General features: G+C 43.5%; 2 protein-coding genes and 2 long non-coding RNA genes across 9 annotated transcripts; 2 read left to right on the top strand and 2 right to left on the bottom strand.

Annotated features, from left to right (window-relative positions):
• The first annotated feature begins 6,083 nt into the window (after positions 1 to 6,083).
• On the top strand, positions 6,084 to 44,040 carry SMC3 (structural maintenance of chromosomes 3). Its single transcript, XM_043476001.1, has 29 exons — positions 6,084 to 6,239; positions 7,206 to 7,281; positions 13,025 to 13,063; positions 14,547 to 14,614; positions 18,880 to 18,951; positions 19,553 to 19,632; positions 19,899 to 19,977; positions 21,112 to 21,229; positions 22,197 to 22,372; positions 22,886 to 22,966; positions 23,190 to 23,354; positions 23,656 to 23,777; positions 24,906 to 25,119; positions 31,120 to 31,223; positions 31,683 to 31,782; positions 32,407 to 32,567; positions 32,893 to 33,034; positions 34,616 to 34,766; positions 36,542 to 36,694; positions 37,941 to 38,092; positions 38,823 to 38,981; positions 39,567 to 39,674; positions 40,182 to 40,290; positions 40,930 to 41,177; positions 41,264 to 41,476; positions 41,745 to 41,936; positions 42,093 to 42,270; positions 42,890 to 42,996; positions 43,633 to 44,040. The coding sequence occupies exons 1-29, from the start codon at positions 6,225 to 6,227 to the stop codon at positions 43,702 to 43,704; spliced, it is 3,654 nt and encodes a 1,217-aa protein (XP_043331936.1). The 5' UTR covers positions 6,084 to 6,224; the 3' UTR covers positions 43,705 to 44,040.
• Positions 44,041 to 76,651: 32,611 nt separating this feature from the next.
• Positions 76,652 to 81,109, bottom strand: LOC122445921. The gene is made up of 3 exons (XR_006270725.1): positions 80,335 to 81,109; positions 78,889 to 78,941; positions 76,652 to 77,397 (listed from the first exon to the last, which is right to left on the bottom strand). It is a non-coding gene; the product is annotated as an uncharacterized LOC122445921 (long non-coding RNA).
• Positions 81,110 to 81,566: 457 nt separating this feature from the next.
• On the top strand, positions 81,567 to 276,161 carry RBM20 (RNA binding motif protein 20). 5 transcript variants are annotated; one of them, XM_043475465.1, is made up of 14 exons: positions 81,567 to 81,880; positions 219,367 to 220,444; positions 221,829 to 221,890; positions 224,471 to 224,562; positions 225,341 to 225,438; positions 237,827 to 237,970; positions 241,225 to 241,356; positions 250,122 to 250,201; positions 252,121 to 252,769; positions 257,082 to 257,186; positions 258,754 to 259,414; positions 261,014 to 261,148; positions 268,938 to 269,059; positions 273,254 to 276,161. In XM_043475465.1, the coding sequence occupies exons 1-14, from the start codon at positions 81,711 to 81,713 to the stop codon at positions 273,362 to 273,364; spliced, it is 3,639 nt and encodes a 1,212-aa protein (XP_043331400.1). In that variant the 5' UTR covers positions 81,567 to 81,710; the 3' UTR covers positions 273,365 to 276,161. The 5 variants fall into 5 exon arrangements, with proteins under 5 accessions (XP_043331400.1, XP_043331404.1, XP_043331402.1 ...); XM_043475469.1 differs by lacking the exon at positions 81,567 to 81,880 and adding an exon at positions 81,945 to 82,524; XM_043475467.1 differs by lacking the exon at positions 81,567 to 81,880 and adding an exon at positions 200,208 to 200,507.
• On the bottom strand, positions 261,147 to 268,274 carry LOC122445920. Of its 2 annotated transcripts, XR_006270724.1 has the most exons (5): positions 267,793 to 268,274; positions 266,584 to 266,893; positions 262,594 to 262,782; positions 262,254 to 262,499; positions 261,147 to 261,933 (listed from the first exon to the last, which is right to left on the bottom strand). It is a non-coding gene; the product is annotated as an uncharacterized LOC122445920 (long non-coding RNA). The 2 variants fall into 2 exon arrangements; XR_006270723.1 differs by lacking the exon at positions 267,793 to 268,274 and having other exon boundaries at positions 266,584 to 267,025.
• Positions 276,162 to 288,358: the final 12,197 nt, after the last annotated feature.

Genomic DNA, 288,358 nt, shown 5'->3' with positions numbered 1-288,358 from the left:
TTTCTCCCATTCAGTATGCTGTCTTTTTGTTTTGTTGATGGTTTCCTTTGCTGTGCAAAAACTTTTAAGTTTATTTAGGTCCTATTTGTTTATTTTTGCTTTTTTTTCCCTTTACTTTATGAGACAGATCAAAAAAAGAAAAAAACTTTCCTCAAATCTACTTCCCAATCTTCCCGCCCAATCTGTAACCCCAGGCAACTACTAATCTATTTTATGTGTCTATGAATTTGTCTGTTTTGGACATTTCATATAAATGGAATCATACAACATGTGCTCTTTTTGTGACTAGATTCTTTCACTTAGCTTACATTTGAAAGATTCATCCTTTTTTTTTTTTCCCCTTGGCTGCATTGCATGAGTTCCCCGCAGGGCTTGAATCCAGGCCACAGCAGTGAAAGCCCAGAATCCTAACCACTAGGCCACCAGGGAACTCCCTTGGTACTCTTAAGTGTATGTGTCAGCACAGTCTTCAGCGTGTATCAGTATTACTCTTTATTGCTGAAGCATACTTTATTGTATGGATTGAGCACATTTTACCCATCTGTCAGTTGATGGACATTTATTTCTACCTTTTAGCTGTTAAGAATAATGCTGCTATGGACATTCATATACACATTTTTGTGTGGAAGTTTTCTTTACTTTTGCATATATACCTAGAAATGAAATTGTGAGTCATGTGGTAATTATATATCTAACTTTTCGAGGAACAAAGTGGCTGCATCATTTGACATTCTCAGCAGCAGTAAGACAGTTCCAATTTCTCCATATCCAAGCTAACACCTGTCATTGTCTGTCTTTTTTATTTTAGCTATCCTAGTGCACATGAAGTGGTAGCTGACTGTAGCTAATGATGGTGAGCATCTTTTTATAAGTTTACTGACCACTTGGGAAAGCTTGTATTCAAATCTTTTACCCATTTTTAAACCAAGTTGTCTTTTTATTGTTATTGTTATTGTAAGTGTTCCTATATATTTCAGAAACAAGTCCCTTTTCAAATATATCAATAAAATTCACAAATATTTTCTTCTTGTTTTATTTCTTTAGATGCACAAGTTTTTTTTTTTTAATTTTATTTATTTATTTTCAGCTGTGCTGAGTCTTTGTTGCTGTGCTCAGCTTTTTGCTTTTCTCTCCAGTTGCAGAGGGCGGTGGTGGCGGGGTGGCGGGGGCGGGGGGGTGGCCGTTGGGGGAAGTCGCTACTCTTCCTTGCACTACGAGGGCTTCTCATTGTGGTGGCTTCTTTTGCTGAGAAGCACAGGCCCTAAAGTGCGCAGGTTTCAGTAGCTATGGCTTGCAGGCTCTAGAGTACAGGCTCAGTAGTTGTGGCATATGGGCTTTATTGCTCCACGACATGTGGGATCTTCCCAGACCAGGGATCGAACTTGTGTCCCCTGCATTGGCAGACAGATTCTTAACCACTGGACCATCAGGGAAATCCCTGCACAAAAGTTTTGATAGAGTATAAATTATGTTTCTTTCATCACATGTGCTTTTAGTGTCATGTTTAAGAAACCATTGCCGAATCTATAGTCACAAAGATTTACTTCTATATTATCATCTAAGATTTTCTATTTTTAGCCCTTACATTTAAGGAGTCTATGGCTACAGCTAAGACCACGTTGTTCCTAGGAGTGAAACAGGCAGCCAGTTGTGGTAGAGGTTCATTTACATACCACATTAGATTAGGCTTGGGTGAGTGGAGGCTGATGTCAGTCACACAGCAGAAAAATCACAACCCCTCACCCAATTTCTAGACTTTGGCCAGATCCCACACCACAGCCCATAAGTTGAATAGAAGGCTGGGTCCTGAGCAAGGCATATTCCTCCTGCAAGTATATTCAGTATATTTATTCCTCCAATCTGACCCTGAAACTTATCAGAGTAACTGACCCATGGGAGAAAGGAAGCAGTCAGATTTTTGAGCATTACTGAACCCAGGCAGGACCCTGGGGGCCCTGCCATATACCAAAAGCCTTTCTGTGTCGACCATTTCTTGTTTGTAGGAAAAAGGCTTCAGCCTCCTAGACTTTCCCTGAATTCCAAAGGGCATATTCAAAGTTACTAACTAGGGGAGTGAGGGAATGTAGAAAGAAATTAAAAGGAGGCAAGAGCCAATAGAGCAGTGACGGGGAGAGGTCCTGGTTCATTCTCAAGGTCCACACACTACAATCTGATAGACATCTCTTGAGTTCTTCTACAGGCACTAAGTCCCCCAAGCAGATCAAGAACGCTAACTGAAGGCTGAGCACACGCATGTGGACCCCAGACTGGCTGGAACAAGAGGGTTGATCATTGAAATTCCTGGAATACCAGCCTGTTACTGTACCAGAAGGTCACATACCTCTGTAGCCCTTCCTCCAAAATTTGCCTATAAAAACTCTTCCCAGAAAACCATTGGGTAGTTTGCGCTTTTTGAGCACAAGCTGCCCCATTCTCCTCGCAATAAACCTTTCTCTGCTTCAAACTAAAACATTTCAGTTTGGCCTCACTGTGCATCAGGCACACGAACTTGGGTTCAACAGCACTATATTCAACAACACTATTCAACAAGACAAGATCTGACACTGATGCCAGGGGAGCTCAAACATGTTTCTGGGTCCTGAGAGACTGGAGGTGTGCAGAGGCCAGCTGAAAAATGAAGTCCTGGTCCTTATTTGTTTCATATGGGTTGCAATGGATCCAAAAACTCACTGCTGTGGTCACTTTCCTGGTCCATGCATGCACAATCACAATAGATGTTATTAACAATTGACAAATACTGTAAGCAACTAGGGTAGGGGGTCCCTGGAGGGAAAGAACTGGATATAGCTTTTGGACATCAGACAAGCCATTTTAGTCCTAAACCATTTTGTGACCTAAGCCTGACCACAATGCTTGCCCTTGAACAGGTCTTAGTAATAATGATCTTAAGGGAACGAAAGAACAAACTGCTAACATGCAAGAGAAGTAACAATAGCAAAGACAATAAATCAGTTGTAAACCCTCAGTTCTGTTTCCACAGTAAAGATTAGCCTGAAGAAATTTCTTGAACTGTTTTGCAAAATATAAATCCTCCTTGCAGGGCTCAGGGCTTCCCAGATGGCGCTCTTCGTGAAGAATCCACTTGCCAGTGCAGGAGACATAAGAGACATGGGTTCGATCCCTGGGTTGGGAAGATCCCCTGGAGGAGGGCATGGCAATCCACTCCAGTATTCGTGCCTGAAGAATCTCCATGGACAAAGGAGTCCTGGAAGGCTACAGTCCACAGGGTTGCAATGAGTCAAATATGACTGAAGTGACTTAGCATGCATGCATGCAAAGTGCTCAACCACCAGATCAACTGGAACCTAAGGGATGATGATGTTGACTTTTCCTGACCCTCGTGACTTCAACCAACCAAAGCTTTGACTCTGTCTCCCTTACCCTAGTTCTATGCTAAATTCTCCCCTGCTCAAGCCTCTTAATGAATATGCATCCACCACCCAACTCCTTCATGAATATACATATACCCTCAGCTTCAGTTCAGTCGCTCATTTGTGTCTGGCACTCTTTGTGACCCCCACGGAGTGCAGCACGCCAGGATACCCTGCCCATCACCAACCCCCAGAGCTTGCTCAAACTCATGTCCATCAAATCAGTGATACCATCCTACCATCTCATCTTCTGTCATCCCCTTCTCCTCCTGCCTTCAATCTTTCCCAGCATCAGGGGCTTTTCCAATAAGTCAGTTCTTCACATCAGGTGGCCAAAGTATTGGAGTTTCAGTTTCAGCATCAGTCCTTCCAGTGAATATTCAGGACAGATTTCCTTTAGGATTGACTGGTTTGATCGCCTTGCAGTCCAAGGGACTCCCAAGAGTCTTTTCCAACACCACAGTTTAATTCGTCATCACTCAGTCTTCTTTATGGTCCACCTCTCACATCTACATATGACTACTGGAAAAACCATAGCTTTGACTAGATGGACTTTTGTAAGCAAAGGAATGTCTCTGCTTCTTAATATACTGTCTAAATTTGTCATAGCTTTTCTTCCAAGGAGCAAGGGTCTTTTAATTTCATTTTAATTAAGCAGTGTTTTGGAGCCCAAGAAAATAAAGTCCGTCACTGTTTCCATTGTTTCCCCATCTATTTGTCATGAAGTGATGAGACCAGATGCTACGATCTTCGTTTTTTGCATGTTGAGTTTTAAGCCAGCTTTTTCACTCTCCTCTTCACCTTCATCAAGAGGCTCTTTATTTCCTCTTCCCTCTCTGCCAAAGGGTGATGTCATATCTGAGGTTATTGATATTTCTTCCAGCAATATTGACTCCCAACTTGCCTTTCATCCAGTCCAGCATTTCGCATGATGTACTCTGTATATAAGCTAAATCAGCAGGGTGACAATATACAGCCTTGAGTACTCCTTTCCCAATTTTAAACCAGTCTGACTATGTAACCTTTCCATACTCAGGGTGGGTGGGTTGAGGGGTAGGGAGAGTGTCACAGTTCTTGAGGCACTAGCCTATTGTGTTCCTTCTTTGCCTGGCAAGTAATAAAGCCACTCTTTCTTTCTCCTCCATAATTCTGTCTCATATTTCTGTTCGGCATTGGTGCACAAAGAGCCAAGATTTTGGCAACAGAGTGGGTAGCCATTTCCTTCTCCAGGGGATCTTCTTCACCCAGGGAACCGGGGACTCCTGCATTACAAGTGTATTCTTTACTGCTGAGCCAACAGAGCCCTCATAATATAGTCTGGAGTCGTTAATTCTCTTATCACTGAGCAGATTATGATGCTGGTCCCCTATATTGATATCAAGCTTCTCATACCGGGGAAGGAGGACCTGACAGGTATACTCTGGATACTCTCTGGAAAGGATCCAGAATCCACTATTGTGGCATAAACATTATTTAAGGCTGAAAGTATGAGTTTCTGAAATCTCTTATCTGCCTCTCAAAAGAGCTTAAAATAACACACTTGCCATAAATCCTCTCCCTGGGAACACACGGGGAAGTCTGACTCATCACTGAAGTAATACTCAAAGTATTACTACTAGCGACTTCCATCTCTTCTCCTAAGGGCCGGTTTGACTTTCCTAAAAGTCGTATGTTTTCCCTGAAGTGCTCTTTCTCTTTCCCTTGCCCCCTTCTAAAAAGTCATTTGTTTTCCCTTAAGTGTCCTTGTCCTTTTCATCTATTTAAAAGATACATAAAGTCTTCTTCCAGCACCAAGAGGTGTTGACAGGAATGAAGTTAGTCATTTGAAATAGTTCAACGTAGAAATAATCAGCGTTAGAACTGCCCGCCGTAGCGGGACGGGTTGCGAGGACCGACCAATTTGAGTGACTGCTGAGTGGCAAGTAATTTTACAGCGGCCCAGAGATCCGGGTTTTTCTCCTGCGATTGGGGCAGATCAGATACGCCCAGGGTTGCCACTAGTACCTCCAAGCTTTTAGGCTCTTAGGAAAAAAGGCGGGGGAGGGGTTTTAATCTTAACTAAATCTTTGCGTTGCAGTCGTCCAATCTGCCTAGATTTATAGCAACTGGCAGAGCAGTAACAGCTCCGGGATATTAATAACTATGACAATATTAAAATTAATTTTCTAGCGTCAAGTCCATTTGGGGCTGTCCTGAGAGTGGGGAGTCCAGAGCCAGTGGGAGCCATTCTAAACTTATACAAAAGAGAGAATAATAGAGGACCAGGGATTCTGCTCACCGAGTTTATCGCCCAGTCCAGTACTCTATAGGTTCGGGCAGCCGCGCCGCCCGCCCCAGCTCGCTATTTCCAAACAGCGCGAGACCACGGGGCCGTCAACTCGCACCGCTACTGGCGCTTGGACACCCTCTCAGCTTTGGCGCCGAACCTTTCTCCACCTTGTGGCCGCAACCATTGGCTGCGCGCTCGGAGGGAATACAGGTCAATCTCATGACCAAGGCTTTTCCGAATGAAGTTTCCGACTAATTCTCAGGAAAAAATCACCTAAAAATTGAGGAGGCAAATGAAATTCAGCTAACGACATCGTAGAAGGATCTTTTGCTAAAAAGACAGAGCAGATCTGACTCTGATTCCCCCACGCTCCGAGGGAAGCTGCGAGGGTGGTTCCGTCCAAGGCGGGGACTCCGCCTCCCTGGGCGCCGCCATTTTGTTTGGCTAGAGGGGTGCAAGCGGCGCTTTGGGGGGAGGGGTCTCTCAGGCGCCTCACCTAACCCCGCGGCCGAGTTGTTGCTTATTGCGGGGGAGCGCTTCTCCCCGGCTAGGGGCGCGGAACCATGTACATAAAGCAGGTGAGGCCTGTGCGTTCCTCCCGCCCCTCAGGCGCTCGTGGGGACCGCTCCTTCTGTCGGGGGTGTTGCTTCTTGCAGGGTGGCGCGGGGCTGGACAGGGACTGTGGGGGAGGGGTGCAGCTCGGGGCGCCCCTTTGCAGCCCGAGCCTCTCCGCAGGGCGCTTGCCTGAGGGAGGCGGGCTCTCGCGGAGAGAGCTGGAGGGGCTGGCGAGGCGGGCCTTTTGGAGGGAACCGGGCCCTCCCGGGTGGACGAGAAGCAGCTTGGTCCTGCGGGGCTGGCCAGCCCCCTCGCGAGCTTTTTGCGTGGCGTGTGTGGAGAGAGGGTATCCCCGGCCTGTGGGGTCCAAGCTGGGATGTCAGCTTAGCCAGGGGCCTCGCTTCTCCCCGAGTTACCGGAGACGTGAAAGGGTCCCTTCTTCTTGCAGAATGTGTAGCGCCTCCTCATTCCGTTGTTTACTTTCTGTCAAAATGGTCTTCCCGCGCTGGAGGCCACCCCGAAAATGAGCCCATTCACACGCCTTAGGAGAAATTTTTCGGCTGGATGTGATGGACTCTGAGCAGCCCTGTCCTGGATGGGCGGCTCTGTTTTGGCCAGAGTGTGACTGAAAGGGGCGCCCAGGACCGCTGAGCCCCCCTGCATGCTTGATAGACTTTTATCCGGTCCTGTGATGGTTAGTGTTCCAGCCAGCCTTATACAGTGTATTTGATTTTGAGCGCTCCCTAATAGGCTACTAATTATAACTTCTAAAGAACACTGGCAATGATTACTGATATACGGGCAGTTTTGAGATTTTTAAATCATTTTCCAAAATAAATTTTTCTTCTCTGACATGGAAGTTTCTCTATTTGGCATTAAATGGGAAACCAGAAAGGGAAGGAGGGCTACAGGAAAATATTAGCTTAGAAGTTATTTCTTTTGGGATGTGTTATTTCTTTCTGAAAAAAAATCTCTCTTCTGTTTGTTAGGTTATTATCCAGGGTTTTCGAAGTTATAGAGATCAAACAATTGTAGATCCGTTCAGTTCAAAACATAATGTTATTGGTAAGTGTTCATCGTTTACTCCGTCAGTTTTATGTCTATATAGTCGTTTAAATTTGCCTATGTTAGGCTTAAGGAGACAGGAATTGTCTTGAATATCACATAAATTTATATGGTTTTTTTCTGTATTAATACTTTGCTTTTATCTGCACTGATGAAGTTACTTCCTTTTTATGTTTAAAATACTTGGAAAAGACAGTCAAAGTATTAATTTTATTTGGTAGCCTTGTATTTATGTCTTTTAATAGATTCAAGTTTATAGTGAACAGCACTAAATTTAGCATTTCAGCTATTCTTGGTATGTCATTTCCTACTTTTAAAATGGTCACTATTACCTTATTTCAAAGATGACCATTCTTTATTCACAAATTAGGTTGTTCTAAGATTTTTTTTTTCATATTATAATGTCCAAGGACAGACCATGCAGCTGGGTGGGAAAAGCATAAACTTTGGATCATGGCAGAGTGGGATTTAAATCCCAGTTCTGCCATGTATTCTTCAGACTTCCTGATGCTTCAGTTTTCTCACTTGTAAAGTGGAAATAATGATACATGTTTCTTAGGGCTGTTGGGAAGATTAAATGAGAAAGCAATTATGTGAGTATAAGGGGGCTAATGATGATTGTCCTTCAATATAATAGTTAATATATAGGTTCTACAGATGATAGTGATACAGACAGCAGTGTTTTCTGACCATCTGCTGAGTTTTTAAAGACTAGATCAAATGAGTGCTTCTAGACACCAGAAAAGCATAGAACTGCTATCAACATAGATTTCAGCTATACACTGTCCTAGTTGGTTTGGTCTGCCACAACAAAATATCGTAGACTAGGTGGCTTAAACAACAGGGATTTATTTTTTCACTGCTCTGGAGAACCTTTGTTTGAACCTTTCCCTCTTGAAAGAGCAGTAGTCCTGCCATAAAGGCCTCACTCCTAACCTCATGTAAATTACCTCCCAAAGACCCCCCCTCATCTCCAAAAAGCTTCATATAGTGGGGTTAGGGCTTTAACATATGAATTGGGGGTCAGGGAGAGTGTGTACCATGGAGTCCATAGCTTGAGGTGAGGTAAGATTCATACTGTTGACTGAAAAAAAAATGCACGAGTTGGGAATTAAGTTTTATTTGGGGCAAAATGAGGACTGCAGCCCAGGAGACAGCACCTCAGATAACTCTGAGAGACTGCTCCACAGAGGCAGTGGGAGAAGGTCAGTCTATAAGATTTTGGTGAAGGGGAAGTTCAGTGCCTTCAAGCCCTTTGGTTGTTATTCAGTCACTAAGTCGTGTCTAACTTTTTGTGACCCCATGGACTGCAGCATACCAGCCTTCCCTGTCCTTCACCGTCTCCAGGAGTTTGCTCCGACTCATGTCCATCGAGTTGGTGATGTGATCCAACCATCTCATCTCTGTCACCCCATTCTCCTCCTGCCTTCAATCTTTCCCAGCATCGGGGTCTTGTATAATAAGTTGGCCGTTTGCATCATGTGGCCAAAGTGTTGAGCTTCAGCTTCAACTTCAGTCCTTAAAGTGAATATGAATATTCACTGGAATATGAATTCAGTGGATTGATTTTCTTTAGGATTGACTGGTTTGATCTTGCAGTACAAGGGACTCTCAAGAGTCTTCTCCAACACCACAGTTCAAAGGATCAATTCTTTGGTGCTCAGCCTTCTTTATGGTCCAACTCTCAGATCCATACATGACTACTGGAAAAACCATAGCTTTGACTAGGCAGACCTTTGTAGGCAAAGTAATGTCTGCTTTTTAATATGCTGTCTAGGTTGGTCATAGCTTTTCTTCCAAGAAGCAAACGTCTTAATTTCATGACTGAAGTCACCATCTGCAGTGATATTGGAGCCCCCCAGAATAAAGTCTGTCACTGTTTCCATTGTTTCCCCATCTATTTGCCATGAAAAGATGGGACCGGATGCCATGGTCATCGTTTTTTGAATGTTGAGTATTAAGCCAGCTTTTTCACTCTCCTCTTTCACTTTCAGCAAGAGGCTCTTCAGTTCCTCTTCACTTTCTGCCATAGGGTGTCACATGCATATCTGAGGTTATTGATAGTTCTCCCAGCAATCTTGATTCCAGCTTGTGCTTCATCCAGCCGGGCATTTCGCTTGATGTACTCTGCATATAAATTAAATAAGCAGGGTGACAATATACAGCCTTGACACACTACTTTCCCTATTGAACCAGTCCACTGTTCCATGTTGAGTTCTAACTGTTCTAACAGGTTTCTCTGGAGTCAGGTAAGGTGGTCTGGTATTCTCAACTCTTGAAGAATTTTCCACAGTTTGTTGTGATCCACACAGTCAAAGGCTAGCTTAGCCTGTGAAACAGAGGTGGATATTTTTCTGGAACTCTTGCTTTTCTTTGATCCAGTGGATGTTGGCAATTTGATCTCTGGTTCCTCTGCCTTTTCTAAATCCAGCTTGAACATCTGGGAGTTACCCGTTCAGGAGAACTGAAGCCTCTCGGAGAATTTTGAACATTACTTTGCTAGCGCTTATTTGACACAAAGTTTTCTGCTAGTCAAGAGGAGCGGATGTCATCATGAAGGGATTTAGCTATTTTCTAGATATGAAGAGATGCAGGGATTGGGATTGTGAAATCAGTTCCTGAAAATATCAATCTGAAGACCTGTTGCACCAGTTTCCCTAGTGGGAAAGTGAGAGTGAGCAGAGAGTGCCTGACTCTCCACCCTGAATTCAGCTCGGGGTGTTGAAGGTCAGCAGCTGCAGCAGCATAGGGTTCCATCTTTGCAGAGGCAAATGGCAAATGCCCTTGTTGTTCTGTTGCTGGCAAAGCTCTTGGCAAGTGCCAGTTTAGTTGACAATACAGAAATAAGTTAAGGGTGAACAGTGAATACTGATGTTCCCAGAGAAACTTTTGAGAATCATATTTTATTTTGAAATACATAATAAAATTTAAAAATTGAGGGCAAGAGAAGGCCTGCCGTTGAAGCATGAGTTGCAGCTTTGTAGTTGGTAATAAAAACATACTTTTCCTTCTGCCTTAACCTACTGAAAAATCATTAGTTGGTGTGCTGTAAAAACAGATTGATTGTACTGGAGTTTTACTTGCATTTTGATTATAAGTATCTTCTGATTTTCATCAATCAGAAAATCTTTAGAAATGGAGAAAAGTGAGTAATTACTAGATATAGATTATTTCCTTAACTTATAAATTAAAAGTGGTTAAATATCTTAATATCAGTTTTATACAGTTATAGTTTTTCCTTGGTATCTTGGATGCATGACTAAAACTTGTTATCAAATCATAGTCTTGTTATCAAATCTATGCATATAACCTAAGCATACCCCTAGATTACTTGTAATACAATGTAAATGCTATGTAAATAGCTGTAAACACAATGTACATCATGTGTAAATAGTTGCCAGCTTGTGGCAAATTCTGGCTTGTTTTTAGAACTTTCTGAAACCGCCCCTGCCCCCTGTCTGTGGTTGATTAAATCCTTAGGTTTGGGACCCAGCAGTTTGGAATTTGGAGGACTGACTGTAATTTTATAAATGAACTGTAAGATGATGGCCATCATTACCTAGAATGATTAAATTATATCTGTAGGGCCTCATATCAGGTAGCTATTTTACTACTTTGGTTGCAACATTAGGATTGTTAATAGTCACAGTTACAAAGGAAATTATCTAAATGTTCTTTTGTTTAACTGAAAAAAAAAAAACCATGATATTGTTTAATGTATTTTAAAAACAAGTCCCTTAATCATGTAAGAAAGACCAAAAGTAATATACACTGAGATTGATCCTAAACATATCTTTTGAAAGCTTTGTTTAATGATTTTTGACCCTTGGAAAAATAATGATTTGAAGGCAGGGAGATACCCCATGTGCTGATACTTATTTGATGTTTAAATGTAATAACCATAAACCTTTTTGAGGTTATCTTTTTTCCTATCCTTCTAACAAAAGAAATATACATGACTTTGTAGAACATAAAGAGCATAGAAGCTAAAAGGAAAAAAAATTAAACTGTAGTCATTCTACCCAGAGATAGCTATTCTTACTGTTAATGATCTATACTTTATACTTGAGTTAGTCCTGCTTTCCTGGAAAACAGAGCTCTGGGCCTGCTTAGCTGCTGAGGCCTTAATGGGAGAGTGCAGTTTGAGGGCAGGAGTGAGGGGAGAAGTGGTCATAGCTTTATAAAGAAGATAAATCTGGTTTGCGGTCGCATTGGATAACTTCCAGACAGATTTTGTGTAGCCATCTTATATAATCACAGTATAGTTATCAATGTCAGTAAATTTAGCATCAATACAGTAATCTTTTTATTTTTATTTTCTAGTTATGTTGATTGACCCAGAAATGTTCTTTATAGCATTTCTACCCCCTCTAGCATTCCCTCCCTCTAGTACAGGATTTAATTTACGATCAGGCATTGCATTTAGTTATCATGTCTCTTTATTCTCATTTAATCTGGGTCATTTCCACAGCCTTTGTGTTTTACATTGTTAGTTTTGAGAAATATTATGTAAATGATGTGTCCTTTTCAGGGTATTCCATGTGGAGGCACATGATATCCATCTGCTTCTTATTGATGATGATACTTTTGATCAGTAAAGGTTGTGTCATTTTCCCACTATAGTTAGTGTTTTTTCCTTTGCAACTGATAAATAATGTGGAGAGATTTTGAAACCATGCAAATACTGTATTCCTTATCAAAATTCCCCCTTAGATTTAGTATTCATCAATAATTCTTGCCTTTATTCTGGTAGTTACAGGATGATGATCTATTTCCAGCACTCCTTTCACATTTACCCTTTGTTGTTCTACTGTAATCAAGCATCCTTTCTCCTTATCTGTTTATTTATCTTTTTATTTTCAGTATGGACTTACGAATTATTCTCCTCCACTTCCACCCAAGCCCTAATTTATAATTCATCTAATTATTTTGGTGCTCAAATTGTCCTAGATTTCCCTAGAAGAAGCCCCCTCCCTTCAAGGTGGCCTGTGTCTTGTTACATGCCTTTTTTTTTTAAAGCACTTCATTACTTTCTGATCTCTTTAGAATTTACTTTGGAGTAAAGATAATGACTTTGGGGCTAATTTGTTCAGGATATTGGTCAAGATTGAGAGAGAGTGACAGTTATTCATGACTCTTAACAATGAAAATTCTGAACAGAAAAGTTCAAGTGAATTCATTATATCTGATGCATTTGATTTTCTCTTATGTATAGAATTGCTTATTTCTGAATTCAGGTAGTAAAACAAGTGCCTTATGGTTGTCTGTATTTTTGGGATTCTGAGACTATACTTGATGTATAGGGCTGATCAGAAAACTGTTTAACATGGAAATGGTTTGTGAAATTTTAATGACTGTTTAAGTATTTTAAAATTTTAGCATGTGAATCTTTAAATTGTTAAAAGTATTATATACAATTAAAATAAAATTACATGTCCATTGTAATGATTATAAATTATGAAGACCAGGTAGTATGTTTAGTTATTCCTGTTAATTTTAAACTATGGAGAAAGAGCAAAAAAGTAAACAATGAAATAAATTGCTTTAAGAAAAAAACTGAACAGTATACAAAAACTGTACTTATTTGGTAATTAAAGCTGTTTTATTTGCTGTTCACTGCTCTGTTGTATTTAAGTTTTAAGATGTTTTGTTAGAAAATAAGATTTTCTATCTTTGAATACTTTCAGTATAAAATTTTACTGTTTTTTATACAAAATAACATATACTTTTTGAAATTTTATAGTGGGCAGAAATGGATCTGGAAAAAGTAACTTTTTTTATGGTAGGTATTGTATTTTTAATTCTAAATATAATAAGACCTAGGTATCTTAAGGTAGTTTATCTGAGGTTATGTCTGCATGAAACAGAAGAAATACTTCTTCAAACACTATTGCAATTTAATGTAGAGGGTTTAGAGTGTAAGAATCCGTGCTCTACGCTAGTGGCTAATTAGCCATGTGAGATTACGCAGAACAACTTCTCAAAGTAGTCTTTCACTTTAAAAACAGGTATTTACCCTGCCTACCTTAGATGAGTTGTGAGAATCAAATGAGATTATATGTATAGGAGTGCTTTCTAAACTTCAGTGCCATATATAAATGTTGTAAATGCAGAGAGAGAAAGAATATAAGTGCAGTAGAATAGTTAATATTGTTATGGGAAATAGCTTATCTGTTTCATCTAAATCAATTATTTTAATAAAAGATGGAGTATAAAAAACTGTATAGACTCAACAAAGAGTTGTCAGAAGGTAGTAAATAGAGCTTTGAAAACTATCTCTGAAGATAAAATGCATTTAAGAATAGTACTGCCTGTGTTAAATTCTTTGGGGAGAAAAATATTTTAACAGATTTGGACTATATAAGGAGTAGGTGGAAAAATTTTTAAACATCTTAGTTGAGTGGTGCTTGAGGAAAAGGGAGCATTAGTAATAGCAGAAGTTTTGTCTCTTCTCTGCTCATGCTTTAAAGGGCACTCTGTATCCCATCAGTAGTTTTAATTTGGGGATGGTGAGAAGGGAAATATTTCTCTAGGAGTTTGAATTTGTCCCCTCCAAGGTGATTATAAAAGAAAACCAATCCCCACCATCACCCCCAGCATACACATTCATATACACACACTCACTCTTTTAGAGTGTCAAAAGTCTCTCAGATGGACGGGGAATACAACAGTTGAGTGAAGAGTTGGATTTCTAGGAGAGGGTGGTCCAGTTACGCATTCTGTGGAAGTGGCATGAATGATACCTTATTTATAGACGAGAAAGGGCATGTAAGTACTGCAACAGAGAGTAGAAATCTGAAGCATTTCCCAGTATTTCCTACATAGTTCTGTTTCTTTTGACAAAGTATCCAATTAAGGATATTATAGGAATATATCCTATTTTGTTAAATATTTTAAATTATATCATTTATATGTAGTGGATAAAAGCAAATATAGCATGAAACCTAAACACATATACTTTGATCAAGAGTTATACCTTAGTTCCACTTGTCTTTTTGTGTATTTCAGTGTTTTCTTTTTATTTTCTTACCTTAAATGTTTCCGTGAAAGCTTGTTAATATTTTTCTAATATCATCATTTTGTAGCTGAATAGTCTGTACAGGCAAATTTTTTGCATTCCTTTTGTCTATATGAAACAGTTAATCTACTTTATCTGTATTGTTCAATACCTGATAGATACACTGTGTTCTCTGAAGGTATGGGAGATTATAACTAAAGCACAAATCTTTTTTAGATTGTACTAATAGTTGTTTTTATGTTTCTAGCAATTCAGTTTGTTCTCAGTGATGAGTTTAGTCATCTTCGTCCGGAACAGCGATTGGCTTTGTTACATGTGAGTGAGACTGCTTTAAAACATTACAGGTTTTAAGTACTTCTAAAAATACATTGTCAGTGCTGCTAAACAAAATTATTTTTTCAAGTTTCAGATCTTTTGTGAACATGACACAATATGTTTCTTATGTATATGTTCTGCTGTGAAATTTAGTGTACTATATTAATGCAGGATGAAGGCTTAATTTTTATATAATGGTTAAAAAAATTGTAGGAGTTCCCTATGGATGGATATATGTTCCATATAAATATAAATTCTTTATACTTTGAATAAAGAATCTGGAATCTGGCTTGCTGAGGAGAAAAAAGAGTTAGGTTGGGAATTAGGAACTTTAAGACTCAGAAAGTGAAGTTGCTTAGTCGTGTCCGACTTTTTGCGACCCCATGGGCTATAGCCTACCAGGTTCCACCGTCCATGGAATTTTCCAGTCAAGAATACTGGAGTGGGTTGCCGTTTTCCTTCTCCAGGAGATCTTCCCAACCCAGGGATTAGACCCGGGTCTCCCGCATTGTAGGCAGACGCTCTACCGTCTGAGCCACCAGGGAAATCAGAAGTTAATATGGAGCCACAGAAAAGCAACCATTACAAACTTAACCACATAAAATTATTTTTAGCCATATTGGTACTTAAATGGTAACATTTTCCAATAAGAAAGTGTGTTTATAGTAATGAAAATTGTTAGAATGTTTTCATTAAATTATAAATAATAAACACTTTTAGGTTAAGAAAGTATAAAAGTCTATGATAAAATGATGTACCTCATCTGTCTTATTTAAATATGGCTTGTAATTACTTTTAAGACCAGAAAGCAAGATTCTTCAGTGTATCTACACAGTGTCTCTCAGACTTAAAGTTTTTTTCTAACCATTATCCCCCACCCCCCGCCACCCCTGCCCTCTGTTTTTTTTCCGGTTGTGCCATGTGGCTTGCGGGATCTTAATTCCTCAACCAGGGATTGAACCAAGGCCACGGTAGTGAAAGCACCACGTCCTAACCACTGGACTGGCAAGGAATTCCTTCTTCCCACTCTTAAATTTTAATTAAAAATTTTTTTTTTAATTTGAATTTTTAGTCTGTACTCAGGATTGATTCCGTATAAGAAAATCTCTGTTTAGGTTTCTCAGATTAGCATTAAAAGAATAATTTCTTTAGGTATTATTCTTTATTGTATTGAACAAACTTCATAACAGTTTTCACAATCTAGAAATTATCTGGGCTTGTTAAGTAGCTGGGTCACAAACCGATCGAAACGTGACGTTTTAAATGCGAATGTTTTTGTAGCAGATTTAAAACTATATAGAATATCTCAAATGTTTAAAAAGACAGTTCCAGTAATTATATGCTTTGTTAGGGTTCCTTTCTAACATTAGGATGAATCTATAAGAGAAAAGCCTCAAGGTGTTTTATATATTAGCAAATAGGTAAAATTGGGTGGCTCTGGGGTCTTGTGCTCAAATGAAGTGGTATGTAGAACAAAGCCTATGTATAGCTAACTTTGACATCTTTTGCATAGTTCTCATTTTTTTAATTCAGAGTCAAAGTCTATTTGGGGGAGGGAAAAAAAGGTTTGTGGCTGAGTATTGTTATCCTAATCCAGCGTCTGCTGCTTTGGCAAGAGGATTTTCTCAGTACAGTTAAGTCGCTCAGTCATGTCCAGCTCTTTGCAAGCCCATGGACTGCAGCACACCAGGCTTCCCTATCCATCACCAACTCCCAGAACTTGCTCAAACTCAGGTCCATCGAGATGGTGATGCCATCCAACCATCTCATCCTCTGTCATCCCCTTCTGCCTTCAATCTTGCCCAGCATCAGGGCCTTTTCTAAAGAGTGAGTTCTTTGCATCAGGTGGTCAAAGTATTGGTATTTCAGCTTCAGTATCAGTCCTTCCAGTGAATATTCAGGACTGATTTCCTTTAGGATTGACTGGTTTGATATCCTTGCAGTCCAAGGGACTCTTGAGAGTCTTCTCCAACCCCACAGTTCAAAAGCATCAATTCTTCAGCGGTCGGCTTTCTTGGTAGTCCAACTCTCACATCCATATATGACTACTAGAAAAACTATAGCTTTGACTAGGTGGACCTTTGTTATCAAACATCTGTCTCTGCTTTTTAATATGCTGTCCAGGTTGGTCATAGCTTTTCTTCCAAGGAGCAAGTGTCTTTTAATTTCATGGCCGCAGTCACCGTCTGCAGTGATTTTGGAACCCAAGAAAATAAAGTCTCTCTGTTTCCATTGTTTTCCCATCTATTTCCCATGAAGTGATGGGACTGGATGCCATGATCTTAGTTTTTTGAATGTTGAGTTTTAAGCCAACTTTTTCACTCTCCTCTTTCACTTTCATCATGAGGCTCTTTAGCTCTTCTTCGCTTTCTGCCATAAGCGTGGTGTCATCTGTGTGTCTGAGGTTATTGATATTTCTCCCAGCAATCTTGATTCCAGCTTGTGCTTCATCCAGTCCGGCATTACACATGATGTACTCTGCACACAAGTAAAATAAGCAGGGTGACAATATACAGCCTTGACATACTCCTTTCCTGATTTGGAACCAGTCTGTTGTTCCGTGTCCGGTTCTAACTGTTGCTTCTTGACCTGCATATAGATTCCTCAGGAGGCAGGTCAGGTGGTCTGGTATTCCCATCTCTTTAAGAATTTTCCACAGTTTGTTGTGATCCACACAGAATGAATAAAGCAGAAGTAGAATGTTTTTCTGGAGCTCTCTTGCTTTTTCTATGATCCAGTGGATGTTGGCAATATGATCTCTGATTTCTCTGCCTTTTCTAAATCCAACTTGAACATTTGGAAGTTCATGGTTCACGTACTGTTGAAGCCTCGCTTGGAGAATTTTGAGCATTGCTTTGCTAGCGTGTGAAATGAGTGCAGTTGTACAGTAGTTTTAACATTCTTTGGCATTGCCTTTCTTTGGTACTGGAATGAAAACTGACCTTTTCCAGTCCTTTGGCCACTGCTGAGTTTTCCAGATTTGCTGACATATTGAGTGCAGCACTTTCACAGCATCATCTTTTAGGATTTGAAATAGCTCAACTGGAATTCCATCACCTCCACTAGCTTTGTTCATAGTGATGCTTCCTAAGGCTCACTTGAGTTTGCACTCCAGGATGTCTGGCTCTGGGTGAGTGAGCACACCATCATGGTTATCTGGCTCATGAAAATCTTTTTTGTATAGTTCTTTTGTGTATTCTTGCCACCTCTTATATCTTCTGCTTCTGTTAGGTCCATACCATTTCTGTCCTTAATGTGCCCATCTTTGCATGAAAAGTTCCCTTGGTATCTCTAATTTTCTTGACAAGATCTCTAGTCTTTCCCATTCTATTGTTTTCCTTTATTTCTTTGCATTGATCACTTAGGAAGACTTTCTTATCTCTCCTTGCTGTTTTTAGAACTCTGCATTCAGATGGGTATATATTTCCTTTTCTCCTTTGCCTTTCACTTCTCTTCTTTTCTTTTCTCAGCTATTTGTAAGGCCTCTGCAGACAATTATTTTTGCCTTTTTGCATTTCTTCTTGGGGATGATATTGATCCCTGCCTCCTGTACAATGTCATGAACCTCCATAGTTCTTAAGGCACTCTGTCTATCAAATCTAATCCCTTGAATCTATTTGTCTCTTCCACTGTATAATTGTAAGGGATTTGATTTAAGTCAGACATGAATGGTCTGGTGGTTTTCCCTACTTTGGTCAATTTAAGTCTGAATTTTCAATAAGGAGTTCATGATCTGAGCCACAGTCAGCTCCTGGTCTTGTTTTTGCTGACTATATAGAGCTTCTCCATCTTCTGTTGCAAAAAATATAATCCATCTGATTTCGGTGTTGACCATCTATCTGATGATGTCCATGTGTAGAGTCTTCTCTTGTGTTGTTGGAAGAGGGTGTTTGCTATGACCAGTGTGTTCTCTTGGCAAAACTCTGTTAGTCTTTGCCCAGCTTCATTTTGTACTCGCAAGGTCAGACTTTTCTGTTACTTCAGGTATCTCTTGACTTCCTACCTTTGCATTCCAGTCCCCTGTAATGAAATGGACATCTTTTTTGGGTGTTAGTTCTAGAAGGTCTTGTAGGTCTTCATAGAATCATATAACTTCAGCTTCTTTGGCATGAGTGGTTGGGGCATAGACTGGATTGCTGTGATATTCTAGTCTGATAGAAATTTTCCTCCACTGAATTGGGCTTATTACCTGCACTAAACTTTAAAAATATTTAAAGAATGTGAAAGTACCACTTAAATGACATTAACTTTTTCTTGTGTTTTAGGAGGGTACTGGTCCTCGTGTTATTTCTGCTTTTGTGGAGATTATTTTTGACAATTCAGACAACCGGTTACCCGTGAGTAACTGTTTTTTTCTTTTCAGTAATAATATTGAGAATTTTATTGATGCAGCTGACTTTTTTCATGCTTTGAAACTTTTATTTATAGCTGTACTTAGGCTTTTATGATTTGTATGTGTTAGTCACTCAGTCATGTCCAACTCTTTGTGAGTCCCTGGACTGTAGCCCTCCAGGCTCCTCTGTCCATGGAATTCTCCAGGCAAGAATATTGGAGTGGTTGCCATGCCCTTCTCCAGGGGATCTTTGCAACACAGGGATCAAACCCAGGTTTCTTGCATTGCAGGCAAATTCTTTACTGTTTTAGCTACCCAGGAAGGCTTTTATGATTTAGTTTATACTAAAATAATTATAGCTTACATACTAATTTTATCTTAAAATTTTGAATGTTCTGGTAAACAAGTGGGAATGTGCAAGCTGTTGTAAAAAAAAAAAGGTCTTTGTTGTAGAATTGAGTATTCAATAGCATATCTTTAGTGAGATAATTGAAGTTTCAAAATAACTGCTATGGTGAGGGACTCTAAAATGACCCTATTAACTGAAATGTTTCCAAAACATTTACTATTAGATTTATGTTTGAGCTTTTATGTTTTTTTCTTAGATCGACAAAGAGGAAGTTTCACTTCGAAGAGTTATCGGTGCCAAAAAGGATCAGTATTTCTTAGACAAGAAAATGGTCACGTAAGCATTTTTATGCTTATAATTTCTATACAAAAGAGTAAAAGTATTTTACTTGGCTCATATATGAGGTGCTTTTGCCTCAGGTTCAGCAAATCATTATTTAGAGCTCAAGCATAAGAATCAGAAGATTCCCTGAGGCTGACATAAAAGATAATTTAATGACTGTTCTATACTTTTCATGCTCCTTAACTCAAGGGTTACTGTATTCTTTGCTTATTGTTAGATTGTTATATATTTGAAAAAATTTTTAATTGTTATATCAACAGGAAAAATGATGTGATGAACCTCCTTGAAAGTGCTGGTTTTTCTCGAAGCAATCCTTATTATATTGTTAAACAAGGAAAGGTAAAAAATGTGTATCTTTTTAAATGGAGTTTGTTTTCTGATTATATTCATTAAATGATGAATTTGATTTCATTCTAGTGGTTAAATTTGGGTGAAAATGGACCTTACTGTCTTCTGTTTTCATTGATTTATTTTGCACTGAAGTTTGTATTAAAGTACCTTTTTTGTGGCCATAAAGTGCAAAATAGATCCATTGCACAGTGTGATAAAAGTATTTCAGCAGAATTATTTAAGTGGATCGTGTTTTCTTAGTGATCCGAAGATATTTTTGGTTTGTAGAAGTTAAGAGTATTGTAGAAACTTTATAAAAATCACATTTGAAAAAAGTTACTTTCTGAAATTAATACTCTGTTAGTATAACACACTAGAAACCTTACATTACCAGAAATCTGCCATAATGCCACATATTATTTTCCCTTAATCAAAATGCGATTTTTCACAGTTTTTAGGAGTTATACTTTCGCTGATTGTTCTGCTATTTCCTCATATATTTTAACTATATATATCTAAAATAATTTATTTTTCTTACAACATATCCTGCAGGGTCTTAATAGTTTTCTATTGTGCTATTTTGGACTAGGGGAGAATCCTTTTAAGATGTCCACTTCTTATTTCATGTTGGAGGTGTTTTTAGCTATGTGTTGGAAAGCTAGCATTCAGAAAAAGGGATTAGGAAGAATATGTGTTTCACTTTTAAGAGCAAGGTTTTTGAAAAGACTGTCTTTATAAGAAGTTTCTTTAAAAGGAGGCTGATTTGAAAGCAATTACCTGAGACTTACTGCATGCATGCAGCATAGGTCCCTTTGTATTATTTCAGTGTCCGCTCATAGGTCATTTCATAGAAGCCATCTATATTGTCTTCCTCTTTTATTAGAGCACTGCCATCACCCTAACTCTTTATGCTATAATTTCTTATTTTGTTTTGTTTTTGGCGTTTATAGTGTAATGGTATGTATACTTCCTGGTTTTTTTCCCACTAGAATGTAAGTTTTTTGAGGGTAAGATCTTTTCTGTTCATTGCTGTTCTCCCATTGTGAACTCAGTACTTAAAACTTGGCATGTGAATACCTTTGAAGGTAGAGTTCTTAAAGAGCAATCTATCTCTGTAAATAATTACTATTCTAAAATTTTTAGATTAACCAGATGGCAACAGCACCAGATTCTCAGAGACTAAAACTATTAAGAGAAGTGGCTGGTACTAGAGTGTATGATGAACGAAAAGAAGAAAGCATATCTTTAATGAAGGAAACAGGTAAAATAAATGTTATTCTGCCTTATTTCTTCTATTCTGTGAATTGCTTTTTCATTGTGTTATGATACTTGAGAGAAGTTGTGTATTCTCAGGAGGATATTGTATAATAATTTGCCTGTGGACAGATTGGAAAGAAAATTAGTGGTAGGCAGTTGAAAGTTTGAGAATTCTAACAATTTGTCTCTTTGAATAAAGAATTGTTACTATGAGATAATAGTGTCATTCTAGGTCAGCTGCTTTGTGCCTGTAAAGTCTTTCTCATTATTAGTGAGGATAAGACATTTGGATGTATTCCTCAGGGAAAAAAAATGCTGAAATATCAGTTGGCATTAGGTTTTAATTTATTCAGAAGCAAGTAAATGTAAAACTTAAACTTTGAACTTGGACTCTTTCTTAATATGTTCATTATGGAAACTCAACTTTGCCTTTCAAGTGCTGTGCCCTTTCATGGCTTAAGAGTCAGAAACCCTTACATTCAAAATCTAAATAATAGTTACCTGATATTGAGACTTTAGACTTGACCTCTCTGGTCCAAAGCTTTCCCATTTGTGAAGTCCTTTTTTATAGTTTGTAGTGGCGCATAGAGGAGCACAGTAGCACCATGATTGGAATACAGTAAGTATTCAGTTAGATAATGCTGTTATAAGAATTGAGAATCAGTGACACTAGTGATATTAAGGTTTTGTTTTTGTTTTTCCTGATGTCATGGGGAGGCACATTAACTTTTAAAGGAAGCTTAAACAGAGGCCTGTACCACATGTAATATAAGAATCAGTGTCACCATGTATAAGTTTATTGTCTTATACTTTCCATAATAAATAATTGCCATTTTAGTATCTTAGATTTGGTTATCACCTAACATCAAAGAAATAATGCTAACGTGCTTAAGATTAACACAGTATATTTGAGAATTGATATTAATACAAATTTTATTCAACTCCTTCACCCTTCTCCCATTTTTTTTAAGAGGGAAAACGGGAAAAAATCAATGAGTTGTTAAAATACATTGAAGAGAGATTACATACATTAGAGGAAGAAAAGGAAGAACTAGCTCAGTATCAAAAGTGGGATAAGATGAGACGAGCCCTGGAATATACCATTTACAATCAGGAACTTAACGAAACTCGTGCTAAACTTGATGAGGTAAAATACTTACCTTTGCCACTTGTTTAATTTTATTTTTATGAATATATTTAAACTCATATTTATACTTTTCAATGATTTTTAAATACAGGCCTCAAAATTCTAAAATGTCTTAGTGAATTCATTACTCAGCAGATTTACTCTTTGAATTTACTCCAAGGAAAATGACCCATGTGGTCCTTGCTGTAGTTGTATCTGACATATAATTAGGTGGTGGTGTCAGGCAGACCAGGATGAGAAGAAAACAACTTTTACGGTTTCACGAATTTCTTTCTTGGCTTTTTAAAGTGTATTTTGTAATTAGTATTGCTGACATTTTGTACAAAAATGTGTTTTAGGTAATGCTGAAAACTACAGGCATTTTCTATTTAAAACCACTACAGTTATTTTTGGGGAAAAAATTTTGTAAGTGAATGCTTGTTTTAAGAGATATTTAAAGATTTTTGCTAGATGTTATAAAATATTGAACAAACTCAAAATGGGTTAGAAATCATAGCTTGGTTTTTTCCCCAGCTTTCTGCTAAGCGAGAGACAAGTGGAGAAAAATCCCGACAATTAAGAGATGCTCAGCAGGATGCAAGAGATAAAATGGAGGTAAGGTTATAAACTTGGGTTCAGTTAACTTGTAAGTTAAACTTTTTATACCAGAATTATGGAATGGTAACTTCAAGTAGGGATCACTGGGATTGAGTATTGGAAAGAGAGTAGTACTGAAAGTTTAAATGAGAGAAAAAGAAGAGACAAACCAATGGTGTCCTGATTTTGCTTTTGTATTTCTAGTTGTCTAACTTGTTTCTCTTTGATACTTTTTGAATAGGATATTGAGCGCCAAGTTAGAGAACTGAAAACAAAAATTTCAGCTATGAAAGAAGAAAAGGAACAGCTCAGTGCTGAAAGACAGGAACAAATTAAGCAGAGAACTAAGTTGGAGCTTAAAGCCAAGGATTTACAAGATGAATTGGCAGGCAATAGTGAACAGAGGGTAAGTTAAAATGCTGAAAATGAAAGACCCAAGTGTTCAGGTGAGTGGGAACTGCAGAGGACAGTCCCTTCTGTGACAGGGGTGCATGCTTGAATTTTTGTAAAAAATTTGGCACATTAAAATAATTTGCGTTCAAGTTGCAATAGACTACTATCAGTTACTTACATTTAAAAATTAGTTTTATGTTGCAGGGTCAGTTTTCTCATGAATTCTTCTCATGAGAAAGTATCTTATGCTAGACTTATAAATAAGAAAAGTTTTTAAACAGATTGCATTTTTACTTATCTTGCTTTATTTACAGAAACGCTTATTAAAAGAAAGGCAGAAGCTGCTTGAAAAAATAGAAGAAAAGCAGAAAGAACTGGCAGAAACAGAACCTAAATTCAACAGTGTAAAAGAAAAAGAAGAGCGAGGAATTGCTAGGTCTGGGACTTTTTTCACCAATTCTAATTTTCTACATGGTTCCTCTATAGAACCTTATATAAAGAATTATAAGTTAGGAAGTTAGTAATTAAAGGCAAAAAGTAATTAAGGGCAAAAAGTTAAATGCCCATTTCAAAGTAACAGCCAATACTGTGGGCCAGTATTAGTGTATACATATTGCTTGTTTAGAAGCCCTAGGAGATCCACAGTATCCTCACTATAAATTTGACAGATTTAAGTAATTCAGTAACTTGCAGATTCAGTAACTTGCCCATAATAATTTAGCTAAATTTTGGACTTTTAAAAACATGAATGATGATTGTTCTTTTTTTTACCCAAATTGTATCCTGCTGTGTGTTCATTCTGCCACTTTCTTTTCATACTTGATGTCTTTTAACATCTAGACATTTTAGTTTCTGTCTGTAGATTAGATTTGCCAGTGTTTGCTGACTTCACAATTTAGTACATTATCATGTTTTTATGCCACATATGTTCATTTTAGTGAATTTCCTGTTTATATTCTTTTCTCCATTTTTTTCCTGATTTTTTTTCTTACTGTTTGATAGCATTGTTTTATATTATCTGGGCATTAATATTTGTCCTGTATGTTGTATGTGTTTTCTCTTGCCTTTTAACTTTTATAATGTCTTTCATTGTAAGGTGTTGAAAATATTTAAATAGTTAAATATAGTTGGAGCATTTTTGAAAATCCCTGAAGTAGGGTGCTAGATTTGTCTAGGTTTACTGATTAACCCAGACCAGGAAGGACCTTAAATCCTTAGAGGATGGGCTGTTTTACCTGAATTTCACTGATTTTGAAGTTAAATTAATGCTATATAGAGCTAGTCCTAGAAGCTCTATTAGATAACAGTTGCTTTTTATACTTAATTCTTTTTTTTTTCCCATGTGTCTTGTGGGGTCTTAGTTCCCTGACTGTCAAAGCCAGGCCCTCAGCAGTGAGAGCACGGAGTCCTAGTCAGTGGACCACCAGGGAATTCCCCTTCTTTCCTTCTTTTATGGAATTATAAAAATGGTTATTGTCTCTCTCTACTCTTGAGGTATTGATTGCAATTAAACTTGGTTATTTTCTGTTCCCCTTTTCAATCCATTCTCTTCTATCTTGTGTAGATTGGCCCAAGCTACCCAGGAAAGAACAGACCTTTATGCAAAGCAAGGTCGAGGAAGCCAGTTTACATCAAAAGAAGAAAGGGATAAGTGGATTAAAAAGGAACTCAAGTCTTTGGATCAAGCTATTAATGATAAGAAAAGACAGATTGCTGCTATACATAAGGATTTGGAGGACACTGAGGCAAATAAAGAGAAAAATTTGGAGCAATATAATGTAAGAACTTTCATAGCTGCTTTGTGAAATCGTTGAGTGTGAACATGTGCAGGTTTACCTGTTTCTTTAGGTTTTATTTGTAAATAGTTTATCATAAAATACACAAGACAGATACTTAATTAGATAAGACCAGCACAGTTCAATATTATACATATGGTAGTTCTTTTTTTAAAGATTTTTTTTTTACTGTATCAGTGTGTGTCCATAGATTAAGTCATATTTTAAAATATATTTTTTATGAGTCAGTAACATGTACTTGGACTGTACACTTAACTGTAAGTGATACCATACAAATCTAAAATGACTAGTAATTTAAAATTTTTCCATTTTTATATAATAATGTAAAATTCTATCAATGTAATAACTTACTGCAGAATATATTTTGTTAACACATTGGTGATTTTATAACACTTACTAAATGAATTAAACATTCACTCTGCATGTTTAGTTAGCATTTTCTTACAAATTGAAGTAGAAGATGAAATCATTACTTTGAATAAGAAAGATTTTAAATTACTTAAAATTAGAAAAATGCTTTCTTAAATGCTACTTGTGGATATAGTGATTGGAAGATGATCAAAGTGGTAAGAAGGGAGTGTGTAGGACAAGTATAGGGTAAGAATATATATATATATATGTATATTTATTTATTTATATATACACATGCCTAGAAGGAACCTTTTTACCTTACAAGGTCTTCACCTTTGGTATGGTCAGTTTATCCGAAAAGTCACTGAAAACATAAAATCTTAAATATGTATATATATATGCATTTCATGTATAATATTTACATGTATTTATATAAATATTTAAAGATAAGTGTATGCTTATGTACAAGTCTTTATTTTTAGACATTTTTTAAAGAGCATCTTTGGGTTCACAGCAAAATTGAGAGGAAGGTATAGAGATTTCCCATCTCTTGCCTACCCCCACACCTGAATAGCCTTCTTTATCAGCATTCTCCACCAGAGTGTATACCAATATTGATGTAGAACCCAAGGTATTTCTTATGAATATGAGTAGTGATTGGCATTCCGAGGGGACTTTTGTGTTATGAGCCACACATGTAAATACAGTTCTCCTTAAAGTTGGATGAAAACAGTTCAGGATTCAATATAAGATCATATATTGCATTTGGTTGTCATGTTTCTGTTATCTGCTTTAATCTGCATCAGCTCTTCAGTCTTTCCTTGACTTTGTGACTTGACATTTTGAATTACTGTTATAAAGTATGTGCTTGTGTGCTCAGTTACTCAGTCGTGTCCAAATCTGCAACCCCATGGACTGTGGCCCACCAGACTCCTCTGTTCATGGGATTTTTCAGGCAAGAGTGCCGGAGTCAGTTAACATTTCCTCCTCCAGGGGATCTTCCCCGCCCAGGGGTCGAACCGTGGTCTCCTGCCTTCATAGGCAGATTCTTTACCATTCAGTTCAGTTCAGTTCAGTTGCTCAGTCATGTCCAATTCTTTGTGACTGCATGGAGTGCAGTACGCCAGGCTTGCCTGTCCAGTACCAACTCCTCAAACTCATGTCCACTGAGTCGGTGATGCCGTCCAACCATCTCATCTTCTGTAGTCCCTTTCTCACACATTGAATCTTTCCCAGCATCAGGGTCTTTTCAAATGAGTCAGTTCTACGCATCAGGTGGCCAAAGTGTTGGAGTTTTAGCTTCAGCATCAGTCCTTCCAATGAATATTCAGGACTGATTTCCTTTAGAATGGAATGGTTAGATCTCCTAACTGTCCAAGGGACTCTCAAGAGTCTTCTCCAACACCACAGTTCAAAAGGCTCAATTCTTCAGCACTCAGCTTTCTTTGGAGTCCAACTCTCACTTTCATACATGACTACTGGAAAACCATAGCCTTGACTAGACGGACCTTTGTTAGCAAGGTAAATGTCTCTGCTTTTTAAGAAGCTGTCTAGGTTGATCATAACTTTCCTTCCAAGGAGCAAGTGTCTTTTAATTTCATGGCTGCAGTCATCATCTGCAGTGATTTTGGAGCCCCCAAAATAAAGTCAGCCACTGTTTCCCCATCTGTTTGCCATGAAGTGATGAGGCCAGATGCCATGATCTTAGTTTACTGAATGTTGAGTTTAAAGCCAACTTTTTCACTCTCCTCTTTCACTTTCATCAAGAGGCTCTTTAGTTCCTCTTCGCTTTCTGCCATAAGGGTGGTGTCATCTCCATATGTGAGGTTATTGATATTTCTCCCAGTAATCTTGATTCCAGCTTGTGCTTCATCCAGCCCAGTGTTTCTCGTGATGTACTCTGCATATAAGTTAAATCAGCAGGATGACAATATACAGCCTTGACGTACTCGTTTTCCTATTTGGAACCAGTCTATTTTTCCATGTCCAGTTCTAACTGTTGCTTCTTGACCTGCATACAGAATTCTCAGGAGGCAGGTAAGGTGGTCTGGTATTCCTATCTCTCTAAGAATTTTCCAGTTTGTTGTGATCCACATAATCAAAGGCTTTGGCATAGTCAGTAAAGCAGAAATAGATGTTTTTCTGGAACTCTCTTGCTTTTTCAGCAATCCAACGGATGTTGCCAATTTGATATTTGGTTCCTCTGCCCTTTCTAAATCCAGCTGGAACATCTGGAAGTTCATGGTTCATGTACTGTTGAAGCCTCCCTTGGAGAATATTGAGCATTACTTTGCTAGCGTGTGAGATGACTGCAATTGTGTTGTAGTTTGAGCATTCTTTGGCATTGCCTTTCTTTGGGATTGGAATGAAAACTGACCTTTTCCAGTCCTGTGGCCACTGCTGAGTTTTCCAAATTTGCTGGCATATTGAAGCAGCACTTTCACAGCATCATCTTTTAGGATTTGAAATAGTTCAACTGGAATTCCATCACCTCCACTAGCTTTGTTCATAGTGATGCTTCCTAAGGCTCACTTGAGTTTACATTCCAGGATGTCTGGCTCTAGGTGAGTGATCACACCATCGTGATTATATGGGTTGTGAAGATCTTTATTATATAGTTCTTCTGTGTATTCTTACCACCTCTTCTTAATATTTTCTGCTTCCGTTAGGTCTGTACCATTTCAGTCATTTGTATAGTTCTTAAGGCACTCTATCAGATCTAATCCCTTGAATCTATTTGTCACTTCCACTGTATAAATTCTCCAAGCCAGGCTTCAGCAATATGTGAACCGTGAACTTCCAGATGTTCAAGCTGGTTTTAGAAAAGGCAGAGGAACCAGAGATCAAATTGCCAGCATCCTCTGGATCATCGAAAAAGCAAGAAAGTTCCAAAAAAAACATCTATTTCTGCTTTATTGACTATGCCAAAGCCTTTGACTGTGTGGATCACAATAAACTGTGGAAAATTCTGAAAGAGATGGGAATACCAGACCCCCTGATCTACCTCTTGAGAAACCTGTATACAGGTCAGGAAGCAACAGTTAGAACTGGACCTGGAACAACAGACTGGTTCTAAATAGGAAAAGGAGTATGTCAAAGCTCTATATTGTCACCCTGCTTATTTAACTTATATGCAGAGTGCATCATGAGAAATGGTGGGCTGGAGGAAGCACAAGCTGGAATCAAGATTGCTAAGAGAAATATCAATAACCACAGACATACAGATGACACCACCCTTATGGCAAAAAGTGAAAGTGAGAGAGAGTGAACGAGTTGGTTTAAAGCTCAGCATTCAGAAAACTAAGATCATGGCATCCGGTCCCATCACTTCATGGGAAATAGATGGGGAAACAGTGGCTGACTTTATCTTTCTGGGCTCCAAAATCACTGCGGATGGTGACTGCAGCCATGAAATTAAAAGACACTTGCTCCTTAGAAGGAAAGTTATGACCAACCTAGCCAGCATATTAAAAAGCAGAGACATTACTTTGCCAACAAAGGTCTATCTAGTCAAGGCTATGGTTTTTCCAGTAGTCATGTATGGATGTGAGAGTTGGACTATAAAGCAAGCTGAGCACAGAAGAATTGATGCTTTTGAACTGTGGTATTGGAGAAGACTCTTGAGAGTCCCTTGGACTGCAAGGAGATCCAACCAGTCCATCTTAAAGGAGATCAGTCCTGGGTGCTCATTGGAAGGATTGATGTTGAAGCTGAAACTCCAATAATTTGGCCACCTGATGCAAAGATCTGACTCGTTGGAAAAGACCCTGATGCTGCGTCAGATTTAGGGCAGGAGGAGAAGGGGACGACAGGATGAGATGGTTGGATGGCATCACCGACACAATGGACATGGGTTTGGGTGGACTCTGGGAGTTGGTGATGGACAGGGAGGCCTGGCATGCTGCAGTCCATGGGGTTGCAGAGTCAGACACGACTGAGCGACTGAACTGAACTGAACTGTATAATCATAAGGGATTTGATTCAGGTCAGACCTGAATGGTCTAGTGGTTTTTCCCTACTTTCTTCAATTTAAGTCTGAATTTTCAATAAGGAGTTCACGATCTGGCCACAGCTCCCAGTCTTGTTTTTGCTGACTGTATAGAACTTCTCCATCTTTGGCTGCAAAGAATGTAATCTGATTTCTGTATTGACCATCTGGTGATGTCCATGTGTAGAGTCTTCTCTTATGTTGTTGGAAGAGGGTGTTTGCTATGACCAGTGTGTTCTCTTAGCAAAACTTTATTAGCCTCTGCCCTGCTTCATTCTGTACTCCAAGGCCAAATTTGCCTGTTTTTCAAGGTATTTCTTGACTTCCTACTTTTGCATTCTAGTCCCCTGTAATGAAAAGGACATCTTTTTTGGGTGTTAGTTCTAGAAGGCCTTGTAGATCTTCATAGAACTGTTCAACTTCAGCTTCTTCGGCATTACTGGTCAGGGCATAGACTTGGATTACCGTGATACTGAATGGTTTGCCTTGAAAACGAACAGAGGTCATTCTGTCGTTTTGAGATTGCATCCAAGTACTGCTTTTAGGACTCTTGTTGACTGTGATGGCTACTCCATTTCTACTGAGCTACCTGAGAAGTCCATTATAAAGTACATATTATCTATTACCATATGCACTTATGTATTATATATTAGAGTTGTTTTGCCCATTTAGTCCAATTTTTAGTGACTCATCTTTGAGTGTGTTCAACACTAAATCAGTTTTGTAAAGAAACAACTTTTCCTTGTACTCATCATCAGTTTATCTAATGTTTAATGTAATCAGTCACCTAAAAACAAAAACATACCGGGGAGCAAACAGAACTGATTCTGTAACCATCAACAGCTCAGCTGGTAGGACAAGTGACCAGGAGTAATAGACTACTGGCCAGTGTGCTTTGGACTTTGGTCAGGAATGGAAAACAGGTTGAATGAGGTAGTCAGTTATTTGGGAATTTGTTAGTATTGTTTCAGTTGAGATAGCTACAGTCCTGTCTTGAAATAAAAGGCATTTTTGTCTTGAGTTCATGGAAATATCAACCTCAACAGATGCCCTTTTTGAAAAAGCTTGGTGCTAAAACAGGACCTTGCAGTGAGAGGTTTTATTCATTCTTTCTTAAGTTTGAAATTATTTTTCAATATTTCAGTCACATTTAAGTGTATCAAAATGACCACTTGTGAGGGTGAACTCTGTTCTTTATTCTGGATAGAGATGATTTTACAGTGCTAATTACATTGTACAAAAAAGCCTTTTGCTTCTTAGTATGTTCCTAAATCTCTTGTGTTCTAGTGTGTTTGTGTGTGGGTAGAGGGGGCCATGTGAAAAGTATGCATTTCAGTGTTTTGAGAATTCATTAATAAATTTTTTTCTTCTAAAATTCTAGAGTATACATTATAGAAGTAGCAAGGTTATTAATGAACAAATTAATTGTTTTGATACATGTATGTGCTTGTTAAACCATCACCACAATTAAGATAACAAGCCTATTGATCACCCCAAAATTTTTCCCATACCCGTTGGTAATTCCTCCCTTCCTCCTTTCCTGGCCACTTCCATCCCCTGATAACAACTGACCTGCTTTCTATTACTAGGGATTAGTTTGTATGAAATTATATTTTAAATTTGAATTATTTTTATTTCCATAGAAACTGGATCAGGATCTTAATGAAGTCAAAGCTCGAGTTGAAGAACTGGACAGAAAATACTATGAAGTAAAAAATAAGAAAGATGAATTACAAAGTGAAAGAAAGTTAGTATAGACTAAAGTATGCCTTAATATTTTTGAGTAATGCTAGTTACTGGCTGTTAAATGGTCTTTAAGTGTTCATTGGAAGGACTGATACTGAAGCTGAAACTCCAATACTTTGGCCACCTCACGCGAAGAGTTGACTCATTGGAAAAGACCCTGATGCTGGGAGGGATTGGGGGCAGGAGGAGAAGGGGACGACAGAGGATGAGATGGCTGGATGGCATCACCGACTCGATGGGCATGAGTTTGAGTAAACTCTGGGAGTTTGTGATGGACAGGGAGGCCTGGCGTGCTGCGATTCTTGGGGTCGCAAAGAGTCGGACACGACTGAGCGACTGAACTGAACTGAAGTTATAAATTAACTACAGAAGTTTAATTTCAGTCTTCCCTCAAAATTGTATACTGTTAGCATATTGTCTTAATTTTAAAATTAAAGACAGTCTATTTTTTATTGATTAGTTACTTGTGGAGAGAAGAGAATGCAGAACAGCAGGCACTTGCTGCTAAAAGAGAAGATCTTGAAAAGAAACAGCAACTTCTTAGAGCTGCAACAGGAAAGGTGGGTAGGTTCTTTTCATTACCTCAGTTTGCATTGAGTCAGTTATTACTGCACAAGAATTTATTAGCTTTCAAGAGAAGAGTGCAAATTACTTATCGTATAAATATGAAATACTGGATATCATTTAAGCACCCATGCTATTAAAAATAGCGCTTGTGATTTCTAGATGAAGGGTCCATTTTTAATGCTAATATCATGGAACAGAATCCATAATACAAGGTGTTGCACGTAGTTGGCATATTTCAAGGGAGTTGACCTATTGTTGGAGAGGGTGTTTAATCTGTGGTATATTTTTTATTTTTTAAAATTTTTATTGGCGTATAGTTTATTTACAGAGTTGTATTAGTTTCAGGTGTTCAGCAAAGTGAATCAGTTACACATATAAGTATATCCACTCTTTTTTTTTTAGATTCTTTTTTCATATAGGGCGTTACTGAGTATTGAGTAGAGTTCCTTGTACTGTACAGTAGGTTGTTATTAGTTGTTTGTTTTATAGATAGTTGTGTATATGTCAATCCCAATCTCTCAATTTGGTATATTTTTTTAATGTATAGAGTAATGGGGGCATTTTATATCAGCAGGAGTGCCATTAGCATTATTTTACTATTTTTTGCTTTTGAACAGGCCATTTTAAATGGAATAGATAGCATAAATAAAGTGCTAGACCACTTCCGTCGAAAAGGAATAAACCAGCATGTTCAAAATGGCTATCATGGTATTGTGATGAATAACTTTGAATGTGAGCCTGCCTTCTACACATGTGTGGAAGTCACTGCTGGAAATAGGTGAGATTTTTTTTGCTTAATGTTTTGAGTTTTTAAAGAAAAAAGGGAATAAGAATAACCTAAGAAACAACTTTTTGTAGTTTAAATATATCCTCTTTTATTTAATATTCCAATCCTTTTATTTAACGTTCCAATTAAAGACGTCAATGCTAAGTGTTTGTTCCTAGTTGTAGAAACTAGAACTTCTCCGTTTTGTACTTCCTCTTCCTCCATTGGAATTTTCTGAGTAACCCTCCCCATACAAATTGGATGGCATAGAAAAAAGTAACTTGTTTGCTTAAATGTTTAAAGCACTTTGGACCTATCTCGTTCTCTTTACATGTAGGTTATTTTATCACATTGTTGATTCAGATGAAGTCAGCACGAAGATTTTGATGGAGTTTAATAAAATGAATCTTCCTGGAGAGGTTACTTTCCTGCCTCTTAACAAGTTAGATGTAAGGGATACTGCCTATCCTGAAACCAATGTGAGTTGATGTGTGTTAAAGTCTGACTTTCAATAAGTTTTTTTCTTGATTTAGCACATGTTAGTGCACAACAAACACTATATACATTGTGGTTCACATGGTCTGTGAGGTAAGCTTTCCTTTCTTACCGTAGAGGATAGTTAATGCTGGATGAGGAAAGGAAGGAAGACAGAGGTCACAGCCGTGACATAAACCATTGCAAAATGTGCAAAGTGTTAACATACATCAGTACAGGATATTCTGAGAATGTAACTCAAGGAGACAAAAATTAAGATTTAATAATTGGAGAATTCCCTGAGGAAGTATCATTTCAAGTAAATAAGATTTCTGAATATTCTTTTAAATGGCTTATAAATTAGATTAAAAATATCTAACAATATGATAGGCTCTGAAAGCATAACATTGCTCTTGTTATTAGCTGGTATGCTTTTTAACGTATTAAAAATATTACCTAGATATCATCCTTGATAAAAATGTAATTGCTTTGAGGTGTTTGGCTTCAGAATGTTGATGGTAGTAGCAATTATTTCACTGTTTTTTAAGGTTAAAGCTAAAACCCTGGGAGAATGATCTACAGTTGAAGAGGAACAGTGAGAATCTTACAAGCTTTTTAAGTGGTCTAGCTTTTTCTTTTAAATCTACAAATTATTTCTGAAGTTTTGAGGAGGAGAAATTGAGTCATAAATGTGATGTGTGAGTGAAGCAAGTCACGAAAGAATGCATATGGTGTTATTCCCTTTATAATACCTGAACAAAAGTAATCTTAGATGATAGAACTACAAGTGCAAGGAAGTGATTACCACAGAATTATAATAGTAGTCATCACCAGCAGGTAACCAATGGAGATAACCACTATGATTAGAAGAGGGCTACACTTACGACTTCTGGGTTTTATGGTAGTGTTTTGTTTCTTTTCCTACATGGTGGTTATATTGGTGTTTGCTTTGTAATTATTAATTTAAGCTTAACATATTTATTGCTTTTTTCTGTATTAGGATGTATTTCCTAATGTAAAAATTCGATTATGCCAGTTGAGAGAAAAAAGGGAAAATAAATTTTATCTGAAAGGTTATATGTGTGTAGATTATTAGATGTAAATAAAGTGAAAATATTTTGAGAATATACTACTAGTTTATATTTGTCCCTTCTGTGTGACAGATGCTACACTAAATGTTTCACATTTATAACTTGCCTAGTCTTAACTTTGTGAGGAAGGTACTGTTGTTATTGTAGTTCTATAGATGAGTACAGAAGTTAAGCAACTTGTCCAGAGCACACATCTGAGGAGCAGAACTGAGACTTGAACTTGAGCAGTCAGGCTCCAGAGCCACTGAGCTCTTTATCACTGTACTCTGAAAACCTCTATACTATAGAAAACCTGGATGACTTACATGAGTACAATTTCCAGGATATTTCAGTAGAATGAATTTTCTCACTTGTTCAGTATAAAAATCAACCGTTTTGAAACATTAAGGCATTTTGTTTATTTGTATTTCAGAAAAATGTAATTTACAATTAAGATAATGTTTTAACTAATTGTGTTGTGAATTCTTTGCTTGCTAACAACATACTCATTTTTAGGATGCTATTCCTATGATAAGTAAATTGAGGTACAATCCCAGATTTGACAAGGCTTTCAAACATGTATTTGGAAAAACACTTATTTGCCGTAGTATGGAAGTTTCAACCCAGCTGGCCCGTGCTTTCACTATGGACTGCATTACCTTGGAAGGTTCGTAATAGTAATTACTTGCTTTGAACAAATAAATTCCTTTAAAAGTGTTTGAAAATTCATGTGCAGTTACTTCTCATTTTTAAATCCTGTTGGTTTATTTAAGTCAGAATTTCAACAAGGTCAACATTTTGTGTTTAATTGATGTCTCATAAGTATAATCATTTAATGCATAGTAGAATTTCTTAACCTTTTTGGCACCATGGACTTGGTTTGGTGAAGCCTCTGGCACCTTTCTCAAAGATTTTTTAAATGTATAAAACAAAATACTTTGGATCAGCAAAGAAACCAGTTGGCATGGTTATCGCAGTATTTCTAGAAATATGACATAGTAATTTATTCTTTAAGATATTAAAAAATGAGATTTAGCAGTGGACCTCCTGAGTTTTATTTTGAGTGAAGGTTAAGAACCTCTGGTTTATGGGTTCACTTGTCCTCATTTTCTGTTGTTTTTTTTCCCCCTATATGTTTGCAGGGAAGCATAAACAGTTTCAGTATAGCACAGTTCTATTTTCCTCCCACCCCCAGAAATTATTTACTTTTTCAAAGAAATTCTTGTGGTCTGTCATCATTTTTTTTTTCATTCTTTTTTCCATTCTATTTGCAGCAGTGATTTCCAACATCCTGTCCTCCAGGTCACTTATTCATTCTTCTGCATCAGTTATTCTGCTGTTGATTCCTTTTTAGTGTATTGTTCATCTCGTTTGTTCTTTAGTTTTTCTACGTCTCTGGTAAACATTTCTGCATCTTCTCAGTCTTTGCCTCTGTTCTGTTTCTGAGATTCTGGATCATCTTGATTATCATTCTGAGTTCTTCTGGAAGATTGCCTCTCTCCACTTCATTTGGTTGTTTTTCTGGGGTTTTATCTTGCCCCTTCCTCTGAGACAAAAACCCTCTGCTTTTTTCATCCTGGTTAACTTTCTGTGATGTGGTTTTGGTTTTAGCTGCTGCGAGACTGTGGTTCTTCTTGCTGCTTTTGTCTGCCCTCTCAAAAATCTTTAGTGTTCTGGATTTGTCTTACTGCTTCCTCTTTACTAGGTTAGGTGAAGCATTCTTGGCATGAGTGATGTGTACATCTTATTACATCACTTTGTGTCCCACTGTAGTGACACCAGGTTTGACCACTAGCATATCTTGGTTGTAAAGGTACCTTTTTCCCTTTATAAGTAATAACTAATATGTGGGGTTATCCTTTTAGGCCACGTGAATATCAGGTTCCCCCAAAAGTTTCTTTGCCAGTGGCTTAGCGTCCTTTGGGGACCCTTGCCTGACTTGGTTTAATACATTGAGGGTTTCAAAATGATCATTCTAAAATGCCGTGATTGCTTCTATATTTATTAGCTGTCACTTTTCTGTAAAGAAAGCCCCTTCCTTTTTTCCTTTTTGTGTATTGCTGTGATTCATGGATTTTTTTTTTTTATTCAATGTGTAACCAAATTGCCATTGCTATTTTTGATTTTCATATTTCCCCAGTTATGGCCATTGGGAATTTCAAGCTAGGTTCTGTGTCCTGTTGACATGTTCCTGTTAGTCTTTAACACTTCTTTCCTTTCTGGCAAATGTTCAGGTTTACCTGGAAGGTATATTTTTTAAGTGCAAGTGTTAATATTGTAAAACAACATTTTTTCCGAGGTGGCTTAAACTCTTAACTTTTAAGTTCTTATTAAATAGGTAAAACCTTTAGATTAATCTAGTTGTTTGATTATGAATCAATTTATTGTTGAATAAAGAAGTTGTTATACAGAATTGCTAATTTTCTTATGTTTTATTAACAGGTGACCAAGTTAGTCATCGAGGTGCTTTGACTGGAGGCTATTATGATACAAGGAAGTCTAGACTTGAATTACAAAAAGATGTTAGAAAAGCAGAAGAAGAACTTGGTGAGCTTGAAGCGAAGCTCAATGAAAATCTGCGCAGAAATATTGAAAATATCTTTTAGTCTTGTGTTGCTGTAGAGAAAAAACTGTTTTGATTGGAATATAGAATCTTTTGAGTGTTAGATGTATTTTCATATGTAAGTGGGGGAAAATATCCCATGTGTTTTAGTTTGACTTTTATTTAAGCTTGTGTAGTATGTCCGTTTAACTTCCGAAAACAGGGAGAAAACTAAAAACCATTGTAATAGCCTTTGCTTAGCTGTTACATAGTTAATGGCAATGAATGTATTTCTGAGAGAAAAGAACCTGAGGAACACGGAAATTTAAGATTGTAAAGGAAGCTGAGGAGGGTTTGTCCGACAGTTATAGGAAGAAAACCAGGATAGGGTTTCAGTGGAAGAAGAGTGGGCAGTATCAGGAATGCCACATATTACATAGAAGTTAAATATATAAGGATTGGAAAATGTCTATTAGGGGTTATTATCTTGAGTTTCAGATTTAGTATTAGTGAAGGAAATGTCCATCAAAATGCGAGTCTTAGTAACCATAGTTCTTTCCGTTCTTTCAGATAAAAATGGTGTTCTGTGAAAAGTGACTAGTTCGGCTCACAACTAAAACAGTTGTGCATGTCCATTTTCTTAAAATAACCACGGTATGAGGCAAAAGTGCTTTGTGTATATACCTTGCATTATGTCACACAGTATTAAATACAGGTGCTCAAGCAGTGAAAGTAATTATTTTCACTGCTTCGTTAGGATATTTTTAGTGAAATTGGCATTTAAAAAATCGTGAGTATATAGCTTCTTTGTCATCAGTTGGAAGCAAGAGCACAGAGAAGAAGGCAAATAAACATCTTAGCTTTGACTTTGTATACTTTGAGATCTGCCCAAATTTGGCAAGATTTGAGCACAGAGCCTGGGAAAATACATGAAGCCTCCTCTTCACGTCTAACTCTTATATAGTGCTTTAAGCATAATAGCTTATATAGTAAATACTTGTTGAATGAAAAAAATATATATTTTAAAATGTGTATCATTTAGCTTCCTTTAGGACTTTCCCCTGGTTCTGTTTATTTATTTATTTTGTATAGCAGTTGGTAAAATTGTATGTTATTTTGAGAGAGAAGTGGGTTAAAATGTTTAAAGCTTCTTTTATGACTAAACAGACTTGACATAGTATTTAATTCTGTGTTGTTATGGTACTTAAATTTGGGGAAATAGCTTAATCTAGGGATAAAGAAAAGGAAGGGGATACAAGTTAATAGGCACTGAAGAGAATTTTCCTTAGCCTTGTATATGGATTAATAATGAAATTGATCAGCTGATGAACCAAATGCAGCAAATAGAGACTCAGCAAAGGAAATTTAAAGCATCTCGAGATAGCATATTATCAGAAATGAAGATGTTAAAAGAGAAGAGGCAGCAGTCAGAGAAAACCTTTATGCCCAAGGTTCGTAAGTATGCTTTTTTAAAATATAATTATATAGATTTGGGGTAGACTATATATTGTGTAAGTTATATAACATATACATTATGTTCCATTTTCATTTAGGCCCATACTTTGGGTATCTGCGTGTATCTTTATCCCTTATTCATGAGTACTCGAGAGTCTACTTTTGTAGGCCAAATTCAGATTTTCCAACTTCATTAAGCAAGTAGGCATTTTGAGCCATGGCATAAAAGTATTGTCCAATAGTCAGCCAGGTACCATTTGTGTCTGTAAATGCTACTTATGGATTTATTTGACTGCATTTTGTCCAAATTATATTGAAATGAGTTAGAAAGTGAACTGTTACTGCTATTACAAATGATAATATCCATTGGTCTCATAAACATGAGTTTTGACAAAAACTACTAATTTTGTACATCAATTATACTAAAACAACAAAGTTAAAAATGTAGTGTATATACCCACAATTAGACCACCCTAACATTCTAGCAACTTCTATATAGTTTGACCATGGAATATGATGTATTCCACACATCCTGCATACCATTGCATCATAAACGTTTTTCTTGTTGCTGCATAGTTCTAATTATCAAATGTAATGGGCATCTATTTAATTGAGATAATATTATTTAAGCTCACTTTAATATCAAATAAAGATGGTCTTTAATTTTTCACTACTCTAAGTGATACACTAATACCGTTACTAATAAATGGAAAATCTGTCATATAGCAACGTAGCTTACAAAGTTTGGAGGCAAGTTTGCATGCTATGGAGTCCACCAGAGAATCACTGAAAGCAGAACTGGGAACTGATTTGCTTTCTCAACTTAGTCTGGAAGATCAGAAGAGAGTAGATGCACTGAACGATGAAATTCGTCAGCTTCAGCAGGCAAGTACAGTTGACAGAAGAAAAAATGTGGTAATCAGCTGTTGTGCAGAGGGTCTTTCTTGCTAGTAAAGGAGTGTGAAAGAGATTATTGAGATAATATAAGACTTATTAGTCTTCCAGTATCCATTAAAGTAAATGAGATTTTAGTAAGTTTTTCTAAACCTTATGATAGGATTGTATAAGAAATCTTTATTTTCTTTCATCTTACTTAATGCATGTTTGTCATTAGTAAAATTGATCTTGTTAACTTTGCTGTATTTATTGATCTGACCACCTTTACATATTTAAAAATATTGTTTTGATTAAATATTTTAATAACATTTGATTCTTAAATATAGATGTAAATAATTAACACGAAATTCAAAAAGTGAAAAGCAGAAAAGAAAAATATTTTTGGTAGTATGCCTTATGAAAAGAACCAGGCACAAAAATAGCCTTCTGGATAGATAAGAGAGTAGATGAAGAAAATAAAGGTGTTTTTGGAAAGGTATAAAACTCTTGTTTCAGCTTATTTGAACGCATTCCTGTATGTGAAATGAGCATGCCTATGTAGACGAACAATTGTGTTTTTCTTTTTTCTTCTAGGAAAACAGACAACTACTGAATGAAAGAATTAAATTAGAAGGTATTATTACTCGAGTAGAGACTTACCTCAATGAGAATTTGAGAAAACGCTTGGACCAAGTAGAACAGGTGTGTTCTCTTTTGATGGTTTCTTGATGAGCACAGCCTTTTGAAAATGCTCATGTGAGAGGCTCTGATTTAAGAGTATGGACTCGGGACAGAAAGACTAGCAGTCTGACTACTGCTTTGGTTTGGAGATCTCACACTGCCACCTAGTGTGCTGTGTTGGTCAAGTCATGTGATGTTTCTAAGCTCCAGTTTCCTCTTGTGTAAAATAAGCTTAGCAGTATGTTTTGTGTGATTATCTGGCACATTCTAGGTACTCAGTAAATATTAATTATGAATATTTTCTCAGTAGTGGTCAGATGCTAAGAAATTTTTTAGTCATTAATCATTTTTTTCCTGCTTAATGGGTGCCTTAAGTATTTGCAACTATTTGAAGTATTTTTTTGGTTTCCTTAAGTGTTTATTCAAACATATCAACAGCTGTGTAAACATTGGCAGTCATAACATTTTGAAACTAACAAAATTTATATTTTTATGGCTTAATGCTCCTGAGTTCCTTTTGTGTTACAGGAACTCAACGAACTGAGAGAGACAGAAGGGGGTACTGTTCTCACCGCTACAACCTCAGAACTTGAAGCCATCAATAAAAGGGTGAAAGATACCATGGCACGATCAGAAGGTGAATTTTTACTTTGTAAAAATGTTTTTTGGTATCTAGTTAAATTTAGCTTATTCATTTTATAAGACTGTGTATTAAAAAATGAAATACCTAAATAGGCAAAAGCATGTACCAGAAGTTTTCGTCATAAACAGTTTCTAGTGAACAGTTTAGGGTGTTGATTATAAATAGTTGCCTTCATTTTATTGAAATGTTTGTGACAGTTTTTAAGAGACCATAATTATTAGTTTCATTGACAAAAACATGGACTAGCTGAATCAAGTAAATGACACTTAATTGCTGAGAAGAAAATTATTTTAGGTTTTTATAAACATTGAATAATAAAAACTTTATATATGAATCGAATGGCTTGTGTACACTCCCGATTTTATTCTGAATTCTTTCATAAATTTTCACAGGAAAATTTAAACCTGTTTATTTTGATAGATTTGACCATTAAATCATTGATCAGATAACAGTCTGGCCCTAAAAATAGGTGTTATGGAGAATTCCCTGGCGATCCAGTGGTTAGGACTCCCTGCTTTCATGCCAAGGATCTAGGTTCAATCCCTGGTCAGGGAACTAAGATCCAGCAAGCCGCATGGCTCAGCCAAAATAAAATAAGTATTATGGCCTAATTTGGTGGTCCCCCCATTTTAGATTTGGACAATTCCATCGATAAAACAGAAGCTGGGATTAAGGAGTTGCAGAAGAGTATGGAGCGCTGGAAAAATATGGAAAAAGAACACATGGATGCTATAAATCATGATACTAAAGAACTAGAAAAGATGACAAATAGACAAGGCATGCTGCTGAAGAAGAAAGAAGAGTGTATGAAGAAAATTCGAGAACTTGGATCACTTCCTCAGGAAGCGTTTGAAAAATACCAAACACTGAGCCTCAAACAGGTAAATCTAGTTGATTTTAAGTATGAAATCTCATTGCAAATTTCCCTACATGTGAGTTTATCTTATGTTTTTTTTCCTCTTTATAGTTGTTTCGAAAACTTGAACAGTGCAACACAGAATTGAAGAAGTACAGCCATGTTAACAAAAAAGCTTTAGATCAGTTTGTAAATTTCTCAGAGCAGAAAGAAAAGTTAATAAAGCGACAAGAAGAGTTGGACAGGGGGTACAAATCAATCATGGAACTGATGAACGTACTTGAACTTCGAAAATACGAAGCTATTCAGTTAACTTTCAAACAGGTATGTTTCTGTTTGTACAAGCTAAAATATTCAGATACTCAGTTTATCATTCAATTTGTAAAGGTTTTAAAGCTTTTTTTCCACTGATAATTGTTCTAATACTTACAGATATCCAGTGTATACACAACTCTTAAAAGGATCCAATCTGTTGTTATTGTTCTTTGCTTAAAAAATAAAAATATTTTTGATGGCTTTTAAATAAGTTTTGTCTTTGTTTTAAAAAGTACATATTCCATTTGACACTTATTTATATATTATTCATTTTAAGGTATCCAAAAACTTTAGTGAAGTATTCCAGAAGTTGGTCCCTGGTGGCAAAGCTACTTTGGTGATGAAGAAAGGAGATGTGGAAGGCAGTCAGTCTCAGGATGAAGGAGAAGGGAGCGGTGAAAGTGAGAGGGGCTCTGGATCACAAAGCAGCGTTCCATCAGTTGACCAGTTCACTGGAGTTGGAATTAGGGTAAAATAACTTTATAGCCAGTTTTCCCGAGAACATTGTCACAGTGGAATATTTTGCAAATCTTAAACTGGTGTACTGTATGCAATTTAATTTTAAGAGACGATGGTGATTTTTAACTCTATTTAAATATTTAACTCTAATTAAATATTTTCTCAGGTGTCATTTACAGGAAAACAAGGTGAAATGAGAGAAATGCAACAGCTTTCGGGTGGACAGAAATCCTTGGTAGCTCTTGCTCTGATTTTTGCCATTCAGAAATGTGACCCAGCTCCTTTTTACTTGTTTGATGAGATTGACCAGGCTCTGGATGCTCAGCACAGAAAGGCTGTGTCAGGTACAGTTTTGGTTTCATAGCTTCATAGTAAATTACTAGAAATGATAGCTTGCCTCTTTTATCATATATTTCTTGCTGCCTGAGGTACCTGGGGAGACTAGACAGGGTGTTATTTAATAAACAAAATAATTTCTCTTTTAACAAAGTTTTTTAAATTTAATATTAGACTACAAAGTTTGGTTCTATGAGAAACATGAAATAATTGAAAATCCAACCCCAGTTAAGCTTTTATACAAACGTCTCTACTTTTAAAACTTGTTTGTCATAAACAGATTTGATTCTGTGTTTAAATAATCTATACCTGATCTTTAGTAGTTCAAAAGATCTTGGGGGAGTGGGTAGCCAGGAAAAGGTTGCTTTTGGTTTTTCTGGATGAGAAAAATTTACTTTGCTCTGACATTATTTCTAATCCTGTGTTAGAAAATGCTGCTTTTATATTCTGTAACTAAGATATTGGTGTTAAAGATTTATCCCTAGCTTAAGAAACAAGTTAATGCTTTCTGTGGATGTATGCAAACAGGTAGTTTTAAATTTTAGGTAAGAGTAAAGATCGTTGTTTTTAAACTTTTTAGTTCTGCTGAGAAAACGGTTTTATTAAATTACTCTTTTCTTTTTACAGATATGATTATGGAGCTTGCTGTACATGCTCAATTCATTACAACTACTTTTAGGCCTGAGCTGCTTGAGTCAGCTGACAAATTCTATGGTGTGAAGTTCAGAAATAAGGTAAGATTTTTTTTACATGAAGTTTTAAGTTCATATAGTATTTAATCCATTGTATCTGTTGAATTCTTTTTTTGTTGTTACTTAAGTCATGAGAAAAAAATTCAGAAACTTATTGCTTATCTGATGATGATGTCTTTGTGAAGAAAAACTTAAAATGTGTATGAAGCTTATCAGGGTTTTTTTTTTTTTGCATTTATTGCAGTTTTATTTTCATTGGCATTAAGAGACATTATCCTCCTCTCTAGTCTATTTAGTGCTTATTTAATGCACAGTCTTTAACATTTACATACATTGACTTATATTTGGTTAGAGCACACAGCTCTTCCAGATGTTTTCAGCCTTAAAATTCTTTGAAATAGCAAAGTAATAAAAACTGAACAAAAATATGGTTAAGATATTTAGATGTTAGTACTTATCTGTATTTCAGAGCATTAAAATGCAGAATATTTTTTAAACTCGTGTTGAACAAACAGCATTAAAATAAGGGTTTTATCAGTCAGTGTTTTAGTCAGTTGACTTGAAATATGAAATTTATAGGTAATTGGCTGTATTTTTAAAATATTGCCATATCCAGTGGGAACACTGATAAATTTCTTTACAATTTAACAGATTCTGTTTTTAATGTATATTCTTCAGGTTAGTCATATTGATGTGATCACAGCAGAGATGGCCAAAGACTTTGTAGAAGATGATACCACTCATGGTTAATTGGAAAATACTGCCCATTGGTCTGGAAGATGTGTATAGTAATATGATCCTTTTACCCAGGAACTGTAAATTTAAACCTAAATATCTGGTCATTATTAATAGTTTTCAGACTTAGAGTATACATAGTCCTTTTATATTTCTGTCATTGTATTTTATAACATACTCTGTAATGTTACATTTCTATTCATAGTTTAAGGATTTTATTTCCCACACAACTTTTTGTAAAGTGTTCTCCTGTTTTAAATCTTTTAAAATGTGCTAAATGTTCTTTCCTAATTATTTTATCAAGTGTATTGCCTCTTTTTATAGCTTCAATTAAATTGGTTTTATGACTAACTGTTTTATGTGGCTTTTTATTTATAGTTGTATGATTGGAAACAAATTTTTCTTAAATATCTGCTTTTTGTTTTGCTTAAGAAAAGGTCTGCCTTCACCTAAAAGAAGATTTTTAAAATATGGCTTAATATTCTGTTGAATTGCAACGTGATTCCCAATCCTGGCTTTAAATCCATGGAGGGAGCTTTTAAAAATGTAACACGACTTGATTCTTTCCCTAGACCACTTGAATCCAAATCTCTAAGGGATAGAGTCTTGGTCAATGTTAATTCTAAAGTTCCGTAAGGTGATCCTGACCCTCGGTGAGGATTAGAAACCCTGCTATAACTCAATGTAACTGTCCTTTAAAAAGTATTTTTAATTTAAAATGGCAGTGTGTTTAATAGAAGTTAGGAAGAGTATCCAAGAAATTGACCTGTAAAAGTTGTTCCTCCAGATAAGTAAATAGTTTGGAAAACCTTGTTATTGGAACATCGGTCTTTTCCCAAAGGAGAGCTTTGTTGTTTATTGTGTTTTTAAAATTGCTTATTGAGGTAATTCACACACCATAACATTCAGCCTTCAAAACAGTATAGAGCAATTCAGTGCATTTTAGTTTATTCACAGAATTGTGCAGCCATCTGTACAATCAAATTTTAGAGCATTTCAAATCAAAACCACAATGAGGTACCATTACACGCCAGTCAGGATGGCTGCTATCCAAAAGTCTACCAGCAATCAATGCTGGAGAGGGGGTGGAGAAAAGGGAACCCTCTTACACTGTTGGTGGGAATGCAAACTAGTACAGCCACTATGGAGAACAGTGTGGAGATTCCTTAAAAAACTGGAAATAGAACTGCCATAGGACCCGGCAATCCCACTGCTGGGCATACACACCGAGGAAACCAGACCTGAAAGAGACACGTGCACCCCAGTGTTCATCATAGCACTGTTTATAATAGCCAGGACATGGAAGCAACCTAGATGCCCATCAGCAGACGGATGGATAGGAAAGCTGTGGTACATATACACCATGGAATATTACTCAGCCGTTAAAAAGAATTCATTTGAATCATTTCTAATGAGATGGATGAAACTGGAGCCCATTATACAGAGTGAAGTAAGCCAGAAAGAAAAACACCAATACAGTATACTAATGCATATATATGGAATTTAAAAAGATGGTAACAATAACCCTATATGCAAGACCAAAAGACACAGATGTATAGAACAGACTTTTGGACTCTATGGGAGAAGGCGAGGGTGGGATGATCTGAGAGAACAGCATCGAAACATGTATATTATCAAGTGTGAAACAGATCGCCAGCCCAGGTTGGATGCATGAGACAAGTGCTTGGGGCTGGTGCACTGGGATGACCTAGAGGGATGGGATGGGGAGGGAAGCGCGAGGGGGGTTCAGGATGGGGAACACATGTAAATCCATGGCTGATTCATGTCAATGTATGACAAAAACCACTACAAAATGTTGTAAAGTGATTAGCCTCCAACTAATAAAAATAAATGAAAATTTAAAAAAAAAAACAACTTTGACATAGTTACTATTACTAGCTATTACTTGGGAAAATGGAGTGAAATTTAATGTTTTTGTGGTGAGGAAGGAGGCAAAATTTATTAGATTAAAAACTCTAATGAGAAAGATCTGCTTATTTGGTTGGTGTTTTGCACTTTTATAAAATAAATTATTGCTTTGGATGAAAAAAAAAATTTAGAGCATTTCAGTTACCCCAAAAGTAACACTGTACCAATCAGCAGTCACTCTACATCTCCCTTTCCTCTTATTATTCCCCTGGCAACCACAGATTTATGTTTCATACTATGGATTTGCCTATTCTGGACATTTCATGTAAATGGAATTATACAATATAGGACCTTTTGTGACTAGCTGCCTTTATTTAGCATGTTTTCAAGGTTCATTTATGGTGTAGCACATACCAGTATTTGATTCCATTTTATTGCTGAATAATATCCCATTGTATGATTATACAGTTTGACTCAGAAACAACATTTGTTTGAACTGGTCAGGTCCACTTATACGTCGGTATTTTTTCAATATAATTACCTGTATTTTCATTTTATGGATTTTTAAGTATGAGGATAAAGTTTGTGTTCATAATATATGGAATCAAAAGATCTAGAGTTTAAGTCCTCATTCTATCCAAACTGTTTCAGTTTCCTGCCCTTGGGTGAGTCATTTATCATTTCCTTTGTTTTTGAGGCAAAGATAGCATTACTTGAATTTTCAGCTCTAAGGGGAAGTCAGCACCCCTAACCTTTATGTTGTTCAGAGGTCAACTGTATACTGTGTTGTTTAATTATTCATTAGTTGGACATTTGGGTTGTTTCTACATTTTGGCTATTATAAATAATGCCTCTTTGAACATCTATGAACAAGTTTTTATGTGTTTTCATTTTGGGTATTTACCTAGGATTGGAATTGTTGGTCATGTGTTATGTTTAATATTTTGAGGAACTTCCAAACTTTTCCAAAGGAACTGTACCATTTTATATTTCTACCAGTAATTTATGAGGGTTCTGATTTTTCCATATCGTCACCAACATTTAATCTTTTTGTTATAGTCATTCTTGTGTGAAGTGGTATCTTACTGTGGTTTTAATTTGCATTTTCCTGATGACTAATGATGTTAAGCACCTTTTTATGTACTTACTGGTCATTTATGTGTCATCTTTGGTGAAATGTCTGTTCACATATTTTGCCCATGTTTAAATTCTGTTAACTCGTATTCTTCTTATAGGTTACATTATTATAGGATACTAATAACAGAAGGTCACCTTACCAGCCAGACTTCCACAATTAACATTTTCAGGCATTTCCTTCAAATTTTCATGCAAAATTTTACAGTTAGGTTTATACTGGGTATATAATTTTATATCCTGAACTTTTCAGTTAGTAATACAATATGAAATATTCCTCTTTAATCTCTTCAGAAACAAAATTTCAATAGCCACAAAATTCTGTCAGAAGTAGCCTAATTTACTCAAGTATCTCCTTTTGGATGCTTAGATTGTTTCAGCAACAGTGCCAAAAACAAAACCCCCTAAATGAGCATTTTTACCCAGAACCCTGCAAATTAATTTTCTCAAGAGAGAAAGTTTTTTGTTTAATTTTTGCACCTTTTTTTAAACACATGAACTATGGAATGATTAGCTCTTCGTGCTCCCTGGTTAACTGAAAATAGGGGATCTATTTTATACAGTGTTGGTTGGTCCTCCACGTTACACCCACTAACAGATTTCAAAGGGTGAGTCACCACCATCTTTTGTTTAATCAAAACCTTTTCCCTCCCTACCCTTCTCCCCTTTTCTTTAGCCCTCACCTATTTAGGTACACTCTGATCTCTGTCTCCCTGAATGTCCTAGGGGGCTGGGTTACTCCTGGCTGCCAGTCTTCTGCATGAAAGATGCCAGCGTTGCTCCATAAATCTGCCACCTTGTGGCACTTGGTCTCCCCTTCCTAGAGACAGAGAGTATCCTGGGTGTAAGGGCCCTTGTAGCAGCCAGTAAACTGCACAGGGACATGAGGCGGCATAGAGATTAGGTTTTCAAGGAGAACGTGGGTATATTTACTCTCCCAAGTCATGGCTGGTATAAGTCTGTTAGCATTTGAATGTTATCTTTTATGGATTCTGTATGGTTCAGACCAGTGCCTGACATGATGCTTATATAGTACACAGTCAAGTGTGTGGTGATACCAAATCCAGCCCTAGTCTCCTAAGTACGAAATTTTTCATTCATTAAAAACAATGGTTATATAGACTGGTTAGAGAGAAGTACATATAGGTGAGAGAGAAAAAAAGAACATTAGAAAGTTGAACGTGAAGAATGTGGATGTGAGACCAAATCATTTGGAACTAAGGCCACCTGATGCAAGGAGCTGACTCGTTTGAAAACACCCTGATGCTGGGAAAGATTGAGGGCAGGAGGAGAAGGAGATAACAGGGTGAGATGGTGGCATCACTGACTCAATGGACATGAGTTTGGGTAGGCTCCGGGAGTTGGTGATGGACAGGAAGGCCTGGCGTGCTGCAGTTCATGGGGTCACAAAGAGTCGGACACGACTGAGCGACTGAACTGAAGGCCACAGAAGCTGTTATTGTGTAACATAGTGAAAGGATCATGTTGCTTCTAAGGCAGAAACCTGCTAGGAGAGGTTTTCTTTTTAAAATAGGAATCTGTCATGCCACTTCAGAATTAGAAATAAATGATTGCGTAAGATTTTTGGTAAGATTGAGGTTTGCTGCAGCTGTGCTTTGCTCCTGATATACTAAATCCCAAATTAGTTCATTTATTTCCAGAACCACTAGAGGGGGCCCTTCCCACATGCCAAGCCCTCCTTTTTTCAGTCTATAGTTTTCCAACTAGTTTCCTCTTTAGTTCCTTATTAATAGAGTTTCAGGAGCAATGAGAAGGTTGAGGTGTGATATTTTTGAGATTTCCCTGTTGCAGAAGTTCAAGCTAAGTGTTAACTGCTTGCAGGTTAGGATGCCTTCAGCCAATGTGGCCAGTGCTTGCAACAGGTTGTATTGTGGCTATTTAGAAAGCTATGCCGCAGCTGTTTAATAGAATCTTGTTAACAAAACGGCAACCCCTTCTTGCAATAGCCCTACTTGTTTCTCCTCAGAGCAGCTTTTTTTTTTTTTTCTGCCTGTGACTTCTGAATCCTGTGGACCCAGAAGAGATGGTCTTCGTTTCCCCCGTTTTCTCTTCCTGACTTTTTACCTTGCATCCCTGAATGTAAACAGCTTCACCTGTGACATTGCATTTCAGTTCGCCATTTCATCATCTCTCCAACACAACTCTGGGTCAGAGTCAGGGCCTCTTACATTCTCTCACAGAATGATGACAATACTTGCTGGTTGGTTTCCTAAGAAACCTTCTTAGCACTCCAGTAGCCTTGGAGAAAGTACTGTTATCCCTCTTAAGGATTTTCCCAGAAGTCCAATTTCCATACTGCTGAAGAATAAAGTGTTCATCCTCTTGGGAAGCAGGTGTGAAGGAGCATGTGTGCCTTCTTGTGCACACACACGGCCCTGCCTTCTGTTCCTCAGCTGAAGTCAGGGACCTTAATCTTGGCCCCCCTAAAGCTACATCTATGCCCCTGATGCAAATAACCAGCACTGAGTGTGGCCTTACAATGGCCTGGAGTTTTTAAGGTACACGTAGAGGAATAAGCAACATGGTCTTTCAATTCTGAGGTAAGAATGTCTTGTCTTTCATCTCAGGTGTGAGATTAAAGCTCTGGAACCTTCAAGAAACAGAAGCTACTGAAGCTGCATGCCAACAAGGTCTTTCCAGTGACCTTTTGCTTTTTTTTTGTGGGCACACTCCTGGAGTGTCTGTTGTCTAACCTCTGTCCTTGGCTGGATATTAAAAAGAAATGTTTGGGGACTTAACAGGAGGTCCAGTAGTTAGGACTCGGTACTTTCACTGCCGGGGCCCTGGGTTCAATCTCTGGTCAGGGAACTAAGATCCTGCAAGCAATGCAGTGGCGGGGTGGAGGGGGGGCGGGGCGGGTAGGTAAAAGTGATTTCAGGTGGTCATCTTGATCCCTTGGGACAGAAGCATCTTTGCCATGTATCGAATTTATACAGTTTAACTTTGTGTGAGTTAATAGTAACTAATTCCTACTAAATACTAGACAGGGGTTTCCCTGGTGGCTCAGTGGTAAAGAATTCACCTGCCAATGCAGGAGACACGGGTTCAATCCGTGGGTCTGGAAGATCCCCAGGAGGAAGAAATACAAGAACACCCCAGTATTCTTGCCTGGGAAGTCGCATGGACAGAGGAGCCTGGTGGGCTACAGTTCATGAGGTTGCAAAATAGAGGCAGACATGACTTAGCGACTAAATAACAACAAATACCAAACAGACCCTTTTATCATCTCACTTAAGGGCAACAAATTTGAGGTGGGTGGTGTTAACTAGTCTGCACAAAAGGAAGCTTCCATGAGGGTGAAATAACTTGCTGAGAAATTCCTGTTAGAAAGAGGTGGGGGGGAGTTCTCTAGTGGTCTAGCAGCCAAGACTCTGTGCTTTCAAAGCAGGGGGCCTAGGTTCAGTCTATGGTCAGGGAACTAGATTCCACATGTCGAAATTAAGAGTTTGCAAGCTGCAACTAAGACCTGATACAGCCAAATAAATAAATATTTAAAAAAAGAAAAGAGAAAGTGGTAAGGCTGAGAGTAGAGAGCCCTGCTCTCTCTTATTTCACTAGATCTCTCTGACTCCCTTTTTAAAACGCAAAGTTGGTACCAACACTGGCAGAATGACCTGCCACAAAGCAGTGTGAAAGCACCTCTGGACCAGTTGGTTTCTGAACTGTCTACAAATCTGAGGTGTATTTCTGGAGCTTTTTTTTTTTTTTCCCTGCAACTACGTTCCCCACCCCCAACCCATCCCCCAGGGAGGCCAGGACACAAAAGCAAAAAGCTTTGCTGAAACGCAGTCCTGGGTTCTGCAGCCCTAGCTTCAGATGGTCCCCAGGAAGCAACTGCAGATCCAAAACCAGATCCAAAACTCTTCTCCAGCAATCTGTATCACACATGCATCTTTTGCAGAGGAGCATACTGGCTGAGTGCTTTTAATTCTGGAATTCTCTAGCAGTTAACTGTCAATTCCTCTCAAGTCCCCCAACCCTATTCTCAGCTCCCAGTATTAAAAAGGCAAAGATTGCACATTGAGTTCTGCCACCACTACTAGCCCTCTTCCCTGCCCATGCCTCTGAGAGCTCAGCTTTCCTGGAGGAGAGCCTGGGTTCAACCTCATGCATCTCAAAGAGTAGGACTGTGATTCCACGCCCCTCCCCACACTGTCCCTTTTCTCTTTTGGTTCTCAAATCCACCTAGTTATTCTTTACTTTGTAGTTTGTAGGTATAAGAGGGTTTTTAAAGCAGTAATATGAGATATTTGAGGTAGAGGTCGTCTTGGAAGTGGAGGGAACTAAGAATAGTTCTAGATCACCAAGATTTTACACACACTAGTGCAAGGGCAGGGTATGGGGGTAACAGTTTTATCTGTTCTTCAAGGCTGAAAAGATTCTCTATTCAGGAAGTCAGGCCACATTTCTGGGATCTCCACAATCTACTCTTGCACCAATAGACTGAATCTGAAGCAGCAGCCAGGGCAGAACTCTCATCTGAGTTGAAACTGTGCTTTTCCCCTAAGTTCTTCTCTTCTGTCACTTGAAAAACAGAAACCTTTTGTTCGTATGAATTTAGAGTAAAATCCCTTTAAAACCCTCCATCCTGTATACACTATGAGCATTGACACCACATCTAATTCTCTGTTTTGCTGTTTATTTTTGCCATTTTTATCCAGAAAGTGTTTGTGGAATGAATGAATGATCAATAATAGCGGCTGGCACTTACTGATCATTTACTAAGTGCCAGGCTCTGTGCTCAGCAACTTATATTCTCTATGGCAAGGGCAGACAAGCCTTACCACCACCCTGAGAAGGGAACTGTTGTCCAAAAAACGTGACTGAGCCTCAAAGGGGTTATTTCCCCACCCCAACCCCCGGCCACACAGCTCTAAGCGGGGGCGGCAGACCCAGCTCAGGTCAGTCCTCCTCTGAGGTCCACGTGCCTGTGTGGTGCCTCCTTGTCCACGAATCTTCCACCTGCCCGCGGGCCGTGACCTGGGACACCCCAGGGTGCTGCTCCCCTCTGAATTCTCCCATGGTCTATTTCTATCGTTGCCATGATTCCCTTTGACTGGGTACCCCCATACAGAAGGGGGTGTGGATGCACGGGCACACGAGATAGCTATGTTCTGTGTGGCCACCCTGGCCCACTCTAGGGCTGAACTTGGTAGCTAGGGAAGAATCAGGAATAATTCAGCTAGAAGTTTGATGAGAAATGTACAAATACCCCATATCCTGGAGGAGTTCTAATCTAAACCTGTGTCACCCAGCCTTGCCTCACCATCATATTCACTCGGAGTGTTGTTTATTTTGTTTTTAGTCCTCTTTTGGGGCCATGCTGCTCAGCTTGCAGGATCTCAGTTCCCTGGCCAAGGACTGAACCTGGGCCACGGCAGTGAAAGCCCGCCATCCTAACCACTAGACCACCAGGGAACTCCCCACTTGGAGTGGTGTTTAAGTATTTATTTACTTATTTAGCTATGTCGGGGCTTAGGTGCGCAGTCTCAGTAGTTGTGGCACGTGGGTTTAGTTGCCCTGAGGCATGTGGGATCTTAGTTCCCTGACCAGGGCTCAAACCCATGTCCCTCGTGTTGCAGGGCAGATTCTTAACCACTGGTCCACCAGGGAGGTGCCCTGGAGTGGTTTTCATATTTATTTATTTATTTTTGGACTTGCTGGGTCTTCACCGCTTCAAAGCCTTAACAGGCTTTCTCTAGTTAAGGCCAGCGGGGGCTTTCTCTTAATGAGAGAAAGCCTGTTAAGGCCAGCGGGGGCTACTCTCTAGCAGTGGTGTGCGGGCTTCTCACTGCGGCAGCCTCTCGTGTTGCAGAGCACGGGCTCTAGGGCACATGGGCTTCGGTAGTTGTGGCTCGAGGCATCCAGAGCGAGGGCTCAATAGTGTGGCACACGGGCATAGTTGTTCCGTGGCATGTGGGATCTTCCCAGACCAGGGACTGAACCCATGTCCTCTGCACTGCAAGGCAGATTCTTAACTACTAGACCACCAAAGAAGCCCCTGAAGTCATTTTTAAAGCTGCCGTTTCACCAGCCTTTCCCCCTGGAGATTCTAAATCAGCAGGTCTGGGGCAGGACCCAGGAAGGTCACAGGGCCTGCCTGTTAACTGGGAAAATCTATAGGCCTTAAAGAGAAGCCTCAGGCTGTTGAAGCTCTTCACCTTTGGAACAAAGAGTGGCCCATGAACTTGGGAAGAATCCTTTCTGAGACATCTAGGCAAAGAAAAGAAGCAGGCTTTTTTGGTTTGCTTTATCTGAAGGAGACAGTGAAACTTTCATTTGAACCGAGGTAAACAGTGGGCGGCAGCTGGATGCAGTGGGTTGGGAGGGAGGGTGGTCCCTGTGACTGGCAGAACTTTCCCAAGGCCTCCAGACTGGAGAGCTGGGATGATAGAAATGAGCCAACCAGAGCTGCCGCTGTCCCACCAGCTAGAGGACTGGGCCACTCCCCCGTTTAACTTGGGGGCTTTAAGCTAATTCTTATCATGAGGGGAGAGTAGTTCAAACTCACCAGCTTGACTTCGGGGCCTCCTCAGTAGACGGGACCTGGCGGCTCCCAGCTGAGGGTCTGTGCCTGCCGCCAGCAGTTCTGAGCAGAGATTCGGAGCATAATAACAGGCTCAGTGTCACAGTGTGGGCAACTGAAGAGCCTGACAGCGGCTCCCTGTCACCCCAATACCTCCCTTGCACACCTGAAGTTTCTGGGAAGCTTCTGTTGGAAGCTAAGAGCTCAGTGTGACCAGCTCAGGGTTTCCTCGTGCCCAGTCAGTGAGTTTGGCCAAGGGGAAAACCCCCAAAGCTCCAAAACTTGGAGCATTTCTGACCCCAGAGCTGCACCAGGCCCTGCTCTGGTAGAAGCCCCCGGCCTGCCCAGCCCATCACGGGCATCACTATGACCCTGCTTCCTTCCAGACGGCCCTCCTGCTGCTCTTAGTCCTGGGCCAGCTGGCCATCTTCCTTCCACAACTGCCCCACCTTCTCCCCACCCTCTTATATCACAAAGGCTTCTGAACCCTTCAGCCTCAGTCTTAACACCTGAAACCTTCCATTACCTCCTGATGATTCCCGCTGAGGTCTCTCACTGTTGAAGTCATTTTGATGGAGAGGGATTTTCTCATCTACCTCCTCTTTCAGGCTTAGGAAGAGGGACCAGTGAGCTGTCCCTCCGCGCCACTGTCCATGGGATTCTCCAGGCAACAACCCTGGAGTGGGTTGCTATGCCCTCCTCCAGGGGATCTTCCCGACCTGGGATCGAATTCAGGTCTCCTGAATCTCCTGCTCTGGCAGGTGGGTTGTTTACCACGAGCACCATTATCTCATTAATGACAGAACCTGCAGGATGACAGAAGCTCGATAGGTCAATAAAACCATAATCTTTTGGGGTTATTTTTCTAGCCGACAAGAATCACTTCCAACTTCCCAACTGGAGGAAGTTTCGTTTCTCCGCAAGTTAACATCTAACTTAGCAGAATCTATTTCTTTGTAAGTTAACTTCCTCCATTTCTCTGTAAGTTAACATCTAACTTAGAATCTATGCCCTGATCCGTGGAAGACAGTGCGTCAAACAAATGACTTCCCTTAGAAAGTCGGATGGCCCGAGGGGGGCCTGCTGGCCACTGCTCTAGTGTGACTTTGAAAGGGCATTCAGTGGGCTTGTTGCTGTATCCCCAAGAACTGGATATATTTGCTAAACGCCTGAAGCGTCTCAGAATACACACTCCAGCCCTCAGAGGTGTGACCCAGAGGAGAGGAGCTCACCATCTTGCAGGGTTGGCAGGGGGAGGCCTAGTTAAGAGCCATGGGTCAAGCCCAGTTAAGCAAGGGTGGGGCTGACAGGAAGGCAGGCAGTGAGGAGGAGGGGAGAGTCTGGGACCTGCACCATAGGGAATGGATGGATGCATGGATGTGGGGTTGTTGGTTTTGTAGTTGCTTGTTGGTTTTATTCAACAAGACTTTGGTGAGGACCTGAGATATAAAACCTATGAGTTACGTGCTAAATGAACCCATTTTACAGGTGAGAAACTGAAGCTTAGATGAGCAACCGGTGCAGCCCAGAGTTAATCCAGGCCTGGGCCTTCTGTGGGAGCCACTGGGTGGGAGGCGGCTTCCTCTGTGTGCATGCGTGTGCGCTTGCACGCACTCTGGGGCAAGGTAGGAGGGGACTTCCTCCGGCAGCAGGTGCGGAGCCCGGGCCCCGTGCGGCATCACCCGTCTCAACAAAGCCAACTGCAGGATTCCTCACAGCCCACCGCAGGGCGCGCACTCCTGTCTGTCTTCAGCACCAGCCGCCGAAGACCCCAGAGAATGAGCTCAGCGGGCGGGGGCGCGGCGGTGACGGCAGCTGGCAGCGCCTTGGACGGTTTGGTCCTCCGCCTTCAGCGCCGTTCCCAGGCCGGACGGGGCTCTGCCTTCCGTCCTGCGCACGGGCAGGAGGAGTCGGGGGGTGGGGGGGGGCGGCTCTGGGGTCTGTAACCGGATCGGAGGCCGCGATGGTGACAGCTGAGCCAGGGGCCTGAGGAGGGGGCGTGGGCAGGTGGCGCGAGGCTGGGCCTGGGGTTTGTGCTCCTTCGTCAGCCTGGAGGCAGCTTTCCTGGGGCCCCGGGACCCCCGCTCCAGCGTCCGCCCGCGGCCCCTCGTGTCACCAACACGGCGTATCAGGTGTGTCCTCTCAGACGTCGGGAGGGCCCCTGGGAAGCACCCTCCGTGGAGAGAGGCTCTCTGAATCCCAGCCTTGGTATTTGCGAGTTGTATGGTCTTAGGCAAGCTCCTTAACCTCTGTTTCCACGTCCTCTCTGGTAAAAATGGCGATACTGCATGAAACTACCCTAAAAGGTGGTTCTTGAATTAAATGAGAACAGAGGGCTGTGCACACAGTCATTGCACCAGAAGAATTCGGTTTAATTTTTTTATGCCGGTTGGTTTCCAAGTTACATTTATAATATTTGGGGCCCAGATCAGCTTTATGAAATCTCGAAAGACATCTAAGCTTAAATGGTGTATACAGTTTAGGGGTGTGTGTACTTGCTTTAGAAAGGAGTCTGCAGCCAGCTGCTCTGTTCTCTGGTATGTTCAAGATGGAAAGTTACCGTATAGTTATCTATTGCTGTGTTAAGAGATGACACCAAAACTCAGTAGATGAAAACAACCACCATTTTATTATATCTCATGGTTTTGTGGGTTAAGAATCCCAGCAGGGCTCAGCGAGGTGATTCTTTGCTCCACGTAGCATCACTGGCAGTCACCTGAGTGGGATTCAGCTGGAAGATGGGCTCACCTGGGTGACTTCAAGGCTGCTTCATTCCTGTATCCGGTGGGAGGTTAAGAGAAACTAGCCATGGATGTCCCAGAGCGTCACTCTCACATCATTCATTTGTCAAGCAAGTCATGAATCCACGAAGCCCAGCTCAGTTCCAAGGTGAGGGGAATTGGGCCCCACCTTTCCATGGAGGGATCACCAAGATTTTGTGGCCATCTCTAATCTGCTGCAGTTACCCTTTTGTGAGTAGGCGCTTACAGAATGTTTCTTTATGTGGAACTCTAGCAGTAGCCTCTTGGGGGAGCAGGCAGAGTCTCGCCACCAGGAACCCTAGGCTGGAGTCCAGCCCACCATCGCTTTGAACCCCTATTACCCATGGCGCCTCAGATCTGGCTCTGGGAGCACAGAGGTGGATGGGAGAGTACTCCTGGGTTCTAGCGCTCAGCCAGCACCTGCTTGTACTGTGGGTGATCTCAGGCCAGTCCTGTCCCTGACCTTCCTGTCCAGGGGAATGCGAAGGAGGCTAGTCTTGCTGCCCACTGACTGAACACTTCCCCAGAACCCCCACTCCCACCAACACTCCCAGGGCTAACTGGAATGACTGGGGTGGGGGGGACAGGCCTGCTGGCTTCACACTGACCTTCCAGAGCAATCTGTGTGCCTCTCAACCTTCTGCAAAGTCACAGAAAAACAGCTTTATGGAGTTCAACAGGGAGGAGGCAGCCTTCGGTTTATAAAGAGTCCCAGCAGGAGTCCTTTGATGGCCAGCTCCCCCGAAGCTCCAGAACAGGAAAGGGATTCCTGGTTCCTCCTCAGAGACATGGAGGCCAGCGTGCCCCACCTGCTTGGCTGGCTCCCAGGCGGGAGGGACTGAGGACTCGCATCCCTGGAGGAGCCAAATTGTAAGGGGGAGAGGTCCAGGCTGTGCATTGCTCCCTTCCCTGGTTCTAGATGGATCTCCTCACCTGGAGAGGTCCCTGGAGAGTCCAGGGTCTCCAAAAAGTCCAGCGGACCCCCACCCCGGACCCTTCAGGACCACCCTGGATGGCACCTCTGATGCCCCATGGCTTCCCGGGGCCTTGGGCACGCATGGACCAGGCCATCTGGGGAGAGAGGAAGGCAGCAGAGCTCTGGCCACCAGCGGAGGAGGTGGGGTAGGGTGAGCTAGCACTGTTCTGGCCTGGGGCCAGGGCTGTGGGATTTACAATCATCCTGGGGCCTATAATTGCTTGGAGCAGCTTTTTTATTTTGAGGCCATGAGTAATTGAGCCAACTGTGTGCTGTATCCCCCAGCCGGCCCTGCCTCCTCCCACTCACGCACACACATGTATTTAACACCTGTTACACACACACCTGCACACACGTCATTTGGAGAGAGAGCAGAAGTACCTTGAATGGAGGGTTTGTCCTCTGCGCTAGGCAGGTGCCAGGCGCTTTGCATGTGCTCTCTTACTTAATTCTGACAACTCTTTAAGCTGGACCTCATGTATTCCCATTTTGCAGAGAAGTGAACTGGCTGAGCCAAGGCCAGGGAAGGTAGCTAGCCTGAGAATCCACAGCTAAGCAGCAGAGAAAGGATTTGAGTCCCTGTCTGCTCCCCACCAGCTCTAGCCCTTCCCAGGTTCAGTTCAAGGCTGCTGTATTTATTCATCTATTGATAGGAACTTAGGCTGCTTCCATATCTTGGCTATTGTAAACAATGCCTCAGTGAACACAGGGGTGTATATGTCTTCTAATTAGTGTTTTTGTTTTCTTTGGATAAGTACCCACGAGTGGAAGTGCTGGATCATATGGTAGCTTGTTTCAATTTTTTGAGGAATCCTCATATTGTCTTCTTTAGTGGCTGCACCAATTTACATTCCCACCAACGCTATACAATAGTTCCCTCTTCTTCACATCTGCTGTACAGTAGAGAAGCCTGGAGAATCAAGTGACCAAAGTGAACATCATTGTTAATAAGGCAAAATGAAACCATGCACCACTTGTTAAGATGCAATGAGAAAAATACAATCTAAATGTATCCTTTGAAATTTTATGTCAGAAAATCCTATTATTTTCATTTAATCTGTATGAAAATTTCATTTCTATTATTTGATTTTGTTAGCTTTCTTTCTTAGTGTTAGATTTCTTGATGTGCTTAAAATTTTTGGTTTTCAGGCTCATTTTGAGTAGTCCACAGAGATGTTCATTGGACTTTCGAGCAGGATTAATGTTTTTCATATTTTATCCATTATTCTTGTGTGCTCAGAGCAGGAGTAGTACCATAAAGTATGAACTTACAGAGCAAATTGTAGAAATCAAACATTCTGTCTATACCCTGTGTGTGTCCTAAATCGCCGCAGTCATATCTGACTCTTTGTGACCCCATGGACTGTAGCCTGCCAGGCTCCACTGTCCAGAGGATTCTCCAGGCAAAAATACGGGAGTGGGATGCTATGCCCTCGATGCAGGGATTGAACCCACATCTTTTATGTCTCCTGCATTGACAGGTGGGCTGTCTTAGGAAGCCCTGTCTATACCCTGGTATAGTGCAGTAAAAAGAGCCAGGCCTCAGCAGGCCAGAGCCCTACTTTTGACTCCCAGCTCTGCTGTGTGATCTTGTTCATGCTCCTGAACTCTGAGACCCAGTTCTCTCATCCACAAATGGGCATAATAACGCCTACCTTGCAGAGATTTTTGTGAGGATTAAATGAAAAATGCCTGGCTCGTCTTTCCAAATGTTGACTTTGTAGTTGAAATTATGATTGACTCTCCCATACAGCATGAGTGAAACAGCAATTTGATATTCTGCCAACAGGTGCAAAGGAGGCTGCTGGATTTTTAAAAACAAATGGCTCCAAATACACGTGAACTGTTGACATTGACATTGAGTGGTCCCTTAATTTACTCCGTGTGCGTGTGTGTGCCCAATCGTGTCTGACTCTTTGCAGCTCCATGGACTGTAGCTCGCCAGGCTCCTCTGTCCATGGGATTCTCCAGGCAGGAATCCTGGAGTGGGTTGCCATTTCTTTCTCCAGGGGATCTTCCCAACCCAGGGATCAAACTTGCTTCACTTGCATCTCCTGCATTGGCAGGCAGGTTCTTTACCAGCCCAGGCACCAGGGAAGCCCAATTTATGTTGAGTGGTCCCTTAATCCAGTTTCTGTCAGGGGAGTTCTCAGAGAAAGTAAGGAGAACACAAAGAAGCCAGAACGTGTGATATTTCTGGAGCCTGAAAATGAAAAATCCAGTAGCAGAATAACTTTTCTGGTGCTAACCAGTTTCTGGAGCTCTGGTAACTTGCAAAAATTAATGAGGCAAGACCTCTGTCTTTCTCAGGGACAGAGTCAAGAGTCCTGTCATTCAGATCCAAACAGCCAGTAGTAATAATAGGCTGGAGGATATTGGATGTTTAGGTATGGGAGGTGGGAACTAGAGAGGTTGTTGTTGTTGTTGTTTTAATTGAAATATAGTTGATTTCCAATGTTATGCTACCTGCTGGGGTTCAGAAAAGTGATTCAGTTATACATATATGTGTAAATATATGGGAACTAGTTTTGAGTGAAACATATCACAGATGAGCCCTGGTATGGATCTGAGCCTGCCTTCCTTTGACATTTTTTTTTTTTTTTCTTTGACATTTTTAAAATTAAATTCCTGAGTCTTGACAGCATTTCTCTGGAGCCCTTCCAAACCCAGGATCCAGCCTGGGGGATGCAGTCCACTTCCCGGATAGTCTAGAGTTCTTTTTGTGGGTCCTCTGTCCCCTGGAGGTACTCACCAGAGCCCCTCAAGCTGACACCATGGCCAGCCACATGCAGATTTTCACTTGAATTACTGACTCTCCCTTCTTGTTCAGGGTGTGTGTCATAGCCAGTACATCCTTCACCAGGACACCAGAGAGGGAGATTCAGGCAAGAGAGAAAGAACTGGGAAAGGTATGTGACTACATTCAAGGCATTTTCACATTTGGAAATTAATTTACTGGAACCTTATGAAGCCAGGAGGACATAATACTTATTTTTACTTTGTTAATGAGTTTCAGTGTGCTGGTAATAAATCCTGGTTACTTTTACTTTAATTACAAATTTTTTGAAATTATAGAAAGGAATTACATGATTTTGCTACATGAAAAGAAATGATTAAAATTTGTTGTTTTATTAGCATCAGCCTAAAAGAGTTATTTTTGTTCTTTGTTTCTTTCACCATTACTGTAAATGATAATGACAACAAAATAACTATCATTTATCAAACACAGGTTCATAATAAGTAGAAGTGAAAATGAAAGTGTTCATTGCTCAGTTGTGTCCTGCTCTTTGTGAACCCTCTACAAGGCTCCTTTGCCCATGGAATTCTCCAGACAAGAGTATTGGAGTGGGTAGCCATGGCCTTCTCCAGGGGATCTTTCCCACCCAGAGACCAAACCCAGGTCTCCCTCATTGCAGGCAGATTCCTTACTTTCTGAGCCACCAGGGAAACCCCTCATAGTAAGTGGATACTATGATCAACCTATTTTGTCTCATTTAATCATCACAATAAACCAATATAGTAGATGTTAGTAAGCCCATTTTCCAGGTGAGGCCAAAAGAATTTAAGTTATCCATCGCTTAACATTCTTACACAATTATTTTCCTAAGTTCCCATATAATGTTTGTGATTGTGGCTGTTAGTTGCTACATGCTAATAATGTTTCCTCATTCATCCAGTTCCATTTCCCTTGTTAGCGACGATGATTAAAAGAGCTGGTTACTCACCAGCTCACTCACTCATGGTTGTCCACGAGTCTATGCATATTCTTGTCTTGGGATCCTTCTGTGTCCATGGAAAGTAAATGACCAAGTGTACCATTTGAACTTCTCCCCACTGGGAGGACTTCCTCTCTACACTCTCACAGAGCTACGCCAGAGGAGGGCTGCATGGGCAGTGGTTCATTTTTGGCTCCGTGTATCAAATGATTCACCTGTGAGGGCTTTCCCTATGTCGGCTGGTCCTAAAGGACTTCCCTTGTGAACATAGATCCGGGCTGAGGGAGAGACACTGGTGCAACGATGATGGATGACAAGCAGTCTCAGTCCCCTGTTGGTACAGCTCGCTTGTGAGTATGTGTGTTGCTTGTGCCCAGATCTGCCATTCTACTTCCATCTTTCAGTGGGCTGCTGGTGGACCAACCTCAGCTTTTGACTTAGTGTGTCTAAGATAATCCAGTTCATGATGGACAGCTGTGGTAGAGACCATTTCTAAAGTGGCCCCCCAAATGTCGTATCCTAATCCTTGTAACTTGTGAATATGAGAAGCTATCCCTCCTGTGATGAGAACTGCATGTGCGTGCTCAGTCGTGTCCTACTTTTTGTGACCCCATGGACTGTAGCCCACCAGGTTCCTCTGTCTATGGGATTTCCCAGGCAAGAATACTAGAGTGGGTTGCCATTTCCTCCTCCAGGGGATCTTCCTTGCTCAGGGATAGAACCCCTGTCTCCTGTGTCTCCTGCGTTACAGACGGATTCTTTACCACTGAACCATTGGGGAAGCCCCCCCTTCCGTGGTTCTGTTATGCTCTCCAGCACATTTAACCTTAAGAAGCTTATCCAGGTGGGCCTAATCTAATCACACGAACCTTTCAAAGTGAGAGCTTTCTCTGGCTGGTAGCAAAAGAGGAAGCCAGAGATTTGAAGTGAGAGGGGAATTAGGTGCACTGTTGCTGGCTTGAGGAGGATGAGGGACACATTAGAAGGAATGCGGAGGCCTTAGGAGCTGAGAAAGGCCCTCAGTTGGCAGCCAACAAGAACAGTCCTACAGCCACAAGGAGCTGAATTTGGCCAACAACCTTAATGAGGTTGAAAGCAGATTCTTATCTCGAGCCTCCAACAATTTGGTCTTGGCCTTGTGATTTGTTAAGCAGAGAACCCATTTGAGCAATTCTGGACTTCTGACCTATGTAACTAAGTTAGTAAATGTGTATTCCCTTAAACCATTATATTTGTGGTGATTTATTACACAGCAATAAAAATATAATGCAGTGTCTCAGCCCACATGTGCTATGCTTAGTGGTTCAGTCATGTCCAACTCTTTGGGACCACTATGGACTGTAGCCTGTCAGGCTCCTCTGTCCATGGAGATTCTCCAGGCAAGAATACTAGAGTGGATTGCCATGCCCTCCTCCAGGAGATCTTCCCAACCTAGGGATCGAACCCAGGTCTCCCTCATTGTAGGTGGATTCTCTACCAGCTGAGCTACCAGGGAAGCCCCCTCTGGCCACATAGCCACTTGTTATTCCATGGTCAGCAAGGTCAGAGATATTGTCTCTACCAGGGCCCAGCTATTTTTCATATGTATATAATTCTCTGCTGCACTTGTCATGGCTTGTTCTGGAACTCAGGTGTGTACATTGTGATTCTCCTGCTAGGGCTTGTAATGAATTCTGCACAGCATCTTCTTACAGAAGCCCCCAGCGGGCTTCTACAGACACCATAGGTCTTCTGTATCACATGGCCCAGGCAGCAGCTTGGACCTGACTGCAGAGTCTGTTCCTAGTATCAGAGCCTTGGTCAAAGCTGGCAGCTTTCTGTGTCACTTGACAGATGGGTCGGGGCAGTATCACAAGTGTGAAATAAATATGCTGCCTCCAGAACAGAAAGAGGTCAAGCAAGTGTTGTGTTTCCTTTTCAGTGGTGGATGATGCAAGATGCAATAATTTGTCTGTTACTTTGAGAGGATGTCCTGGCAGGCTTCAGACCACCGGATCCTTATCAATTCACTACTGTGGCAGGTCCCTGAGTCTTTATAAGACTATCTCACCAATTGGACTCCAGTACATTTCTTGCTCATCTACTATTATTAATATGATTATGAAAATAAAGGACTATTGCAATATCCTGCAGAATTTGCAGCTTTTTGGACTATTTTACAACAGATGACAGGAGAGTTAACTGAGTTCTGTGCATGGCCATTGATGTATACTGCTGATGGCACCATGTGAATGAAAACTACTTTTAAGAGTCTACATAGGCTATAGTGGACTTAGGCCACCACACTAAAAGTGGAACAATTAAAGCAGAAATTAATGAGTTTAAAAAGTAGAAAGACAGCAGAAATAGCAACCATATTCAAATGCTTGTTCTTTGAAAAATCAACAAAATATGTAAACTAATATTTAAGCTAATAAATATTGCTTATTATTTAAGCTTATTTAAGATAATAAAAAGAAGCAAGGCCAAATTCACAAAAGAAATGACAGGAACAAAATAACCATGGAAAAGAGGAAATTTTCTAAAAATAAGGCTATTTTGCACAACTCTTTATGAATAGACCTGAAGATATAGATGAAACCCATAATTTCTTAGAAAATACAGTTTATCAAAATTGTCCATAATAAAGATAAAAAGCTAAACAACACAATTCCCGTAAAATAGCAGTTCTCATTATTGCTGGTCTCAGGACACTTTAATAGTCTTAAAAATTTTTGATGACATCTCAAGAGCTTTTGTTTATGTGGGTTGTGTATCACTATCTACTATAGTAGACATTAAAAGTGAGACCATTGAAATAATATTTAAGAAACAAGCCTATTAGATGTTAACATAAATAGCACTATTTTATGAAAAACAATTACATTTTCCTCAAAAAAAATTTAGTGGGAATAATGGTAGTTTTACATTTTTGCAATTGTTTTCGTTTGGCTTAATCTAAGACAGCTGGATCCTTGTGTTGACTTCTTTTTTAAAAAATATTTTATTTATTTATGTGTTTATTTGTTTTTGGCTGTGCTGGGTCTTTGTTGCTGTGTGTGGACTTTTGTCTGGTTGTGGCGAGCAGGGGTTGCTCTCTAGTTGTAGTCGGCAGACTTTTCATTGCCGTGGCTTCTTTTGTTGCGGTACACACCCTCTAGGTGTGTGGGCTTCAGTAGTTGCGACTCCCGGGCTCTAGAACACAGGCTCAAGAGTTGCGGTGCGCAAGCTTAGTTGCTCCATGGCATGTGGGGTCTTTTCAGACTGGGATCAGACCCATATTTCCTCCATTGGCAGGCCAGTTCTTCACCACGGAGCCGCCAAGGAAACCCCTCCTGTTTGCCTCTTCATTCAGTGTCTTGTTATATATTTGGACTGAAGAATATAAAGAAAATTTAGCTTCATGAAGATATTTAGTTGAAAGGAGAACTTTGCTGTCACCTTGAAAGGGTTATAGGGACCCTTGAGTGTCCTTCGGTCACTTAGTTGAGAATCAATTCCATAGAAGAAACAGAAAAAGTTATCCAAAATTCTGTCTCCCTTTCTCTCTCACACACACAGCATTAAGGTCACATGATTTACAGGAGAATTCTTCCAGCCCTTCAGAGACCAGATAATCCTAATGTTAGAGCCTAGAAAAAGAAAGAAAATTCCCAAACTCTTCCTCTGAAGTAAACACTGATACCTAAATCCAATAAACAAACAAAAAAGAAGATGTATAAATAATTTTTACTTATAAAGATTCATGCAAACATCTCAAAAAGCCAGAAAATATTCTAAGAGTACATTCAAAACAATATACCATGAATAAGTGGGATTTATTCTGGGATTACAAAGATGGTTTGATATTATTAATGTAATATGTAAACAGGTGGCTCAGTGGTAAAGAATTCACCTGCCAAGGCAGGACGTGCAAGAGACGTGGGTTTGATCCCCCAGTGGGGAAGATTCTCTGGAGAAAGAAATGGCCACCCACTCCAATATTCTTGCCTGGGAAATCTCATGGACAGAGGAGCCTGGTAGGCTACAGTCCATGGGGCTGCAAAGTGTCGGATATAACTTAGTGACTGGTCACGGCTTCCCTGATAGCTCAGTTGGTAAAGAATCCTCTTGCAATGCAGGAGACCCCAGTTTGATTTCTGGGCCAGGAAGACCCACTGGAGAAGAGATAGGCAACCCACTCCAGTATTATTGGGCTTCCCTTGTGGCTCAGCTGGTAAAGAATCTACCTGCAATGCAGGAGGCCTGGGTTCAATCCCTGGGTTGGGGGGATACCCTGGAAAAAGCAAAGACTACCCACTCCAGTATTCTGGCCTGCAGAATTCCATGTACTGTATAGTCCATGGGGTCCCAAAGAGTTGTACACAACTGAGTGACTTTCACTTTCATGCACGCAGAATGAAATTCAGCATTAAATTTAAATTTAATAAATTTAACATTTATTAAAAAAGTAAATGAGTATTTCTATAGATATTACAAATCTTTTGATAAAAGTAATTACTCATTCATGATCAAAACATTAATTAAACATAGGAATTAGTGAATTCATTTTGACATAATAAGTATATATGTATATTATATAATACCATGTATATATTAGAAATGTATAATTCATTCCTAAAGTCAGAATCTTATTTAATAAATGAATACACAAAGTCAGGAACAAGGCAAGGATATCTAGCAAGTCCACTACCATTTAACATGATATTGGAGATAATATAATTGGGTATAGTTGATTTACAATATTATATAAGTTTCAGGTATACAGTGTAGTGGTTTAATTTTTAAAGGTTATACTCCATTTATGGTTATTATAAAATATTGGCTGTATTCTCTGTGCTTTACAATATATCCTTGTAGCTTATTTATTTTAATATGTAGTAGTTTGTACCTCTTAATCTCCTACCCCATCTTGTCCCTTCCCCCTTTCCTTTCTCCATTAGTAACAATTAGTTTGTTCTCTATACCTGTGAGTCTGTTTCTTTTTTGTTATATTCACTAGTTCGTTTTATTTTTATTTTTTAGATTCTACATATCAGTGATATCATATAGTATTGGTGTCTTTGTCTGGCTTACTTCACCAAGCATAATACTCTCACAGTCCATCCATGTTGTTGCTGATATTGGAGATTTTAATCAATGCAACCAGGCAAGAGAAAACTATTAGAGGGATAAGAATTGAAAGTGAGAAAATTAAACTATCTCTGTTCATAGATAATATGATAGTATAGCTGGAAAATTCAAAAGTTTTAATGACAAATCTAACGCAAGCAAAGCAATTCTATAAGAAGTACATATAAATGCATAATTTTAGATAAATAATATATAAATATTAAAATACATTTATATTTATATAAGCAAAACCACTTACAGGAGATAATGAAAGAGAAAACCCCTATTTTTTTAATAAGGTATATACAATTCTTATCTTTTTTAATAAATATTTTTATTGAAGTATAGTTGATTTATAATATTGTGTTAATTTCTGCTATGATTCAGATTGTACATATATGTACATTCTCTTTTTTAATATTTTCCATCATGATTAATCATAGGATATTGAATATAGTTCCCTGTGCCATACAGTAGAACCTTGCTGTTTACCCATCCTATTTATAAAAGCCTGTATCTACTAACCCCAACCTGCGACTCCATCCCTTCCCCAACCCCCTCCCTCTTGGCAACCACCAGCTTGTTGTCTATGTCAAGATCCTGTTTCTGTTTCCTAGATAGGTTCAGGTGTGCTATATTTTAGATTCACATACAGGTGATATCATGTGGCACAGAAACAAAAAAACATAAAATATTTAGGAATAGACGAACAAATATGTGTGAACTATGTGGAAATTCTAACACAATCTGTTATATGAAGTTTTCACCTAATATTTCAGCATTAGACATCTAGAAAATGAGTTACATGGTCATAAATAAGAAAACAGGCAGGCTTATAATAGGCAAAAGTTTTAATGACAAAATTAACACAAGCAAAACAATTCTATAAGAAGTACATATAAATGCACAATTTTAGACAGATAAGTAACATATGAATGTACAAAAATGTTTGTATTTAAATAAACAACCAGTTACAGGAGATAATGAAAGAAAAAAGCCTTATTTTCTTAAATGAGGTATATACAATTCTTTTTTTCATTATTTTCAATCAATATTTTTTTATTGAAGTATAGATTTACAATGTTGTAGTAATTTCTGCTGTGATTCGGATTATACATGTATATATATACACACATTCTTTTTTTTTTTTTAATATATTCTCCATGTTTTATAGGCAGGCTTGGCTCTGAGAGTAGCCCCCTGTGTGAGTCATTTCGAATCCCTAGGTTATCACAAGTCCATGTATCAGCAGGTGGTGTCTAGCCTCCAGGGAGGGGCTATGGCTGCACTTTCTGCCTTTGCTGGTTATCTTCTGGCTCCAGGTCTCTTGTGCCTCTGGGCTATAAGACTGGCATCTGATATCAATGTGGTGATTTTGTTTGGCTGTGTCCTCTCTTCTGGTATCACTTTTTGTAATAAAACTTTTGTTTGATCTTCTGGAGTGTTGTTTTATTTGCTACAACTAAAATAATCAAAGGGTTTCCCTTGTGGCTCAGCTGATAAAGAATCTACCTGCAATGCGGGAGACCTAGGTTCAATCCCTGGGTTGGGAAGATCCCCTGGAGAAGGGAATGGCAACCCACTCCAGTATTCTGGCCTGGAGAATTTCATGGATAGTATAGTCCATGGGGTTGCAAAGAGTCAGACACGACTGAACAACTTGCACTTCACTTCAAAATCATCAAAACCTGAGGAAAACTTTAAAATACTCCCAAAAGGCTTGAAAGGAGATTTGAACAAAGCAAGAGACCTCCCTTGTTCTCTGACAGGACCACTCAACATCATAAAGTTCTAATTCTCCTGAAGCTAATATATAATCTTAACACAATCATAATAAAAATACCACATTCTTTTCTAGAGGAGTCAACTCTGAAAGTCATGTAGAAAAATAAGCATGCAAGAATAGCCATACACTCCCCCAAAGAAGAGCTATGAGAAGCGACTAGGCTTGTCAAATAGTAAATGATATTATAAAGGATCTATAATTAAAACTGGTAAATGAATAGACAGACTATTAGAATAAAATAGCAAGTCCAGGAATAGATCTAAGGCACATGGGAATTTAGCATATGATAAAGATAATATCTCAAATCACTAAGAAAAGCTGGTTCTTTTAATAAGTGGTGTGGGAGCAACTGGATGGCCATTTGGAGGTGGATAAAATTGGATCAACGCCTTACACTGTACACCAGAATAAACTCCAAGTGGATCAGAGGTCTAAGTGTAAAAAATAAAATCACACAGGTACTAGAAGAAAACATAATTTAAAAGATTATTTCAGCGTGGAGAAATTTGTCTGTCTCAAAATCCAGACGTAGCAACAACAGCAGATTGATGAATTTTTCTACGTAAAAATAAAGCAATGTTAGCATGACAGAACTATAAACAAAAATCAAGAGACATATAATCTAGGAGGAAATATGTGTCACTTATATCAGAGATAAAGATATAATTTTCCTAATACATGAAGGTGACCTAAAATTCTAGGATGGAGGGGGAGATGAAAAACCCAATATAAAAATGAGCAAAAGAGACAGTTTATTAAAAGAAGTATACAATGTTTCTGAAATACCTTTTGTGAAAGAAAGGGAAATAAGAATATGTGTATATAATAAAAACGCATATGCTTGAAACAGAGGAGAGGAAGGGAGGAGGAGAGGAGAGAAAAGAAAGGAGAGAGAAGAGAACAGGGTATGTTCTTTCTTTACAAAAGACATCAACAAATGTAGAAGGAATGATTCAACTAGAAAAGCTTCATTTATACCAGCTTCTGGAAAGGATCATCAGTGGATGCTAAAAGTATTGGGTGAATGACTATTGGTGACCAGGGCACTTACATAGTCTCAAATTGTCAGCCCAAAGATGATTTCTAAGCACAAAGGGAAAGAGACCACAAGACCTGCTTTAACCAAGCTAGACCACTGAGTATCACTAATAATGGAACAATCTGACAAACTGGGCCTCTTGTGTGAGGAAGGGAAATTATATTTCACATGCAAGTCTTCTTGCTAAAAAATCTTAACCTGAATCTAGTAAAGAGAAAGTGATAGGACAAATTCAGAATATAGAGAATGAATTCTACAAATCAATTCACCTGGATTCTAAATATGTCAATGTTGTGAATGACTCCCCCCCCCCCAAAAAAGGTGTGGAAACTGTTTTAGGGTAAAGCAGGATAAAGAGAAGAACAAATAAATACAATGCAAAATATTTTGGTTGAAGCTTCGATTTAAACAAAAAAGCAAGTATAAGGGACATTATTTAGATGACTGGGGAAATTTTCACATGAACTGAAAATTATATATTATTGTATCAATATTATAGTTCTTGGGTGTCTTAATGATACTATGGTTATAGAGAAGAACATCTTGTTCTTTGGCATTACTTGATATTTAGAAATGAACTCTCATGGTGTCTATCACTTATTTTTAACTAGCTCGGCAACAACAAAAATACTAGATAATTATCTGAATCCTTGAAGTTTAGTACGAAACATCGATTTTAAAAAGTCTCGCTTGGGAGTTCCCTGGTTGCCTAGGGGTTAGGATTCCAAGCTTTCACTGCCATGGCCCAAGTTCAATCGCTGGTCTAGGAACTGAGACACTATGAACTGCACGGTACAGCCAAAAAAAGACCCCCAAAACAAAACAAAACAAAATCTGTTGCTTTAATAATGATTTTCACGACACACCCTTAAAAACCTAAATCCCAGTTGCTGGGGGGGAGGTCTGTGTTGAAGGTTGTAGGGACACTCAATTATCATAAAAATCATCCTAGATGAAATAGTTCTTCAGGCAGTGAACAGCCAGCAATGGGTGGTTGTAACTTGTCAAAGGTTATGGACAGTAAAAAAACACTACAACATGGAGAAAGAATACAGCCTTATAATGTAGCCTTAGACTATGTGAAATTGTTTTCTTTTAAGGAATATTTTTATTATAGGTATAACATATATGGAGAAAGAGACACAAATCATAAATGTTTGAAGAAATGAAGTGAAGTCGCTCAAGTTGTGTCTGACTCTTTGCGACCCCGTGGACTGTAGCCCACCAGGCTCCTCCATCCATGGGATTCTCCAGGCAAGAATACTGGAGTGGGTTGCCATTTCCTTCTCCAGGGGATCTTCCCAACCCAGGAATCAAACCCAGGTCTCCCACATTGCAGGCAGATGCTTTAACCTCTGAGCCACCAGGGAAGCCCCCATAAATGTTTAGCTTATTGAATTTCTCCAAAGTGAATACATTCATGAAAATGTTAATTGCTCAGTTGTGTCCGACTCTTTGTGGAGAAGACAATGGCAACCCACTTCAGTACTCTTGCCTGGAAAATCCCATGGACGGAGGAGCCTGGTAGGCTGCAGTCCATGGGGTCACGAAGAGTTGGACACGACTGACCGACTTCACTTTCACTTTTCACTTTCCTGCCTTGGAGAAGGAAATGGCAACCCACTCCAGTGTTCTTGCCTGGAGAATCCCAGGGATGGGGGAGCCTGGTGGGCTGCCGTCTATGGGGTTGCAGAGTTGAACACGACTGAAGCGACTTAGCAGCAGCAGCAGCTTTGTGACCACATGGACGGTAGCCCACCAGTGTCGTCTGTCCATGGAATTCTCCAGGCAAGAATACTGGAGTGGATTGCCATTTCCTTCTCCAGAAGATCTTCCTGACCCAGGGATTGAAGCCCAATCTCCTGCATTGTAGGCAGATTCTTTACCATCTGAGCCACCAGGGAAGCCCAAACCACCACCCAGATCAAAGCACAGAACATCCAACAGCTCAGAAGCCTCTCCAGGGCTAAGATTTAAAACTCAACTTTAGGATCACTCAGCGGATGCTTTTTTCCACCATTTACTAGGAATACATTTTTTTTTTTTCATTTTTTAAAGCAAACATTCCTCTGAGTCAGACACCCTGCAATCAATGTACGTTGCACTTCCTGTCAGCATGTCCTTCATTCTCAGTAGGCACTTGCCCTACCAGAAGCTGTTCCTATGCTAACATTCTTTTCAGTTAAAGAAAAAATGTTTGCCAGGCTTTCACAGTACAGCGTCCCTCTGTTCCTGGCACTCTCAGATTTTCCACTAGGGGAACCACAGGCTCTGCAATTTTCAATCTGCCTGCTTCAGGTGGAGTGCATGGGGCATCTGGCACCAGGGGTCAGCATGAGGCTCTGGCTCAGCCAGTGAGATTATCACATTTTCTGGCTGTAGATTGGTTCACAAATAGGCACAGGACTCAATCAGTGCCAAAGAAATGTAATAAGGATTTTGTTAGGATGATTGGGAGGGGCACACTCACTCTTCTATTAGTCTTGCACCTAGACGGAGTGTTGATGTGGAAATGCTGAGAGCTATTTGCCACTTCTGGTGGATGCCCCAGCCTCAGAATCTCCGTGGAGTTGGTTGAGGTCTCCACTGAGACTTTTTCACAGCCTGGTATCTCTTTCTGCTCAATCCTGCTTCCTTCTATTCTCTTCCACTTTATTGACCAGCCAGGAGCAGCCCCAAATGAACCTGCTATAGCCTGTCTCAGAGTCTGCTCCCCAGGGAACTTTGGCAGGCATGGTGCCAAGCACTTATACAAATTATTCATCGCACAGATGAATTCTGAAGGCACCCTGTGTGTTAGACCCTGTGTGAGAGTGTTGTCACTCTCACAATCTATCAACTTCATTTTAGAGCTGAGGAAACAAGCATACAGAGGTTAGGTCACTTACCCAAGGTCACACAGCTATTAATTGACAGCATCAGGATTCAAGATCTGGTCTGTCTGACTTTAATGGCCATGCCCCTAATGATACAAACAAGCCAATGGCAGAACTAAAAAAAACGAAAACAAAACTACTCTAGATTTCCAGATCTTCATAGCTACCATTCTTGTGCTGGGCTTCCCTGCGGTTCAGTGGTTAAGAAGATGCCTCGCAATGCAGAAGACACCGGTTCCATCCTTGGTCCGGGGAGACTCCACATGCCGTGGGGCAGCTAAGCCCATGTGTCACAACTACCGAGCCTGGGCTCTGCAGCCTGCATGCTGCAGTGACTGAAGCGTGTGCAGCAGCTACTGAAGTCCGCATGGCCTGGAGCCCGCACTCTGCAAGAAAAGTCACCACAAGGAGAACCCCAAGCATTGCAACTAGAAAGTAGCCCCCACTCTCCACAACTAGGAAAGCCCTTGTGCAGTAGGGAAGACCCAGTGCAGCCAAAAAAAAAAAAAAAAATCTTTGTGCTGAATCAGGAAATAGCTATACATTCTACATGGGCAGATCTCCATGTCTGAGGATGAAAGGACTGATTCAAGAGGCATGCCCAGTCCCTGCATACCAAGATACCTGATATAGTCAAGAGAACAAGGCACAACACATGAAAACCTAAACCACAAACCAGTAAAAAGGGATCACTTTATCAAATAAAAAGTACGCACAATTTACCGGGGGGTACATGACCAGCTGCTAAGTGAGATGTGCAGACCTGCAGTGCAATACGTGCTCCAAGAAGGGAGGCATTCCGGCGCTAGAAGGTGTTCCCAGGATGAAAGTGGGCTCAGTCAGGCAGGGCATCGAGGGAGAAAGGCAGAGAAGAAGAGACTCAGGGGGACAAAACACATAAGATGCTTTTCCAGGGAAAGAATTAGACTAGCCTGGCCAGACTTAAGTGTGAAAGGAGTTGAGCCTGGAGGCTGGACCATGGGGAGGCTGTGAAGGCTTTTGGGTGGGAGAGTCCTTCCTTCTTGGACCATGGAACTTGTCTCTGGCTCTTCCCTGCTTGGTTCAAATATCTTGGTTCAAATATTGTTTCTCACTTGGTTCAAATATCTTGCCTTCCTTGGTAGCCCTGGCAGTGGAATTGAGCTCAAGCCCTCTCAGGTTGCAGGGTAAGGTGGGGAGCCCCCAAGGACCCTCTAGCTGGGCATCTCTTCACCTGGCTTTCTGGGCCCGCAGTTCCTCCCTCTCCCCCAGCCCCTTTCCTCCCCGTATTACTCTCCTCCGGGCTGCTGTAACAAAGCATTGCAAACTAGGTGGCTTAAAACAACAGAAATGGATCCTCTCAGTGCTGGAGGCCAGAAGTCAGAAATCCAGGTGTCAGCAGGGCCATCTGAGCCTCCGAGGAATCCTTCCTCGCGTCTTCCTGGCTCCTGGTGGAGTTCGTTCCCAGCCTTGCAACTGCATCATGCCAGTCTCTGCCTCTGTCGTCACAGGGCATTCTCCCTGTGACGGAATCTATGTCTCAATTTCCCTGTTCTTGTAAGACACCAGTCACAATGGATCAGAGCCCACTCTAACAACTGCATCTTAACTTGAGGACATCTGCAAAAACCCTGTTTCCAAATAAGGTCACATTCACAGGTATCAGGGTCTAGGACTTCAACAGATCTTTTTAGAGGACAGATTTCAACCCACAGCATCCCTTAGACCTTTTAGACATGCTGCTTTACTCCTTGCTGGGGGAGAGGGGAGGAGAGTAAAGCAGACATATGTTAACAACCCTCCCCCTCCTGAACCCTAACTGCCTTTCTTTAGGATTCTTTAAATGATCAGAATGAAGTTCCTGGGGGAAATATACCAAGGAACAGGCAGTCCTCCAGCAAGTTCCACCTGCCACAAATCAAACCCCAAACCAAACCAAACAAACCTTTCACTACTGCCCCCGTCCTCTTGTGGGCGTCCTGCACTCACTGGATTTGTGTTACCTGTTACCGAGAGGTGACTCTGGGCCAGCATTGGGTTCAGCCGCACAACAGAAAGGAAATGTTTGTTATCCCATCTCATGGATGAGGGAACTGAGGGCAGAGAGCTCAAAAAGCAAGCCCAAGGTCATGGGGCTGGCGAGGGCAACCCAAGTCTGTGAGTCTCTTTTCCAGTGTGTTCTGCTGACAATACCCCCTTTTCCCCAGTTTACTTTCCAGATGGTTCTTTCTTTTTATTTATTTATTTTTTTCAGTGGGTTTTGTCATACATTGATATGAATCAGCCATAGATTTACACATATTCCCCATTCCGATCCCCCCCTTCCAGATGGTTCTTATGATTACATCCTTTTTGCCTGGGACTTTTACATGAAGGAGGTGACAGACATCCTAGACTCAGAGCACCCCTCCCTCTTTCAAGAGCAGTCTATGTATTATGATTGTTGATTTTCCATCGGGAAGCCCAGGAATCATCATGTTAAAAGCAGCTAACAACAGCTTGCTGACCTCAATCATATGCCTATCTAAAGTGCTTTACTTGAAGAAAAAAAAGCAGCTTTATAGAGGTATAATTGACACATAAAATGGTAAGATATTTAAAGTACATATTCTGGTGGTTTGATATACATATCCATTGTGAAAGAGTTCCCGCCACCTTGTTAATTAACATGTCCATCACCTCACATATTTATCTTGTGGGTGAGTACACGGAAGTTCTACTCTCAGCAAATTTCAATTATACAGCACATTGTTATCAACTCTAGTCACCATGTTTACTTTAGATCCATAGACCTATTTATCTTTGAGCTGAAAGTTTGTGCTCTTTTGCCAACCTCCCAAGTGCCTTACACTTAATCCTAACAATCGCTTTATGATGGGGGCACTATTGTCCCCATTTTTCAGATGGAAACACTGAGGTTCCCATCTGAAGGGAGCACAGATAAAGTAGCCTAAAGTCATGCAGCTAACTGATCATGCGGCTGGGTTTCTAATCCAACTTTTCTGACTCCAGAGTCTACACTGAGAGGGGGCTGGGCAGGACATCTGGCATCGGGTGACCCTGGGATGATCAAAGGTACCACATCGGGGAGTGGCACCGGTTTTCTCACTCAAGCCAGCTGCATGGGTGCCCACTCAGTGAGGTCAGCACATCACAGGCTCTGTTCCTGGCGTCACGGTGGCATGCAGAGGCCTCCGGTGTTGCCTTCCATAATGGTCACCTGATCTCCGCGCTGGTGGGCAAACAGCCTGAGATGTTTATTCCCTGCAGACCAACTGGCCTGACAGCCCGGGTGATAAGAGAAGACAGAGCAGGCGACTGGGGGGAGGGCTCGATAAAGGAATCCCCTGCCTCTAAGAAGTGCTGTTTGGCTTGGCTGGGGCCCCGAGTCATACTAGCAGCTTCTGAATGACAGTGACATTCCCCAGGGATTAAGCTTGCAGTGTAGAAGCTGGGTCTCCAGGGGGGTGCCGAGCCCCATGGAACTTAAATCATGCAATTAGCCACCAGCTAACGTTTCTCCCACATTCGCTTCATACCTCCGTCACTTCCCATCCCCCCTCCAAGAAAATTCAGCTGCAACTCATTTTATGACACCCCTTCTTGTACCCTGTTGCTTTGGTTTCTCTTGGTAATAGCAAAAGAGATGAAGCCATTCTCTCCTTCAAAACACAGCTCAACATTTTTCTTTTCCTGGAAGCCAGACCCAGGTAACTCTGCCCTATAATACTGTGAGCCCCCTAGGATTCTAACTCAATCCTCTGTTGGTTTGTGGCCAGGTCCTGAGCAAGTGCTGGAACGGCAGAGCTCAAGCCACCTGGGCTTGGAGTAGTGATGCTTTTAGAGGAGGCAAAGATGTTGATTTCACCCCTGGTTTGGGATGACTGCTTTTCTGTTCAGGAACATTGGATACACCTAGAGGTCCAGAACTCAGATTTTCTGACTCCCAGTCAACTGTTCCTTTGATTATAATATAAGACTTGCGTGGCTCATCAGAGGACAAGGGGCCTGACTGCAAATCCACCATCAGAGAGGTGGTGGCTAAGCCTTTCCCGGCAGCCAATGAGGGACATTCTGCATGAGTTGTTAGGCAGAAAAGAACCGTATGGGTCATGTCCTCAACTTTTCCTCAGCTAGAGTTCCCTGACTGTCGCCTTCACATTCAAATGTGCATCCAGTTCCATGAGTAACCATATTATTTTTAAACAGCATCCTTCAGCCACTGCCTCTCCAGCATTTTCAGAGAGGTGATCCTTTTCAAAGCTAGCACAGGATTTTATTTTATGATTGTTTTAAGACATATGCAGGGATTCCATGAAGTTTAAGTAAAAGATTAGGGTGTAGCTCTGAGAGAGGAGCCAGCAGACAGATAAAGCTGACTTCAGGAGGATGGAAAAGAGAAGCCAGGTCTGGTGGAGAGACAGGAAATTAAAGGATGAGGTACTGGAGACAGCAGAGAGGGTCACACCAGCCATCACTTAGCAGAGGAATGTCTGGTCTTAAAAGCCCCATTGTACCAAGAAACATCACTGGCACCATGTTGGAACAGTTAAAAGCTCTATTCTAGGAGGAATGGAGACTGGCATTAGATTTGCGGTTCTCCCACAGAGTAGTTGTCAAGTGGCTGAACTTCTTGGAGTCTTGGTTTTCGTATCTGTAAAATGGGCATAAACACAGCCAACTAATAAGGAAGTTGTGAGGATTAAATGAGAAATAATATGTGCTCAAGACAGCTTGACTCAGAGTAATACTAAAGAAATGATAACTCTTTATTAACACCCAGATAACAGTTAATACGTTATGGCTAATGTTGATAGGTTGCTTACACGATTATCAAACTAATAGACTGTAACTGTATCCACATGACTGCTGGGAATTAATGAATTAATTATTCAGTTGTCTCTATTGGGGTTGTTAGGATAACAAAAGACTACTGTGGACAATACATTGTCCAGTGTGTTTCTCCTTCAATCTTCCGGATGATGTTTTGCTTAAAAAAATATATATATATATTCATGTGCTAAGTGCTGTTAAGAAAGACTAGTTGAAGAAGGAAAGAATTGCTTTGTTGTTAGTGATCAGTAATAAAAAACAATACATGTTTATAGTAAAAAATTTCAAACAGTACATATACTTCAATAAAATTTTATTTCAAATATTCAAATATAAAAGAAGAGAGTTCCTGCCCTTTCCCAACTTCCAGAAGTAATTACTGTTAGTAATTAGTTACTTCTATAATTTTCTATAAATGTTTTATACTCTTTGGTTATACAAATTTAATTATACTGCAATGCTGCTGAGGACCTTGCATTTTCTCCTAAGTGATACATCTTGGAAATTTTTTTCTAGTAGTGCATATAGACCTAGCCTTGCTTTTTCAGGGCTACATTGTATTTCTTTCCATGCAGGGACCATCCTTTATGTAACCAGGCCCCCTTTGCTTAGCATTGTGATGTTTCTGGGTTTTGCTGTTACAAACAATGCCATAGTAAACTTCCTTGCACATGGAACTTTGGTTGTTGCTACAAATAAACCTACCTATAGGATAAATTCCTAGAAGGATAACTACTGAGTCAGTTTCCTTTGTTGTAATTGTAACAGACAGTGCCAACTCATTTTCAAAGAGGTTGTAGCAACTGACACTTTCACCCACAGTATATGAGAATATTTGCAGTCCTGTATTTTTACCAGCTCTGTTTATTATCAAACTTTACAACCTACTAAATAAACTGTTTTTTTTTCCTTAAGTAGTAATTACACATAGGGAAAAGCAATACATATTAAATGATCTCATCTGCAGAGCTGAATGCTCACAATCACCTTGAATGGAGGACAGCGAGTTGCAGGGAGTCAGACCAGGGTATGAACTTCAATTCCACTATGTATTATCCTTGTGACCTTGGAGAGGTTCATCAAGCTTCTCTGTCTGCAACCTGGTGATAATTAGTGAAATAAGGCACGAGAAAGCTCCTAGAATCACTGTCTGGTACCCAGTAAGCATTTATTAACATTACAGAACAAACTAGTGTGCCAGAGTCCCTGGTAAGTTTGAGAATGACAGAGACCTGGTTTCTATTTCCTGTTCCTTTCTACTACCCGCCCCCGCCCCCCCACTAGGCTGCTTAATTTCTTTAAATTTTCTTGTTTATGTCAATTTGGAGCTTGCCTGATAATTTACTGATTAGATAAATATGAGTGGCAGAGTTGAATCACAATGCAGGGGGTATTTTACATTCATTGGAAGATGCAGGCAGTTATCACATCAAAAGAAGACCAGGTGGCTTCTCAGGGTTCTGTGTGCCACTGAGGCAGTGGGTGAGGTTTGGGGTCAGATCCATCTAACTGCAGTTCTGCTTCTGCAGCTTAAAAGTCAGGTGACCTGAGGCAAATTCTTTTAGCCCTCTAGCCTCATTTTCAATTCTAAAACGTGGGTAAGTAACATGGAAACTTATATTACTATATGTAAAATAGACAGCCAATGGGAATTTGCTGTATGGATCAGAAAACTCAAACAGGGGCTCGTATCAACCTAGAGGGGTGGGATGGGGAGGGAGGTGGGAGGGAGGTTCAAAAGGGAGGGGATATATGTATACCTGTGGCTGATTCATGTTGAGATTTGACAGAAAACAACAAAGTTCTGTAAAGCAGTTATCCTTCAATTAAAAAACAAACAAATAAAAACATGGGCAGCTACCTCATGGGATTATTGTGAATATGAAGTAAGTAATAATCTATGAAAGCATTTAACAGCTGACTCCCATGTAGTCATGTATGGATGTGAGAGCAGGACCATAAAGAAGGCTGAGGGCCAAAGAATTGATGCTGTTGAACTGTGGTGTTGGAGAAGACTTTTGAGAGTCCTTGGACAGCAAGGAGATCAAACCAGTCAATCCTAAAGGAAATCAACCCTGAATATTCACTGGAAGGACTGATGCTAAAGCTCCAGTGCTTTGGCCATATGATGGAAAGAGCCAACTCAATGGAAAAGACCCTGATGCTGGGAAAGATTGAAGGCAGGAGGAGAAGGGGACGACAGAGGATGAGATGGTTGGATAGCATCACCAACTCAATGGACATGAGTTTGAGGAAGCTCTGGGAGATGGTGAAGGATAAGGAAGTCTGGTATGCTGCAGTCTAGGGGGTCACAAAGGGTCAGATACGACTGAGCAACTGAACAACAACAATAACCTATGAAATGTTCAATATATTCATAGACAGCAAAAGCCTCACTGATCTCAGTTTCCTGGTATGTCAGCAGGGACAGAGCGCTTCTGCAGAGTGGAACAGAGATGTTACAACCCCTCCCCTCTTCCCATTTGTCAAGTCAGGTGACCCCTACAGCCTTTCCCTCAGGTCAGTAACCCCAAGCACATCCTGGTGTGGTGGGGGTGGTGAGGACACAGGGCAGACAAAAGCAAACCTACTAAAGGATTCTTGAGTGGCTGCAACCCCATCCTGGGAGCTTTCTCATTTTTTCCTGGAAAGAAGTGAAACGACATTATGTTAATAAATATTTTTCATTGGACTTGCTTAATATGCTGAATGTCTGACTTGCAAAATGGAAAGTCTTGTTCATTGTTATCCTGGACAATATTTTGAGGGGATCTGAGGCAGGTCCAGAACTAGCTTTAGGTTTTTGCTGCAGTGTTTCTCTCTCCCTTCACATCTGCTTCAAGTTTCAGTTCTCACATAACACATATGCTGCAAATATTCAGCTATACTCACAGAAATGGGGCTTCTTAAAAACACTTTCTGTATTATTAATTTTCTCCATTTGGGGGGAAATTTTCAACTTACAGAAAGGATGGAAGAAAAGTCTAATAAATACCCCAGATGTATCACTGTTATTTTGTCACAAAAGCTAATACATTATTTTTGAGATACAGAGAGCTGCATTTATATAATATGAATTTCCTCTCCTCCCTCCCTTCCTTTTATCCTTCCTCCCCTCTTCCCTCCCTCCTTTCTTTCCTTCCTTTATGTTTCTGTCAGGAAAAACATTATGAGGATGGATTAAGTTATATCAATATGACTTCCAAGCATTCGGCTTCCTAGCGTTTGAGATCTACTGTTCTACTCGGTTGTAAGGTTGGAAGATAAGGAGTCACTTTTGTGATAACTGCCAAACTGGATATCTCTTGTACCAATTATGCATCAATTATGCAGGATACATTATCTCTAATTCTAACAGTGACTCTGCAAGTCAGGGTCTCATCACTGCCAGTTTACATATTTGGTAACTGACACTCAGAGAGACTGAGTCACTCGACCTCTCTGGTAAAAAGTGATCTTTTTTTGACTACAAAGCTGTCTTTCACAAAGGTTTTGGGGGATTCTCAGAGGGATATTTTAATACAAGCATATGGAAAGTTTTCCTTTCTGGGAGAGTTGCAATGTTAATTTCAGATCATTTCCCTCAACCAAGGGAGGAGGGGCAGTGGAAGGTAGAGTTTTATGAAAACCATAGTCAGTACTTTAGTGATAGAAACTGAAAATGATGAACTAACCACTCCTAGAGCCCAAGAGGACTCCGGGACAGCTTTTTACTAGCCATATATAGTTGAACAAATAAATCACCCTGACTCACCTCATTTGTGCAATGAATAAACAATTGGCTCGTCTTTACCTGGGTTTTCTGGTGAGATTCAAATTTGCGAACTGTGATTACTCTTATGAATACAAGGCATTGGGTGTATCATTTTATCTATAACGGGAAGGAGGGAGAGAGAGAGAGAGAAGAAGGAAGCCAGGGAGTGGACAGGACACTGTGTGTACAGGAGAGAGGGAGGGTGGGGGAGGATCTAGGTAGGATGACAGCAAAAGGGAGGCTAAACTTCGTGAAACTGGCAGGAAAGTTGACAGAAACTCACAGTCTAGGGAGAGAAGAAATCATCTTTCAGGGGATTCAATAGTTGCTGGTCCCCGGAGGATTCATCTTCAGAATTCTCCTCCACGTAACTGCGGGAGGAGGATGGGTTTGCTTGAGACCCCCGGGAAGCTTCGTTCCAGGCCCGGGGGCACCCTGGCGTGCGCTTTGGCTTCCAGGGCACCCAAGGGACGCCTTTCCTCGTTTCTCGGGGCTGCCCGTGTCAGGATTTAGAAAGTCGTGTGTCCGACAGACGGTAAGGATCTCCAGGGTAACCACACTCCGAGGTCTTTGCCCAGCTTCTGGCACCACTTCTGCCCAGGTGCCTCCCAGATCTCTGCCGGTGCTCTAGGACATTACACTGCACCTCGTGGGGTGACTGCTGAGCGCGACGCCCGCGTCCACAGCCGTGAGCCGCTGTGTGCAGGTGAGCTGGCGCACTGCGGCTCCCGCGCAACCAGCAGAGCTTCGGAGGCGGCAATCCTGGGGAGTGCGATGGTAGCGAACTCCTCTTCATCCTTTACATTCCTACTGAGATTTGGCCAATAAATAACAAGAATAAAACATACACGTGATTTTGTCTTTGCGCTCGCGGGACAGCGGCAGGTCTTTTAGGAAACTGGGGAAATAAACGAAGAGAAATCACGGCGGCCCCACAGGCTGCGTCTGGGGATTGCCAGTTTGGAGAGCCCGCGGGTCCGGTCATCTTAGACCTAGGGTTACCAGTCCCACCGACCTGAGGGAGTTCTGGACTTTCCCCCCCGCGGGTTCGGGCCCCTCAGCCACGAGTGGCGCTGGCTGGGCACCAGCCGCGGGAAGGTGCCAAGGCCCGCGCACCTCGCGCTGGCGATGCGCGCAGACGCCCGGGTCGCCCTCGGTCCGCCCCGCTTGGCAGGAGCGCGCAACGCCGCGCGTGCCGTCCCCGGGGACAGTCCGGAGGCCGCCGGCTAGCGGGAGAGGCTAGAGCTCGGCGTCCGGCGGCGCGCGGCCGTGTGTCTCGCCGCCTTACGCGGTGGAGCTGCGCTGCCGAGAGCCGACCCGGGGACCCTGAGGGCGCGCGGGTGGTGGGTGGAGAACGCAGCGCCCAGGAGCTGCGGGCAGAGCTCCCCGGACCACCCGGGCGCCGAGTGTCTCCCGCTGGCTGGGAGACGCCCCCTGGCCCCCACCTCTGAGTGGCCCGGCCGGGCGAGCGGGACCCGCGGGAGGAGGCGGAGGCGGCGCCGCCGGGACTGCCTCCTCCCCGCCCATCGCGTCTCCTCCCCGCGCTACCGGGAAGGACAAGGGGACTGGGTGCGGGGACCCCGGCCAGTGAGCGCCCGTGCCCCGGGCCGCCCCTCGCGCGCGCTCTCCCGCCGCGAGCCCGGGCCGGTCTCGCCTCACATGGTGCTGGCCGCAGCCATGAGCCAGGACGCCGAGCCCAGCGGCCCCGAGCAACCGGACAGAGATGCCCGCAGCGTGCCCGGCGCCCCGGCGCCCCCGGCGCCCCCAGGCCCGCGAGGGATGCAGCCGCCGCCGCCGCCCCAAGCCAGCCTGCCCCAGATCATCCAAAAGTAAGAGGAGGGAACGGGGAGCGGGGACCTGGGTGCGCTTGGGGGACACGCCCCGGGCGCCCCCTTCTGTGGCGTCCTCTCTCCCCACCCGGCTAAACTTCGCTCGGCCGCCTCGCGTTTGAAGTTTTCTTGCCCTCCCTCTCGGCAGGGTTGGTGTCATTCCGGCTGTTCGTCAGTTTGGGCAGAGGAAAGCCAAGCTATTTGGGGAAAATAATTTTGTTCTTTCTCATCCCCTTTCTTTTCTCTACTGGCTATTTTGAACTCAATTAGCTCAATTCAGGGGGAAATGGCCCAGAGACGATATTTCATCTTTCCAGCCCCAGGAGGCCGCTGGAACGTATGGAGAATCGCGCGCGAGTGTGTGCGCGCGCGTGCGGGAGGGCGCGTCAATAAAACGCCCGCCCGAAGAAACCACCTTAAATTGTGACCCTGAAGTCAATCAGTGATACTGGGTACAAAGGGTACCGAGGGTTTGTGGACAACATCGTTTGCTTTGCCCCGCAAGAAGTGTTTACACTTTCCAAGAAGGCCCTTGCGAAGAGTTCTTAGCAGCGGAACCGTTTTCCATTAATGTTAACCATCTCTTGGTTCGGGTGATCCGTGCGGCTTGGGCTGCGAATATTCCGGGCCGGACGTCCCAATGCGTGAGTAGGTTGGGCATGGCCAGTGTGCTCTCAGAAGCTCTATTCAACCATCTCGGGGGAGATAAAAATAAAAGGGTGAGGTTCCGTTCATTCTTTCGAGATTTTGTTGGACAGTTTAAGGCCTAGAATGTTGGTTTGTTGAAAAGATCTTTATTCTCCTAAAAATTTCCCTCAGCCTGTAGTGAAGTTCTCGAAAGTAGGGTAAGAAGTGTTGGAAAGCCTGGACGATGAGTGCTTTGGCGAAACTGGAGAAAGTAAGAGAAATAAACACAAGTACAGCAAAATCAGTCCTATGTAACAAAGTGGAGGTTTTCCAGCGCTGCTGTGTTGATGCTTTGAGTTATGAAACCTATTAAAATGTAATAAGAGAAATAACCAGTGATGGGGCATAAATGGAAGTAAATATTGTTTTTAAGACTAACATGTCATGAAAGAATAGTGAAAATTTATGTTTGACATCAAGGAACGTTGGTATTGTGTTGCAGAACAAAATGGTTCCCCCCCCTTTTTTTTTGACTGGTAGAATATTAAAAGCTCCATTTATGACAACTTTTGGCTTTAGTTTGATTTTATAAAATTTTTCAACTACCTACAAGTAGCTAATTATTTGAAAATGAAAATATTTTATATTGTTATTCTGTTCCCATTGTTTGGCAAGTTATTTCAGCTAAGTAAGTATGATGGACAGTTTAAGTACATCATTACTAAAAATTTCTCTTTAGTCCTTAATGTAAATATAAAGTAACACAGAAGAGATGTTTAATACCTAAAGTTTATTTAGTAAAAGAGGAAAAAACTCTATTGACTGATTATTAATTGGGAAACATCTAATGTGCTTCTTACCAGTGTCTCGTGGCTTGAAATTAGGCTGCACAGTAAGTTTACTGAACTTGTTTTGGTATGGTAATCACCCTACATTTTCCAGTCACTTACTTTTAATTAGGAAAAAGCCAAGAATTTTATGTTCACAGAAAAATCTTTGGAGATGGATGTCTGACTATGAAACATTGCCCGGTTGAAAATAAAGGCTATTTTTGTGGGAGATGAATCATTTCAAGTATATTTCAGTTACCTCATGTAATAAAGAATTAACCTTGTAAATTCACCCCCATTTTGAAAATTCCACCCTTGGAGTATTTTACTTTAATTGATGAGCCTGAGCTGTTCAAATATGGCCCCTTCTGCTAGTAGTTCCCGGATGGAGACCTCAAGGACTGCCTGATGGCTCTTCCTTGTTTTGTGGGTGACAGATCAGTCTTCAGGCGCCAAGTCCAAGGCTGGTGAATGTGCGCATGGGATTTGACGTTTGTGCGCTTATGTTTCAGAGTCTTTCTTTTTATAAGGATGACTCGGGTTTTGTGCTCCCCTGATCACCCAGTGTGATTCTGCTGGAAGCAGGCATAACATGACAAATGCTTTGCAGGTCCATCTTTAATGCGCTGAAACTTGAGCAGGTTATTTTGAAACTGCGTTTGCATAATTTAATCTGAGCAACCATTTTTATGTAGTTATGAGGTGCTGTTTGCATCAGCCATCTTTGAGAAAATGTGGCGGGGAGAGATTGCTCTCAGCGGCAAAAGAGTTGTCCACCTCTTGATTTGAGAATTTTGGGAAGCTAGAGCTTTGGGTGTAATTCTCTAGTGGAAGCATGTTAAATGCGCTGTATTGGGGAAACTTGTGTTTTTTCTAGTTATTTAAATGAAGTTATGTAATTTGTAAGAGGAGTTTTGATTGCTTTCAAAATGATGAAGATATCAATCTTCATGTTGCCTAGCCTTTAAGGATTACAATAATTTTTTCACTTAAAGTCTGTGTTTGCTGATCTTCTTTAATAACATTTTCATTTTGGGTGACATGAATGATTTTGGTAAAGTAACAGTCATGATGGTAATACATACTGAATTCTATTCACCTACGTTACGTTTGGTCTTAAGAGAATGAGGTGTGACAATGAATAATGTGATTGACTTTGGGGTTGATTTTATGGAATCTAGTCTCTGTATTTATGAAGACTGCATCAAAAGTTAACTACTGTGGAGTTCTTTTGTCCTGTTCAGGTGTTTTAGTTTTCTCACTGTTGTATTGTTAGCTTCAGTCAAGCATGGCGCATGACCTCTCTACCCTTGTTAACCCCTGACTCCAGGCTAGTATTTGCATTACCTATGAAGATTATCAGCCATGTTTAGACACATATAACTAATGTCTTATAAGATGTGTGTTTTAAACGTGCATTCTCTAAGCTGGTCAATGTGGAGATATTACTGAATAAAATCTGAAGCATTATGTAAGCGATTTGGGCAAAGGAATTATAAATAACACCTTAAGAGATTTGGAATAAGTTTAGGAAATCAGAATAATTTGAGAGCTTAAAAAATATATATTATCTTCCTATGAACAGAAATAGAACAACATTGATATGTGTCAGTGAATGTTTTACAAGGATTTATCTCCTCAAATATTCACAATATTTTATTTTCAAAAGTATTTTATTTTTTAACTTTGTGCTTTATAATCAAACCTAATTCTTGATTTATAAGAAGTTATTTATTAGTCCTGATGAACATCAGAAATTTCAATTTTAGGTTGTAAGTTTTAAAACTCTTCAGAATGAAAGCAGAGTCATTGATTCTGTGTGCAGTGTGGAAGTCGGTTGTCAGATGCAGTTAGAAAGTGTGAAACTAATCATGATGAAAATTAACCAAGCAAGCACACACATCTATGAAATGAGCACGCAGGTGATTTTCCTGAATTATTTGGTTTGCAGTGAAATACTCCTGGCTAATGCTTGATGTCAGGTTGCATCTTTAATTTGTACATTGATGACTTATTTTTTTCCTTTCTGGATTACTTTGGTATGAAGTGAATAAAAATCAATTATGAAAATGGAAAAAGTTTTGATTTAGCGTTTGATAGTGTCACCTGCGTGTGTTGTGATTTATGAAGATATAAATCCAGTTTTGATGCTTTTACAGTCTTCTGCCTGGAGCTAAGACGCTGGCTAGCTGCGTCTTCAGTGCACAGTGCTCCCTGGATCAGCCTAGGGAATATTAGGAGTAGTCACTGTGATTGCGGATAATTTTACAGATGTCTTGCATTTGGAAGGGTCTCCATGTAACTCTTAGGGTGACACTCAGGCAAGTTGTGTGTGATGTCCACTCACTTTAATGGGCATGTTGACAATTACTTCCAGAATCTGAGAGAAAATAAGAATTTGCCAAAAAGGGACATTATCTCAACTCATACTTGGTCCTGTTCTGGAAAGAGGTTGGAATTTCTAACATCTGTGCCACTTTCTGACATCAGTTTGAGTCCATTTTTAGAGGAAACAGGGATACACTTGTAGAAGGAATTTTGAAAATTTTAAACACCATCTTAAACTGCACATAAGACAAGCATTCAGCAGGAGAAAACATCTGAGAGGATTAAGCATTTACCCAAAACAGCGAGGGTTCTTGACATTCTGAAAAGTTTCTTTGCTTCACTAGAAAGCCTATTAAGGTTGTTTTTTTAAAAAAGAAATTTTGCTTGAGGGTTTGTTGTGATAAGTACTTTTAGATAGTAAGTGTAGCCATCCAGTTACGAGTGTTTTCTCAAGTTGCCAGAGATCAGTTTTATGAAATGTAGTACATTATTCCCATTAGTCACAGTAAATGACTGTACATATGGTGTACACAGAGCTTTTCTAATGCCAGTGCTGCAGAGGAAGAAAAAGAAGACAAACTTTATCACCCATTTTATTCTTCTGTCCACTTATTCTCTTGCTACTGCTTTAGCAGTTCATTAAATTAACAATTAAAAAAACCCATGTCTATCAGTTGGAATGTGGACTTTGATCTGTTAAGTTATTTTTGCCTATGCATAAAGTCACCAGAAGGGAAAAAACCCCACCAGGATCGACTCACAGTGAAATGATCCCCCATTATCCAGTTTCTCTCTCTCTGATTTATTTTTCTTGTGGCTGTAGGTTCTTGACTCCAGTTGAACAAATATTTCTTCCCTGACCACAACAGCTAATCCTCAAATGAACACACCAGTATAGCTCAGTTCACATCTCTGATAAACAAGAATCTACAAAATGTTAGGAACTGAGATCTGACCAAGGGATAGAATTAAAACAGATCGAACTAAACTTGAAAAATTAGAATGGAAGAAGTTTGAGACAGTGGAATTAAAACTCAAGGCAAATTCATCCTCCTTGGGCCCTCTGTCAGGCAAAAGCTTGAAGGGGTGTCCTGTGCCACAAAATTCCACTTAATCTGATTTTTATTTCCTGACACAGTAATTATCTTGTTTGGGATGGTGTAGCCGATACGATTTTGTGTATTTTAACAAGGAAAGTCGCTGTGGATCCACAGCTGGTGTGACTGACTGATGGCTGTGTTTAGAATAGTGCATTGAAAAAGTTTTGCAGAAAGTAAAGTGATCCGTATTCCAGAATCGGGGCAAAAGACGGTAATTAGCGGCTTGTAGAAAGGAGCACATGGCAATTCGCTTTCTGGTTAATGAACCTGACATCTTGCTGATGTGTGTGTTCTGGAAGCTTCATGTTGCTTCTTCCCACCAGTGAGAAGACTGGGAAATCCTGACTTTAATTAAGTAGGCACATTTTTAATCAGGAATGTGAATTTGGCTTCCAACAACCACCAAGGGGATATTGGCGGTGGGCTGATATTTTGCCTGGCACAATGGGTGGTCACTGTTAATTCCACCCAACTAAGGTTTCAGTCTTTGACATTTTCAAGGCAGCAAGTTGGGGGTATTTTGGATTTAAGGCATATATCCATCTAATAGGATAAAGTCTTTACAGTGGCAGAAGTTACAGACAAGTTAATTGAGCCTCTCTTTTCCTACAACTCCTGCTAGATTTTATAAGATAAATAAGTCCCCTGATAGTTTACAAGGAAATTTTTCCAGCTTGCTGACAGCAGCTCTGTCAGGGGGATGGTCCATACTGATGTGAATGTACTTTATGAGCAAAACAAGAGCTGTGAAGCAAGTTGTATGAGGATGTGTTAATAACTTGTGGCTCAGTTTGCCAAATAAATCTTTCCATGTGTTCGAAAGCAAAAGGCTGAAGGTCATGCCTGCATTTGGGGGTGGTTGTCACCCCATGAAGATAGTTTTCACGCCACTTTTCCCTTCTTTAATGTGGGTATTTGCTTCAAGGATGCACCAGAGCTCTTTGCTGCTCTTTCTTGCACCTGCTTTCTCTGGATCACAGTAATGACCACCAGTGCTCAGTTGCCACTTCCACTCTGATCCGAACCTTAAAACCTCCATTCACGGCTGTCTAAACATCTGAAATAGTTTTCATTTGTGCAGCTTGTCTACAGACTCTTCCAGATGTGTTTTTGGTTCTTATTAGACCCACCCTTAAGCCTGACCTCCAGTGCCATGATGCTGAAGGAATAGACAAGGTAATATATATTTTAAAGATGTGTTCATTTCACAAAGTTACTTCTTTGGCTCTATTTTGAATTCATTAGTGAATTGAATGACAGGTAGGATCTTTCTGGTGTTGTCAAACGTAAAGTGAGTATCTTTGTTTTAAATTAATAGATGGGTTTCTGACAAAGAGGGTCAGAGAGGAAAAAGAAACCCTGGATTGGGAGCGGGTAACCTGGACACATCAATTAATCTTCCTAATCCTGCTTCTCCAGGGGTTGGAAATGATCAATGTCAGTCCTTTCCAAGAATAAAATTATGTGAATCCCCAGGAATATTGCTGAGTAGTTATCACTGTAGGATGCCTCTCCTTGCCTCCACATCTGATGGAGAATCAGTTACATTTTAATCAAGGGCTCAGGTACATGTTTGTGAGACTGATTACTCATGGAAACAACAGTAACCACAAAAAGAGAATTAAAAGTTTTCTTCAGCACTTGCAAAATATATTTGGATCAATGACATAATTTTAAAACAGAAAGGTAGATACTAATGTCAGTGAAAAGGAGGGCATTTCATACTGTTTCCTAATTATTACCAACTTTTAAAAAATAAAAACAAATACTTTGGAATGTTCATTATTTTGGAATGTTAAAGTGAATGCTTGAGTCTGTAGAAAGAGTACTGTTCTAGTAATTTTCATGCGTCTAAATTAGATTGTATTGAATACAGGCAGGTGGGAGTGTGTTCGGCGCCGTTATTATTTTTAAAGGCAGAAAACATAAGCATAGGCCGACAGACGTTTGGAGGAGCCTGCCGGCTGCCCAGACTAGGACTTGATGTTGCCTGGTGCACTCATTCGCTGCAGCGTGGGCCGCAGACTCGCCCAGAACTCAGCGCCGGCAAACACTTTGCAAAGAGATCACAGTTATCCTGAAGCTGGGCCTTGGGTTTCTGCGTGCCTCCTTGAATCAAACAGATCAAACATTGTTTCCAGAGCATTCTAAAGCCCAGGTCTCCTCAGGGCCTTGTGTCCTCCTGGGCTGGCAGGGTCACTGTAGTCTGGAGTTATGGGAGAGCCTTTATTTAATATTTGAAAAGAGATTTTTTTTTTTAACTTTCTGTATGAAAAGGGAGAGGGGTAGTGTGATTAAATCTTGATTTAGACACTTTGTTATTTACATAATGAGGATGAACCTGAGGATATTTATTGCAGCATTGGCTAGAAGGACAAAAATATTAGAAACCACCCAGATGTTTCTCATTGAGAAAATAAATCATGTGCTTGTATAATAGCATGTACCATTCATCCATTAGATTGATGACATTATTCTATATTTGTTAATATGGATTGTAAACCATATAATATTGTTAACTAAAAGAATTACAAACAGCACATATATGGGGGTCTTGTGTTTTTTAAAAAAAAATTTATGAGCATGTGCTGGTTCCTCAAGCCTGAAAAACCATCTAAAGAACAAATAAAAGATATTAACAGTGGTCCTAACTCTAGGTGGTGCAATTATAGTGGTTTGTCTTTCTTTTTTCCCTTTTTATACTTTTTTTTTTTCCAATGAGCATGTATTAATTTTCTAATCAGAGAGGAAAAACTTATTTCCATTAAAAAAAATAGGAATAGACTTTTCACACTGGCATTGCATGTTGTCTTTAAGACTGAATGTGCCATTAGCATCTTAAATTTTAGATCTGGAAGGCATCTGAGAGCTGCTTTAGCCCAGCCCCCCTGTTTTTCTAGGTAAGGCAAGTGAGCAGCAGAGAAGCCAAGAGAATTGTTTGAAGTCATAGAGCAAGTGGTGGCCAGGCTAGGATAAGAATCCTCATATTTCTGTCTGTTGCGTTTTCTGCTATTGGCCCTTTTTTCCTGCCTGGAAATGAGGGAGAAGGAAGTGGAGAACATTCATAGACTGACCTTTTTATCTGCCAGCTCTAGTCTACTTGACCTCTGAAAGAAAATTTTGCAAATTATCTCTGGGTGTGTTATCTCCTCCCATCTCTCCCCACAAAGATCTTTCTGTTTTCTTTTTTTTTTTTTAATTATTTATTTATTTTTGGCTGCACCGGCTCTTCATTGCTTTGCCGGGGCTATCTCTAGTTGTGGCAAGCAGAGGTGACTCTGTTGCTATGCTCGGGCTTCTCATTGCGCTGGCATTTCTTGTGCCAGGCTCTAGGCACGCCGACTTCGGTAGTTACAGCACGCGGGCTCAGTAGTTGCGGCTTGTGGGCTTTAGAGTGTGGGCTCAGTACTTCCCGCAGAGATCTCTCTACATGTGGGGGTAGGCTGGGTCTCTCTAGGGCATCTCACACTCTGTTCCATACTTCCAAACAGAAGCAGTGTCATGTATTTTTCTTGAGCATCTGAAGGTAAATTGCATAGCCATGATTCTGTTGTTGTATCTAAGATGGTTAGTCTTACTTAAATGATGTTTCCAATAAACACTTGATTTTTAACTTTTTCCAGTTGTAAGACATTTGTGAAATGAAATTTTCAGAAAAATGTCTCATATTGCAATTCTTAAACCCCTCTGGTTCAGATTCAAGTGCATTGTTTATGGTTATCTCTTTTAATTTAGCAAGTGTACCTGCTCTTTTCTGCTCTTCGTGACCAAAGATTCCCCACTATAGAGTGAACCATGATCTGGGGACTTCCCTGGCAGTCCAGTGGTGAAGACTCCGTCTTCCAGTGCAGGGGGCAGGGGTTCAATCCCTGGTTGGGGAATTAAGGTTCCATATGCAGTGGGGTAGAGTCAAATATTTAAAAAAATAAATACATAAGAAAATAAGAAGGAACCATGATCAGGATGTATTTGTTGTTTCCTCATGGCCAGATTCAAGTTAAGCATTTTGGCAAGGATATGCATTCAACAGGTGATATATGTTCCACTAAGTTTGATCCCTTGGTTAACGTGGTCACCACCAGATCTCTCTATCTAATCTGTCTATGATTAGTAAGTTTTCTTTGGAAGTGAGACCCTATGAGACCCTCTGAATACCCTGTTTCCCAACAAACTCTCATCTAGTGGTTTTATCTTTTAACTCGACCACCTTAAACAAACAAACAAACAAAACCCTTCTCAATGAAATTCCTGGAACTGGAAGCTTAACTATCACTTTAGAATGGGTTAGTTTGGATACGCAGATTAAATCAGCCTTGCAAATATGTTTGCATTGTTATCTGGAGCCTCTGGATTTTTCTAGCCTTGACCTGATAAGGACTTAATTGATGGGCCTGATGCTTTCCACCTCTGGAGACATTCTGTCCTGAGCTGCAGTACTTTTTAATGTCCATACAAAGTCAATATAAACCTCTTTTAATGTTGAAGCAGTGAGTGGGCGATAATGTCGTTTTTGCTAGCTGGCACAATTTGGGGGGCATCCTCAAAGCTCGGTTGACTCTTTGCAGATACCTTTAATCTCCTTTTTCAAAATCACTGTATGAAGCCGACTTTAAAAATGACTGATGACTTGTCCTGGGGCCTAAACTGGATGAGTCTTGGAGCTGGTCTGTGACTACCAGTTTGTTCATGCTTTTTAGATTTAAGTTACACAACTATTTTTGCCTCTTCTCGATTGGTACTCTTATTTTCATGCACAAAATATGCATGGGTGGGGAAAGTAGTGTGGAGTAGTGAGAAGAATCAGGAGCAAGCGTGCTCTGTGTTCTGGCTTCAGCTTTCCCACCACTAGTGCTGAGCCTCAGTGTTCCCATCTATAAAAGGGAATAGTAATAATTACGTGGATAACATTGAACATTCATTGCGTGATTCCTGTGAGTCAGCCAATAGTCTCAGCACTTTATGTATGTTTAATCCATTTAATCTTTTAATCCAACAATAATCCTGTGAAGTTAATGCCCTTATTCACCCCATTTTACAGATGAAGAAATCAAGTCACAAACTTCAAAGGACTCAACAAAGCTAAGGAAAATAGTATTTATGAAAGAACTGGCGGTATGGGGCTGGGATGGGAGAATGTTATATAAATTCAAGTGATCATGTCATCTGTATGTAAATATCTGCATCCTCAAAATAATCTATTAAAAAACCTATTATTTACAAAGAAAATATTATTATGGAAAGATTACTGAAATAAATTTGAAACTCTGTCAAATTTAATTTGAGACGAACTAAGCAGTCCAATTAGAAACCCCTTTTTCCGTTTCTGGTAGCTTTAAGTATTACTTTTGGTTTAAAGTGAAATCCATATCCCAATTTAAATTCCAGGACCAAATCTGACTCTGGCATTTGATTCACTGTCTTATTCTGTTGTTATGCATGTTAGGCAAGATCTGAACTGGATGCTCATGGAGAGTACATAAACACTTATAATCCTCTTAGCATGTGCTCAACTAATAACAGATACGATCGTTTGATTTGCAGAGTGAGCCTCTGCAAAGTTCTACCTGACCATTTTTGAACCAATTCAAAAAACCAGGATTCAGCAATGATTAAAGTGTCCTAGGCTCCTATTAATAGCAAAGAGAATTTCTGACTTGAAACATGGCCACATCAAGCTCGCTTAGTCTCCACCAGACATACTCTTGAACAGTTTTAGCAGACACTGTTACAGGTGTTCTTTTGCTTTAAGAAACCATTGAATGGAAAAAGCACACTTAATAGAACCAATAAATCAGGGAAAGATTGTTTGCCTTTGACCTTCAAAAGGGTTTATAGCAAAGATTCTTTAAACAGTGAGTTCCCCCGTGTATTTCAAATAGAAATTTAGTAAGTGTAAGAATTTAAGAGATCCAGGGATAATTTTTAAAACATTTGTTGGTCTTTTCTCAATTTTGCAGAAGTGGAATTGAAGTTCTCTAAGTGGTACATGTTTAAAGCATCCATCAGACAATAAAGATAGTAAACATTTGTATCACCCCCAAGAGTTTCTTCATGCCTTTTATACTTTCTCCTTCTCTCTTTTCCTTAACCCCCCTCCTCTCAGGCTACTAGTGATCTAGGATTATAGGTGAGTCTGCATTTTTTAGAATTTTGTACAAATGAAATCATAGTATGCACTCTTTTTGTTACCTGGCTCTTTCACTCACATAATGATTTGGGGGGAAATAATATTTTTCAAAACTGTGATAAAATACATGTACATTAACCATTTTAACGATTTTCAAGTGTAATTTGGTAGTTTTAAGTATATTCACAATGTTGCTTAACAGTTTCTACTGTCTGGTTCCAGAACATCTGCATCACCCCGAAAGGAAACCCTGTCCTCATTAAGCAGTTATTCCCTCCTCTCCCAGGCCTCTGGCAATCACTAATCTGTTTTTTTCTATGTCTATGTACTGGCCTATTCTGGACAGTTCATATAAGTGGAATCATATAATATGTGGCCTTTTATATCAGCTTTCTTCCACTTAGTGTAATATTTTCAAGGTTCATCCATATTGTAACATGTATCAGTATGTCATTTCTTTTTATTGCTGAGTAAAATTCCATTGTATGGATTTGTTTTTCCATTCATCAGTTGATGGATTTGGGCTGTTTCTACCTTTTGACTATTGTGAATCATGCTGCTATGAATTTTGTGTGCAAATTTTGGCCTGAAAATCTGTTTCCAACCCTTTTGGGTATGTATCTTGACATGGAATTGCTGAGTCATATGGTAATTCTGTGTTTAATTTATTGAGGAACTTCCAAAGTGTTTTCCAAGTGACTGAACCGTTTTACATTCCCACCAGTAATGAATGAGGGTTCCAGTTTCTTTCCAACTTTACCAACACTTGTTATTTTCCATTCTTTTTTAAAAAAATTTATGGCCATCCTAGTGAGTGTGAAGTGGTATCCCATGGTGGTTTTGATTTGCATTCCCTAATGACCAATAATGCTGAGCATCTTTTCATGTGTTCGTTGTGTTTATCTTTTTCAGAGAAAAGTCCTTTGTCTCTTTTTAAATTGAGTTGTTTATTTTTTCGTGTGAAATTACGAATCAGATAAGGCCCTTATCAGATATATGATTTACAAGTATTTTCTCTCTTTCTGTGAGTTTTCTTTCAGCTTACAATTTTAAATTTTATCTGTTCTTTTGCACATATCAAAAGTTTGGTCCTTTTCATTGCTGAGTGGTTTTCTGTTTTATGGATATGCCATACATTGTTTATCCACTTAGCCTGTTGATGAATATTTACATTGTTTCCAATGTTTTGGCTATTACAATAAAGTTGTATGAATATTCCTTTGCAAGTTTTAATGTGGACATGTCTTTAGTTTTCTTAGGTAAATATCTAAGCCAATGATAATTCAACCTTTTGGGAGCACAGATGTTATAAATAAGAATCAATTTGGGGGAGATGAAAATTCCTTTGAATTTTTATGACTGTGTCTTTGAATGGAACTTACTGATACGATCCTTCAAGGCTTTTAAAGAACACACTATCACCTTAGTTTTCAGTGTCAGTCACTCATTAGCTTGGTTCTTTTCCTTCTATTGATGATTCTTCTGTCAATGAGTTTTCATTTGACTAATTACTCTGGAAACTGGGCTACAAGACGAATAAGAAAGCAAAACTTCAAGCTGAAAGGGGCCCTGGAGATCATCTGATTCAGTTCTCTTGTTTTGTAGAAAAGGAAGCCAGGTCCAGAAGGAAGACCAGATTTACCAGAGGCCACTCAGCTATGAGAGAAGTTCAGTGAGCAGAGAAAACATTCGTGCCTGTGAGGGTAAATTTAAGTCTCCCAGCAGTGAAGGGTCTACAGATGCGACAGTGCCGGTGCGGGGTGGGGGGGATTGGACAGCACTGGTGTCCTGCCATGCTGATGGTTCACAAGGCACTGTTTTTCCTCCTAGGTTATCCCATTTAATCCTCCAACAACCCTGTGAAGTAGGTAGGATTAAGTAAGGACGAGGAGTTCAGGGTCCTCCCGCCAATGATTGGAGAACCCAGGCTCAGAGCCAGGCCCTCTGACCCGCCTCAGTTTGTACTGCCTCCTTCTTCCTTTGGAACCCCTTCCCTCTTTCTGTGCCCACCACCTCTGCCCCAGGCCTCCCAGTGGGGCCTGTCCTCAGATCTTTCTTTTCTCCACAGGAGCACAGTGCTAACCGTGTCATCTGCTTGCTTAAAGTCCTGGGGAAGTTTCTCGTTGCCTCTAGGTCGAGATTGAGATGCTAGAAGCCCCTTCCGGCCTTGCCCCGGTTAACTCTGTCTGTTCTCTCTTGGCTGCCGTCCTGTCCCATTCCCTTCATCTGAACTACTTTCTCTCTCCTCAGCGGGAACGTTCCTTTCGTCTCCATGGATGGGGTGCGGGCCTGTTTCCTCTGACACCCCGTGGTCTCCCCTGTAGCATTTACCGCGTGCTCAGTCCATGGGGTCGCAGAGTCAGACCCGACTGAGCGACTAACACACCTCTTGTTGGTCTCCCCTAAAGACCCGGCAGAGTCCTTGCAGGCAGGGCCACTGTCATTGTCCGGTGTCCTCAGCGTCTGGCAGGGTCCCCGGCACATAGTATGCTGAGTCCGTGAGAGATGGAGCAAGTTACCTGCAACCTACCTGTCGATCTCAGCAACTTTGTGATGAGAAAATCCACTTGGAAGGGCCTCATGGCTGAGAACTGATGGGAGACCAAAGCGTGGTGTTCTCCAACTTATGTTCTGTTTGGGTTGCCTGTCTAAAAGGGCTTGAGAGAAGCAAATACACTGCCTTTATGCTTGGAGAGGTGGTCTGAGCGGCCGGGCGTGTGGGGGCACAGACTCGGGAAGGAAGAAGCTCTAGCTCTGGGCCGGGTACCACCTTCAAGTCACAGCGTGGGCAGAGGTGCGGGGCTTCTGAGAGAGTGTGGGCTCCTCACAGGATGTGAGGTTGGTTGTAAGAACCGACGACGTGTCACAGGAGTATAGGAAGGACGTGCTGAACACATGCTCGTCTCAATGTAACCCGGCTTTCTGTCTCGCTGTCTCCAGCCGGGGGCCTGATGGTGCCTTTAAAGGCACAGGAAATTTCCAGGCTCAATTCTGTGAGATTCATTTCAAACAGGGGAAGCGGTGGACGGGACCACGTGGGACATCCTCTAAGCCCCATTGCCTCAAAGCTTTCCAAGAAAGAAATTTCTAGGTCACAAAAAAGGTTTTCAAGCCCTCAGTGAATACTCTGCTTATTTCAAGCAATTTCTAGAACAACACAATTCAAGACGACTGCAACCCTCAGATACTTGGTTGTTACCTTGACACTGTGATATGGTGACAGTTTAATTGTGGCAGTGCTAACGATAGTTGACCTGTGACAGCTGCAAAAAGGAGCTGCCCCCGAAATAACTTATTTGTCATGATTTCCCACTGAGATCTACTTTGACCACTGTACTTCAATTGCATCCTGTATCTTCCAGTCCAAACTCCCTTACTTTGTTCTCTCTTTTCCATAGACATACTTGTCGTCTTCAAACAGATTATATCATTTACTTATTGTACTTATTTATTATTATTATTTGGGCCATACCGTACAGCATGCAGGATCTTAGTTACCTGACCAGGGATCAAACCCATGTTTGGGAAGTGGAAGTGTGGAGTCTTAACCACTGGACCACCAAGGAAGTCCCTATTTATTATGATTTCCTTGCCTGTTTTATTTCCTAGCGTCCTGCCTGTGCCAGCGAGCTTTACTCCGTGATTTACACCCCCAGCAGTGGGTAAAGAATCTTATCTGCCTGCAATGCAGGAGACACAGGAGAAATGGGTTCAATCTTGAGTCAGGAAGATCCTCTTGAGGAAGGCATGGAAACCCACTCCAGTATTTTTGCATGGAGCACCCCATGGACAGAGGAGCCTGGCAGGCTACAGTCCATAGGGACGCAGAGTCAGACATGACTGAAGCGACTGAGCACGCATGCGTGCACACCTAAGAACAATACTTGGTACCTAGACACAGTTCACTACATATTTGTTGACTGACTAGATGAAATGCCAAGTTCAGTCAGTGACACATGGTGCCATTTGTTTCCTGTCTGAGTCCATCTAAGATGTGAACTCTGTGGGCTCCTGGATCTGAGGTTTGTGTTTCTGTAAACTGAAGCAAAATTGCAAGATGTTAGAGGATTGTGAACTTCCAGATGTTCAAGTTGGGTGTAGAAAAGGCGGAGGAACCAGAGAGTAAATTGCCAACATCTTTTGGGTAATCAAAAAAGTGAGAGAGTTCCAGAAAAACATCTACTTATGCTTTACTGACTATGCCAAAGCCTTTGTGTGGATCACAACAAACTGTGGAAAATTCTTAAAAAGGTGGGAGTACCAGACCACCTGACCTGCCTCCTGAGAAACCTGTATGCAGGTCAAGAAACAACAATTAGAATTGGACATGGCACAACAGACTGATTCCAAATCAGGAAAGGAGTACGTCAAGGCTGTATATTGTCACCCTGCTTATTTAATTTATATGTAGAGTACATCATGCTAAATGCCGAGCTGGATGAAGCACAAGCTGGAATCCAGATTGCCGGGAGAAATATCAATAACCTCAGATATGCAGATGACACCACCCTTATGGCAGAAAGTGAAGAAGAGCTAAAGAGCCTCTTGATGAAAGTGAAAGAGGAGACTGAAAAAGTTGGCTTAAAACTTAACATTCAGAAAGCTAAGATCATGGCATCTGGTCCCATCAGTTCATGGCAAATAGATGGGAAAACAATGGAAACAGTGAGAGACTTTATTTTGGGGGGCTCCAAAATCACTGCAGACGGTGACTTCAGCCATGAAATTAAAAGACGCCTGCTCCTTGGAAAAAAAAAGTTATGACCAACCTAGACAGCATATTAAAAAGCAGAGACAATACTTTGTCAACAAAGGTCCGTCTAGTCAAAGCTATGGTTTTTCCAGTAGTCAAGTATGGATGTGAGACTTGGACTATAAAGAAAGCTGAGCACTGAAGAATTGATACTTTTGAACTGTAGTGTTGGAAAAGACTCTTGAGAGTCCCTTGGACTGCAAGGAGATCCAACCAGTCCATCCTAAAGGAAGTCAGTCCTGAATATTCGTTGGAAGGACTGATGCTGGAGCTGAAACTCCAATCCTTTGGCCACCTGAATTGAAGAGCTGACTCATTTGAAAAGACTCTGATGCTGGGAAAGATGGAGGGCAGGAGAAGAAGGGGACAACAGAGGATGAGATGGCTGAATGGCATCACTGACTCAATGGACATGAGTTTGAGTAAGCTCTGGGAGTTGGTGATGAACAGGGAAGCCTGGCATGCTGCAGTCTATGGGGTCGCAAAGAATCAAACACGACTGAGCGACTGAACTGAACTGAACTGAAAGGATTTTAGCCTCTGCTCTAGTGTGATTCTTGGACATAAAAGAAGGTACAGAACCTGAGCTGCTCTTGCTGGCATCAGTAACTTGGTCTCTTATTGTGACCTGGCTCTGGCAGTGGCCAGTCTCACTGGACTCTCTCTGGCAGAGATCTAAGCTGTGCATCCAGTGGGATCCTGTTGTTGGATGAAGAGCAACAGGACTAGGTCTCATTCAGTCCTTTGAAATAAGGGGATATACTCTACTCTATGTCCAGCAACAGGCGATGAGTAAATAAATCTGGCTGTATCCTCTCACACTACAAGGACCATCTCTGTGTGCTGTAACAGAGAAATGCCAAGGATATATCAAGCAGAAAAAGTAGGGTGCAAAGTGTGTATAGTTGGCTACCTTTTGTGTAACAAAAGGGGAGAATAGGAACATATGTATAATATTATCACGTAAATTATATGTATATATATTATAATATATACAACTTTTATGTATACTTTGTTGCAAAAAAATACTAGAAGGATAAACAAAAGAAGACCTGATAAAATGAGTACCTCTGAGTGCAAGTGGAGAAGAGGGTTGAAGTGGTGAGAATGAGACTCATGTTATAGTAGGTTTTGTATAGGCAAAGAGGGTAGAGGAGAGGGCATCCAGGAAGGACCAGCCCATATGTTTGAGGAAGCCATTCTGAGTTGATTCTGAATCTGAGCCTAAGGGCTTGTCAGGTGGATGGGGGAGGGCGGGATCTGAATGGAGGTGGGAGAAAAGATGCATTTTCAGAGAGGAGAAAAACCATGATGACCTGGGAGCCTCAGAGTAATTCCACATGACTGGAGATCAGAGTGTGTTTTTAACTAACGGGATGGAGTGTCTGGGAATGGCTAGCACTGAGGATGTAAGAAGGCAGGATGCTGGTGATACAGAACATGTTTCTCAAGGTAAGGAGTTTGGATGTTCTCTTCTGAGTAGTCATTTGTAAGCAGGGGTCTGATGTAATGAGATCTGTGTTCTGGAAGGATTGCATTGGTATTGGAGAAGAAAGGATAAGTGGTGGAGTTTTGTGCATGTGTGCATATGTGTTTGTGTCTATAGGTGTGCTTCTAGAGGTGGGGATGTAGTTGGGAGGCCCCTGCACCGGTTGGGCAAAAGATGATGAAGGTCTGAAACGTGGAAGCACAGCAGCGCAACAGTTAAAGGCAGGTATTAGAGTCGGAATGCCTGGGTGTACATCCTGGCTCCCTATTTGCTTGCTGACTGTGTGACCCTGGATAAGTAGCTTCACTTCTCTGCTCTTTTCATTTCTTCAGGTTTAAAAGGGGACCAATAGGGCATCCACCTCATAGTGTTACTGTGAAGAGTAAATGAGGTAACACAGGTAATAGTGCCTAATCTCAGATGCTGGGAGGATCCTGTGGGGAAAGGGAAGCTGGGGGAAATGCTCTGCTGTGGTGTGGGTGTGGACAGGAGCCAGTGTCCACGTGTGGTACCATCACAATCCACATCAGATCTTACTTGTTAAATGGGGGAAAGGAGAAGGCAGTGAGGAGTCCCCTGATTTCCTCCATGAACTTCATTTTCAATTCAGGGAACCACTTGTAGTTTGCAAAGACCTAAACTAACCTGTGATATTTTCAATCTGAATATTTAATACTGTGCTTGACTTCTCTGACATGAAAAGAATTATGTGTAAACTGTGTGTTTAAAACTCAGGAAAGGTGAGGGATAAAGGCAGTTCCTTGAGCACATCATTGCCCTTTTCTCAAAAGAAATTTCCTTTGTCCAGAATGTGGAGAATTGAGTTAGATGACTTTGGTTAAAGGGATTTTAAAGGAAGTCCCCTGAGATGTCAAGAGTTTTTTTTTTTTTTTTTAATTTATATTAAATTTAGCATGTAAGACTTATCACCTCATGATGGGAACACAAAAACGGCACCACCTCTAAGGAGGGGAATTTGACAATATTGAGCAAAATTACACGTACATTGTCTTTTGACCACACAATCCTATTTATAAGATCTATGCCAAAAATACACAGGTAAAAATAAGAAAAGACGTGCAGAGGGTATCCTGTGGTGGCATTACTTGTGATAGCAGTAAGCCACGAGACATCCATACAGTGGGTTGCTGTAGGGCAATATAAGGAAGCAGAATTATTTCTCTGCACAACTACGGCTATGGGATGGTCTCTAGGATGTATTGTTAAGTGAAAAAAAGCAGGGTGCAGAAATAATAGATAGCATATTACCTTTTATCTGAGAAATACATATGTATTTGCCTGTTATTAAAAGAAATGGGAGAGTAAACTAAAATTTTACTCTAAGAAACTAATAAAATTGACTAGTACTGATTAACCTATATGGGGAAGGAAGAAATGGATGGATAGGTCAGGGTCAGGTCAGCTAGACTTTTAAAAAAATATTTGTTTATTTGACTGTGCTGGGTCTTAGTTGTGACATGCGGGATCTTTAGTTGTGGCATTCGGACTCTTAGGTGCAGTGTGTGGGATCTAGTTCCCTGACCAGGGATTGAACTTGGGCCCCCTGTATTGGACAGAGTCTTAGCCACTGGACCACCAGGGAAGTCCCCAGACTGTTTTGAATGTATTTTGTTTTATAGATTTGACTTTGGAACACTATAAATATTTTCCTTAACTCTAAACAAAATTTAATTAAAATAGAAAAATCCACCCAGTCAAGATGAAAATAAAGCAAATTTATGTATCAAGTTGGTAGCTTAATCACACAGAGAATTATTTCACATGACTTTAAAACACAATAATTTGATTATACAGCTCTAGTGGAATATATCTTAAGGTCAAAACAAATTCTAAATAAATCTTAAGCTGTTTTCAGTAATTTTTTAGTAATAATATTGGTATTATTATTCTGAATCTATTATATATGTGTAGTAATTATGTTAAAATAATCAGAAAGCAATATTTTTAGTATGATTTTATAATCAAAGATGTTAAGTAAAAATCCTGTTATCCTAAATTTTTAAAGATATTGGTGTGAAAGCCTGATATGCCTTCTCTTTAACAAATGAAAAAGTATTTCCCCACTTTGTCCACTGAAAAACCTAGAAATAAGGACCAGCTCAGTAGCAAGGAGCACCTGTAACACCTAGATTGTGGCCTCTGAATGCAAGTCCCCACTAGACTGAGGGCAGGAGGAGAAGGGGCAGCAGCAGATGAGATGGTTGGATGGCATCATCGACTCAAAGGACATGAGTTTGAGCAGACTCTGGGAGATGGTGAAGGACAGGGAAGCCTGGCGTGCTGCAGTCCACGGGGTCGCAAAGAGTCAGACACGACTGAGCGACTGAACAACAACAACAACCAAAAGGGACTAACGAGCCTGCGAAAAATGGCTGATTCAAGTTATGGGACAAGAAATGTACAAAATGAGATGATTTACCTTGTATCAGAAAACAAAGGAGCTATCAAAGACCACCTGTGTCCTGTCAAAAGGACTTGGGAACCAAGTTAAAGGGCTTCCCAGTGCCCAAATATGGAATAATATGAGCATTAAAAAGAGTAACTATAGTGGATTCACACATATTAAATATGTTCCAGTGTGTAAAATGCATGAGTTAAAAATTCAGTGGTTTTCACTGGAGGATGTTGGGGAACCAACTCATTCTGAACACCGTCCAAGAAAGTGAATGACTCAGACATTCATTCTGTCCTTTCTTATTGGTTACCTCATCCAAACTGTGGATGAGGAAAAATCCTTTTGTAGAAGAACTTTCTGATGGATGGATTAGCCTGGTGACATCAAACCTACTGATCAATCTTAATGTCACAAAAAAGAAAGACTTCCAAGCATCACGTGCCTACTGTTGCAGTAGGAAGTACACAGCACCATCAAAAATAGAAGTTCAATGCATGCTAGACTCAAAATCGAACTACCAGTCCATAGAAAATACAGGGAACAGAGGAACATGTCAAAACAACACCATGGAGGTAAAAATCCACCATTTGGAATGTGGGCATTTTGGGGGCCAGAAAACCTATTTTCTTTCTTTCTTTCTTTAAAAAAATATTTATTTTAATCTATGTATTTATTTGGGGGCTTCCCTGGTGGCTGAGACAGTAGAGTCTACCTGAAATGCAGGAGACCCAGGTTTGATCACTGGGTTGGGAAGATCCCCTGGAGAAGGACATGGCTTCCCACTTGGTTGTTCCTGGTCTCAGCTGTGGCACACAGGCTGCTTAATCCTTGCTGTGGCATGCGAGATCTTTCAGTGGCAGCATGTGGAATCCAGTTCCCCAACCAGGAACGGAACCCAGGCCCCCAGTGTGGAGTCCCAGCCAGTGGAACACCAGGGAAGTCCTCAGAAGACCTGTTTTCTTCAACAAATCAATTATAAGAATAAGAACTGCAAGAGAATATCTATGGATTAAAAGAGACTAAGAATACTTACCCCCATTCTCATGGCTCAATGGTTAAGTATCTGCCTGCAATGCAGGAGGCTTGGGTTTGATCTCTGGATCAGGAAGATCCCCTGGAGAAGGAAATGACAACCCACTCCAGTATTCTTGCCTGGGAAATCCTGTAGACAGAAGAGCCTGGTGGGTGACAGTCCATGGGGTTGCAAATAGTTGGACATGACTGAGCACATATACATACATAAGAATACTTAACAGCAAAATGCAGTCTGTGCTTTTTGGGTCTTAGCTCAAACAAACCAACTATTAAAAAACAAACTATGCTCCAGGTCTTGAATGCCTAACACATATAGACATTTAATAAATATTTTAAAAATTGCTATACTAGGGAAACACAAGATTTACTGGTAAAAATCCTAAAGTAGCTAAGATAAGCTCCCGTGGAAGTTGCTCATTGTGGTAAGTCACTTCAATTGTGTCTGACTCTGTGATGCTATGGACTGTAGGCCACCAGGCTCCTCTGTCCATGGGGATTCAGGGAATAATACTGGAGTGGGTTGCCATGTCCTCCTGTAGGGGATCTTCCCGACCCAGGGATTGAACCCGTGTCTCTTACATCTCCTGCATTGGCAGGTGGGTTCTTTACCACTAGCGCCATGTGTTCATGAGGCTTGATTAAATAAGGTCCCTTATTTTTTTACAGGCTATACAATTGACTTTGATTTCTACAGTTTTTCATTTTGGCTTGTGCTGGTTACTGGGTGGAAATTAAGTCTTTGAAGTGTAGTGTGCACATATGAATAAAGTAGTATCCAAAACAAAAACTAAGAGATTATTTAGGATGTTTGAGCAGACTGGATATTGAGGCTAAAGAATTATTTATGTATTGTTGTGATAAAGGTACTGAAATTATGTTAAAATTGAAATGATATATTTTAGTGCTAGATAGCAAAGTACTTATAGATGAAATGATGTATCTGGAATTGGCTTCAAAATAATAGTGTGGAGGATGAGAATGGGTAATAATAAACAAGGCTGACCAAAAGTTAGTATTAATAATTGTCGAAGCTGGGTGATATGTTCGAGACTTCATTATATTGTTTTCTAAGATAGCGCTAGTGGTAAAGAACCTGTCTGCCAATGCAGGGAACATAAAAGTTGCAGGTTTGATCCCTGGGTTGGGAAGATCCCCTGGAGAAAGAAATGGCAACCCACTCCAGTATTGCCTGGAGAATCCCACGAACAGAGGAGTCTGGCGGGCTACAATCAACAGAGTTGGACTCGACTGAGGCAACTTAGCAATCACTCACCTTTGTATAGTTAGAAAATTTCCATAATAAAAGTTTAAAAAAAGCCGCAAGCTCAGTCAGTTGGCCAATTCTTAGTCCAACTGTTCCTGAATTTAATTTTGGGCTGTGGAGTATACCCTTGTATGCTTGTCACTTGGCTAGTAAGAAGATGGGCTGGGATGGGAACTCACATCTCTCTGGTCCCAATGCTTAAGGTCTCTCTAATTTTCCCCTGTATTTTATGCCATTCTATGGCTTGGAGAAGGAAGTGGCAACTCACTCCAGTATTCTTGCCTGGAAAATTCCATGGACAGAGGAGCCTGGCAGGCTACAGTTTATGGGCTTGCAAAGAGTCGGACATGACTGAGCAACTTCACTCACTCACTCATGGCTCAGGCTATCATGGCATTGTTTAAATTGAGGATTTATAGGATTTTACAAGTGGCCTTAAAAAAACACAAAAAATGGGGGCATAAGCAAAACAAGAACCAAAAATTGAAACCAAAACATCATAATTGTTCCCCTTTGAGGGGAGGAAATTAACCCTAGTGAAAGGCAAGAAAGTGGAAAAAGACAGCACACCTTCGACCTTGACTTTGTCAGGCTTTTCCTGTTACACCACCCTGAGCTGTGGATTGAGAGAGGCCTGATTAAAGCAAGAACTATCCCTAACTAGCTGTGTGACCTTACTGTTCTGTGCCTCGGTCTCTTCAACCAGCCTTATCTGGTTGTTGGGAGGATTATGTGAGTTTGTGAGGGCCTCAGATGTTTGCTTAGAAAAGAACGCAGAAGCGCAGGTCACTGAGATCCTAAGAATCCCTAAGCTGGGCTGGGGATGGTGTGTTTAAAAGTGCCTTCTGGCCTGGACACAGCACACACCACCCTCAGTCCTAGCACTTTCTCCAGGACCTGGGGCAGCCCTGCCCAAGCTTGGAGTTACCAGTCAGCCTAGGTGGGGAGGCTCAGTGCTCTAAGGGTGGTAATTTTCCCACCTGGCCACATTTTGATTTTGTTATGTAGCTTGATAGCCAAGGGTCACTGGAGAAGATCCTTCTTTGGCGGGCCCATCAAAAAGTCCAGCCACATAGCCGGAGGCCAGTTTTAACTTCGCCATCTTTGAGGTAAGAAGGAAAAGTTGAAATTGTATGTCATTTCTGAAGGAAGCATCGCATTCTCTCCCTTTTACGTTGTGGACCTCCCACAACCACAACCGGTCCCTCTTTCCTCACTAAATTTTGTAACACAGGGCTCCATCCTGGCAGTGAGGACCTTTTCAGGAGCCCTTTAAAAGAGTTCCTGGCGAATGCTCTTGGTTGAGTCACTTGGTCACCTGGGAAGTGTCCAGGAGCCATACCTTATGGTCTTTGATCTGGTGTGGCCTCTGACCCCTGGGTGTCTGGCTCACTTTGCCCCACTGCATGTGACAGGCCCACTTGCCCACTTGCTGGGGGCTTGGGTGTGAGGAAGCTGCCGACCTGGGGAAACTCAGCCGGAGAGAGTCCTGATTTACGGACTGTCCAGATTTAACTGAGGCTACAGCACTTTTATTAATAGAACATGCTGCATTTCCTTTTTATAAAAATATGAAGATCGCTGCCCTCAGGAAAATGCCTGGTGACTTTCTGTCTTTAGGGCATGTTCATCATCAGGCTAAAATTAAAAATGAAGTCAGGCCCTTCTTGAGCCTATTTTTAACTGAGTTTAGCATATGAATGTGAACGTGAAGTCTTTCTTTAGATCTCCCTTAACTCAATTACTTGCTTATGCCAAGCATCCCGCCTGGAATTCCTGAGCTGTGGCTGGGTCTACCTACTCTGGGAGGCCCAGAGGGAAGTTACGGGCACCTCACTGATCCCCGGTTTTCTGAGTTTTCATGCCTTCGCCCATCCCAACCCCACAGAAGGTTATTCTGGAAGGTTAAGGTGGAGCTAGTCATTATGCTGAAAAAAATAAAAGGAAAAATCCCACCAGCCGGCGTATGGCCAGTCTGCGATGCTTAGTTATCAAGTAGCCCTTAATTGGTACATATTTTTCTTGGGGCCCCAATTTAGAAGCAGCCACTTGGGTGGAAGAGGAGACACTAGATTGCAGGGGAGACTTTGTCATTCAAGCAGAAAGCTCGAAGGGCCCCAGCATACCATGGAGACTTGGGACGACAGGTGGAGGGAGGGAGAGGGGGAAAAACTTAACAAGTGTCATTCCTGTCCAAAGAGTTCCTGATGAGTGATGAGGGTGCCAGGGAAAACTCAGAAACCCTCTTAAATTCCCTCTTTGAAATCTTTTTCATGTCTGCTCTTTGAGGACTGTGAAGGGAGGGGAGGGCAGAGGGTAGAGTTGATCCTAACTCTTAAGATTCTTTGGCCTAAAGTTTCACTGGAAGGCAGGGACTGACAAAGGCTCTTTTTTTGAACTTGTCCAAGAGCAGTTCTCTGTGAATGTATTTTTTTGGGGAAAAATAGCCTGTTTATCATCATAAATTCTGGCCCTTGTTTTTCTTTTTAAAGTGATTCCTCCGCCCCCCCCCCCTTTTTTTTCTCGTGTGGCTTGCAGGATCTTAGTTCCTGACCAGGGATAGAATCTGTTGTGTCCTCGGCAGTGAAAGTGCAGAGTCCTAACTGGTGGATCGTCAGAGAATTCCAGAAATGTGCTTTTTTTTTAAATGGTGATTTTATGTGAAATAATAATAATGATGGTTTGCTCAAGTTGTATCATTTCTCTTTGCACTTTTAAATGGTTGTGTATTCAACTCCTATTGTCCTGAACCCCATTTAAGGTGTTGTCATTTTTAAGCAGAGGGAAAACTCCTTCTCTTTTTTTGGTACGGCAGCAAAGCCACTGTTGAGGATAAGCAGAAGATTAATTTAAAATGCCAGTTACTTTTGCTAATCCGCTGACGGTGAGGTTGTTTATGGCTAGAGAATTTTGAAAATGTTTCCTGATAGAGTCTGAGAGGAGGGCACAGGAAGGGGTGTGTGTATATGTATGTATGTATGTAAGTATGTGTGTGTGTGGTCATTTTACTTTGGGGGAATAGGAAAGAGATTTGAACAATGAGCTCCTTCCATATATTAGTTGCATTTTCTGTTAAAAGCAATCAAAATGAAGTATGATGTGTTTATAGTCCACTACCATCTGTTTGAAAAAAAAAAAAACAATCTCTTATGGGTTTTTGCCTGCACTTCAACAAGCCATCTGCAGGCTTTAATGATCTTTTCAATAAAATTTTGTATTAAATTACAGCACTGTTAGGCTCAGAATGTTGTCCTGAAAACTTTGCCGCTTCATTTGTTTGCAGTAAATTTTAAGGAACAGGCTCTCCCAGCCGGATTGATAGTTTGGGCTCTGTCCATTTAGTGAAAGAAGGAAAGGGCAGGGCTGGGGAGGGTTTTACAGTCATAGTCCTTAAGCACAGTGCCTGAAAGATGCTCTCCTAGTCTGAATAAGGCAATTTCTTGGGACTTGGTAAACAGACAAAACCCTCATAAACAAACTTCCTGAATTCAAAATAATATGCTATTTCGTTGAAACCATTCAGTTTTACTCTTTTCCCTTGTTCAGATATTTCTGTCTTTCTTTTAACCTTTATTCCTTAGTGAAATTTAATGGTTGAGCCTGTGAAACCTTTCGGTGTCACTTTGGTTGTTCATGTTAAGGAGAGCATTTTTTGTCTGATTTTTTCCTTGTCTCAACTTGACTCTTTGTAGGGAAGGTACGGATTTCACCTCTGGGAGTTTCAGGGTAGATCAAGAAAAGGTCAAGTTCACTCTTACATCTTTCCCAGGGACTGTTGGGTGGTACCTAGCGCTTACAGGTCAGGAAGTGAATGTGGCACTTTCTGAGATGGTCCACTGAGGTGAGATCGGAGCCAAAATTTCTCACGACTGGACTGTGTTTCTTTAGATCGCGTGCTTGCATGTGAAAAGCCTCTGGCATTAGCCTTTGCTTCTTTCACTGTTACCATGATTTGTGGGATTGAGGCTAGGCCTGGAATCCCAACAGTGTTGTCTCAGCTGGAGTTTCCTAGCACAGGGACTGAGAACAGTGCTAATTCCAGCTGCCAGCCGGATCCTCCTCCTCCCCTGGCTAGGGGCAGCCGGGCTCAGGGAACATTTAAATACAGTAGAACCATCGCTTAACAAGTTTCCATCTGGATGCTCCTGACTTGTGCAAATTTGGTTTATTCTCATAAATCCTTTAAGACATACTTCCCTTTCTCCAGATTTTATGTCTAACAGCTCAACTGTGATAATATGAAGGGATGTTTTTGAAAGAAAACATTATTACCTGTGATCTTTGTCAGACTCAGTTATTTGCCTGCTTTGTTTTCATTCCTTTAATGTTTGGTTGTGTGCATATATTTTGAAATATTACATGCAACTTTATTTTTTCTATTTAACAATATATTGTATTTGCAGCTGCATCATCTTCATAATTTAATTTTCCATGACTACTTGATATTCCACTGAGCTGACCTACCAAAATACATCTAATTATTCACCAACTGATAGAAAATTATGGTCTCAGCTTTTCCCTCTCTTAATGCTATAGTAATGGATATCTTCATGCCTAGAGCTTTGGAATATTTCCCAGGAATTGGATTATTAGGTCAGAGGGTATGAATGTTTTTATCGCTCTTGATATATCTGCCATGTTGCTTTATAATAAAGTTACACCAGTTTACAAAGTTAGCAGTTACTTAGGAGGGCATGAATTGCACTGTGAAACTCCTGATTTTCAGGAGTGGATAGGAGGACCTTTGCTTGGGTTGAAGCCCAGCTTTGCCAATTGCCACTTACCAGTTGTGTGTCCTTACACACGTCATTTAACCTCTCTGTGCCGCAGTTACATCCTCTGTATAACCATGTATGGGGATAACCATAGTACCTACCTCAAGGGGCTATTTTTAGGAATAAGTTAATATTTGTATAGTGCCTAGAAGACAGTATGCAAGTATCACACACTGTGTGTTCATAAAACATAACTCTCAGTTCAGATTTTTTTAAAAAATTAACAGAAATAAAATGACATTTTATTTTAGAAGTAGTGACAGAAATGCTATTAATAAACACGTAAAAATAGAAAAAAACCAAAGTGTTACCTTATTTCTATTAATTTTTAAAAATCTTGAAGTAGAGAGAGAGGTGTTTAACAGTATTTCTAAGTAACAGCCGGTTTAAAAATCTCTTTTTTTGGAAAACGTAGATTTCATAATGTTAATTTACAGAATAGATCCATTCTGTGGGACTATTCACATTATTTAGGAGCCGTTAACTTTTAAGACAGGAGCGCCTGTCTGCCCTTTGGTTTGTGTCTGAAGGTCAGATGTCAGCCAGCCGCGGTGGGAGGTGCTGAGCCCGACAGCCACCCACCTCTGAGGAATTGGAATAATTAAATGGGGCCTCCCTGCTTTCCTCCCGACTCGCTAGGGGTGGGGTGGGGATGGACAAACATGTGGGTACTTTTAGGCCTGTACTAAGGGATCTTCTTCCTCTCCTGTTGAATGGATGGCTGTTAATGTAGAATCTGGGTTTACGGGTCCGAGATAATTTTCACCTGGGAGCATGCACAGGACCCTCCTTGCGGCTCCCGCGTGTCTTGGCGCACGTGGAGCGGGTCCTTCCGTGCTGGGTGGCGATGCCCGGGACTCTGCAGGCGCGCGGGCGGTGGTGAGGTTTCAGCTCGCCTCGGGCGGCTGTGGAGGGCGGGAGAGGTGGCAGCGCTTGTCACTTTATGGCTCGATCAGTTTTCCTCTCTTTAATCCTGGTTGTTTCTGCTGAGCTCTCCGAATAATTCAATCCTTGTGTGTGCTTAAAAACTCTAGAAGCCTGAGAAATCTCCGCGAGCCGGTCGAAGAGAAGGCTGCCCGTGCGCCGTGTGTCAACTGCGCCGGGGCCCTGCGTCCTCGCTCGGTCAAGACCGCTTCTCCCTGCTGGGCGGCCGCTGGCTCTAGGACCCGTGGAGCTTTCGGGGGTCGTCGGTCGGAAGCCCCCGGGGCCGGTGCGCTGGGCCCCGGGAGGTGTGTGCGCACGCCAGCCCTGTTCGCCCGCGCCCCCGAAGCTGCTCGGTCCGCAACTTCTGCCGTCTGCATGGAAACCTTCCCAGGCCTGGGCGGGCACAGCGGCCCGGAGAGATGGTCTTTATTCCTGGGTTGAGAACGCAGCTTCTTTCTTTTGGGGTGCCAGTGTCCCCATCATGCTGGGACATACCATGGAGTTGAACCTTATCAGTTTTTCAAATAGGGCTTAGAACGTGCTTAATATAGGACAGTAGAAAAGTTGGAAAAAACAACCCTCATGGGTCCATTTTCCAAAACCAGCGGCCGTTTGGGATAGTCCCTTTGCCTTCCTCTTCTATCCATAAATTAGTTTTCCCCTTTTTCCTGCTTTTAATTGTACTATAATGTTGAAGTTTGAAGTCTGCTTTTTTCGTTTAACATTATCTTACAAACATACATACTGGCTGCATAACAGCCCTTCCTGCGTTGGATGTTTACACGGTTGGGGTCTGCTTGTTCTTTAAAAAAAAAAATAATTCTGTGATAAACACCTTTTTGCCTAAAGCTTTCTTTGTATTAATTGGTAGTCTCATTATTATAATTTTTTGGAGCAAAGTGTGGGGTTATTTTTAAGTCTTTCTTTGTATGTGTGTGTGTGTGTGTGTGTGTGTATCAAGTCACTTTGCAAAAAGTTTGTACCAGTTTTCACTTCTGCTGGCTATGTCTGAACTTGTGTTTTATGCCAGCCTCGCCAGCACTGGGTATTATGAAAATCCTCATCAGATAGTGAGGCTAAGGCCACAGACATAGAGCATTATGAAGTACTGACTGTGGAAGCCTGCCTTCTGTAAGCCTCTTATTTCCAACTCTGCATTTTAAAGATATCAGCCTATACTGAACCTGAGGGAATGAGGTTTAGTTGTGTGTCAGGGATTGAGGTGGGTGCTAGAAGTTTTTCTTGGATTGCTGTGTTTAAGATAGAGTGCTATCTGAAATTATCATGGCTTGGCAAGTGATGCAGGAGCTAGAGTTACATATAAAGGGAATATCATTTTCTATGAATATCATTTTCTATCACCTTTGGGGGATTGGCTTCCATTTTGAGCAGAATGAGTCCAGCAGAGAGACTTTCCATCTGCAGTTTGAGGTTGTGTCTTGCTGGGGCGAGGACTGAACCTGACATTGCTGGGTACACTTCCCCCTCACCAGCCCCAGAGGTTACACTGCAGTTTCTCCTTGAGGTTCTTGCCTGGAGAGAGAGGGTCTCTCTTCCAGGATATCAGGTGGGTGGGAAGAAATGCAAAAATCACTTATGACCATTAGTCTGCTAATGTATTAAAGGTGTTGCCGACCAGGGTTCTTGGCCTTTGTTGAAAGTGAAAGTTAGTTGCACAGTCGTGTCTGACTCTTTGTGATCCCATGGCCTGTAGCCCGCCAGGCTCCTCTGTCCCTGGAGTTCTCCAGGCAAAAGTACTGGAGTGGGTTGTCATTCCCTTCTCCAGGGTATCTTCCCGACCCAGAGATTGAACCTGTGTCTTCTGCATTGCAGGCAGATTCTTTACCAACTGAGCTATTAGGGAAGCCTTTCTTAACCAACAGAAATTGATAAAGAGGCCAGACAAGAAATTTAGGCAAGGCTTTAGTGGGGCCCTAATTGCAGCAGGAGGGGGCAGAAACAAGCAACCAGTTCCCTTGCTGGCGTAAATTGTGTAAAGGAAGCCAGCATATTAAGCTGATAGCAAGTGTGGGCATTAAGATTGATACTGCTTAAGGCTTTAAGATAAAAAATTAATAAATAAGGTTAGATAGGATGGTGGGTGTAGGTTTGGGAGGAGCCCAAGGTCGGGAAGAAAGGCTGATCCTTGAAATGCCCATGATCGTCATCAATAGTGTAGTGTTAGCAGCTAGCCTTTATTTTGTGCTTGCTATATGGTTCCCAGGATTTTACATGTGTTATCTTATTTAATCCTTGAACAGCCTTATGAAGCAATCACTAATATGTCTACTTTACAGTGAAGTGAGATGTAGAAAAGTTAAGTAACTTCCAGCTGGGGTTGGATAGAGGTGGGGTTCAGATGAATTGAATCAGGCAGCCTGGTTTCAGCCTGTATTTTCACCATAATATATTATGGCCTTTTAGTAATAGTTCAGAGCCCTTGATCAGATTAACAAGGTCTCCCCCCTGCCACTGGCCCCCATTCCCCACATCCTCCCTTGGGTTTTTGGAGGAGATCAGCATTTCAAGTCAGACAGACCTGGGCTCACATTCTGGCTTTGCTGCTTATTAACTGTAACCTTGCAAGTTATTTCCCTGATCCTGGATTTCATCATTTATAAAGAAAGGATAATAATAATGCTTACTTCAGGGTTGTTGGGAGGGTTAAATGAGATAATGTATGTAAAATCATCTAGCAGAATATACCTCTATAAAGAAGCCTCTGAGAAGAAGGAATAAGGGTAAGACATGATTCAGGTAGAATTTATTTGGTGTCATTTGCAATAATAATTAGCCAACACAGACACCAGATGCTGGATTCCTTCTGCCAGGGTGTTCCAGGAATGGACTATAAATTCCAGATGTGGTTCTGCATTATTCCATGAACTGACTGCATTTCCCTTTGTCCTCTGAAACTTGGAGGGTAAAACCAGGACATTGCCATTGTAGTGAAATTTGGCACATAGTCTGGTGCCAATTGTGCATTCCATGGGCTGAAATTGGGATCTGCTGAAATTACCAGTGTCCTTTCTCTGCTGCTTCCTGCTTCCTGATGGTGCTTGACCGCAGATAATTGGCCTGCCTCTTAGAAAGAACCATAAATATTTGAAAGTTTTGAAAGCATTTGAAAGCAATTAAATTTGAAAGCATATTTAATTGTCTGTAAAGTTAAATGATGCATGGAATAATTATAACTAAGACAGAGACATTTGAACAAAATATTTAAAGGAAAAAAAAAAAACAACCCAGTAGGAGAAAAGCCATGGACTAAGATGAAACATTGTTTAGAAATAAGACTCTCAGAATTGGTAGAGAAAGAGTACTCAGTGCTTCTCCTGTTGAGTGTCTGCACATTTCACACTGTCCGCATGGTAGTTTTCCTCTCTGATGTTCTGTGTTTTTCTTAACATTACTTCCTCTGAGAATTTCAAAAGCCACAATGTAAGGGACTACACAAAAAGAACAGTTTCTAGTTTTTTTCTGATTTTCAATCTCCTTGGTTACACACATCTATTTGTTTCTTGTTTCTGTGCGCTGGGTATAACCCACCTTGGTTTCTTTATAACTACCTGACATTCTTTGTTGCTCTTAATCCACTATTGGTTTTGAAATTTGGGAATGCAAGAAGGTATAAAGGGAAATAAATGCTAAAAAATATGTTGTTGCTCAGTTGCTAAGTCGTGTCCAACTTTTTGCGACCCCGTGGACTGCAGTGCCAAAAATATGTAGTGTTTCTGAAAATGTGCAAATTTATTAAAATTTCTACAAATTTTAGAAAAAAATTTATTAAAATTCTATAGAAAATTTATTTCTGTAGAAAGAAATTGCTGAAAATTTATAGAAAAATAAATGTCAACATTTCTAGAAACTTTATTAAAAATTCTGCAGATTCACTTTAGAATTTTTATGTTTTCAAGTATGACTAGAGTCAGATTGTTATCTGCTGGATCTATTTGGTGCTAAGGGGTAAATTTTGGAAAAATTGCAATGTTGCCCAGTTTTTCATATTCTAGTTTTCCTGATTGGTGCATTTTAAAATGAGGGTCTGAAATGGTTGGTTATTTTGATGAACATATATCTCACATTGCATGTCTTCATGTGATGGATGACCATTGAAAAGTACTGATGTCAACCTGGTTGGTAAAATAATGGTTTTCTGAACTGTTTTGCTTTAAGAAAAGGGGGTTCACATTCTACAGAGGCTGGTGCTTCCCAGTCTAACACATCAGACACTTCATTCAACTAAGAGAAGTATATATCAAACACCTACTAATGCTGGGTGCTATTGTGGATGTGAAGTGATGAACAGAACAGGTGTGGGCCTTATGGGTAGAAATTACAGTCTAATGAAGAAAACAGAAACAAAAAAAATACAGATAACTATAAAAGCATAAATAAGGAAGAGAAAGGAGTTCTTTCTACCCAAAGTGGGAAAATAGAGCTAGGGGAACTAAAACTAAAAAGTTTATTCGTATAAAAAAAGTTTCTATAAAAGCCTAAACAAAGAGCAAAGGTTAAGAATGATTATGCAAAAGATGTGATGTCAAGGTGTTTAAATATATCAAGTTGCCATTAATTGGCCATGAAGGGGTCACTAATGAATTCAAGACACATTTGAGCCATGCTGAGACCATAAGCAATGAATCGTCTCATAATTTGGTTCATTTTAGTTAAAACAGCCTCGTACTTACTGCAGTCTCACTGGAGAATGGACCTCCTGAGTCAGGGCCACCATGGCAAACGTCTGATTGGGTGACTCCCCCTCACTGTTTATTTCTGGTGCAATTTTGTTTCGGAAATCACGCTTGAACTTGTAAGGCCAGGGGGATGTGGGGTCTTCTCTGCGTTCTGCTGTATCTCCTTTATTCAAGGAGTTTGGCTTCGCTGAGACTAGAAGAGTTGGAATACAAAGGGGTTGAGCTTGATGGCCTTAAAGGGTTTTCCTAGATCCAAATTTTATCTTAGAAGAAATGGGCAATAGAAGAATGTTCGGGTAGAATCACTTTATGCTTAATCAAGACGTGACATTTTCATGGTGTGGTGCAGCAGAGGGAGCTCTGGACCAGAAAGTTCCAGGCTCAACAATACCATGGACTCCTGGAATGACTTAATTTGTGCTTATTCAGGCCCAGAGCACAAATGAGCTCGTGCTTGGCTGCAGCCCAAATTCAGAGACGGGAGGGCTCCACAGTGGGTCGGTTTGCAGGCTGTGGGGTCCAAATCCAGAAAATCATGCTAGGTAGCTATGTGGACTTGAGCAGAAAACTTGGCCTTCTTGAGCCTTGGTTTTCACATCAATGAAATGGAGCCTCCATTTCTCATCTATAAACACTTGTCTCTTCCTCATGAATGTTCTTCCTGATAAGTGTCCATCATTGCTGACATTTTTCTAATTAATGTTTATAATGGCTTCAGTTATTGCAGTTTTCCAGTTGGGCACATCACATAACCTCCTGTGTCTTGGCGTCCTGCCTGCGGTGCCTGCCTCATGGGATTGTTTGGAAAGTCAAATGTGATTATGTGGACGTGCTTTGTGAGCGCTTAGATCCTCTCCAAGGTGCAGGTGGTAGGACTGGGCAGGTAAAAGAGGAAGGTTGGAGGTGTGTCCATCTGCAGCGTAGCTGTTTTCCGAGAGAGGGCTTGGCTGAGGCTGGAAGGCAGGTCTGTTTCTCTTGCCCTGACGGACTGAGGCACATGCAGACACGCTTCCCATCCAGACAGACAGGCCTGGCCCGCAGATGGCCACCGAGTCATTCACTTGGTGATTGTCATTCACAGCTCCTGCCGGCTCAGGCCAGAGGCAGTTGGAGGACATTTCCATCTCAATTTCATCTCCCCACTGACCCTGCCCCCCTAGCCTCTTCCTCTGAGGCTTCCAGGCAAGGGCATAGTAAGGCAGATCTGTTTTTAAATGATGTTAAAAACAATCATATAGGCCAGTTAACAAGAATAAAATCCAGAAACTGAGTGGTGGCATTGGAGCCGGGCACCTGTTGTCACGCAGGCCGGCCTGGGGGAGAGCAATTAGTTTGTTTGGCAAAACCACTGGAATGTTCCTGGTGGGGGCGGAAGCTGGGGAGTGGGTGGTGGGTTTGCTCCCGGGGTGTGTTGCCTCCTTCCGAGCAGATGGGGCTGAAAGAATTTCCAGAGGGAGGAGGGACAGCCCCGCCCAGGGAGGGCCCGAAGAGCTGTTTTCCTGTCCAGATGGCCCATTCATAAAACGCCTCTTCTTCCTTCTCCACATGGCACCGGCCCTGGCCTGGTTTTCCCCACTCCAGGGGTTCATTTCTCTCAAGGCGGGGAGGAGGAGCACCGTCAGCTGAAAAGGCGCCCGGAGCCCGGTTCTCCAGGCCCCACCGGGGCGCTCTCAGCGAGTGCAGGCGCTCAGGAATCGATGGCCGGCCTTCGCGGGGCAGAGGTTCGGCCAGGCACCATCATCTGCCAAGGGTGTCTGGCCAGCTCCGGGGCTGACACAAAGGGTGCCCCAGTCCAGGCTCCGAGACTTTGTCCCAGGGTGCTTGTCACAGCGGCAGCTCACCTGGGAGCCCAGGGCACTTGGGGACCACGTGATGGACTTGGCCCGGTTTGTCTGGACCTTCCCCTCCGCCCAGCTTCATCCGCTTACTCAGGGGCTGATCAGTAAGGTTAAGCAGGGGAGACAGGAGGTCTTTGAGGGTCCTTGCAGGGAAGAGCTGCACTCACACTTATCCTTGCCACTCCTCCTGTGTGTTCCCCCCGGCTCCCCACCCCTGCTCCCCTTAGCTTCTTTTTGCCACGTCTTTCTGGCAGTCTCTAACTGTCTCTCTCTCTATTCTGGCATAATTATAGTGTGACTTGTTGAAACTCATGACAAATCCCGACTCTGTGGCTTGTTTTTGCCCAGGGCAAGGTGCTTGATGGGAGAGAAGCAGAGGTCCTTAGCCTCAAGCTCCTTGCTAGCCCCACAGGGCTCAGCCCTTGAGTAAATGAAGAAGGGACATCTCTGCTGAAGGCATTTCACTGCTGTGTCACGGCTGCCTGAGCAACTGATGACAGAACTAGCCGAGCAACCCAGGAGCACGCTGTCTCCCCCTGCTGTCAGACCAGGGTGCTTGGCAGTGGGGTCTGCACCCAACCTAACCCCCTGGACTCTTTCAAGACAGTCTTCCTGTCCACCTACTTGTTATAGCTCGTTAGAGCTGGTTATAGGCTCCGACAGACCTCATGGGAGAAATTTAGATGTCTTAGTTCATCCTTTTATTCAGTACTTTGTATTTCAGGACAGGAATCCCCAAGCTAGAATATATTTTTAAAGGCAGTATTGGTTGAAGCAGGAGTACTCTCTGCTAATCCTGTCTCCCTTCAGGCCACTGGCATGAAGTGCCAGTGACACTGGAATTATTTTCACAGTTGCCTTTAAGCCCCATAAAGACAAACTTTGGAAGATGATGCCGGCCTCAAGACGGCTGCTGCCGCTCCCTCAGCCTCATAGCAGGCTGAGGAGGTCATCGCAGTTCTTTCTTAACTTTTTATTTTGAAATAATTTTAGACTTACAGAAAATCTGCAAAAATAGCAAGCAGCACAGAGAATTCCTGTATACTTTTCACCCAGCTTCCCCTTGTGTTGACTACTTACATAAGCGTAGTCCATTTATCAAAACCAAGAAAGGAATCTTGGTACAATATTTGAAACCAAATTGCAAAGGTTTTTTTTTTTGTTGTTGTTGTTTTTTAAATTTTAGCAGCTAGAGAAGGCAATGGCAACCCACTCTAACACTCTTGCCTGGAAAATCCCATGGACGGAGGAGCCTGGTAGGCTGCAGTCTATGGGGTTGGGAAGAGTCAGACACGCCTGACCGACTTCACTTTCACTTTCACTTTTCACTTTTCACTTTAATGCATTGGAGAAGGAAATGGCAACCCACTCCAGTATTCTTGCCTGGAGAATCCCAGGGACGGCAGAGCCTGGTGGGCTGCTGTCTATGGGGTCACACAGAGTTGGACACGATTGAAGCGACTTAGCAGCAGCAGCAGCAGCTTTTCCACGAATGTTATTTTCTATTCCAGGATATTAAACAGGGTGGTCCCACATGGCATTTAATTGTGATATCTCTGCTTGGATGGTATCATCGACTCAGTGGACATGAGTTTGAGCAAACTCAGGGAGATAGTGAAGGACAGGGAAAGCTGGCAAGCTGCAGTCCATGGGGTTGCAAAGAGCTGGACACGACTGAGTGACTGAACAAAAAACTGTAGTCTACTCCAGTGTGTGACAGTTCTTCACTCTTGCCTTGCCTTTCACTTTTGAGGTGTCCTTTTTAAAACACAAGGTTTTCTGTCAAGGGTCAAATAGTAAATATTTTAGACTTTGCAGGCTGTATGGTCTCTGTTGTAAATCCTCAGCTTTATGGTTGTAACCCCAAAGCAGCCTTAGACACTATGAAAATGAATGAGTTCATCAACATAACTTCACTTATGAAAATAGGCAGAGGCCTAGGTTAGGCCCTCAGGTTGAAGTTTGCAACCCCTGTTGTAGAAGGACTCTGTTTGAGTTCATTGGATGGGTTCTCATGATCTGATTGAGGTTAGACATTTTTAAATGGGAATCCCACAGAAGGGTTGTGTCCATCTCAGTGACCTCTTAGTCACTTGGTTAAAGTGGCATTAACTGTAAAGTTAATAGTTATCTCCCCCCTTCCCTTACTGTGTAATTAAAAATATCTCAAGGGCTTCCCTGGTGGCTCAGATGGTAAAGCGTCTGCTGCAATGTGGGAGACCCGGCTTCAATTCCTGGGTCGGGAAAGATCCCCTGGAGAAGGAAATGGCAACCCACTCCAGTAGTGTTGCCTGGAAAATCCCCTGGATGGAGGAGCCTGGTAGGCTACAGTCCATAGGATCGCAAAGAGTCAGACACGACGGAGCGGCTTCACGCTCACTCAAGGCAGATACTCTAAGATTATGCAAATGTCCTGTTTCTCCTCAAACTTTCATCTGCTCATTTTAGCTTCCATCAGTGGATCTTGCCTGTAACAATTATCTCTGTGGTGTTCTAATGGCGAATTTCTATTTCACTCATTTCTTCTACGTTTATTAATTGGAATTCTGTGAAGAAAAGCTCTTCCTTTATATCAGTGTGGACTCGTAGCTATTTCTTCTGTATTTTGGATTAGGATGATCATGATTTTTGAAGTAGTTGCAAGTGTGTCCTCTTTTGGATTTCTCTGGTCTCATCTAATTCTTGGCCATCCTCTTGATTTAATTGTTGGCTTTATTCTACCTAACTTCCGCTTTGTGGACATCTGGTGGCCCTAGACCTAATAGGTTTGCTTTCGTTAACTTGTCAGTGGCAGAGGCAGTTTCATTTTTCAGCCCAAAGTGCTGGCCAAATTTACATTCTGAGTGTATTGCACAGCTGGTTGAGTTGCACTGGGAATGTGCACCTTGGGGCAATTGAAGCTGGTTGGGAGCTGGCAACAGGTTTTCATTAATCTTGTTGAAGGAGGAGTTTGGAGTATTTTCTGGTGCATTCTAGATCAGGTTTGAATTGTGAGTGTGGTCCAAGTTACTAATTCTCCCTCCCTTCTGACTCTTAAAGTACTTTCCTTTTACTGTACTTGTTGGAAAACTTTAAGGGTGAAAAATCTGGCTTAGGAACAGAGTTTAAAGTAAATAGAGTTTCCTTGCTTTTGTGTGCTTGTTTCTAGATTAAAGTAAAATGTCATCTTAAATTATTTTGCCTCCACTAGAAAGCCCAAAGTGAAGTGAAAGTGTTAATTGCTCAGTCATATCCAACTTTTTGTGACCTCATGGACTGTAGCCCGCCAGGCTCCTCTGTCCATGGAATTCTCCAGGCAAAAATGCTGGAGTGGGTAGCCATTTCCTTCTCCAGAGGACCTTCTCAACCCAGGAACTGAACCTGCATCTCCTGCATTGCAAGTGAATCCTTTACTACTGAGCCACTAGGGAAGCCCTTAGAAAGTCAAACAGGTTTCCAGAGAACAGGCTGTCCGATCTGTTTTTCAACACAAAATGAGTATGTTGAGTCAGCTTTCTAAAATAGGAGAAACTTCTGTTTTTTCCTATAAAAATCATTCCTTTAATAATCATACAAGAGATTAACTGAAGAGCAGTGGGTGTGACTGTTCCATTTTTGTAGGTCCTTTAGGTGAGTTCAGAAAATGGTCTCTACTTAGGGCTCCGTGGTCAGTGATGATGGAAAGAAGAGAGAAAAATCAAGGCACGTCCTGTGACAGAGATTTTTGAACTAATTAATTTTGGGGGAAAAAGTTACATCAGCTCAGCTTTTAAAGAAATTTGTAGAAAAAATCCTCCTACAGTATCAATTAAAAAAAAACACACACACACAGAAAAGAATTTTCATTTGCCCAAGACATTTTTGGAGTGAAGAAAGGGAAAGAAATTTGGGTGCTTCTGATGTTGTCCTGGACAAAATTCACTAAAACATGGAGCCTTAAAAACTATAGCTTAAGTCCTACCTTCTTTGGTGTAAAAAGTTGTGTGTTCCATAGTCTTGGGGAAGTTTAGGCGTGTTCCCACTAGTACTGAGAAAATGCATCCAGATCTCTGGCATGCCATTTCTCCATAAGTTGTTCATCTTCCCTGATTGTAGGATTGGATGAAAAGCCAAGATATTAATTTTTTAAACATTTATCAAAGGGAATCATAGACTTTGTCACCACATATTCTTATCAATGTCTATGAAGCAGCCTAGTAAAGTCACACGCGTGAGTCAGATGTAGATTCCTTGAAGCTCAGGGCCTCTAAAACAAAAATAACGTGAAGGAGACAAAAGAACTTCTGGTGACATCTGTGTATGACTGTGGAAGCTCCTGACATCTCGGGAAGGGAATAAATTCACAAAAGCTCTAGCACAGATTCCTGGATCTGCCCTTTAGTCTGAAATGAAGTGCAGACTGGGGACGCTGTTTGTAAAGTGAGGTGATTGAACCAGCTGTAGGTTTGGGAAAGACGTCGTGTGGGCCACTCCTGGCCGTTCTGGGGTTTGTGGTCACAGTGGAAACTCAGTGCTGTCACTTGCGACCTTACAGATTCGTTGTCCTCGTGTCCTTGGCGGGCCTGTCAAAGAGGAGTTATTTCGAAAGCATATCGCTGATTGTACATTTCATTCCATCAAGTGCTCAGCGCATTTCACCTAACTGCTGGAGGCTGCTGAGATAAGAGTGGAAAAGTGCCTTGTGCCCTTCTGAGCGGTGGGTGATCTATTTTTGACTTGGAGACTGGTGACAAACCTGTCTTCTGTCAGGTCAAACTCACGTGGACTTTCTTGTTTTCTGTTCTTCTGTTGACAGCTGTGTCCGTGTGCGGGATGGTCATAGGGTAGCTGGAAGATAGCTCTGGCATTTAAACACCTAGATAGGAAGGGGCGATGGAATGCACTTTTCTTTTCTATTTTGGTTAGCAAGTCCCCAGTCGTTCACAACAAGAGGTAAAGAGGTGAAGGGAGACCTCTGGGAGGGTGGGAGGAAAAGACACCCCACTTCTGGTTTGGAAAGTGCACATAGAGAGAGACATTTCTACCTTTGGATTTAGTGCTTGGAAAGGGGATGGCTGGAAGGAAAGTGGAAAATAAAAGTTGGATTTGGGGTAGCCTTGGGTAGAGGGAGAGGATGGAAGAGGGATGGAGGTGATAAGAAAGGTAGGCTTTGTTTTGTTTTTTGCATGCTGTATAAAACACAAATTAAAATTGATGCACTGAAAATTGCATTTCTGTAGTACTTTAAATAGTGTAAGGTTTTGTTTTAAAAACAGTGGTGCAGTCTGATGTGATGGAAACACTTAGCTCCTCAGCTATAATTTAACATAAATGTGCAGGTAGCTCTGATGAGGATTGATTGGTTTAAATGATGTCTGAATTCCCATCATCTTGCATCCACATCTATTAGCCACGGAGCTAAAAAAGCTCTTTAGTTTCCTCATCCTCAAAACGGAACCAGGTCTCCCCGCCTGCCTCACAGAGCTGCTACATGGTCTACAATACAGTGCTATATACTGCATTCTTGAGGCTCTTCAGATATTTCATAAAACCTGCAATAGAAACGAGGGGTCTCATGTCCAAACCTCACTTTTTGGTATTTATAGTAGCTAGCGAGTCTCCTCCTCACCCTTCCTTTATTTAAGGTTGTGGCTCCATTTGAGAGTCAGTTGTATGGGCTTTCTTTCCAGACACACACACACACACACACACACACACACACACACACACACACACACACACACACACACACACACACACACACACACACACACACACACACACACACACACACACACACACACACACACACACACACGAGTTTAGCATTGATATCAGAGGGTCATAGCCCGAAGCTCAGTTGAGAACCTCTGATTTGATTCTAGTTTTCTTTTATGGAAATTATGATTCCATCAGAAAGAACTAGGTTTTTATAGATGCCTGGCATTTGGAATTTTCTGTGTCTATGCATCTTTTTTAGATCACTTATTTTTCTAGAGGAAGAAATCATTAAATTGTGTCCGTTTGAGCTCAGTGCTTTTTCTAGGACTGCTGCAGTGTACTGCGTACAGCAAGATTGTAAAACTGTCAAAAGCAAGATCGTAAATGCAATGAAAGGAAAAGCTGAGTCATGTGGTACCAATCAGGAAAGTAGTAAGATAAATCACAGGCCCCCAAATCATGTTTCCCATTCCATCCTCCAAATGTCCTAGTTAACCAGAGGGTGTTTTGGTTTTTTTAGTGATGAGCCCAATCAATGTGATTTAAGTCATCCGTGATATTACATTTATAGCCAAATAATTAAGTTGGATGATGTGACAAAACACTTAAATTGTATTTATGGTCATTGATGGTTTTCCACATTATTAGAGGGAAGCATAGTTACACCAAATTATATGGGGACATCTGATCCAGACTTCAGTTCAGTAATTTCATGGGAAAAAATAAATCTAAATGAGCAAAAAATGTTTTGGTATTAACTCCAATGTGATGATATTACAAGTTTTCCCAGTTAATTAGTAACACATATTGTAGAACAAATGTTTGAAACTGAAATCTCGTGTTTTTGCATAACAGATAGAACCCTGAAGTAGGGATTGAGCTGGGAGTCTTAGCTCTCCCGCGGCATTGCTGTGTGACCTTGGTCAGCTCGCTTCACCACTCTGGGACTGTGGAACCAGGAAATGGGACTGCCTATGTTCAATGAGAGAAGATTTCTTGCAGCATTAGCATTTGGCGACTTTGAATTTAATTCTGTTGACTTCTGCTTTTGAAAAAAAAAATGTCAACATTTAATGTACACACAGAAAAGTGGCCAAATCATATGTGCATAGCTCATTGAATTCTCACACTTGTAACCAGCTATGGATTGAGATGTATTTTTAATGTTATCAACATTCTAGAAGCCACCCTGGGGCTTGAATGCAACTCCTAAATGTAGGGAAAAAGTGGGAAAGGGAGGGAGAGAGGAAAAAAGAGTTGAGATGGTAATACTTTTTAGAAATTTGAAAGTTTACCATTAAAAGTCAAAACTTTTTCATTGTTTAACTTTTACTTTTTCTTTTCTTTCTCTTTTTTAAAAAAACTTTTTGGCCATGCCATGCTGCATGCGGGCTCTTAGTTCCCCCGCCAAGGATCGAACCTGCACGTCTGCAGTGGAAGTGTGGAGTCTTGACTCCTGGATCACCAGGGAAGTCCCTTAAAGGACAAAATTTTATTTATTTGGAATCCTATTAATCCAGTCTGTAGCCTCCTGTCTGCTACTTTAAAATCCAAATAGCTCTGAAAACTGCAAGTTTTTAGCAAAATTTTTAGGCAACAAAATCTTACCCAAAAGAATGGTGGTTGTTGGTGGTCTTCACTTACCCTGCAGGTGTGACTGCTCATGCATCTTGCTAAAGAATTTTTCATGTGTTTGATAATAAACTGCTTCCTGGACCCCACTGGGGTTTCATGAACAGGACACATCATGTTTCTTCTTTGAAATCAAGTAGATTCTAAATTCCAAAACAAATCTGGTCACAAGGATTTTGGATGAGGCATTGTGGATTCAAATCACAGGGTAATTGTTTACAAGAGTAGACACCTAATGTTTTTATTGCTTCTTGTTGTTGTTTCGTCACGCAGTCATGTCTGACTCCTTGTGACCCCATGGGCTGCAGCATGCCAGGCTTCCTTGTCCTTCACTATCTCCTTGAGTTTGCCCAAACTCATGTCCAGTCAATGATGCCATTCAACCATCTTATCCTCTGTCACTCCCTTCTCCTTATGCTCTCAATCTTTCCCAGCATCAGGGTCTTCTCCAGTGATTTTTATTGCTTAAATTTGCATGATTTTATCTGAAAAATTAGCAGCTGTAATTTCAGTTAACTACCTGGTACATTATCAGATGTTTTTCTTCCAACAATACATTTTTTAAAAATTAATTTTTATTTTGGAATCATTTTAGATTTAACAAAATGTTGCAAAGATAGTACAGAGAGTTTCCATATGGCCTTCACCCAGCTTTCCCTAACGTTAACAGCTTACATTTGTCAAAACTAAGAAAATAGCATTGGGTACCACCCTATTGACGAAATTACAGACATTATTCAAATGTCTGAACTTACCGTCCTATTGACTAAATTATAGACATTATTCAAATGTCCTCAGTTTTCACACTAATATCCTTTCTCTGTTCCAGGATTCAGTCCAGGATCTCACGTGACATTTAGTTGTCTTGTCTCTCTGATCTTTTCTAGTCTATGACAGCTTCTTAGTCTTTTCTTATTTTTCATACCCTGATATCTTTGAAGAATACTGATTAGGTATTTTATAGAATATCTTTTAAGCATTTGTGTTATTTGCTTAAATTTTCATAAGGTTCTTAAAATTAAACTTTTTATTTTGAAATCATTGTAGATTCACATGCAGTTGTATGAAATAATACATAAAGACCCTCATTCCATTTCCCTCAGTGGTAACATCTCAAAAACTACAGTCCAATATCACAGTCAGGATGTTGATACAGTCAAGATACAGAACATTCCCACCACCACAACGTTCCATCATCCAGCCCAACATTTGGACCCTCTTGATTCAGAGCACGTTGACTGAAGGCTCCTAGGCGTTAGGCTCTGTTCAAGTCCTGGGGAGGCAGGAGGTGAACAAGAGAGAAAAAGCCACCCTCTTGGAGCTTAGCTTCTGGGAGGCAGACATGAACAAAGAAACACATGGAGAGATAACAGCTAATCAGTGCCATGAAGAGAGACTGTACACTCAGAGAGAGGAGGAAATCCAGAATTCCAGCTTCTCTTGAGAATTGAGATCCCTGGTCCCATGGGGTGGGAGCATCAGAGAAACTGCTTGCTTCTGACAGGGTAGCTGATTGTATTTCACATTAAAATCATGTATAACTATCTTACACCCTGTTTGTTGGAAATCCTCGATATTGTTCTGTGCTGGTAGTGGGTCTTTAAAAGTCTCAGGAGCTTAAGTGATATTCCATGGAGAGCCTTGTTTCCATTGCTTGTAGTCCCACAGTGTAGGGTCTGGCCTCACAATGATGGTGTTTTGTGCATTTAGTGACAACAGACATAGTGTATAAGGCCTATTACTTTGTTGTTATTCCTTAGTGTTTTTGGTACATGAAGAAGTTGTGACACAATCAAAGGGACAGGGAAGGTTTTGGATTGGAAATGTTTAGAACGGGCTTTTTATCTGAATGTCAAATTGTGTCCCTCAGGAAAGAGGTTACATCATTTTAAATGCTTCCAGATGTGATGGGTATTAAAAAAATACTTAAATAGGGTTTCCAGCTCAATATACTGAGTGATATCAGTTATTTTCTACCCTGGAAATGAACAATTTCAAATGAACAACTAAGGCCATTATATTTTTTTTGGCGGCAAAATATACATAACATAAAAGAAAGAAAAAAAGTGAAGTCGCTCAGTTGTGTCCAACTCTTTGCAACCCCATGGACTGTAGCCCTCCATCCATGGGATTCTTCAGGCAAGAGTACTGGAGTGGGTTGCCATTCCCTTCTCCAGGGTATCTTCCCGACCCAGGGACTGAACCCGGGTCTCTTGCATTGCAGGCAGATGCTTTACCCTCTGAGCCACCAGGGAAGCCCATAACCATTTAACAAAACCATTCTTAACTGTACAATTCAGTGGCATTACATACGTTTATAATGTTATAAACTATCCACACTATTTCTTGGACTTCTCATCATTCCCTAGTAGAAATTCTGAACCCATTAAACAGTAATTCTCCATTCCTTCCTTCCCCGAACCTCTGGTAAGCTCTTGTTTACCTCCTGTCTATATGAATTTGCCCATTTTAGGTATCTCATATAAGTGGAATCAGATAGTGTTTGTCCTTTTGTATCTGGCTTATGTTACCTAGCATATATGTCAGAATTTCATTACATATTTCAGCTGAATACTATTCCATTGTATGTGCCTTGTATGTGTTTTGTTTATCCATTCATCTGTTGGTGAACACATAGGTTGTTTCTATGTTTTGGTTATTGTGAATAACACCGCCATGATCATTGGTGTAAAAGCATCTGTTTGGGTTCCTGCTTTCAGTTCTTTGGGGTATATACCTAGGAATGGAATTGCTGGATCATATAATTCTATGGTAAGATTTTTGAGGAATTGCCAAATTATTTTCTGCAGTGGCTATACCATTTTACATTCCCACTAGCAATGAACAAGAATTCTGATTTCTCCACATCCTCAAAAAATGCTTGCTATTTTGCTTGCTTGTTTGTTTTTTATTATGGCCATCCTAGTGAGTATGAAATGGTATCTCATTATGGTTTTGATTTGCATTTCTCTAATGACTAATGACAGCTTCCCCAGTGGCTCAGCAGTAAAGACTCTGCCTGCAACGCAGGAGATGCAGGAAAGCTGGGTTCAGTCCCTGGATCGGGAAGATTCCGTGGAGGAGGGCATGTCAACCTACTCCAGTATTCCTGCTGGGAAAATCCCATGGACAGAGGAGACTGGCGGCTTACAGTCCACGGGTTGCAAAGAATCAGACAAGACTGAGGGAGCATGCATGGAGCAGTGGCTAATGATATTCAGTATCTTTTCACATGCTTATTGGCCACTTACAAATCTTCTTTGGAGAAATTCTATTCAAGTCCTTCGCCCATTTGTTTTAGAAGCATAGCATCTCATCTACTTTGTTTTTTAATTTTTAAAATTTTTAGTCTGCACCATATGTCACGTGGTGTCCTGTTTCCTTTACCAAGAATTGAACCCATGCCCCCTGCAGTGGAATTGCAGAGTCCCAACCCCTGGACCATCAGGGAATTTCCTGTCCTTTGCCCATTTTTGAATTGGGTTGTTTGTTTTTTGTTGTTGAATTGTAGGATTTCTTTATATATTTTACATATTAATCACTTATCAGCTATGTGATTTGCATGTCTTTTCTTCCATTCTGTGGGTTTTCTCTTCACTCTGTTGATGAGATCCTTCAGTGTTCCAAATAGTTAAGTTTTGAAGTCCTGTTTATCTATTTTTTTTTTCTTTTGTTGCTTGTGCTTTTGGTGTCATATCCAAGAAATCATTGCTAAATCCAGTGTCATGAAGCTTTCCCCTATGATTTCTTCTAAGAGTTTTATAGTTTTGGCGCTTAAGTTTAGATCTTTGACCATTTTGAGTTAATTTTTGTATGTTGTATAAGGTAAGGGTCTAACTTCATTCCTTTGCATGTGGATTTCCAGTTTTCCCAACACTATTTATTGAAAAGATGGCCTTTCCTCCGTAGATGTGAGTTTTTCCTTGTTTTATTTCTTTGGGATATATGTCTGACCTTAGGCCAGCATAATTTGATTACTATAGCTTTGTAGTAAGTTTTGAAATCAAGAAGTGTTAGTCTGCCTTTTTTTTTTTTTTTGCAATTCAGGGTCCCTTGAGTTTCCATATGAATTTTTTGATGGATTTTTCTATTTCTTCCAAACTTTTTCATTGGGAAAATTTCATTGAATCTGTAGATCACTTTGAGCAGTATTGATGTCTTAACAATATGATTGTATTTTCCAATCCACGGGCATGGAAAGTTTTTCTATTTATTTCTGTCTTCTTTAATTTTTTTCAGCAATGTTTTGTAGTCTTCAGTGTACAGATCTTTCACCTTCTTCGTTAAGTTTATTCCTAAGTATCTTATTCTTTTTGATGTTACTGTAAATTGAATTATTTTAGTAATTTACTTTATGGTTTGTTCATTGCTACTGTATAGAAATTAAAATGATTTCTGTGTGTTGGTTTTGTGTCATGCAAGTTTGCTGACTTGTTGATTAGCATGAATGGTTTTATTCATGGAATATTTAGTATTTTCTATGTATAAGATCTTGCCATCTGCAAGCAGAAATAATTTTACTTTTTCCTTTCCAGTTCAAGTGCTTTTTGTTTCTTTTTCTTGCCTAATGTTCAGGCTGGAATGTCCAGTACTGTGTTAAATAGAATGGTGAAAGCAGGCATCTTTGTTTTGTTCCTCATCTTAGGGAGAAAGCTTTCAATCTTTCACCGTTGAGTATGATGTTAGCTATGGGTTTTTCATAAATGTCTTTATCATGTTGAAGAAGTTTTCTTTTATTTGTATTGTTTTTATCATTAAAGGGTGTTGAATTTTATCAAATGCTTGTCTGTATCAATTGAGGTGATCATGTGTTTTTTTCCTTCAATTTTTGAATGTGGTATATTACATTGGTTGATTTTTTATGGTGAACCATCCTTATACTGTGGGAATAAATTTCATTTGGTCATAGTATATAGTTTTTTTTTATTATTATGCTGCCGAATTAACCTTGCTAGTATTTTATTACGGATTTTCCATCAATATTCTTAAGGGATACAGGCTTTTAGTTTTCTTGTAGTGTCTTTGGGATCAGTATCAGTGTTATGCTTGCCTCATAGAATAAGTTAGGAAGTGTTCTCTCCCTCATCGTTTTTCTGGGAAGAGTTTGAGAAAGATTAGTGTTAATTCTCTAAAATTCCCCAATAAAATTATTTCATCCTGAAATTTTCTTTGTTGAGAGGTTTTAGATTAATGATTCAATCTCCTACGTTTTTTAATAGATCTTCTCAGATTTTCTATTTTTTTATGGATCAGTTTTTGCAAATTGTATGTTGCTTAGTCTTTGTCCATCTCAATTATGACCATTTGAAAATTGAACTTTGGGCAAATTATTTCTGTTTGATTTTACTGCTGTCTTGCCTAAGAGTGAAACTCTCATTTTAAATGACATGTTGTCTCTTTACAAAGTAAAATCCAATGGAATATGAGAGTTTGGTTATATATAGTATTGATGTGTATTCTATTTTTGTCAGATATTTAATAAAATACTGTGTGTTTTGTGACTCATTCAAGGTGGAGGGTATATGTTATTTTATTTACCCTCATAGTATTATCAGGGTGTATAAAAATGTTTCCAACATATTAATTACTTATAACTTAAATTATAGGGCTTCTGTGGAGTTTTTGGTATCATATCAGAATAGACTAACAATTATTCTTACTCTTATAAACTGACTTTGCTTTTTATGATCTTGAGCCTGTTTAATTGCTATGACATAATGAACCAGTGATATATTGGCTCAAGTTTAAATTTCTCAAGTTTCTTTTTAGCAACTGGGTCAGGCAGAGCCAAGAGACGCAACCCCCATCTGTGTGGTATAAGAACTTTGTGACTATCCCCTCTGCTTCTCTCTGGTCCTCAGGCTGGGTGTTTTCTGGTAGAAAGTCATTCATTCAACATTATTTATTGAGCACCTGCTGTGTGCCAAACACTGTTGTAACCATAGATTTCCCATTGATGCAAAATGCAGAAACACACAAGAAAGGTAACTTTCCTGTCTATTGGGAGAACCAAGGGATAAATCCAAAACCAAAAGGCAGGGTTGATCCTCAAAAAGAAAATGATGCTGCCATCCAAATGGTACAGTCTAGAACCTTTTGTCCTGTCCCTATTAATGGGCCAACTCCATTCCTAGCTGCTGCCATCTTGGCTGTCATCTCAGTTGGTGCTGGGTTGGCGCTTGTGTTGGAAGCTTGAGTAGCCCCTTGAAGCGGAGGGAGACTGTGATGAAGCACTAGGTAAATTTGTGCAGGACCTTGGAAGCCGCCCAGAATTATATGTGAAAAGTGATATTGTTGCAACAAAGGAAAATATGGCAAAATGGGAATCTAACCGTCTCACTGAAACAAAAGATTGGACCTACTAATGCAGGGCTAGACGGATAGAGAAGAGGGGAAGTTTGAATTCTAAGTTGGTCTGCTTGAAGAGAAGAGCTGATGATGGTTTGGGTTAAAATAGTTATTTCCAAGCTATAGGTCTTTCAACAACAGCAAACTAGACCTTACTATAAGAGAGGAGCCAGTTCTGTTAGAACATACCTTGGTTTTGCATTTTAATCACAGTCCCTGAGAAGCTGACTGGTGTTTAACTTGAGAATTTCTACAATTTTAAAATACTTTCTACCCAAGGAATTGGAGTAAATCTGGCCAGTGGCCTCCTCCCATGAGTCAGACATGTGTCAGGAAAGACATTTTAGCAAAAGTGCCATGTCCATGGTTCAAGTGTTGTGCCTGTACCTCTTGAGTTACATTGTCTTTGAGAGAATAGAATTGGGTTTTTCAGATATTGTCACTTCAAAGTGTTCTTAAAACTCTTCCTGACATGATCGAATTTCATGAGGACATCCTTCGAGAGTGAGATGATATCCCTAGGTGCTGAAATCACTAAGTTTTCCGGCCCCTGCTGAGTGGTGACCCAGTATCCCCCTGCAGTTTAACTGAGATACTTTATTCATCTGCAGACTGGAAGCCCAGGATTGGAAATCTAACACAAGATAAATAATTAACTCTCGGCTTCCACAAGTGCAAAGGGCATAAATAATCCAACAGCATGCTGCCCGGGCATTCCATACCATGGGCCATTTCAATTTCATGCCCAGGCACTCACTTGTAACTGAATATGTCAGAACGTGGCTCCTGCCCGGGACAGGGAGAGGGTGCTATTTCAGAGAAGTGTGCTTGCCTGTCTGCTGGAAGGCTGCCTCCCCTCCTCTGACTCTCCTGGAGACCCTTTGCTGGCTTGGTCTCCAGGAAAATTCATCTTCCCCATGTCGAGCCCTGAGTACAAAAGACCTATAACTAACTCCTTTTCTGGTTAAATGAAGGAGGTGATATACTGAAAGGAGACCCAGGAAAATCACTGATTTATTTGAAGAAACAGATGAGTTCACTGATGGGAGTGGACTTTGAAAACTTAATTCTCAGAATCAGGAGTTTAAACCTGAGACCATTTGAACATTGGGGAGTGGCCGCAAGTTGGTGTCATTTTCTGCTTCAACGGCAAGTCTTGTGAAGGGCACAGAGGAGTAGCAATCCATTTTCTGGTGACCAGTGGTGAGAAGACAACGGCTGATTCTAATTATGTCTGCATGTTTTGTATGACTTTGCTCCTGGCAGAGACTTGATGAAAGTTTGTTAAATGAACAAAGGAAAGAACACTGATGCATTGTGATGTTTCACACTTCCTGCTTGTGGTCTCGTCTGGTGCCACTTCCAGGGAGGTCCTTGGACTATCAGTACCAGCATCACTCAAGTTAGTTTGGAATGAAAATACCCAGACTTTTTTTCAGACCTCCTGATCTATAAGTCTGGGATGGGCCCAGGAATCTGTTGTTAACAAACTCGCCAGAGATTCTGATGCCTGCTAAACTTTGAGCACCACTGGCCTAGAGGTGCTTCAACCAGAGAGATGACTTAAGAATCTTACACATACTCGCTTCCTCTCTCAGTAGGAAGTCACCACAGTTGGTTGCAAGAGAATCACGCTTAAAATCCTTACATGGGTGTCTTTCTTCACCCTCTTACCCAGGATACAGCTGGTCTCCTGGCTGTGTTCTGCAGATGTCATGTTCCAGATTTTATACTGGCCCTTCTAGGAAAATAGAGATGAGGTGTGCTGGGGGGCATCCTTGTATTTGCTGATTGCCCAAAGGGGGATGAGCTGTCATGGCTGACACTGAACGCCTGCCATGTGCCAGACTGGACGCCAGTGAACAGTACACAGTCCCTGGCTCCAAGACCTTAGGGGCTCCCAAAGAGTCAGACAAGGAGGTGACAGGTGCTGGGGGGGTGTAGAAGTCACTCCCTGGACTGTGTCTGGGAGCAGCCAAATGGGCCCAGCTTAAACCTGGGCTGGCCTGGGGTAGGAGAGTCTTCCTGGAAGAGGTGCTGCCTGGGCCGCCTCTTATTGGATAGGCTGATGGCAGCAGGGTGCCGAGAGGGAGGGGCTGAAGGGAATTTTAGGTGGAAGGGGCAACATCACAGAAAGCACACTCTAGAGTGTGGGGAGACTCTACTTAAATTGAATTATAACTTCCAAATAGTCAAGGGCACAGCTCTTCAGCTTGCAGCTGGATGAATCTTTAAGTCTGTCCTCACTCTTGTGGGGCTGTTCAGATGGCCCAGTGGTAAAGAACTCATGTGCCAATGTAGGAGACGTGGGTTCGATCCCTGAGTCGGGAAGATCCCCTGGAGAAGGAAATGGCAACCCACTCCAGTATTCTTGCCTGGAGAATCCCAGGGACAGAGGAGGCTGTTGGGCTATAGTCCATGGGGTTGCAAAGAGTGAGACATGTCTGAGCAACTAAACAACAATAATCTCACTCTTGTAACTCACCACCCAGATTTAAGTGTTGGAACATTTCTAGTCTTCCTGTACTCATTCTAGTCCAGAGGCCCCACTCCCAAAGGAAAACCCATTCTCACTTCTGTTATTGGGGACTTTTTTTACATTACAAACTTCTTGCACAGAAAGTTTATCCTGAATAGCCAAAGATCACTAACAGGCTAGATGTGGCTCCAAAGTATGTTTTATTTGGCTTGCACAGTTTATTTTTAAAAAAATTATTGTCTATGTTTTAAAATTGGGGGATTTCATATAATAATCAAAATATCTGACAATACTGGGCTCATGTACCTCAGTGGTGGTGCTGGGCTGCAGTTGGGTGGGGACTGTCCCCCAGAAGATGGGTTTCTACACTGTTGTAGCTCCCACTGCTTCTCCCCCTTCCCTACTCCATTGCTCACCCCTAGACAGCTATGCTTGTTGCCTGCCTGGCCCTGTGGGCATTTGTATTTGCAGCCCCTGCCATTAGGTATGGAGAAGGCAATGGCACCCCACTCCAGTACTCTTGCTGGAAAATCCCGTGGATGGAGGAGCCTGGTAGGCTGCAGTCCATGGGGTCGCTAAGAGTCGGACACGACTGAAGTGACTTAGCAGCAGCAGCAGCCATTAGGTGTTGTTTAGTTTCTTGGTTTGGAGCCTCTAGCATGGATGAGGGTCCTTAGTAATTTTTATTCATTTATTCATCAGCATTTTTGGAGGATAGACTATGAGTCAGGCACGTGCCGGATGCTGGAAATACAGAGGTGTTCACGGGCAGAAAGATGAGGCGTTGCTTGTGAGCTTGCCCTGCAGCTCACCGGATGTGTGGCATGTCCTGTATTTGTGGGTTCATTTTCGCTACCCTCTTGGGTCCACCCATGCTGGCTGTGTCCTAGCCCCTGAGCCCAGGGACTTAAAACTGTCACAGTTCTGCTGTCTCCCTCTCTTTTTTCTCCCTGTCTGACCTTCACCCTTCCCTGAAGCATTTGCTCAAGTTCCTTCTCTTCAGAGAAGTCTTTGCTGACCATCCCTTTCTCCTGTGACACATCTCCCTCCTCTAAACTCTTCATCAGTGTATCTCTTACAGCAGTGAGCTCTGTCTTTGGTTTCCTCACATTAAAAAAGAAAGACCTTGTTTCTCAAACTACAGGTGGCATGCTCTGTGGGCAAAGACTTTGCCTTTAATTCCTGACATGGCTGCATAATCCCCTGCATGGCTGAGCTTATAGAGGCATCCAGTAAATAGAGGAGGTGGTCTGGGAAAGTAAGTGGAACTCCAAAGAAGAGGCTGCAGATGGTAGCACTTGGGGTGGGAGACAGAGAGGAAAGCACTGGGAGATGCCCCCGCTGGCGGTTGCCCAGTAGGAATCCAGCCTGGGAGGACCTCTCGTCCTTGTGCGAGTGTTGACACCCACGTGGAGATACAGACATTCTGGCTGGCCGTCAGGCTGCAGGCATTCCAAGCAGTGTCATGTGAGGTGGCCTTTGAGGTTCTCCCCTTACAGCCTGACAGAGTGTCCCTGCAGGGCGGCAGGAGAAGGTTCACTGAAGACAGCCAGTGGCTATAGAAAGGAAAGGTGGCATTCTGATGGCGGGCCCCCCAGCTCTGCTCCATCAACTGCCTGGGTACCTCGCTCTGTCTCACTTTCAATTCCTAGCTTGGTGGTACTGATCACTGAGGGTAATCTAATTGCAAATAGTCCCACACCTTGTAACACTGCCTCCTTGAAAGGTACCTTAGATGTTGGAAAAGAATAATGACCTTTCTTACTGGACTTCTGCACCCAGCCGGACCCCTGCAGTGGAGGTGAAAGAGGTAAGAAGAGCCTTTAACTTAAGGGCGCTTGGCAACGAGCCACCTCGCTTGCTAGGGTTCTGTAATATGTCACTTGGCGTGCAGAGTTCCAAGAACTACTTGGCCTCCTGACAGGGAACATGATAGAATGTCAGGACCTAAGCTAATGTAAAATATGCTTTGCTCCGCCAAGTCATGCACAGGCAGTACAAGACGCCCATCGGTCATTCGCATGTCTGCACCATGTGGCCGAGGGGCTCCCCTGATGGGATCTGGCCTTCCCAGAGCTCTGTGATGATGGAGATCAGGCACTCAGCGGCTTTTAACTCAGAGCGTGCTGAATTTGAAAGCACGAGGGCATCCCTCAAAAAAAAAGAAAAGGAAAAAAAAGGCACATTCTTAAAGAGCACCTGTACTTCTCTCTTCCTGTCCCTCCCCACCGACCCTCCTTGCCTCCTCCTTTCCATGTCTTTGTGTTTACTCACTGTGCCTTTGGCAGTAACTCCTGAGGTCCAGGTGACAAGGCTGGCTAGCTTTATAGGTGCTACGCTGTGTTACGTGGGAGCTTCAGATTTAGGTACAAGGATAAAGAGGTCTACAGGTTTCATCCAACTTTCAGCCATGGGCCAGTTAGGGAATGTGACTTTGGCAGCTATAATACAGTTGTTGAGCAAAATCATTATGGGAGCTTTATGCCAATTGACAAATGTTTGCCTGACAACAGAGAAGTCAAACAGTAGGTTTAACCAGAGGGACATTTATCATCTTCTTAACAAGAAGTCTGGAGGCAGGAGGCCCAGGTTGCTTTAGGGGTTCAACAGGGTCCTCAGGAACTCCATCCAGGGTCTTCCCATTTGTCTACCATGATGCTTTTGTTTTTATGTCTGTGGCCTCCTTTTCCCAGGGTGGCTGACCCAAGTATTATGTACTTTCATGCCAACAGGCAGAGCAGGAAGTTGGGGATGGAGGGAGGGCAACAGAATGATCTCTTTGTTTACCTCTCTCTTATCTGGGGGCAGAACATTTTGGATCTTTGTTGCAAGTGAAAGTGAAAGTTGCTCAGTCATGTCCGACTCTTTACGACCCCATGGACCTGCCAGGCTCCTCTGTCCATGGAATTCTCCAGGCAAGAATACTGGAGTGGGTTGCCATTCCCTTCTCCAGGGGATCTTCCCAACCCAGGGATCGAACCTGGATCTCCTGCATGGCAGGCAGATTCTTTACCGTCTGATCCACCAGGAAAGTGCTGTTTAGATGTGAAAACTGACATGGATCCCAGTCATTTGAGTGACAGAGTGAGCTAGGACTCCATTTTCCCAGTGCACATTTCCAACTCCATTCCCAATTATTCTTTCTTAAAATCACACTTTGAGAAAAACTTTATTTCCTCTTAGTTTCTTCCAGCCCAGAATTCTTAGTTGGGCTTAATTTTCATCAACTGAGGAGCCAAAGCTCATCTGAGAGTATCTACGAGTTCTCATCTTAGAAACCAATAAATTCTGAGCCCTACAGTCTGGTACCCAATCTCCCTTTTCTGAACGGTGCATCATATCAGCCTGGACTACTGGTAACATCCTGTTCACATCATTTACCCAGTGGGAGCTCTGAGCCAGAGCGTTCACCATTAGTGTTAAGTTACACTGCCCTCTGGTTGGTGGTCTGTCTTTTGAAAAATCTGGGTCTTTAGCCCTCCCTTTGCCCTTTCTAGCATTGACTCTTGGAAAGTGATTTCTCTGCTAAAATGACTTTGGTTTGTCCACACACACCAGCACATACACATATCCCAGCTCTGTGCCACTCCAGTGGGAAAGGGAGACTGTGGTTTCATGGTAGCTGTCTTTTTGATGGATGTGCCCATGTCCACCCACAGAGGCCGTGACATTCCTGCCTTCCCCACTTGATAATCTGAAAATCTTCTGAGCCAGATGGCCTTGCTATAGGCCTGCTACTCTAGAATGCCACACAGGTTCTGGGTTTATTCCCCAGGGCCCTCCCTGGCTCTGATTTGTAACAGCCGGTGGGCTTGAAGCTGGTAAGGCGGGGAGCTCCCTGACGTCCGTTCCCAGGGTGCCAGGAAAGACCCAGTGCTGGGGACGGGGCGGCAGGGCGGTGAGAGCTGGGGTCAGATGCGCAGAGCTTGACACAGTTACGTGGTCTTGTTTGAGCTTTCCCCTTTCGTCTACTCCCAGATGCATTTTGCTTTTTACCGCTCCTCACTCTTGCCCTGCAGTGTGTTCCAAACATGCCTAACTCTTAGCTCCATCTTCTGACCTTTGTTGGCAAAAGTGACAAAGGGGAGTGTAGACTTTACTCTGTGGCGAGTTGTTCCTGTTAAAAGTTTTTATCCTCTCACCCGGTGGGAGATTTTTACACTAGAATCTGATAATTTGTTTACTTCCTTTAAAGTCGACAGCTTGGGAAGTTTATGGTTGACTTTATGGTCAGGAGGATTTGTCAGATACTTGGCCTGGATTTTGGGGACTCTTCGAGAAGTGCCACGGTCAGCATCCAGGGTCTAGTCTGTTTGGTGGTCCCCAGACTTTGAAAGTGAAATGCAGAGATCTCTGAGGGAGAGTTCTGGATCTTAACTGACTGCCTTGGGGACTTCCCAAGTGGTCCAGTGGTTAAAAATGTGCCTTGCAATGCAGGCGACACAGATTTGATTTCTGGTCAGAGATCTAAAATTCCACATGCTTCGGAGCAATTAAGTGCATGCACCACAATGAATTATCCTTGAAGATCTCCCATGCTGCAGCTAAGACCTGATGCAGCCAAATAAATAAGTACATAAATGTTTTACAAAAATTTTAAAAACTTGTATGACAAAATAATCCTCAGAAATAAAGAATTGCCTGCCTTGGGATCAATTTCATCGGTTAACCTATTTGCAATGTGTACTTTGGACAAAGTATTTAACTTCTCTGTACTTCAGTTTTTTCCATCTGTAAAATGGGAATGGTAATAGTCATGCCACTTATGGTAGTTAGGAGGAGTCATGAGATGATATTTAAGTGCTTATAATATTGCCTGGCAATTAGTAAGCTCCTTATAAGTGTTATAAGAAATGGCAACCCACTCCAGTATTCTTGCCTGGAGAATTCCATGGATAGTGGAGCCTGGCAGCCTACAGTCCCTGGGGTTGCAAAGAGTCAGACATGACTGAGTGACTATCACTCACTCACAAGTGTTAAATAAGTAAATATTGTTAGTTTGAGATATTTTTGTTAGCTTACTGCTTTTCTAACTGCCATGATTTTAAATTTAGATGCAGGTGTAAGAAATAATACAGACAGTTCTCATGTTCCATTTGTCTAGTTTCCTCCATTCTGCAAAACTGTAGTACAATATCACAACCAGGATATTAACACTGATGCAGTCCACTTGTCTTATTCAGATTTCCCCAGTGTTATGTGTACTCATTTGTATACATGTGTGCATTTAGTTCTATGCAATTTATCACATGTGTAGGTTTATGCTTGCACCACCACAGTTAAGATCCTGAGCAGCTCCATCATCCAAGGACTCTTCACATTGCCCTTGTGTAAATACACCCACATCCCTCCTTTTCGAGCAACCCCTGGCAAAGACTAATCTGTTTTCCATTTCTAATATTTTGTTATTTTAAGAATGTTAGAGACTTCTTTGGCAATCTGGTTGGTAAGACTCCAGACTTTCTCCCACTGGGACATGGATTTGATCCCTGGTCAGGAACCTAAGATTTTATAAGCCACGTGGCGCAGCCTTTAAAAACAATACTATATAAATGGGAATCTTACAGTTTGCAACCTTTTTGGATTAACTTTATTCACTCAGTATTAATTTCCTGGAGACTGACCCAAATTCTTGAGTCTATCAATAGTTCATTCCTTTTTCTTGCTTGATAATATACCATGATATAGATGTACCTCTTTGTTTAACCATTCACTCAATAAAGCTCATCTAGGCTTTTCCCTGTTTTTAGTTATTACAAGAAAAGCTGCTGTGAATATTTGGGTACAGGTTATTGTGTGAACTTAAGTGTTCGTTTCTCTGGGAGGAGTGTCCAGGAGAGCAGTTGTTGGGTGGCTTGGCACATGTTTAGGTTTACTACTGTAAACATAACACTTAATTGTACCCCTCAACAGTAAATTTATGTTCAATTCTTTGATTTATAATAAGTACTTTGTAAGTATTTGTTAAATAAGTTAAAATGGACCACTGACTTTTATAATGTGTGCAAGACTATGTAAGAGATAGGCAAGGGAAAGAGATTCAAATGGTATGGTGATGGTTTTTGTCTTCAGGAATGTTTTACCTTGGGTGTGGGAATTTGAGTGGTTGCAAATAAGAGCCCATATATAAAAATTGTGTGCTATCTGATTATAGATGGCTTGAAAAAGCCCAGTGGACAGGTGCAGAGGTGGGAGGTGTGGGATGGGGAGAGAGTGGAGATCTGGGAAAGGGTTTTCAATGTTGGTGCCACTATTGCTTGAAATTGGGAATTTGCTGGTCTTTTGTATTTGAGAAAAATTTGGAAACGTTTGAATTTGAGGAAAAGCATCAATTTTGCATGAAAAGTATGTTTTGATCAAATACAATGATCATTGTAGAATCAAATTCCTTCATAAGGGCATTCTGTACTTACAAGAGAGAACAGAGCATGGCATTGCTAGAACACCAGTTGGATTTAACATTTCACCATTGTGGACAAAGGACTCACTCCTGGCCAGGTCACATGCTGGTTTTCCCAGGCTCTGGAAGGATGTTGGTTCTTCCTGTGAAGAGGGGTCAGTTTGATGGAGTGCAGTGAAAACTCACCTAGCACATCTGACATCTGGAGCAGATAATTTTTCACATTCCTGTCCTCCAAATGACCAAATTATTTCCAGTAAAAACCATGTAACCAGTACTTATTATTTTCTTGATTGGTTTCTTTAGTTTGTAAACACCGAAGAATTGAAAAAGAATTCATTTAAGGTTTAAAGATACTACTCAAATTTAGTATTTCACTAAACTAAATTCACTAAATTTAGTATTTCACTGAATTAAAATGTATACTTCCAAGCAAAATTATCACATCTTGCAGTTTGCTATTGTACTGTTTTAAATTTTAAGCAGGCACGAAAGCTCCAAGTGGTCTCATAGCATGACCGAATTAAAGTAACTCAAGTTCTGTCTTCGTTTTCTCAATCACTGTGCTGTTTACTTTAAATTGGCTTAAACACAGGAATATACAGTACTGTAGGGATTGGAGACATGACTGTGTCTGAATTGAAATCAAGATTCTGATCTATTATAAATTTATTTTTGAGGTCTGGTTTGCATGGATGGGGCCAACTGAAAAGCTAGGGATGTTCTAAGTTACCTTTCCTATAAATACAATGTCTATCAAAGGATAAATAATACAGATATGCTCATGTGAAGCTTGCATATATATTGTTGTTGTTGTTCAGTCATTAAGTCATATCCGACCCTCTGCAACCCCATGAACCTGCAGTGCGCCAGGCTTCCCTGTCCTTCACTATCTATCTCTCCAAGTTTACTCAAACTCATGTCCATTGAGTCGGTGATGCCATCCAACCATCTCATCCTCTGTCACCTCCTTCTCCTCCTGCCCTCAGTCTCTCCCAGCATCAGGGTCTTTTCCAATGAGTCGGCTCTTCGCTTCAGGTAGCTCAACAGTAACTGCAGGAATATGTTAGAACTTAAGCCAACAAAATATGCTTTCCCAGAGGAATAGCTTCTCACTGACATTGCTGGTGCTTGGTGATAAGAAAAAGAAGGTGGCTGTTAGTGGTTTTTGTTTTGAGTTCTCTAGGGACAAAGCCTTGTCTCATTGCCTGCACTGGGCAAGCCCCACATTGGGCTTCAGCACTGATGAAAGGCAGGGGCAACGTCTGTGTGTCTCTGGGACTAGCCCTGGACTCTGAGAAGGGCATTCAGGCTGGCCGGTCACAGACCTGCCTCCCTTGTCGTCCTGTTTCCCCCATTCCCTCGGGAAAGGTCACAGTTCATTTAAGTAGATAGAGTTCACTGAAAGACTCTACTGAAGACTCCCAGGAGAAGCCCTCTCCCTGGGATTCCAAGATGCATCCATCAGAAGCCGGTGTTCGGTGTGGACGGTTATTCTGGTCTCTCCTGGGCTGAAAGGTTGGGAGTCTCAGGATGATGTGCCTAGATTGTGTATGGGAAGGGTGACCCTCAGGAATGCAAGTGATTTTCCTTTACTTGGACGAGAAGAGCCCTGCAGCTGTTTCTCTTAAATGAAGAGGCTGGGGTGTAGTCAAGGCTTTTTACAAACCACTTTCCCCTTCTTTCTCTGCCGCCTCCTCACACTGATAATTGCCAAAGAATGTGGTCCAGGCCTTTGGTTGGCTTTGGTGAGCCTTTTATAGACGTTTAGAAAGAATTCTTGGTATTCTTATCATGTATTAAAGATTAAGCTATTCTTATTCACGACCTAGCTCATGTTAAACATGGAAATGCATTTAAATGACCCAGGGAGTTACTAGGATGACTATTTTATGTAGCAAGTTTTTTTGTTGTTGTAAAATGAACCTGTTGCGCTTTGGAGAGACTGAAGAGAATTCTTAATTTTATACAGTATAATGTGGCAAGTGTTCAGGTTTTCTTTTCCCTTGCTTTTCAGGGAAGTCTGTTTAGTGGTGGCTTGCTGGAATAGAAAGAAGTACATATTTTGTTGTTTTAAAAAAACTGAAAGCTTATTACAAAATTTATCCTAGAAAATTATCTCTTGTAAATAATCTCAGCTGTAGATTTTTGAATGTGAAATGGAGCTTAAGATTTTATTTTTGCTAAGTTGATACTCCAGACTCTTTTGTGTTTCTCCAGTATTAGCTGCATAGCCAGTGCATTCTGACTAGAAAATATGTCAGAAAACATACAACTTAATCAAAGTCAAGCTGAAAATATACTGTTTTGGGGGGTTTGTTTTGCTTTTGGCTGAGCAGCGTGTTGGACCTTAGGGCCCCATGAGGGATTGAACCTGTGCAGTGGAAGAGTGAAGTCTTAACCACTTGTGTGTGTGTACTCACTCACTTAGCTGTGTCCAACTCTGCGACTTCATGGTTTGTAGTCTGCTAGGCTCTGTCCATGGAATTCTCCAGGCAAGAATACTGGAGTAGGTTGCCATTTCTTCCTCCAGGGGATCTTCCCAACCCAGGGATCGAACCCAAGTCTTTTGCATCTCCTGCCTTGGCAGGCAGATTCTTTACCACTGTGCCACCCGGGAAGCCCTTAACCAGTGGACCACTGGAAAATTTCCTGTACTTTTTTTTTGTTTTTTAACATTTTTTCCTGGCCTTAGTCTCATCTAATTCTCATTCATTCCTTCAAGAATGATAAACATTTTTAGAAAACAAAGTGAACGGTCTTAAAGGCAAACATGATAGATCTGAAGCCTTAATAATACAAAGATTTGGCAATCATATGGTTAAAGTAGTGTGACTAACAGGTGACACGTGTAGTCACACAAGACCCAATACTTAGAAGGGTCCTTGCTTGATTTAATGCTCTTGTATCACTGTTTGAAAATTCTCAATTTTTGAACATGGGGCCCCACCATTTTATTTTGCACTGGGCTCTGCAAATTAGGTAGCTGGTCCCATGAATCAGCCACCTGGTAATTCACCTTAAACTAGTTTTAGCCTTTTGAATTTCCAGCTTAATCCTAACCAGATGTTTACCAGTTCTCTCTCCCTACATATGAAATGTGAGGACCAGGATCATACAGGACTTTCATTTAGATACAATTCTTTTCAACTATTTTCAGAGTTCACAGCTAAGTCTATGTTTATGAACATTTTAATTTTGTTGCATATGATATAAAGCTAAAACCCTGTTTCTTTACTAATATCTATTAAAATATGTAGATTCCACATATTTTTGTTATATAAGAATAAGTGAAATGAAACTCTTGTTTCTCAAATTATTAATAGTGGCTTTTGCTAGAGGCTGAGATTTCAGAGGATTTCCACTTTTTCTGTTTTATGTTATGGCTCTGAATTCGAGTTTCTATAACCAGTAGGAATTATTTTTGTAATAGGGGAAGCAGGGGTAGGAAGGAGAAACAATAAAACTAAAAAACCCAACCTGACTCATTCATTTTAGCTTTAAAAAGAACATCTCCTTTTGGTTCTGGCAGGCAGCCTTACAGAGTTGGGATGCTAGGATTCCCACTCCTGCAGGGCAGTCAGAGAAATGTTAGAGGGGTCAAGAAATGGCTTGGAGCCTGTGTGGCCGAGAGCGGGTGGTACTATTTTGGCAGAAATATTCAGTGGGTGTTTGTAAACTTGAGGATAATCTGGGCCTGGGATCCAGTTTTACAGGAGGCACTGATGGCATCTTATTTCATTTTAAGTCCTTGGCTAAAGTGTTGTGTTTCTTTGTTTTTCTTGTGTGTGTGTGAAGTATCATCTGTAAGTCTTGTATTTTTTTCTTGTTTTAAACGCTCCTGTCACCCTTCAACAACAAGATAGGGAATGTATTGCTTTTGGCCAAAGCTGCAGTTGGCCTTTGAACCAGGGCAGAGCTGTCCTTTTTCTGATGTGGGGTCAGATCCAGTGTGAGATGAACAGCTTTGGCCTCAAAACTCTTGTTGACATCTCACCCCACTGCTACGCACAGTGGCACCACTAAAGCCCTCCTGCTGGTTGTGGACTGGCCAGGAATTAAATGCCGGGTTGAGAGTAAGAGAACTAGGGGATGAGCGGGGCGTCCTACTGGACACCTGCCTTGGAGAGGGCAACCCCGAGGGCATCCTGAGAACACTTGACCAGACACCAGGCCAGTCTGGGACAACCCCCACTCCAGCCAGCCTCTGTCCAGTCCCTCTGCTAAGGGGAATTTCTGCCCTGATGCCTGGGGGTCATCTTTTATTTTTCTGTCTGTGGCCAGAAATGCTTTGGTCTACTCTATGCTTTTTAAAGAGAAACTGTAATTTCAAAAATTATAAGGCTCAAAGTAGAGCAGAATGAAAACCTGTCTGAGGTTAAGAGAATGTTATGTTCGATCCATTCAGCTGGCTTTTGAGCTTGTGTCCCCTGAAGCCCCAGGGGCTGGGGCAAAGGGACAGGATGGGGTGAGGGTCCCCTAGGTCCCTGCCCCTCACATCTCCCAGACCCCCTTCAATCACACCAGCATTATAGTCTTTCACCTATTATTTCACACGAGGAAAGAGTTCATTGCTAAAAAGCCGAAAGTTTGAAAGCCATAGAATTCGACGGTTATCTTGTGATGCTGTTCATCCCTCAGCATCTGCCATCTCTTTAGTGCTAACGTCGTGCTGAGGAGTGAAAGCAGGTACCAGCAGTTGGGTCATGACCAAGTTGAACACGGTGCTTTGTATTTGAGGTGGTTTTTAGCATTACAGGTTGGTGGTCGAGCTGAATAGCTTCCCCCCAAGAGTCTGGAAATGCAGCCGAGACTCCAGTGATGAGGACAATCACTTCCGTAGCCGTCACTGGCCTAAGTGCTCCCCGTGTTCACTCATTTAATCCTCACAACAACCCCATAAGGTAAATACTGTTCTTATTCCCGTTTCACAGCACCTCTGGTTCTAAGTTTAGAGAATAACTAAATGTTGGGGCTCCTGAGGGCTGCTTGAAAGTTGAAGAGGAGGCCGGCCCCTCCCTCTGTGAGCTGGGAGAGAAGAGGTGGGGTTCCTTTTCCCAAAGTCTCCTGTGGAGACTGGGCACACCTGTGGCTGGCTTCCCCGTTGGACAGCCTGCTTTGTCAGCATGTACTATCTGCCCTGGGCTCCTGGCGTAGAGATAGGATCCTCACCTTGAAGATAGATCCCATGTGAGCTTCAGACCCTAGAATGTGGAGAACAGGCGACATTGGGCCACAGTTTGTGAGACTGCCATTACTTGAGGAATAAGGAGGCTGCGTGGACAGGTTGTCCTGAGATGTCACCGCCGGAAGTGGGCACCCAGTTTCCCAAGGTTCCTTCAGAGGAGTGGCTTGTGAGGGAGGTGCTTGTCAGTGTCTCCAAGGCCAGAGACCACAGATGAGGTTCTGTGTGTGTGTGTGTATCTGTGTGTCTGTGTGTGAGAGAGTAGTAGTAGTAATTGTGAACAGAGTTGAGTCCTTTTAAACTAATGACTACTGCAATTTAGTAGGGCTTCCCTAGTGGCTCAGATGATAAAGAATCCATCTGCAATGCAGGAGACCTGGGTTTGATCACTAGGTTGGAAGGATCCACTGGAGAAGGGAATGGCTACGCACTCTAGTATTCTTGCTTGGAGGATTCCATGGACAGAGGATCTTGGCGGGCTACAATCCATGGGGTTTCAAGAGAGTCAGACACGATTGATCAACTAACAGACACATGATAGTTCAATCATGGCATGAAAAGACTTTCTAGAATTTTTCAGTCTTTATTTTGTTAAGATTATTTTATTATTCATATTGTTATTTTTAGTTTACTTTTCTTTTTTGATGGTGCTGCACAGCACGTGGAATCTTATTTCCTTACAGGGATCAAATCCATGTCCCCTGCTTTGGAGACGTGGAGTCTTAACCACTGGACCACCAGGGAAATTTCTTTCTGTCTGTATTGATTGAGGCCAATAACCTGTTCTGGAGACCTCAGTAACTACTCTTCTGTCATGTCATAGGTGTTATTGTATCACCTAGACTCAAATATGTGTTTCTGTTTGGCAGAAACAGTTTTTGCCTTTTTTGTAATTCCCCAGCACATCTATGACTACATTTCTTATACTCTCTATAGAGTGTCTTGAAGTGGTTTTCTGTCATTTTAGGTCACCCATCACTTTGGCTTCCATATTTTGAGTGTTTCTTCCTTCTTCTTTGAGCCTCAGTTCTTCTGGGCTATCTGCTGTAATGTTCTTTTGTTCTGCCCACTGTCTCAGTTCTTGTTGTTGTGTTGTTTTTTGCCTGTACTCTTCAGGAGTTTCAATATGAGGATCACAAAGATAAGTAGTAGACATAGAGGCTGGACTAATAGGGCAGATGCAGAGAAGTGGATTTATTTCATTGTTCAGTCGCTAAGACATATCCAACTCTTTGCTGCCCCATGGGTTACAGCATGCCAGGCTTCCCTGTCCTCCGATATTTCCCAGTTTGCGGCAATTCACAGCGGCCATTGAGTTGGTGATGCTATCTAACCATTTTACCCTCTGTTGCCCCCTTTTGCTCTTGCCCTCAATCTTTCCCAGGATCAGGGTCTTTTCCAATGAGTCAGCTCTTCACACCAGGTGGCCAAAGTATTGGAGCTTCAGCTTCTGCGTCAGTCCTTCCAATGAATATTCAGGGTTGATTTTCTTTAGGATTGACTGGTTTGACTTCCTAGCAGTCCAAGGGACTCTCAAGAGTCTTCTCTGGTTCCACAATTCAAAAGCATCAATTCTTCAGTGCTCAGCCTTTTTTGTGGTCCAATTTTCACATCTGTACATAATTACTGGATTTATATGTACATGGGAATAGTCCTGGCTAAGCAGTCTGGACACTCACACTTGGGTTCCAGGCCTGGCTGGGCTCCAGTCCTGCTGGACCATCCTAAGCAAATCTCCAAACAGAGTAATACACAGTAAGTGTTAGCTAGCGTTATAGCTGCTGTTGATTAATAGTTAACCATTCTGGGCCTCAATTTCCCTCTCTCTTACATGGGGGACATGGCTGGGAAGAAATACTGAGTCCTCTCCACTCATATTTTAAATTAGATTACAGACCTGATGAGGATAAGACACTAAGGAACAAGGACCATGCCTTAAACCTCTCTGGGTCTCTTATGATACTTTGCACACTTAAGGGCCAGAGTAGTTAGTTAGTAATTTAGTATTGTAAACTGAGTAATTATGACATTGATAAGAAATTCTAAAAATTAAATGTATGTATTTGCTGCAAATAAAAGAATAAATGAACTAGTACCACCTAGAATTTGCAGTGTTTTGAAAGAGTGTTCACATTCACCAATTCAATGCCAGTCTCACAACCAATCCCTAAGGTCTAAGCCCAGTTTACAGGTGAAAATGGAGGTTTAGGCATATGGCTATTTTTTTCAGGCTTCCCAGCTCCTGAGTGGCAAGTGTGGACCCAGAATCTAGAGCTCCTTATTTCTGTATCAGTGTATTTTCCGAAGAGCTGTCTTGTTAGACGGGTTGGGAACAGTATAGAAATACTTGCTCATGAAGATCGATGATATTTTGATGTATTATTAATCCCTAGAAGATGCATGTCCCAGAGGATCAAAACCCAGGAATATACTCATGCATCTATGGTGGGGACCTGGGTTAAGCAGGTCTGTGCCCGAGGTTAGTCTCAGAGGCGATCCTGATCCTGCATCTGTGGTTCTGGAGGAAGAAGTCAGGCTTCTGCAGACCCACTGAGTGGACACTGGAGCCTTTGCACACTTGGGATTGAGGGATAGTAGGAGATATCTACTCTTAAGGGAGATGGGGGGTTCCCTGATCCAAAAGGCTCATGAGCTTGGGTCTTGCCCATACTGGGCAGCTAGAAATGTTAACTATACCTGAAGTCCTTGGAGGGCAGTGAAAAGATTTTGTCAAGGAGGAGTTTGTTGGCAGATATCTTCAGTACCATTGTTGCAACAAAGAAGGCTGGCCTGGCATGGGCTTATCTGAAGTGATGCCTTGCATCAACCTGTGATGGCAGGGCTGCTGGACCGTCTTAGAACTGCTGGTTGGATAAGACACTGAGGACCCCAAGAGCAGCCAATGCAAGGCACCCCTGGAAGATCACTTTGCTTGAGAGCAGGAGATTTTGCTACCAGGATAATGAGTGACCTGTTGATGAGAGCATCTGCTGGCCACAGTCAGAAAGAACCACTGCCCCCAGAGAGCAGGAATAGCCACTGGGAGCTGTGGGTGCCCTGTAACCGATGGGAGCCCCCAGTAGGAGCAGCAGATAGAGTTCCAGACATTTAAGCATCCTCTGTATGACAGTATCTTTCCTGCTATTAATAACAGGGAGGAGGGTGGTTAGAGCAGGCCCAGATCCCTCCATCCAAGGCAAGGTGTGACCTCATTTCCTATGTTGCAACAAGGGCTAAGATACCACCCCATGCCTGAACACGAGAATGCTGACTTCTCTTGCTCTTCAGGCCTGGGTGAAGGCAATCTTAATTATGTGGCAGCCAACATAATTAAATAATGCATCATCTACCTTTATACACTCAACCACCATTGAATGAGTGTGGTTTGGGATTGAGGTAGGCTGCTTGATTCAGTAATGCAAAATGTAGATTATATCCTAATTTTGAATGAAGCCCAAGAGTGGTCAGGATTTCAGAAGGCAGAGGGTATTTGAGTAAGCAAGTATTTATTAAATGGCTGGGGAATGGGAGTAAAAGAAAAAAAAAATATGGAAAACTTGAATTTACAACTGTGCCTGTTATCCTTCTTGTTATTATATTTTTCATTTATCTGTTGGCTAAACTTTCTTCCTTATAAATTTGGATTCTGCATAAAGAAAAGTTGATTCGCTGTATTGATGTCATGTTTATCTTGTCTCTGTATCCCATGACGGTCACTTGCATCAGTGAGGTCATCTTCAATGCCAACTTCTGGAGACAGTAGACAGAACAGTGGTATGCCTGCTTCATTCTCTTTACATAGCTCCTTCCCCAGTGCAAAACACAAGGTTTAATAAATGATGAAGTTGGTGCGGGGGTCTCTAACGACAGTCTTTATATTTAATTCAGCACACCTTCCTAATTTCCTGTTCTTTCAGCGTATTTGGGGACCCATCTCACCCTTTCCCCTCATAATTCATAAATATTCGACTGCCCTCTCTCTCCCTTTACTGCTCTTTCTCCAGCAAAATTCTATCTGTGCAAATTTCACTTGGTTCTAAGGGTGATAATCGTGAGGGAACTTTAAGGAATGTGAAGGGTTTCTTTGAGTTATTGGATGACAGACCCCCAGTATCCCCTTCACACTCACAGGACTTCCTGAGATTGGCGTCCCCTGGCCATTGCCTAGCTGTGAGACATTGGTTAGTAATTTCAGATCTTGCTGATTTCTAGTCTGTCATGGATTGTGTTGCCTGTTGCTTGGTCTGCCTGTCACACTTTCCCGTCCCTCTTTGCCTGGTTTGGGTTCCTTTGAGGATGCTCTTCACCCATTCATTCCACGTGGTCCAAGGGGGCTGTCAACCACGGGATGTGAAAGAGGGGCTTCCTCACTCACTGTAGTGGGTAGGTGACCCAAGTACTCCATCCTCAAGTAACCCCATCAGCATTTCCTCTGGGACTAATCAGCAGAGAGAAACAGTGCCTTTTGCACTAGGGCTGCTCTGCAGGGTGGATGTGTCTGCCACGTGGCGATTTCCTTTGAGATGATGAGAAACCAAGGCAAGCAGAGTGAGAGCTGGGGCAGAAGCCAGAGGCTTGGCCCTGCTGTCTCAGCCCCTGCCTGAAGCAGGCCTGGGCTCAGCCACCCCAGCTTTCCAAGTCCACCACCTCCTCTTTGTGTTTCAGTGACTTTGGGTTGGGTTTCTGTCATGTGCTATTAAAGAGTTTGAACAAGTATCATCAGCCTGTAAAGTTTTAAAGGATTTTGCAAGCAAGCGTCTGTTGTGTTGTGTTAGTTGCTCATCATGTCTGACTCTTGACAACCCCATGGACTGTAACCTACCAGTCTCCTCTGTCCTTGGGATTCTCCAGGCAAGAGTACTGAAGTGGGTAGCCATTCCTGTCTCTAGGGATCTTCCCGACCCAGGGATCAAATATAGGTCTCCTGTGTTACAGGCAGATTCTTTACTGTCTGAGTCACCAGGGAAAGGAATATGAACTCATAATTAGAAACATTCAAATAGCTTAGTGTTTCCTTAGAAGCATTGAGTAGTAAGTGAGGGGTTCCTTCCGCACCCCTACCCAATAGAAATCCCTTCTCCCAAAGTCTAACTGCTGGGGACTTCTAGATTTTTTTTCTTTGTGTTTACATCCATATAGATGTATATACACATGTTCAATTTGTGTTTTATTTTTTTAACATTTAGAGTAACATACATATTATTCTATAATGTTTTTTCAGTTTTTTTTTGAAATCTTTAAGGCTAATACATATAGTTCTACTATATTCTTTTTAAAAGACTTCATTGTATTTGATAGCGTGGATAATTTGCTTAAATAATCCCATGTTGATGGACGTTTTATTGTTACTGTCATAGCTTTTTCTTTTTGTAACAGCACTGCTGCAGTGAATAATTTGGCGTGTTTTCTTGCACACATGTGAACATATATCTGTAGATAGAGCCTTCTAGCAGAATGGCTGAGTCATAGGAAATACATGTGAAATGTTTTGACAGATTCTGCCATGTCATGTTCCAAAAAGGCCGGACTGATGACTGAGTAATTTCAGCTCCCTCCCCTCCTAATCCCCAAAGTGAAAGCATGAGGTCCTTGTTCACATGAATTCCTTTGAATTCTGGGGAGGTGAGCATCCTTTCACAGCGGTTCTGAATTTCTTCTTTGTGCCAGTGGGTATCCATAGTTTTTGCTTGTTAAAAATGTATTACTTTGACTTTTTTTATTGATTTGAATATATTCTTTGCACATTATAGATAACTGTTATTGATGTAAATATTTTCTCATATTGCTTTTAGTTTTGTTTACAGATAAGTTTGAGTTTGTTTTTGTTTTTGTCTCGGGTGTGTGTGCATAGTTTTAAGTTTTGTCTTTTTATCTGTGATCAGGCAAACATTTTACATTCTTTTGCATTCAAATTTGTTAATCTTTTTCTTTGTGGCTTCTGAGTTTGGCATCTTGTTTGGGAAGGCCTTTCCCATCCCAGATTATAAAGAGTTTCTCCTATGAGTATTTTCAAAACTTTAGATAGTTCATCCAGCAATGTCATCTTCATCTATAAATGAAGACATGTGTACTTCCTGAGGACTGAATGAGATAATGTGAAAAGGGTCCTGCCTCCCTCTCCAACCTCCTACATTTCCCAGCACTGCACTAAAGCCTCCTTCCTTCATACTGGTGTTATCGGGGCTGTCTCTTTGATGCCAGGGAGTTTGGGCACAATGTTCGGGAATCCTGTGTCCATTCTGCCACCAGTGGGTGACCAGCTCCTTCCAGGGAGTACCCAGGACTTCACTTGCTGTCCTCGAAAAGCAAAACTCTTCTCATGTCTACTGTCTTAGCGCACAGTTGGCACCATAACTTTCAGACTCAACATATTCTCAGATCCCAAACCTTTTTCTGGGACTTTGATCTTTCTCTCCCACATCCAATCCATTGGCAAATCCCGTTAGCTTTACCTTAAAACACACTCAGAACCTACCACTTCTTACCACCTCCTTTGCCACCCCTGGGGCCAGGCTGCCATGGTGTCTCACCCAGATACTTCAGTATCCTTCCCATTCCTCCAATAGCAGCCAGAGGTGCTCTTTAAAATGCAAATCCAGTCACTTCCTTTCTCTCTCTGAAACCCTCCCAGGTGACTCAGAACAGAATCCAGAGGTCTTGCCTGTAATTTCCTTATGAAGAGAGATTTTGTTTCCTGTTGAATGAATCTCCAGCACCCAGAGCAATGTCTGGCATGTCCAAGTTCTTCATTTATTTGTTGAATGAACATAGAAAGGTCCAACCTGGGCTCTTCTTGATGAGGGTCCAGCCTGCTGTTAGAACCTTGGCTGCCTTCTCATTGATCAGATCTGGGACTCGGGCCGTGGGAGCGCTTGCTCTTATTAACATCGTTGCCGGGGGTCTCTGGGCTGGGGTAGGCTCAGCCTGGACAGGCAGGGTCGGTGTTTGTGTGTGTCTGCTGAACATTTGGGTCCAAGCAGGCAGATGATTTACCTTCCAGCGGTAAATCATCACTTCCGAGACCATGCCTGTGCGTATGACCCAAGGGCAAATCAGCAAGCTCTTCAGCAGCCTCCCTAATTGGTGTCATCTTCAAACACCCCCTGTGGCTTCCGACTCTGGCTTTGCTTATGAAAGCGTCTCCCTGCTTCTCAGGAGACATCTTAATGTAGCCAGGTATTTGGATCTCTCCACACTTTCTCAGCTCACCAAGCTATAAAACGAAGGCCTAAAAATAGGTGTGATAAGCATCGCAGCAATGATGCCAGAGCTCCCCAACCTCCCCCCTCACCTACAGTTCAAGTGCACGAGGAGACCTCAAATGTCGGCCTGAGGTGTGTGGGGGCAGAGTCTTGTCTCCCCTCTTATTTGGGGAGGGGAGGGCTCCCCAGTGGGCACCTGCTCCTGCCCCCACCTCTGACCATTTTCTTTTCTCTGCCTTTGGTGAATCTCGGGTGGGGGAGGGCTGTCGTTAGTAGTTGGGAACAGTGAATTTAGTTGTATTTCTTTTGATGGCAATGTTTCCTTGGTAAAGCCTTCCTGGCTCTTTGTTGCTATTAGTGTTTAAATGACTGTTAGAATGGACTCTTTGAAATGATTCTTTGTTGTTCAGTTGCTCAGTCGTGTCTGACTCTTTGTGACCCCATGGACTGCAGCACGCCAAGCTTCCCTGTCCTTCACCATCTCTTGGAGCTTGCTCAAACTCATGTCTGTTGAGTCGGTGATGCTGTCCAACTATCTCATCCTCTGTCACCCCCTTCTCCTTCTGCCCTCAATCTTTCCCAGCATCAGGGCCTTTTCCAATGAGTTGGCTCTTCCCATTAAGTGGCCAAAGAACTGGAGCTTCAGCTTCAGTCCTTCCAATGAATATTCAGGGTTGATTTCCTTTAGGGTTGACTGGTTTGATCTCCTTGCAGTCTAAGAGACTCTCAAGAGTTTTCTCCAGCACCACAGTTCGAAAGCATCAATTCTTTGGTGCTCAGCCTTCTTTATGGTCCAACTCTCACATCTGTACACGACTACAGGAAAAAAACCATAGCTTTGACTATATGGACCTTTATTGGTGAAGTGATGTCTCTGCTTTTTAATATGCTGTCTAGGTTGGTCATAGCTTTTCTTCCAAGGAGCAAGCGTCTTTTAACTTCATGGCTGCAGTCACTGTCCACAGTGATTTTGGTGCCCAAGAAAATAAAGTGTGTCACTGTTTCAATTTTTTTCCTATCTATTTGCCATGAAATGATTAATAGTAAAAGGTATTTCTAGCATAGTAGTAGGCATTGAAATTTTAATTTTAATTACTCAAGTAGTATGTGAATATGTTCTGCTTTAAAGTATTTAAAACATTGCATATAAAGCTAGAGTGTTTGTTTTTCTTTGCACCACCCAGAATCTCAGATCCTGCCCCCAAACCAATCTTCTCATCCCTCTGTATCCTTCGATTTGCTCCCCAGGAAGCCTGGAGCACAGGGTGATAGTACTAGGTCCATCGAGAGTGCTGTTGACCAAGGAGGCCCAGGACTCAGTTTCCAGGGGCAATGCAGCAACAGGCTGGGTAATTCTCCCCGCATCCCTGGGAGGGAGAGGGTGAGTACCTACAGTTGGTAACATGAAGTACATGTCACATGCTGTACAGTTCACTCTTTTAAAGTCTGCAGGTCAGTGTGTTTTGGTCTATTCACCGAATTCTACATCCATTGCTAATATCTCATTCCAAAATGTTTTCATACCCAGAAGGAAATTGTAGGTCCACTGGAATGGCAGCCACTCCATGTTCCTGCGTGTAAGTTGTTCCCACGGTTGCAGACTGCTCCAGCTGAATTAGCTCAAAGCAGGGGGCGTGCAGCACTGAGGTGGCTTTGTCGGAGGGCGTTTGAAGGTGTTTCCTTGCAGGAGAGTTTCTGCAGGATGACCTCAGTGCTGTTTCTGGGGCTGAAGACGGTGGTTGGGTCATTGGGTCATTGACTTACTTTACAGTTGTGAGAGGAGAGAAGGGCCGGTACTCAGACTGCTCAGCATCCTTCTACTGAACCTTGGACTTTTCCTCCCAAGTAGCTGCCTTGATGCTGGGTGATGTCCCTGCTGCCACTGGTATGCTGGGTCATATTGTTGCCCTGAGGGCAGCCGGCCCCTCAAGACTGAGAGAGGGAACTTTTTTTTTTTGTAGCCAAAGATTATTTTTGCTGCATGTGAATCATCTGAGGAGTGAGAATAGCAGACAAGGCAAGACATAACCATAAAAAGCATTTCCTGAGCACCCTCTGTGCATGTGTTTGGTTTATTATGGCTGTGCCAGGCATCTCCTATGACAGGAATTTGACCTTTTGGACCTTGATTGCACACCTAGCACGTGCTGGGTGTTCGGTGACTGAGGCCCCATCTCTGTCTTTTTTTTTTTTTCCGTCTGCACCGTATGGGATCCACATCGCCAGCCTTGGAAGCGTGGAGTCTTAACCACTGGACTTTGGGGGAAGTCCCTTATCTCTGTCTTCAAGAAGAGTTAAGTCTTTGGCGAAAACGTTTGTGGACCACCGCATTCCTGCAAGGTGGACTGTGATAAAGAGGTCCCGAGCCGCTGACCAAGTTGACAGGCACACGTCATGAACTTGGACTATCCCTGCCCTTTTCCTTCTGCCCAGTGAGATGATCATTCATTCCCTGTTTAATTCACTGGGATGTCTTGAGAGTAAACGAGACCGAGAATGTGCCAGCGCTGGGTGTGCTGGTAGCTCTTAACATTTTAGTGTCAGAGATCCCTTTAAAGAGCTGATGAAAGCTTTGGACTTTCACCTCAGAAAAATTGCTCTGGGGCACACACCCGTGTGATTGTGCAGACAATTTCAATTTCATGGTTTTTAGGGACATCCTGAAACCCATCCATGGACCCCCGAGGGGCTGGAGGGTAATAACACCTGTTTTAGAGCTTATCTTCCACAGAGTGTTTTTAAAATCCCAGATGGTAATTCATATTACTGTTATTAAGAATACTGTTCTCAGTTATTTCTGTGTCAGAATCCTTTCTCCTTAATAGTATCATTTTCCAAAGGTTCCTTATGATGCAGTATTATTTAGATTCTTGAGCCTCAAGGCTAAAGCAAAAGCAGGATAATCCAATAAACTAAATTTTTTTTTGTCTTGGTATACATGTATAAAATAAAGTAGAAAACAATGACATAGGAACAGACTTTAAAATATATATATACAACACATCTGGATTTTAGGAGTGGCATCCTGCTTGGTTGTGTATTTGGGGGCTGCAGAGCCCACAGAACTGTTTTAGGGGAGGGCAGCATTAAATCCACTGCTCTTATAAAAGTAATTTGATGGCGTAGAGCTGGGGGTGGGGCGTGTGGGTAGGAGGCTGAGGGCACTGGCCATGCCAGGTTTCCCAAGACGCGGAGGCAGGATTGACAGGCACAGCTTGGTCTGGCGCTGGCGGGGAATCTGCTGCGTGTGCAGCCTCCTTCCTGCCCCTCCCCACGCTGGCAGGAGGCGGTGCCACCGTTGGCCACCCCGTCTGCCCCCTCCTGCCGGAGTCCCCCCTCTGCGCACCCCCCTCTCCGCTCCCCTGACGCAGCCCCTCCACCGGCCTCCTGGTGGAATGTCCTGTCCTGGGAGGTGTTGCATCACTCTATCCAGGCGCCCGCTCCCCAGGGCTGGTGTGACTCTTGACCATGAAAGGGCTGAGGTTTGGGTTTCAGGGCTGATGTGGTATCTGTGTCCTGGGTGGCATGTCTCAAAGCTGAAATGGTAAGGTCACAATACCACCCAGCATCTATATATACAGCATAGGATATTTTATTTTATTTTTTCCTACTGAAGCACTTTCTAAGATCTCGTCTTATTCTGCCATGGCATGGCCTGCTGTTCAAAGCGAGGCCCTCTGTTCACTGGCCCGCAGCTCTTGGGGTAGTCTGAGATGTGGTCAGGCAGGTGGCAGCAGGACCACACGTGCCCAGGTGAGAGTTCAGTACTGATGCGGTGGCTTAGTGGTTAATGCCAGGTTCCCCACCTGTCGGCTGTGGCATTATGGGTCGGCAGTGACCTCTATCAACTGCTCAGTCTCCCTGTCTCTGAGGTGGGAATGAAACCTGTTTCTTTGGGTGTATGTGCGAATGAAACAGCAATGTAGAGGGGCTACAAAATTTGGAGGTCCCCAAGGCCCTACCTTTACTTCTGACACCAGTTGCAAATTTTGGGGTCTCCAAGACCATTCTCTGGAGGGATAATTCATTAAAAAGACTTATAGAACTTATTGGAAACAGTGCTAATTACAGTTGGGGTGAAAGGATACAGATTAAAATAGGCCATGGAAGAGATGCAAAGAGCAGAGTCTATAAGAATTCCATGCCCAGAGCTTCTGATGTGTCTTCTCTTGCTGTCTTCCTGCGAGGCTGACCTTAGTCTCCAGCCTCTTAAAGGTTACGCTGATTCAATATGGCTCAGAGCCACCACCATAAATCATATTGTTAGACTGATGTGTCCCTAAGTTCCCAGTAACAGACACACTTACCAGGCAGGACAATCTGAGGGCTTAAGATCACCTCCCAGAGCCAAGAGCAAGGCAAAGACCAGCTGTCTGTTTGTGAAGCTTGACTCTACTACACGTCTGTAAAATGGGTACAGTTTCTGGCCCATGGCTGGCCCTCAGGCCATATCACCATATCCTCCTCTCCAAAGCTTGTCACAGTGGGGTGGAGAGCCCCCTCCCATATTTCTCAGGTTCCTGAGCCGGGACAGAGAGCCCTAGGACACTGTGCTAAGCGCCTGCTTCCCCCAGCTTCTCTCCTCTTCCTATTTAACAACGATGCTAGGGCAAAATCACACATCAAAGGCTGGCAGGCAGGGAACCAGGAGGAAAGGAGAAGGGAGGCATCCTTTTTGGTTTCTCCCTCCCCATCCTCCCAACACACACACTCTGCTCAGGGTGGGCACAGAGGGTCAGTTGTCCTGTACTGTCCCAGTAAAGCAGTGTGCTAGATCTGTCCTTTAATGTGTAACGTACATGCTTTGTGTTGAGTCGTTTCTAAGTATCCCAGTATTTCATTCAATGACTAAGGTAAGTTTTAGGCATGAAACTATTTTGGCCTTTCTTGCTATGAAAGGTCATCATCCCCTTAGTTACTCTGAGTGCAGTCAGTTCTCAGTATTCAGGAGCTGTTTATTATCCCTGCTGGAAAATAGCCAGGTTCCTTCCTACTATCTTCTCACCGTGCCTGTCCTCAAACTCAGACACAATGCAGGCAAGCAAGCCAAGAAGCTGCTGGCCTCCCTGCTGTATTCCTTTCCTTGAGAGAATGGAAGAAGAAAGAGGGATATCCTGTTTGACTTCTTGGCTAACAATAAAAAGATGGGAGGGATGAGGGGGGAAGTTGAAACTGTGTTTGGAATTTCAGTCAGAGCAGTGATATCCCCTCCATATTTTCTTACATTTGTTCCCCAGGCTACAGACTTCCTGTCATACCCCATATATCTGAAAAATCTAGGAATCCGTGCTTTTTAGCTAAATTCATGAATCTGCTTTAGTTCCAGTTCTGTCATTTTTATATGTGCTGCCATCCTGATCCTTAAAATTATTTTTCAGCAGCTCTTTATCTTACACGTCTGTAGATAATATCTTTTTTATCCACTTTGTTTTGTTGTCTAGGCTGGCTTACCTGAGACTGCTGAGAATATGCTAAAGACAGTGTACAGGCATCTCTTCCCCTAGTCTCCTTTCTCGGATTTCTTTGAAAAAATTGGGGGGAAGCTTTTCTTCTCATCAGGTATAAGCAATGTCACTGGCTCATTGATCCTGACTTCTGACAACAGTAACACTGGGTTTTCAAGGGCAAGGCCAATTCACTGCTTGCCCCTGAGTGTTGGGGTTTATTCTTTGATAGGTCCTGAAATCATTCTCTAAATTTATTTTCTTTCCCGAACACCAGTTGTTCCATTCTGGGGCCCTGGGGCCTTCTGGGCTGAGTGTGAATCCCTAACAGTGAGGTTTGTCCTTGCCGGTCACTGACACCCCATTATTAGATTCCAGAGCAGAAATTCTGTGAGAGATCTTTCTCTTTTTCTTGCTCCAAGAAGGCTGAGCTGGTGTTAAGTGTGAGAACCTGGTCTTCTGAGCCTAGGAGACTTGAGGACCTTGCTGAATACCTCTGACCCCTGGAACCATCAGCAGCTCCTTCTCCCTAATACCTAGTTTCCCAGAACAGTCCGCAGAAAGCCCTGGTAAACCTCCCCAGGCAGCAGGATCTGGCCTGAAATCAGTCATGGTTTCATGTTAACTGTATTATCTCAGTTACCTGTATTATCAGGCCTACTAACCAGGCTCAGAAAACCTCTTAAGTCAGTACTTTCCTTATCGAATCACTTGTTATGGGTACCAGCATCCATGCTGGGTGCCCTCCCTCAGTCAGAATTCTCTGCTCCCTTTCTGTCTCTGTCTCAGCATCATCACTGCTTAAAAATACAGCAAGAAGGAAGCCGGCAAGGCTCCAAAATGAAGCACCCTGGACAAACAACGCCCTTTGGACAAATGGAGTTCTTTTGGAAGCCATTCTGGAAGCCCCTTTCTGGCCTTCTAGCTCCAGAGTTTGGTTCATGGTGACTTAATTCCATCCAGCCCTGTCCCACCATGACTTTTCTTCCAGGGCAGAATCGGTGACTCCCTCTCCCTTGCTGAGATGCTTCTTGTGTAGGGATGAGCAGAACTGTCAGGTGAAACCACGAAGCACAGGGCCATGTGTATGGATGAGAGGACTGTGCATGTGCCTCCGAATGTCTCCCAGGGGGTGTCTTGTGGAGGAGGCTGCCTCTGGACAGGACTCCAGATATACTGAGGAGGCAAACATTGTGATTTATGGCAATCTACTCCAATATTCTTACCTGGAAAATCCCATGGACACAGGAGCCTGGCAGGCTGAAGTCCATAGGATTGCAAGGAGTCAGACAGGACAGCATGCACGCATGCCTGAGCAGAGTTGGCCGAGTACAGCAAGTTCTTTGGGGTGTGCACCCTGATTAATGTCATGGCAAATCAGGGGTGCAGCCCCTTGAATGATCCCTGGAGATCTTGTCTGAGGTTTCTGCTTAGTTCTGGAAATACTGGCTTTGCCCTGGCTATACTTTGCCCACTTTGGTGACTCAGCACTTCCTGGCCAACTGATGCTCGCGACTTTGCAGAATGGCCAACAACTGCTCGCTCAGCTACCTGCACTCTCATGTTAAAGTTGATGGCCTCTAAACCAAGATAAGGGACATATTTTTATACCCAATAATTTGGTGTTCCCTTCTAGAGTGCTTTCTCAAGAGAGCAGTCTTACATGTGACTTCAGCTAAGCAGCTTGTGCGGGGTGTGCTGTTTAGCCATACCTGTCTTCCTCATCCTTTCAGTATGCTTGAGACTGCCTGTTAAACCACGTTCACTAGATTCATTGCTTCCCTTTCTTCATGAAAATAAAACCAATTCCTTCCTTCCATTCGATGAAGACATCGTTTTTACCGTTTACTAAAAGTCTTCCTTCTGTCTTGAATTATTGGTCTTTGGGCAAGAACTAGAAAGAAGCGTGCTAACTCAAAAATCTCTTCTTGATTGATTTGGTTTTTATAATGTCATAAAGTGTGATAGAAGGTCTTATTGGTGTCCTTGGAGAAATTTATCTGTGCCTCCCTTGATGTTGTGAGCTACTCTTGAGATATTGAGCAGAAGGATGATGAAATTGTGGGAGAAGAAAAGGGAATGGAGAAGAGACTGGTACAAGGAAAATTAGGTCCAGGAGTACTGTGTTACCAGTTCGTAAATGAACTCAATCAAGACTAGGCTCTGGGAGCTTATACGTATTTGTGATTTTTAAGTCATATACTTTCAGGTATAGTTTTGAGTATTTCTAAAAAACATTCATTTGGCTGCACTGAGTCTTGGTTGCAGAATACAAACTCTTTAGTTGCAGTGTGTGGGCTCTAGTTCCCTGGCCAGGCATAGAACCCTGGCCGCCTGAATTGGGAGCATGGAGTCTTAGCTGCTGGACCACCCTGGTTTTGAGTACTTTCTGAATTTTGGGTGTCATTGGGAATGATTCCCTCTGTTCAGTCTTTTCCCCTCATTAAAACTGGATTTGCATCTGCATCAAATTTTATGTTTTAGCTTACCTTTTCAATCCTGTGGGTGAATTCATTTTACCCTATAAGTCAAGATGTTATAACTTTGGCATGGATTCTGCATAACAATTCCCTCATATTCCCATTTTAAGCAGATCCTGGTTATACCTAGACCCCAACCCACTATGATGAGTAGCAATCTTAATGGTCGATATTTTCTCATTTGTAAAATAGGGTTGCTCAGAGGACTGGGTGAGGTTAGGCGTGTGCCTGGCACACCTCTCAGGTAGCTCTCGTGATCATCTTCCCACTCAGCGGCCCCTATTGAGCCCAGCTCAGCTATTATAGCGAGAGCCGTTCTGACCAGGCTGTCTGCCCTGTGGCCGCAGGTGGCCTTTGAGGCACACCCATGGTGGAGAATAATTGTCCTTTCCTGCCCCTCTGAAATGGGGCTTCCCAGGTGGCTCGGTGGTAAAGAATCTGCCTGCCAATGCAGGAGACACAGGAGACCCAGGTGCGATCCCTGGATCAGGAAGACCCCTTGGAGGAGGGCATGGCCGCCCACTGCAGTATTCTGGCCTGGGAAATCCCATGGACGGAGGAGCCTGGTGGGCTCCAGTTAATGGGGTTGCAAAGAGTTGGATACGACTTAACAACTGAACGTGAGCCTTTCTGAAGCCTGAGTGTCAGGCCAGAACTGGCTGCCCAGCTGCCTCTGGGGCTCCTTGGTTCGGCTGGAGGCAGTGAGGCTCCTTACCTCTGCCCAGGTCCCTGGGACAGCACCCAGGCCCCTCTAGCCTACCCCACTGGAAAGCCAGATGGAAAAGTCTTGGAAGCCAGGCATGCTTCCTTGTTAACCACCTGTTAACCACCACTGTCTTCAGGAGCAGCTGGTTGAGTAAGAGGCAAAATGGGGAAATGTGATGGTGATCACTGCCTGCCATTCACTGAGCACTAACTTCATCCCAGTGGTTAGGGCACTGGGCTAAGCATGCTTACCTCCAGGACTTTATTTAACCTTCACAGTGGACACTACCAGGAAGGGTTTCTCTCTGCACTTTACAGATGAGGAAACAGAAAGCGTCATCTGCCTGATGACACATGCTGAGTAAGTGGCCAAGCCAGAATTTTAACCCGAGCCCATTTGGCTTGAAATGTGTGATCTTAACAAGTCCCTAGAGAAATGTATGTTCAATGAATATAATAATAATAATACCAAGATGGGACTTCCCTGACTGTCCAGTGGTTAAGACTTTGCCTTCCAAAGCCTGGGTTCGATCCCTGGTCAGGGAACTAGATCCCACATGCCTTGTGGTCAAAAAACCAAAACATAAAAAAAAAAAGGAGACAATATCATAACAAATTCAATTGACTTCTTTAAAAAGTACACTTAAAAAATAATAATACCAAGATAACTGAGGCCAAGAGGGAAAGTGGATTGAACTTTCTTACAGGCACACCAAAGATAGAAAACATTTCAGAGATTTATTTTATATATGTCTGTTTGGGGGGTCTAATTGTGGCATATCCTTCTGGCCCTTGCTCAGAGCTGCTTGCTCTTGGAGTTGTTCCCAAATATCCTAAACAACACCACGTGCTTCCAGTGTCTGTTTTGATACCTCCTCGCAAGCTGTGTATCGAAGCTGCTATTTGTCTCATATTCGTTTGGGCAAAAATCAAGTTTCTGTCTTTGGTATGTGTATTTCCCAGTGAGTAAAATTAAACTAAATTTATTATTTGAAAAAATGGTGTTAAAGTGTGTTAGTTGTTCAGTCATGCCCAACTCTTTGCAACCCCATGGACTATAGTCTGCCAGGCTTCTCTGTCTGTGGAATTTCCCAGGTAAAAATACTGGAGTGGGTTGCCATTTCCTTCTCCGGGGGATCTTCCCAACCCAGGGACTGAACCTGGGTCTCCTGCATTGCAGGCAGATGCTTTACCGTCTGAGCCACTTTGAAAAAATTGTGTAAGTATGATAAAAATGCAAATAGTGAAAAGTTATAGGTAATAATTAGTAAATATCCCTTCTTCTGAGACATTATTCACTTCTCTGTTTCCCCTGTTGGGTTTCTTGGATATCTTTCTAGAGATATTCTTCCCTACTTACATAAACATCTATCTGCATGCATACCTTTTTTATGCAAAAAGTAACGTGTGCACACTACTAAGCCTTCGTATTTAACTTTGTTTTAACAATATGTCTCTGAAGAGATTGGTGCCTGTGAGCACATAGAAAACCACCTTGTGCTTTTGTTGATAAAGTAGTATTCCTCTGTACGAATTAACCATAATTTATTTTATTTATTTGCACAGTCCCTGTTGATCTAGATTGTTCCCAATATTGAATATTTTGCTGTTACTGACAGGGCTGCAGTGAGTATGCTAGCACATGCATCTTTGCATATATGTATGAGTCCACTGGGAGAATACATTTCTGAAAGTAGGATTGCCGGGTGGAAGAAATATGCTTCTTTATCTTGTTAAGGTATGAGAGTACCTGCCTGCCATTGTCTCTAGATTTTATGCCTTCTAAGAACCTGCTCACCGCCCATAGAACCCAGGACACTGACCCACATGCAAAAGTTAGGTAAGCAAGGTTGCTAATTAAGATTCATCTTAATAGGCATCTGGAATGTTTGCTCAGGATTGCCAGTTTTATGGCTCAAGCATTCAGCCTAAGGAGTGAAAGGCTTAGGAATCTAACCACAAATTTAGGCTGTTAAAAGGTCTGCACAGTAGGGGTGTGTGTGTATCTGGCCCCAGCTGGGTGTTTTACAGTTTGAACTCGATTCTGACACTCTGTACCTGGAAGGAGTGTCAGATTCTCACAGGTGAAGGGCTTAGTCTCACAAGACTGTCCTCTCACTCTGCCCCTCCTCTGTAGATACCAGGTGGCTATAGAGTGGAGGGTCCAACAGTCCCCTCCTTAAGTTGGGTTAAGTGGGTCCCAGAACTCAGAGAAACATTTTACTTCCTGACTCACTGGATTATTGTAAAAGTGTACAACTCAGGAACAGCCAGATAGAAAAGACACATAGAACAAGGTCTGGGGAAAGGGTGGGGGAGCCCCATGCCCTCCCCAGGCTGTTGCTGCCCTGAATTTCCACGTGTCACCAACCTGGAAGCTCTCCAGACCCTGTCCTTTAGGGTTTTTATGGAGGCTTCATTCTTCATTACATAGGCCCGACTGAAACTGGATGAAGACAGCATGTATATTTCTTATCCTAAATCTCAGTGTCACAGCTCTGAAGGCACACTATTCCCCACCCTTTGTTCTGACTATTAGCTGTGTGGTGGGCAGACCTGTCCCTTCCTCCTGCCAGCTGGTCTGCCTCAGAGCACAAATGCATTTGCACAAAACATTCACACTTTCAGACCCAGAGAGGCTGAAACTCAATCTTTTGGCAGCAAATCCTCAATAACATGCATTTAGGATCACAGCTCCTTCGGAACCATAAGATTTGGGAAGAAGTCGCTTAAACCAAGAAAACCATAATGCAGTTTTTACAGAAATTAAAGAGGTTGAAGTCCACTTGCTCAAATGACATTTTGTCACTTGCTTGCTGCCCTACGGTGCGATTTGCACAAAACAGACCCAGTTTGCACTGAATTCCATTTCTTGCTCCTTTCTGTGTCACACACTACTTGTGTTCGTCAACACACTTACAGCTGCATAGGAAAAAGTGTTGTGTTTTATGTATTTATTTATTTTACATTAAATTTCATACATTTTTGGGTTAGGTCATTCAAAAATAACCCTGTTTCTATTAGTGTTTCATGGGAGAGCAAAAGATTTATCCCCATCCTAAAAAAAAATGAAAGAGGAAACCCCAATGACAAACAGAGAGGAACACGGTGGCTGCAAGTGCCCATATGTGCTGAGAGTATAGAAACACACAGACGTGTGCTCTGAAACTGCTCAAACACCCTCCTGGCTTGTTGAGATCCAGCAACAACTAATGAAGGAGCTGTCCTTCCATTTTTTTCCAGCAAGCTTTTTATGGCAAGCAGAACATACCTACAGAAATAATAAGTGAACATTTGATGGATTTCATGCAATGAACATATCCCTAAAAATTCACACACAGATCAAGAAATAGAATATTATCAACATCCCTGGAGCTCCTTTGCCCCCTGGCCTTCAAAGGTCACTACAGTTTTGACCATTCTGACCATAATTTAGTTTGCCTGATTTTGATTTTCACATAATTAGAATTATATAGTATGCTCTCTGTGTCTAACTTTCTTTTGCTCAGTGCTACGTTTGTGCCGTTCATCATGTTGTAACCAGTAATGGTACTTTCTCCATTTTCATTGCAGTATAGTATTCCATTAAATGAGCATCCCGCAAGCTATTTATTTATTTATTTTACTGTTCATGGATATTTAGGTTGGTCTAGTTTCTGGCTGTTACAAATAGTGCGGTCATGAACATTTTTATACATGTCTTTTGGAGAACATATGCACACATTTCTGCCAGGATATAGAATTGTTGGGTCTTTGGGTGTCTTATTAGGTGCTGTTGCCTGTCACTAAACTCTCTGTGGTCATTCATTCATTCGGCAGGTCCTGTGCAAGACACTGGGATGAGGTAATGAGCGGAAACAGATGTGGTTTCTGTTCTTGTGCAGACATTAATCAGACACAGTAAGCTGAAGTGATGTAATTGCAACAACGATGAGTATTAAAGAGGAAAGAAGCAGGATTCCAAGAGAACGTCTGACGTGGGAAATAGATCTGGACTCAGAGAAGGAGTGGTATGTTAGGGAAGCCTTCCCTAAAGAGTTGACATAGCTGGGATTTGAAGGATGAAGAGGAGTAAGCAGGGTGATGGGAAAGCTTTCCATGCGGTTGAGAGAGCATGTAAGTCACATTCCTGAAGCTGAAGAAATGCCAGGATGGCCAGAGCACAGAACAGGGATTAGGTGGTAGAGAGAGGGTAGTGAGGCTGAGATTGCGGTGGGGTGTGGGTTGCAGACCTCTGTGTTAGAGCAAAGGGAAGCCACTGAGGTGTTTGTGAATGCAGTCATGTGATCCTATAGGAACCACAAGGACCTCTCTCTCTATTTGTTCATCTATCTTCCCCTGCAACAAGACGAGGCTGGGCTGGCAGTGCTGAGTGTAGGAAGGACAGCTCTCAGAAAGGACTGTTGGCCAACAGGGTGCTCTCTCTTGGGCTGGACCTAGTGTTGGCTCAGGGCCCTTTTAGGTCTATGTGTCACCCTGTGGACATAATCAATCACCTTATGTCTTTCTTCTGTCTCTTACATCTCTCACTGGCTTTTGTCTGTGTGTTTTGTTCTGGCACCTTCCCCATAAAAAAGGCAATTGAATCCCATCCTAAAACCCTAGCTATACCAGTGACATGAAAAGCTCTTTATAGAGCTCACATTAATAAACCTCTTCAACTTTACCTGGCTCCACACTCCATCTGCAGCATTCCTGCCAAAGCGAGTCTCCTTCCTGGCCCCATAGTCTCAGAGTCTACTTTCTGCCTTCCATCATGATGGTCCCCTTGCATAGAATGTATGCCTGTTTACTCATCTAACCTGTTCCTCAAGTCCCAGGTGAGGTCGCTTCCATAGGAAGCTGTCCTTGGTTACTCCCACTCATGTTTATTTGCCCCTTTCCTATTTCTAACAACTACTATTATAACTGGGGACAGAAGCACTGATGAAATGTTTCTTTGGAAGGGTGATTAGCTGAATTTCCTTATTTTGAAAAGATCTGTTTGTATTTTCACATTATTCTGGTTAATGAAACAACACCAACCTTTTGTAACAGAGCCTGTAGGGATTAAAACCTGGCAGATGTTCTTGTCTCGTGATTCTCAGTGAGGTGGATGGGTATTAGCACCTATGCATGGGGCATAAGGGGAGCTGGAGGTGGAGAGTATAGAGGAAGAAAAGATGCTTCTAGGAAAATGCAAATTACAACCATATGGAAGATACTGCTAAACACCAGAATGACTCAACTCTGGGAAGACTGAAAATACCAACTGTTGGTGAACACGTGGAAAAATTGGAACCATCATTCATTAGTGGTGAAATCATAAAAAATGGTGCAGTCACTTTGGAAAACAGTCTGGCAGTTGCTCACAGATTTACCACCAAAGTCCATTCCTAGGTATATCCCAAGAGAAGTAAAAAAGTATGTCCACACAATGACTTGTACATGAATGATCAGAGCAGCATAATAATTCATAGTAATAGTAGAAACAGCTCAATATATATCAACTGATGAATGCATAAATACAGTGTAGTTTAGCCACAAGGGGGAATATTATTTGGCCAGAGAAAAGAAATGAAGTGCTCATATGTGTGACTAGAACTTGCATACACTGCTTGTGGGAAGGTAAAATGGTCCAGCCATTAAGGGACACAGGCAGTGTCTACTGAAGTTAAATATATGTCTACCCTGTGACCATGTCAATCTGCTGCTAGATATGAAGTTCAAAATCAGGCAAACCCATATTTGACATTAGAAAAATGGTTGCTTTGTTGGGGTTGTATGTAGACCAAAAGGGAGATGTATCTTTTGAGGTACTGTAACTATTTCATATATCCTAATTTTCATGGTGGTTTAGGTGGATATACATGCATGTTAACAAAATTAGTGCCTTTTATGTACTTTATTGTGCATTTATTATTTCACAACAAAAAACATCTTATTAAAATGTTATTTTAAAATAAATTTTTTAAACTTCAAATTAAACTTAAAACACTTGAAAATCAGTTTAAAAGTTGTCTTGATCTTCACACTAGCTGCAAGCTCTTTGAGACAGAGACCTCGGTTTATTCCCATCTGGGGGCCATTCCCAAGCTGACAGGGAATCACCTAAGAAGCCCAGCATCTTAGGTGTGGTTTTCTTTCGGGTCAGCAGAAATAATATGGGGAAAGGGGGAGTTTCAGGAGGGTCAGAGCAATCAGTCTGCTCTTCTCCTAAAGGAAATAAGTGCAGTAGAAGGGTCTTCAGACACAGCACCCCCTACAGGGAGTCTGGCTGAGGGGCTCTGTGAGATGTGCGGAGGCCCATCTATCTGTCATTTCCTGGTGGGGCTCAGGAGCCCTGTGTTGGGAGCCCAGGCCAGCAGCACTGATGGGGTAAGAAGGGCTCATTGGCTGCAGTGGGAAGTGTTTGAAATATTCCACTGCTCAGAGTCCTTCAGGAGCTGACACTAACTGAAAGGGGGTGAGGCTTATCAGTTTCCTCCCAGGATCCCACTGTGGCAGGGGACATTTCTGGCTGGACAGGGGAAGCCAGAAGGATGTCTTTCTGTTTGTTGCGTGAAGGTTGGTCCCATGAAGACTGATAGCCACCCACATCTGAGTTAGGCTATCACGTGGCTGCTTTAGCCCAGCCAAGGGCACTTGAAACCTTGCCTTGTCTTTAGGAAAGAGACTGACCAGGAACTATGATATCTTTGCAAGAATCTGCAGTCTTGGAGGGTGTTTTTTCAATGAACTGTTGATTGGATGTCTTCTCTGTGTGAGCACCTGCTGGGCACTGTCTTAGACACTGACACTCCAAAGTGAGCAAAATAGACACAAATTCCCATCCTTGTGATGCTACAGTCGTCCATGGTCTGCTCTTAAAATAGGGTTGTTTTGTCAAACTGCCTGTTTTCTTAACATCTCAGACAATTTTCCATTAGGAAAAAGTGCTTATCATAGGTATAAGGAAGAAAGTAGGGAGGAAACTGGGCTTTCCTGGGGGCCCAGAGGTAAAGAATCTGCCTGCAATGCAGGAGACACAGGTTTGATCCTTGGGTCAGGAAGATCCCCTGTAGGAGGGCCTGGCAACCCACGTCCATATTCTTTCCTGGAGATTCCCAGGGACAGAGGAGCCTGGTAGGCTATAGTTCATAGCATTGCAAAGAGTCCTTCACGACCGAAACAACTTGGCACGCACTCAGGGAGGGAACTCAGCAAGGCTTCCAGAGAGAACTCAGAGGACTGATCTGGTCAGGGAGGAAGAGTAAAGACATTAGCCTCAGTTTGAACCTGAGGGGGTGACTTCCTGGAGATAGGGCTTTTGGCAACTTTGATCTGTAAAGTGTAAAATAATCCCCATTGGTGGGATTGTTATGAAGATAAGCTGAAATTGTGGAGGTAGGTCAAGACCCTGGCCTGAATACTGATGGGCAACTATCTTGGCCATGAAGGTGGGGGGCTTCCCAAATGCACACCGCAAAACAAGAAAACCTCACCCACTCAGCGGCCCTGCCCGTTCTGGGTGTTCTCAGCCCTGGCTGGGCCGTCTTCCACTGTTCCCTGTTCCGGTTCCCAGACCTGCTCCAGCCTCCCTCTGATCCTCAGCTATGCAGACTTGTCTGGGAACTCGAGCACTAAAGCAGCCTGGCATTTCCGGCCAACTGCTGAGCTGAGACAAGGTTCTTGGTCAACTCCGGGCCAAGGAAGGAAGTCTGGTCCGCGGCCCCCCGGGCTGCTTGTCTCAGAGCTCTGGAAAGATGGCTGCTCAGGATTTTGTGAAAGTCTGTTTCTTGGGTGTATGTTTGATGGCCTTGGCGTGGAATAATGTTGACCTTGGAAGGGGAGATTGCTTTTGTCTCTGATGCAATTGCTCAGTGTAGGTCACCAGGATTGTGTGCTGGAGAGAAAACAAAATTTTTTTTTTCCCCCTGAGGTTGGGTGTTTCTGAGCCAGCCAGATCCATATGGGCTGGGCAGACCCGGGCCCCCTGAATCAGTACAGCGGATGTGAGTGTTTTGTGGTGAGAGCAGGGTCTGGGGAGTGGCGATCGGCCAAGATCCAGCTGGAGAGGAAGGCGGCAGGGGAGCTGGTGGGAGCCCGGGGTGGGGGCTGCCTTCTGCAGAACCGGGCTGAGCATCTGCCAGAGAGATGGAGCCCACCCTCCCTCTTCTCGCCTTTACAGCTTCCTCTCTCATGAGACTCGGTGGGGAGCACCGTTGGGGGTGGGGGGCAACTTGTGGCCAACCTGACCTCCTTTGGGGGCTTCTTCCTGGGCTAAGGTGACTTGGTTTCTTCACTCTACTCAGGAGAATGGCAGCAGATATGGTATCCTTATTTGTGTGAAAACGTGTAACATTTTCCACAGGAGACAGTGCTCTGCAGGGGCACGGGACATCCACCATATCTTTCGTGGGTTCAGAGAGGGGATTCAGAGACCAGCTGGATCCTCAGCGGTCCCTAGTGTTGGGAGCTTCTGTCTTGGGTAACGTGGCTGTTGTATCTGGAGTCTGGGTCCTTCTTTACCTTACTATTTTGTCTTTTCCTTTGGTTCTGTGGTGTTCAGCGGGGCTTTCCTTAACTTCTTGACATTCAAGATGGCGGCCCTGCTCTGGGTGGGCTCTGTCTCCCTCAGTGGCTCCAGCTTGTCTCGCTTCTCCGGTGTCCCCCACCCCCCTTAGCACATCCTTCGTCTTTGCCTTCTGTACCATTTTCCATCTGGGGCCTCTTCCACCTCTCCCCATGCTGGAGGCTCCGGTGAATAAGTTGAAGAGCACATGTGGAGACGTGTTAGGCTGTGGTGTGAGTCTCTGGACACTGCCTTGCTGATACGCCACTCCTCTCCGAGCGGCTCAGACTTGGGGGTTTCTGAGAACCTCATGGTTTACTCGCTGCTCTGTTGGGGGAGCTAAGACAAACTAAATTCTAAAAACTATTTTTCAAAGGTTTATGATAACATGGTGAATTTTATGTTTTGTGTATTTTACCAAAAAAAAAAAAAATTGTAATGGCTTATGAGCTAAATAGAAGCTTTCACATATTAATACATTATCTTACTTCATTCTCTTAACCTCCAATGGGGAAAAAGAGTCCCATTTTACCTGTTATTAAACCAAGGTACAGCGAGGTTAGCTGGCTTGCCCAAAGGTATGAACTAACTGGGTTCCAAACTCCGGTCAGCATTACTTGGAAGCTTGTCCCTCTTCCCACTTTCTCACCACCGGCTGACCCAGTGTTCAGAGACACACAAACGCCAGTCAGCTATACTTTGAAGCTTGTCCCTCTTCCCACCTTCTCATCCCCTGTGTGAACCCAGACTTCACACACACACATACACACACACACATATTCAGTCCCTGCACTGTCCCTTTGTTATATTTTTATTAGGTGTTTCTTATTGGAAGAAATCAACTTCTCCTCCCCAGAGAGATTTGTCAGTCATCCACATCTCAGACAGTGGGGGCTCCAGGCCCCTTTTAATGTGGAGGAAGTAGAGCAGAATAATCAAGATCACAGGACCTGAGTTTGAACCCCAGCTTCTCCACTTGCCAGCGGTGTGACTTTGGGCAAGTTACTTCACCTTTCAGAGTCTCAGATACCTCATCCCTTAAGGTGAAATGCAAGTATAGCCCGCCAGGCTCCCCTGTTCATGGGGTTCTCCAGGCAAGAATACTGGAGTGGGTTGCCATGCCCTCCTCCAGGGGATCTTCCCCACCCAGAATCAAACCTGGGTTGTCTCCTGCATTGGCAGGCGGGTGCTTTATCACAAGCGTCACTTGGGAAGCCCAAGTAGAAATACAAAGAGGATTAAGTGATTTGCACCTGTCAGTCCATTAGCGCGTGCCTGGCACCCGATAGGCTTGCAGGGTGCCAGTGCTCCTGTGGTCCTGATGCATCTCACCAGGAGCCTGTGAGGAGAGCAGCCCAGACTCTCAGATCTTCTTGTGGGGAGGAAGTGGCGGGGAAAGTATAGTTTCACAAGCAGCCAGCTGATGCTTATTGGGACAGCTGAGATGGCCACGAACGTGACAAGGGGATATAAAGGTGGTGTTCAGTCGCTCAGTCATGTCCGACTCTTTGTGACCCCATGAACTGCAGCATGCCAGGTTTCCCTGTCCTTCACTGTCTCCCAGAGTTTGTTCAAACTCATGTCCATTGAATTGGTATTGCTATCTAACCATCTCATCCTCTGTCACCCCCTTCTCCTGCCCTCAATCTTCCCAGCACCAGGTCTTTTCCAGTGATTCGGCTCTTTGCATCAAGTGGCCAAAGTATTGGAGCTTCAGCCTCAGTCCTTCCAGGGTAGAGGTGACTTGATATAGAAAGTAAAAGGACTTGGGGGTAAGTTAGAACATTCTTTTTCCAAGTGTGGTCCTGGACCAGCAGCTTCATATCTGGGAACGTCACCGATTGCAAATCCTCGGACCTTAGTCTAGACTTAGGGACTCACAAACTCTGGGGGTGGATGCTAGCAATACTGTGCTTTAACACACCCTCCAGGTGATTCTGATGGCTGCAGAAATTTGTCAGCCATGTCTTAGAATTAAAGAGCCATGCCATTATTTCCTTTCAAATAAATTTAGATGTACACGTAGCGACTAAGTGAAAAATTCTAAAGATGCGTTCACTTGTACCAAGAAGAGAGAAGAATTTATGGGTATGGGGGCTCAGCTTTGCTTCTGGCAAAGGCAGTGAGTCCATCCTGCTCCTGTGCTTGTCTTGTGGTGAAACACTGTGACTGGCGTGTGGACCAGAGATACTGAGTTCAAGATCTGAACAGTGCCCTCAACCTCGCCTCTTCCCAGTGCCAACAAGGGCCCGGGATGAGAGGTTCTCTCTGCTTCTTGGGTGTACCAGCATCCTTCTGTACCCTCTCTGTCACTGCGGTTGGTAGTCAGTGTGGAAAGCAATCGCTCAATTACAAACCCTCTGCCTCCTCATCCTTGTTCCTCCTGGGCAAGCCCAAGTGGTGACAGGAGAAGATCTCTGAATAGTCACATTTTTCTGTGTCTCCCACCCAGTTCAGCAAAATACCCCCTCTAGTGGCAGCGGAGCCATCTGTGTACCCATGAGTGTAGCTTGTGGTTGGTGGAATCAGGCTGTACCGGTGACGGAACAAATATTACGGTCCTCCCCATGGAAGATAAGACCCTCCTGATACAAGATCTGCAAGGAAAGGGCGATAAAGGAATGGGATGTTATTGCCTTTAACTCCTTATATGTTGTCTCTGTTGCTTCCTGCTCCCCTGAAGCCATCACATCACCCTTCTGTACTTTCTGTGGGTATCACAAATCTCTTAGGCAAATTGTTCCCATTTTCTTCTTCCTCTTCTATCAAAGTTGTTACCACCCCCTAACCAAATCTCTGGGCTGAGATTTTTCTCTGCTCAGACTTTCTTCTACTTTATTAAGACCAGATATTTCTTTTCTTTTATATCTTCTCCCTCCCTTCGAAAGCCTCTGTCCCTTTCCCCCTCACCCCATTTGAGATATTCCCAGGCTCCTCTGGGATGTGGAAGAACATCTCATTTTGAGCAGGTAGGATCAGTAATAGCCCTGGGCAGGCCTGTTATAGCTGGGACCTGGGAGGGGTGGCCCTGAGGTTATCTGGGCAGTGGGGCTGCTCTGTGGGGTGGCAGGGGGATGCTCCACACTACTCACAGTTGGTGTTGAAGCTTACAGACTTGGGTATCCTCATGTTTCAGCTCTTCCCAAATGACTTCAGCAGTTGGTGATACATAAACATGTTCCTTTTCCAAAATCATCCCTTAAAGCTTAGAAGTAGCAATAACAGCTACTATTTATTGATGGTCCATTGTGTTCTAGCTGCATCATTGGTTCTCAAACTTTAGCAGGCACCAGAATCCCTAGAGGGTGTATATTCAAACCCAAATTGCTGGGCTCACCCCTGAGTTTCTGACTCAGTATGTTTGGGGTGGAGCTCCAGAAGCTTCAGTTGTAATAAGTTCCCAGGTAATGCTGATGCTCCTGGTGCAGGGACCCCACTCTGAAAGCCATAGTCCTAGATCATCTGACAGGTGCTCAGGTGGTCAGCTTCATCCTCCTAACACCTTGTAAGTTTAGGAATGATTGCCCCCACTTTACAGACAAGAAAACAAAGGGAAAGAACAACTTGCTGCCGGTCTTGGATAGCCAGCAGCAGAGCTCAGATTTGAACCCACAGCCCTGGTAGCGGCTGTCCACCACCAAGTCACAGTGTCTCCCAGACCTGCCCTGTTGCATAGGCTGGAGAGGTGCTCAAGGCTCTCTTCCAGGTTTTTCTAAGGACATGAGACCCAAAAGAGTCTTATCACATCTTAGCCCAGCCCCATACCATTCAGGGGCCAGTCCAGGTTTCCCCAGGGTGTCTCCTCTGGCTGAAATCTTGACTCAACGAAATGTTCAGTCCTTTATCCCACATAGTTTAATGCTTCTTATTTATTTAAATGTTCCTCGAGACTCTCCTTTGAGAAAGGCCCATGGAGGCACAAAAGGAATCATGTCACTTCTACTGTGGTTGACTCTCGTTCATGGCAGAGTTTGAACTGCACAAGGATGAAAGATCATCAGAGACCCTGATTCTGCTCCCCCCAAGGTGGGGGAGAGGCAGGTAGAAAAATGGGTGAGTGGCATGAAATAACCTAATCACCCCATCAGTTGTAAAGCCTTCTAGCCCAAAGCACCCCCACATGGCAGCTCCTAAGCCTGTTTGCTGGCATTCTTTCCTTGTTCCTCCTGTGTGGTGCTCCACCTCCAGAGTGCTCATCCCCGCGGGCAGCATCTCCTTAGCTCCTGCTAAGTTTGACCAATGCCAGGCACTGGAGGGAGATTGGGGGGTGGAGGAAGGGAGAGGCCCACACACTCCTGCCCCTCCTTCAGTATGGCTGGTGACATCTCTCGCAGTGACTGACTATCTTCCTGGGCTCTACCCACCCCTTCCTTTCCCACCATCTTTTGTTTGCCTTCTCATTTGTATAACAAAATCCCTGGATTAAATTTTCTTTGTTCTAAATATGTGGAGTGGTTTCTCTTTTTCTAATTGGGTTTTGACTAATATATCCATCCTACCACCCCCTCACTGCCCGCATCCAGGTAGTTGCTCCTGTGTTCTAAACTAACACATACCCAGTGTTATGATGTGTTTGCATATGTGTCTTCTCCAATAGCCGTGACCTTCTTAAGGGTCGGCATCGTATCTAATTCAGTGCCAAATCTTTTAGTGCCTCTTCAGTCACTGTTGTGACATGCTTGGTTCATTAATGAATGAGGAAATGGATGAAAATATGTAGCAGGGTCCGAAAATGCATAAGATGGAAATATGCAACATTCAAAAGTTGTGCATTAGTCAAAATTCATCATGTGGAAATATTGATTTCTCTCCCTGCCCCCATTTAAAATAGTAATAATAAACCTTTAAGTTCAGAATTGTTTAGTTGCTAAGTTGTGTCCGACTCTTTTGCAACCCCATGGACTGTAGCCCACCAGTTCGCTCTAGTCCTTGGGATTTTCCAGGCAAGAATATTGGAGTGGGTTGCGCTTTCCTTTTCCAGGGGATCTTCCCGAGCCACGGATTGAACCCGTGTCTCCTGCATTGGTGGGTGGATTCTCTACCACCGAGCCACTAGGGGAAGTACACATGTTAGTTATCTACTGCTATTTTACAAGCCACCCGAGAATTTAGTGGCTTAGAACAACAGTTTACTGTTTCTCATGATCGTGTTGTCTTCCGCTGGGCTTGCCTCGGCTCACTTGTCACTGCACTTGGTAATGGTTGGGCTGGGACTACTGGTCTTGCACGGCCTCACTCACACGTCTGGGGGCCGTAGAAGAAATGACTGAGATGGTCGGTTCTCTCTGCCTCTGCGTGGAGTTCCATCCTCACAGAGGCTAGCCTGGGCTTGTTCTAAAGAGGGCAGTGTTCCAAGAGGTGGAGGTGGAAGCTCTGAAGCCTCTTGAAGCAGCGGCTTGGAAGTTAAGCAGCATCACTTCCTGTGCATCCTGTTCCAAAACGAGTCACCAGCCCAGCCCAGATTCCAGAGATAGACTCCACCTCTTCATGGAAAGGACTTCATGGAAACATCTCCATGGAAAGGGCTTCACAGAACTTGTGGCCATATTTAATTTACAGCAGAGTAGTTATTTCTCATTACAAAACATTTCTGATTAAAATATTCAGTGCCTTAAGTACGCCTTTTCTTGGAGTAGATTATAAATGTAACTCAACATCCACAAAGAGCTATATCCATTATTACCGATTTTCTTAGTTCTTCGTCTGACCACCAGATGGCGTCATTGCTTAGTCAAGCTGGAGTTTTGAAGGTCAGCACCAAATTCCACCTGGATGTGCCCTTAAAGCTGAGGACTCCTGTAATTTTTGCTGGGTGTATCAAGGGCTGGGTGGTGATGATCACAGAGGGGGCCTGGGCTGAGGACCGTCATGGGTGTTGGCTGGGAAACACCAACTCTTCCTTATTCTTATAGAGCTGTTACAGGACCAAATACTTGTGAAACCTCTTCACCTCTGGGATGGGGGATTCTGTAAATATAAACAAATAAGATGCTTCAAATATCATCCCATAACAATAGGCACAACACAAAGAAATGCTGTTTGTAATACTCTTTGTAACTGCATACTCAGGTGCTACCTATCAAAATTAACATTGCGTTGATTTCACTGCAATGTTGTAAATTATTCTGCACCAGTGCTTTCTTTATCCTCTACCAGTATAGCTGTTTGTCAACTTAAAAGTGTTTGCAAAAACTGGTGACATCTAACTGAGACCTGTAGTCTAGTTCATCGTATTGATCCACTGTCAGGTCCTGGTTTTGATAATGTAATATAGTTACATAAGATGTTACCACTGGGAGAAGCTGAGTAATAGGGACAGAGACCTCTCTGTGCTATTTTTGCAACTTCTTGTGACTCTATAATTATTTCAGAATAGAAAGTGAAAAAAATCCTCTCTATAAATAACCCCCACCTGCTTGTGTATTACTCATATTTGCATTATTGTTTGGGACGAATTGAGCCTCAATTTAAAAACTTTTTTTTTTCGGTTGTTCTGCCAGAGTAGCATCCTCTCCCCCTTCAGATCCACTGGCTGTTTCCACAGAGCACCTGGTAGACCAGCTGACTAGCTGCGCAGAGGGCCTGGAACCAAAGACCTGGAGATGTTTTTGTTTCCCTTCCTCCCCTCTGGGCTCAGGTCTTGTTCCAGGTGCCTCCTACGCTCGGGGCTCTGCCTTTTGCTAAGCACTTTCCCTTTTGCAGTATTAATGATGTCTTACAGCACTCCTCCAAGGCTCATAGGAAGACACTTGCGGTCCCATTTTGTGGATAGGAATACTAACTCTGAAGGGTGAAGGACTAGCTCAAGATGATGAGTAAGAGATGGACCCAAGGCTAGCATTTGGACCTTGACCTTTAACCTAGGTTTTCCTTGCCAATTCCTAAACAGAGTAAGAAAAGAAAAAACTTTTTCAAGTGTAGTAATAAAACTTGTTTTGGAGTCTCTGTGTTTAAACACTAGGCCATTACTTCATGTGTTTTTATTTATTGGCTTGCTCTATAAAAAGGCAACCTGTGATGTTGGCAGTTTTTGAAGTAGAGAAATGAAACTTTCTCTTATGAATAAGTGGAGAAAGTGGTGTTAACTTTTGTTTTTCCCACCCATTAGAAAACAATAGGTAGCAATTGGCTTAGTAGTTCTGTGGCAAAAAGGTATTTCCTGAGATTGAATCACTGGCAGAAGCAGACTGTGGTGTTTTGCTGACCAAAGAGCGTGGGAACTTTTCTGTTAAAATGCAAGTCAAAACCTTGAAAAATATAATAGTGCCCAGGGTGCTTGTCAGTGCCCGCCACACCAGTGAGGTTAGTAAGGCTGGTGGGAAGGCTGTACTGAGGGTTCTGCCCTCAAAGACCTTATGGTCTGGCCGTGGAGACCCAGACCAGTGTGCCTAAAGCCGCCAGAGAGAAACATGGAGCAATGGCGCTTTTGTGCCGAGCTGTGTAGCACGTTCACACGTGATTCTGAAAATGAGGGCTCCTGAGGCCTGGATCACTCAGAGAGGATGCCTGGACTTGGGCTGGATGTGGCAATGTTGGGGGATAGCTCTCTCCTGACTGTTAAAATTGCAATGAAAAGCTGGACTCTTAAAATCAACTCTTGTAGTCATACTCACTAGCTATGTGCCCCTGGAATAATTATATCTTTTCAGTCTCAGTTTTTTAAAAGTGAGGTGGAGGTGATGGAATTGCAGTTGAGCTATTTCAGATCCTGAAAGATGATTCTGTGAAAGTGCTGCACTCAATATGTCAGCAAATTTGGAAAACTCAGCAGTGGCCACAGGACTGGAAAAGGTCCGTTTTCATTCCAATCCCAAAGAAAGGCAATGCGAAAGAATGCTCAAACTACTGCACAATTGCACTCATCTCACACGCTAGTAAAGTAATGCTCAAAATTGTCCAAGTCAGGCTTCAGCAATATATGAACTGTGAACTTCCAAATGTTCAAGCTGGTTTTAGAAAAGGTGGAGGAACCAGAGATCAAATTGCCAACATCTGCTGGATCATCAAAAAAGCAAGAGAGTTCCAGAAAAACATCTATTTCTGCTCTATTGACTATGCCAAAGCCTTTGACTGTGTGGATCACGATAAACTGTGGAAAATTCTGAAAGAGATGGGAATACCAGACCACCTGACCTACCTCTTGAGAAACCTGTATGCAGGTCAGAAAGCAACAGTTAGAACTGGACATGGAACAACAGACTGGTTCCAAATAGGAAAGGAGTACGTCAAGGCTGTATATTGTCACCCTGCTTATTTAACTTATATGCAGAGTACATCATGAGAAACACTGGGCTGGATGAAGCACAAGCTGGAATCAAGATTGCCGGGAGAAATCTCAATAACCTCAGATATGCAGATGATACCACAGTTATGGTAGAAAGTGAAGAAGAACTAAAGAGCCTCTTGATGAAAGTGAAAGAGGAGAATGAAAAAGTTGGCTTAAAGCTCAACATTCAGAAAACTAAAATCATGGCATCTGGTCCCATCACTTTATGGCAAATAGATGGGGAAACAGTGTCAGACTTTATTTTTTGGGGCTCCAAAATCACTGCAGATGGTGATTGCAGCCATGAAGTTAGAAGACACTTACTCCTTGGAAGGAAAGTTATAACCAACCTAGATAGCATATTGAAAAGCAGAGACATTACTTTGTCAACAAAGGTCCATCTAGTCAAGGCTATGGTTTTTCCAATAGTCATGTATGGATGTGAGAGTTGGACTATAAAGAAAGCTGAGTGCTGAAGAATTGATGCTTTTGAACTGTGGTGTTGGAAAAGACTCTTGAGAGTCCCTTGGACTGCAAGGAGATCCAACCAGTCCACCCTAAAGGAGATCAGTCCTGGGTGTTCATTGGAAGGACTGATGTTGAAGCTGAAACTCTAGTACTTTGGCCACCTGATGCGAAGAGCTGACTCATTTGAAAAGACTCTGATGCTGGGAAGGATTGAGGGCAGGAGGAGAAGGGGACAACAGAGGATAAGATGGTTGGATGGCATCACCAACTCAATGGACGTGAGTTTGAGTAAACTCCGGGAGTTGGTGATGGACAGGGAGGCCTGGCGTGCTGCGGTTCATGGGGTCAGAAAGAGTCAGACACGACTGAGCGACTGAACTGATAGTTGATTTACAGTATTGTGTTAGTTTCAGGCATACAGCAAAGTGATTCATTTACATATATTTTTATATAATTCAGATTCTATTCCATTGTAGGTTATTACAAGATATTGAATATCGTTCCATGTGTTATACAGTAAATCCTTGTTGTTTATCTATTTTATATATAATAGTGGATATCTGTTAATTCCATACTCCTAATTTACACCCCCACCTGCATTCCCCTTTGGTAACAATAAGTTGTTTTCAATATCTGTGAGTCTGTTTCTGTTTTGTAAATAAGTTCATTTGTATTATATTTTAGATTCCACATATAAGTGATATTGTATAATGTTTGTCTTTTACTTACTTCACTCAATATGATATCTAGGTCCATCCATGTTGTTGTGAATGGCAACATTTTGTTCTTTGTTAGGGCTGAGTAATGTTCCTTTGTATATATGTACCACATCTTCTTTATCCGTTTTCTGTTGATGGGCATTTAGGTTGTTCCATGTCTTGGTTATTATAAACACTGTTGTTATGAACACTGGAGTGCATGTATCATGAGAGTTTTCATCTTTCAGCTTCAGTTTTGTTGCTGTGGTAAAGTACCCATAGCATAACATTTACCATTTTAACCATTTTAAGGTATACAGTTCAGTGTAACACTGTATAACATCACCACTGTCTATCAATAGTTCCAGAAGTTTTTCATCATCCACAAAAGAGACCCTATACCCATTTAACAGTCACTCCCTACTGCTCCCCCAAACCACTGATCTATTTTCTGTCCCTATGGATTTGCCTACTGTGGGTATTTCCCATAAATGGAATTATGCTACATGTGGCTTTTTGTGTCTGGCTTTTTTTTCACTCTGCATGGTATGTTCAAGGGTCTTCCGTGTTATTTAGGCTTAGTTTTACATCCTAAAAAACCACCATGTAAGGGACACTGTGGGGCACAGCTGGAAAATTGAAACTTAGTTCATGCCCCTAAGGGTACTTGTCTGCTGGAGAAGAGAGGTGTGAGCCTGGTTCCTTCTGTCACAAAGTAGTGACACTCGTGACACGGGAAAGAGCACCCAGGTTCAGGGGTGAAAGATGTAGGTGTGTTTGGGTAAATGCTGTTAGTCCAGGTGGCTCATGCATAAGACCTGTAGAGAAACAAGGTGGGGGATGAATCCAGCTCAGAGCTGAATGTCTTTCTGGAATGTCTGGATTCATTCAGTGTCAAGTAGGAGCCATTGACGGTTTTGAGCAAAGCAGTGATGGCTCCTCTTTAGGAAGATGAGCACCGTGGTCATGGTAGCATCATGGAGCTCCATTAGGGAGTGATGGGAAAGGGTATTAGAATCATTCAGGTGAGAATATTGACTAGTGAACTGGCAGTGAGAACAGCAAGAAGTGATGAGTTTGCCATTCGTAGTTCAGGCTGACTCAAAAGGATTTGGCCTCTGTGGTGACTATAGGGTCTGAGGGAGGGGGGGAGGTGAAGATGGGCCCAAGGGGATCCTGTAGGAGGCCCTGCGGCCCAGCCATCCTGTTCAGCCTCTCTCATTTCTGCTTTGTTCCACACTGAGCTGGCTGTGTGCTGAGCCTGGTTGCTAAGTAATAAAGGATTTCTCATGGCACTGTGAGGGAAGGCTTTATGAGTCTTCCTGGTGGCACCCAGAATTGCCTGGATGAAAACTTATTCCCAGTTTTCTCAGTTTTCCCTGGTCCTTCAAGCCAACCATTCAGGAACTTTCAATCTCTAGCTTTAGCAAAAAATTTCCTTTAGGGGCTTTGGATGTTTCAGGGACAAAGCAGACTGTCCCTCGTCCCTGGCCCGTGCTGTAGTTGAATTTGGGACCGTGGTGTCTGTCCCCATTTTACAGATGAGGTACTTAGAGACTGAAAGTTTGCATGTGGTGATAAGACAAGTAAGTGGTAGAGCTAAGACCTGAACCCAGGCCCTCTGTCTCCAGCCGAGTGTGAGCCTCTCACCCCTGCCTGAGCCTGCTCCCGCCTTTGCACCCTGCTGCCCAGGAGCAGGTCACTGCCGACAGTCTTTCTGATTTCACCCTGCATGTGCACCATTATCCAGTTTTCCCTTTCCAGCTGTTGGCTTGGACGAGGCTAAAGAGAGTTTTGGGTGGGGGTCACAATCATCCCATCTCCTGACATTCTCATTCCTTCATATACCTCAGGCAAGTGAGCTTATCACTGGGGAAAATGACTTGGGGATGCAGCTGAGGAGGGCAGGGAGCAGGAACTTGAGCATGAGAGAGAAGCATGGACTGTAGTTCTGGTTCTCTCTTCCTCACCACAGGCATTTTCTCGTCAGCTTGAATGGAGTTCCTGGTGGTGTTGTGTGCACAGCCTCAGGGGGACTATGCTGGCCAGACTCCCAGGAATTGCTGAGAAGCCAGAGGTGTGTGGCATCACTCCAACTGAACCGTGAGGGCAGTGTTCTCCTGCCTGTGGAGCTGCTGCTCTACACAAAGGAATAGATCCTTGTGAATCTGAAAAAGTCAGTGACCCATTCAGGGGCCGATTAGTCTCTCCAGTTAATCCTTGGTTATATGGGATGAAAGAGGAATGAGCAGATAAACAGTCTCCAGAGGGTAATCAAATCTCAAATACTTGCAAGAATTCACTTTTGGAAAACCTGAAATCTTTGTTTTCTTTATGAACCTTCATAGCCTCACTACTTAGGCTATCATCTCCATGAAGTTAAGTATGAATACACACACACTTGAAGAACACTCATCTTACAACCATCTAGCGAAGGGTTGCTGAAGTGTCTACCACATTTATGCAGGTTAGAGAAGCAAAAAATGTTAAAATAAACATAAGTAGAAGAGTTTAAAAGTATATGAACAATATCAACCATCTACTGTGCATGAACTATGTGACCAGCAGTGTACTATGATGAGTGGAAAGATGTATGAGATTTAGGCCTTGCCCTGAAGGAGCTTGGGGCTTTCCTGGTGGCCCAGTGATAAAGAATCACCTGCAGTTCCTGAGACACAGGAGATGCAGGTTTGACCTCTGGGTTGGGAAGAGCCCTTGGAGAAGGGCATGGTAACCCACTCCAGTATTGCCTGGAGAATCCCATGGACAGAGGAGCCTGGCGGGCTGTGGTCCATGGAGTTGCAAAGAGTCAGATACAACTGAAGCAATGGAACACACAGACACTGAAGGAGCGTCCTAGTTGTGAAGATGCCATCTGAGGACATAAGAAGAGGCAACTGCCATCCTGTGGCCAACACCATGCTTACTAGGGCAACCTTAGAAACATTTACAACTAGAGTCAGAAAGGAGATAAGGATACTAGATATCACCTCTATTCAACATGGTGCTGGAGGATCTAGCCAATGCAACAAGACAAGAAAAAGAAATGAAGCTTAAGGACAGAAAATAAGAGGCTAAAGTTTTTCTTGCATGAACACCGTATGATGGTATACCTTCAAAATAAAAAGGGATAAACAGTGCAGAGTACAGTATTACATACAAACAGCAGTAGCACTTTAGTGTAGCAACAACCTATAGGAAATGCACTAGGAAAAGAGATATTTTAATAGCAACTAATCTGTATGGTACCTAGGAATCAAATAAAACACATATAAGGCTTTAGTGGAGATGTCATAAAATGTTATTAGAAAATAGGAAGGAAATCCAAGGGAGAAGGCTATATGTATATGTGTGGCTGATGTACAACAGAAACGAACTCAACATTGTAAAGCAATTACACTCCAGTAAAAAATATTAAAGTTTAAAATAAATGGACAATGATACATTCATAGACCGGACAACTTACTAGCATATCATTATTTATTAGTGAATAGTAGAAGGATCTGACTTAGAAGTATACACATAGATGTTGTCTCTGGACAGCGAGAGAGGGAAGAGAATGAGACAGGAACTCAACTTTATCCATAATGTTAAAAAAGAAATGTTAATATTGGTTGATTCTGGATGGTGGGAACATAAAGTTTGTTACATTTATGAATATTTTTTACATTAAAAATTTTTTTCTTCAAGTTTTATTGAGATATAATTTCTTAAATTATGTTTTTATTTGTTTTCGGTTGCACTCAGTCTTCATTGCTGCGCACCAGCCTTCTCTAGTTGGGACCAGTGGCGACTATGCTTGGTTGTGGTGCATGGGCTTCTCATTGCAGTGGCTTCTCTTGTTGCAGAGCTCAGGCTCTAGATGCGTGGGCTTCAGGAGTTGCAGCACACAGGCTCAGTAGTTGTGGCCCTTGGGCTTAGTTGCTCCAGGGCATGTAGAACCTTCCTTAACCAGGGATCGAATCTATGTCCCCTGTATTGGCAGGTGGATTCTTATCCACCGAACCACCAGGGAAGTCCTTGAGATATAACTGGCATACAGCACCGTATAAGTTTAAGGTGCACAGCATAATTCTTTGAGTTACATTATGAAATGATTATCACAGTTAAGTTTAATAAATGTCCATCATCTCAAACAGGTGCAAAATTAAAGAAATAGAAAAAAGGTTTTTCTTTGTGATTTACTCTCTTAACAACTTCTGTGTATAACATACAGCAGTGTTGTGCATTACATCCCTAGTGCTTATTACCTTATAACTGAAAGTTTGTAACTTTTCACTGCCATCTTCCAATTTACCCCCCATTTATAAATATTTTTGTATTTAAAATTGTTTTTAAGGAAACACAAAGCGACTCCCAACCCAAATCAGCAAGCAGTATTTTCTCTTCTTTTCGTGGGAGAGGTTAACAACTGCTGGAGGTGCAGAAAAGAAGAATGCACAGGCAAGAGCTTTGTCATAAGCCTCAGTTCTGTACCAGCACAGGGAGGTGATTATCACTGCAGTCAGTTCGTGTTTGCCTGACCTCTTAATTCACGGGCCCCGCCTGACTTCTGTTAAACCTTTGACCTTGCTGTTTTCCTCAACAGGGTGGATCTGGGTCCCCTGTAGTGACAAGTGTGCTCCCTACCTAGTGGCAGAGGTTCTTAATTAGCTGCCACTGAGCAGGAGTGGCATGCTACTGACATTGAAGCCCCGGCTTAATTGGTCTCCATTATTATTGCTCTGGAGTCAGAGCCTGAAAAAGAGCCAAGCAATTCACTCGGGTATGGTGGGGTAGGGTGGGTAAGAAGGTCAGGGTCGCCAAGGAGGTATGATGTTTGGATCAAGGTGGTTTCTGTGAGCTGTTCATTTAGAAAGAGGAGTCTTGGAATCATTCCAGTCATCTGTGGTTCTGCTGGTCTGTCCTGCCTTAGTTTTCTCATCTGTGAAATGGAACTCAGCAGATGAGACCAGAGTGGTGTAGAGGATCATTTCCTTTTTACCTGCAGAGAACGAGAAAGAGGACTTTGAAAACAGGAAGGGGGTGGTGCACAGTTTTCCACTGGCTGAGTATTTATAATTACAATTATCACTGCTCTCAACCCCAGCAGGGCGTGTGACCAAGACCTCCGTCATCTTAAATGATTTGTGTGTGTGGACACATTCTTCAGACCTTACACAATGTCCTTGTGAAACCGGTCGGGTGCTCAATGACAACAAAGTCAGAGTGGAGAGGCAGGGCATCCTCTAATGGCCCTTCTTTGCCACAGGAATGAATTTTATGAGACTCAATTGAGGATCTAAATGGAGTGCTAGTTGTAGCAGAATCAGATTGGGAGTGTAGGCACGCACTCCTTACATTCATCTCCATCTTTCTGCTGCAGGTACTAAAGAAATTCATTTTCTACTACAGTCTGATTCCTATCTTTTCCTCCCTTCTCTGTTTCTTCCACTCTTCACTTCATTTAGCCGTCTCCTGAAAGAAATGGCTACCCACTCCAGTATTCTTGCCTGGAGAACCCCAAGGACAGAGGAGCCTGGCGGGCTATGGTACATGGGGTCACAAAGAGACTGACATGACTGAGCAACTAAACAACAACTGCATCTTCTAGGTTCTTTCCCTGCAAGGTCATTTGGGAAATCCTTCAGAGGCTTCATTCTGGCATCACAACAGCGTTTTAATAGGGTAGGCTCTAGAGATGGGGTCTGCATGCTCAGTGGTGTCCAAGCCTTTGGGACCTTATAGACTGTAGTCCACCATGCTCCTCTGTCCGTGGGATTCTCCAGGCAAGGATACTAGAATGGGTTGTCATTTCCTCCTCCAGGGGATCTTCCAGATTCAGGGATCGAATCCACGTCTCCTGTGTCTCCTGCAGTGGCAGGCAGATTTTTTGCCACTGAGCCACCTGGGAAGCCCCAGGCTCTAGAGATGCTCTAAAAAAATATCCACTGTGGCTTTCTGTGACCTGAAGGATTGCAATGAAAATAGCCACGCTTTTTGAAACACCAAAGTACTGGCTGTGATTTAACTTGGCAACTTTTAAACTTCATCACTAGCTCGTTGACATCTATGAAGAGAGTGTCCTCATTTGAGTGAGTTCACTGAAGGGATAGTGTTTGCATAGCAGAGGCTGAGGCTGAGAGGGACCTGGGAAAGTGGACATTGCCCAGAGGCAAATGTGAACTTACTGTGTCTTCAGTGACCTGTGTTGAAAGTCTTGTGCTTTATGGCAGTTGTTTTGATCTGTTAGTTAAAGTAAGTTAGTTAGGAGTGGGCTTCCCTGGTGGTTCAGAGGTTAAAGCATCTGGCTGCAATGCGGGCTAAATAAAATTGCTCTCTAAGTAGTTGTTTGTATCAAGATGAGTATCAAGATGAAATTGATTTCTTTAAAACAACGCAGATTTATTTCTTAAGCCACCGTGACTATTTCTGCTTCTCCTTCTCCACCCTCCCTGCTCCTCTCCCCCAACTCCCTCCGCAGGACTGTGTGAGGCTTCCTCCCTGAATGAGTTTCTTGGTCTCCTTCCTGGCACGGTGCTGTTTGCTTTTGGTTTGATGCATGACTTGCGGTTTTAGCAGTGTTGCTTTTGGTGAGCATCTCACTGGGAAGCCACGTCAAGTCCAGGCTTGATAATGTGCCCTGTTTTTTTTCTTTTTTTTTTGATCCCTGTTCTTGTATTGTTGCACCAATATTAAGGGGGAGTCTTGCAAAAGCACTGTTAATTTCAAGCACTCACACGTTTCTGGCCACTAACACATCATACTTAAATATGCAAATAGTTAGAGGCAAGAGGATGCAAGCTTAGTCCTGGGGCTCTCAGTGTGACAGATACAACCCTGGGAAATCTTCAGATGTGTTTGTGAAAAATAGAATTTGCTTTATTTTTGAAAAGCGGAAGTAAAAGTTTTTCTCAGGTAACTTTCTGGATGAAATCACTGTGGCTTTGGATAAATCATTCTACTTTGTTAGACTTCAGTTGCATCACCTGTAAACTAGGTAAAACAAGAATTTGCTTGTCTGTAAACACAAGGCTGGATGAATGTCCTCTGGAGAACTCATTATGGATATTTGATTTGCTAAACACTGAGCTGAGATGGAAGAGTTTGAACATAGTATAGTTGAAAGGGGTACATATGTGATTGTTGTATTCAGTTATTTTCCATTGCAAAAAAAATTGTGTATACACCAAAAAATACTTAAAACATATATGCAGAGTTCAACAAATAAAAACCTATGTAACTTTCACCAGACGGATGAATGGGATGCTACTGGCTCCCAGAGCCTCTGAGAGTGCCTGATCCTTCCCAGCCTCTCTCCTCACTTATGTTTTACAGTAACTTCCTGCTTTCTCTCTAGTTTTACCATCTGTGTTTCCCTCTGCTCCTTTGAAAGTTCCGTGTTCTTTGTATTCTAAAAATTACAACATTCGTACTTGGAGTTTAAGGTTGGTGAAAGCTTTCATTTCCCATTGGGTAATACCAGGTCCTTGGAACACTCCAAAACATTTACCCCCTCCTCACTTATTTTCTCTCATTGCCGTGTGTTTTAATTCTGTATATTTTGAAGAATACCACGAAATAAATTGTGCTACCCAGTCAGCGTTCAGTTAGATTTATTCGTACATTTGTCACTGTCTTGTGCTCTTTGCTCCTTTTTGTGTTTCCAGTCTTCCATCTAGAATCCCTCTCCTTCTGCCTGATGTACAACGTTTAGAGTTTCCTTTGCCAATAAGGAACTCTCTCAGGTCTTGCACGCCTGAAAACGCCTGAATTTCACCTTCTTTGTGGAAGGATAGTCTGGACACTTACAGTAGTTTCCTATACCTGCTGTACAAATGTGGTGACTTAAATCAACAGGATATTTATCCTCAGAGAGTTTTGGAGGCTGGATACCCGAACCCCATGTCACTGGGCTTGTCTAGATGTCAGCAGAGCTGCGCTCCTTCCAGAAGCTCCAGGGCAGAAACGGTTTCCTTGCCTTTTCCAGCTTCTAGAGCTGCGTTCCTTGTATCCTGTGGTTCGTGACTCCTTCCCCCATCCTCAAAGCCAGCATTGCAGCATCTTCAAATCTCCATCTCCTCTCACATGCCTTTCTCCTCTGTGTGGAGTTTCCCTCCGCCTCTCTCTTGTAGTAACATTCGTGATTGTATTGAGGACCTACAAATAATCCAGGATAATCCACCCATCTGGAGATGCTTAGCTTAATCATATCTGCAAAGTCTTTTTTTTTTACCATATAAGGTAATATTGCAGGTTCCAGGGACTGTGACCTGGTTATCTTTGGAGACCATTATTAATCTTTGCACAGGACTGTATAAAACTACATGCTGATTTTTATTTTCTTTCGGCATATTAAAGATATGATTCTGCTGTCTTCTGGCTTCCAGTTTTAAACCATTTTTTAAAGTTGAAGTGTAATATAATATACAGTGTTGTCCTAGTTTCAGGTGTATAGCAAAGTGATTCAGTTCTTTTTCAGATTCTTTTCCATTATAGGTTATTGTAAGATTGTGAGTATAGTTTCCTGTGCTATACCTAGGCCCTTGCTGTTTATCTATTTTATATCAGCTGTGCTGTGCTGTGCTTAGTCACTCAGTCATGTCTGACTCTTTGCGACCCCGTGGACTGTAGCCTGCCAGGCTCCTCTGCCCATGTGGATTCTCTAAGCAGGAATACTGGAGTGAGTTGCCAGGCCCTCCTCCAGGGGATCTTCCCAACCCAGGGAACCCAGGTCTCCCACATTGCAGGCAGACTCTTTACCATCTGAGCCACCAGGGAAGCCCAAATCAATGTATAGTTGTATGTGTATGTTAATCCCAAACTCCTAATTTACCTCCCTGTTCTTTCCCTTTTGGTAACCATAAGTTGGTTTTCTATGTCTGTTAGTCTATTTCGGTTTTGTAAATATGTTTATTCATGTCATTTTTTTAAGATCCTACGTATAAGTGATGTCATATGATATTTGTCTTTCTCTGGCTGACTTACTTCACTTAATATGACAATCTCTAGGTCTATCCATGTTGCTGCAAATGGCATTATTTCATTCTCTTTATGGCCAAGTAATATTTCATTATGTATATATACCACATCTTCTTTATCTATTCATCTGCTGGTGAACAGTTAGGTTGCTTCCCTGTTTTGACTATTGTAAATAGTGCTGCTATGATCATTGGGGTGCATGTCTTTTTGAACTAGAGTTTTCTCCAAACATATGCCCAGATGTGGGCTTCCCTGATGACTCAGACAGTAAAGAATCTGCCCGTAATGCAGAAGACATGGGTTCGATCCTTGGGTTGGGAAAATCCCCTGGAGAACCCACTCCAGTATTCTTGCCTGGAGAATCCCACGGGCAGAGGAGCCTGGAGGGCTACAGTCGTCCATGGGGTCACAAAGAGTCAGATACTATTGAGCAACTAATACACACACACATGCCCAGGTGTGGGATTGCTAGATCATATGCTAGCTCTATTTTTAGTTCCTTAAGAAACCTCCATACTATTCTCCATAGCGGCTGCACCAATTTACACCCCATCAACAGTATGGGAGTGTTCCCTTTTTTCCCCTCACCCTCTCCAGCATTTATTTGTAGACTTTTTCATGATGGCTGTTCTGACCAGTGTTAGGTGATACCTCATTGTAGTTTTGATGTGCTTTTCTCTAATAATTAGTGATGTTGAACATCTTTTCATGTGCCTGTTGGCCATCCGTATGTCTTCTCTGGAGAAGTGTCTGTTTAGATCTTTTGCCAGTTTTTGATTGGGTTATTTGTTTCACTTTTTATATTAAGCTGTATGAGCTGTTTGTATATTTTGGAAATTAAGCCCTAGTTGGTAGCATCACTTGAAAATATTTTCTCCCAAATAGATTGTCTTTTCATTTTGTTAATGGTTTCATTTGCTATGCAGAAGCTTTTAAGTTTAACTAGGTCCCATTTGTTTGTTTTTGGTTTTATTTCCTTTACTTCAGGAGACAAATAAAAAAAAGTATTGCTTCAGTTTATGTTAAAGACTGTTCTTTGTTTTCCTCCAGGAGTTTTATAGTATATGGTCTTACATTTAGACATTTGTTCCACCCTGAGTTTATTTTTGTATATTTTCTTAGAGAATGATCTAGTTTAATTCTCTTACATGTTGCTGTACTGTTTTCCCAGCACCATTTATTAAGGAGACTGTCTTTTCATCATTTTATTTTCTTGCTGGTTTCCGTTTTTGATGTTGAGATATTATCTCTCAGTCTGCTCATCATTTGTTTTAAGTTAGTCTATACTTTTTCTTTAAGATTTTTTATCTTTGTTTTGATAACTATGATGTGTCTAGGTGTGCATTTCTTTATATTTATTCTGTTTGGTAGTCTCTGGGTCTTTTGAATTCATGGTATCTTTCATTCAGGAAGATCCTTAGCTGTTATCTCCTCAAAATTATCTCAACCCCATACCCCTTTTCCTCCTCTTCTGGGACTCCAGTGAAATGTATGTTAGAATTTTTTACTATATTCTCCTTGTTTTAAATTCACTCTTCTGTGTTTTCCCTGTCTTTACTTTTCTGTACGATATTCTAGACATTTTCCTCTGATCTTACCTCTGGTTTATAACTCTGTCTTCTATTGTTTTTAATCTTCTGCCAAACACTTCTATTGAAATTTTAACTTGTTACTATATTTTTTCTTTCCAGAAGTTCTATTTGATCCTCTTCCAGATCTGCTTAGTCATGTTTTATAGCCTTTTCCCCTCAGTTATTTGTGAACTTGTTGTCTCATTTTTTCATGTGGTAAGCATATATAAACTTAATAAGTCTACATCTGAAATCTGTCCAGGGCTGTTTCTGCTCTCAATTGTTTATACTGGGTTTCACTTACGTTGCCTTATTTCTCTATGCGTCTACTTATCTTTTAACTGTTTTGCTGGTTATTGCCCTTAAAACACTTTTTGTGGAGATTCCTTGAGGCTTGAAATAAGTGTACTGTCCTCCTTCTGACTGTTTTTTCGAGGCACTACAAGTTGGGGGATCACATCAAACCAAATTCATTGCCCATCTGTGCTGTACATTCCTGGGGTGAAATGTGCATGAGGGTGGGCCTATGGCCACGTTTTCTCAAAATTATTTTCTCCACCTTCCTTTTCCTCCTCCTGCTCTGCTTCAGTACAAAGAAACCTCCCTTAGCCTGTGGAGCTGGGGAGAAATAGGAAGTGACAGATCAGTTCAGAGTCCTCCTAATTCTGAGAGTGTACTCTGAGACCCTGCTTCATGCAGGGAGAAGTATCCTGTAAGTCTTTACATTGAATGTCCTCTTTGCCTGGATATTTGGGTACTCAAATAGTTGTCTGGTCTCTTTGAATTCAAGCTTCCCCTCAAAATTGGCCTGGCAGGGCTACACTATCTTTTCAGCTCCTAAGTGCCTAAAGGTGATTGATCCAGAATTTTTTCTTTTCAGCAAGAGGATTTATCTGAATAACCTATTACCTAACCTGCCCTTATGGGGAACAAAATTAAGCATTTGTGTTTAACAACTTTATTTACCCTTAGGAAATTTATAGTGCAAGAAGATCAAGGGAATGTAGGCCCATAAGTTCTTTTGAGTGTGTTAACAGATTTAGTCTTAACCAGTCAATCCTAAAGGAAGTCAACCCTGAATATTCATTGGAAGGACTGATGCTGAAGCTGAAGCTCCAATACTTTGGCCACCTGCTGAGAAGAGCCAACTCACTGTAAAAATACCTGATGCAGGGAAAGACTGAGGGCAGGAAGAGAAGGGGACAACAGATCATGAGGTGGTTGGATGGCATCACTGATTCAATGGACATGAGTTTGAGCAAGCTCCAGGAGATGGTGAAGGACAGGGAAGCCTGGTGTGCTGCAGTCCATGGGGTCACAAAGAGTCAGGCACAACTGAGCGATTGAACAACAAGAGATTTAGCAGTCATCCTTTGGAAGCCTGATCTGAGTAGAATTTGAGGAGTAAGAGGTGTGAGTCTTGGATGGATTGTCCCAGTGACATTACAAATTTGAAGAGCCCATCTTGCTTGACACCACTTGTTCTTTCCTTAAGGTGTATCTTCAGTTGGTTAGCTAATTAGTTGCATCTTTGCCTTGAAAAAATAACCAGCAAAGGAGAAGCATTCTTAGCTGGTTTCCCTGCCACCTCAGCCTGGTCCTGAACTGCACTGTAGTGGTGGAGGTCCAGCTTTTTCAAATTCGAGGCAGCTGTGACGGCAGCTGGTTTCGACTCAGACGGTAGAGACAGCGCTTGTCAGGAGCGGCCTCTCTCATGGCCTGATGCCTGAGCACTGCGACGTGAGTCTGTGACAGTGAAGGTGGATTGCTGACTCTGGCGGTGGATAAGTGCATATGCTTGGGCTGGGTTTATGAGTCCGGTCTTTGGCCCACCCTCAGCATCACGCTTTGACCAGTTGGTCTTGGATCAAGTCTTCAAAACTTTAAATCTCACATGTCAAAAATGAATTTTTGACCCCTTGGTCTTCCAATCCTAAATTTGGCTGGAAGCCTCTGAAATGACAATCAACATGAGGAAAAGCTTGTAAATCATTTGTTGATTCAGAAAACACTTAATGGACTTCTGCCACCTGGAAAGCATCATGTTGGGTATTGCAGTATCCTTGTCTCCAGAATACTTATAATCTTGCAAAGTATTAAGGCTGATCACCTAAGAGAGAAACTGAGATTTAGGGGGGACCTGAAGCTGGTGGTGAGGCTGATCTGTGATGTTTGTCATCCCATTGCTCATGAGGGTTGATTTGACTGGCCTGGCTGGCTAGAATTCTCTCTTCCCACACTTCAGGGAGCATCCCTCCCAAAACTGGGGTCATTTCTGAAAGTATGACCTTTTCACCAAGAGGCAGCTGTCCTTTGGTCAAGTATAAACGTGGCCATTCTTCTCTTTTTAAGACCTCAGTTCAGTTCAATCCACTCACTCAGTCACGTCTGACTCTGCAACCCCATGAACTGCAGCACTCCAGGCTTCCCTGTCCATCACCAACTCCCAGAGCCTACTCAAACTCATGACCGTCAAGTCGATAATGCCATCTAACCATCTCATCCTCTGTTGTCCCCTACTCCTCCCGCCTTCAATCTTTCCCAGCATCAGGGTCTTTTCAAATGAGTCAGCTCTTCACATCAGGTGGCCAAAGTATTGAAGTTTCAGCTTCAACATCTGTCCTTCCAATGAATATTCAGGATTGATTTCCTTTAGGATTGACTGGTATGACCTACTTGCAGTCCAAGGGACTCTCAAGAGTCTTCTCCAGCACCATAGTTCAAAAGCATCAATTCTTTGGCACTCAGCTTTCTTTGTAATCCAACTCTCACATCCATCCATGACCATGGAAAAACCATAGCTTTGACTATACAGACCTTTGTTGGCAAAGTAATGTCTCTGCTTTTTAATATGCTATCTAGGTTGCTGTCTATGTTGTGATAGCTTTTCTTCCAAGGAGCAAGTGTCTTTTAATTTCATGGCTGCAGTCACCATCTGCAGTGGTTTTGGAGCCCAAAGAAATAAAGGTTCTCACTGTTTCCATTCTTTCCCCATCTATTTGCCATGAAGTGATGGGACTGGATGCCCTGATCTTAGTTTTCTGAATGTTGAGTTTTAAGCCAACTTTTTTTTTAAGACCTAGTGAAAGACAAAGTGGAGAAAGATGGCAACCAATCTTGCTGCTTATCTTGGACAAAGCTTCATGCAGTCTTGGACAAAGAAACAAGAATTATTGAGTGATTTATGTGTCAGAATAAACTCAATTTTCTGGAAATCATCTTAGAATGGATATTGGAATTTGATTAATAAAACATGGCTGGAGTGGAAGATGTGTTCTCTTTGCCAGTTCACTCAAAAATCACTGCTGGGACTTCCCTGGCATTCCAGTGGTGAAGACTTTGCCTTCTGATACAGGGGGTGCAGGTTCAGTCCCTGGGTGGGGAGCTAAGATCCCATATGCCTCCTGGCAAAAAAAAAAAAAACATAAAACAGAAGCAATATTGTAACAAGTAATGAACAATTTAAAAATGGTCCCCGTCAAAAAAATTTTTAAAAAATCACTGTTGTGCATTGTTCTACACAAATGAGTTTGATGCACTTTTTAATTAATGCACTAAGAGTGTAGGTAGAGCTCAGTAGACAATTGCCAGTGTGTGCCTTTAAGGGGAAACCAGCTTACAATCAGATATTTCTTCAGCAAGAATTAGAGGATACACTAGAACATTTCTCCAAGTTGCCCCTCTCTTTCTTGGCAAGCAGTCAGGCTGTTAGCTTCTAGCCCCCCAGCTTCCTTGACTATGGGAATTCCTTCCTAGTTTGAGCACAGATTCCTTCTGCTTTTATTTTTGTTTTCTGTTTGCCTGTTGCTCTTCTTTCATTGCATGTGCTCTTTTGGATGTCCTGCTCCTCTGTCTTCCTGAGTTTTTTGATCCCAAGCAAGGATGACTTTGTATTCAGCTTGTTATGAAAGTTCAATAACATGTGACACGTGGTATGTTTTCCAACTTTTATATCTTAATACTCTTCTAGTATTTAGCCATGGGGTCATGTTTTGCTGAATGTAATACTCTTGCCACTCAAATTTTAATTGAAGTAAATAGTGAAACACAATTGTAGTGGGCGGGTCCCTATACCTCCGCCCACCGCCCCCCAACCTCTCCTCCTACTCCTCTTCCCTTTCCTCTTCCTCTTCTCCCAGAGGAGGTGTCAGAAAGCTCAAGAGTCTGCAGAGTAGTAAAATACCAACTCCTTTTTTTTTTTTTTACCATTTTATTTATTTTTAATATACATTTATTTATTTTAATTGGATGCTAATTACTTTACAATATTGTAGTGGTTTTGCCATACATTGACATGGATCTGCCACGGGTGTACATGTATTCCCATCCTGATCCCCCCTCCCACCTCCCTCCCCATCCCATCCCTCTGGGTCATCCCAGTGCACCAGCCCTGAGCACTTGTCTCATGCATCCAACCTGGACTGGCAATCTGTTTCACATATGATAATATACATGTTTCAATGCCATTCTCCCAAATCATCCCACCCTCGCCCTCTCCCACAGAGTTCAAAAGACTATTGTATACATCTGTGTCTCTTTTGCTGTCTCGCATATAGGGTTATTATTACCATCTTTCTAAATTCCATATATATATGCATTAGTATACTGTATTGGTGTTTTTCTTTCTGGCTTACTTCACTCTGTATAATAGGCTCCATTTCATCCATCTCATTAGAACTGATTCAAATGAATTCTTTTTAATGGCTGAGTAATACTCCATTGTGTATATGTACCACAGCTTTCTTATCCATTCATCTGCTGATGGGCATCTAGGTTGTTTCCATGTCCTGGCTATTATAAACACTGCTGCGATGAACATTGGGGTACACGTGTCTCTTTCAATTCTGGTTTCCTTGGTGTGTATGCCCAGCAGTGGGATTACTGGGTCATATGGCAGTTCTATTTCCAGTTTTTTTTAAGGAATCGCCACACTGTTCTCCATAGTGGCTGTAGTAGTTTGCATTCCCACCAACAGTGTAAGAGGGTTCCCTTTTCTCCACACCCTCTCCAGCATTTATTGCTTGTAGACTTTTGAATACAGCCATTCTGACTGGTGCGAAATGGTACCTCATTGTGGTTTTGATTTGCATTTCTTTGATAATGAATGATGTTGAGCGTCTTCTCATGTGCTTGTTAGACATCTGTATGTCTTCTTTGGAGAAATGTCTGTTTAGTTCTTTGGCCCATTTTTTGATTGGGTCGTTTATTTTTCTGGAATTGAGCTGCAGGAGTTGCTTGTGTATTTTTGAGATTAATTCTTTGTCACCAACTCGTTAAACTTAGGATAAATCTCATTCTGTTACTTGCTTTTGTATATACACTTGGAGGAAAAGTGATCACCCATTGGAAAGTATCTAATACTGTGTTAGAGGTTACTTTGATCTTTTGCAAAAGCAGAGAAGGAAGACAATGCAAGTGTTGGGCACAGCACTGTTGACTGACTGGTAGGTGTGATGAAAGGTAACCAGTGTTCTTGGAGGAGAATCAGGTTAAGGTTGGGTGTTGGCTACTCTGCTATTACGTGGGCATGCCCACAAACCTCAGTCTCCCCGGGTGATCTCATGGGCCCATGCTTGGATGTTATCTTGGCCTATGGGGAAATAAGATGCAGCTGTGTTGGGTGGCTAGTGTCCTCTGATTCCAGAAGGTTGGGGTAGACCCTACTGTGAGTCATTTATGCAATGGTGTTTACCGAGCTTCTGCTTGTGCCAGGTATGGGAAGGCAGCAATAAAAGAGACCTGTTCTCATGGAGCTTATGCTCCAGGGGAGTGACAGGCAATAAAGCACAAAATAAGATAATTTCAGATATTGACAAAGGCAGGATAAAGGGACGGAGAGTGAGTGTACTTCCTTTAGGTTCCTGGGTCTGAGGTGGGCCTCTTTGGGAGGGGACAGTAGCGCAGGACACTGAGGTTGAGAAGGAGCCGGTCACATGAGGATCTGAAGCAGTGATGTCCTGTTAACTTGCTGCATGCTGAAGATGTTCTATGTCATGCTATCCAGTATGTGTGGCCATGAGTCTCGTGGCTACTGTGGCTGGTACAGTCAAGGAATTGAGTTTTAAGTTGTATTTAATATTAATAACTTAGCTTCATGTGTTAATAGCTGCTCTCTTGGACAGTGCAGATCTAGAGAAAGGCCTCGCAAGGAGAGGCCTTGCAAAGGTCCTGAGGACATGGGGCCCCTGAAAACCCAGCATGGGATCTGTGTCTGGAAGCTGGGCCCAGTCTTCAAAGAGCAAATCTGGAAAACTTAAAATTGCTTCCTGCCTGTGTTTTGTGAGCCCCTGGAGAACCTACAGAGGAACAGCAGTAACCAGATGAGAACGGAAAGCCGCTGCCCAACAAAGAACCTGCTTCCTTTTCTAGGAAGGGCTCATTCCCACATCGTCTGACTCACAGCTCTTGACTGGTTTCCTCTGCTCTCAGGCAGGGCTGGCCTTTGTCTTGCAGGATGTAGCCATTACATAGATCTTGCTTGTTCATTCTGGGAACGAATCCTGTGTTTGTTCTTTCCTCAAACCTTTTTGTAATGAAAGGCTGGAATCTCTACAATTTTTCTTTTAAGGGGGTCTCTAAAGAGTCTCTTTAGAGAGGTGACGAGGTGAAAGAGGAGCGTGAAAAAGCTGACTTAAAACTCAACATTCAGAATACTAAAATCATATATCCGGTCCCCATCACTTTATGGCAAACAGCAGGGGGAAAAGTGAAAATAGTGACAGATTTTTTGTTTTCTTGGATTCCAAAATCACTGCAGACAGTGACTGCAGCCGTGAAATTAAGACACTTGCTCCTTGGAAGGAAAGCTATGACAAACCTAGACAGCATATTAAAAAACAGAGACATCATTTTGCCAACAAAGGTCCGTGTAGTCAAAGCTGTGATTTCTCCAGTAGTCATGTATGGATGTGAGAGTTGGACCACAAAGAAGGCTGAGCACTGAAGAATGGATGCTTTAGAATTGTGATGTTGGAGAAGACTCTTGAGAGTCCCTTGGACTGCAAGGAGATCAAACCAATCAATCCTAAAGGACATCAACCCTGAATATTGATTGGAAAGACTGATGCTGAAGTCAAAGCTCCAATACTTCAGCCATCTGATGCGAAGAGCCAACTCATTTGAAAAGACCCTGATGCTGGGAAAGATTGAGGGCAGAAGGAGAAGGGGGAAACAGAGGATGAGGTGGTTGGATGGCATCACTGACTCAATGGACATGCTGCTGCTGCTGCTAAGTCGCTTCAGTTGTGTCCGACTCTGTGTGACCCCATAGATAGCAGCCCACCAGGCTCCGCTGTCCCTGGGATTCTCCAGGCAAGAACACTGGAGTGGGTTGCCATTTCTTTCTCCAATGCATGAAAGTGAAAAGTGAGATTGAATTTGCTCAGTCGTGTCCGACTCTTCGCAACCCCATGGACTGCAGCCCACCAGGCTCTTCCATCCATGGGATTTTCCAGGGAAGAGTACTGGACTGGCGTGCCATTGCCTTCTCCCAATGGACGTGAGTTTGAGCAAACTCCGGGAGATAGAGAAGGACAGGGAAGGATAGCGTTCTGCAGTCCATGGGGTCGCAGATTTGGACATACCTTAGAGACTGAACAACAACATTAATTCTGCATTCTTCTTACTTCCCTCCAGTTATCTCAGGGGCCAAGGCTCCATGTTTTCTGGCTTAGCTATTCCCTCCAACCCCCTGTCCCAAGCTAGGATGGCATAATCAGTCCTGGTTATAAAGAGAAACTGGTCTTTGGAGCTAGTTTCACCATCAATTGCCACTTCTGTTGAAAAGGTTACGAAGGAAAAGAGGAAAGGAAAGGAGTGGGAAGAAAGGATTCCAGGAATGTTTGCAGTGGTTTTCTCACATGCCGTGTGTGTGCTGGGATCTCTTAGGTCATGGAAACCTCTGTACCTCTTGGCCAAGAATTGGGCTATTCCAAGCAGCTTCTGGCTCATCCCGGCAGAGTGGGGGAGGGAGTGGATGCCACAGGGACAGCTATGCCTCTCCAGTGCAGGTGGGGATTCGGCTCCAGCAAGATTCTCAGCCAAACACAGAGATGAAGTAGCTCGTCCAGGGTCAGTGTGCTGCAGATTGGAGGAGGCCCGGCTGTAGTCTCTAGTCCAGGCCTGGCCTGGATTAGTCGTGTGCGGGCACACCCCATGGGAGGTGTAGTTACTTAGTCCCACTCTGAAGGGTGCGAGAGACTGAGTCTGTGGGCCCAAGCCTGCTTCTGGGGGTTGAGCTATGACTCTGTCGTTTCCCTTCGGCCCAGCCTAGCCATCTGCAGTTAACTGAGTGTTCCTCCTCCCCATCCCCAGACCTGCAGTGGGAAAGGGAAAGAGGCTGCTGCAGACTTTGGCTTTTTTTTTTTTTAATTGGAGGATAATTGCTTTATAATGTTCTCTATGTCTGCGTTTCTATTCCTGCCCTGCAGATAGATTCATCAGTCCTGTTTTTCTTGATTCCATGTATTTGGATTCATGTATGATATTTGTTTTTCTCTTTCCGACTTACTTCACTCTGGAATGACAGACTCTAGGTTCTTCCACTTCTCTGCAAATGAGCCAATTTCATTCCTTTTTATGGCTGAATAATATCCCATTATATTTATGTACAACATTGTATATATGTGCCACACTAGAAGCTGTCTCATGCCGGTGACCTTGATCTCTCTGGTCAGAAGTCTGAGGTCCTAAAATGGGCCTTTCTTGACCCCTGAACAGTGTGCTGGCTCTTCCACCTACTTTGTGCAAGTGTCTTCCTGGCATACAAGTGCGAAAACACACCTGAATCTTGCACTTGGGCCTCCACAAGAGAACATGGATGCCTCGCTCCTCCAGGTGCCTTGCCCTTACGTTTTGGCATAATGGTTCTCCAACAGAGAAGTACCTGCTATGGCAGGGAGCCTTGATGGACAATTTATATAAGGGAGTTCATTGAAAAGTCCTTATACGCTAGATGGTGCAATATGCTTGTCCAACTGAATTCCTTTGTCCCTGGAAAAGTTAAGATTTTTTCCCTGAAAAATAAATGTGCTTATTAAAGAAAAATTGGAACATTTACCAAAGGAGAAAGGTTGAAGCAATGACCTAAGAATCCATCATCTAAACTCAGCTGTCCTTGTTAATATTTTGGTGTGTTCTCTGATAGTATTTTTTCTTTCTACCTAAGGGTTGTTTTGCCTTTTACATGTCTATGGTCGTAACATGTATACAATTCTGTGCACTGTTTTTTTTTAATTAAAAAACTTTTAATTGAATTTTAGTTTATTTATAATGTTATGTTAGTTTCTGTTATACAGCAAAGTGATCCAGTTATATATATATACATATTTTTATATGTTTTTTCACTATAGCTTATTACAAGATATCGAATATAGTTCCCTGTGCTATACAGTGGGATCTTGTTTATTTTTTTGTATAGCAGTGTGTATCTGCTAATACCAAACTCCTCATTTATCCTTCCCACCCCTTCCTCCTTTGGTTACTCTAAATTTGTTTTCTATATCTGTGACTCTGTTTCAGTTTTATAAGTAAGTTCATTTGTATCATTTTTTTTTTAGATTCCACATGAAGTGGTATCATATTTTTTGTCTTTGTTTGACTTACTTCACTCAGTATGATAATCTCCAGGTTCATCCATGTTGCCACAAGTGGCAGTATCTCATTCTTTTTATGGCCGAGCAGCATTCCGTTCCTCACACACACACACCCCTCACATCTTTTTTATCCATTCATCTGTCAATGGACATTTAGGTTGCTTCCATGTCTTGGTTTTTGTAAGTAGTGATGCTGTGAAAATTGGGGTGCCTGTATCTTTTCAAATTAGAGTTTTTGTCTTTTCTGGATAGGTGCCCAGGAGCGAGATTGCTGGATCATATGATAACTCTATTTTTAGTTTTTTACAGAACCTGGTTTTTAACTTAACATTCAGTAGTAAGTAGATTATAGACTTCACTTTGCATGGCCACATGTTATGCCCTTAAGTTCCTGTGTGCTTAGCACCTGGATGTTTTGACCTCTGAGGACTCTGTAGGGGCTGGAGGCCACACACGGAGTCAGTGATGAAGCCAGGTGCCATGAAGCCGTTTCCCACCTCCCTATCCTTAATCTTCCACTGCCTTCACCACTCACCCATGGGCTGTATACGCCTACCAGGTGTGTCTCATGTTACTGTGTGTAGCCCCCTCCCCCACCTCCACTGAGGGTCACTACACCACCTGCTTTGGGATGTCGCTCCTGGAGCAGAGGCCAAATGATCCCCTTCCATTGTGTCACCTCAAGGAACTCGTAGTCTCATAATAAACAGCAGCATTTCATCTGGGACAGAATTGCCTCCTGCTTCTTCCAGCCCAGGGCCCCTGAACCCTTCCCATCCGCTTGTCAATGCTGGCTTGGTAGCAGGAGAAAGGCAGAGCCTTAGATCCGGCTTTGGGGAGATGTGTGTGGTGGAGCACTTTGTAGCAAACCCTTATCCTAAGCAAGTCCCGAGTGTAATAAGATGAGACAAGGGACAGAGGAAGGGCAAAATATGGCATCACTGCGCGCCTTGAGGAAGACTGGTTGATCGTGGGAGGGGCCCAGGCCTGAGCAGAAATGTGGCTGCGGCCAGGCTGGCTGGATCCTGTGCATCAGGATCTGGGACTGGCGCCTTTAGGTGTCTGCGACTGAGTGGGCGGCAGAGAGCCAGGGCGCCTGGGGCAGCCTGTGGGCTATGACTAAATTAGGAAGAAGGAGCCCTCGGCTCTCAGGGAGCTCAGGGGGCGAGTGGGCGGTGGACCGGCCTCTGGTGGGCGGCTGTTCAGGCAGGCAAGAGTGGTCTTCACTTCGACTTGCCAGTGGCTGCAGGAACGTCACACCCTGAGTGTGTGGAGAAGAGCCTCCCCGAAGCTGGTGACCATCCCCGTCCCCCTGACCCCCACCTAGGAGTCTCAGGCAAATAGAACGCCATGAGCTTTCATCCCTCAGCCTTTCTAAGCTCTTTTGGGAAGGTTTTACCTTGTAAAACGCCTACCCTCCTGAGTAGTTTTGAGCGGGGATTATATAGGATTCTGGGCATCACGGATGAACATCAGATGGTCCACACAGGACACAAAGGGGCAATGGCAGCTCTGTTTAACCTGGCAACGAGGCATCTGCAGACAGCAGCATTTGACTTAGAAAGTCATGAGAAGGTTTACTTGGTTTGATTAAGTATTATAAAGAGAAGAAGAGGAAAAGTGGCAGGAGAATGGTGACTCCTAGGGAGACAAGTGAGCAACTTCTTAAGTAATTAAACTGTAAATCAGGCCAGGTTCATCAGGGGACCCATGGTCTCTGGTCAGTGCCTCACAGAGAGGGGCTTCTTGCCTTTGTTCTCTTTTCTTCCTTCCTTCCTTCCTTCCACCCCCCGCCCTTTTTGGTGTCATATTTTTTGCAAGACTTTTAGAGGTACTTAGCTGTAGGATATTTTCTCAGCTGCAGCACTATTGCCATCTTGGACTGGTAATCCTTGTCTATGGGTCAGTCCTGAGCATTGTAGGATTTTAGCAGCACTGCTGGCCTCTGCCCAGTAGATACCAGTAGTGGTCCCAATTCTGAAACAAAATGTCTACAGTGTACCCTGAGGGACATTCACCCCCAGTTACAGTCCCCTGCTTATAGCAGAAGATAGCCGGTTCTTCCTACTGAAAAATATTGCAGTTACTACTTGGGATGGTGAAATGATGAGTCACTTCACTCCATCTCCTCCTGCATCACAAAAGTTTAAAAAAGAGGGGCCAGCCAATCAGGAGGTTTGTGGGTTGGGAGTCAGTGTGACCACGCTGTGTGAGGCGGCTGCATTGCTAAGCATTGTTATGGGGTCCTTTGGGGGTTCTTCAGGACCAGACCCAGAGTCAAAAACAAGCAAATAAACAAAGCGCTCTCACCACCACCACCCACAAAAAATAGGAAAGTAAACCAGGACTGAAGGCTTTGGGATTTTATTAAAAATGACCTCATGATTAGCACCAGACTCCCTCCTTCAGAAGCGGTCTTAGGCGTCCTGTCTGCGTCGAGCTGGCCTGGGCATTGATATGTGAAGAGGCTGAGAACATGTGGCATAAACATCGACTGATATTGCTTGCCATTTGTACTCAGGATGTGTAATGCCACAGGAATGGCCCCTGGCGGCATGTGACTCTGCTTCCAGCCGGGTGTGCGGTGTCCCGGGTGCTCCTTCTCTTTCGCTGGCTCCCTTGCTTGCGTCCCCCCTCCTCTGCCCCCTTCCCAGACTCGGGAGAGTCTAAGTGGACGCTTGTCATGATTGGCATGCGGAAAGCTGGTAGAATGTCATTGGAATTTTCTAGGGAGGCACACGCGCGACACCCAAAATGACGCCCGGCTTCGGTGGCCTCAGGTGAGCCTTCCATGCCAGGAGCCCTGGTCTTTTTCAGAAAGGTAAGGTTGCATGACGTCATCCTACCTTTTCCCAGCCCAAGAGGGAAATCAAGGGTTGTTTTTTTTTTTTTTTTAATTCTCTAGTCCGGGCAGCACTTCTGACCAACGTCTTGGCGCTAAGCATTTGTGCATGAGTATGCGATTTGTGTGGATCCCCACCCCCTCCTGTTTAAAAAAGTTGTAATAAATGATTCACAACGGCAGGGGTAACATGTGACCTAAAACAGCTCCTCATGACCCCAGTGAAATCAGCGATCCCAATGTCAAGGAAGTTTAGATGCTCTTTTTACGCTGGTTACTAAACTCCTTTATAGAGAAAAGTTGCGTGGCTACGGGAAAACAGATTGCGTTGTCACCAGATCGGAGGGAATGGAAGGGGACATTTTCGAAATCCCGAAACCTTATGAATTATGAGGGTCTCCGAAGGTTGAGGTTTGTTGTGTTCATTGTTGGAACTTGTCGATGATGGAAAATGAACTTTACGGCATTTGAAATGTCTGGTATCTGTTGAGTCCAGAGTCAGACTCGTGAACCGGAGGGGAGTGCGGTGTTAGGATTCACGAGCAGGGGTGTTTTGCCAGAAAAGCATGCTCGCAAGTCGCTTCTGAGCACCTCTGCAGGAGCTGTGATACGCATTTCAGCAACTTAAATATCTTTAAATTACAAAGCAAAACTATATTAGCAGTCCCCAAGCAAGCACATAAACTTATGTCCCGAGGTTCAGGGGACACAGTTGGACATGGATGTGATGATCTGTTAGCAGGCTCAAGCACAACCAAACATGACTCACCTCTTTCTTCATCTGATGCAATTAAAAGTCGCTTGGACACATTCGAGAGAGAAATACTGATTCTCTGCTTGCAAGTGTATCAGAGCAAATCCACACTCTGGTTAAATGGCGTGTATGATGTGTCTTAAGTTGTGGGAAATTTTTTAACCTTAAAAAAATCCAGATGTTAGCTTTGCTATTGGTTTCTGCCTCACATGCATTGGAAACTTTTTTTTTCTTTCCTCCTTTCTTTTTGTGCCCTTTTTTGTCAAGATGTCGGAAAACTGAAGGGGAGAGGGTTAATATTTTCACACACTCACCCCTCCCCCCCACATACACTAGCAGCTGCCACATATGATTTTGTGGAATTTGATATTTTGAACAAAATGACTTCCTTATTTTCCAGAGTAATATAATAATCAATTTTACCACAGAGGACTGTGTACATGTCAAGCCTTGGCTTCCCCTAATTAGCAATGGATGGGGTGGCAGGGGAAAGGGCTGGAGAACAGTTTTGAGTGAAAAGCCACCCATTGGGTTTTAACCATTCTTACTTGCCTCAGCCGAGGCAATTCTCAATCTTGCTTTGCGGTGATCTGAGAAAATGGCTACAAGGACACGCGCACATGTAACCGAGATGGGCCTGTCTCTCTGCTGTTGCTTTTTGTCTTTCATCCCCTCTCCACAGTAACTTTCATAGGACCACAACTTTGAAAAATAGAGGCAAAACTCAGAAGTCACCTACATAGAATGTTGTCTGCCTTGGGTGGCACCTGTGTTTTGTCGGCTGTAGTCAGAAAGGTTTTTTAAGGCATCAGAAACTTCTCTTCATTTTCTCAAATAAATAGTTATATGGTATATTTGTAAAGTCCCATCTGTAATACTCTCACTCTAAGGAATTTAGAAGAATTAAACAGTGCACATTCCCAGAACACAAGGAAACATATACCTCATACTCCACAATGAATCACTTAGCATATTCTGCTAAGGTCTCCGTTCCCATGGGCTTAGAGACAATCGTAAATCCAAGTGAGTTGAATAAGTGTTCACCGCCTCTAATTTGCCCGGCACCGAGCCAGACAGACATTCAGGAATTTGAAAGAATTTAGGATGTGGATGATGTCTTCAAGGTGCTTATCATTTAGAAAGCAAGAGTCATACCCCTGCAAACCTCACCCAGCTTCCTACAGCAAAAACTATTTATATACTTTGGGACACGTCTAGCCACAAAAAAATATTTTTTGAATTCTGTGAAAGTTGCCTCATTCTAGCTAAGAAATATTGATCGATTGCCCACTGTGTTTGTGACCCTTTGTGGGCTTATAAAAATTTCAATGTTTATTCTTAAGTACAATTTAAGATACATGGTCATGTTGTTCGTAGTGACAAAAATGGCTTGTGGGGATCAAGGTAAAGAAGAACAGGTTGATACTATTCCTTTAGATATTGGTGAATCTCAAACTTTGTTTCCAATTCCTCTGAAATCTCCCGGGGTAGCTATTAAAAATTCCAGTGCCTAAGGTGAAAAGGAATCTCTGGAAATGGGGCCTAAGTATCAGTATTCTAAAAAACACCCCGAGTAATTGCTATACCATTGAAATCTAGAGATACAGATGATTTTATCAAAAACTTCATCTTTAAGTCTAGGGTGAGTTTGGAAGGTGGGTTTTCTCATAATGATGATGTTGCTTGACTAAAGAACTTTTGACATACTGGAGTCTGACTCCTCTATCCTCTGGATCATTGAACTCAGTGTAAATGGAGGTATGATTTCTTCCTAGTCAACACAGATAACATAACACTGAGCCAGTCAATCCACTAAATTACCTGAGGTTTGTGAACCTTGAACATTTTGATTCCAGGAGGTCAAATGTTGTTAAACATGCCAACTGAATCTCTTAAAGGAAGTTAGGTATAAGAATAACCACATTTTTGCAGTGTCTGAAACCCCCATGGAAAAGGAAGCCCCTCCTGGGGTACTGCACGATTAGTATATAGAAGTGGCTCCTAAAAAAATACAACTGTTACTAAATTCTTTATAACCTGCCACCATAGATTTCTAGAGTTAGAAGGTCAATTCACGCTTGTCTAGTTCAGTGGTTCTGAAAGTGCAGCATCAGTTATCACCTGGACTTGTTAGAAACACAAATTCTCAGGTCCCAACTCAGACCTCCTAAGATAGAAACTGGGGGTGAGCCCAGCATTTGTGTTTTGAAACTTTCCTGATGCCCCTCCCCTCAAGACCTGAAAATCACTGCTCTGGTTTCACTTTCTCATTTTACAGACATATCTGTTAAGTGAAGGTTAAGTGCCCCTGAAGTTACCCAGGACTAGAGGAGCAGTAGAGGCTAGAAACTCAGATTTCTCAGGGCCAAAATCTGTCTACCCTGTGGCCAGATCATCCTCACTTTTCTGTGTGTCATGAATAACAGCTTTAGGAAAACACCCACCATCCTAAAATCACAAAGCATAAAGGAGCTTTAAATGTTATCGCATTTGACCCTCCCATTTCACAGATGAGAAAACTGAGGTCTGCAGGGTGAATTGATTGCAATAAGATGTACAGTTATTCGTGGCAGAGCCTGTCTAAGAAGTGGATCGACTTACAACAAAAACAGTGTCTCTCTTGGCCTCCTCCCCAAATACCCCACAACACCTCTTCGGTTTCATAGGGACTCCTAGTATTTGGCTTAAATTACACTGATTAAAATGTCCAGGGTAACAGTCAGGCAACTCTAGGAAAAGACCAGCTTTATTGAGTGAGAATTTAAGTTCTTTAAATTTAAACTTTTATTGTGATTTAATATTAACTTGAATTTTATAATCCTCCTTGTACATTTACCAGAAAAAAATCAGTGATATAAACTGAAAATAAAATTTAGAAAACATAAGGACCATTCCTGGAGCATATGTTTCATCTCAGAATTGTATAGATTAGACACATAGCTCCTCAGATCGCACACTGAAATTGCATTTTCTTCAGATTTAGTTAAAAGGAAAAATGTGGCAACAAGTCTGTTTGTTGAGTATTTTAGAATTCTATCCTTGATGTGGTTGGTGGTTATTTACATAATTTTGACAGTGTTCAAAGACTGAGTCTAATCCACATTCTCCACGGAGCTTCATCTTCAAAGCCTTGTAGCAGCACACATGGAACATTTAGCCAGGAAACAAATTGAGAATGTGATACACAGCTATTATCTCCACACACATACACACGGAGCAGGTGTGTGCAAGTATGGATGTGTTTATTGGTCCCACACACCTACTGTGTCCCAGGCACTATGACATGAAATGGACACATAATTAACTGCTTTCAAAATGACCGTAGGGTATGAGGACATTAGATGAGTGATTGAGTAGATAATTATTAGTGAGGGTGGTAGGAGTTAGAACGGAGTGTAATTGAGGCTTAATAGAACTGTGGGGCATTATGGGGGATGACAGAGGAGACACCAGCACACACTGGATGGGGGAGGAAGTCAGAGAAGGCTGCCTGGAGGAGGTGCCATGTGAGCTGCATGTTGAAGGATGGTAGTTATCCAGGTGATGGGGAGTAGGGAGGAGGTGGTCCGGGGAGAGGGAGCGGTATATGCAAAGGTGTTCATGTTTATGTGCACACTGTTCTTCACTGAGGCTAGTGATCTATAAACCCCTAAATATTTCATTTGCATGTAGAAACATTGTCATTTGGCTTCTTAGAGACTTGTTTAACAGTTTTTAAACATGCATTTCAATTTTTTTTTTTTTTCTTTTTTGGACATGCCGTGGCTTTGCGGGATCTTAGTTCCCTGGTCAGGGATTGAACGTGGGTCACGGCAGTGAAAGCCCAGAGTCCTAAAACTGGATCGCCAGGGAATTCCCCTAAATATATATTTCAAACAGCTTGTTTTTCCATCTCAAAGACCCTGATGTTCCCCAGAAGAGTTAGTGGGTTGAGAGGTCACCATATCTTATATCACTGAGAAAACAGAAACATCTCTCCTAACCCCTGTAAGTCAAATTATCCCCTCAGTTTCATCCTTCACAAAATGAGTGAAATTCTGCATGCATTTCCTGAAGAACTATGTCTCAGGCAAACCAACTCCAGACCCAAAGTACTTTGAGCTGCATTTTACTGTGGAAGCTTGGTTCTGTCTGTGGAATGCTTTGTAGAAGACAGCATCTTATGGCTAGGCACTTTTGATATTTCATTTACTCAGTCTTCGTGGGTAGAGTTGAGAGCTTGTCCTTGTGCAGAACTGCCTGCCCAAGAAAGCAGAGTTAGAAGACATTAAATTATTTCATGCTGCCTGGACTGCAACATGTCAGTCTAAACAAGTTATATGTAACAACAGTAGTATAACAATAGTTTCTTTAAAAGTATTCCCAGAAGCTTAAAAATAGCTTAATTTTACTGAGTAGTAGTAATAATAATAATTATTATTCAGTATTATTCAACTAATATTATTATTATCAACACTGTTTTGCAGAACACCTGCACATCATGTTTGATCTTTATAACAGTTAGTAAGGCAGACATCGTTATCTCCATTTGACAGATGAGATTAAACCTTAGAATCATCAGATTTCAAAGGTGGAAGAGGCCTTGGAGATCCTTTCATCCAGCTTTCTCATTTTACCAAAAAAAAAAAAAAAGAGAGGAAGTTGACTGATATATAATCCCACCGGAAGTAAATAGTAACTGTAGGTCCAGGCCTGGGTCTCCTGATTTTTAGCTCACCAAGTTTTTCACTGCATCATGCTGCTTTCAATTTTCAGTATGTAAAAAGAAACTTGAAAGAATATGTATTTGTTTCTTTAAGAGAAATAGTGTTGAAACTAGTCTTATGTGCTGTTCTGTAAGCTCATGCAGGTATAGAAAAAGTCTCTTTTATAATTTTTCTATATGTAGATAGGTAAACAAACAGATACACAGATCACATGTGGATGTTATTGGGGGAGATGAAGGTGGACTTAGACTGGGCAGTCTCAAAGGGATGTCAGTTTTGTCTGTATAATTTTTTTTTTTATAAAAAATACTTGGGCTCAAAATGACTGTAATGGTAGTATTTAATTTTGATTGACGAACAATGAATTAATAAGTATTTGTTATGTTCTTTAGATTTTTGTAGTTTTAAAATTCAAAACAAATACTAATATGAAAAATAAATTACCACCTACAATACCATCATTTCATAAAAGAAAGGATATTTTAAAGAAAGAAATTTGGTAGCAAGGGAAGAAAAGAAAAAACAAAGCTAATGTCTGGTTCTTCGTGGTTAAGTTCACATTCATTCTCTCTTTGCTTGAAGTCTTTTCCTGTTATGACTCTAGCAGGATGTGTATTAATTTCTCTGCTTCTGCTGCATTGTCAGTTCTCTTTTTCACATTTCAAGCACTTCTAATAACTCTGGCAGGACGGGCAGGCCCTCTCTTGTCAGTTATAAAATCGCTCGCTGCACCTTCGTGACTCCATGTCCCCCAGGTTCCGAGAATTTTAATCTGACTGATTAAAGTGGTACTGAGTACAATGGACCCAGAGGCTGATGATTGGATATCAAATGTGTTATTTAAAATCACATCCTATGCTGGAGAGGGTGTGGAGAAAAGGGAACCCTCTTACACTGTTGGTGGGAATGCAAACTAGTACAGCCGCTATGGAAAACAGTGTGGAGATTTCTTAAAAAACTGGAAATAGAACTGCCATATGACCCAGTAATCCCACTGCTGGGGCATACACACTGAGGAAACCAGATCTGAAAGAGACACGTGCACCCCAATGTTCATCGCAGCACTGTTTATAATAGCCAGGACATGGAAGCAACCTAGATGCCCATCAGCAGATGAATGGATAAGGAAGCTGTGGTACATATACACCATGGAATATTACTCAGCCATTAAAAAGAATTCATTTGAACCAGTCCTAATGAGATGGATGAAGCTGGAGCCCCTTATACAGAGTGAAGTAAGCCAGAAAGATAAAGATCATTACAGCATACTAACACATATATATGGAATTTAGAAAGGTGGTAACGATAACCCTATATGCAAAACAGAAGAAGAGACACAGAAATACAGAACAGACTTTTGAACTCTGTGGGAGAATGTGAGGGTGGGATATTTCAAAAGAACAGCATGTATACTATCTATGGTGAAACAGATCACCAGCCCAGGTGGGATGCATGAGACAAGAGCTCCAGCCTGGTGCACTGGGAGGACCCCGGGGGAATTGGGTGGAGAGGGAGGTGGGAGCGGTGATCGGGATGGGGAATACGTGTAAATCCATGGCTGATTCATATCAATGTATGACAAAACCCACTGAAATGTTGTGAAGTGATTGGCCTCCAACTAATAAAAAAAAATAAATAAATAAAATCACATCCTGACTGTGTTAGCTAAACTTATTGTGGTGATCACTTCATGTCATATACATATATCGAATCATTACGTGTGCACCTAAACTTACACAACGTCATATGTTAATTCGAACCTGGGTCTTCTGCATTGCCGGCAGATTCTTTACCGTCTAAGCCACCAGGGAAGCCCCATATGTTAGTTATATACCTATAAAGCTGGAAAAAATAAAATGAAACACTATGACAAGTTGGGAGGAAAAGCACAAAATAAAGGAAATAGCTTTATATTTTAGTAACTTTAAACAGACAACACCCCTCTCCCCCCCAAAAAAAAATTGAACTCACGGAAATAGATACAGGAATGTGGTTTTATAAGCTCCCTTTAGTGAGTGTGTAAGCCGGGGATAGGTTACTGGTCGTACATAAAAAGACCCTCATTCAAGTCCCAGCTAAGTCCCTTATTTGCTGGATGCCCTCATATTTTTCATCTGACCTTTTTTGGTCTCACTCAGTCTTCTTACTATAAACTAGAAATGGTCGTATTGCATTTACCTAACCATGTAACTGTCCTGGAGGTCAGGTAGCTAATGAGGTGAAAACATCTATTAACACTCCAACTGAAAATCACAAAACAAAAGAGAGATAATAGGATTATGATTGCTGTTATGAATGTGTCATGGTGATATGAATCATCACATGATAATGTCATGGCTAAAACCCAAACACGGGATAATGCCAGCATGGACCCAGTCATCTCAAAATTAGTCACAGAGGCCTCTCTAGTGATAATCCAGGAGCCCTATTGTTACCAGGAAGGCAACAGTATCAAAACAGTGTGTGATCTCACTCTTCTCCCACAAAGAAGACTCCCCGATGCATGTTGATGGGGACGCATCCACCACAGTGGCTGCATTAGCCCCAAGGAATGAGGATGAAGACTGGGTCCCAGCCTCAGCTCTCCTCTCTCTAGCTGTGTGGTTGGGTTGATTTACACTTACACCAACTACTTTGGGTTTCACTGTTTTCCTCTGTAGAATGAATGAGTTAAACTCAATGACCTCTGAGATCTCTTGCTCTTACGTTTGTGATAATTAGATGCAGTTTGGAATTCTGCCCCAATATTACTGTGGTCTCATCATTGTCATCTTTGTAACCTGACATTTAGGGACTGTTCCCAAGGGTCACATCTTGACCTAGCTTCTAAGAGTGTTATAGCAGATTTGAGAGCTTGTGATTGGAGGTTCCACTCCCGGGAAGCAGTGGAAAGCCTGTCCCTGACCCTGACCATTGCTCTTGATTTGATTTGGTTGCTCTGTAAGCTGTGAGCAAACCTGGGAAAACATTGGCTTGTCGTGAGCTCTCTCATCTGGATTATATTTTGTATCTTAGTACGTAGGAAGAAATGGCATATTCATTGTGGCCTGGAAAGGGAGATGAGTTGAACTGGAAGTGAATTTAAATTCCTGATTGTTTATTGTGGAAGGTATGGTGCTTACTGAAAATGTGACTGGTACGGTTGACAAAGGTACCGTTGTGCTCTGGACTTCAGTTCTTGGCTTCTACTTCTGGATGGATGAACATTACCAGGGCAAAACTTGGTGTGAGTTCACACACATTTGTACCACTACACTTCAGCTGCGTCCTTGTGTTGTTTTACGGCTTTTAAATCTATTGTTGACTACTTATCCAGTTCCGCAAGCTGCTGTGATTAACTCTCTGTGTTTTCTCCAAGTCTCAGTCCCTACCCCTGCTATTCCTCTCTCAGCACACGTCTGCGTTTACTTTTTAAATTCTTTTTTTTTCTCAGTGCTTACATCTCTTTATGTTTTCTTTTATCTGTCTCTATCTGTCTCTAAGGAAGATTTGTCCTCTCTGCCTTGGCAGAGCTCACCTGCCGTCTGCCCTGATGATGACTATGATGCTGGTGATGATAGTAATATTAGTTACGGTAACAACAGTGGTGAGAAGACTAGTCGTGGTGCTGGTCTCTGCTGCATTGGTTTAGTGGCTGCTTACTGTATGTAGGAGCTGTGCAGAACAGTTTATGTCTACCCTGTCGTTTAACTCTCAGAACAAACCTATAGCTTAGACATAACCATCTTTACTATAACAGTGAGAACTGAGGCTGAGAGAGAATAAATATTTGCCCACAGTCACCAGCTGATATGTGGCAAACTGAAGTTCATATCCAAGTTGATACAAACTCTGAAACCTGTGCCCTTAGCCTCTGGGCAATGCTCTTTACATCTCTACCCGCCATATTCGACGCAGAGCACAATCACATTGGTATGGTTGAAAGTGAAAGTCACTCAGTCATGTCCGACTCTTTATGACCCCATGGATTATACAGTTCATGGAATTCTCCAGGTCAAAATACTAGAGTGGGTACCCTTTCCCTTCTCCAGGGGATCTTTCCAACCCAGGGATTGAACTCAGGTCTCCTGCATTGCAGGCAGATTCTTTACCAGCTGAGCCACAAGGGAAGCCCAAGAATACTGGAGCGGGTAGCCTATCCCTTTTCCAGAGGATCTTCCCGACCCAGTGTCTCCTGCATTGCAGGTGGATTCTTTACCAACTGAGCTATCAGGGAAGCTCTTGGTATGATTCAGGCCTTGGAACACCCTAATATATACTCCATTAATATGGCAGAGTCAATTTTACCTCTTTCTACTCTGAATCCTAGTGGCAGCGAGGTTATCTCCATGGATGTGAGTGATAAATATCACTTCCTCTATAAAGGAACATTTTCTGAAAAGGAAGAATATGTTGTGATCACACAAAAGATGTTCTCTTTCCAATAACCTCTGGCCAGTGACATGCCTTTACATCTGTAAGTGCCAAATAATTTACAGAGCGTTCTGACAACTCCCTACTAAACCCTGAATCAACCCTCATGATGTAAATGAGGAAAGACTGTAACTTCTCTTTTCATGGTCAAGGACACAGAGGCTGAGAGAGATAAGGTCTGTTGTCCACTGTGACGCAGCTGATAAGTGCTGAGTTAGGGCTGGATCCCTTGGTTCCTACCCCGGTTCGTAAAGGGTAGCCCACAGCCCAGTATGTGCTCATTGTACACTCACCTCACCTTCAGGTGAAAGGAGACCAGAGACCCGCGTCTGTAATAAAGAACTTTTCCTCCTGGGGGATAATGAGTGCCTGGCATAATAAAGCCAGTTCTCAGTACAGCAAAATTGGCTTGTTAGGTGCTGAGAATTGAAAGGCGTTGCTTAGAAACTCTCCCAGGTGAGGGCCAAGACGTTCTGTCCCCTCTCACAGGAGCACCTGCGTGGTCAGCACTGGATCTCCAAACCTGTAGGAAGTTGAGTCCCTACTCTTGTGGGGACTCTCCCCAGCATGCTATTCACACTTCGTGATCACAGTGCAGGGCTCTTAGTCCACCCAGGATAGAGGAGCATTCTGCTTCCTGAACCTCCAGGAAACAGGTCCCTCTGGTCAGCAGATACTCAGACCAAAGTGCCCGCCTGGACTTTGCCTGAGTGACCTCTCGCCTCCAGCTGAGGAAGCTGGAATGTGACAGGGGACTCTTGATTCAATGTGGGACCATGGAGGGAACCATCCAAATTACTTGCAGATGGTTCAAGTAGGCTGCTTTTCTTTTTACCTTATTATTTTTATTCAGCACCTAAAGGAAATGCATTGGTTCATGGAAAGAAAAGTCCAAGCAGATCCAAGGGAAGCCGGTTCAAGGCGACTCTAAGAGTGGACTGTGCCCATCTCCAGGCCAGTGTCTGTGGGTTAGTTTTATTCTCAGGCAGCCTCTGCTTAAGCAGTAACTTAAATTCAACCAGTTTAGCAACCCAGGCATGGCCTGACAAGATGACGAGGAGGGTCTGTCTCTGAATGGCTGCAGTAACATCTGGGAGTGTCAGTTCCTAAGTTGGTCATGGTGGCTGGGGGCTCTGACTGGCTGGATCATATTGGGTGGACATTACTATTCCCATTTTATTTATTTATTTATTTTTTACTATTCCCATTTTATAAATGGGAAAATTCTGAGGGTTGGGAAAAATTAAGTGATTTTCCCCCATCATGGGTCTCTATGGCACAATCAATTAGTGCTTTCAGCCGTTAACCAAAAGGTTGGTGGTTCGAGCCCACCCCGGGAAACAGCACTTGTTTTCCTCTACAGCAATTCATTTGTGGGTCCCCTGGTGGCTCAGACAGTAGAGTCTGCTTGCAATGCAGGAGACCGGGACTTGATCCTTGGGTCGGGGAGATCCTCTGGAGAAGGGCATGGCAACCCACTCCAATATTGTTGCCTGTAGAATTCCATGGACAGAGGAGCCTGGTGGGCTACAGTCCATGGGGTCGCAAAGAGTCGGACATGACTGAGCCGTTAACACTTCACTTCACTTCCCGCATCACATCACTAGTAACAGGCACTTGGAAGCCTGTCTCTGACCACAACTCACCCTACAACTGCCTCTCACCAACAGCTGATGCATTTTTGCACCTGTAGGTGGATTAATAAACCCAGACTGTTTCAAAGGTTTTGTTCAGAGTTCAGGGACAGCCCTTGAGTTGGTCTTTTGTTTCACTTGTTACATTGCTCGGAGACCTCTGAGGCTTGAACCACTTCCTTGCGTGCCTTGCTGTTTTGTGCTTACCTCTGTGGGAGTATTCATCTTCTCTGTGCTGATCTGTCTCCCCCGTGGTCTCAGGACCTTTCTCTTTTTCCACCTCTAGCAACTTTGCCTGGCACATAATAGGTGCTCAATCCATGCGGGTTGAATCAAACTCGTCCATGTCCTGTTGACCCCTCTGCTGGAGTTTGTTTCAGAGCAGAGGCTCTGCAGCCCCGGTCTATGTCCTGAACACTCTCCTTTCCTTAAGCAGAACAGGATGGATTATGTCACAAAAACTTGCTGGGTTTCCAGCACCCCGACTTGAACTGAGGAAGGACAGTGCCTCAGTTACTGTACTCAAATATTAATCCATCATCACATCCTGCTGGGCACTCAGCATAAAATGTGGAAGAGCTTTGGGACAAAGAGTGAGCGTTGGAGGCAGCTGTTGGCTGCCCCGGGAGATACAATATGTTGCACATCCTTTCGACAGTATGGAATTAAAGCATCGGAAACAGTTTTCATCTGGAGCTCCTAAATCTCCCAGCTTATAAAGGCAACTTGTTCTCCTTTACATTGTATTTTATTTTTTAAATTATTGAGAGAAATGCTGCTTTAATTGGGAAGAACAACCAACTTTCCAAGTGAGCAGGGGAACCAAAGTTTTGGATGTAATTGTGCACTGTGAGTTCTTTGTTACAGTGAATGGCTGAGGAAAGGAAAGGAAACCTCAGCCCTGGGGACAGTGAGCGTTGAGGAGGCCTGAATGAATCCAAGTGGCTGTGCCGAGAGTGGACCAGCCCTCCGTGGGGCTATGTGGTAGGTATTCTAGCTCCATGCCCGGTGCCCAGATTCTGTGCCTGGCTGCGCTGCTCTCCCTCCCTCCCCAGATCTCAGGTTTGACCAAGTGACTGTAGATAGAGCTGCTGCACAAGACTTAGGATGTGGGAGGTGCATAGAACCGCGCTCCCCACCCGCTCCCCAGACAAGAGGGCACCCTTGCTGTCATCACTGGAGCTGACAGGGCTTCCAGAAGGGCCTGCATCTCCACCTCTCCCCAGGGCTCAGCAAATGCCTTGCCTATGGCAGGGAGTCAGTATCCCACTGAACAGAGAGGAGGACCACAGAGAAATATGGATGGAGATGATTTGGTGATGAAATAGTTCTGAAACTTAAGACTTTTGGAGGCAAGGCTATTCTGTTAGACACTAGAAGCTGGCTTGAAAGCTCTGGGTTCTGATTAGATGGGTTTTGTGTGGCTTTGGGCAAGTCACTTTCTTTGTTGATGAGAGGGGTAGATGAGTTGGTCCCTGAGGGTTTGCAGTTCTAAGCTTTCCCAGGGTGCCGTTGCTCCAGCTGTTTAGAGAAATCTGACTTGAAAAAGGAAGAGACCTGTGTGTTGTTTTGGCTCCTGGCTAAGTTCCCAGCGGGTCTTCAGATCCTGGGTCAGATGGTCTGTACTCCCCAGGACTGCTGTGGGCAAGAGTTCATACCAACAAATCCAGCCAGTGTCCCCACACCCACCCCTGCTTCTCTGTGTGGAAGCCTCTTTCACATCTCGCTTTCTTGATGGATTTAGTTTCCTATTGTGTCTGTAACATGTTACCACAAATTTGTAGCTTCCAACAACATAAGTTTCTTACATTTCTGAGAGTCAGAAGTCCAAAGTCAGTCTCACAGGACCAAAGTCAAGGTGTCAGCAGGGCTGGTTTCTACTGGAGCCTCTAGGGGAAAGTCTATTTCCTTGCATTTTCCAATTTCTAGAGACCACTTGCATTTCATTGGCTCACGGCTCCTTCCTCTCTTTGCAAAGCCAGTAGCATAGCATCTTTTCTCCTCTCTGACTCTGCTTCCATCCTTACATTTTCTCTCTCTGACTCTAATCCTCCTACCTCTATTTTATAAGGACTGCTGTGATTACGTTGGGCCAGCTCAGATAATCCAGGATAATCTCTCATCTCAAGATTCTTAATTTAATCACATCTGCAGAGTCCCCTTTACTATGTTAGGTAAGATTCACAGGTTCTGGGGTTTAGGATGTAGAGATATTTGGGACGGTTCATTATTCAGCCTACCACAGGGATTGTCCATTTGATTTCAAAACGTAGATTCGGGGACTTCCCTGGTGGTCCAGTGGTTGAGACTCCCCACTTCCACTTCAGAGGGCACGGGTTTGATCCCTGGTCAGGGAACTAAGATTCTGCATGCCACATAGTGCAGCCAAGTAAATAAAAATTAAAAAATGCTTCATTTGAAAAAAACAAGCACACAAACCTAGATTTGGACAGGGAGAGAGTGTATTGGAACTCCTACTCTGGTGATTCTGTACCTGAGTGAAGTTCAAGCTGTATACAACAGCAAAATCCATTTGCTTTCTGGCTATATTTAGATTATCCTTCCTTTAATTCATCCATTATTTTCCTTCTTCATTCTGTTCATGGCAAAAGCTTTTAAGTTTCATTAGGTCCCATTTGTTTATTTTTGCTTTTATTTCCAATATTCTGGGAGGTGGGTCATAGAGGATCCTGCCGTGATTCATGTCGGGGAGTGTTTTGCCTACGTTCTCCTCTAGGAGTTTTATAGTTTCTGGTCTTACATTTAGATCTTTAATCCATTTTGAGTTTATTTTTGTGTATGGTGTTAGAAAGTGTTCTAGTTTCATTCTTTTACAAGTGGTTGACCAGTTTTCCCAGCACCACTTGTTAAAGAGGTTGTCTTTTTTCCATTGTATATCCTTGCCTCCTTTGTCGAAGATAAGGTGTCCGTAGGTTCGTGGATTTATCTCTGGGCTTTCTATTCTGTTCCATTGATCTATATTTCTGTCTTTGTGCCAGTACCATACTGTCTTGATGACTGTGGCTTTGTAGTAGAGTCTGAAGTCAGGCAGGTTGATTCCTCCAGTTCCATTCTTCTTTCTCAAGATTACTTTGGCTATTCGAGGTTTTTTGTATTTCCATACAAATTGTGAAATTATTTGTTCTAGTTCTGTGAAAAATACCATTGGTAGCTTGATAGGGATTGCATTGAATCTATAGATTGCTTTGGGTAGTATAGCCATTTTGACAATATTGATTCTTCCAATCCATGAACACAGTATGTTTCTCCATCTGTTTGTGTCCTCTTTGGTTTCTTTCATCAGTGTTTTATAGTTTTCTATGTATAGGTCTTTTGTTTCATGGCAGTTACCAAGTGCCCACCAAGTTTAAGCAAGTGTGCCTAGAAAATGTGAGAATCTCTGAGAAATGCTCCCTTCCCTGGTGGAGCTTGTGTCTAATGGAGGCTGAAAGGCACATAAGCAATTACTTTCAATACAGGGGAGTGATGCAATAGTGACGAACTGAGGTAGTAGGAAGACAGGAGGGTGACATCAGTTCTGTCCTTTAGGCTTTCAGACCACATGCCCCCATTTTTGGCTCAGAAGTTTGACGGTTATACACACCCGCATTTTATTTTTTAATTTATTTTTATTTTTAATTTATTTCGGCTGTACCTTGTGGCATGCGGGATCTTAGTTCCCAACCAGGGATCGAACCTGTGTCCCCTGCAGTAGGAGCACAAGAGTCTTAACCACTGGACCGCCAGAGAAGTCCCTGCACCTGAATTTTAAGTTACTAACTCTGATAGGCTGAGAATTTTAAGACTTTTTAAAAGTAGGATGATGTGTCATTTCTTTTTTATCTGAGGGTCTTGGTTCAAAAGGGTATCTGATTCTGATGACTCTTATGAAACAAATTCTACTCAAGGTTGATTCAAGTTGGGGACCAATTTGCGAGGCAAAGCGGAAGTCGAGAAGAAAATCTAGTCGGTCTGCTTAATTTATGCTGCATGTGAATGAGTAGACTTCTGTAACCTGGGCCATCCTCAGGAAAGTACTCGTTTCCCATGGCTGACCTACAAATATCCAGCGAGGTTGGCTCTCCTCGTTGGAAAGACAGCTCTTCCCCACATGTCCTTAGAGGCGAAGGGGAATCTCCAGTGAGAGCTCCCTCCAGCCCAGAACACAGTTTTAGAAAATACAGCTGACTTCTCTGGGAAAAACAAAACCAACCTTGTCTTACTCTCGTCATGGAAACCAAGTTGGCACCTCATTATCGCCTTGTTAGCAAGGATAGGCTGCATTGAGGACAGACCTGGTAGGAAGGGTTGGCCCTGTGTGGACAGGGTTTTGAGTTAAGCTTAATTGCTCCTCTAAAGCTCAGCCACTTAATACTACACAAGTAGAAATCTATCACCAGCCTCTAGACCATCCTCCTGTGCCTTTGACATTCCCGCCTACGTAGACAGTTAGTACCTCTCCAACTCTGCTGCTGCCGTGATGTGTGCCTGAGCCTCAGTGGGGCCACCAAGGCTTGGCTGCAACTAGCACAACTACCCAGAGGAGAAGAGGTCTGTCACCAATTTTAACCTCGACCCCTCCCCGCAACCCTGCAGTATCTTAACATGCAACCAGCCTGTTCTGTCCTTGGAGCACAGCAAGGCTGCGGGCGGAGGGAACATCCTGTCTCTTTAATGACTTACAGCAAATACTTGATTTCTCATAGAATGAGAAAGAGTAAGTCAAATTTGTTTTTGTCTGGCTCTGAAATGTGTTTTGTGCTTGAATTTGAATGTGGGGGTGTCTAATGTTCTGAGAACTCACTTTGGACAAAGCAGTGAAGCAGCCCATGAAGAGGGCTGTGCCCTTTCTCTTCTTTGCAAAGCCTGACTCCTTGGTCTATACTCACCAACAGTGGGCATTTGTTAAATAGGTCTCCTAGTCTCTCTGAGCTGTAGGTTCTTGCCCTGCAAAAATTGGGATGAAGTTACCTACCCCATGGGCTCCCCAGGTGGTGATAGTGGTAAAAAAGAAAACCTGCCTGCCAGTGCAGGAGACCTAAGAGATGAGGGTTCAATCCCTGGATCAGGAAGATCCCCTGGAGAAGTAAATGGCAACCCATTCTAGCATTCTTGGGCTTCCCTGGTGACTCTGATGGTAAAGAATCTGCCTGCAATGTGGGAGACCTGACTTTGATCTCTGGGTTGGGAAGATTCCCCTGGAAGAGGGCATGGCAACCCATTCCAGTATTCTTGCCTAGAGAATCTCATGGATAGAGGAGCCTGGCGGGCTACAGTCCATAGGGTCGCAAAGACTAGACCACGACTGCAGTGACTTAGCACAGCTCAGCACATAGCACTGCCTACCCCGTAGGTCTCAGGAAAGGTCCAGGGAGATAGCATAGGCCAAGCCCTGGTCACATGGTGTCGCAGTAAATGTGAAGAATCTCTCCCCCTCACCTGCCTCCCCAACCTGCCTGTGCTCATTCTCTCAGACCAGTGCAGAGCACCAATCCACAGTGGGAGCGGTGTGCCATGCCAACCACCTCTCTCTCTTTCCTTGCCTATGCCTACCCTCTGGCCCATCCGCTTTGTTTCATTATCATCAGACTTGTACTGTACAAAGCCCGTGACAGTGGATGCCTTGTTAAACGGTCCCAGCTTTTCAGTTTCTCCCCCACACTTCCGTAGGCATGCTGAATGTATAGCCAGGTCTGTCCATGATAACCCCAATCTCAATTGCAGAGTTCCACTCTTCCCATTAAGATGTCCTGAGAATTCCAGTTTATCAACATCCTGAACACATTTCCTGATTGCACTCACTCCCCAGAAGGGGAGTTTAAGACCAGGAAATATAGGGTCTTACAAAACGGCCCTGACAATGGTAACCACGTATACCACGAAAGGGAATGTGTGTTCCCTTTCCAGTTCACATGTCCTGATTTTTGGTCTAGAAAATGCCATAACCAACCAACAGAAGTCACGTGAAAGGCACGTGTCAGACAGAACACCCCCACAATAAGATTCTGTGAGAGCCCACCACTGCCTATGATTGAAAATTCAGATTCTCCCCTTGTAATTTTTTTTTTCTTTTTTACTTCTTTTGCTAGTTGGGTTTGAGAATGGACTGAAGGGCACATGATTTTTGTTGCCTTTGGATGAGAAATGAGGACAAGGATAAAAATGTGTTTGGCACAAATATACACACACAATTCATTTTACGTGTAATTTTGAAGACTATTTTTTTCACTTAACATTAGAGTAGATGATTCACTCTTGTCACCATTTTTTTTTTTGTAAACTATGACCTGACCAAGTTCAAGATGATGTCTGTCACTGGCAATGACGAAGGTGGGGTGAGGATGGAGAGAGTAGATACTCAAGGAGGACTTAGTAAGGTGGGATATCTTCTATCTTAAACTTGATGATGGGAAGACTTCTTTGAGTGTCTTAAATATTGCATAACACAATGGAAATTCTTGCACCAGTAGTGAATGCTTACTGAACATTTCATTCTGTAAATGTATTATAATTTACTCACTTTAAAACTCCCCTCCCTGCTGTTATCAGATATTTGTAACTTTCAACACTGGACTCTTAAATAATGTAGTTTTGTTAAACATCTTTGCGTATCAAGTTTTGTCTGCATTTTAGTTTGTTTTCTTAGGGCATGTTTATAGGATTGAATTATTGGGTCAAAGAATATGGCTGTAATGAATGACTATTGCCAGACTACCTTTGGACAAAGTTGCACAAGTTTAGATTATCACTGATACTGTGTCCATTCCACTTTATCTCACCAGCACTGAGTGCTGTCATTTATGTGTGTGTGTGTATTTGCTACTTTGGTAAGCAAATATTTGTTTCTAATGGTTTAACTTTATCTCTTTGATTACCAGTGAGTTTGAACATTATACCTTATAAGAATTTTTCTGTGTGTGTTAGTTGCTCAGTAGTGTCTTTGCAACCCTGTGGACTATAACCCACCAGGCTCCTCTGCCAGGGCTTTTCCCAGGCAAGAATAATGGAGTGGGTAGCCATTCCCTTCTCTAGGGGATCTTCCTGACCCAGGGATTGAACCTGGGTCTCCTGTACTGCAGGCAGATTCTTTACTGTCTGAGCCACCTATTGGAATTTAAAACATTATTTCACTTATGTGTATGAGCACAGATTTTTGCAGACTGGATCATATGTGGGGCCTGTGCGGGAGGTCTTGTTTGTATGGTGGGGGGGACCACATTCAGCAAACAAACAGCCCGTCGCCTGCCAGGTGGAAAGCAGCCGTGCATCTAGCCCTTTGTCTCCCTGCAGTGCCGCCAAGCTCCTGGACAAGACCCCGTTCTCGGTCAGTAACCCGAACCCGCTGCTTCCTTCGCCCGCCAGCCTCCAGCTGGCCCAGCTGCAAGCTCAGCTCACCCTCCACCGGTTGAAACTGGCACAGACAGCCGTCACCAACAACACCGCGGCCGCCACGGTCCTCAACCAAGTCCTCTCCAAAGTGGCCATGTCCCAGCCTCTCTTCAACCAGCTGCGGCATCCATCCATGATCAGCGCCCCCCACGGCCACACTGGGGTGCCCCAACACGCGGCCACTGTGCCCAGCACCCGCTTTCCCTCTAACGCACTCGCCTTCTCAACCTCTGGCCAGACGCGAGGCCCAGGGCCCACGGTGAGCCTTCCCAGCCAGCCCCCCAACGCCATGGTGATGCACCCCTTCATGCCTCAGACCCCCACCCAGCCAGCGGTCATCCTGGGCCTTGGAAAGACTGGGCCCGCGCCCGCTGCCCCAGGGTTCTACGAATATGGCAAAGCCAACTCTGGCCAGGCATATGGCTCTGAAACCGACGGTCAGCCCGGCTTCCTGCCAGCCTCGGCTGCTACCTCGGGCAGCGTGACCTACGAAGGGCACTACAGCCACTCAGGGCAAGATGGCCAGGCTGCCTTTCCCAAGGACTTCTACGGACCCAGCGCCCAAGGGTCGCAGGTGGCAGGTGGATTTGTGGCTGAGCCGGCCGGGGCCCTGAAAGGCGAGGTGGGCCCTCTGCTGCAGGGTCCAAACAGCCAGTGGGAGAGCCCCCATGGTTTCTCTGGCCAGAGCAAGCCTGATCTTGCAGCAGCCCCCAGCCTGTGGCCTCCGCCCCCTGGCCAGCCCTATGAGCTCTATGACCCCGAGGAGCCCACGCCAGACAGGACCCCTCCTTCCTTTGGGGGTCGGCTCAACAACAGCAAACAGGGCTTCAGCGGAGCTCGGAGGCGGGCCAAGGAGGAGCAGGCAGTGCTGTCCCTGCGGCCCCTGCAAGCTCATGAGCTGAATGACTTTCACGGTGTGGCCCCCCTCCACCTGCCGCACGTCTGTAGCATCTGCGACAAGAAGGTGTTTGATCTGAAGGTGAGTTATCCGAGACCGGCTGGGAGCTCCAGCTGGAGCCTGGGGGAGCCAGCCACCACAACCCAACCCTTGCTGTTCATGGGCCAGGAACTCTTGACACTTGGGGGTTGGGTGACAGAATCTTGCCATAGCTACCTTTGATTAAAATCCTTGATATTAGAACCAACAGGAATTTCAGAAATGTATCAGGGCTAGTCTCTCACTTTAAGGCAAGTAAGAGAGTCTTACTTGTATTTATAGATGAGAGCTAAGGTGAGAGGGGATCAAGGGACCCAACAAGGATTATAGAAAAGGGACTCAGGAATTAGAGCCTCTGCCTCCTTGAAAGGGGCTTTTCTCTGTAGAGCACCAGGAAGCTTCAGAGTCTGTGTTCCTTGAGAACATACATTGTACTGAGTACAAAAGGAGAAAAACTTAGCAGAATTTTGAGTCAGACAAGAAAGTAATTTTCAGGTGGGACCTAGACAGATTATTATAGAGGGGCCTTAACTTCTCCATCTGCAAAATGGATGTAGAGCCTCATGACACCTTCCCAGCAGTTCAAAAGTGCTTTGGGCCCCTGTGAAAAAAACCCCATGGTAGTATAAACTTACCCCCAAAATGTATTGCTGATGCAGTAAAATATTCCAAAGCAACAATAATTACAGTTAGCATACTCTTTGTCTGTGTCAGCAATAACTCTCCAAGATAGACACTATTATTATACCCATTTTACAGATGCAAAGACTGAGGCCCAGAGAGATGAGATGGTTGGTCCAGGACCCCATAGTCAGAAAGTGGTGGAGTGGAAATTCAGACATGGGTCTGACTCTCCCAGAGCCTGTGCCTCTTAAGCACTGGGCTGTACCGCCTCTTGTCTTTTGTCCCGTCTGCAGACCACAGTAATCCGGGTTCAGCGGGTGTCCCACCACCGTGTGTCTTTCACCTCTGCTGGGTCATGCCATCCAAATGCATCCCAGTCACTCCGGCGGGACATACCTTCTCACCTCCCATCTCTGGAGGGGTCTGGCTAGTATGGGAGGTGATGGAGGATTGAGCCTTTTCTAGGGCTTTCCACCTGCCAGCTTCTCCTATGGAAATGCATCAGTGGGACCAAGGGCCCACTGAGAGGAGAAGAGGGAATCAGACTTGTGAATCTGGGCTCCTGTCTGAGATAGACTTGGGATGTGCAGGTGGATGCTGGTGGGGTGAGGGCTGGGTAGGGCGGCCAGAGCCGGGGAGGAGCCTGGCTGGTAGGGGAGGAGGGGCGGGAGATGTGCCTGTGGGGTTGGTCCAGCGATGGGGTGCTCTGCGCTCCCTGTCTTTAGGAGGAAGCCTGATCTCGTCCATTGCCTTCCCATGGATTCAGTTCTACTTCAGTCATTTTTCTCTCCTTCTGGCCTAGGACTGGGAGCTGCATGTCAAAGGGAAACTACATGCTCAGAAATGCCTGCTCTTCTCTGAAAAGTAAGTGCTGTCCAGGAGGACAGGTCCATGCATGTGCTCAGCAAGCCTTCATCGAGCACATACTGTGTGCTTTGCTCGATTCTTGCTGGGAAAACAGCGGAGGACAAAACAAGCCAACCCCTGTGCTCAAGGAGCTTACACTTAATGATGAGGGGTGACAGATGACACACTAGTGAGGTACGTGTTGGGGTGGCCAAAAAGGTCGTTTGAGTTTTTCCAAGACATCATACAGAAGAACCCGAATGAACTTTTTGGCCAACCCAATAGCATCTCTGGTGTAAATGCTAAAGAGAAAACAGAAAACAGCATCAGGGCAGAGAAAGGGAGAGAAAGAGCGAGTGTGTGTATGTACATAAGTATGTGTGCATTCACTCACAGGGGCTGGTGGCAGGGAGACCCCATTGAAGAGATACCAGGGGGGTGTGGAATGAGCCATGACTGCCGGGGGGACCAGCATTCCTGGCAGAAGGGACGGCAACTTTGAAGGTCCTGGTGTGGTCCAGGGATGCTCAGCAGCATCAGTGTGAGCAGCATGGAGTCCCTGGGGGGAAGAGCCAGGGAAGTGGTCGGGCCCCATCCTGAGCACTCTGGCTCCTCGAGAGGACTTTTACTTTGATCTGTGTGCAGCTGGAACCCTGGAGGGCTGAGCAGATGAGGAATGTGCTCTGGCTTCATTGACTGGGACCCCAGCTGCCATGCTGAGAATTCAGGTGGTAGGGGGAAAAGGCAGATACCTGAAGACCGGTGTCGAGGGTGTTGTAGAAAAGGAGCCCTGGCCCGGGGAAGTAGAATAGAAGATGGGGTTAACTATTTAGAACTGAACTCATTCAAAAGGCCTCTCTTTCTTATTCACAATAACCAAAAGGTAGGAAGCAACCTAAATGTCCAGGATAGATGAATACATGAACACATGTGGTCTATGTTTACGGTGAAATATCATTCAGCCTTCAAAAGGAAGGAATGTCATACATGTGCAACAACATGGGTGGAGGTTATGCTAAGTGAGATAAGCCCGTCACAAAAGGACAAACGCTGTATGATTCCACTTACAGAAGAGAACTCAGATTCATGGAGACATAAAATAGAATGGAGGCTGCCGGGGCCAGAAGAGGGGTTTGGGGAGTTAGTGGTAAATGGGTACAGTTTCAGTTTTACAAGATAGAGTTCTTCTGGAGCTGGATGGTGGTGATGGTGGCCAAACAATGTGAATGTAGTTAATGCTACTGAACTGTACACTTAAAAATGGTTAAGATAGTAAGTTTTAGGTTCAGTTCAGTTCAGTCGCTCAGTCGTGTCCAACTCTTTGCAACCCCATGAACTGCAGCAGGCCAGGCCTCCCTGTCCATCACCAACTCCCGAGTTTACCCAAACTCATGTCCATTGAATTGGTGATGCCATCCAACCATCTCATCCTCTGTCGTCCCCTTCTCCTCCTGCCCTCAATCTTTCCCAGCATCAGGGTCTTTTCAGATGAGTCAGCTCTTCGCATCAGGTGGCCAAAGGATTGGAGTTTCAGCTTCAGCATCAGTCCTTCCAATAAATATTCAGCACTGATTTCCTTTAGGATGGACTGGTTGGATCTCCTTGCAGTTCAAGGGACTCTCAAGAGTCTTCTCCAACACCACAGTTCAAAAGCATCATTTCTTCGGTGCTCATCTTTCTTTATAGTCCAACTCTCACATCCATACATGACTACTGGAAAAACCATAGCCTTGACTAGACGGACCTTTGTTGACAAAGTAATGTCTCTGCTTTTTAATATGCTGTCTAGGTTGGTCATAACTTTCCTTCCCTTTAATTTCATGGCTGCAATCACCATCTGCAGTGATTTTGGAGCCCCAAAAAATAAAGTCAGCCACTGTTTCCACTGTTTCCCCATCTATTTGTCATGAAGTGATGGGACCGGATGCCATGATCTTAGTTTTAGGTTATTTTACACAATTTTAAAAATTGATTTTAAAAAACCATTTCTTTTCTGGTTCCCCATCATTTTATTGTGGTAAAATTCACATAAGATTCACCATATTAACCATGTTAAAGTATACAATTCAGTGGTACTTAACACATTCACAAAGTTGTGTAAATAGGACGACTCTCAGTTCCACATTTTCATCACCCCCAGGGAAACCCATACCCATTAGGTAGTCACTGCGCATCCCCTTCCTCACCCCCAGCCCCTGGGGACCACTAATCTGCTTTCTCTTCCCACGGATATGCTTCTTCTAGACATTTTATATAAATAGACTCAGATAATTTGTGACCTTTTGTGGGTTTTTTCACTTAGCCTAGTATTTTCAATGCAACCCACATTGTAGCATACGTAGCCTTTATATGGTTGAATAATATTCATATATATAAAAACATTTCGCTTATCCATTCAACTTCTGATCTATATTTGGGGTGTTTCTACCTTTGGGCCATTATGAATAGGGCTGCTGTGAACAATTTGTGTACAAGTTTTGGTTTGAACATCTATTTTCTACTGTTTGGGGTCTGAGTGTCTTAATGAAATTTCTGGGTCACATGGCAATTCTTTGTTTAACCTGTTGAGTAACCAGTTCCCCTTTCTCACCGTTCCAGCGCTGGTGTGCGGTGTGTCCTCGGTCCGGCAGAGGGAACGCTGTGTGCCTCTCCCAACAGCACAGCTGTTTATAACCCCGCTGGGGCAGAAGGTGAGGAGTGGCCCATGGGTCAGCAGCCTGAAGCAGAAAGCAGTTTCCCAAAGGCTTCTTTCTTTTTTTATTTAAGATTTTTTGTGTGTGTGGACCATTTTTAAAGTCTTTATTAAATTTGTTACAATACTGCTTCTGTCTTATGTTTTGGTTTTTTGGCCGAGAGGCATGTGGGATGTTAGCTCCTCTACCAGGAATTGAACCCAACCCTCCTGCATTGGAAGGCAAAGCCTTAACCACTGGATTGCCAGGAAAGTCCCCTCCCAAAGGTTTCTTGTGCCTCATCTTTATTAACCAAATGTCCCTGATGTGCCCTCCTCAGACATCTGTAAAGCAAACAGATCCCAAGATGCTAAGAGGCATTAGATTTGCTCTCTGGGCTCTTTGATGTTTTCTATGTGTTTTAGACCTAAAGCTTTGCTGGTTATCAGCACACTCAGAAGTATAATCATACCAATCACTAATCACTATATTAAAAGGGAATTTTCATTTTTCCCTTCCCGCTTCTGTCCTGATAATGACTTTTGTGGGGTGGGGGTTAACCCAGTTATTTATTATTATGTTTGCCTTACCACTTTAAAAAATTTCTTTTGAATGATTTATTTCCAGAAAGAAAAGCTATCTTTAATTATTTTTAAAAAGAACATTTGACCAAAAAGTCATTTTTATTTTTTAAATGGGGAGGGGAATGACTCTTGCACATATCCATAAACAAGGACTTCTGAAGATCAAGGAAATGACTGGGTTTTCACTCGATTTTGTGTAATTTGCCATTTAGATTACGCCTCAAATCTTGGAACGTCATACACGACCATTCCTGCGAGGTCCTTTACTCAGTCAAGTCCCGCATTCCCTTCAGCTTCCCCAGGGACAAATGTGAGTACAGAAGCGTTTTCTCCGTTGTCACTTGTCATCATTGAAGCATTTTTACCACCTTCTCTGCCTGGGTGTAGAGGTGCAGAGGAGGCTGGGTGAAGCAGGTACAGATGGCGTTTCGTGAAGGGCAGGAAAGCAGAGGTCAACGTTGTTTAATTCAGTCCCACTGGGGTTGAAACACACAGATTAAAAATCTGACTTAATTTCTTCAAATTGAAAGCACTCAAAGACTTTCTAGCATTTGGTCCTGGTTTAGAACGAAATAAGTTTGAGGTCTGTGTGTGTGTGTGTTGTGTGTTTTCTAGCACTTTGACATTTTATTGAAGTGGACCGTTTCCTTTGAGTGGGTTATTCTGAAACTTGAACAGAAAGAGAAAATGTGTTTGAAAAGTTAGGACTCGGCACTCATGGTTATTTTTGGCTCCTTGGGGAGATGGTGACATCTGCATGACGCTTTTTTTTAGTTGTGTTTGTGTTCCTTCTTCTCTACGATGTGCACTTTGGTCCCCAAAGCTCTAAGGCGTCATCCCTCTTTTTTCCACCAATTGTGACAACTTGCTCTCCCCACTTGCTTCTCCCACTCCGTGTAGCCTGTCTCCCAGGATCTACCCAGCTCCCTTTCCTCCCCAGGAAACACGTGGAAGGGGTTGAGCCACAGAGCCCCCCGTAAAGCGAACTTGTTGTTGTTCAGTCGCTAGGTCGTGTCTGGCTCTTTGTGACTCTGTGAACTATAATACACCAGCCTCCTCTGTCCTTCACTATCTCCCGGAATTTGCTCAAATTCATGTCTATTGAGTCGGTGATGCTATCTAATCACCTCACCCTCTGCGTCTGACCCAACTCTGCTTGAGGGCAAGTGTCTGTGTGGTTTTGCCTGAATCTGTGGGTTTTTTGTGTTTTTTTTTTTTCCCAGTTTGTCATGTGAGTAGCTGCAGGCTCTTTCTTCTCCAGCTCAGGAGAGCCAGTCTCCCCACATGCCATCCTCTCCACGTGTGAGGGCATTGAAGCAAAGCTTGGGAAGAGCAAGCTGAGATGTTTAGGTTTAGACCCTGGGTGCTGAGTGACTGGGGAGGTGAGGAAGTTCATGATGAGAAGCGAGGCCTGCTTGGACCGCAATTTCTGTTTTTGTGTCTGTTTGTTTGTGTTTCGGGGAGAAGTGCTTCAAGGGGGCGCCCCTGCCTGCAGCCCATGTTTTGGTGAGAGAGAACGTTGTGGTTTCTCTCTGCAGTCTTCAGATGGAAAGCCACGGCTGGTCAGTGGCAGCGTTGGGTCAGTTCCAGGAGAGAGGGTGGGTTCAGTGAACCTGTCATTTGTCTTTGAGTCAGACGCCGGATTCCACAACCTCGTGTCTGATGCCGGCGCTGGCAGCTCTGGCACGGCTCCCACCCAGGGCCTGTTTTCCCACACTGTGGACCAGGGAGCCAGCTCTCTGCCCACTCTAGGACCCCAGCACTGAGCAGAGGGGGCTGTGACCCAGATGGGGGAGGCAGGACTGAGGGGCAGGTGGGCCAGGGATCTGGACACAGGAAAGAGAGACGATGTCAGGTGAGCCCTGTATAAAGGGGCGGGGGCTGAGTGGGGCAAGGAGAGAAGGGCAGGTCACCTCTGTGTCGGCCTGTGCCTTAGCCACATCCTCTGGCCCTGACCTGTGAACCACAGGCCCAGAGCCCCAGTTCAAGTACCGCCCGCTGCTGTGTGGCCTCAGACAAGTCACTTTACTTCTGTGAGACTCCTTTTCCTCAAGTGGGGCAAATACTCCCCTGATAGTGACTTTTGAAGTTGGGTTTCCATTTTGGCTTGTGAGCCTTCTGATGATGCTGCTGATCTTGGAGCATCTTTGTGGCCATTTGAGCACCCTCTTCTGATTTGATGGTCTGAGTGGTAAGGTGGGAGTGAGGCTTAGGGCAGACCAATGTGCTGCCCTTGTGAAGGTCAAAGGAGACCGTGTCAGTGACAAGAATTAGTGAACCGTGCAGCGTGTGAGCAGTAATAATGGCTGGTATTGAGCATGAGACCGTTTAACCTGTTGTGGGGAAACCCGTGCTATGCTCAGACAAACCTATGCCCTGTCTGCTGGCCGTGTGATTAGGGGCTGGTCTCAGGGTCAGCATTCCTCCTGCACGACTCTGTCTGGGAATCCCTCTAGTCTCGTCTGCTCCCCCTGAGAAGCTGAGAGGTTCCCACGGAAGGGCTTTACCCGGGCAAGGGGCAGGCCCCAGCAATGTGCTGACTCGTGTTCATTTGTCAGTTCAGCTTCCTCTGGACGCCTAGAGATGGGACGTTCATCTGGCTTGAGCCTGAGAAGCAACACAAGAAACATTTTGCTTTCTGTGCTGTGGCAGCAGAAAGGTGAGGGAGAGCCCAGACGTAGTCAGATGATAATCACAATAGCTGTTATTATATGGTGCTCAATACTTTCTTAGCATTTTTGTATGTATTAACTCATTTAATCCCCTAGACAACCCTGTGGGGTGAGAAAACCGAGCGAAGCACAGAGAGACTAAATTCCCTGCCTAAGGTCACCCAGCTGGTAAAAGGCAACCCTGGGATTTGGACTCAAGGGACCTGGCTCTCGAAGCCTCACTTTTAACCACTAAGCCCTACTGCTCATCTCTGAGGTCTCTCGTCATGATGATTCTCTCCTTAGTACGTTCTCCCCTGCCCCTCCCCAGCTTTCACTCCACAAGCTGCTTAGCAGCCTCTCAGGCTGTCTTGGGGGTGATGAGGTCTTCTTGGGCCTCAGTCAGCAGCTGCCATGGAGCAAAAGGTGAAGAGGCTGTCAGACCTGGCAGCCGAATTCTTCGGCACCGTGACAGGGTCTCCCAAGATGAACCCAGACGTTTGGAGGCATTTGTACACACTCAGTGGACGCAAAGAGGTGTCATCTGACTGATTTTATCGTTGTAAGTTATGAAGTCTCTTTGGTCACATGAGCTTCCCGAGGATATTTGGAGGACAAGGACAGAGTTTTCTCCAGCTGGTCCCTGCAGCATCAGTGCCAGTTCATCCTTCTGGTCCTCTTGTTGCCGTTTCTGACAAATGCAATCAAATGTAGGTGTGTTTCTTTAGAAAAACCTGAAATCCAAAAATATTGACTTGTGAAGACAAGCCGAGAAATGACCTGATGAATCCACTACTGAAAAATACTTTGCAAGGCTTCTTTAAATAGCGTTAGAGTCCCTCAGAGGAATTATTGATTCTTTTTTTGTCTGCAGTTGCTGGTCTCCAAAGATAAGCAGTTACACCAAGGAGTGGTTAATCTGTTACCAAAGGGCACTTTTTACAGGCTCCATGAGTGCCAGAGAGCTCCTTTTGCATATACACTTCTCTTGTGTTTCCTGCTTACATAATTTATGCTTTTTATGAAAACTCAAGCAGAAAAGAAATATTTAAAGAGGACACTGAAATTGCTCCCACTTCCTCCCTTCCTGCCCCCGTAGACACCCATGAAGGCTTTCATGCCTTTTCCTCCAGAAGTGTTTTCCTGTTGAGTACCAGGGCTTTTTATGCCTGATTCCGCTAACATTTATCTTTTCAGAAACACATTTTGTTGAGTAAAAGCAGAAACCATCAGGACTCGGCCACTGTCATATAACTATTGTTTGTGGAGCAGAGAACAGTTCTTCCATCTGAAAAGTGTGTATGTTAATCATTCAGTCATGTCCAACTCTTTGCGACACCATGGGCTGTAGCCCCCGCCAGGCTCCTCTGTCCATGGAATTCTCCAGGCAAGAATACTGGAGTGGGTAGCCATTTGCTTCTTTGAGGGATCTTCCTGACCCAGGCAAAGAACCTGGGTCTTGTGAACTGCAGGCAGATTCTTTACCATTTGACCCACCAGGGAAGCCTTCTTCCTTCTAAAGCCCCCTGTTTTTAAGCAGGGAACAGCCACATGGGGTTCCATGGTGTGACAGAGACTTCAGGGGGTATCTGAACTGCCACGAAATCTAAAATGACCATACAACCCGTCTACTGGCTGAATTTGCACTTATCTCAATTCAGTAGAAATGCAAGCCTTTCTGTGTTTGTTTCTGGCAGAGATGGGGCACTGAAGTGACAGTTGTGTGCTGTTTGCTGGAGGTGGGTGATTTGTGTCTGTCCCTGGCCCCTCCCCTCCAACTCCAGGATCCCAGGAGAAGGGTGTTCACTTTCACTTAAGCTGCCGCCATTTGAGGGAGCAGAGGCACTTTATCCTTGGCTGCCTGAGTCGTCATAAACAGAGTAATCAGGTTTCTGGAAGGGGCCATAGGGGCCTTCTCAGCCTGTAAATAGTCTTCTTGTGCATGCCTGAGATGCACTTTGCCTGCTGACTGTCCCCATAAAGTCGCTTCGCAGTTTTCACAGACACCTTAGAGTTTATTTAGCGCTACGGCCTCAGATGGGTCTTCCCTGGCTGGGGATGACATGCATTGTTTTTATGGTTTCTTTCTCGCTAGAACCTTGTTCACCAGAAAACGTGTGTGAATAAAGAAACCGAGGCACAGGGAAGGAGAAATGTTGTGAGAAGCCAGAGGTTTAAGTCATAGGATGCCCCTCAGATTGCTGGCTGTTTCTAGAACACCTGTCTCTCCACCCTGGCCTCTTAGGTCCATGGCTCAGAGCACCTGGTCTCCTGACCCCCCATAGGGCGTGAAGAGTAGTAACCGATGTGGCAAATACCCTTCCCCTCCTCCACCATTCCAGCTCTATCCTTGCTCTTGTCCCCTCGGCAAGGGTCACCTTGTGTGTTTTCGAAGAGAGCAAAGAATGAAAAAACAGAAGATCTGCATGGGTCTTTTTTTTCTTTTCTGTTTACAAATCTGAATTTTTTTGTTGCTGCAAAAATAGTAAAATGATGTAAATGTTAAACAGTAACAGAAGGATACAAAATAGAAAATCCAACCCTGTATCGAAAACTAAAAGTAAATGTCTTCAGCTATCACTGTCTGTCTCTAGCTAGTGTACCTGTGCATATTTACTTACTGTTAAGTGTATATTTGGGGGAAAATCAGATCCTGTTGTATTGTCTATAGTGGGACTTGGTTTTTTCACTTAAATTCTCAAGACATATTTTAATCAATTTATAGACATCTTTTCACATCTGAAAATATGTGCTGCAGTGCATGGGGTCAAAAAGAGTTGGACGTGACTGAGTGACTGAACTGAACTTTCACATCTGAACATAAAGCACTGTTCTGATGCTGTAACACTATCTATTGTAGACATTTACCGTAATTTATCCAGTCTGCAATTGAATGGTTTTTCAGTGAGACTTGAGTTGTAATCACAAATCTACCACCACGTCATTGCCCACAGATTAAGTTTCTTACCTTCTCCCAGCCATCAGTGTCTGTACACGCAGAGGAGTGTGGACCAGATGATCTCTCTCTTTTTTTAAAGTATTTATTTATTTGGCTGCAACAGGTCTTAGTTGAGCATGTGGGATTTTCAATTTTCATTGCAGCATGCAGGATCTTTTGTTGTAGCATGAGGGATCTAGTTCTCTGACCAGGGATGGAACATGGGCCCCCTGCATTGGGAGCTCGGTCTTAGCCACTGGACCACTGGGGAAGTGCCAGGAGCTATTTTGTAGCAGATGCAATGTACTACTTCCTTACTGAAATGGCTCATTCTGACTCCCAGGTAGCACTCTTTCCAACCCTAACGCCCCCATCTACAGTTTTCCTGAGGCATGAGATGGTTACTATATTCCAGGCCAAGGCAGTTTTTCCTGGGACATCACACACGCTGCTGGGCTTGGAACCTCCCAGTTTTAAAATTCTGTGACTCTGAAGTTTACAGTGATGTTAAAGTTGCTGGGCATGTGAGCCACCCAAGACCCAGAGGCAATCCAGCACCAATAAAAGTAGATTTTCTCTAACTCAAAGCTAATATGCTTTATAAAGTATTTGAAAGTGTCAATAAAGACATCTGTTTCTACCCTCCAAGTTACACCAAGATCCATAGCTATAAAGCCCGTGCCCATTCACTGTCTGCATGGTATGTTCAAAATCAACCCCATGAGAAATAAATGTTTGCCCTGTGTCTGTCCTCAGGTATGTTTAGCACAAACCCAGCAGAGGCCTACAAACTGTGTGCTAGGTGAAATTAGGTCACACCTAGAGGGGATGAGGCTGTAGCAGAGAAAATGGTTTATTGAAGATCGACTCCATACTGTAACTCTTAAAAGCAGATTGAGAGACTTCTCTCACCCTGGGAGCCTCTTGCCCAGAGCCACATTTTTATGACAGCTCTGTGAATTATTGAAACCGGGTCTTTTCTTTGAACTCATCTTCGAAGTCTGTTCCCTCTTGCATCAGAGGGCATTGAAAGGTCTCAGAATCTTCCTATACAAGTCTGCTCTTCTCACATTTCCACGCATCCATAAAAGATCTGCGAGGGACTGGAGAGGTCTTGGACCCAGTCGCATGAACCATTAGAAGCAGTGGCTGGTTTTGCTTTATTCATTTATGGCTGCGCTAGGTCTTCCTTTCTGTGCATGGGCTTTTGCTAGTTGCTGTGAGTGGGGGCTACTCTATTATAGCTGTGATGCGCGGGGTTCTTGTTGCAGTGGCTTCTCTTGTTGCAGAGCACAGGCTCTAGAGGATGCAGACTTCAGTAGTTGCGGCTCTTGGACTCTAGAGCGCAGGCTCAGTAGTTGCAGCACATGGGTTTAGTTGCCCCAAGGCACGTGGAATCTTCCCCCACCAGGGATCGAACCCATGTCTCCTGCATTGGCAGGTGGATTCTTAAACACTGGACCACTGGGGAAGTCCAGAAGCAGCATCTGGGTTTAAATGAGTGGCTCCAGCCAGTGAAAATATACCCAGGGCCCTGATTGCACATGGGGGCATGCCATGTCATGCTAGCTTGTGAGCTGACTGAAGCATCCCCTGGGCTGGTGACCGATGATTGTCCCCCCAGGTTAGTAATGAAGGCTTCAGTTACCACCCAGACACCTTAGCTCTCTTAGAGACTTGACCATGGACCAGAAAGTTTCAAAGGCACCTGTCACCTGTGTGCCTCCCAGGAGAGCATTAGTGGGTGGGATGTTAGTGGAGCCCATCAACACCAGGCTCACGATTCTAAGTCCAGCTGCTGCTCTGCCCCACAGCACATCTTTTAAAATTTATTTTTGTAATTTCAAATTTTAATTTAATTTAGACTTATGGAAAAGTTGCAAGAACAATATAAGAACCCCATATACCCTTTACTTAGATTCACTACATTTTTACATTTTGGCTGATTTACTTTATCACGCTTTCTCTGTGCCTCTCTGTCTCTCTGTATCATCTGTCCTTCCATCCATCTGTCCATTCATCCATCCAATGATCTATATGCATGTTTCTCCTGAACTATTGGAGTCACTGTACCTCTTCACCCATAACTACATCAGCATGAATTTCCTAAGAACACAGACGTTTTCTTACATCAGCATGAATTTCCTAAGAACACAGACGTTTTCTTACATCATCATAGTACAGTTACATTTTCTTCCCTGTCCAGTAGCGTCACGTGTGTGCGTGATAAGTCACTTCAGTCATGTCCAACTCTTTGCAACCCAATGGATGGTAGCTTGCCAGGCTCCTCTGTCCATGGCATTTCCCAGGCAAGAACACTAGAGTGGGTTGCCATGCTCTCCTCCAGGAGATTTTCCTGACCCAGGGATCGAACCCACGTCTGTCACTTACGTCTGTTTCATTTGCAGGTAGATTCTTTACCACTAGCACCACCCAGGAAGCCCAGCACATTCTTGAACTGTCGCAGGATAGGAAGGAACAAGTATTCATTTATAGAAGCTTGCTGACACCAGGCTCTGCATGAAGACACTTTATATAGTAATACATTGTAGCATTTTTTGTCCTATGGAATCAGTTTTTATTTTCCCTATTTTATAGAGAAGCAAAATCAGCTTGGAGAAATTCAGCCCCTTGCTCATGGTCGTCCCTGGAGAGCAGACCCAGGTCTGTCTTGATGCTCCTGCTGCCCTGACCCTAGTGCCTGGAGATCAGAGGCACACACCTGATGTGTCTGTCCTCAGGGTGGTAGCAGGCCCCTGTGTGTGTTTAGTTTATCTCAGTGTATGATCTCAACTCCTCTCGTTCATTCAGAAGGCACAGTCATTCAGGGGGGCAGACACATGGGCAAGGTGCTCCCTGCTTGGAGCTCACCTTCAGTTCTGTAAAGAGGAGACCAACACCAACACAGACAGGCCTGTCTGAACAATGACTGTCCTTGTGCATGTATGCGTGCTGAAATGGCTGATCACACAGAGTGGAAAGACAGGCATTACATTCATTGGGACAGGGGGTGGAAAAGATGCAGGTTTCCTGTGTGTGCCCAGCACAGTTGGGGAAACTTATCATTATCCTGGATCTTAGGGTTTAGCTTGGCAAGGCTTCTGAGACGAGTGGAATTTTAGAATGCTGAGCCACATAAGCATGGCTATTTTACATCTGGAAGGGACTTGAGACATAGAGACTAACTCCCTCATTCCAGACACTGGGGAACTCAGGCCCCCAAAGGAAAGCCAGTTTGTCCTTGTCATGCCCCTAATCAGTAGCTGAGCTGGGTCTAAAATCCAGTCCTCTGTCTTCCAAGTTCAGCGTTTTTTTTTGTTTTTTTTTACTACATCAGAAAGTCTTGCGGTTTTTACAGCCCAGACCCTTTTAAATTATTCACTCCTACCTCAAGCAGCCCCTGTCCTGCATTTCATGTTTGGCAAAGTACTATCTATTTGCCAAAGTACTTATACTAGTGAGTTTAGTGAGTAATTAACTAGTTACCCATTTTTTATTATAGCAGATATATGAGTCACCCTTTCTCATCAGCCTAGAGATCTAACCAAATGTTACCTTATTAGTAAAGAAACTCAATGATTTCAACTTGGGTTTTTTTTTAGTGTTGAAAGTAACCATCCTTCTTTAAGGGATGTATGTATATGTATGTATAGCTGATTCACTTTGCTGCATAGCAGAAACTGACGCAGCAGTATAAAACAACTATACTCCAACACACACACACACACACACACTCCTTTCTTGATACACTATTACCTTCAAAGGCCCTTCAGGACTTGGGCTTCTTAGAGAACCCAGGTTGGGAATAAGTGTACAACATCGTGCTCCAGGGCACTCATGATCGTCTGTGATCCTGGTGAGCAGACTTTAGAAGTACCACCTGGACCATATCCTCCCTTCCTCCTACCCTTTCTCCCTCATCATTTAGATCTCCCATGGGACATAAGGCAAATAGTAGCCATGTTTTATATGAACTGATCAAGGACAGACTAGAGTGATTTATACATATAACTCTATGCCCTTTATGAATCAAATATGATTTTGAACCTAATTAAGTAAAAAAGATATTTTAGATCACTCACAGAATGTAGACTGAACTATCTTAAATCGAATATTTGCAAAACAGTACAACACATAGGAAATGTTTCTAAGGACTTCCCCAGTGGTCCAGTGGTTAAGACTCTGCCTCCCAATGCAGGGGGTACATCCATGAAATGTACTTTTTTTTTATATGTAAATTGGTACTTTATTTTTAATTGTTTTCCAAAATGAACAACTTTTTATTGAGGTGCAGTTGATTTACAGTGTAGTATTAGTGTCAGGTGTACGGCAAAGCGATTGTTATATATATCTTTTTTTTTTTTTCCAGACTTTTTCATTATAGGTTAAGATATTGAATATAGTTCCCTGTGCCATATAGTAGGTTTTTTATTTTTATCTGTTTTATATATATAGTAGTGTATAACTGTTAATCTCAAACTCCTTATTTATCCCTCCACCACTTTCCCCTTTGGTTGTCATAAATTCGTTCTCTATGTCTGTGAGTCTATTTCTGTTTCATAAATAAGTTCCTTTGCATCATTTGTGTAGATTGCACGTGTAAGTGATGTGATACTTGTCTTTCTCTGACTTACTTCACTTAGTGTGATAGTCTCTAGGTCCATCCATGTTGCTGCAAGGTACTTTTAAAATTTAAATGAAAACCTTAATCGACACCCATTTATTTTGGCACCTTTGTAACCTGTCTGCAGCGTGACTTCATCTTGTTCTTAGGTGATCTGTAGCCTTGAAAGTGTTTATTTCTCAGAGGCAGGCTCTGCCCTCAGCAGCAGTTGCTGCACTAACCCTCAGATAAAAGCCTCTTGAGTTGCTCTTTTAATCTGCAGGAGATGATCAGGGAGGCACTGGCCTTTGTGCCCAGTCACTGGGCAACAGGACAGGCAAGGAGCTGGAGGGGCCCAGAACCTCCCTGCGTGTCTGCCCCGTGGTCTGAGCAAACATGAGCCCGGCCGACCATAGCAGAGTCACGTGGACAGAAACGTGCCCAGCTAAGAGAAGCCAGCAGAGTACCCAGCCTCAGTCCTTTTGTTGATGAACTCAGAGGACTGGCAACTTTGCCCAGCCCAAGAACTCAGCTGGGTCGGCATCTTGGTTTGGCCTCCTCACCCTAGTGAGAGGCAAAGATCCTGCCTCTTAGCTCTCCTCCCGTCACCCCTGGAGAAGGACACAGTTCTTCTGAGCCAGGCTCACACTCAAAGCCTCCCAGCTTATGGAGAGCTCTGTTTGCACCTTAGGGAGGCGCACACATGCTCTGGCAGCTGCCCGGGCCACGCACGGAGGACTGTCCCCCTTTGGGAAATGCTTGACCTCTGGACACTGCAGAGAGGGAGGTCTGAAAGAGGCACATGGGTTTCTCCAATTCAGGGCTGAACCATCCAAGGAAATTCTTGACTGACTCTAATTGTCCTCAGCCCAGATGAGAAAAATGAAGACTTTTCATGGTAGAATTACCCAAGTATTAGCCCCTGTTAGGGATGAGACCTCAGACTTGCCCACTGTATTCCCATAGCTGAGTAGGACCTACATCAAATGTAATTAGATGTTGAAGTTCATTTATCACACAAGATAGTGATTATACAAATATGGGCTATGCTGTTAGTATGGGTTTAGAAAATTGCATCCTTCTCTTCCACTTTGGGTTGGCTTATGGCTACTAATTCTTGAACCTCCTGGAGACTCCAGGCTGATTAAGGTTTGCACAGACCAAACAGACACACTTCCTCCCTCCAAGAGCTATGATTAGGCCCAGGTCTTTGTTTCTGAACTGTGTTCCTTAGAGGCGCCTTTGGGACTCTTGGGTGGAGGGTGGCGTCAGGGTGTTGGACCATAACGTTTGTCTAAAGCAGCTCCTCTTTAGGTGTTGAATATGTTGGGCTTGTGGGCAAGCTTTTGTTTGAAGAAAGGATTTCAGGGCTAACGAAGGTTTGAAAGCCACTGTCCTAAACCAAAGATTGTTCTTATGAATGTCTCTGTGTACGTATTAGGTTCACCAATCCTTTCTATGTTCTTTTTTCTTTATTGGGTTTTTAAAAAACTATAAGTCAAATGATACAAGATATATAAGAAATAGGTTAAACATCTCTCCCCTACTCTCCTCCAGTTCTGCTCTTTGAAGATAACCAGTACTGACAGGTGGATATGTGCCCTCCCACGTGTCTCTGTCTGTGATGATATCCTTTAAAATGTTTTCATTGTGAAAAATTTCAAACATACAAAACAGTAGAGACAAGTGTAGTTAACCCATATGTACTGATCCCCTAGTTCCAGTAACTGTCAAGATTTTACAACACTTGCTTCATCTTTTTCTCATACATTTTTGGGTTTTTATTTTGTTTTAGCAGAATAGCGTTATACTGCATCTGTACTTGGCAACTGTTTTTTACTCAATCTGCCTTAAAATTTTTGTCCTGATCAGCTCATCTACCACTTCCTCTTCATGGCTGCATAGTTTTCCATCATATGTGTGAACCATCACTCAGTCATTATCCTATCCTTGGACATTCAGGCTGTTTCCAAAAGTTTTGGCAATAAGTTGTAAATTTTTTATAATAAGCTAACTATAATAAAAGTCCTTGTATGTATTTACATATTGGTGAATTTATTTCTGTAGGTAAGATTTCCAAAAGTGGGATGGCATGATCCTGGGCTATGTATTGAGTTGGCCAAAAAATTTCCATAACATCTTATGGAAAAACTGAAAGGAGAACCCTATATATTTTAAGTTTTATCCAATATTGCCAAAGTATATTCTCAAAAGATTGTCTATATATAACTTCCCACAAGCAGTGTATGGATATGCCCATTTCCCAGTCTCTTTATCAAGGCTGGATAGGATTGCTCGTTAAAAATGTATGAATCTTCTGTGTAGAGATGGTATAAAATCAATGTTTTATATGTGTCTGCGAATGGATTCTTTTTCTGCATTCACTTTGTAAGCTTTAGTCTTGCGATCATTATTTGGGGGGAAGATAGCCATTAGGAGCATCTGGAATGGAGTGCAGGAAGGAAATGTCTTTTGAAAACCAACCACAGGTCTTTGTTCCTGTTAGTTTGCCCAGCGGAAAACGGGCGCCGGCCGCGTGGTCCACATCTGCAACCTGCCAGAGGGAAGCTGCACAGAGAATGACGTCATTAACCTGGGGCTGCCCTTTGGCAAGGTCACTAATTACATCCTCATGAAGTCGACTAATCAGGTAAGTCTGGGCACGTTCACACTGGTAGGTACCGGATAAACCACACACTGGTGGAGGGAAACTATGTAATTTTTTTTTTTTTTTAAAGAAGTTGTTCGTAACATAAAGGGGTAATACACAGCTGGCCTCCTGCTGGTGCAGCACCGAGATTTTCATCATCGGTGGTGGTGTTTTGTTTCCTCTGGTTTCACCTTACCCTTCTTGTGATGGGCCCAGGCCTTTGCGAGTTACCTGGAGGTGAGGATGTGTTTTGGAATGAAGTGTTCCTTAACATAGAAAAGCCAGCTGGTTCCTAAAACAGAAATCCATGAACTCGAGTCTTTTCACTGTATTACCCGCTCCCTGAGCTAATGCTAGTCTTTCTCACCTTCTACGTTTCTCATCTCTGATGGCACGTGGATTTTGAGCCAGCCAACAACTGAGCGGGAAGAGGTATTTTTCACTGATCCTTGGTGTTGACATCCAAGGCTCTTGGCTCTCATAGCAGGAGAGTAGGTGGGAATTAATGGATGCATGGTGAATCTAAGAAACTAAGAACCCTCAACCCATGTGGATTGAGTCTTTGGGGGTTATGTTTGTCTTCATTTCTAAAGTCAGGAGAGGAATTTATATAGAGACTGGTCAGAAGTAAGAACATTTAGTCTTTTATTTTTAATGACTATTTTAACTTTAGGAATCAGAGGAACAGGCACAGGAGAAATTCTTTTCTTAATTAAGGCATGAACTTTGGAAAATCAAAGCCACCTTGGATCATCAGGGGTCTTCCTCCGTCAACCTGGGCTTAGACTACTCGTGTAGTCGCTTCATTCCTCCTTCTCAGAATTCTACTTTGGGCAAATTTCCAAAATTCAGCTTGCAACATGAATGCAGTGAGATTCACTGGGTTCATTTTATTTCCCTGTGACAGGTGAAAGCTAGAGGTGCTAAAATGTTGGAGTGAAGAATGAGGCACTTAGAGTCAGACAGTTAGAGCTTATATTGTGGAATCTAAAATGTACAGCAAACTAGTGAGTATAACATAAAAGAAGCAGACTCATAAATATAGAGAAACAACTAGTGGTTACTAATGGGGTGGGGGTAGGGGCAATATAGGTGGACCAGTGGGAGATACAAACTATTGGGTGTAACATAGGCTCGGGGTGTATTATATGACACAGAAAATGCAGCCAATATTGTGTCATAACTGTAAATGGAAAGTAACCTTTAAAAATTGTATAAAAATAAAACATTTTTAAAAAGAGACACTTAGAAAGCTGAGTGGTGGATTTTGAAATAAGACTGTAAAGAACCCTGACTTTTTGGTCTCCAACCCTTCTCTGCCATGGACTGCGACAGCACAGAGAAAGGCATGACTGAAATTCAAAAGCAAATGTGAGGGAAGTGGGGGGGATGAGCTTGTTTAGCCCATACAGTTCAAGGAAATGGGAGGTGAGGGCTCGCAGTGAGGGCTCTCTGGTCACAGACCATGTTTCCTTCTCAACATTGATGTTGAGAAGTTGCATTGATCAGTCAATGGTCACTTGACCAGTTCGTTGCATCATGAGGATGGTATCAATACAAACCCATTGAATCTAAGATACAATAACAGTGACCAGTCTGTCACTGCACCTCCTGGGGCAAACTGACAAGTCAGTCAAAACAATCTATGCAGGGAGTTCACTGGTGACCTAGTGATTAGGATTCTGGCTTTCACTGGTATGGCCCAGGTTCAATCCCTGATCAGAGATCTGAAATCCTGCAAGACGCTCAGTGTGGCCAAAAAAAAAAAAGTCTATGTAGCAACTCCCTGTAGCATCAATTGAGTGGAAAAGCCCATTTCTTTGTAAAGGTTTATATTAGAACAGTTAAAGAGGAGAAATACTGTGGAAACAACTGTTTCCTCTCTCTCCAGCTCACAAAGACATGGCCTTCCTTCAAGCCTCCGAAACCTCCGTGGTTTTTTAGAGTATTTCTTTGCTAAGAAATTGAGAGTTCAGATACCCAGGACTTGTGTCTGTCTCCTGCCATTGGCACCACTGACTAGCAAGTTTTGCAGGGATCAGCCCAAGGTCACTTGTGCAACAGACTCAGTCCCTCCTCTCAGGAATCTGTGGATTAATGGACTCTCCCAACCCAAGGGGCTCCTGTGGCATGCTGTAGCCACAGATGGACGTACGTAATTAAGAATAATGTTTGGTAACCATGGAGATCGGGGGGGGGGCATCTTATAATAAGCTCTTTTGCTAAAGTTAATAAATAGGTCTCTTTGAACAGATGGGATCAAAGAAAGTTCTTTTCCTTGTATTGAATTTTTTTCCTTTTTATTGAGGTATAAAACACATACTCTAAAATGCCCTAATCTTAAGTGTGTGAGCGCTTAGTCACTCAGTCATGTCTGACTCTTTGTGACCCCATGGACTGTAGCCTGCTAGGCTCCTTTGTCTGTGGGATTCTCCAGGCAAGAATACTGGAGTGGGTGGCCATTCCTTTCTCCAGGGGATCTTCCTGACGCAGGGATTGTACCTGGGTCGCTTGCATTGCAGGCAGATTCTTTACCGTCTGAGCCACCGGAGAGGCCCCAGTCTTAAGTGTAGAGCTCCATTCATTTTTCACACGTGTGTACTTAGTTGCTCAGTTGTGTCCAACCCTTTGCAATCTGTTAGACTGTAACCCACCAGGCTCCTCTGTCCATTTTTTCAGGCAAGACTACTGGAGTGGGTTGCCATTTCCTTCTCCAGTGGATCTTCCTGACCCAGGGATCAAACCCAGATCTCCTGTGTCTCCCGTATTGCAGGCAGATTCTTTACCACTGAGCCATCAGAGAAGCCCTTTTACATGTGTCGGTGGTGGTTTAGTCATTAAGCTGTGTCTGACTCTTGCGACCCCATGGATTGTAGCCTGTCAGGCTCCTCTGTCCATGGGATTCTCCAGGCATAACACTGGAATGAGTTGCCATGTCCTCCTCCAGGGGATCTTCTCAACCCAGGGATTAAACTCAGGTCTCCTGCATTGAAGGCAGATTCTTTACCATCTGAGCCACCAGGGTTTACTGTGCAAGTACAGAGAACATTTCCAGAACCCCAGAAGATTTCCTCGTTTCCCTGCCTAATCAATATCCACCCCCAACCCCGAGGGAAACTCAGCTATAACTTTTACTACCATCAATTTGTTCTGCCTGTTCTTGAAATTTATATACGTGGAGTCACACCTTGTATGGAATTTCCTTTAAGACCATTCAAGTCAAGTCCAATGTCTGTTCCTCCTTTCTTTCCTAGGCCTTTTTAGAGATGGCTTACACAGAGGCTGCCCAGGCCATGGTCCAGTATTACCAAGAAAAATCTGCCATGATCAATGGGGAGAAATTGCTCATTCGGATGTCCAAGAGATACAAGGAACTGCAGCTGAAGGTAAAGCACCCTCTCCTTCATTCAGTTGTTCAGCAAACATCAGCTGAGTGTCTCCTTGTCAGCCACTGGCCTGAGTGCTGGTGGGAAGGAGACAAAGGAAAAAATCCAAAAAGTATCCACTGCCTTCGAGGATATCACATGGGAAGGCAAACCCATTCTAACATGGCAAGAAACGTGCTTATTGAGGTAAGGGCAGGGTGCAAAGGGGTGCTTGAGACTGGATGGCTACCTACCTGGGACCCAAGAACGATTTTAAGGGAAGTCTTAAAAGATAAAGCGAGAGGGAAAGGTGGTTGCTTTTTCAGAGGTTAGAGTTCCAGGCATAAACCTCTGAATGTAACTTCCTTCTCTACTCAGACAGGTATTCAGTTACTTTTTCTTCCTCTGTCACCTCTTGATCTTTTATTCTCCCCTCCATCCTCTGTATTTATGCCTTAAGTCAAAGTCGCTCAGCCATGTCCGACTCTTTGCAACCCCATGGACTTTACAGTCCATGGAATTCTCCAGGCCAGAATACTGGCATTGGTAGCTTTTCCCTTCTCTAGGGGCTCTTCCCAACCCAGGGATGGAACCCAGGTCTCCCATATTGCAGGCAGATTCTATACCAGCTGAGCCAGGGAAGCCCCCATTTATGCCTTAAGGTCCATAGAAATTCTTCTAAACAGCACATGACTGAGTCGGCCATTGTCCAAACTCAGGATTGAACTGAGATCATTTCAGACAGGGCTTTTATCTTTGTTTTAGCTTGTTCTACCTTTCTTTTTTCCTTTCTTTTTTGTTTTATTGTAAAGTATAACAACAACAAAAAATACTAATTTTGTATTGTACAACTGAAAAAGTAATGATGGTGAACTTCCATAAACCCCGTAAAACCACTACCAAAGTCAAGAAATAGGACACAGACAGCACCCAGAAGCTCCCATGAGTCCCTTTTTATGTTCAACTCTTCTTTCCACTTTCCTAACTCTAAAGATAATCATTTCCTTGCTTTTCCATTTATTATTTACTTCCTCTCCATGCCTTCCTTAACATTGCAGTTTAGTTTTGCCTGTTTTTGAGTTTTTTGTGAATGGAATCATACTGTATTCTTTCATTCAACATTATGCCATCTATGTTGGGTGTGTCTATTTTCACTGCTATGTAAATTTCCATTGTATGAGTATAGATTTGTTTGTCCATTCCACTGTTGATGGACATTTGGGTTATTTCCAGTTTTAGGGTAGTAGGGACAAGTGCTACTGTGAACATTTTCAAACATGTTATTTCAGTACCCATGTACATGAGTGTATAATTAGGGGAACTACCTAACTAGAAGTAGAATTGCTGGATCACCAGGCATGCTTACCCTCAACTTTGCTAGATGATAGCATTCCTACTAGTAGTGTCTGAGAGTTTTCATCAGCTCCCCTTCTTGCTAATACTTCGTCTTGTCCAACTTTTTAATTTTTTGCCCCTCTGGGGAAGAGTGTGATGGTTTATCATGGCTTTATTTTTTATTTTCCGTATTAATTGAGGCTGAGCAATTTTGCATGTGTTTGTTGGTTATTCCACCTAGATCTTCTCTGGTGGGAAATTTCTAAGTCCTTTGCCCATGCATTTGTTTTAGATTGTATCTTCCTGTTGGTTTGCAGGAGTTTTCTTGACTGGATCACTGAGTCCATTTGGATTTGTTGTAATTAATGCCATATTTGTGGTTAAATCTAGCTTTTTATTTTGTACTTTCGTACTTTCTACTGTCCTATTTAATAGGGATTTTCTGGTTCACTTCAGCTCATTCCACATTTACTGAGGGTCCATTTTGCTCAATACCTGAAGCCCTTAATCAGCCTTCAAGGTTCAAGTCAGAACACAAAGGCTTAGCAGCTGTTTCTTGCTAGGACTAGATTCTGACAAGTCTACATATGTAGACTGGTAATACGTCGACCAGTTGCTGAAGTTCTGATTCTGCTTTGCTTGCATTATTGCTTCTGAAGTTCCTTTGCCAACAATTCAGCTTTAGGCAGAACCTGGCATTTTTTTCCCAGCTCCTGAAAGCCTGTTGTTTTTCTCAGACAAGTAAAAGATCCTGCCCCATTTTGTACCCAAAGTTCTTGTTCTCCCTGATTCTGCCCTGGGGCTAGAATTGAATTTCTGCACTGAATTCCCAGGGGAGCTTTGGTCTCCAAATGAGATGTTGTCACAAGGCTCAAGTTAGGATTAACTGCAGTACTCTGCTTCTTAAAGTACCACGGCACCGAGGTCCCTTATCAAGGGAGGTCTTTTGTGGTGGTGCAAAAACTATGGGTTAAATGGGTCAGATGATCAAAGTTTGCATTCAGCTAATGTTCACTGAGTGCTCATTGTGAGTGGGAACTGGGCCATGAATATGGCGGCAACAAGTCTGCAGAGGAACTCACAGGCTGGTGGCAGGAAGAGCACATAAACATAGAACCATCAACAACCATGTGACCTATCCCAGATTGGAGGGTGGTAGCACCAGCCTGGCCTCTACCTCCTGCTTTGATGACCTGGGACAAATTGCTTCACCTCTGTGAACCTCAGTTTCTAGATCAGTAACAGACTATACCTTGTGTTCTTTTGTTTTAAGCATCTTTTTTTTTTTTATACATGGTCTCTTTGAGTCTCACAATCACCCTCCCCTGTGACGTGTGTAGGGTGGATAATAACAGTAATTAAAATAGTACAACAATAATAATGAGAATATGTACCTTTAATTGAGTCCTGGGTCAAGTGATGTGCCAAGCACTTTAAGACATTATCTACTGATCCTGACATCAGTCCTGTCGGACGGGTATTATTATCAGTTCTACAGACAAGGAAACTGAGCCTCATAGAAGTTTAGTAACTGACCCAAGATCATAGTTACTGGAAGAGTCATGATTGTATCTTAGGACTGTTTTGTTTTTGCACTCTTTGTGCATATCCATATTGTGTTTTTATGATCTCCGTTGTCCATGTGAAAAAAAAAGAGAAATCAGATAATTTGCTTACAGTCATCCAGTCATTAAGCAGCTGAGATGGTATTCTCACAGCTTCTCAAACTTCAGCGTGCACACACATGACTTGTGGATCTTGTTGAAATTTCTGATTCAGTAGGCCTGGGTCAGGGCTGTGATTCTGCATTTCTCACGAGCTCCCGGGAGATGTCAATGTTTCTGGTCCTTGTAGCACACTCTAAGTGGCCAGAACGCATTGATCCTGACCTTTAGCGAGGATTTTGTGCTCCCCAAGTAGTCACACTGCCTCTACGTGAAAGCATCTTAGAGCTTGTTTCAATTACATAGTAACGGGTGTATTATGGTTCCCATGTTGACATGAATCAGCTTGGACTTTCTCTGCAAGTGACAGAAATTTATCTCCATTAAAGCATACTGGCTAATGTAAATAAAATAATATATTGGCTCATGGAACCGAAAAAAACAAGAGTAGCCCTGGGTTGCAGGCATGGCTGGATTCAGGACCCAAGTGCTATCATTAGGTCTCGGTTTCTGTCCGCTCTGCTTTCTGTTGTTCCCTTGGCCTTGTTGGGGTCTCCCTGGGATGGCCCCTGACAGCCCCTGGCTCTCTCCTCTAGGTGGCGTGATGGCTTCAGTGACTCCAGCATCTCTGGCTCCTCGGCCTCCCATTTTCCTTCACCAAGAGAAAGCCAGAGTTTTTCCTAGTGATACCAGGGAAGTCCTTCTGATACATGCGCTTCCCTGAGCCAGGCCCTGTAGCTGTGCTGTGATTGGTCAGACCATGTCACCGGCTGCATCCTGGGAGCAGGCTGGAGACGGGGTGGTTCCTGGGGAGGCAGACAGCAAAGCACTGTGTCCATATGTGTCTCTGGGCCAAAGGGCCACCACGTGGGGTCCCGCCAGGGCTTGCAGAGGTAGGGGAGATTTTGATTGGTCTTTCTCCTGTTATTTTACCTTTTGCTCACCAGACAAAGTGGAGGAGGAAGAAGGAGAGATTTTTTTTTTTTAAGGCATTTCTCCTTTCCTCAAATATTTCCTCATGCTGGTAATCTTGTCTCACTCTTTTGTGGCTGAGATTCTATTCCTCAGGGCATTTGGGACAGTAACTTTCACACAATAGGTGTCCTACAAACATGTGAAATGAGTGAGAAAATCTGAAAGAATGATAAAAAGTGAGTGTTTTCCTTCCTGCAGACCTGCATGAGAAGACTGATTATTCTGTAGAGACTTCTCCAGAATCATAGCATCTCACATGCAGAAGGGAACCTGCAGTAGTTTAAAACTGTGTGTTCCAGTCACTCCATCAGAGAACTGTCAGGGAAGTGTTCAAGTCCTCTTGCCCAGGGACTCTCATCAGGTAGATTGGGGTGGAACTGAGGCTCCAGGTGGTTTGGGAACAGTGGGCCTATTTTCAGAGCCATTGGTCTTGCCAGCCTTCTACCCACAGAGACAGTCTTTGGCCCTGGGAAGCAGTCTTGTGAGTGATCCATGATCTCTTGGTTAAGGAGAATAAATCAGTAAATGATGACTGAGGGTCTTTTCCATGTAAGATGTGGTGCCAAGAGCTACAGTGAACATGAGAAAGGTCCTCACTTGGGGGAAAGTTTGCTATCTCACTGGGCAGAGAAGTTAATCTCATGATTTAAACCTGAGTGCATCCATTCCAAGTTCCTAGAAGATCAGTGGCAAAAGGCCGTATGACTTGGTGGTGTCAAGAAGGGAGAGATTCCCGAGTAGAGCCTTGAAGGATGAGGCAACTAAACAGAGAGGGGGCTTCCGGGCAGGAGGTGGGTGAGAAGAGATGGAGAGCCTGGAAAGCACAGTGATACAGAAATAATCAGGGATGCTGTGACAGTACGTGGCTCTGACAAGTTCAGGGCTCATCTGCAAGGTGTCAGCGTCTTCCTAAGGCTCTTGAGACAAATGAAACAGCCAAGGAGGGGTCAGGAGGCACGAAACTCTCTAGCGGCTTCTTTTATGCTGGCCCAGCATTCCGTGGCCTTTATCAGGACCGCGCTCTCTGCCCCGAGGCTCTCAGTGGATGCCAGGTGGGCCTCATTATCTCACCTTTATAGGTGGAGAAGGTGAGTCTCCCACAGGCAACAAGCCATGACCCCAGGTGACCCTGCCAGCTGGCAGCAAGGCTGGGCTGCTCTTCCTGGGTGGAGATTCTTCATCCACGGAGACTCCCTGTGAGATCATACTTCCCTGGGACTGTATGGGGCTTGGAATCTCACTCTTGCCTTAAAGCAGCAAGATGTGTTGACAGAGAGCATTGTAAGTGGTCCCCTGGGGGCTGGTTGACAGTGGAAATGGATTCATTGTCTGGGTGTGTGTGTTAATATACCATCCTGTCCACTTCTGTGTGTGTTTGAAGTATTCTACAATAAAGAGGTATATCCAAACATCATCACACACCTACTCCATCCTCTTCTTTTTCCACTCCTCTGCAGTGATTATGGCTTTCTTTTACCTGCTTCCTTTATACCTTTAACCACAAGATAAGGAGGCCAGGCCTGAAGAGGAAGGTTGAGAGAGGCTTTTCTTAGGGTTGTGAAAAGTTGATTCTGTTATTTGAAAGCCTTTGGCCACTTCTGACTCCTTCTCAGATGGCAGTTGGCAGGGTGTTTGGGCCAGAGAGTGCCAACAGTTTGGAATTATCACTTAAAATAGAGGAACTGACCTCCGGTCCTCGGAGCAGGGAGTCACGGTGCCTGTGACCGCCATCTCCAGCATATAGTGTTTGCAGATTGTTGTGGCCTTTCTCTGCAACCCATCCCTCCATCTCTCCAGCCAGTCATCGTGGCATGAAACTCATCGTTCCATGAGGGGCCCAGTGCTGCTGCTGGTCAACAAGCCCATTCCCTGCTTCACCCAGCCATGCCACCTGAATAAAAGCAAATTCAGGGGGCGCTGGGCTGACTGGCCTCACAAAGCTGTTCTGTGGTTGAGAAAATAAGGGCAAGGAAATATTTAAGCCCTGAAGAGGCTCTTCTAGCCCCCAGAGAACTCTAGAAGCACCTCTCTGACCCCCAGGGGATTGCATTGGGCCACTGAGGATGTTTTTATCTGTGGTGCCTGACTGGCCAGCTCTGCCCCCTCACCAGCAAGGCATCCAGAAAGAGGAGGGCCCGAGGGGCTGTTGTCTGTAACGATGGAGGTCAGTAGGGTCCGAGAGCTCCTAGAACACCTCTGGCTGTGACACTGGCCTGACCTGCTCCTCCCTGCGGGTCTCAAGCCCACCCTGCTGCTGCCCTGGGTAACCAACAGAACCTCAGCTGCTCCCTGACCAGGCCCCTCCTCTCACCCCAGGCTTTTCTGGGTCCAGACTAGAAGGACAGTCATGAGGACCTGAGGTTCTAGAGAGTAGAAGAAGGGTGTTGGGGGCCCTGGGGACTCTTTTTGCTACAGAAAGTCCCTGATCCAGCCCCCTCAGGGAATTTGGATGTTTTGAAAAGTTGCCATGGTACATTTCACCCGCTGTGGGGGCACATTCATTAATCTTGGGCTGTTCCAGCTTGGCAGGGTGAGGACAGATTTGGGCCTGCCTGGTGCCAGCAGATCTTGTCCCACGTCTCTGCTCTTGGTCTTGATGGCTCTCACGGGCTTTCCCAGGCTGGCCCACATGGAGGCAGTGATACTGTGGGTCTCCTAAGGACCAGCCATCCCAGGCTGGCCTTTCCTGGGATGATGCAGGAGGCAACTTTCACTTTGTGGTCCAAGAGGGGACAGGCAGGAAGAAGACCACTCAGTGGGTTCAGATCAACCTTCTCGTTCTACCAACAACTCAGGCAGGTGGACAGGTGGTCTGCAGTGGGGTGGAAGGAGGCACTCTGGCAGGAGCCTTCTTCTTCATGCAGACCCACAGCCCCAGCTCCTTCCCTTGCTTCCCTTGCCTTGGGTTGCTGCTTCTGGTCCAGTCTAAGCAGTTAGGGTGCAAGTTGGCTGTGCAGGGCTTGGGTGATCTAGTTGCTCATAGGTGACACTTCGTAGGCTTATAGAGGGGCCACCTTTATAGCTACGGTCAGATGAAAGGGATCATTTGCCAAAACTGTGAGGCCTGCTCTCAGGTGGGTATCCTGACCTGTGCTAGCTCCTGAGCGTTTTATTGAATAGGATGGTCTGGCTCTTGACCTCCCCCTCCTCCTTTATAACCACAGTGGTATCGATCACTGACTTCTCTTCTCTTCTCTTGTGATTCAAGTTGACAAGTGATCCTTCCCTGGCTTGAACATTTTACATCCCTTCCCTAAGTCCTAGCCCTGACGTCTCCTCTGAAACCACAGGAGGCTCCTCCTTAATTCTCTCCTCCCTCTGTTATTCCTCAGCACAACCCTCAATGGCATCAGTAACACAGATCAGTGGCTGTGCACCCAGCTCATGGAGCTCACTTCATATCTTTGGCCCTGGGTCTCACATCTATAAGATGAGGTGTTTGGTGATACCTGACATCCATATAGGCTCTAAGATTTCATGATCCTTTGTTAACTGTTGGGTTGGCCAAAAACTTCATTTGGGTTTAAACACACTTTTTGGCCAACCCAATACATAGGGGGAAAAAAATAAGGATATAAAGAACAGTTAATTACATTTCCTAAGAAAATTATTTGTAAAAAATTGACATTATAGACTAAGGGCTTTGAAGTCTTTTTAAAACATCAGTATTATAGGGACAGCAGAGGATGAGATGGTTAGACAGCATCTGCGATTCAGTGGACATGAATTTGAGCAAACTCCAGAAGATAGTGGAGGACAGAGGAGGCTGGTGTGATGCAGTCCACGGGGTTGCAAAGAATTGGACATGACTTAGCGACTGAACAACAACAACAATTTTGGGGATATAAATCACAAAGCATAAATTTACCCTGCTCCATCCATTTTAATTGAATGGACGAATTCTGTGTACTCTTTTGCAAAATGCTTCCATCCTTCTGTGCTCATGAATTTCATTTTTAACCATTTACTTTTATTGTTTTCTTATTGTTTGTCCACGCTGGCTTTAGGAAAGGGCTTTGGTTGGGATTTGGGGGCTGGGGTTGGTCCTGTCCTGGCACAGTCACCATACGGTGACTTCTGGAAGGGTGGAGCCTTGGGTACTTGTATCCTCAGCTGTGAAACCTGGCTCACAGCCTGCACTGCCCACCTTGCAGATTTCCATTTAGCACTAAATGACCCACTAAAAGAACCACGCTGTAGTCAGGAGCTGCTGGAAGCGTGGGGGCGTGGAAAGGACCTTGGAATTAAAATGCCGGTTGCCAAGTCCTAACCATCTCTGTATATGTGTTCCTTAACCCAGCACAACTCCAGGGGTCCCCCTAGAACACAGCGTGGCTGGTGACTGGAGCTGTGCCAGGCAGAACTCTGCCTTGATGTCTCTGGGTCTCAGTTTCCTCAGATGTAAAGTGTGGGGGCTGCATTCTCTGATCTTCAAGTCTCTTTCTAAGTTGTAATGCCTCTTCCCCTCCCTCCCTCTTTCCTTTTGTTCCTTTCACATATTGGATATTTTCTTTTATTTTGGAGGGAGGTGGGAGGTGGGTAGTAACAAATGCTGCTTTTCCCCCTCACCTGGATAGTGAGCCTCAGACCTGTTCCTTCCCAGCTTAATGGATGCCATGTGCCCTGGACCACTCAGCCCCGACTGTTCAGCATTATGCTCATACTGCTCATCCTCTGGATTAAACTTTCTCCCCCTAAGAAGGCTCTTTTCCCCCGTTGGTGGATGGGGCAATGAACCCAAGTCCTAGCTGCTTCCCTCTGGTGTTTGCAAGGCCTTCTCAGGTCTGACAGTGACCCTCTGACTTTGCCTAGAAACCTGGGAAGACCGTGGCTGCCATCATCCAGGACATCCATTCCCAGAGGGAGAGGGACATGTTCCGGGAAGCAGAAAGGTGAGGCCCGGCCTTGGTCTCAGGGCAGATTCTGGGTCATTGGAACATCCTCCCCTTTCTTAGGGGTACTTGAGTCATTCTGTGCCCTGCCCTTGCGTCATCCTGCCCGTCAGCTTTTTCTGGGCATTACACTTCTTTGTGTCCGATCGAGTGCTCAGGTTAAACCTCAGAAAAATTCAAGATGCTCAGCTTCCTTCTTTGTTGTAAAGGCATATAGGAGAGGGTCTGCTGATATATGACTCTTAGGGGCAAGGGTACACTCTGCTAAAATGGCCTGGAAGTGTGTGTGGTGTATGTGTGCTGTGTGGTTGTGTTGTGTATGTGGTATATTGTATGTGTGTATGTTTATGTGCAGTGTGTGTATTTTGTTTGTGTTATATGGTTGTATTGTGTGTGTTGTGTTGTATGTGTGTTTGATGTGTGTAGAGTGTTGTGTGTGGTGTCTGGTGTGTGTTTGTGTGCAGTGTGGGTGTATGTGTATTGTACGTGTGGTATATCTATGGGGTCTGTGTGTGTGTTTGCGTGATATGTGTGGTGTGGGTGTAGGTGGGCTGTGAGTGTGGTAGGTGTATGTGTATGTCTTCTGTTTAGAGACAACCCCTGATTTTTCTTGAGCTGAATGTAGGTGCAGAAACGTGTGTGACTTGACCGGTCATTCACTCAACATTGAGTGCATTCAGTTTTCCGACTCATTTCTCCCGACTGAAGTTGTGACTGCCAGGCTGAGGCTGCAAGTTCACCACTGTCACCGCCCTGCAGAGTGAAGTCCCTGCGGAGGCCACTGTGCAGAACAGCAGGAGCGGCAGCTGGTACATATGCCTTTATATGGCATATATACCATATATGTACCATATATGCCTGCTCATATATGCCTTTACAACAAGGGAGCAGCTGAGAGGAAGCTGAGCATCTGTGGTTTTTACCCAGAGCTGCCGCAGGTGGCGCTCTAACCTTGCCGCAGAGGGCCCAGCCCAGGCTGTATCCCCAGAGGAGGTCAAAGCTGGTCCCAAGGAGCCACATCTCTTGTCCCCTGGTCAGTGAGGACTGCGTGGTTTTCCTGTATTTGGAAACCAAATGGAAGTTCCCCATCCTTTTAGAATATTGGGCGGATGACTCAACTGACCTGTTCAATAACAACTGTGTGTGTGTCTATCTTTGTTTGCAGCTGTTCAGGGTTGGGATTTTGGTTTGTTTCAAATATCGTGGCTGTTTGAGTTTTTTTAGGACACGTGTGAAGCCGCAGCATGCCCCTGCAGTTCTGTGGTAGAGTCCCGAGGGCAGGTGACCAGGAAGTTTTGCTCTGAACCCTAGATAGGCTCGGGTCCTTTTCTGGATTTCTGTTTCATCATCTGATACATGAGCAGGTCAGAGCTCTAGGGCCTCTTCCAACCCCAAATGCCTTCCTAGAAAAATGGAGGCCAAGAGGCGGCCTTTACTTCGGTGGAGGCCAGGTGTAGGGGTGACTTCGGTCTCCTAGTCAAGAGGTCGGCTGACTGAACCCCAGGTTAGGCAGCCTCTCCCCCCAGGCTGGACCAGAGCCACCTTGCCCGACCCCAAACTCCACCCCGCTCCCCCGGACAGTCTCCTGCTCCCTGAGGGTAGCTCATTTCCAAGAGGAGATGTGGCTGAGTCAAACCAGCCCAATTATTCATCCCCATTCCCAGGAGCATTATGAGGAAAGAAGCAGAGGGCAGCCAGCATTGCGCCCAGGGAAAATCCCTCCCTAAGCGCAGAGGGAGGCGGAGCTTGCTCCTGGACCACTCTGGGCGCTCTGCACAGTGGTGGTAAGAGCGCATGGCCGGGTGGGGTCACGTGCACCGTGGCTCTATTGCAGAGATGGGGTGTATCTGGCCGGGGTGGGGGGTCCTGCGGGTGCCACATATTCTAAAGCGGCTCCTTTCCCCCCCCCCCCCCGCCAGGTACGGCCCAGAAAGGCCGCGATCTCGAAGTCCAGTGAGCCGGTCGCTGTCCCCAAGGTCCCACACTCCGAGCTTCACCTCCTGCAGCTCTTCTCACAGTCCCCCGGGCCCCTCCCGGGCCGACTGGGGCAACGGCCGGGACTCGTGGGAGCACTCTCCCTACGCCAGGAGGGAGGAAGAGCGAGGCCCAGCGCCATGGAGGGAGAACGGGGAGGACAAGAGGGACAGGACGGAGACGTGGACACATGATCGCAAGCACTACCCCCGGCAACTAGACAAAGCCGAGTTAGATGAGAGACTGGAAGTGGGGAGGGGCTACAGAGAAAAGCACCCGAGGTCTGGGTCCCCCAACCCGCTCCACTCCGCGTCGGGCTACAAAAGCCGAGAAGACGGCTACCACCGGAAAGAGTCCAAGGGCAAATCGGACAAGTACCTGAAGCCCCAGCAGGATGCCCCGGGGAGGTCCAGGAGGAAAGATGAGGCCAGGCTGCGAGAAGGCAGGCACCCCCACGCTGACGACTCGGGCAGGGAAGATGGGCTGGAGCCCAAGGGCACCAAGGCCAAACAGAGTGAGAAGAACAGAGCCAAGAGACCTGATCGAGACCAAGAAGGAGCTGATGACAGAAAAGATAGGATGGCAGAGAATGAGGTAAGGATGGAATCCCTTTCCTCCAGGTGAGGAGAGGCAGGTCCCAGGGAGAAGACTAATAAGGATAATGAACATTTATGGGATGAATGAAATGCTTACTGAATGTGTACTCTGTGCCAGGCACTGTGCTAACCATGTTATCTCAACTCATTTAATCCTCACAGCAACCCTAGGAGGAAATACTAGTAATAATACTATCGTTACTGTGGATGAGGCAACTGAAGCCCAGAGAGCTTAAGTTAGTTGCCCAGGGACACACAGTCAGGAAATGGTGGAACTGGAATGACACTCAGGTGATGTGGCTCCAAGTCCCACGGCACCCTCCTGCCTTTACTGGAAGTTCAGCAAGGACTTGATGCAGAGGCCTTCCGTTGGATTTTGTCTGTTTGTCCAGGGTGGAGTGGCCCTGAGGTGTTTGCACCCACACACTCTGCCAGGGTAGATTAGACCTTTGTTCTGCTCCATCCTTTCTCCTGCCAAAAGCATCCACCAGTGTTGGGCTTTGATGAGAGGTGGTAAAGGAGAAGCCACCACCACCCACTAAATTATACTGGGTGCCCAGGGCTTGGTGTGTTTCTCCAGATGTAGTGTTCTCCTTCCACTGGAATAAAAACGCTCAGCAGTTGGCTGGCACCTTCCATCCAAATGCCTCATCCAGGGCTCACCATCTGCTGCAGGACTTCAGTCCTCTTTGTGACCCACTGATGTTAAACTCTCATCACCATCTTGAGAACAGCCTATAACCTACAGGGTTGCCCCAGGAGCCAGAGAACAGGCAACAACTGAACTTGGGGAATGAAGGCTAAGGACAGGGTCCCTGCCTTTCTTACGATATGCCAGGCACCTTTCACCACAGGGCCTTTGTATGGCATTCCCCTGCCTGGGAACCCCTCCCCTCCCCGTCCACATGGCTCCCTTCTCAGCTCCTGTGTCTTTACTCATTGTCACAACCTCCAGGGTTTATTCTCGGTCACCACATAAAATCACCACATCCCAACCCACTTCTCATCCTTCCCTGCTTTCTTTTTCTTAGTGGCATCTGTCTCCTAATCTATGTCCTAACGTCTTTGTTTTGTATAGGGCCTGCTCTCCCTCCCAGCCCTCCCCCACCCCAACCCCCTTGTGAGCTCAATGAGGGCAGGAATTTGTGTCACTGCCAGTCCCCCCCTAATTCCTGGATTAGGGTTTGGCACAGAGTGGGCGTTCAATAAGTATTTATCAAAGGAATGAATGATTGAGTCCAGACTCTGGAGGCAGAAGCCTGGCTTCTGAGAATTAGGTCACACCCTGTTCTTTTTGGCCTCAGTTTTCTCATTTGTGAAATGGGTGTGATCACAAGGCTGCTGGAAGACTTTTAACAAGACTGTGTTCATGGGAAACCCTGGGAGAGTCTGGAGGGAGTGCCCGTGCGGGCAAAGCCATTGTCTGAGCTGTTCAGTGTCTGTGGGAGGCCGCAGCCAGACATGAGGCTCTGCCCTGACCATGAGACCAAAAGAAAAAGAATGAAGACAAGGCAGTGAATAGGGCAACATGGGAAAGAGGCTCTCCTCCACTTTCCTGGCAGGGGCACCAAGGTTTACAGACCCAGATGCCTAGAGCAGGGAAACCAGACAAGTGACACAGACCAGGTAGCATGACCAAAGCCAGGGAGAAGAGCTGGGAATGTGGTGGACCAAGGAGGAAATGCCTGTATTTTGGGCCAGCCACTTTTCAGTTTCATTCTATGGCTGCCGTGCAGGCACACACACCCTGTGCTGTCTGATTTCCCTTTTCTTAGAGCAAGACCAAAGTCCAGAGGCAGACATCTGTGTGAAATTTCCCATGTTTTAGAAACTGTGTAAAACAAAACATGTCCGTAGGTCAGGTGGAGCCCCAGGGGTCCCCAGAGCATGGCCCGCAGGAAAAACAATCCACAGGAGAGAGAAATATCAAAAGAACTCATGCTCAGTTCAAAGCCGAGATAGAGCCCCATGCTTGCTGGGGGGCAGGTGTCTACTTGTTACTCACTCCACCCTCTCCTACCAGTCTCCATTCTCATATTCATGGAGCATCTGGCACTAGGGCTGCAGTTGTGAGTCAACGCTAAAATGACTCTTGATTGCACGGAGCTCATGGTCTCATGAAAAACATGCTCACCAAATAATTCCTTCATTGAACAGATGCGTATGAGTGTTAAGTGTTAAGGAGGTGGAGGAGGCAGTGCTACTAGTGCCTTTAACAAACCAGAGGTTTTCCTGGCTTAGGATGTGCCTGTTGAAGTTGAAAGGAATGGTGGGTATTTACTGGGTCAAAAGGAAGGAGAACAGACAGAGGGGATATCATGTGCAAAGGCCCTGTGGCTGGAGGCCAGTGCTGCTGGCGCAGAGAGAGCCAGGGATAGAATGGTGGGAGGTGAGGCTGATGTGTCAATGAGGTCTGCATCATGCTGACCTTTACAGGCAGGTTGAGGGGTTTTGTCTTTATTCTAAGTTCTAGGGGAAGGAAATGAAGCTTTTAGGCAAGAAGGTGCAGGGAGGATATAATCATTTTTACATTTTGGAATCATCATTCCCGAGGACCTTGGGGAGAGCACACTTGGGAGGAAGCTGCCAAGCAGAAGGGGGAGACCAGTTACTAGGTGGTTTAGCAGTGACCCCGGTCCTGACAGTGCCACCTGCAATAGTTGGGACCTAATAGTTTGCTCCCTGAGCTGGTGGGTGGGGATGACGGGGCGGGAGGAGGCGCGAGTGTATTGGTTGCCTTTGTCTGTTACCCATAAGCTGCTGTCACCTGGAAATGGTCCCAGGTCTAGGGATGCCCTGAAAGGCACCCCGGTGTCTCCTTTGCCTGCAGGGACAAAAGGCAGGGGGTCCTTCTGGCGAGGGGTTTTTCAGAGGCCGGCTGTCCCTGCCTCTCCCAGCTAGAACTGGAGGGAGTCTCTTTACTGTGTTGATCTGGATGTGTGGCTGCAGGAACTGCCTGGGAAGGGTACAGGCTGTTTATTTTGACAAGGGAGGATGGTGGGTAATTTATTCGGGAAGACAGAAAATAAAAGTGGCCCCCTGTTGGTAGAAGCTCTGGTTTCTGAGGGCTGAAAAGGCATTTGGAGCTGCTTTGAGCTCAGGTCAGCTCAGAAGACTAGAGCAGAGATTCTGCTGCAAACACTGGAAAAGGCAAAGACTTGAGGATTTGAACTGTCCTTTCCTGGCCGGTCATAACTAGTTAAACCCGTCAGCCCTGAGCTCCCAGCTGGGCTGGCTCCTTGTCAGCAAAGAGGTGTGTCTGCTCGTAAGAAATCAGAGCAAGAGTGGTTTACTTTGAGCCAACCTCGGCCAGAGTTGTCGAGAAAATGCAGCTTGCTCCCAAGAACATCCGGGAACACTCATTGCTTTGGTGGCCAAAGTTTAAGTCATGGGAGAATATCCTCCTCAAGCTTCTAAACCGGGGGTTGGCAAGTGTTTTTCTACAAAAAAACAGAGAGTAATTATTTTCGGCCATGTGGGCAAGTAGGCCAAATTGAGGATATTATGTAGGTACTTGTATCATCATTTAGCATGCAACTGTTTAGAGATGTGAGAAGCATTGTTAGTTTACAGACTGCACAGAAAAGAAGCCCTGGGTCAGATTTGGCTTGAGGATGAGAGTTGGCTGACCCCTGTTTTAAAGGCGGGTCAGAGACCCTAATTCTCAAAGCAAACACCTGCTTTCAGTTATTCAGTTTCCCAGACATGAGTGCTAGCATGAGGGACCTAATCTGAGGGAAGGGATGGGAGGAAGGAAGGAGGGAAAGGATAGCTAACTGGGGCAATAACTCTAGGACAGAGATAAGTCAAAAGTGAGGTGAGGGGGCCCTGATTGGGTGACAACACCCTTCCTAACCATAAGTGGCCTGGAAGTGATTTTTTTATGGCTAATACAGATCTGTTGGTGAGACGTCACTATGATGGTTATGAACCCCAGGGTCAGATTCCCCTTGTCCCCTTTATTTACCCTCACTGTCTACAGATATCACGGCTGCAAAAAGGACCCAATCTGCCAGGGATTTCTGTCTCCCTAAAGTCCTCAGGGAAAACGTTAGTGAAACATCTCTCTGCCTCCATGTGTCTGTGTGACCTCGAGCAAGTTACTTAACCTCTCTGAGCCTCAGTGTCCCCATCTGTAAAAAGAATATGATAACAGCACCTGCCTCCAAGGGATTTTGTGAGGATAAAGGAAGTGATGTGTGTGAAATGCATCTGACATCATTAGCTGTTCTGTGTGTTCCTTTTCTCCTGGTGTGCCCTCTGTCACTGTTCACTATCGATTTGGTTTGTTCTGTGCTTCCTTTGCTAAGGCTGTAAAAGAGGAACAGGAGAGCATGGAAGAGAGTCCCCCATCAGTGGGCAGACAAGAGAAAGAAACAGAGTCCTCCGATACAGAAAACAGAAGGGCAAGGAAGGTAAAGTTTGTGCCAGATGCTGGCAGTGTCGCCACATTGGCAAAATGGCTCCGGGGCACCAAGTCACAGGCCTCCCCAAGTCATCGGCCTTCCCGTGCTGCCTGGGGATGACCTGCTTGCTGCATGGCATGTGTCTGAGACCCCACCTGTGGGTCCATGAATGAAGCCAGCACTTTCTGGAGTAATGGCTTCCCCTGGGATCTTTGCACAGTCTTTATTGAAGAGATCTTTACCACCTGCCTGGGCTCTGTCTCCGTCTTCAGTAACTTGGCTGAGCTCATAAGAGAAAGCATGTGCCCACAAAAGACTCCAGGCTACAGAGCCAGACTCCAAAAATAGGCAGGTCCTGGGGAGGGGCTGCAGGCAGAAGGGGGCTTTGGGTACTCAGGCTAGGGCCCTGACCTCAGTAGGCCCTGACGCTGGGATTAACCAAACATCTACTGTGCTTGTAAAGATTATTTTACTTATTTAAAATGAAAAACCCAGTCACAGGGCTGGGGCTGCCACAGCAAAAAGAAATGTCCTTGGAGCGTGGCCAGCTTCGTGCCTTTCCAGTCAGAAGAGGCAGAGAGATGAGTATCACTGGCTGGAAGCTGATCTCCTAAATCTGGCTGCCGGGCCCCTGGGCTGCTGGGGACGTGAAGGGAAAGTCTCGGGAGGAGCCAAGTGTGAACTGTGGCTATGGAGGGTTGTACCCTTGCTGGGAGAAGGTGTTTGGGGGGACCTTGTAAGGACTTCGCTGCAGTTACATTTAGTGATGCCCTGCAAGCAGGTTGATGCATTTAGAGCTTATAACTTACTCATTCATTCAGAAACTATCTCAGAACTTAAAAAAATAAAGTTTCTAGAAATTAATCATAAAAAGATGAGCAGAGATTATTATCTATTGATAGGAAGTATGTGGAGCTTCTCTGGTGGCCCAGGTGTTAAAGAATCTGTCTGCAATGCAGGAGACCCAGGGTTTGATCCCTGGGTCAGAAAGATCCTCTGGAGAAGGGAATGGCTACCCACTCCAATATTATTGCCTGGAGAATCCCATCAGCTGTAGTCCACGGGGTCGCAAAGAGTCAGATGCAACTTAGCAGCTAAGCACCGCCATAGAGTGCTTCATGATAGGAAGTGGGCTAAATAACTTTGACTGGAATCCTGCATGGGCGTTAATAGTTATGGTAGAGATGTAGATTCTGTGCTACAGAAGCACCTCTAAGCCATAATGCCAAATAAAAATGTAAGCTACCCACAGCTAAAAACAAAACAAACAAAAAAAACCCCAGTCTGTTTATTGAGCACCTGTTATGTACTAGGAGTTGAGATTCTTTGTGCTACTTGGTGGGTTAAGCATTAAGGGCTTACTCCAACTCCTGTGCTATTTTGAGGTCCATCCTAGGGATGAATCAGTGATGAGAGATCGAATGGTTTGCAGCTCCTAATTACCAGGTAGCAGTAAGATTGCACAGCATCTTTCCAGTTTGAGGGGTCTTGTGGTCAAGATTTGCACCCTCTTCTGGTTAAATACTAAGAACCAGGCCTTAGCCACCCTCTGACCTCCATCCGCATTTTTATTCAGGAGCAGGATTCGGAGAGTGGAAGTGAGGCTGAGGGTGAGAGCTGGTACCCCACGAACATGGAGGAGCTGGTGACAGTGGATGAGGTAGGGGAGGAAGAAGATTTTATCATGGAACCAGACATCCCAGAACTGGAGGAGATTGTGCCCATAGACCAGAAGGACAAAATCTGTGCAGAAATATGTCCCTGTGTGACAACTGCCTTAGACCTGGACTTCACCAAAGGTTTCGCCAAGGAGGGAGTCAAGACCATCGGGAACGGGGCTGCGGAAATCAGCCTCAAGTCGCCCGAAGAACTGCCTTCTGCTTCCACGGGCTGTCCCAGTGACATGGACGTGGAGATGCCTGGCCTAAATCTGGATGCTGAGCGGAAGCCAGCTGAATGCGAGACAGGCCTCTCCCTGGAGGGCTCAGATTGCTACGAGAAGCCCGCAAAGGGAGGAGAGAGCTCAGATGTTCCTCTGGCCCCTCCACTTCTGCAAATGTCTTCCCCCAAGCCAGCAGAGGAGAGGGCCTGGCAGCCCAGCCCATTTCTCGATGACTGCAAGGCCAGGGGGACCCCCGAAGATGGGGCTGGTGAAGGCAGCCCCCTGGAGGAGAAAGCCGGCCCCCCTACCGAAACCGACCTCCAAAGCCAGGCTTGCCAAGGAGCGTTGACCCCAGGTAACTCCCTCCCTTTTTCCTCCCTTTTTCTCTGTGCGGCTGGGTTGATCCGACCACTGCTTGCCTGGAGCAGTGTGTGGGCAAGTGCAGGCTGGAACCAGCAGAAGTCAGGGTTCAGCCAGCGTGAAAGCTGGTGCAGGAGGCAAGCTGAAAAGCCTGGTTAAACTGCTAGAGCTTTGAGGCAGTGGTTAGCTCTTAGCTTTTAGGTAGGGGACGTTGGATAGGAGACCACACATTTTCTGAAAAGCAGACTCAGATGGGACGTACTTCTTTGCCTTGACAGGAGCCCAGATGAACTCTGACAACTAAATTAGCAAGTGTTTGGGGTTTATCAAAGGAGCTTTGGTTCCTGGGGATCAGCAAGCAGCCTCTCCTGCCTGCGCCACAGAGGACCACCCAGGCCGTTACACTGTGAGGCCTGAGTGAGGGGGCAGAGCTTTAGAGGGCAAGAAAGGAGAGAAAGGAATGGGCAGAGGGCAGAATGACGGGCTTATGGGCTTACGAAGGGGCCTGGCTGGTTTCCCTTCTCACCACCTCAGACCCACTTTTCTCCAGGGTCTGATGGTGAAACCAGACTTGTCTCGGGATCTCCTCCACCTCCATTGGAGGTGATGTTGTGTCTGTGCCTGGCACTATGACATCATGAAGACAGAGTTTAAAATAGGCTAAGCCCAGTCCTCTCTGCCAAGTGGAAACTAAGATCCAGCAAGAGCTGTGGGGGGAGGGGGGAGGCGTGGCCCTCCATGTTCTCCCTATGAAAATAGCTAGAAATTCATTTTGTAGAAAGCCTGTGGCATTCCAGAGTTTGAAGGAAGTGGGGATAAGAGTCCAGGGCAGAAAATAGAGAGGAAGGGCTTAAAAATAAACATTTCAACCCAGTGCTCTGTGGTTGGCACAAGCTGGTAGGTGAGCAGGTGGTCTGGGCTTCCCTCCATGTCAAGCTGACCTGAGCTGTTTTTCACCTGTGTGGATCTGAGCCTCCATGGAAACTCTGCCGTGAGCTGCCTTGTTGCTAGAGCAATGCTGAGGCCTGGGCTGTGTCTAGAGAAGGCAAGAATAAAGGAAGAGTGAGTGCCATTCACCTTGCTCGGATTGAACCTCCTCTGTGTTGTAGTATAGGTCTTGACATGCACTGGTGTTCGTGGCTCATTAGCTTCCCCAGTGTTTGGAGTTCATATTTAATAACACTGCTCAACAGGCTTGGGGTGAGAATGGCATCGCCTCTTCTGCCCGCCTCGGTGCTCCTGTGGACGTCAGCACAATTTTTGTACTTCAGTGATTCTTCTGCCTGCAGAGATGGAGTGATACTGAATCGGGGGTATGCGGGTGGATCATTCCAACCGAAGGCATCAGAGGCCCATCCCCCACAGAGCCAATGCAAAGATTTGCCAAGTTTTCTTGTGTGTGGCGTTCTTTTGGCAGCCGTAAAAGCTCTTTATTCTAGCACTTTGGTTCTAATTAGCAGCCCTGGCCCTAGTCTCATGTTATTAAGCAGCCCCAGGACCATTTCCCATCCCACGGTGCAAGGAACAGAATTGCAGGGATCCTTGGAGGCAGGTTGTGTTTCATTGGTATTCTGTCCCGGCTCATGTTTTGCAGAAAACTCCAGGTACTCAGAAATGAAATCTCTGGACATGAGGTCACTGGAAGATGCTGAAGTGGAGCTGAAACAGCCCCTTTCTTTGCCTTCCTGGGAACCAGAGGATGTGTTCAGTGAACTTAGCATTCCTCTAGGTGGGTGAGATACTCAGTCCCTCCTGAGAATTCAGTTCCAAGGGACGATAGTTCTGTAATAATGTCTAAGAGCTTGAGAAGGCTGTTTGTCATTTTGTTGTAGTATTAATGTCTGATGCAATCACCCAGATTAACCTGCAGCTTTAAAGTTTCTTGCAATTTCAGTCTCCCATAGTAGACCAAGATAGCTTATGGGGCCAGACTTTGAACGGCACTGCCCTGGGAGCCAGAGCAAAGAGACTTGTTTTTCCTGTCAGGAAATGTTTCATTCCTAACCGCACAGCCCTTATTCAGCCAGGGTAGTGGCGGCCCACCAGCCGCCACAGAGTCAACAGAAATGCCCTCCTGGCCCCAGCACTTCTCCAAACAACGCTGCTTTTTTTTTCCTCTTTGAGGTACTAGCTTCTCTGAGGCAATGATACTGAATAGACTGTTTAGGGGACTTCATAGGTGGCTCAGAGGTAAAAAGAATCCACCAGCCAATGCAGGAAATGCAGGAGGTGTGGGTTCAATCCCTAGATCGGGAAGATCCCCTGGAGGAGGAAATGGCAACCTGCTCTAGTGTTCTTGGCAGGAAAATCCCATGGACAGTCCATGGGGCTGCAAAGAATCGGACATGACTGAACAACTGAGCACGCACTCTGTAGTTGATAAAGGGGTCCCTGGGTCCCTGTCCTTCCCATGCTGGTGACTGCATGTCCTCAGAGAAGTCATAACCAGGAATTTTTTTTCCAGTCACAGCAGGTCCTTCGGCTTCCCTGGGAGTTCAGCTGGTAAAAATCCGCCTGCAACACAGGAGACCCTTGTTCAATTTCTAGGTCTGGAAGTTCCTCTGGAGAAGGGACAGGCTTCCCACTCCACTATTTATGAGCTGGTGGCTCAGCTGGTAAAGAATCCACTTGCAATGTGGGAGACCTGGGTTTTCAGTCCCTGGTTTGGGAAGATCCCCTGGAGAAGGGATAGGCTACCCACTTCAGTATTTATGAACTTCCCTGGTGGCTCAGATGGTAAAGAATTCGCCTGCAATGCAGGAGACCTGGGTTTGATCCCTGGGTTAAGAAGATCCCTTGGAGGAAGGCATTGCAACCCACTCCAGTATTCTTACCTGGAGAATCCCCATGGACAGAGGAGCCTGGTGCTCCAGTCCACGGGATTGCAGAGTCGGACACGACTAAGCACAGCATAGCAGGTCCTTCATTAACAAGTCGATGAGCCCCAAAGGAGCTAGTCAGAATGGAGGCTCACCCTTTCCATCAAGTTTTCTTTTTTCCTTTTTATCTGCTGTATAAAAATCCCTTATTTTTTTCTGTCCTCCAGTGTGCCATTTAGTCAGATGCAAAGAGAAAACTTCCTTTTAAAAAAAAAAAAAAAAGAAGGAGTTTGCTACATAGCATCCAGCATGCCCCAGGACAGAAATTTCAAAAAAAACGGAAATACGTACTGACCTTACAATGAACTAAGATGATTGCAGTAAGGCCCTGGGTTCTGGAAAATAGTTGCAAAGGCTGCCTTTCAGGAAAAAGGTGCCAGTCAGTCAACAGCCCCTCCTGGATAATGTGGCACTGTGTGAGGCACTCGGGGCAGGGACATCGAGAAATGGAACACAAGTCTCTTGGCATCCAGGAACTTGGAATCTGTATGTCATACACAGGCAAAAATTAAGAATAAATTCTGCTACTTTATAATTCATGTCTTCTTTTTATTTTTATTATAAAAAGTGTGAAAGATTATTATAACAAATTTATAACCCATATAAAGTAAACTTTAAATGTTGTTTCTCTTCTCTCCAGTCTCTTCCCCTCTCCAAAGGTCACCACAGTCATACCCATGGATAGTTTTTCTCCCACAAAAACAGGATCAAACTATACACATAATGTTATGCAGTTTGTTTTTTACCTTAACAGTGAATCTTAGAACTCTTTTCACATCAAATGCATTCTTCTTAACTACTGCAAATATTTTATCTTAAAAGCTGTACCGTACATTACCGATCCATCTCTCTACTGGTGAACATTCAGAATGTCTTTAATTTCTTTTCCATTAAAAATTAGATTGACAACAATACTATGTAGAATATGATTCCCATCATGGTTTAGCACTTATCAATAACCAAACATTTCACGTATTTCTACAGAGTATATTCTTACATTCTAAAAGTATTATATATTTGAATGGCACTGCCGTGGGAGCCAGAGCAAAGAGACTTGTTTTTCTTATTAGGAAATGTTTGTCCTGGCAGGTGTACTATTTCACAAACCTATTCCTATTTTCCCATCTTTAAAGTCAATAATGCCTTTCTCTTATGTATCTACTTCTAAGGACTGTAATATAAAATTAAGTAAGATATCCAATGTTAGAAATTTTAAGCAGCCAAGAATAAAAGAACAATATAAGTGAGAAAGTACAAAGTAACATTATTTATCAAAAATTAAAATTATTAATTAAAATGCTATAAAAGTTAGACTTTTATTTTTTCATTTACCATTGAACTCGCAAAACACCTGTGGGGTCGGTAATATTTTCAGCCCTGTTTTACAGGTAAGAAATGAGATGGTGGTGGTTTAGTTGCTAAGTCATGTCTGACTCTTGCGCCCCTACAGACTGTAGCCTTTCAGGCACCCCTGTCCATAGGATTTCCCAGGCAAGGATGCTGGAGTGGGTTGTCATTTCCTCCTTCAGGGAATCTTCCTGACCCAGGGATCAAACCCATGTCTCCTGTATTTTAGGCAGTTTCTTTACCACTGAGCCACCAGGGATTTAGGATGAGATGCAGGGTTACAGAGCTAATGAACAGCCCAGACTGGAGTCAGGATTCAGACCCCGGCACTTTGACTCCTAGCGCCACGCTCACGCTGCCTGTGCGCTCTACGCCTTCTGCACGTGCTGTCACCTTTGTGTGTGAACCAGTTTCTGTAGGATAACATACTGGCCCAAGGGAGAGGGGGGTGTCCATGAATATTTGCATTTCAAATTTTCATAATTGCCAGTAAATTGCTATCCAGAAAGATTATGCCAGTGTTCAGCACTACCTCATGTGAGAGGACGGTTTCGCCGCATCCTTGCCAATTTTGGATCTTATCAGTTTTTAATCTTTACCAACCTATTGGAGGAAAATGGTAGCTCATTTTATTTTTTAAAACAGCTCTATTGAGGTATAATTGAGGTTAATGAAGTGCACGTAAAACCTGAATTTTGACACATGTACACCTGTGAGCCATCACTGCAAGCAAGACAGTGAACACACTCAGCACCCCTATATTTCCTGATATTCCTTTGTTACCCCTCCCTCCCAACCCCAGTCCCCAGGTAACCACTGTCCTCCTTCCTGTCACTAAATATTAGTTTGCATTCTAGAATTTTCTATAAAGGGAATCATACAGTTTGTACTCTTGTTGCCTGGTTTATTTCACTCAATAGTAGTTCTGAGATTCATCCCAGTTGTTGGGTGTATGGATAATTGGTTCCTGTTTATCGCTGAGTATTGCACTGTGGTTATGGGGTAGATCACATTTTGTTTATTCATTCAGCTGTGGATGGGCATTTGGGTTTTTCTGGTTTGGGGCTATTACAGACTGTACTTTTATGCTTGATGATAGTCTCCGATTAGCTTTGAGACCTATTGCTTTTTTAATCTCAGTGGGGGTGAGGGGCATATACTGTTTTCTGCATTTGCCAGGTAAGGAAACTGAAGCCCAGAGACTTATTACCAGAGTTGTTTTTGTTTTTTAGTTGCTAAGTCGTGTCTGATTCTCTTGTGACCCCATGGACTATGGCCCACCAGGCTCCCCTGTCCATGAATATTGGAGTGGGTTGCCATTTCCTTCTCCAGGGGATCTTCCCACCCCAGGGATATAACCTGAGTCTCCTGCATTGGCAGGTGGGTTCTTTACCGCAGAGGCACCAGGGAAGCCCCTTACTGCCCAAAAGCAACACAGTAAACTCAGGTCAGAACTGAGGGAATTCTAATTGGAGACCAGGCTGCCCTACCACTCAGGCAGCACAGTGGAGAAAAGGCAATTTTGGCGCAGTGGTTAAGAGCACAGAGTGTGGAATCTGACTCCCCGGGTTCAAATCCCAGCTGGCTGGGGGTCAAAGAGGTGCTGATTTAACCTCTCTCCCTGGCTTTCTTCATCTGTAAATCAGGGATGGTTAATAGTCGCCTACCCTATAGGGTTATTTTGAGGATTAGATGAATGAGTACTTGTAAGGTCTCAATCTCTTTCAGTAGGAGGTACTTATTACGAGTTGTCTATTGTTATTATTTGTTTCTTTCTCTTTCTCTCTCTCAAAGTCACTCAGTCATGTCTGACTTTGCGACCCCATGGACTGTAGCCCGCCAGGTTCCTCTGTCCATGGGATTCTCCAGGCAAGAATACTGGAGTGGGTTGCCATTCCCTTCTCCAGGGGATCTTCCTGACTCAGGGATTGAACCCGGGTCTCCTGCATTGCAGGCAGATTCTTTACTGTCTGAGCCACCAGGGAAACCATTATTAATTTATGAAATAGTTGTTGAGACCTACTCTGCCTTCTCTCACTGGGGGTGCATAACCCTTCACCCTCCATGGTTTATCAGTACTGCAGAGAGACTTTCTAGGAAGTGGGGACAACTCAGGTTTGGTCCCTGTGGAGCGCAGGGAGGTAGAATGAGGAGGAGAGGTGAGGCAAAGTCCTGCTGCTTAGGGGCTGGGCTGGGCATGGCAGTGGGGAAGGGCAGCTCCGTGGGTTTCTGGCCAGCTCTGGGTGACCCCAGCCAACGTTGAGCCCGCCAAGGCCTGAGCTCTTCCCAGAACCAAAGGGAAGCCTACAAAAGCTCCCCCTCTCCACCCATCACAGACTGTGCTGGGATGACAGGGCTGTAATTACCCGTGGCGGGAGCTATTATTAGAAGGCAGATGTTGCTTTAATTATGGTACTTAATAGAGGCTGAAAAACGGGAGGACCAGGTTGCTGCAGAACTCTCTGGGGCTGGGGCTGTGTTTTCTTCAAGCTGTGCTTCCCTGGGCCCTCACGTTCCAGAGGTGTCCTGAGGCGGTGTTGGCATTCTAAGTGCCCAGGCAACTCCTGTGACTCAAGGATGAGTTCCCAGGCATTTGGGGATCTTGCCCCAGCTTCTCCCCCTCATCACTGTCTCTGACCACCTGGTACGGCCTGAGTGGCCCCGGAGGCCGGTGGGGGCTGGGAAGAGAGCTGCTGCCCAGCCATGAAGCCCGGGTTCTCCAGGCAGCTCTGGTGAAAGGCTGGAGGGCCAGAAGGCCTCTATGGAGAAAAGCCTCACACATGTCTGCTATTGTTTTTTGATAAACAGTTTAATAAAGAACTAATGTTTGTTGAGCCCTGGGCAAAATGACATGTGCTTCCCCATTACACCATTTATTGTATTATTATTCCTGTTTCACAGAGGAGGAAACTGATCTCAGAGAGGTTAGCACACATACCTGAGGTCACACAGTGCAAGTCAAAGAGCTCGGTCTGACTCCAAATTCCATTTTCTCTCCAGTATACTGTGGCTTCCAACTTTTTTGTTTTTTGGCAGCAGAAGCCTTTGTTCAAGTGAAATCTCACCCCAAACACTACAGATGGTAGCCATGCCCACTGCTGGGGCTGAAACAGGCCACAGCTGCCAGCTCAGGTCTGTTTCACATTCCGTGGTGGCTTCTGAGGCAGCCGCACCCCTCCTGGGGGCACCAGGACAGGGATTTGAAGACCTCTTGGGAAATGTGGCAGATTCCGGAGGCCTTGTGGGATCTGCACAGAAAACCCAAGGCTTCTTTCTTGGTTTTACCCAGTTGGCCGACCCTACAAGGTCTGAACTCAGGGAGAGGCTCTGATCCCCTGCCTGCATCTGCTCCCGTGGCCTCGGGGTGCGGCTGGGGGCGGTGCTTCCCCTTTTCTGGTTGCCCTTCTCTTGTCCAGTGGAGGCCTCTGCTCCCAGTGGAGCAGCAGCAGAAGGGAGAAGTGTTTTGCAGGCACAGAGGAGGAAGGCGGGCCTTGCTTCATGCTCTGTTTGCCAGCAGCAGCCAGGAGCCAGGGCCTGGGGGAGGTGGAGGGGGGGGACGGCCACCCACAGGCAAAGCCAGCACGGTCCCATCCTTTGCAGTGTGGTTGGGAGGACGCTCGGCCTCCCCCAGGGCAACTGGGCACCTCACCCAAGGACCTCACTGGAGACTGCTGAGGACAGGGCAGGCAGGCTTGCTATGTGGCAGTTAGAACTGGCCAGCCAGCCCACTTCCCCCCACCAACATGCACACACACACAGAGGAGCCATCCGTCAAGGCAGGCTGCAGGCAGGCCTCCCAGGCTCCCTCCTTCCTCCAGGCCCGTCCTTCCACGCTGATAAGTGGCTTTTGTGAAATGAGGCAGGAGTGGGGGGGCGGGGGGAATGAAGGGGGGAAGGTTGTAATTAAAAGTCTAAGCTGCTCCTCGATGACAGGGTCTCCTGTGCATTTAGCTCTGTCTCTAGAGGCAGGAGAAGGAAAGTGAAGGAGGGCCTGGGCTTGTCACACGCAGGGCCTTGGAGGAGACCTGGCCTGTCCCCCTCTCTGTAAAAAGCTGCCCTGGCCTCGTGTGTGGCTCCCAGCCCCACTTTCCCTGATACCCAGTTGGGCCAGCTCTCCCACCATCCCCCTATCCACAGCAGAACTCACCATATGGGCAGCAGCAAAGCACAGCTGAGGGGTTAGCACATAGGGAACAGCTTCAGCCTGAAGGCGCGCGGGGTTGGGAGTGGGGTGCGGCGCGTCTGGGGGTCCCGAGTGGTCAGCCCCACTCCTTTAGCTCCACAGTGTATCCTGATCTCCACAGTCCTCAGCCCTGCTTTTTAGATGGTGCCTCAATCAGAAGGCTCAGGAGGGCTTCAGCCAGCTCTCCCCAGGCTACACAGATTCTTAGCCTCTGGTCTTAGCCCCTTCTCAGACCTGGGCTCTTTCCACTCTGCTGTGTCCTCAAGAGGAGAACCGTGACCCCAAAACACTATGGTGTAGGCTAGAGCAGCCACCATCCCCCTTCAAAGATGAATCCTCTGGGCTGTGACACGGTCACTTCTCTGGCTGTTGGGCCACTGTTTCCTTTCCTCAGAATCAAAAGAACTCCCCAAATCCTGGAACTTCTATTTAATGCATCATAAATAAAATGCTACTAATGAATGGTTCAGATTTAAGACTAGAGAAAGATGGAAAAATGTTTATGATAGATCATCACATGAAAAAGGGAGGAGACAGAATTACACTTAGGGTGTCATTAAAAATGTCGTCTTCCACCCCACAAAGGGCTTTATATAGTGTGGAAGAAAATATTTTGATTGGAACAACTCCGGGTGAGTTTTCCTCACTTTTATCTTAAAAAAATTCTTTTTAGTGAACATAATTGTAAAATAAGCAAACAAAAATGAGTGTTGTTCCAGAGTCTTGGCCACAGCAGCTGCAGAGAGATGTACAGTGTGGAGAAAGGAAATCCACCCAGTGAAATGTAAGAAACCTCCTTACTCCTCCTTTCCCAGGAAGCAGACTGATGTTAGTAGAGCCTGGACCCACTTCTGGAAGGCAGCTGCAAAGCATATAATTTCCCAGCACTCCATCACACTGCCTGTGAATGAAGCTGATGCTGTTTTCTTCGTGCCAGTTTTGTAAATGAGGAAACTGAGGCTTGGAGAAGTTGGGTAACCAGCCCAAGCCAATAGCAAGCCAGGGCTGAATCGCGTTGCTTCTATTTCACCCTGACTGTTGTCTGGACCCCAGGGGCCTCCCTCTGCCTTCCTAAACTCCCTACCTGTCCATCCCCCATCCTTCTGCAGGGGTGGAGTTCGTGGTGCCCAGGACCGGCTTTTATTGCAAGCTGTGTGGGCTGTTCTACACGAGTGAAGAGATGGCGAAGATGAGTCACTGTCGTAGTGCCGTCCATTACCGGAACTTACAGGTAACCGTTGGTCTTCCTTGCCTAGCGCCCAGGAGGGGCACCCCCTGGGCTAAGTTTCTGTGAGGTTATATCTCCTCCCATCACATGGAAAACTCCTTCTGTGGTCTGAATCCTGACTCCACCACACTTCTCCACATGGTGGCTGCCTTCCTTATGCTCTCAGAGCATCTGTGTCCACTTTAGTACAAACCATTCTATTTGGGTTGGATATTTTTGGCAACTGCCTCTCCCTCTAGACTGAATGACTTGTTAGTGTTCCCCTAGCCCATGGTTGGAGCTGAAAGACCTGGATATTTCAGATACAGATATTTCTGTGTTTCTCTTCTCCTGTGCTAGTATCCATGTTTGGCTAGGATAAAAGTCACTGATATGTTCTACTGAAATGTGTGTTCATACTGCAGCTGTTTTCAAAGACATAGTGTCTGGGACCAGACACTGGGGATACACTGGGGATACAACAAAAAAAAAGCAGATAATAACCCCTGCCCTCATGGACCTTCCATTCTAGAGTAGTAGATAAGCAAAATATAAGTGTGTTTCATTGTATATTAACTGTGACATATATAAAATATTCTATATACCATATTTCATCCAGTCTAAGGTGCCATCAGTTGTAAGACACAACACTATTTTTTGATACCAACAAGAAAAAAAATGTTACAGATTAAACGGTGAGACTCCATCAACTGGAAAATACATCTCAATTTTAGAACTGTTCATACGTGGGGAAAACAACACTTCTTAAAATCAATGAGATATAGCAACATATCCTGTAAAAATACCTAAATAATATATAGCATATTAGAATGTGATTTTCATATGACTTCTGGTATAAGCTGGGGATTAGTAATATAACAGAAATCATAGTAGATCAGATGCTTGGGGTAAGTATATCAAAGTACCTTCTGTACTAACTGCAAGGAATTTAGACTACTTCTTTGAGGCATAAGGCCTTGGCTCTGGAAGACCCTTGTGGTAGTGAGTGAGTGAGTGAGTGAATGAAGTTGCTCAGTTGTGTCTGACTCTTTGAGACCCCGTGGACTATAGCCTATCAAGCTCCTCCATCCATGGGATTCTCCAGGCAAGAATACTGGAGTGGGTTGCCATTTCCTTCTCCAGGGGATCTTCCCAACCCAGGGATCGAACCCAGGTCTTCTGCACTGCAGGCAGACACTGTAATTCCAGAGCAGATAGTACCGTTCAGTTTAATTGTTAAAGAGTGGCTGCTCTGATGGTTCTTAGCCAGGGATGTGAACCAAAGTCCTGTACACAGTGTTTCAGAAGTATTTGTACTACTTAGGCCAAGTGTTCAGCAGAATTTGGGAGGGACCCAGGAATATGTAATTTGAGAAAATTCTCCAAATGATTTTAATGTGTACCCCTAGTTAAGAAAACTCAGATACAGGCCAACTCTCTTATTTTATAATTGAGGAAACTGAGGCCCAGAGAAACCAAGAATTTATCTAAACCTTGGATTAGTCCAAGCCTTGGATTTGTCCAAGGCCATCAAGATGGTGAGTTACCAGGCCTGGAACCAGATTGCCTGATTCTTAGTCACTTTGCTGCTTTCACTCTGCTAAGCTGGTCTTGTGAACTGAGACTCGTGTCATGGCCTGGATCACCATCTGCAAGGGACTGTCATTGGCTGTGCCCAAACTCAGGTCAGTTAAGCCTCTTGATTTTCCTCCGGAAAGCAGCTGTTGTGTGACCGAGAAAGTCACGGGGCCTGGGGCCCCGGTCCTGGCCTCTCCAGGGGGTAGGCAGTGACTTGGCCAGGCCAAGGGTTCAGCCTGGGCTACACAGAGCCAGCTGACGGCAGCTGTCTACCCTGAAGACATCATCACCACCCACCCACAACAAGAGGAAGCCTCTACAATGGAAGAGCTGAACAGGGTCTTGAAGATCATCTGGTCCTGATTTTCCCAAACCTTGGTCTTCAGCTGGAATCTTTTTAAAATGTGGCTTCCTGGACCTATCCTATATTTGCTTATTCATTGTCTCTAGTGTGGGGCCTGAGAATCTGCATTTTAAAGTCTTTCCAGCAGATTATGATACCTCAACATGAGAACCTTCTCATCGGGTCTTCTCAGCTGGACTGTGTAAACCTCAAGGAGACATACAGCTCAAGGTCGCCCAAGAAGGTTGGAAGAATGCAGACTCCTTGAATTTTAAACCCTGTGCTTTTTGCAGGGCAACAGACTTCACTGTGTTTTGGGCCTCTGGGCCAAACCCCCAGGCAGACTCGCCTCCCTGTAGCAGGCCACAGCCACTCCTGTGGTCCCAGGCCTTTCAGGTCCAGACGCTGGCTAAGTCCCTTATGCCCGCCAACTGCAGTTCAGGTTTCCCTGGAGCACCTGTTGGGAAACTGGGAGCCGCGATCACAGGTGTCCCAGATAGGGTTTCTGCCTGTGGCCTTGACAGGCTGTCTCTGTCCACACAGATGCACCCATCCCACCCCCACTCCATGCTACATGTGCGAAAAGGGAAGAATTCAGACGGGAGTGGCTGATGCTGGCTAACACCTCAGTCAGGCAGCTTGTAAATCTAGTACCCTGGAAGGCTGTGAGGCGGGGGCAGGGGTTGCTCCTGGGGGTAGTGTTGTAGGAATCTTCATTTTCTCTCTGCAGTCCCGCTGTACTCTCGTGCGCTGAGAGAAGCCACAGCAGGTGGTCAGAACAGCAGGTGGAGTAGGTGCTAGGTGGGAAAACTAGACGCTTGCTCAGCCCCAGGTCCGATACTCGGTACACCCACCCACTTGCCTTCCCTAAGTCGAGATGAAGGAGCAACCCAGTCCTCCATCAGCAGCCTGATCCCCCGGAATCCACAGTCTGCCTCTCTCTATCAGTCTCACCCACCTCTCAAAGCTAACCAGTCTCTCCTAGAGACACTAGGTCGACTCCATCACCTCTCCCACATCATCGGGTCTGACCCTCAGATTCACCCCTGGAGGAAGAAAGAGGAAGATATCATCCTTCCATTTAACATTTTAGGGTCTGAGGCTAGGAGAAGATGAGTGACTTTCCCAGAATCAGACAGCCAGTGCCAGTTACGATCAAGGCGGCATTGACTTTTTGGCCAACCCAATATATGGCCCAGGATCCTACCATCCCACTTACAGAAATCTAACCTACAGAAATAAATTCACCAATATGTAAATATGTACCAGGGCACTTATTGCAGTTAATTTATTATAATAAATGTATAACTTATTGCCAACATTTTTGGAAACAGCCTGAATGTCCAGGAGTAGGATAGCGATTGAGTAATTGATGGTTCACGCCTATGACATTGCTAGGTGTTTATTCCATGCCAGGCTCTATGGTTGATGCCTTATGGTACCTCTCTGGGACGCCACACCAGCCTTGTGTAGTGGTTACTATATTACTCACACTTAACAGATGTCAAAGATATTGGGGACCTTGCTGGCTGAGAGCCAACCTTTGAACCCAGGTCATGTGATGGCAAAGCCCACACACTTGACCGCCGTGAGGGACTTAACCCTGCTGACTCTTAATCCAGGACTCCTTGCACTGCCCTGGGCTGCCCCAGCCATCAGAGGATATCCAACTGGGGCCTAGGGCATCTTCTGGTTCTCTCACTGCCATGAATCCAGAGCCTCAGGAGCAGCCTGACAGGCTCACTGAGTTGGACTTGGGGGGCCAGTGGGGACGTGGGTGCTCTGAGGTGGGGTGCAGGCAGCCCCCTGCCAGCCAGTCTGCAGAGTCTCAGATGTCGGGCTGCAGTTTTTTCTTTCACAGTAGGTACGGGACAGAGCTGTTCCCCTCCCTGCCCTTCCAGCCTCCCTCTCTCTCCTCTGCCTTTTACACGTGGACGTGCTGCCTGGATCCTAGGGCTCATTCTGGACTATGAGTAGAGTTGTGAGGATTAAATGAGTTTATAGAAGAAAAGCAGTTAGCGCTGGATCCGGGATAAGGGCTATGGATGTGTTTGCTGTTAGGATCTGCACTTCCCTACATTTCTCCAGGAATCATTTATAAACTAACATAAAGAGGGTGGAGCTCATCACTCAGCCTGGGTCCCGGAGCCCTGGAAGGATCTGGGGAGGGAGAAGAGGGGTTCCACCCCAGGGGGGCAAGACGAGAGGAGAGGGGGGCCCAGCACACAGCCCCTTCCTCTCCTCCCAGCTCACCACTGTCTTTCTCCCTCCCCACTCTGTCCCTCTTTCCACCACAGAAGTACTTGTCCCAGCTGGCCGAGGAGGGCCTGAAGGAGACAGAGAGGGTGGGCAGCCCGCGGCCCCAGGACAGCGGAATCGTGCCGCACTTTGAAAGGAAGAAGCTCTGACACCGCTGCTTGAAGGGGGAGAGGAGGGCCTGAGAAGTGGGGCCTTCCTGCCAGAGAGGAAGGAAGACCAGAAAGCCCACGGCAGTGCCTGAGTCGGTCCGCAGAGACTCACAACAGGCCCGGAGCGCCTCCCGGAGACTTCACCCCGGCATATCCAGTGACTCGCGTTTCCTTCGAACAATTTTTCCATTTGCTTGTCTCTCTTTCTCTCCATCTCTCACTCCCTCCCTCTGTGCCGATAAAATCCAACTTCTCAGGGATTTTCACAGTGTTCCAATTCTTGGTGGGATAAGATAGGTCAAGCCAGGCTGAGTCCTCCAAAAAAAAAAAAAAAAGATTTCACGGAGACTCCTGGGTCGAGAACCACGTCTCTGCTTGGCGTCCTGTGTGTGGTGGTTGGGGGAGCTGAGTTGGGTCTTACGGTCCTGGAGCGGGGAGCCCTGGACCACCAGAAGCTGACAGAAGCTGAGAGCTCCTCCAGCTCAACCACCTTTTTGAAAAGCCCTGATTTTCATAACTCTTTCGTCCTCTCCATTGTTCTAGAAGCCCACCAGATTCAAGCCTTAAAATTTAAGGAGGAGAAGAGCCCTTTATTTTGGAAGCTCTGATCATTTCCCTCCTGTTGATTTCAGGAGATGCCAGGGTTTGTTCTCCTCTGGATATTGAGTCTGGTCTAGATTCACTTTAAATAAAAATGAGAACAGAAGCATCTTCCCCCTCCAGTTAAAACATTAGAAGGTCGGGACTTCTGTTTAAGACTGGCCTCCCAGCCTCGCATGGTTGGCTTGAGAGACACCAAAACAAGGAAAAGGCGTCCATCCTTGACTCGTCCTTTGGCGCCTGCACACTGGGTACCAGCAGCCTCACAGTGGGATGGTCTTTAAATGGTCTCTTAGAGGTGGGGGCAGCTAAGAGAGGGAAGGCTGCAGGACCGAGGAGCGTTGAGGGTTGCCAGGTGTTTGTAGGTGGGCCCTTTCCAGTTGGGCAGAAGGCCAAAGGCATCTCAGAGTTTACCCCATGTGCAGACTTTGATATTAAATGTTATGAAGCGCAGAGCTCCTTCCCATCGGGCTGTGGGTACTGAAGGTGAGTGCTTTCAGGTCCTGGACAGGACAGACTGCTGGGGTCTAGGCTGAGGTTCATTGGGAGGGTTTGGGAAAAGGTGCTGGGGGAAATGCAGCTCAGCTGACCTGGTGAAGCCCTTGAGAAGGTCAGAAGGGAGCCTGGTGCTGCTTCCTCACGTGAGACACTTGCCCGGAGGTGGCCGCCCTGGCTCAGCTCCTAGAACACGTTTGTTCCTGTTTGTTCTATTCCTGACCACAGATAGGTAGGCTAGGATGAGATTGCTTGTTTTATTTTAATGTTTTGCTTTTTTTTTTCTTTTTATGGTAGATAAGACTATACTGCATATTCTGTTTTCTGTCCTCTGCCCTAAAAGCAGAAGGTACAGAGATGGATTATTTGAGTTCCACACTGACATCTGATCAGTGAGAAACTTAAGCCTCAGAAAGGAAGGGAAAATAGAACATACTAGGATCACATGTAAACCTGGGGGCAGGTGGCATCAGCAAGGAGAGAACCGCTGGGGACCTGTGAGAGCGAAGAGTTCAGGCAAGCTTCAAACAGACCAGCTTGAACAGGTGTAGAGGGAGGCTGGAAGCGGTGGCATCAGGCAGCTGTGGGCCTCAGAAAGGTGAGTGTCTCAAAGAGAGCAGAGTTTGAAAACAGTGACTCAGCCCAGACCTGTTCCCCTGGCTGACTTCTCTGGGTTGTACCTGGTGTTCTAGAAACCGGCCTCCGTTTCTCGGAAACTTTGACCCTATGTGTCTTTCTTCCCACTGGTGGGAAGTCAGGGGCCAGTGCTCTGAACCTTGCTGGGAAAAACCTAAAGCCTAAAACTGCATTTTTAGAGAAGCTGGCAGTCTTTTCTCCCAGCGTAGTGGAAGATGACCCTGCCAGCTCACCACCCCCAACCAAGCAGTGTTTCCATGGAAACCTGGATGGCTGTTCAAACAGCTATATTCCCTAGTAATGTAATGGCTCTCTTGCTGATAGACCGAACTTCCCTCTATTTTAAAGCTGGAGAATGGCCCTGGGAAGGAGAGAGAAGAAGCTCTTTGCATTTAATAAGAACCTTTAATTTAAAAAGTCATCAAAGGTCCTGTATTTGTGTGTATATATATATTTATTTTTATTTATTTTTATACAATTCCATTGGCATAGTTTCACCCACTCTATAATTTGCACTTTTTATTCCTACGTGTGTCATACACAATGCAGTATTAAAAGCAACCAGGAAAATATTGATTTTTTTTTTTTTAAAGCTTTTCTTCAGTGTTTGTTAACGATTTCAAAATGTCTCCCTGGAAGGGTTGTTCAAGAGCAGCTGCTATCTTGAGCAGCACATTTACTCGTACCCTGCGTTAATATAACAAAAGGCCTGTGTACTTTTTATTGTAAACACCTGAAATAAATTATATCCACAGCATATTCCTGAAGGATTTGGTAAACTTGGTGTTGGTGTGAGCAGCAGCCATTAGTATCAAGGTTTCTCTTGACAGTCTGAGGCTGTGATCTGTTAGATTATACTTGAACTGGACCAGAGTTTGATTATTGAGCTTGTGAGAAAAAGAAAACCATTAGTTGATTTAAGTTTGAACTTGTAAACTATTGGAATTTGTTGAGTGTGTCCTATTAATCGTCACCACTTTTCCTGATCTGTATAATTGACCTCAAGTGTTTGTTTTTACAAAAGGAAAAACAAAAAAGATTTTTAATAAAGAGAATTTGAAAGCTTGTGAGTGAGTCGTCATTGTTACACCAGGATCCCTAAGTGTTTGGCCAAAGGATGCCCACTGAGTGTGGAGGTTGGGATTCAGTCCATCTAAATCTAGAATGTTTCTGAAGAACTGAAAAAACAAGACACAAGAGGTTCCACCTGGGATTCTGGAGGGTAGAATCAGAGCTTCTCAGGGTTGAAGCTCCAAGAGGGCTGAGCCTAGGAATATAGCAAGCTGCTGCTCCCCAGGCCAAAAGGGTTGGATGGAAAAATCTCTTGGCTGCTTCTAACCCTGTGGTTAGAAGAAGGTTCTTCTAACCCTTCTAACCCTTCTTCTCAGGGCTCTCAGGTTGTCTAGTGGCCGAACCCTGTTGTCCTGCACCAGAGTCAGGCCGTTTCTGGAGGTGCCGTCCCTGTGAGGAGGTCAGCCCCTCGCTTGGGTCCTTTTAGCCTTGTGACTTCTAAGTCCTGTGTCCTTGGGTGCAAGGGCGGGTGATGGTATTAATCACCTCCCTGATTGTTTCTGGGTTCAGGTCATTGCTGGTGAAAGCAATTGCCGTGCTGTGCAGCCCTGAATCTTTGCCGTTTGGGGATTCAGAACAACCCAGCAATTTTCAGTGGTTCCTAAGTTCTTTCTCAACCGTTTCTTCTAGCAAAACAATGCTAATCTCCTGGGACCGGTTCGCAAGTCCTTTGAATGGCCTGGAATCTTCTCAGGGCCCTCCCCTCCTGTTGGCAGTGCTCCTGAGTCACCAGGGAAGGGCTGGGCAGTCTGGCCCCAGAGGGCAAAGTGAGTGGGGCTGCCTGTAATTAGCGGGTGCAGATCTGTAGATCTGAGGAAAGTTCCCATCCAGCCTGTTGCTGCCCACCCCCTCCCTGGCCGCCGCCTGTTGTGGCCATCCAGGGCTGAGCTCAGGCCTCCAGTTCCCAACCAGGAGGGGTGGGGAAACATCCTTCCCCACCAATGCTGGCTGTGCCCTCGTGGGCCAAGGCAGCTGGTGGGCCTGGAGCTCGTCCTGCTGCCCTAAGTTCAGGATCCAGGGTGGCCGGGGTGCCCCTGGTACCTGGTCCCAGTCCTTCCACGTGGCACAGCTCCAGGGGGCATCTCGTACATTGTCTTCTGGAAGACACACCCCCCACCCCACCGCCGTGCAATAGAGCCATCCTGCCAGGGAGCCCCCTGAGCTGAGTTCCCTGCTATGCTGCAGGCTCCTCGTCTGCTTTCTCATGTTCGTAAGGGCCCGAGAGCCTAGTTCTGAGCCAGTCACCTGGGCCTGGGCCCTGACATTAAGACCCGCCTTCTGGGCTCCCTCTTCTCCCCAGGGATCAGGGCCTGACTCTGCCATGGCCCAGATGCTCAAGTTGCTCCTCACAGTCCCCGGAGGCCAGGCCACTTAGATACTGACCTTGACCCCCATCTGACCTGAGATCTCTGTGCCCCTCTGACATCAACAACTGTCTACCTAGGCAGGGATAGGACCTCTGTGCTCACCCCCATTCTCCTTTCCCACCAGGCCAGCCCTACAAAGCAGCCTAACCCATGTGGATTTCCAAGCATGTTAGAACAGGATGGCCCCAGGGACCCCCGCAAGCCCTGGCCTTCCTTTTGCAGGTAAGAAAACTGAGGCCCAGACAGGGAAAGTGATTTGCCTAAGGCAATACAGCTTATCGGTATAAAGTAAGAAGGGGATCCAGATATCCTGGGTGGTCCTAACTGGGCACAAATGAGGAGTGTAGTTTCTTTCAGCTAAATTATTTCATGAATTTTCTAGATCTAATCCTAGCTGGACTTCCGCAATTGGCAAGGACTCAAGAAAAATCACTGATTTTTGTGCTTTGTGTGGATCTGAATCACTTGGGGAGCTTGTTAGAACTAGAGACTCCTGCCCCCCACCCCCACCCCGTGGAGATTCTGCCTCGCTGGGTCACGGGAAGGCATTTGCATCTTAGTGGAGGCTCGTGAGTGATTCAGTGCAGGTGGAGTCCACTCCTCGCGCTTGGAAAAACGCTGCCCTAGCTGTCAGCCGGGGACTTCCCCAGCAGCTCCTGGAAGAGAAGGGACATTTATTTTGCTGGGGGGAAGGGCAGAACAGATGTGAATGGAGACCATTGAAGGTACAGGAGACTCCAGTGTGGAAAAGGCTTGAAGACAGGGGACATACAGGGGAGGAGACAGTCTGACCATAGCAGATGGAGATGGTGGGAGCTGGTGGTGGTAGGGGTGGTTGTCAGACTGGGTTTGGGGCACATCAGGATTTTTTTTTAGTTGGATTCATATTTACCATAGTTAGGCAAAAGTCTTCCGATGGTCTCTTTATCCTCGTTAATGGCTGAAGGCATTGCAATTATCAAGACTCCTGGTGATAGGCTAGCCCCTGGTGATAGGCTGGCAGAGAGCTGTGCAGTCAGCAGACCTTTAGAGGAGACTGGAGTTACAGGGAGCAGGGGCGTTCCCCAGGGCCATGTCACTGCTAGTGAGGAAACCTGGGGCTCACACACCCTCTCCTGTGCTCCATGAGCCACCATTAATACTGATATTAGCCCTACAGATTATTAAGTGTATGTCACACTCTGTGTGTACTCTGTAGGGATGCAGTTTCTTGGCCTCTTTACAATGTTGAGAGGTGCCATTATTCCCCCATTTTACAGATGGGGGAAATGAGGCTCAAAGGTGAAAATGGTCCTTGCCCAGGGACAGCCAGTGAGTGGCAGAACTGGAATTCAAACCCAGGTTCACATGACTCTCAAACCATGCTTTTAACCGCTATTTTCTAGTGCCTATCTCAGGGTTGGGGTCTGCTCTTGTTCCTGATTTTTGCTAAAACTTCTAGATCCTGGGTCTGCCAGAAACAGTGGAGTAAGGAGGATTAGAGAGCCGGATTTAGCTAGACTAGGAGTTTATGACTGATCTTGATTGTTAAATTCTGAAACTGACCTCAACACTTCCCTCCTTAGACTGTAGCTAAAGAAAGGTCTCCACCCACCACAGGGTAAGAAAATAAGCAGGAAGGCTGAAAGTGCCAAAGCAACACACTTTCTTCCTCCCCTCACTCAGGAGGTTTCACCCTCGGAGCTGGATCTAGGGTTGAGCCAGGGGGTTGTTCCTGCTCCTCTGGGGAAGGGAGGAGAGCACCTAGTTCTGTGTTCTTGGGGAATTTAGGGGTATAAGGGTGTGATCAAAAGGAGATTTCCTGTGGCCCCTAGATGCAGGCCAGACTTTGCACTTTTAACCCTTCTTTCCTGAGTGAAACTTCATTGTTTATTTACCTGCCACCTCTTAACAACAAGGAATTGAGTTAATATACAACACAGGCCATATGCGACCAGATTAAGCCAATGGAAATTTTTGAAGTGAGGATTGAGGAAACCTGGAGGCGGCAAGTAGTTGAGTAGGAAGGGCTGAGGCAGTGTTGGTGAATTAACATGAAATGTGACTGGGAGCCAAGGCAAAAGAGGAAGCAAGCTCCCCTGCTTAGCTCTTCCTGTTAGAATCGAGAGAGCATGCCAGTTAATCTGGGGAAATCATTCTACTTGATTCCAAATTCTAGAAGAACTCCTTTTTGGAACTATACATGATGTTGTGCTAAGAGTCTTGGAGAATATCCTTGGGTAGCCGGCAGCCCAAAGTCAGAAAAGATAGTGGAGAATGCTCTGGAGGGGATATTAGATGGTCCCTGGTTCATGTGAAATTGTCTCTGATGTCACAGTAACGCCTCCCAGTGTCTAAAGACCTGACCTTTCCTCTGCCTGTCTAACTCACCTGAGCCAGTATGCTGGCTTGAGTTGGTGTGTTTTAATTTTTCCCCCCAAATTTTTCAAATTTCTCTTGTTATTTGCGCTTCCAGGAGCCAGGTCCATAGGACCAGGAGGCTGTCATCGCAGCCATCTGACTGCTCAGCACACCCATCTGAGAACAGAGTGCTCTGGGTGGGTCAGTCTGAATTCTGGGAAAATCTCAAGGACATGTACTCTCTGGGGTCCCCCATGGGCTGACCTCAACCAGGATAGAACTCCACTGGACTGGGAAGCCTTGATTCCCTCAGGCTGAGCCTGGAAACCACCCCAAACCTGCCTGGGGAGGACTGGTCCAGGGGAGGAGGGCAGCAGAGGGCTCCCTGTGACAGGTTTCACTCTCGCCATCCACAAGTTTGGAGGAGAGAATTTTTTGGTTCAGGGGCCAGCTCTGTGCTGGGCCTCAAGGTTGTGAGCCCCTATGTCAAATCCACAAGAAACTCACTCATTCTTGGACAATGTGGACCTCCGGTCACTTCAGCCTCTTCATCTGCACTTGATGTGAGCCTTGCGCTTGCCTGAGGCTGTTGGAGGGAAAGTGTGACATGAGCGGGGCTCAGTCAGTCACAGGAAGCGGGTAGTGATCACTTCCGTCCCTGGGCTTCCCACAGCGCCAGGGCTGCGCTCCGCAAGCCTGCCGGGACTTCTGGTCTCGTGAGCATCCTTCCATCCCCCACCCCCCACCCCGGGGCAGTCCGCCGTCTGCGGAGGACAAGTCCCTCTCAGGAGCACACACAGGTGCGTCCATGGCGCAGGCTGACCCCTGTGTTGTCCTGGCCTTTGTGGTCTCCATCTTCACATGCCTCAGGGTGCTGTTAGCTGAACCAACGCACTGCTTCCCTCAGCGCTTTGTTTTCTTACCCCCGCGGCTCCCACTTATGGTCCAGCCTTGCTCAATGCCGCATGGGTCCTAATTAGGCCCCATTTTAGCCCCTTGGTTTTGCACATGGTCTCCCACTGCCTGGATGCCCTTCTCCTTTCTCTCTGCTTGGGAACCAGGACTTTCTTTAACATTCTTTCTAAGTAACTGTTACCTCCTTTATGAAGCCTTCCTTGACCCTCTTTGTTCTCCCTGCAGGTGTTACTGCTCCCACACTGTGTCCCAGCACATCTCTCCACCCCCAGCCCCACACAGAGGCCTCTCTTTATAGCCCTTATCAGGCTGCCTTGTGATCTGTTTACAGGTTCGTCTTGCATTAACCATTGAGTCTATAGAGCAGGAAGCATGTTCTACTGCCCTGCGCCTGCACAGAACAGGCACCAGTGACTGTTGAAGGACGAAGCAGCCCCCTACCCATCCCTGGGCCTGGCTGCAGCTGCAGAGGCCCAAGCTCCAGGTCTCTATTCAGCCACCAGCTGTAGGAACAGGCCTGTATCCTCAGAGAGGTGCCTGGGAGCATCTCCCCACCTCCCCGCCTTGGCCCTGCCCATCTTTTCCTTCCAGGTTCCCACCCACTGAGGACTGGAAGGTGGCTCTGATGGTTGGTGTCACAGACGCTGCTTGTGTGGCTCAAAGCTTGGCCTTTCAATGGTCAGATTCTTCTGCAGCCACAGACCAGCTTCCTATGCCAGCTTCACCTCTCTGGGTCCCCAGGGGCATGCCCTCTCTAAACCTATCTGTCCTTACTGCATCCCCACCTCGCCAGGCCCACCCATCTCTCAGGGACCTTCCCGGGCGGAGCTGGGAACAAAGCTCAGTTTATGACACTTGTGTCAACACGGGCTGGATGGCCTCGGTTCACCCTGCATCGTGGAAACCACACCTGCCTGCCTGGTGCCCACACCTAATCAAGGCCTCCTGAAGACCCAAGGGGCTGCAGGGAAGCTCCTCACACTCTTCTTCTCTCCTAGCATCTGGGAGGTGCTGGGGGCTTGGGCTAGCGAGTGGGGATTTCACAGCCCCGGAAGACAGCGATGTTGCTCTAGGCTGATTAGTCTGGTCAGATGATTAATAATTAAACCTGACCTGTTCCCAGCTACACACACACACCCTGCAGTCAGGAATCGGCAGAGATCAGGGGCAGAGAAGATCAGCATGGGCCCAGCTCCAACTCCCCCGCCTCATTCCAGGGTTTGGGAGAGTCTCAGGGCTTCTCCTTTTCACCTATCTAAGGTCCTACCAGTCCACCTCCTAAATAAAGCCTTCCTGACTTTTCCCACAGGCCTGAGCTCTGAGCAGGCTTTGGGCAATTCCTAGGCTGCACAAGTCAGGGTGACTCTGTAGGAGTGCGATTTGCAGGTCAGATAGGACTTGGGCTCCACCTGTGTTGACACTCAGTTTCTTCAACTCCACCTTGACTTCTGCAGCCTCTCCCCTTCTTATTTATACTCCTGCTCCCCAGAGTTCTAGGAAGAACAGGGCATGCTCGGCACCCTGTCTGATCTTAGCATGGCAGAAGCATTCAGCTCGGGGAGGTGGAAGCCAGTCAGCTCGACTGCGTTCTGCCCTCATCATCATGGGCCGCCTAAGTTTTTCCAAAGGTCCTTCTCTGGTCACAGGAACCCCTTAGACTCTGGGCAGCTGCTGGGCAGCTTGAAGCTAAGGATCCACACACAAGGGTTCAGCTAGGTGGCCAAAGTGCGGTCCCCTCCTACCCTCCTCCACTGCAGAGCATCCTTCTAGCTTGTCCCTGGTCTTAAGGAAGCATAATCTCCTCCCCAGAGGCCACTTCCCACCCACCCTTCCTCCTTCCAACTCCGCATCTCCCCAGAGCTCAGAGGCCTTTCCCACTCAGTGGATAACGCTCTTCTAGTACATTGTCCAGGCTTTTGTAGTTAGATTTTATTTGGTCTGGGTAGGGAGGAGTAGGGTCTCCAGTCCCTGGCCTCCCTCCCTGGGCCTCTTCAACCCAGGAAAGCAGGTGATCATCCTGACCTCACCTTCGTCCCTCCTGGGGCTTTGTGAGGTGGGACAGAAAGGCCTCAGCCTGTTATTTAAACACACATGTGTATGTGTACATGTGTTTGTACCTGCCTACCTGCACGTATGCATGTAAGGATACATGTATATGAAGCTTCTGGACAAGCTTGGAGGTTGGAGGTTTTAAAATCTGAGCCTCCCCAGGATGCCCCATGTTAGGAAGCACTCCAGTCCTTCCTCTGGTCATGGCTGGGTGCACCCACCTCTGTTTTAACCCACACTGTGATCTGCTTGTTCTCTTGTTCCCAGTCCAAGAGTTATTTCTATGGGATTAACCCACACTGTGATCTGCTTGTTCTCTTGTTCCCAGTCCAAGAGTTATTTCTATGGGATTAGTCAAAGCCTCTTTGCCTTTCCCCTTCCTTGCTAAAGAAAATTCTAACTGCCAAGCATTTGGTCCTCCCTCTCTTGCTTATTAAAAACAAACAAACAAACAAACAGGTTAAACTGTCAGGTTGGGGAAGAAGCAGAGGAGTGGGGTGATGTCCTTTGAAGATGACTGAGGTTGATTCTCAGAAGAGGGGAGGGAGGGAGAGAGAACAGGAGGGAGAGGAAGAAAGAGGATACCTCTTTCTGGGAAAGATGTCAGGGAGGTTTTGTCATGTTTTGGTGGACAGTAAAGTGTTCAAGGTGGAAAAAGAGGCTTCTGGGTAGCTATAGGGGTTAGATAATTGGAAACCAAAAGAAAGGAGGAATTTGGGTACATGTTGCTATAGATGACAAATTTGACTTCAAATTTCTCTGAGAGACTCAAATAATATTTTTCATCTCATCTAAGTGTCAATTCTGCATTTTATTTTTTTGTGCAACTAGGAAAGAAAAAAGTCTGTCAACTAAACCCTAACACAAGTATCCTTATCAAATCATTTGTAAGATGCAGCCTGACTTCAGGAATGTTAAAATGTGAAAACCTGTTTTATTAAAGTTTATGAATAAACTAGTTTTACTTACGATTCTTTACAATGCGACAACATGCTAGGACTAGACAGTGTTGGGCTCTTAAACTTATTTTGACTACAGTCATGTAAATGTTATCCCCCCAACCCTAACCCATCCCTAAAAAGAACATTGACCTTTTCACCCTTATAACCTTTACATTTACTACATGTGCCTGGCATAACATAGGAACCCATTTACTCAATTAAATTTTATGGAGCCATCACGTATTCTCAAAGGGCTGCAGTTAGGTCCTCTCCTATACATTTTTTTACCTAAGCAACAATCTGAAAGATGGATAGACAGACACACATACACACACAACCCAGTCTGAACAGCTGGATGGCCAGATGGTCCGATTTCAGTCCTCCTGTGCATGTGTGGGTTTATAATGGCCTTGGTGCCAGCAGTGTACCAATTGCTCTGATTCTCCCAGGCCCTTGAGGAAAGTATAGACAGGATCTTAGGACACAAAGAACGTGTTTGTGCCTGCTGAAGGGATGAGGGGGTAGTTTTATAGCAGTTTCGAGAAATAATGTGGCCGTAATTGAGAGCACGGGGACAGATCACATTGCCTGCAGAGAATAAAGGAGGTTTTGTGGCAGAGCCCCCAAAGACTACCGTTATGGAAGAGATGTGCAGAGGAGTCTGAGAAAAAGCAGCCAGAGAATTAGGAGGAAACCCAGGAGAATATAACATCAAGGAGATCAGAGTAAGAGAGTCTTTCGAAAGGGAAGAATTGGTCACCTATAACCCTGATTTGTTATTTGTTGCTCTGTCACTAAATCCTGTCTGACTCTTTGTGACTCCATGGACTGCAGCATGCCAGGCTCCTCTGTCCTTCACCATCTCCCAGGGATTGCTCAAACTCATATCCACGGAGACAGTGATGCCATCTAACCATCTCATTCTCTCATCCCGTTCTCCTCCTGTCCTCAATCTTTCCCAGCATCAGAGACTTTTCCAGTGAGTTGGCTCTTTGCATCAAGTAGCCAAAGTATTGGAGTTTCAGCTTCAGCATCAGGCCTTCTAGTGAATATTCAGGACTGATTTCCTTTAGGATTGACTGGTTTGATATCCTTGCTATCCAAAGAACTCTCAAGAGTCTTCTTCAGCACCACAGTTTGAAAGCATCAGTTCTTTGGCACTCAGCCTTCTTTATGGTCCAACTCTCACATTCATACACAACTACTGGAAAAACCATAGCTTTGGCTATATGAACCTTTGTCAGTAAGTGATGTCTCTGCTTTTTAGTACTCTTTCTAGGTTTGTCGTAGTTTTTCTTCCAAGGAGAGTGCCTCAATAATTCTGAGGATAAACAAGTAGCAGAGGCAGAGTCTGAAATGGTAAATGTGAAACCGCCTAGACAGGTAAAACTGTATTTGAGCAAATGCCATTTTAGAAATGTGATGTCTTGTGTGGCATGACTTCCACTGACCTATGATCAGTCTAGATGGTTCTTCTCCATCCCCAGCTTCTAACATCTGAGTCCCCACTGCCTTTCTCCCCGACCTGACCCCTGAGAGCCCACTGGGTTCTAATTCTCGAATCAAGCCTGACAAAGATTGTTGTTGTTGTTTAGTTTCTCAGTCGTGTCTGACTCTTTGCGACCTCATGGACTGCAGCACGCCAGTCTTCCCTGTCCTTCACCATCTCCCGGAGCTTGCTCAGACTATGTCCATTGAGTCAGTGATGCCATCCAACCATCTTGTCCTCTGTTGTCCCCTTCTCCTCCTGCTTTCAATCTTTCCTAGCATCAGGGTCTTTTCTAATGAGTCAGCTCTTCACGTCAGGTGGCTAAGGTATTGGAGCTTAAACTTCAGCATCAGTCCTTCCAATGAATTATCAGGATTGATTTCCTTTAGGATTGACGGGTTTGACCTCCTTGCAGTCTAAAGGACTCTCAAGAGTCTCCTCCAACACCACAGCTCAAAAGCATCAATTCTTCAGCACTCAGTCTTCTTTATGGTCCAACTCTCACATCCATACATGACTACTAGAAAAACCATAGCTTTGACTATGCAGAACTTTGTCAGCAAAGTAATGTCTCTGCTTTTTAATATGTTGTCTAGGTTGGTCATAGCTTTTCTTTCAAGGAGTAAGCGTCTTTTAATTTCATGGCTGCAGTCACTATCTGCAGTGATTTTGGAGCCCCCAGAGATAAAGTCTGTCACTGTTTCCATTGTTTCCCCATCTATTTGCCATGAAGTAATGGAATCGGATGCCATGATCTTAGTTTTTGAATGTTAAGTTTTAAACAAGCTTTTTCACTCTCCTCTTCCACCTTCATCAAGAGGCTCTTTAGTTCCTCTTTGCTTTCTGCCAAAAGGGTAGTGTCAACTACCATATATGAGGTTATTGATATTTCTCCCAGCAATCATGATTCCAGCTTGTGCTTCATCCAGTCTGGCATTTCTCATGATGTACTCTGCATGGAAGTTAAATAAGCAGGGTGTCAATATACAGCCTTGACCTACTCCTTTCCCAATTTGGAACCAGTCTGTTGTTCCATGTCTAAGTGTTGCTTCTTGACCTGCATACACATTTCTCAGGAGGCAGGTAAGGTGGTCAGGTATTCCCATCTCTCAAAGAATTTGCCAGTTTGTTGTGATCCACACAGTCAAAGGCTTTAGCATAGTCAATGAAGCAGAAATAGATGTTTTTCTGGAACTCTCTTGCCTTTTCTATGATCCAACGGATATTGGCAATTTAACCTCTGGTTCCTGTTGCTGACCAAGATAGCAAACTTATAATAGTCACAGCTTCAGCATCATTGAAGGGAGACACAGAATGAGACACCTGCCCCTTTAAACACATGTGCAATCTGACCAAACCTGAGCTATGGTCACCTGGCCCTTCCTGTTGGGCTGAATTAACAAGCTGCCAAACTGGCTGCAGGAGCTGGGTACCCTCAGGGGCTGCGTTCCTGCCTAGGAACCTTCACCTCAGCTTTGATCTCTTCTCTTGCCTGATGCTGGCATCAGACTCCCTCTAGAACAGGCCAAGTCTCGTAGCCCACACACTTATTGCCAACTTCTTTTGCCCAGCTGAACTCTACAGTGGGCTGGTTTGACCATGCAGTATCCCTGTCCTAAAGAGAAGCACTCCTTTTTATGGGAACCCATCCCATCCACTGGATGGATCTGTCTCATCCTTCTCAGAGAACTTCACACGATACAGGCCTAGCCAGTGAAAGTGCCTCATTCTCCTCTTCACAGTGATTGATTCAGGTAGAGAAGCATGACCCAAATGGAAACATTACAATCTTCCCTGTGACTTTTGCCAGAACCATACCAAACAAAACAAAACAACAGCAACCTCCCCTCACCAACACATTCTAATTCTGGGGTTGCTAGCTGTAAGTCACTGGTCCTCCAAGTGTGACTCACAGTTCCCTAGGGATCCCCAAGGTCTTTTCAAGGAATCTATAAGATCAAGACTGTTTTTGTAGTGATACTGAGATTTCACGTGCCTTTTTTGGTATGTTGACATTTGCACTATCAGTGCAAAAGCAATAGTGGGGTAAAATTACTGCCACCTTGGAATGAATCGAGGCAGTGACTCCAAAAAATTGAACGTATTCTTCACTGCCACACACTTGCAGGAAATAAAGGTCAGTTTCACTTAAGAAATGTCATGATGAAGCAGTAAAAAATATCAATTTTATTCAAGCTCAACCCTTGGGTACACATCTTTATAATATTGTGAGGATGTCTTGTGATGAAGTGAAAGGTACCTATAAACCATGTGGCAGGCTTCCTAGGTGGCATAATGGTAAAAAATCTACCTGCCAATGTAGGAGATGCCGCAGACATGGGTTTGATCCCTGGGTCAGGAAGATCTCCTGGAGGAGGAAATGGCAACCCACTCCAGTATTCTTGCCTGGAAAATTCCATGGACAGTGGAGCCTGGCAGGCTACAGTCCATAGGGTCTCAAAGAGTTGCACACAACTGCGATCAGCACGGCAGCATCATAAAGCATGTGGTGGCTGTGAAAATGCACCATTCAGACCAGCTGGGGGAGGGGGGTCTGGTGTCCTTGGCCCCACCGCCACTGTGTCAAGGCCTTGCTTCTCTCCGTCTGCTCCCTGCCAATGGTTGACCATGACGGGAGTTCTAATGCCGGTTCATTCTTGAGAAACATGGGACGTCTATCCTGCGTGATTTTGGCTTGAAGACTCCCCACTGGCCTGGCTGAACTTTTGTTGAACTACACTGCAGTCCAAGATTTGTTTGACTTGATCCTTTTTCCTTTCCTTCCTCTTCCCCCGTGGTTAGACTAGCATCGTGGTCAAAGGATCTCCTTACTTCTCCAGCTCCCTCCCCATTTTCCTGCACAGGTGTTTTCCTTGGCTATGCACATTTCATCTGGTCTTGAAATTTGTTTCTGGAAGGTGCATGAAGCACTTCTATTGTACGTAAAGTACTTTCAACTGTGTAACAAAATACCGTGATTGTCTCAAGAAAAATACTCATGTGATTGTTTGAGCCATGAGCAGAGCTAGCTACTTTTTTCATGGAATACCATCTTGCCTGAAAAGAATGACTGGCAAACTACGGTTATTCA

This window comes from Cervus canadensis, chromosome 8 (assembly GCF_019320065.1).
Source record: "Cervus canadensis isolate Bull #8, Minnesota chromosome 8, ASM1932006v1, whole genome shotgun sequence".
In the NCBI taxonomy this organism is placed as follows: domain Eukaryota; kingdom Metazoa; phylum Chordata; class Mammalia; order Artiodactyla; family Cervidae; genus Cervus; species Cervus canadensis.
This window is presented reverse-complemented; position numbering and strand designations above follow the sequence as displayed.

Bases quoted from the DNA above. Each gene is read 5' to 3' on its own strand.
- SMC3 (XM_043476001.1), top strand. The intron at 23,778-24,905 runs GTCTGGGACTTT...TATCTTGTGTAG, and splicing joins GAAGAGCGAGGAATTGCTAG to ATTGGCCCAAGCTACCCAGG. The intron at 33,035-34,615 runs GTGAGTTGATGT...ACTCATTTTTAG, and splicing joins CTGCCTATCCTGAAACCAAT to GATGCTATTCCTATGATAAG.
- RBM20 (XM_043475465.1), top strand. From the start codon at position 81,711: ATGGTGCTGGCCGCAGCCATGAGCCAGGACGCCGAGCCCAGCGGCCCC. The intron at 237,971-241,224 runs GTAAGTCTGGGC...TTTCTTTCCTAG, and splicing joins TCATGAAGTCGACTAATCAG to GCCTTTTTAGAGATGGCTTA. The intron at 261,149-268,937 runs GTGGGTGAGATA...ATCCTTCTGCAG, and splicing joins TGAACTTAGCATTCCTCTAG to GGGTGGAGTTCGTGGTGCCC.